Source organism: Magallana gigas, chromosome 3, assembly GCF_963853765.1.
Source record: "Magallana gigas chromosome 3, xbMagGiga1.1, whole genome shotgun sequence".
Lineage (NCBI taxonomy): Eukaryota > Metazoa > Mollusca > Bivalvia > Ostreida > Ostreidae > Magallana > Magallana gigas.
Genome location: NC_088855.1, coordinates 54,397,449 through 54,632,111, shown reverse-complemented (window position 1 = coordinate 54,632,111; position 234,663 = coordinate 54,397,449). Strand labels below are relative to the sequence as shown.

At 34.3% G+C, this 234,663-nt stretch overlaps 20 protein-coding genes across 37 annotated transcripts; 12 read left to right on the top strand and 8 right to left on the bottom strand.

Moving 5' to 3' along the window:
• The first annotated feature begins 417 nt into the window (after positions 1 to 417).
• Positions 418 to 11,819, top strand: LOC105332013 (cytochrome P450 4A2). Its single transcript, XM_011434428.4, has 12 exons — positions 418 to 656; positions 6,934 to 7,138; positions 7,830 to 7,957; positions 8,132 to 8,256; positions 8,346 to 8,408; positions 8,686 to 8,809; positions 8,904 to 9,036; positions 9,371 to 9,494; positions 9,583 to 9,778; positions 10,001 to 10,083; positions 10,187 to 10,252; positions 10,449 to 11,819. The coding sequence occupies exons 1-12, from the start codon at positions 507 to 509 to the stop codon at positions 10,549 to 10,551; spliced, it is 1,500 nt and encodes a 499-aa protein (XP_011432730.4). The 5' UTR covers positions 418 to 506; the 3' UTR covers positions 10,552 to 11,819.
• A 3,355-nt stretch (positions 11,820 to 15,174) lies between these two features.
• On the top strand, positions 15,175 to 26,866 carry LOC105335484 (cytochrome P450 4F2). Its single transcript, XM_034480446.2, has 12 exons — positions 15,175 to 15,455; positions 20,511 to 20,715; positions 20,812 to 20,939; positions 21,101 to 21,225; positions 21,475 to 21,537; positions 21,614 to 21,737; positions 21,819 to 21,951; positions 22,123 to 22,246; positions 24,150 to 24,345; positions 24,829 to 24,911; positions 25,544 to 25,609; positions 26,617 to 26,866. Exons 1-12 carry the CDS (start codon positions 15,306 to 15,308, stop codon positions 26,714 to 26,716), a joined length of 1,497 nt encoding a protein of 498 aa, XP_034336337.2. The 5' UTR covers positions 15,175 to 15,305; the 3' UTR covers positions 26,717 to 26,866.
• Positions 26,867 to 28,519: 1,653 nt separating this feature from the next.
• On the top strand, positions 28,520 to 34,492 carry LOC105332014 (cytochrome P450 4F2). The gene is made up of 12 exons (XM_034480449.2): positions 28,520 to 28,914; positions 30,225 to 30,429; positions 30,524 to 30,651; positions 30,848 to 30,972; positions 31,105 to 31,167; positions 31,250 to 31,373; positions 31,446 to 31,578; positions 31,732 to 31,855; positions 32,186 to 32,381; positions 33,306 to 33,388; positions 33,504 to 33,569; positions 34,222 to 34,492. The coding sequence occupies exons 1-12, from the start codon at positions 28,765 to 28,767 to the stop codon at positions 34,319 to 34,321; spliced, it is 1,497 nt and encodes a 498-aa protein (XP_034336340.2). The 5' UTR covers positions 28,520 to 28,764; the 3' UTR covers positions 34,322 to 34,492.
• An 8,779-nt stretch (positions 34,493 to 43,271) lies between these two features.
• Positions 43,272 to 43,751, bottom strand: LOC105332015 (large ribosomal subunit protein bL12m). Its single transcript, XM_011434432.4, has one exon. The coding sequence runs from the start codon at positions 43,749 to 43,751 to the stop codon at positions 43,272 to 43,274; it is 480 nt and encodes a 159-aa protein (XP_011432734.3).
• Positions 43,752 to 44,038: 287 nt separating this feature from the next.
• LOC105332016 (pescadillo homolog) lies at positions 44,039 to 49,745 on the top strand. Its single transcript, XM_066080409.1, has 17 exons — positions 44,039 to 44,152; positions 44,491 to 44,570; positions 44,678 to 44,831; positions 45,014 to 45,123; positions 45,201 to 45,328; positions 45,443 to 45,486; positions 45,582 to 45,671; positions 46,025 to 46,141; positions 46,254 to 46,325; positions 46,934 to 47,023; positions 47,250 to 47,383; positions 47,568 to 47,693; positions 47,971 to 48,161; positions 48,759 to 48,851; positions 49,181 to 49,245; positions 49,345 to 49,512; positions 49,598 to 49,745. The coding sequence occupies exons 1-17, from the start codon at positions 44,129 to 44,131 to the stop codon at positions 49,676 to 49,678; spliced, it is 1,767 nt and encodes a 588-aa protein (XP_065936481.1). The 5' UTR covers positions 44,039 to 44,128; the 3' UTR covers positions 49,679 to 49,745.
• A 247-nt stretch (positions 49,746 to 49,992) lies between these two features.
• On the bottom strand, positions 49,993 to 57,546 carry LOC105332063 (sulfotransferase 1B1). The gene is made up of 5 exons (XM_034480445.2): positions 57,040 to 57,546; positions 56,069 to 56,389; positions 53,542 to 53,645; positions 52,854 to 53,025; positions 49,993 to 50,757 (listed from the first exon to the last, which is right to left on the bottom strand). The coding sequence occupies exons 1-5, from the start codon at positions 57,215 to 57,217 to the stop codon at positions 50,636 to 50,638; spliced, it is 897 nt and encodes a 298-aa protein (XP_034336336.2). The 5' UTR covers positions 57,218 to 57,546; the 3' UTR covers positions 49,993 to 50,635.
• A 3,153-nt stretch (positions 57,547 to 60,699) lies between these two features.
• On the top strand, positions 60,700 to 65,239 carry LOC105332019 (collagen alpha-1(XIV) chain). 3 transcript variants are annotated; one of them, XM_011434436.4, is made up of 5 exons: positions 60,700 to 60,807; positions 63,281 to 63,343; positions 63,475 to 64,077; positions 64,218 to 64,262; positions 64,483 to 65,239. In XM_011434436.4, exons 2-5 carry the CDS (start codon positions 63,289 to 63,291, stop codon positions 64,848 to 64,850), a joined length of 1,071 nt encoding a protein of 356 aa, XP_011432738.3. In that variant the 5' UTR covers positions 60,700 to 60,807; positions 63,281 to 63,288; the 3' UTR covers positions 64,851 to 65,239. The 3 variants fall into 3 exon arrangements, with proteins under 3 accessions (XP_011432738.3, XP_034336333.2, XP_065936479.1); XM_034480442.2 differs by lacking the exon at positions 60,700 to 60,807 and adding an exon at positions 62,139 to 62,166; XM_066080407.1 differs by lacking the exon at positions 60,700 to 60,807 and adding an exon at positions 63,101 to 63,128.
• On the bottom strand, positions 65,191 to 67,890 carry LOC105332018 (coiled-coil domain-containing protein 152). Its single transcript, XM_034480444.2, has 2 exons — positions 67,757 to 67,890; positions 65,191 to 66,126 (listed from the first exon to the last, which is right to left on the bottom strand). The coding sequence occupies exons 1-2, from the start codon at positions 67,835 to 67,837 to the stop codon at positions 65,290 to 65,292; spliced, it is 918 nt and encodes a 305-aa protein (XP_034336335.2). The 5' UTR covers positions 67,838 to 67,890; the 3' UTR covers positions 65,191 to 65,289.
• Positions 67,891 to 67,972: 82 nt separating this feature from the next.
• On the top strand, positions 67,973 to 76,042 carry LOC105332023 (RUS family member 1). Its single transcript, XM_066080406.1, has 13 exons — positions 67,973 to 68,192; positions 68,455 to 68,532; positions 68,640 to 68,754; positions 68,855 to 68,900; positions 69,117 to 69,149; positions 69,269 to 69,374; positions 69,505 to 69,606; positions 69,709 to 69,779; positions 69,972 to 70,156; positions 70,455 to 70,512; positions 70,959 to 71,032; positions 73,795 to 73,904; positions 74,370 to 76,042. The coding sequence occupies exons 1-13, from the start codon at positions 68,070 to 68,072 to the stop codon at positions 74,586 to 74,588; spliced, it is 1,320 nt and encodes a 439-aa protein (XP_065936478.1). The 5' UTR covers positions 67,973 to 68,069; the 3' UTR covers positions 74,589 to 76,042.
• A 1,929-nt stretch (positions 76,043 to 77,971) lies between these two features.
• LOC105332021 (kinase suppressor of Ras 2) lies at positions 77,972 to 98,383 on the bottom strand. Of its 5 annotated transcripts, none has more exons than XM_011434441.4 (23): positions 98,219 to 98,383; positions 94,797 to 94,937; positions 92,082 to 92,226; positions 91,170 to 91,380; positions 89,868 to 90,068; positions 89,382 to 89,444; positions 87,697 to 87,806; positions 87,516 to 87,561; positions 87,290 to 87,370; positions 85,722 to 85,807; positions 85,302 to 85,499; positions 85,068 to 85,131; positions 84,845 to 84,896; positions 84,623 to 84,709; positions 83,517 to 83,608; positions 83,247 to 83,340; positions 82,939 to 83,027; positions 82,755 to 82,854; positions 82,404 to 82,537; positions 82,131 to 82,262; positions 81,865 to 81,994; positions 79,478 to 79,635; positions 78,107 to 78,250 (listed from the first exon to the last, which is right to left on the bottom strand). In XM_011434441.4, the coding sequence occupies exons 1-23, from the start codon at positions 98,381 to 98,383 to the stop codon at positions 78,241 to 78,243; spliced, it is 2,589 nt and encodes an 862-aa protein (XP_011432743.2). In that variant the 3' UTR covers positions 78,107 to 78,240. The 5 variants fall into 5 exon arrangements, with proteins under 5 accessions (XP_034336330.1, XP_011432742.1, XP_011432743.2 ...); XM_034480438.2 differs by lacking the exon at positions 87,290 to 87,370 and adding an exon at positions 86,626 to 86,712; XM_034480439.2 differs by lacking the exon at positions 79,478 to 79,635 and having other exon boundaries at positions 77,972 to 78,250.
• Positions 98,384 to 98,581: 198 nt separating this feature from the next.
• On the top strand, positions 98,582 to 110,583 carry LOC105332020 (replication factor C subunit 5). The gene is made up of 11 exons (XM_011434438.4): positions 98,582 to 98,650; positions 98,776 to 98,840; positions 100,478 to 100,614; positions 103,030 to 103,109; positions 103,369 to 103,442; positions 103,640 to 103,799; positions 104,011 to 104,092; positions 105,218 to 105,347; positions 105,491 to 105,568; positions 105,795 to 105,849; positions 110,424 to 110,583. Exons 1-11 carry the CDS (start codon positions 98,598 to 98,600, stop codon positions 110,518 to 110,520), a joined length of 1,011 nt encoding a protein of 336 aa, XP_011432740.2. The 5' UTR covers positions 98,582 to 98,597; the 3' UTR covers positions 110,521 to 110,583.
• Positions 110,584 to 120,346: 9,763 nt separating this feature from the next.
• Positions 120,347 to 144,515, top strand: LOC105332024 (uncharacterized). Of its 2 annotated transcripts, XM_066080402.1 has the most exons (6): positions 120,347 to 120,460; positions 132,872 to 133,980; positions 134,596 to 134,666; positions 135,637 to 142,775; positions 142,866 to 143,101; positions 143,195 to 144,515. In XM_066080402.1, exons 2-6 carry the CDS (start codon positions 132,876 to 132,878, stop codon positions 143,914 to 143,916), a joined length of 9,273 nt encoding a protein of 3,090 aa, XP_065936474.1. In that variant the 5' UTR covers positions 120,347 to 120,460; positions 132,872 to 132,875; the 3' UTR covers positions 143,917 to 144,515. The 2 variants fall into 2 exon arrangements, with proteins under 2 accessions (XP_065936474.1, XP_065936475.1); XM_066080403.1 differs by lacking the exon at positions 120,347 to 120,460 and having other exon boundaries at positions 133,834 to 133,980; positions 134,565 to 134,666.
• Positions 144,516 to 147,711: 3,196 nt separating this feature from the next.
• On the bottom strand, positions 147,712 to 153,712 carry LOC105332025 (3-mercaptopyruvate sulfurtransferase). Of its 3 annotated transcripts, none has more exons than XM_034480434.2 (8): positions 153,411 to 153,712; positions 150,842 to 151,085; positions 150,163 to 150,364; positions 149,325 to 149,429; positions 149,121 to 149,259; positions 148,328 to 148,420; positions 148,124 to 148,245; positions 147,712 to 147,810 (listed from the first exon to the last, which is right to left on the bottom strand). In XM_034480434.2, the coding sequence occupies exons 2-8, from the start codon at positions 150,982 to 150,984 to the stop codon at positions 147,784 to 147,786; spliced, it is 831 nt and encodes a 276-aa protein (XP_034336325.2). In that variant the 5' UTR covers positions 150,985 to 151,085; positions 153,411 to 153,712; the 3' UTR covers positions 147,712 to 147,783. The 3 variants fall into 3 exon arrangements, with proteins under 3 accessions (XP_034336325.2, XP_065936476.1, XP_034336324.2); XM_066080404.1 differs by having other exon boundaries at positions 147,712 to 148,023; positions 153,411 to 153,700; XM_034480433.2 differs by having other exon boundaries at positions 147,712 to 148,023; positions 149,121 to 149,244; positions 153,411 to 153,699.
• Positions 153,713 to 155,627: 1,915 nt separating this feature from the next.
• On the bottom strand, positions 155,628 to 169,415 carry LOC105332026 (uncharacterized). The gene is made up of 3 exons (XM_011434452.4): positions 169,259 to 169,415; positions 159,544 to 164,549; positions 155,628 to 158,004 (listed from the first exon to the last, which is right to left on the bottom strand). Exons 2-3 carry the CDS (start codon positions 164,486 to 164,488, stop codon positions 157,322 to 157,324), a joined length of 5,628 nt encoding a protein of 1,875 aa, XP_011432754.3. The 5' UTR covers positions 164,489 to 164,549; positions 169,259 to 169,415; the 3' UTR covers positions 155,628 to 157,321.
• A 4,224-nt stretch (positions 169,416 to 173,639) lies between these two features.
• LOC105332027 (major vault protein) lies at positions 173,640 to 181,078 on the top strand. Of its 2 annotated transcripts, none has more exons than XM_066080401.1 (11): positions 173,640 to 173,696; positions 175,701 to 175,846; positions 175,992 to 176,538; positions 176,669 to 176,794; positions 177,126 to 177,236; positions 177,417 to 177,542; positions 177,712 to 177,861; positions 178,732 to 178,970; positions 179,099 to 179,441; positions 179,546 to 180,001; positions 180,186 to 181,078. In XM_066080401.1, exons 2-11 carry the CDS (start codon positions 175,716 to 175,718, stop codon positions 180,528 to 180,530), a joined length of 2,574 nt encoding a protein of 857 aa, XP_065936473.1. In that variant the 5' UTR covers positions 173,640 to 173,696; positions 175,701 to 175,715; the 3' UTR covers positions 180,531 to 181,078. The 2 variants fall into 2 exon arrangements, with proteins under 2 accessions (XP_065936473.1, XP_011432756.3); XM_011434454.4 differs by lacking the exon at positions 173,640 to 173,696 and adding an exon at positions 174,014 to 174,173 and having other exon boundaries at positions 175,699 to 175,846.
• A 4,311-nt stretch (positions 181,079 to 185,389) lies between these two features.
• Positions 185,390 to 192,582, top strand: LOC105332029 (uncharacterized). 3 transcript variants are annotated; one of them, XM_066080400.1, is made up of 3 exons: positions 185,390 to 185,459; positions 187,083 to 187,133; positions 188,853 to 192,582. In XM_066080400.1, the coding sequence occupies exons 2-3, from the start codon at positions 187,111 to 187,113 to the stop codon at positions 189,883 to 189,885; spliced, it is 1,056 nt and encodes a 351-aa protein (XP_065936472.1). In that variant the 5' UTR covers positions 185,390 to 185,459; positions 187,083 to 187,110; the 3' UTR covers positions 189,886 to 192,582. The 3 variants fall into 3 exon arrangements, with proteins under 3 accessions (XP_065936472.1, XP_011432757.3, XP_011432758.3); XM_011434455.4 differs by lacking the exon at positions 185,390 to 185,459 and having other exon boundaries at positions 187,017 to 187,133; XM_011434456.4 differs by lacking the exon at positions 185,390 to 185,459 and having other exon boundaries at positions 187,102 to 187,231.
• Positions 192,583 to 193,117: 535 nt separating this feature from the next.
• LOC105332030 (inhibitor of growth protein 5) lies at positions 193,118 to 201,035 on the bottom strand. The gene is made up of 7 exons (XM_011434457.4): positions 200,904 to 201,035; positions 200,413 to 200,484; positions 199,983 to 200,149; positions 199,194 to 199,305; positions 198,974 to 199,058; positions 198,178 to 198,334; positions 193,118 to 194,199 (listed from the first exon to the last, which is right to left on the bottom strand). The coding sequence occupies exons 1-7, from the start codon at positions 200,968 to 200,970 to the stop codon at positions 194,098 to 194,100; spliced, it is 762 nt and encodes a 253-aa protein (XP_011432759.1). The 5' UTR covers positions 200,971 to 201,035; the 3' UTR covers positions 193,118 to 194,097.
• A 2,021-nt stretch (positions 201,036 to 203,056) lies between these two features.
• Positions 203,057 to 217,960, top strand: LOC105332064 (neuralized-like protein 4). 4 transcript variants are annotated; one of them, XM_034480429.2, is made up of 24 exons: positions 203,057 to 203,270; positions 203,531 to 203,714; positions 203,960 to 204,139; positions 204,422 to 204,699; positions 204,896 to 205,007; positions 205,305 to 205,393; positions 205,853 to 206,111; positions 206,228 to 206,315; positions 206,717 to 206,984; positions 207,256 to 207,418; positions 207,752 to 208,070; positions 208,316 to 208,485; positions 209,796 to 209,921; positions 211,968 to 212,107; positions 212,441 to 212,653; positions 212,937 to 213,332; positions 213,598 to 213,756; positions 214,116 to 214,295; positions 214,559 to 214,649; positions 214,802 to 214,912; positions 215,160 to 215,298; positions 215,682 to 215,797; positions 216,038 to 216,185; positions 216,404 to 217,960. In XM_034480429.2, exons 1-24 carry the CDS (start codon positions 203,106 to 203,108, stop codon positions 216,612 to 216,614), a joined length of 4,305 nt encoding a protein of 1,434 aa, XP_034336320.2. In that variant the 5' UTR covers positions 203,057 to 203,105; the 3' UTR covers positions 216,615 to 217,960. The 4 variants fall into 4 exon arrangements, with proteins under 4 accessions (XP_034336320.2, XP_034336319.2, XP_034336318.2 ...); XM_034480428.2 differs by having other exon boundaries at positions 203,058 to 203,270; positions 206,225 to 206,315; XM_034480427.2 differs by having other exon boundaries at positions 203,058 to 203,270; positions 205,290 to 205,393.
• A 2,623-nt stretch (positions 217,961 to 220,583) lies between these two features.
• Positions 220,584 to 223,351, top strand: LOC105332031 (ran guanine nucleotide release factor). Of its 2 annotated transcripts, none has more exons than XM_011434458.4 (5): positions 220,584 to 220,808; positions 221,287 to 221,400; positions 221,677 to 221,778; positions 221,882 to 222,034; positions 222,457 to 223,351. In XM_011434458.4, the coding sequence occupies exons 1-5, from the start codon at positions 220,735 to 220,737 to the stop codon at positions 222,572 to 222,574; spliced, it is 561 nt and encodes a 186-aa protein (XP_011432760.2). In that variant the 5' UTR covers positions 220,584 to 220,734; the 3' UTR covers positions 222,575 to 223,351. The 2 variants fall into 2 exon arrangements, with proteins under 2 accessions (XP_011432760.2, XP_019924395.2); XM_020068836.3 differs by having other exon boundaries at positions 220,627 to 220,673.
• Positions 223,352 to 223,494: 143 nt separating this feature from the next.
• Positions 223,495 to 228,381, bottom strand: LOC105332032 (caspase-6). Of its 2 annotated transcripts, XM_011434460.4 has the most exons (10): positions 228,221 to 228,381; positions 227,334 to 227,519; positions 226,386 to 226,516; positions 225,762 to 226,048; positions 225,579 to 225,667; positions 225,291 to 225,473; positions 224,684 to 224,900; positions 224,432 to 224,557; positions 224,238 to 224,344; positions 223,495 to 224,126 (listed from the first exon to the last, which is right to left on the bottom strand). In XM_011434460.4, the coding sequence occupies exons 2-10, from the start codon at positions 227,466 to 227,468 to the stop codon at positions 224,043 to 224,045; spliced, it is 1,359 nt and encodes a 452-aa protein (XP_011432762.3). In that variant the 5' UTR covers positions 227,469 to 227,519; positions 228,221 to 228,381; the 3' UTR covers positions 223,495 to 224,042. The 2 variants fall into 2 exon arrangements, with proteins under 2 accessions (XP_011432762.3, XP_011432763.3); XM_011434461.4 differs by lacking the exon at positions 224,238 to 224,344 and having other exon boundaries at positions 224,410 to 224,557.
• Positions 228,382 to 234,663: the final 6,282 nt, after the last annotated feature.

The following is a 234,663-nucleotide window of genomic DNA, read 5'->3' as shown; positions in this document are numbered from 1 at the left end:
AGAATTGTAACGGCTTTGCAACTCGTTATAACTAAACGAAAGTTCCTCAAATTTTGGTTCTTTTTTAAAAATGCCCTACTGAAGCATTGTAAAGATTAACATCGGAAAAATTAATTTTCGTGACCATGCCCCTTTGAGGGGATACAAGATATGGACTTTAAGACAAAATATTGGTATTCTTTATTCTATGTACATGCACTTATTAACTTCTCTCGAGATGTTTAAGCACAGGAACAAAAATGTTTGAAGTTAAAAATACACATATTATACTACAATGTAAATGCGTGATTGTCATTTGAAACATACCAATGATAGGGTTGTGGCCACTTAATTGTGGGCATATACCTTGGCTTACTCCCCCAGGTTCTTCTAACAGTTCAGGCAGGAGATAAAGAAAGTGTGAGTCTGTGTGTGTGAGTGTACCAGCACACACCGATTACGGCGATCCACCGATACCGCGCCGTTAATAATCAGCTGTTTACTTAATCTGTGGTTTTCGCTCTGCCATGTTGGTCCAGGTAATCGTATCGATAGTATCTGTGTATATCATAACTTGGCTGATTCAGTATGGACTACAGTACCGAAAATGGCTCCAGCTGACCTCCAAGATCAACCCCATCGGAAAGATCCATCCAATATGGGGACACTTTGCACTGGTGAGTGTTGACTATCGCTTGTCAATTTATCGTGCAGGCCATTATTTTCCCGAATGTCAAAGCCAGCGCCCTACTTTTGTTTGTTAGTATTATGTATGTGTATACTAGTATGTAATAGTATTAGGACTTTTAAAAATGTTGCGAAACCCGGGACCTCAAGCTGTGTTAACACTATTCTCTTTTGAGAAGTGGACAGGCATAGCCTACATCCATGTAGGCTATGCCTGTCCAGTTCTCAAAAGAGAATATGTTAACACGTATATCCGAGAAACTAATGCATGCTGGTGAAAGAATTTGAATAAATGCAAAATGCAGAATATTTGCCAAAGGAGAGATAACCTTTTACATAAATGGGACATAAATATAAGATAACTACGAATACCCAAACGAGAAATAAAATCCACTCGTCGGTTATTTCACGACGGATGCTATATTATAATAGTACGAATGTGTATATGTCCAGTCAGGCTGAAAATTTCCGGCTTAAATCAGCAAGTACTGGGTCACAACCTGGGACAAAAACTAAGCTGCGTCCTTGACCTTCCTTTAATATTGTCCTGTCAATTTCATATAGCGCATATGAACACCGCGTTTGACAGTGGGTAAATATTGGATATGCAGGTGTCATTAAAGTATTAAATTTTACTATATATTCTTACCAAAATTGCACAATTTTAGACACAGATTAAAAAGTTCAAAACGAACTTCTGGGAAAAAATCTTCTTAACATGTTTTTTTACAATGTAGTAGCAAAAAAACACACGTGCATCCAGCAAGGCATGAAAATTTGTAAAGTCTAAGTTGCACATATGCCTGAAAATCAAGCTCGGCCTTTTCAACCCCCTCCGGAAACAACAGGCATCAAAAATTCAAATGACCTCGCATTGTTACAAAATTTGGATAGTCAAACATCTTACACATTGGTTTTCATCTCATAAAAAATCAGCCCCTGTCCCGTGCGGAAACGTCCTAAATTCAGAGGTGACTTCGGGAATTATTTTGCCTCAGCCATCTTTTTAGCTCACCTGAGCTGAAAGCTCAAGTGAGCTATTCTGATCACATTTTGTCTGTCGTCCGTCTGTCCGTCTGTCCGTCCGTCTGTCCGTCCGTCTGTCCGTAAACTTTTCACATTTTCAACATCTTCTCAAGAACTACTCGGCCAATTTCAACCAAACTTGGCACAAATCATCCTTAGGCAAAGGGGATTCAAAGTTGTGAAAATTAAGGGCCACACCCGTTTTCAAGGGGAGATAATTAGAAATTAATGAAAAATTTCGAGAAATTTTCAAAAATCTTCTTCTCAAGAACCAGAAAGCCAGGAAAGCTGAAACTTGTGTGGAAGTATCCTCAGGTAGTGTAGATTCAAAGTTGGGAAATTCATGACCCCCGGGGGTAGGGTGGGGCCACAATGGGGGTCGAAGTTTTACATAGGAATATATAGAGTAAATCTTTAAAAATCTTCTTCTCAGAAACTAAACAGCCAGGAAAGCTGAAACTTGTGTGGAAGCATCCTCAGGTAGTGTAGATTCAAAGTTGTGAAAATTATGATCCCCGGGGGTAGGGTGGGGCCACAATGGGGGGGTCGAAGTTTTACATATGAATATATAGAGTAAATCTTTAAAAATCTTCTTCTCAGAAACTAATCAGCCAGGAAAGCTGAAACTTGTGTGGAAGCATCCTCAGGTAGTGTAGATTCAAAGTTGTGAAAATCATAACCCCTGGTGTTAGGTTGGGGCTACAATGGGGGGTCGAAGTTTTACATAGGAATATATAGAGTAAATCTTTAAAAATCTTCTTCTCAGAAACTAATCAGCCAGGAAAGCTGAAACTTGTGTGGAAGCATCCTCAGGTAGTGTAGATTCAAAGTTGTGAAAATCATGACCCCCGGGGGTAGGGTGGGGCCACAATGGGGGGGTCGAAGTTTTACATGGGAATATATAGAGTAAATCTTTAAAAATCTTCTTCTCAGAAACTAAACAGCCAGGAAAGCTGAAACTTGTGTGGAAGCATCCTCAGGTAGTGTAGATTCAAAGTTGTGAAAATCGGACCCCTGGGGTTAGGTTGGGGCACAATGGGGGGTCGAAGTTTTACATAGGAATATATAGAGTAAATCTTTAAAAATCTTCTTCTCAGAAACTAAACAGCCAGGAAAGCTGAAACTTGTGTGGAAGCATCCTCAGGTAGTGTAGATTCAAAGTTGTGAAAATCATGACCCCTGGGGTTAGGTTGGGCCCACAATGGGGGGTCAAAGTTTTACATAGGAATATATAGAGTAAATCTTTAAAAATCTTCTTCTCAGTAACTAATCAGCCAGGAATGCTGAAACTTGTGTGGAAGCATCCTCAGGTAGTGTAGATTCAAAGTTGTGAAAATCATGATCCCTGGGGGTAGGGTGAGGCCACATTGGGGGGGGGTGTTAAAATTTTACATAGGAATATATAGAGTAAATCTTTAAAAATCTTCTTCTCAGAAACTAATCAGCCAGGAAAGCTGAAACTTGTGGGAAGTATCCTCAGGTAGTGTAGATTCAAAGTTGTGAAAATCATGACCCCTGGGGGTAGGGTGAGGCCACATGGGGGGGGGGGTGTTAAAGTTTTACATTGGAATAAAGAGTAAATCTTTAAAAATCTTCTTCTCAGAAACTAATCAGCAAGATGATTCTTTTTAATTGTTAAGACTTTGGCTCCAGGACAATTCTTCGGCCTCACAAGAAGGTTCAGAGTTTGATGTAGCTAAATATCCCATATATAAACAATTGTAAAGGATCTTTTTGAGAACTGCAATACTCAACATGTGATATGACTATAAAATTGAAGCAGGCAGCTATTTTTTCATTAGAATCTTTTTGTATTACTGTTTTGGGTTATTGCCCTTGATTTATTGATTATTTTAATTAATGCATCCACTGTTAACCAATCAATGTGATGATTATTTTTATACAATAATAAATATTCAATGTATATAAGTTGTTCTGCATAAGTAGTTTTGGGTTAGGCTGGATTAGTTTGTTTATTTTTGATTTCCAGTTTTTAGATACTATGAATTATTTTAGGCTGGCACATATATAGAGACAGTGTCTATAGCATTGCAATGAGCGACTGTTTGGGGTTAAACTTGAACAGGTACGGAGAGATTGAGGGTGTTGACATCCCTGCTCTGTCTAGTCTTCGTGTTTTTCTAACCAAAGATTCCGAATGTGTGGTCATATCTGCCCTGTATCGCATTGATACAAGTGTGCGGTCATACCTGCTTGTATTGGTGGTGGTTGCGGCGGAGCCCTAGTGTATGGTCATCCCTGCTGGTGTTCTGGCCTTTCTAGTGCAGTGTGCGGCACTCCCTGCGTTAGGTTGAGCTGTTGGCGCAAGTGTGAGGTCATCCCTGCTTGCGTTATCTCTGCTTGCATTAACGTTGGTACCTGTTGAGTTGCGTAGGTGTGCGGTCATCCCTGCCTGCATAACGTTGAGTCCCTATATATGTGCAGGAGCGGTGATTAAAGTCTGCTCTTGTAAATATTTTCAGCAATCAGGGCTATCCGAGTTCCAAGGGGGAAAAATGGATTTTATTTATACAGGATATACATGTATTAATGTACATTGTCCAGATTGTATTATGACTCCATTAAGTTGACTTTATCATACCTATTGTTCCTCAGGTGAGCGATGTGGCCCATGGGCCTCTTGTTAAAGTGAACCTTCGGTGAAATAATGTCATGACAACTGCACCGTTCCTAGCATTATCTCTCATTCCGCCTCAAAGGTTATCTGTATATGGAATACTCGTAAACTGTTGCACGAACTTCAAGGACTTGCACGGACTAACTTAAGACTTCAAAGGAGACTGCAGTTACCATGGCAAGCTTCAAATATATGGAAAATTGACTGTTCCTTCTTTTTAACGTTTTAATCGACAAAAATAATGATTTACGTACTGTAGATTCCTTAAAAAACACGAGGAATTAATTTCTGCGTAAAATCGCGAGAAGCACCCTTTGCAGATTTTAAAATCTCGCCATTTTTTTTTATAGTTGAGAACTAATAGAAATAATGAGGAAAGTTCAACGTTCGCGATTTTAAATTCTAGCGATTTGATACTAACCAGCGGGATCGCGGAATTAAGTACTCGCGTAATATATGGAATTTACAGTACTTCATGTGACGTCGATAATGAACTTAGTGGATTTGACGCACACCACCTAGCGGCAAAAATTCGTAATATTCTGTAAGGATTCATAATTCAATTTTACTATTCAAATAAATAACTTTTTCGCAATTACAAAATATACAAATAAATAGAACTATACATACGGCAATTAATAAACATCATTTCTCTCGATAATTTTGGTTCCTACGTCAAATTCACAAGTATGAAAATGCACGAGTTTAATGAATATTGATAATGTTTGGGGTTTACAAGCAACATTGGTGTGGTAATTTATACTTTTTATACAGCCTACTATCCGTGACATCAAATAATTATTCAAGAATCATCTAGTGGTGGACGAAATAGAACCATTATTACAAGGCCTTGGACTTTCCGTAGGACGTAGCTATCACTTCTTGCGTCAAAACATGTTAAAAATGATGCTGGATTCAAGTGAAATATGCACCGATTGCGTAGTCTTAGCTCAGAAGCCAGACAAATCGTGTTAATTTCAATGAGCTTTCACTGAGTGGGCAGCAATGAAATAGACAGGCATACGTCATATTGCTGTTTGACACAACTACCCAAAGTCCAAGCTCCTGTTATAATGGTTCTTTTGTACAATTATGAGATTCAATGAATAGTCATGACATGGTTCTTTGTCTATCGTTCATCACTCGCGCATTATCAATTAATATCCCGTGGAAACGTATCTTTCTATATAGATACACCTCCCGCATCCATTCTCTTAAAATGATTATTCAACAAGTTATACCACTGCTTCATGAATCCTGAATATTCCCCCAAGGACTGTTAACCTTGATCGTAGTACTTAATGTTAACAATTACTTTTGTTTGTGACTTCAATCAGTAAAGTTTTTTGGCATGCATACTAAACATCATCTTCGCCAGCCAAGGGTTTTCGGTCCACTTTGCTCCCCATTTATGGGGAGCAAAGTGGACCGAAAACCCTTGGCTAGCGAAGATGACTAAACATATACTATATAAGGATAATGAAACAAATATATTGAAGTTACTTGAAAGGTGTATGTAGGAAGAGTACCCAGGCCGCATGCTGTAAGACGTGATTAATTGTGCATGTCTGGCAAGCGCTGTCAGTTTTAAGTGATTTGGGAAGTCAGCGTATTTTTAAAAGCTGTTAGTTAGGAGTGATGTGCGTGAAAAAGTGCAAAACCATAGTTTGACCGATTTTTTTAAAGTGATTTACGGGGTAATTAGAGGTGTTATAACACATATCATTCCACGATAATATTGATGAATAGTACTAGTTATGTGCATTAAAAATCTATCCTTTGATATAATGCAAACAATAGCCACAATATCATTAAAACTGGTATTATATTATCTTTGAGTTTACTGCAAATTAAAAATAAATAGCAAAATTAAGTCCATCATTATTGTATAAGCAGACCTAGTCGAGATTTTTTTTTCAAATAATAAATTTTTTTTTAGGTAAAAATTTGCTCCTTGTTTTCTACCACGCAGTTCTAAAAATATATTTGTCTTCTGAACTGTGGTCTTTTCACCCTCTTGTAGAATACTGAGCCAAGATAATAGTTTTACCTTTGCTGAAAATTCATATAAATTATGAGAACATTGTCATTTCATGGTATTTGCTGAAAACTGAAGCGTCTCATTTATATCAGTATTTCATCTCCATAATTTTTGAAAATTATTAGAAAAACATATTTGATTACTCTTTTAAAATGCAAATAAAAAAACAAACGACAACCTTGCGAGATTGAGATCACATTACCTAACATATGGGGTTTTAAAGCAGGGGCAAAGATGAAAATGGCGCGCTGTTCAAGAGTGTGTATTGATTACTTTAGCATAAATTAGTATATACATGTATTGTGAATCATTACTTATCGTGATAACTATTGAAATATTTTTTTTCTGTTTTTGTAATATATTTGTTTTGTGCATTCCATGGAGCATAAGAGCACGGGGATGTAAGCTTCTCAATGTACTATCAATTCTGCAGTATTTGGTATTGCATGCAGTCTTCATGTGAACTAAAAAAAAACTTTTATGCAAATGAAGTTTACAATACAAAGATTTGGTCGACATATAATGTTTATATAAAGGAATTGAACTTTTACCTTTTTCATAGTTCGACAACATGCAGGGGTTCTACAAAACTATTTTCGAGCTTCAGGAAAAAACTGGAGCTAGACTATACCATGGCTGGACGATGTTCTTCTACCCGAGCTTCGGCGTTTGTCACCCGGAAACGGCAAAGGTGCTCCTGAAATCCTCCGAACCGAAACCCAAACACACGATGGGAGGATCCTACAGATTCCTGTTACCTTGGTTAGGTGAGGAATCTCTCCAAGGAAATACACAGTTTGATACTGCAAATAGAACATGAGAAAGTAGATATATATTTATATTTACATTCTACTGTGTTTTTCCATTAAATTCCGTGATGTTTAAATGCCTCTAAATGCAACACCTATTCACTGCGTATGAATTTACGAGTAATTTACATAAGTAGTTCTCAAACAGTGATTTCTATGTTATCAGTTAAAAAATGTATTTCATGAATGTTGTCAAAACACCATGTTTTATAATTATTGAACAAAAAAGTTGACTTTATTGTTAAAAGCAACATTTCAAGAGTTATTTATCATGGATTATATTTTCATGCTCGTCGATCTTATCTCAACAGTCTATGTGAAAACCAGTTTAAACCGATTTTACAAAACAGCTGTTCTTGCTGTTACTTATTCACTCCCTCCGTGATCTGCACTTTATATCGATTTATTTAGTAAACAATTGATTTCTTCAGTAAGGGAATGTAAATATAAGCATTAAATGATTTATTTTTGACGTCGTCGTGTCAATAACTGCCGTCAGGTGAGCAGACAAATTATCATAACGCGCTAACGCGCGTTATTCAATTTGTCTGCTCACCTGACGGCAGTTATTGACACGACGACGTCAAAAATAAGTCATTCAATGCTATAATAGCAACACGCGTATTCAGTTCTCCATTATTTGTTCCAGGCGATGGTCTGCTAATATCAGGTGGCAAGAAGTGGGAGAGAAACCGTCGTCTGCTGACACCCGCCTTCCATTTTGACATTCTCAGACCCTACGTACAAATCTATAATGACGTCGCTGAAGTGTTTTTGGTATTGGTCAAATACAGTCAATACTGTTAAAATATTTAACCAAAAGGGATTTTAGAGACCAGCCTAGAACCAATTAAAAAGTGTCCTTCTCTTAAGTCATCACACCTATTTATTCCTTGTTTCATTGATTCAAATGGTGAAAGCAACTAACAAATACATACTTGTGCTTCTCAGGGAAAACTACAGAAATTCTGCAAGTCACGACAAAGCGTGGAAATTGACAAACTGGTGTCCCTGGCAACGCTTGACACCATGTTGAGGTGTTCTCTGTCTTACCACGGTCAGGTGCAGGAGCTGGGGTAAGCCTTAGATCACGGCTAACGTACTCACTGCTTCTATAGTTTCTTTGTATAACTTTGATTCGTTTTTGATGTTTTGTGGCTTACAGAGACAGCAATCCTTACGTTGATGCCGTCCATAGGTTGGTGGATTTAGCCATCAAACGGATGATGTAAGAAAATTAAAAAAATCTTGAAATCAATTATCTTAACAGGGGTCTTCAAATTATACATGAACCATATTTTCATTATGGTAATATCATATGTGAATTCTATTTTCTCCACTGTATTATACTCGTAGTCTCATATCTTTAATGACAAAAAATGTGGTTTTATTCTTATAAATATTTCCACTGTTTTATCATGCATCATATCCGTATCATTTCATCACTGTGATATGAAAAGTTGGTAAAACCAGACGTTAATGCTCTACAAACCCTTTGATTGTAGATCACCGTGGGTGCATCCTGACTTTATATATGGTTTAACGGCCAATGGCAGAGAGAATAAAAGACTGACAAAGTATGTTCACAATTTCGCTGATGAAATTATTCAGTCCAGGAGAACAGCACTTGTAAGAATTTGAGTTCAAACTTTTTATTACACAACTATTTATGACAAATTTCGTTAGACAAACGTTTGCTTTATATTTCGTTTGTTACATATAGAGAGATGATCCAGATATACTGAACAAACGCCGAAAAGATTTCTTGGACATTCTTATCACAGCTAGAGACGAAAACGGCAAAGGTCTGACAGCCGAGGAAATCCGGGCTGAGGTCGATACCTTTCTGTTTGAAGGTCGTTGTTTGATTTCAATTTTATTGAAAAAAAATAAAAATTATTTTATGACAAAATACTACCATACTAACAACAATGCGATCATATTTTTATTGTACAAAAGCAAATATTCTAATAGCTCAAACTCTTTTAATTATTGTCAAAGACATCAATTATCATTGGTTAAGAACTAATCTAATCGAATAGAAATTCGCATTGTTGTTTTAAGTGTTGCTTCATAGTTCCCGTTCACTCTCATATGTGCTGTGATGCAATAACTTGTTCTTAATAAGGATAAATATTAAATTTTTCATTCCGGAGCAACTCTAATTTAGCTTTAGGATGTGAATTTTAGGCCACGACACAACAGCTTCTGCCATTTGCTGGGCCATATACTCTTTAGGGAAATATCAAGATCTGCAAGAAAAAGTTTATCAAGAGCTTATGCAAGTTCTGGGTGATCGTCAAAAGCTACAATGGTACGTAGATATAATAGAATGATATCGGATTCCTATTTACGTTTTTGAACAGTTTGGTTTATCAAGGTACCTGGTATCGTTGTTACAGGGAGGATATGAGTCGGCTGCGATACATGTCGATGTTTCTGCGAGAAGTGATGAGGATGCATGCCCCAGTACCCGCTATAGCTCGTCATCTCACAAAACCCCTCAACATCGAGGGCGTCGAGATTCCCGCCAACTTCACGGTGGACATCGTCGTCCATGCGGTCAATCATCACCCAGATGTCTGGCCTGACCACAAGGTTTGTATCTCATCATCCATATTCATATAATAGTCTAAGTATCTGAATGCTGAAAATATATTTAGGCATGTCAAAATCTTATCATTACGTTAATATTTTTTCAGACATTTTCTTTAAGTGTTAATAAAAATACGTGCGAGAGAAAACTGCACAATCGTTACAAAGGAAGGACTTAGTTTTCTAGAAGTTTAAAATGTTTTTTATTATTATTTTCTATTTAAGGAATTTAAGCCTGAGAGATTTGAAGATGAGGCTAAATTGTCACGTGATCCTTACAGTTATTTTCCTTTCTCTGCAGGATCTAGGTAATGTTTGTGATGAAGGCTATAATGAAAAATATATACAACTACATGTAGTAATAATGCAAGCCAATTCTTTGTGGGTAATTTTTTTAATGTTATTTTTTAGAAACTGCATAGGTCAAAACTTTGCCCTTAATGAGCAGAAAGTCCTGATTGGTTCTTTGGTGAAAAGGTAAACAATTATATTTCAGTTACCTGTGTTACTGAAAGACATATTTTTTTAAATCCCACAAAATGGACAGCTGAAAACTTGTTAAGGTAGTTAAAAACGAAGTAGTAGAAAAATATAGTTTAACATCAACTCTGTCAATTTATTAACTACCCAAAATGATAAAAAAAGTAATGCTTTGCCAATTACGTATTTTCAGATTTAAGGTGAGTTTAGTGGAAGGACACGTGTATGAGGAGTACCCGGATGTAGTTATGCGCTCACAGTTCGGCATCAAGATCAATTTAGAAGAGAGGGCGTAGGAACCATTGCCCTTATTCCAACTGAGCCTAGTGTTGCATGTTCTAGCGGGAAACTGTTTGTTATAAATGTATAAAACCCTTAATACAGAACTTCTATATTTTTCGCGTTTTACAGAAAAGAGTTCAACTTGCAAACAACAGATGTTCGGAAATGATTTAGTAAACACGATTCTATTCCACTAAACAACTGTGTATACTTCAATTTCATTGTTTAAAGAGACAGTGCGGCGCATCTTATTAAATTATTGAAAAAATTTTCGATCGGGTTTCTGTGCTTCTTTTAAATGTATAAATTTTCGGCAAATTACAAATTACAAATGAAATCAATCTAATAAAATCATTAGAATTAATAATTATGAGTAACCCATTGATATATACATTGCAACATGTCACGGGGTTCCGCCTTCTATACCTATTAACGGTATTTTCTATAGACATATGCAGGGCTCGGCAAGATTCTCTTGGACAGGCTCGGCAAGATTCTCTTGGACAGGCTTGTTGATAGAAATGTGTCTTTTCTACTTCTTCTAGTTAATAATTGTTCAAGGTTTATAAAATAACCAGAATTACTATTTTGTAAGCATGTATTTGGCGTTTTTACCACAGGAGTTACTACAACCTAAATTCATTTTGTAAGTGAGGCCCCTTGAAGGTTATTTGACATATGTCAGTTTAATTTAAGAAATTAGTAAACATACGCAAATTATCGAGAAAGTGATGATGTGTTCCGTTTAGAGAGTCCCTTTTACCTCGTGTTCCATGATGACCGTAGCAGGCTCGGAAAACACCTCGAATGTATTTTAACATCACCGGATGTTAGAATTTTATACAAAAAGGAGTCGCTACCAATTAAAATAAGTATCGGCTAGACAGCCTCGTGTGTCGCTTTTGTGGTATATTTTTAGGTTTATAATTGACTTAATGAAGTCTAGTTCACATCTCAACAGATCGTACAATGCGTTATATTTATATCAAATTTTAGAAAAAGGGGGAAGGGGGTGCCAAGGACGCCTAGGTAAAACATTCCAGGGTTGCGTTCAAGTTCGTACGGCTACCTTGCATAAAATTTCCGGAAGCTCATAATAACATTAATTAGGTATAAGAAAAGGACTTGTGTGTACTTTAGCTGTCGCAATACGCATTTTGTCTTATTTCCTAACCATACAATGGATACATTTGAAGTTTTCAGCTGCACTGTCTCTTTGAATCAAAAGTTTGAGGAATTAGTAGCAAAAAAAAAAATCCACAATTCTAGGTGTTAGCTTGTTCATGGTTTGAGAATGATTCATCAGGGATGGTAATGGTATCCAATTCTACTAAAAATAAGTTTTTCATGTCCTTTCTCTCTGTTCCTCTGTGAATTGAGCATTTCAATGAATCCGTCAACAGATTACAGAGACAAACTTTGTTCTGATGAATGTCTGAACTAATTTCTAAATGAATACACATCACATTGGTTATATGTATGTGCAAAAATAAATAAAGTCAATTGCTGGAATGATGTGTCTATGATTGGTTCAAATCAATGATTTGCTAACATTAAAAAAAAACTCGACATATCAATTTCTTAACTTTTTCGATAGAAGATGGTCTAGAGTTAAGACCTATTGATGTTTGGATGTTTACAAACTGAAAGTTTATCTTCTAATGTATGGGGTTAATCTGATGACAACCAATTGTTTCATTCTCCAACGTCCGTAAAGACAAACTTGTCACGCGTACAAAAGCTAATGGAAAGGGATCTTGTTCTCTACAGGAACCATTGCATTGTTTAAAACGGGCTCAGTGCAACTTAAAGGTTTCTCTACAGAACTCCAAAGACAGTTTGTGTATGCAGTTTGAAATTGATGCAAGATTCGTACGCAAATGACTATTAATTCCATTCACAGATTTGTAAATAAGATCTATCAATATTAGCTTCCGTTGAACACAATTTAGTTCTGAATGTTTACTTTGCGTTATAAATATAGCAGTGACCACAGGTTAATGTTGACTACGACCAGAAAGCAATATACATGTTGTTTATAGCAGTATACGTAAAAATTAATTCGTCCTGCCGGGTGTAATGAAATAATGTGAAGATATAGTCCTCACTATTTAATATACAGTAAGAGGTGAATGCACTGTTAGTATATGTGTATCAAACCCTACCTACTATATCCAGGCATAATACAAGCTAAACACAGTGCTATTCTTATTATTATGTTGACTGTGGTATGCCTTGATAAGTGGATATGAGGTTTGAATACTGTCTAGACTTAAACAACAAATTCAAGAGAAGCAAAATATTTACTATTTTAAAACGTTCAGTTGATTGTCTACAATATTCAATCAAAAATTACAAAAACTTACAATATTGACATTTCCAAGGTAACTCGAGTTATTAAGAAGACGTTATAAAAATCTTTCTTACGCGTTTTATAACTCCATGAAAACAGTTCCTTACAAGATGTGATTCAATGTGTTTAAAAGTTTATTATGAACGTTCTCTTTGAAATCCTCCTATATATACTGACACTTTTTTTAGAAAAAAAAATCTAAAAATTGTTTTTTGCCAAGGTATATGACAACATCTTATTATCATCCATTTTTTAAATTGCCTTAAGGATGACGTTTACTCAAAATGAAAAAAAAAATTCCACTGATGATAATGAAAAGACATCTATTGTATGTTATAGATCTTTGATTGTAGTGTTATTTTTCTCTTTCAATAAAAGTAGGTCAATGACCTACTTTTTGAGTAAATGGCCATTGAATGTATTTTGAAAAATCCAAAAATAAACCCCATAAAATTTTACACTACGATTGAGATTTTCTTAACTGTGTAAATACTACAAATATTTAAACACTTTAAAAAATGAAATACAGTTTATAAATGGTATTGGCACAAAATAGATACAAAGCATTAAAATTTCAGCGACAATTTTTAAAATATTCCAGTCCGAATTTCCTCTATCAGTTGTCAAATCCCTACCCATATTTGATCCAATTTTACACAAAATTGAATTATGCTAATACAAAAACATCTATAGTATTAAACTACTTATATTGACCTTATTCTGTTGGCATAAAATTTTTAATGAGGTCAATGATCAAAATTTTGAGATATGGTGTCTTTTATCGCTTTTAAGCATTTTTCAATATTTTTGTAATTTGTGCCATACAATTATTTTAATGAATAAGTGAAGTAAAACCAACAGAAAATATGCAAAATTATAAAGACTAAAATATAAAATCTTAACTTATTATACTAGAGTACCGCCAAAAATGTTTTAGCGGAAAACAAAATCTGCAAAATTTAGTCCGAATTTCCTCTGTTTGGCTAAAAGTCTATTTTTGTTTGAGCCTAATTCCAAAATATAGTAGAAATATCGAATGTTATGTCAATAATAATTCATTTCATAAATACATTTTTTGTGTTTAGAACAACACCCTTAAATATTAAAATATGATCTAGCGCAAATAGGACTACCAACCTGCAGGGTCGTCATTACGAGTTCCACTTACAGCTATCGAACACAATGCGTGCACTATCTCGGCAAAGTATGCTTACCTTTTATACATCCTTTATATGCTGTGCGAAAATAGACAAGCATTAAAACATACTGACAAACTAACAGAAAGCATATTAGTACTAAATATTGGCTTATAATTTACATCATTTTATTTTTATTGCACAGACACCTGATGTTATCTATTTTTCTCATATTAAAAAAATATATACCTTATATTCCTAATAAGACACAAGGTACACACCGCCTCCATCTTGGATTTATTTAACTGTCACTTCAGCTGGACTCTTCCGTTGAATTACATTTTTTGTATTTTGCGATCTTCTCAGTCTTTCGTAATCGGTCCTTCAACATCTAAGCTTCAATCAATTCGATCAAAACGGTGCTTTACTTTTGTTATTTAAAATTTAGAGGTTATCTTTTGTCTTGAACAGGTGTGGAAACCTCTAGGATATGGCGTTTTCTACCTTGGGTTTGCAAATCACTATACACAGGAAATAATATCGACCTGGAAGTCAAAATATAACTTTTGAGTTAAATATACACAAGAAAAGAAATGTGTACATAAATAGTTTGCATTTTATTTTTCAAGTTCGAGTTGTATGCATTTAATAAATGTACAGTTTCCCATGTTGTTTTGTGATGCAAAATAATTTCCTCCTTCCTTTTTTGTAAAGAATAAACACTTTTAAGTAGTAATATAACAAGCTTATAAGGTTTAAATAAGAGAACAACACTTATTATTTTAATATTATCTACCTAACTCTGATGTCAACCTGAAAAATATCCTCGCGACCTTAAATTGCCATAATACTAAACCGCTTCGCGAATATTCCAACATGATAAGTGGTATGCGCGCTGTTTTTCCTTAAATAAAAAAAAATCATATAAATTTTCATGAGTTTAATTTCCTCCGAAATGATGCATCCGTCTATCAGTACTTTCAGTACTTTGATTTATATGTTTACATCCTTATCCACTGTATCAACCATCACCCAGATGTCTGGCCCGACCACATGGTAAGTCGGTTTTGCTATGAGTGTATCGATTACGCGATATCTGACTCTATCACGTGATTTATATTATATCATCACAAAGTCATTTTTCAGGCCTAAACGATGTAACTCGCAAAAAAATCTTACCTCGTTCCACCTTTTACCTCTATAAATATTTAAAGAAACAGATTTTCTAGCTCTTTCTAGAACCTCAATTACTAGTAAAGAGTGAACAAATCGTGGCACCATGATTGTACAGAGCGTGATGTGTGGAGCACTTGCATTTCTTCTGGTTGTCATTATTAGACACGTGCATCGACTCAAGCAATGGAGACGACTCACCGCGCAAACGACAATGTTAGATTCATGGCATCCGATTTGGGGACATTTACACTTGGTTCGTATTTTGAGTCAATTTATCTGACAATCCAAACTATATCACACAGTAAGTACTCTTTTGAATTTTCTTAATGCAGTGTCCATTTTTTTTGCATTTTACCGCCCCAAAAACATATATATCGAATGGCAAGTTCTTCGCGCTTGTGTTGTAGGTTAATTGGATAATGTAATACCCGTAGTTTATTCTGATTGTAAATATTGACCGTCGTAATATATGTTTAATGTTGGAACAAATTGTTCCCCAAATGTTTGACATAAAAAATAATCCTGAAAACTCTCTAAACTCTACGATCTCGTCCCTTTTTAAATACCAATATCGACTCTTTAAAACAAATTTATTGTAAAATTATCAGTTAAGTAAAATTGTACACTTCAGTGCGAAATTCCGACTTTGCTGTTACGTATGGTGGCATATTTCTGCCACATACATACGGAAATGTATCGGGGCCTACACTTGTTGTGTTAAAACTTAAACCTTGTCATACTTTTTATCGTTTTATCAACATTTAAACTACCATGTCGTTTTATTTATGCAAATATTTTGCATTGTATTGAGGTGAAGAAACATAATTTTAATCACCCTATTGTAATTGATCAGTTTTCTTGCTATCTGCTGTATCGACTTAACAAAACACGGAGTTAAATATAATAATCTAAAAATGGGTTTTAGTCATATCGAGAAAGAAATGTTAACATAGGACATTGAAAATGTATACATTATAGGTATATCGACATAGATATGTTTACATTTCTTGGGAACATATTGCAAAAATATTGTTATCGAATGAATTTCGCGGGGGTGGGCGTTCTGATAGTACGTCTCCTCACTCTGAATCTAGCTCTAGGAAACACATGTAGACTGACATTTGTGGAATCATTGGAATTCGCGTGTGCTCAATTTTCATGGATTTTGTTGATCCTATCATCCATGAAATGAAATCTACAACGAATTACATGTTTGAGTAAAAATGTTGTGCACTCCTACCCTAAAATTATGATAATAATTCAATAATCACGGTGTTACAACGGTCTCCCATCGACAAGGCTTGTTCAGCCTTATGTTTACAAATTGATAATACACGATTTAAGCAATATTAATAAATGACAACCCACGCTCCCAACTACAGTGTAATCTATCAAATTTTTATCAAATAATATAATACATAACTAATTGCATAAGGGTTGCATTTTCTCATAATCATGATTTAATTTGAGTCTTTTCTATTCGCGTGGTTAAAAGACTCGCGTCAAATTATGAAAATGAGAAAATGCGTAGCGCTCATACGGTCAGTTCATGCATGACATCATTTAAAAATACAATAATATTTTTTTAGACGCTTTGGTAAATAAAACATTTTTTTGTGGGGGAGGAAGTCGGGGTAATATAATACGTTTAAGTAAAGGGGTTCACGTAGTCTAAATGTTATACCATCAGTCCAAAAAACTCACATCACATATTAACGTAGCTCGCGGGTTTGCTGACAATAGGATTCGGCGTACAGAGTTGACCGTCATAGCAAACTCATACATTTCTTTTAGAAATAACAAATGATCTTAAAAACATAAAATGAAATATTTTAAAAAACTTAATTGCACTTTATACAAATATTTATAATTATCAAGTGCGAAAAATTTAAAGATGTGACATACATTGTCGCATTTAGTCCTGTAAGGTATGAGTGTTTGTTGGAACTATTTAATCTGATTTATGTTTAGACAAGTACATTGTAAAATAAATTGAACCGTATGCATTAACTTCGCTCGTTCTGTATTTTCAAATACCGATCTAACTATTAAAATTATTTTGGCTTTAGCTAGTTATCGTATACGATTACAAACTTATTAATATGTCAATAGTTGTACGGCAATTGTTTTTGCAATGAATGCATGCTTGACTGATTAAGTTTCATGAAAAGAAAAGTAGCCAAGTTTCTTCTCTTCACAACCTTACATTAATTGCATTTGTGCATTCGAAAACATTTCTTATAATTTTGATTGGATTTGCATGTTCTAATATGTGTTAATCGGCTAGTCTGGTCAACCAGCGCATTTTCATTTTTGGTTCTCAAACGAAAGAAATTGATGACGTCGGGCTAACGTCGTGACGAAAATATAGGATTTTGTGAAATCTTTTAAATCTTTAAAGTTGTTTTGCGAAAAATTGGCCGAGAACACATATTGATTTTTTTTTATGAATTGATTCAAAATTATCTCCTCTGTTATTGTGTTGATTAAAATTAAGTTCGTCTAGATCGTTTAAAAGTTTGGAGCATAGTTTTAAAATGCGGTTTTCGACTAAGATATGCATTTTAATATATATTTCATTGAAAGTGCATTGCTTGATTTTATCAGCAACACTGTGTTTGAATCACGATAACATTATTACTACGCAGACGAATCTCAAATAAATTTTTAAAATAAAACACTGAAACCTATGGATCACGTGGACAAATTTTCAAGGTAGGTTTTCTCACAAGCAGGTAAACCCGCGAGCTACCTTAAATGGAGAGTTAACCAAACACAGAAGGTCATAACGATCTGCTTTAATATAGATCATGTAGCAGCCCTCTAACTACGATATCAAACACTGATATGAATTGCAATTAATAAAAATGAATTACTGTTCTTTATTTTTAATTTATATCAAACTACATGTGCCATCTACAGCTGGAATCAGAGTGAGGTGGCGTAAACGTACCATCAGAATTCCTGCGCCAGCGAAGTTCTTTCGATAACAATATTTTCGCAGTATGTTCCTTAGAAATGAAAGCATACTGATGCCTACCTGACTGTAATGCCTTTATTTTATTGTTCTTTGTCTAAATTTCTATCTCAGTATAATCAAATCACATTCTTAAATCAACATTTCAAACTTCATTTTTTGTTAAGTCGATAACGCAGATAGCAATAAAACTGGTAAAATTCATTATAGTGATTTTAATTATATAGTAATCAAATGAGATAACTCAATACATTTGCATTAATAAGAGGTCACAATACTTTATATGTTGACAATTCAATAAAAAGTAAGGACAGTTTTTTAGTTGAAACACAACAAGTGTAGGCCCCGATACGCTTCCGTACATATATGCAAGATTAATAATGTCAACATGCAAGATAATTATGTCCTCATGCAAGATGATTATGTTAACATGCAAGTAACGGATCTTTTAATAGAACCTGATTTTATATGGGTAAAATTACTTACTTTAGCCCGTATCTGACACATAGATGTAAGATGCATAATTATATTACAACATCGACTTATTTATATTGACATGCCACTTATTGATGTGAACAAGCAAGTTAAATATGTTAAATAGTTTTACATAAACATCTTGCATGTTAACATAGTTAACTCGCATGTTGACATAACTCGCATGTCGACATAGATAATTCGCATGTCGGCATAATTATATCACATGTTTTCATAGTTATGTTGCAGCTTGCATCTATGATGTCGGAGTCCAGCATTAGATAGTAATTTTACTCATATAAAAAATAAGATTCTCTAAAACGATTTGTAACTTGCAAGTCAACATAATTTTCTTGCATGTACACATATTAATTATCTTCCATGTTGACATGATTTTCTTGTATGTTAAAATAACTTATCTTGCATGTAGGGCATAGTTACGGCTATGTATAGGTATTTGTATTATTTGAAGAAAATGAAGGAGTGTCAATCAAGCGTGCGCTATTTAGGGGGTGTGACCTAAACCCTAGGAGAAATCGATGTAAACAACATGCTATTTTATCCTTTTAACGTTGAGATATTGGACGTTTAGAGGATTCATCAAAATGCTCTAAATATTAAATGTATGTGCAATTTACCATGGAAGATAAAATAATTGCATTCATCTTGTACTAAGGATATGAAATGATTTCCAATAGATTCTATTGGTTATTCTTTATCATGGACTTGGACAACATAAAAAAGCCAAAAGAAAAAACAGATATTGTGCTATTTCAAAATGTTTTATATACTTAGAAGTATAAATCAATAAGGCTAAAAGTCATTTATCTTTATCAAAAATCAATACACATCTACTTACCCCAATAAGTCTAAGATTTATAGCAAAAAGGTAAGAATAGACGCAGCTCGTTTGAAGTCCAATTATGTTTGTTGCATGTATTTGTGCATTTATTTCTGATAAAGGACTCAATACCCCCCCCCCCCCAACCCCAATACCCTCCATAAATGTCTCAAAATATTACCTTTGATTTTATAATGTATTTGTCATGAGATCCAAATATTTTGGATACATCCCGCCTTGAAACGCTATTACAAGTCAAATTGTTTTACACAAGACATAAAACCAAACAGTCACATAAATCTTAAATATAGAGTCCTTTGAATCACAGAAAGTTTAGATATAAACTAACATATGTATGATAATAAAACAATTGTAATTTGGTTAAAATGGTTAATATTAGTAGATTGAATGAATAACAAAAAAAACACATCGACTTCTGCTAAAATAGCAAGTAGAACATTACGTCATACTTGATTAGTGCAAGTCACAATAAGTAGTACCAGATTGTTTCGGCAGAATTCTAGGGCCATACAGTCCTAAATGTCGTCATAGTAAGAGAGAATGCTAACACCATTCTAAGGCAGTTTCAAAGTTTCACTCACTTACGGAATTTGCATATATAGAGGAGAAATTTTGAATATGAGGGGACAATGAAACGCGAAAATGAATTTCTGCAAATCGCTTGTGGGTGGAGAAGGATACAATTACACCCACTACAACCAAAGGTTTGCTGTGTAATGACTGTTCCTAAACGTTTGTCGCTAACTCTGCATAATCGAGGGGCGGTATTTATTGTTGAAAATTCAGACAGGAATTATTTTCTTTAGTTGCCTTTCTGTCATACAGACATACAAGTTCGTTTTAGAAAGATGACAACATATTTTCTAAAAAAAAAATACAATACAGTTAATTTGACTTTCCTTAAAAGGAATGCATAAAATATATACATTGTATAAGAAATATGCATAATTAAAACACGGGTTATATAGCTAACCTGAATAACCCCTGTTTTCCAGATGAATGACCTATCTGATTACAGTCGCCTGGTGATTGAAAAGGTTCAGACAACTAGAGCAAGGTTAACCAGCACCTGGATGATGTTTTTCTACCCAGTGTTCACTGCATGTCACCCAGACACGGCCAAAATCCTCTTGAAGTCCTCTGAACCAAAATCAAAATATTCGATGGGGGCACCATACAGAATGATTCTACCATGGTTAGGTAACAGAGGTTTTTTAACTTAATAAACCAGTATTCTTTAGATACATAATTCCAATATTTATTAGAATGTTATTCATGGACATTTGTTTTTATAAGGTGATGGACTGCTTTTATCAGACGGCAAGAAGTGGGAGAGAAACCGTCGGCTGCTGACCCCCGCCTTCCATTTTGATATTCTCAAACCATATGTACAGATCTATAATGATGTCACAGAAATATTCCTTGTACGCAAATAACTTTTAACAACTGTTTCTAAAATGAAATGCACTGGTTTGGAAGAATCGCTTACAACCAACCATTTAATATGTTCTAATGTGTTGAATATAAGCATTGCAAAAAGAGACATGCAATTGGCTAAACTATTTAATAATATTTTTCTTGACAGGACAAGCTACAGAAAGCGTGCGATTCTAGAGAAAACATTGAAATATACAGCCATGTTTCCCTGGCAACACTAGACAACATGTTAAGATGTTCGTTGTCATACGAGGGCCATGTGCAAGAAATGGGGTAAATTCTAGTTAGTATTTGGTCTGAAGCACAACCTGTCGTATGACAATATACATGTATGCTAGCTATTTATTTAATGAAACAATTTGATACCCTCTTGATTTAATGCTTTTCAATTAAACGATTATACGGATTTGAAGGTAGCTAGCACTGCAGAAAAATACATAATGCAATTTCAATTTTTTATCATTTTTTTCTTTTCTTGTAGCCAGAGTTTTCATTTGTAAATATTTGTTTCATGTGCTTTAGAGACAGTCATCCATACGTTCGTGCTGTGCGAAAACTTGGGTCTTTATCTTTGAGAAGAATTTTGTAAGTTATTTTTTAAGTACCTTGTTGATTATATTAATGGTTCTAGTGGTTTGACTTAATTCGCTCATATCTGTAGGAGTCCTTGGCTGTTCCCTGATTTTCTGTTTTGGCTATCCATCACTGGAAGGGAATACAAAAGAAATATGGATTATGTACACGATTTTGCTGATGGAATAATCGCCTCTCGCAGGAAAATTGTCGTAAGTTTGGAAGTTACAGTATAATTTTATTTGAATGTTGTATGATGAAAACAAGCTGGCATTTTTAACATTATATTGTAGGAAAAGAACCACGGGCAGCTGCAGAAGAACAAATTGGATTTTCTGGACATTTTGATCACAGCGAAAGACGAAAATGGTGAAGGTTTAAGTGACCTCGATATCAGAGCTGAGGTTGACACGTTTCTGTTCGAAGGTAAGCTTCCGTGAGCATGAAGGTAAGCTTCCGTGAGCAGGAGGCAACGTTGGGCCAAGAACTGGTTAACCTACATTTTTGTCGTTTTCAATAAAAGTCCTCTTGTTTGAATATTACGCTTTGACCACTTATCCTCGAATTCTAAGATGATATGATTTTAGGCTTTTTTAGGACATGACACCACGGCATCCGCCATTAGCTGGGCAATCTTCTGCCTGGCCAAATATCCGGAAGAGCAAGAAAAGATCTACAAAGAAGTGACGTCAGTTCTTGATGGAAGATCACAACTTTCATGGTACAGATGTAGACTAAACCATCGGCAAAAAATAATTTTTATGATAGTGCTTTGGCAAATACTCCTGATTTATACAACATTTTCCTTTATATTCCATTGGCTTGTTTACAAATTGGTCTTTTTTCCTTGTTGTTAAGTTCATTGAGGTCATGTAATCAATTAAGAAAGTTGTTAACTATCTATTTTCTATATTGTAAGGTTAAAATATTATTGAATTGGACTATACATTAGCTAAATATTATTTTACATATTTTGATTTAGACTACAATTTGAAACTTTGGTGCTTTCTTCTTTTAAGCTCACTTGACATGAAGGTTGAAGTGAGCTCTACTGATCGAAATTTGTTCCTTGTCTGTCGTCGTTGTCGTTGTTGTCGTTGTCGTTGCTGTCGTCATTGTAAACTTTTTATCTTCTCCATCACTAGGCCTATTTCAACCAAAATTATCACAAAGGTGAAGGGGATACAATTTTGTTCAAATGAAGGGCCGCGTCCTCTTTTAAGAGGAGACAATTTATAATTATTGAAAATTTGTTCGTATTTTCAAAAAACTTCCTATCAGAAACCATTCGGTCAGAAACGCTGTTACTTTGATGGAAGCATTATCATGTAGTGTAGATTCATATTTTTTCATACCATGATCCCCAAGGTTGGTATGGGGTACAATAGGGGTCGCATTTTTTAAAAGAAATATATAGAGTAAAATCTTTTAAAATTTCATTTTCAAAACAATTTTGGCCTGAAAACCTGAACAAGTGTTAATTTAAATTTGTAGACAAATTATCAGTTTTTAAACACAAGTTTTGCTTACAAGGGGTCTAAAAAAATTCATTGAAATCGGTCTCTATGAGTGGGGAAAATATTATTTAGCGGCCGATATGTGCATAAAAACTTAATAATCACACGTTTACGTTAGATATTAAAGTAAAATTTCATTTTAATTCATATCTGTTAATTATTTTTAGAAAATTTACAATGCAAAATTTTTTTGGAGAATGTATTTCGGTCTGTAGACATATGTTTCCCTCCGTGAAACAACAAACTTTTGTATAAATATGTTAAAAAACAATACATGTATACAATGTATACAAACCTCTCCAAAGGAATTTTTGTTTCACGGGGGGGGGGGGGGGGGAGATGTTTTAAAAACATTTCCGTTTTTCCGTTATTTTCTAACAGCAATTTTAACCCAAAATACAAAGTTATCTCTCTTTGTTTGACCAAATCATTTATATTTAATGAAAATATACATAAATGTTTACATTATTATAAAAAAAAATCAATTAGACAATTTTTAAAAAATGACTTTTAGTTAGGCAGCTAGACAATGCTATCGTTCGCAGTCCTTTTTTACACAGGGGTAAATAATTCAAAATCAAGATGGAAGCAACTTTAGGTAGTGTAGATACAAGTTTGATCAAATCATGATCCCTGAGGGTAAAGTTGGACCCCAATGGGTGTGAATTTTTACTAGAAAAAGAGAAAATCTTTGACATTTTTTCAAAAGTTATATATCAAGAGAAGCTGCAGCATGTGTGGAGACATCCTCGGATAGTAGAGATTCAAGTTTATCCAAATTATGATCCCCTGGAGTAGGATATGGTCTAAGTGGGAGGGAGGTTGGATTTTTACATTGGAATAAATAGAGGAAAATTAAAAAAATCTTATTCTCAAAATACTGAAATAAAAAAGGGGTTCAATGTCTAATTTAAAAATTTGTTATGAAAAAAATTGAACAAAATGATACTAGTATATACTGTACTAAAATGTCTAGATATTTTGAATTTGATGCTCTAAAAACGGTCTAAAGTTTATGTTGGTTATTGTTGCTAAGTGAGCGATGTGTCCCGTTTCCTCTTGTTTTAACAATGCTTTGAATAAATCATTTGATATTAAATTGATTAGGGACGATATGAGTCGTCTTAAATACACCACCGTGTTTCTGAAAGAAGTGATGCGCATGCACAGTACTGTTCCTTTGATAAGTCGGTGGCTGACCAAACCTTTGGTCCTGGATGGCGTGGAAATCCCGAGTAATTTATATGTTGACATTCTTATCCAATGTATCAACCATCATCCAGACGTCTGGCCCGACCACATGGTATGTCAATCACGTGTACTCGGGTTCATCAAGTGATGTCTGTCTGAATAATGTGAAATTTAGCTTGGTCACATAGAACAGTAATGATACGTTACATTGACCAATCACAAAGTGGTTAATGTTTAATCACACGATTTATGAATTTAATTCTAATTCGTTCACCACACAATATATTACTACATTATTATCACATTGTGTTATTGTTTAATAAATGCTAATCGCTTTTGATATACTTTACAAATCTATAATATCTGTCCCAATTAGCAAATAATCACACTACACATACCCGATAACATCCGTTTGGTACGTCGGTGATATACGAGTAACATTTGTACATGTAACATGATACTAAGTCCGCGAATGAAAGCAACGACATGGTGGTCATTACACCCCTGTTTGTGACGAAATTCATCACATTTGTTAAGGTTGTTTGATGTTACATGTAGACACACCAGCAGTTGCAGTCACTCTTTCATATTTCAGGAATTCCGACCGTCAAGATTTGAGGACTACAAGAATCACGACAGGGACCCTTACACATATGTTCCTTTCTCAGCCGGTCCAAGGTCATTTTTTAAGATCTTCTGTTTCCAACGGAAGACCGTATTGTTTTGGCACTGTTTCTTCTTATATTTTCCACCAAATTTACGCAAGCAATTTGTCGAAAACTATTCGACTGATGTTAACCATTTATTTCACAGATGATTGGAATGGATGCAAATTTATAACGTATTTGAAATTTTTCCTGTCCTCACTTCTGGTTCCGATTTATCGGTTATAAATTTTATCAATTTTTACGACCTATTTTGTGCAGAGCTGATCTAAAAAAAAACTATCAGAGATATGATTGAAATTTTCACGATATCGGTGAACTATAGTTTAAAGTGTGCACTGTAAAGTTGTTCTATGCCAGTGGAGCACTCTAAGGCACGAAATTCGCAAAAATTATTCATATTTTAATCGTATCGTTTAAAAAAAAATCGGACGGAAGACCTACTTGTTACTTGTAACGATATCATTTTTAGTTCTTCTTTTTATTCTTAAAATTTGTTAAAATCTACTGTTCAAACCTTTTCAAGTTTCTTATTCATAAGTTTAGTAATATGAATTTCAAAGAGTAGAATAACGATATGCCATGAATATAGTTTTTCCACAGAGTTATTTTAAATTGTATTAAATCTGTCTTTTATTTTTTTAGGAATTGTATCGGTCAAAATTTTGCTTTGAATGAAGAAAGGGTGATGATTGGTGCTTTAGTAAAACGGTACGTTATGCAGTTAATGTCATATGATATGGGTGTTTCCGTCTGAGAATTGGCAAGGTCATTTAAAAGTGCGAAATTCCCAAAGGGAATAAAATAGATGGAAAACACATTTTTTTATAGCTGTAACAATTTAGGATATTTCCATACACCGTCCTTTATATTAGGAAATCAAGTTTCGTGGCCTGACGTCAAAAAAAAAAATTATAAATTCCATTGATTTTATTTGTGGTTTTTTGTTGTTCAAATTTTCTTTATCTTGAAAGCTTCAATGTAATGCATTTATGAAAAGGCTCTCTTAAACCTTTGTACTATTCACGATTATTCAGATGTACTCCTGCGTAAATTCCACGCTGTATTTGACATCATGCAATGTTATTGCAGTAAGCGGTAGCATAATAGTACTATCCTCTTGAATTCATTTTAATGGTTACTCGAAAAATTCTGAACAAAATGGATTGAACATGTTACTCTATGAATATCATAGATATTGTCTCATTACAACTCAAGTAAATCTCTTTTTGCAAAAATTCACATTGATTTATTCTTGTCAATGACTACTTGTATGTAAGCGTCATTTTATGAACATTTTGATGACCCCTCGTATATTAGAAAATATCTATATAAAGATATTTATTCTGTTTTATCATTTGTGGTATAACTATGCAACTATTCTTATACAATATAGATTCTTTTTTTCAAAATGCTTAAGAGTCCCCTTCCTCTTAAATCTTAAACAAATGTCTACAGAACTACAAAGAGCTACACTTATTTTTATCATTCTTTACGTTGAGGAAAAAGGTAGTGACTTTGACCTGACCTTTATGCGAAAACAAAAAAATCAAATTTGATTAAACTGATAGAATCATTTGGTAATATGATCCGTTTGACTGTGTCAAAATTCCATGAATTTCTTATTATAAGAAGTATGTTTGATAACGAGAAGACTCCTTCCTTAAAATAATTACTCAGATGAGCGATGTGGTATATCGGTCTCTTGTCAATTTCAGATTCAAAGTAGAACTGGTGGAAGGCCACGTATATGAGGAGTACCCGGAAGTTGTGATGAGGCCAAAATACGGAATTAAAATCAAGGTCAAGCAGCGGTGATCCTCAATCTGTCAAATGTATTTATACAAAGAAGATTTGCCCATATATGTGCTACAAGCTGCATTCTCTGAACCAAGAGTTTAAAGAGGATCTAATTAATTTGTACATTACTAGTAACTTTAAATATGTAATAAACAATTTTTCTGTAAACAGTTTTTTTCTGGTATCATAACAGACGTATTTTTAAAACTAAAACAAATCCTGATCTGCATAGAAGCATTAAGATTTAATTTACAAGTAAATTACTTGAATTAAACCGAGAAGAGGAAAATGTATCAGTTACTTTCTGATGGCCACTGACTTCATACAACTTCCCCAAAATTAACGTGTCGATACATAATACCATTGAAAGAATGTTGATATGAGGGGAGAAGATGTTGCATCATTTCAGAGTCGTCAGAATTCCAAAAATTTTTGAAAATGAACTGAAAAAAGAACTATTTCCACCTTAACTAAAATGTTTGTTTTGTATTACTCAGTCATTATCAGACTTTGTACATATCTTAGTTTGCATTTAATAAAATCATCATTATGTAGAGCTATGCTGTTTTACATGGTTTGTACATGTATCGATCGAATTCTTTAGATTTTTTTTTTCATTACGATAACATTTTAAATATGGTTGATACAACACATCAATGTTCTCTGTAGGTTTTTTTTTCTGGGGGGGGGGGGGGGGGGGTAGAAGGGCTTAAATTTTGTTTATATGATTGTCTCTGAACTGTTTCCAGCTTTTCTTAAACAAAAATTATATTTTAATTTCATTGGAGTTAATTCAATAACCACAGAATGTGTATAAACATGATTAGGCAGCTAACGCTTTATAAATCGCAGTTGTTTATAAAGAAACTTTAAGGCGCAAATAATTCCAACACAGAAAAAACTATTACCTATATTGAACTAATTTTCTAAAAACTCATGATTTATCTTAACAATAAATGAGTTTTTGTTGTTGTTGAATTCTTCATTCGAGTATGAACGTAGCAAGCATTCTAGAAAAAAGTACCTAACCTACGTTTTATATTTACATCTTTTTTTACGAAATTACATGAATCATCGTTATTGAATTTAGCAAAAAACCAGCAATACTTCAATACGTAGATGTCAATATAGTTACTAAATATACGTGGAAGTCTGGGATAAGCCCTTACAAGTCCGTTGAGTTTGTGCCATTAGTTTAGCTAAAATCATAAACCCAAGGAAACAACTTAAGGGCCAACTAAAAACAATGGTAAAATTTGTTGTAAATGTAGTGAAAACAAAAGATACAGTTGTTGCATTACACATTTACAACAATAAAATCCCAATGAAAATAAAATGAACAATATGCAGTTGAAAATAAAGAGAATATCGTTCAATCAGGATTTCAGATAATCAATCAGGACTTTGAGAGTGTTAATGAGTGAATGAGCAGAAACTGTCCAAACCTTCTTCTCAGTATCCTATGCGACCATCTTTAGTTTTTATTAGTTCTCTGCATTGATTTTGAAATCTGTTAATAAAATTTCCAATGTTATCGGGGGTAATCAATGACCATTCCTCAACCAGAGCAAAACATAGCTGGGCAGAAATATTGATATTCAACAATCTAAAAAAGCTCCAAATTAATTAAGTAACAACAAAAAAACGATTGTAGTAATGCATATAGTAACATACATAGTAAAAGTTACTGCCCGGAATGTAACAAAATATGTTTTTTCGTTATACACAATGTACCCCTGTATTGAGTTTATGAATCAAAACCAATGTATTATGACCCAAAACGAGTTCCATAAGACATGTTGATAACGGTCATTTGTATACATGTAAACGCATTTAAAAAGTTTTCCCCGATAAGCTAGATATGTAAACACTGGACGTTCGGCCGTGTAAAGTACAAGGTCACACGTTTCATCGAGGTGTTAGATATCTGCGGAATTTACGGAGGCTTTGTGAATAAGGTCCCTGATGTACTTTTAAACCAGCCTCAGCAGCCGTTAGCGTTTCGTACCAGTCCTATGGTGTTAAAACTTATCACATTAAACTGAGGAGAAACATATCCTGGTGAAATGATTGTAACAACAGTGTTGTATGGAGCTCTACTATCTATTCTAGTTGTGTTTTTAAAACAAGTTTATCAGTTTAAACAATGGAGACGACTCACGGCGCAAACGACAATGTTAGATTCATGGCATCCGATTTGGGGACATTTACACTTGGTGTGTACCTTTCTTTAAGCTGAATTATCTCTTGCTTATCTTTTGAGAGTTTAATTAAGAAAATTAATGTAAAGTAATTTAAATGTTCATCGGGATATGAACTTGGTTGGTCACGTGATAAAATCAAGCCCCAAGGGCTTCTTAGAAGAGTTGTACCAACCAAGTTCATATTCCGGTGAACATTTTATTATTGCTGTTTAGTACTTAATATATTAACGTTTGAGAATGGCAAATTAAATTGAACAAAATTGTTAAAATTATCGAAATTTTATGTTAAGGATTACGTTTACTCAGAATGAAAAAAAAATCCACTGATGATAATGAAAACCCATCTACATTGTATTGTGTGCTGTAGACCTATCATGGTAATTTTATTTTTCACCTTGAAAAAGGTAGGTCAATGATCTACTCTTTGAGTTAATGGCCATAGGATATTTTGGACAATTTCATAAATATCCCGAAAAAATTTTACACTATAATTTAGATATTTTTAATTGTGAAATTATACAAATTGCTTAACTCTTTTTAAAAGACAGTTTATGAATGGCGGTGACACTAAATAGATACAAAGCATTAAGTTTTCATTCACATTTTTCATAAATATTCCAGTTCAAATTTTAAAATCCCTATCAATTTTTTATTCATTTTAACAAAAAACTTAATGACAATAATACCAAAACATTTATTGTAAATATCTAAGTATATATTAACCTTACTCTGCTTGCATATAATTTATATGAGGTCAAAAATCAAAATTTTGAGATATTGTGTCTTTTATCGTTTTATTTTAAAGCATTTTTCAGTACTTTTGTACTGTGACCCATACGATTATCAAAATTAAAAAGTGTAATAAAACGAACTGAAAATATGCAAAATTATGTTAACCAACAAATAAAGTCTTTACTTAAATACTACAGTACTACTATACAAAAATATTGCAGTGAAAAACAAAATCTGAAAATTTTGTCCGAATTTCCTCTATTTTGATAGAAGTCCAACTTTGTTTTGAGCTTAATTCCATAATATAGTAAAAATATCAAATCAAATGTTATGTCAATAATAATTCATTTCATAAATACTTTTTCAGTTTAGAACTAATTTTACTCTATAAATATCACGTGATCAAATCCTGTGAAGCCCGAAGGGCTTCTCAGAAGAAACCAACCATGTTGACAATATGGTATGTCCGTACTGTAACAGGCTTACGGCGATTTTTGAATATTTGAATATTTCGAAGAAAATGAACGTTTCATAGACACATTTAAATGTATATCAATATCTAACCAGAATAACTGAAACGTGTGTTCCAGATCAATGACGTGTCTGATTATATTCGACTGGTGACAGACAAGATACAGACATCAGGGACAAAGATGACTAGTGCTTGGATGATGTTCTTCTTTCCTGTGTTTACTGTATGTCATCCAGACACGGCGAAGGTCCTCTTCAAGTCCTCTGAACCAAAACCAAAATACTCTCTAGGAGGATCATACAGAATGTTACTACCATGGTTAGGTAATGGATGCTCATTAGTTTGTCATTTAATTTCATTTTTCATTAAATATCACATTTGTCTGAACCCAGTTCCATAGTGTTTTTATGTTTAAAGGCGATGGTTTACTGATATCGGACGGCAAGAAGTGGGAGAGAAACCGTCGGCTGCTGACTCCCGCCTTCCATTTTGACATTCTCAAACCCTACGTGCAGATCTATAATGATGTCACAAAAATATTCCTTGTACGTAATTTTTTACAACTGCTTCAAATTGTCATTGGTTTGAGAGCAAGGGATCCAGTAAGAATTCCTGGAAACTTAATATGTTCTTATTTGTTGAATTCTTGAATTTGTTGAGTTCTCAGGCATCGAAGAAACAATCCACTTCAATCACTGTTTCTATCTAATGGGCTAAACAATCGATACCATTTTTTGACAGGAAAAGCTACAGAAAGCATGTAATTCTGGAAAAAGCATAGAAATATACAGCCAGGTTTCCCTGGCAACGTTAGACACCATGTTAAGATGTTCTTTGTCATATGAAGGCCATGTACAAGAAAAAGGGTAGGTTTTTGTAATGCCCATATTATAACTACTAGTACTTGTTAATGCCTGTTTATTGAGTTAAATTATTATATATCGATCCATTTCGGTTAGCCAAAACTTGTAAACATAAACTATGCACTTCTGTTACAGAGACAGTCACCCGTATGTTCAGGCCGTGAGACGTCTAGGTTTTCTATCCATAAGGAGGCTAATGTTAGTATTTCCTCTGTGTTAAAAAATAGATAAAATCCATCTGCTAAACTGATAATTTGATTCCATTCAATGGAATTTCTAGGAATCCGTTGCTGCATCCAAATTTCTTATTTTGGTTGTCACCCACTGGCAGAGAATACAAACAACATAACGACTATGTACATGAATTTGCTGATGAAATAATCACTTCTCGCAGGAAAAGTCTCGTAAGTTTCCTACAAATAAGTTCGAGTGAATTGTAATGAAGACAAACTGGTGCTTTAAACACGATATTGCAGGAGAAAGATCCAAACCAGTTGCAGAAGAGCAAATTGGATTTCCTTGACATTTTAATCACAGCCAAAGACGAAAATGGTGAAGGTTTGAGTGATTTAGACATCAGAGCCGAGGTAGACACATTCCTGTTCGAAGGTATGACATAACAGTGAATTCTTCCGGAGACCATTTATTTAACAACTTTAGTATGTTTTGCGTTGGACCCTTTGTCTACAAAGTGTTCGTGTTAAAGCCGTTAGCTTTGACATTGAGTCAAATGCGAGGTTTTAGAGTTTTGAATTTCTACAGGGCACGACACAACGGCATCTGCCATTAGCTGGGCAATTTACTGTCTGGCCAAATATCCGGAAGAGCAAGAAAAGATCTACAAAGAAGTGACGTCAGTTCTTGACGGAAGATCACAACTTTCATGGTACAGTTAAACCATTTTCAATTAAACATCGTCTAAAATCCATCGTATGTCGTCGGCGAATTATTTTGTCGCTATTGTGATCTATTGTCCTTATTTTGAAATGCACAGTAGCCATGCATGTTTTATCAAATGTTGTCGAACTTACAGCATTTATAAAACTGGATTTCTTTATATCCATGTTATATTACTATATTTAACCCGATGTTGTGCATTTGATAGACTCTATAACTACAGTTCAACACCGGGGACAGTTTCCTTTTCTATTTTTTAAATCTATTTCTTATTGTGAATATTTGTATTTATTCGGACATTCGATTGTAATTTGATAAGGGAGGATATGAGTCGTCTTAAATACACCACCATGTTCCTGAAAGAAGTGATGCGCATGCACAGTCCTGTTCCTTTTATAAGTCGATGGCTGACCAAGCCTATGATCCTGGATGGCGTGGAAATTCCGGAGAATGTTACTGTGGACATTTTTATCCACTGTATCAACCATCATCCAGATGTCTGGCCCGACCACATGGTAAGTTGATCTTCATTCACACTGACCCATTTACATGGTATGTCAATCCTTGATCACGTGATATCTGACCCTATCACATGGTATGTCAAATCATTAATCACGCGATATCTGATCCTATCATATAGTACGCCAATCTTCGATCACATGACATCTGACCCTATCATTTTCATTATCATAGTATGTTACTCTTTGGTTACATTATATCACATGGTACGTCAATTTGACAATACATGTATCACAATCATGGTACTTTAATCTTTAATCACTTGATATCTGACCTTATCACATGCTACGTCAATCTTTAATTACATGTATAATATCTGACCCTATCACATTGTAAGTCATTCTTCGATTACATGATATCTGACCTTATCACATGATGCTCACTCCTCCTAGACACATGATCCTACCTCTATCTTTTCATAGGTCCGTGTTGTTCTGCTTTGAATTTGTATTTCGATTTATGGATTTTTGAGATGGTAGACAGTTTGTTATTGTCATTTTTTATGGTACGTCAATCTTCGATCACATGATTTCTGGCCCTTATCACATGGTTTAAGATGATGTCTAACCCTATCCACTGGCACGTCAATCTTCGATCACATGATATCGCTTAAATCACATGTAGCCAGTTTCACCAGTCAACTATAACTTGATTAGACGAAAAACAGATTTTTTTAGTTGTATTCTCCTCATTAATTTTCTGCAATGAACAACAATGATTTTCCTTCAAATGTCAATATTTTCTGAGATTTAATTTTTAGTTAAAAAAATAGTCGGCAACAAATTCAGGTGGGTACTTTTGCTTTGTTTCATGAGGGAAAAGTATCTAGAAAATCGCCCACAGTTTCTTTTTAGAACCTGGCGTTGGACTTCTCTTGAAATTGCCTCTTGACATTTTGCCCTATTAAATTTCAATTTTAGGAATTCCGTCCTTCCAGGTTTGAAGACTACAAGAGCCAGGACAAGGACCCTTACACATACGTTCCTTTCTCTGCCGGGTCAAGGTCGTTAGCTTTTCGCTTTCTCTTTTCCATATTTGATTTGAACGATCGTTCTTTTTTTATATATAAATTTGAGTCTTCAATATTGTTTAATATTGCTTTGTATTCAAAATTGCAGGAATTGTATCGGGCAAAATTTTGCTTTGAATGAAGAAAGGGTGATGATTGGTGCTTTAGTCAAACGGTGAGTTGACAAGGTTGTAGCTAGACACTTTAGTTTATACAACAAAACGCGTCTTGTTTAATAGTCTGGCCCGAGATGTTCATGCAGCATATTTTCTTAACTTATCGATATTGATAAATACCTCAGGGTTCAGATGATCTTCATTCAATAATATGAAAAAATCCCAAACTTTCTTCTTTGAAACGTCTCCTCTAGCTTGTCAGGTTTCATTACAGGGCTAAAAATAAAACGTCTACGGGGATTGCATTGCAATCGATATGAAAGTACCTGGATGATAGCGCTGAAAACTGTGCGAGGTTTTCCGAGTGAAGAAAATATGTCAAATTATCCAATTATAAACGTTTGTAAGAAATCTGTTTTCGTTCCTGTGAACTTTTACGAGTGAAAAATAATAATGTGCTTCTAAAAATATCTTGGATATTTTCTCTTTTATCGATTTCAATTGCATTTCTTTCATATGTATGGTAATTTTTATTATTAATCGTCCAAATCATCTGCATAGATAACTTGGGACAGACTTTTAATTAATTACCATCATCAAATATTTTCATTTTAACAGCTGATAAATTAAACCCATTTTTGATTAACATAGTAAACAAATGAAAAAATGCATGGAGTATGTGGTTTGAACTTTTCGTTGTGCTTTCTATAGATTCAAGGTCGAACTGGTGGAAGGTCACGTGTATGAGGAATACCCGGAAGTAGTGATGAGGGCAAAATACGGAATTAAAATCAACGTCAAACAGCGTTAATACTCTTCATTAGACTAACTGACAGCTTTGATTGATTCAAACCTCATCTTAATTTTATATTGTTGTAAACTATATGTTAGTGACACATGTTGATTGGGCAGCTTTGTGTATGTGAGCCTTTACACTTCCATAAAGGAAGTTCTAATCTGATTAAAAAGTTATGAGACTCAATTTACATGTAATGATTTATTTTAGAAAGGAATAATTCATCTTATTTTCCAACATTATAGAAAGAAGATAGGGGAATAAGATGGTGCAACTGCCCATTTGGTTTAGTCGTAAAATACAATTTAAAATTGAACATTTTTTTAAATATATTTGATATATTATAATACAAGTTTACAAAAGGGTAATTTCTAATTATATTCAGTTTGAAATATTTCAAAAAACGATAAGAAAAAAATAATAAATCCCGAAGTTTTGGTGGTATCGAACCCACAACCGAAAAACCTTTGTTCTATAAAGTGACTAGTACCTAACGTCTGGTGCTCTAACCACTGAGCCATTTCATTCACAACTAAGTGCGTTGTTTAAATACTTTATGAGACGTTGGCCACAAATTTACGAACTTGTATTATTTTTCTAAAACGTTCAATTGTGGGCTACAAAATGACAGTTTTAAACTATAGTGGGTCATCTCTCCACATTTTTGTTGATTAAAATCGGTTTAAATTCCATTAAACCGCATTTAGACTATGACAGAAATATGAGGCTCAGACCAACTTTATAAAAGAAAAGACATTGAAGTTATAAAAATGACACTATTTGGAGGTTTTGACACGCCTACGCCAGTTTGAATCAACCTATTACAAGTGTTTAAAATATTTAAGGTTTACAAACCTTGTTACGTTAAATATACATTGTTATTTTTTATTAATTTACGTATAATGTTATAGTGAGAATGATATACATTATTTGCACGGCATAGCAAAAAGCAGTGCTAAAGTGATAGAAAAAAAATCGTTCTCGGTCTTTTTCCCTATGAGCAAACCCCCAAAACCTTCCTTGCTTGTTACTGAGGAAGTAGACAAAATAGTTCTAGCTTTCTAATTAACAAAGACTCAGTCTCAGCTATTAATGGAAATCCGTCGTGTCAATCTACATTAAAGGTTCGAAGACAAAGTGGGGAACTACAGACATTCAGTTGCCTGTAATAAAGCCCTACACCATGAATCACCAAGATTTAGAAAAAATAATCAAAGTACTGAAAGTACTGTTAGACGGTGGCGCCGTTTGAAAGTGGCATATTACATGTATGGTATTTATTGTTGTCAAAATCCACAGCCAGTATCTCAAACATGTACTAATACTTAACGCTTACTCGCACAACTGGTCGTGAGTTTCCTACATGGATAATTCTGTGGAAATCGTAGTTGTGATCACAATCCACACTTTACAAATGTTGTGTCTCTTTATCGTCATCTTTTGGGGAAAACTCACAGATTTATCACAGTAGCCTTTGTAGTATAGAAGTTTGTATATATATGTTTGTATCTATATGTTTGTGTGTATATGTTTTTATCTCATACGTGTGGTGTATATTACCCGTGTGATAAACCTTTGCTATATCACACAGGTGATGCTATATCAAATACTTCCGGTCGGAACTACTTTTGACACAGCCCCTCGCTTCAACGCTTCAGTGACCTATTTTCGAAAACTTTCAACATAACTATATCTACTACAAAAATTAATATAAAATTGATTTTGTCAAAGATTGAAATTACAAATATGAAGGAAAACACATAACTGCGTAGCACAGGCGTCGGAACCGGGGGGCTATTGTGAGTGGGGGGGGGGGGGTTAGCCCCCCCCCCCCTCCACACACACACATTTTTTGCAAAGTTATTCATAACCGTAACCACAAGACCCTTTTTTCTTGTTTGTCAAGATTTTTGATAAATTTAGCCCACTTCCAACTTTCAATTTGCTTTGTGAAGTTTATAAAACTACAAATTACGTTAACTATCAAGGAGTTCATCCTGACGACGCGACGAAAACAGGGCGCTCTGGTTGTGTTTATATACAAGAACTTACCGAAATAATGTTTCATGAGACTTTTATTCCACCACCAGTAAGCATCCTTATTCACTATTTTCAATTTTGAATCATAAGGCTAGCCTAGTGTTTGTTTTATTAAACATCATGCATCAACAACTAGCAATTGTTCCTCGTTCGAGTCAATTCAAACTAACGAGCATTCGCAACTTTGTGTATGTCAACAAACTTGATTATTCAAGTCTTCTAATCGGAATTTCCATTTAATCAAGTGAATAAGCTCTAAGAAAAATTATCTAGAGCTAAAAAATTATTATAAGGTTTATTTCAGTGAAACTTTACATTAAAACAGTTAGATTTATCTCAGGAATGACGTACTAAATTGTATTGCGCAAGGTCACAATAGCCGCATAACACAACGTTGCATCATCGTTTTTAATCTTTGAAAAAAACCAATTTGGGTCACACAAGGGACTGTCTCAAAAGCTTCATAATATAAATCAAATTGTATGAGATAAATAGAACATCTATAATTGTGTGATTTTATATTTGCTTTATCCAACTCGTTGAAATGGTTATATTCGCTCGGCAAGCCTCGCGAATATATACACCATTTCAACTCGTTGGATAAAGCAAATATAAAATCACACAATATAGATATCCTCTATGTATCTATATGTTTGTATCTATATCAGTTGACATTAAAACTCCGTTTTCGGTAATACATGTACTACATGTTTGTATTTTGATTGCCCCAGAATGACCCATTAAATATGTGAGTTGCCACCACATATTGAATGAATAAATCAAATTCAAAGAGATTTCATCAAAGTACGCCCAAATTGTATAAAGAAGGGAAACAACTTTTGAAAAGTGTGGATTGGACTATTGTGCTTTAAAGTTATTGTAGATTTCTCAAAGTAACGAGAACAAATAAAGCTTTAGTATGATAAAAAACTTATCAGGTTTTTACTAAATATTTGGGCATACATGTAGTATGTTTATTGTCTCCTCAATTTCTTCACGGGGAAAAAGTTGCAGTTTCGTGGACCATCACACTTGCCTTTGTCCTCATAGTCAGTTAATACATTTAGGTGTAAAGAAAACGGAATGGTTTACAAGAACCTGTTTGATAAAAATGGTATTTGGAATGCACGTCATCATGAAACAGAAGAGTCAATCAATATTTTATCTTCGACTTTAGTGGATTATTTCCATTTGCTCACAACGAAAGTGAATAAAAATTTGAAAAAAATATCATACAATATTCAGTCGCAGCAGTTTCATTCATCAACGTTTTAAAGTACATTTGTCCAATTGTACTTAGCTATAGATTTATTCAAATCATTTGAATGAATTTGGGAAAGTTACATGTATATTTTATCGCTTCTCAGTACACTTTAACACGCATAATTTACTTGCTACATTAAACTTTTCTAGTAAACTTACAACAAATATTGATAAATTATTCAAAATAAGTTTTTAAAAACACCAAACAAACAAAATCCAAGTTGACCGCATGTTTTTCTGACCGTACAGCTGTGTATATACATTTCATTAAATGATTTTATTCTTTGCATGTATGTACTATACAATAGATTTAGGGTTCGCAAATCCCGGCAACATTTCCGGAAAGTTGCAGTTCTGTAGCTCAGCAGAATACTACAGTCATCTATGATTGAAGCACATTTTTTGCCTTCATGTTTCATTATTTATCGCAAATATAGCATGGATGTATACGCTACCGCCGATGTAGCATTTCGTAGAGTGGTGACACATTCTAACTGGTGTGTATTTCGATTGCGAGTCGCAACAAACTGACGAATTTATATATGCCCACCTATTTGTAAATGGAAACAAATGTCGAAGAAAGCTCATAATAGAGTTGTACTCGCGAGTTAAAAATTATTTGAGAACAAAAGGGGCGATATTTACGTACATGTGTAAATAATGTTATCTGTTAGTGAACCCCCCCCCCCCCCCCCAAGAAAAAAAACCTAAAGAAAAGGTTCTCAAATAGCAGAGACGGGCGCATATGTTTTAAAGTCACAGATTGTACTTCGCTCATCAAATTGCGTTATTAAGTTTATTGTGGAAAAATTCTTCAGAAACTGTTTAGTGAACAAAACTATTATATCTTACATTACCGTTCACAATGTACCATAAATGTATATGGAACATTGCATGAGTTAAACCGATTGTTTTTTCTCACAAAAAAGCTAGTGTTTGCTGCAAATTAGAGATACACGAGCTGACACGCCGTGAAATCCATAAGACGTTTTACAGCATATGTAAAAAAAAAATCTGAACAAAAAATCTTTGAAACATCGTAAAATGTAGTTTATAAACATTTAAAATGGCGACTCGATTTGCACGTGAATTTTACAATCCGACGTCGATTAGCGTGTTTGAGAGAAAGTCAGCAGCAAGTAAAGCGTCAACATCTGCAGTAAATATTGTCTGATGAACATTGAGGTGCCTGTAATAAAATTAATGTTTCTACAGACTGAGTGAGGTACAAAATAGGGTACATTGTAAATCACAGGTCAGTCGAAAATTTAACACATTTGTATCTAAATTTAAAGTTTTTTTGTGTTTGAAAACACATGCACACTTGTAGAAGAAACTGTGCCATTGATCGGTTGAAGTTCAATAAAATGTAATTTATGTAATATTCATTGTCAGTATCTGTTGTGAAATCTTTGGAATAAAAGCTACAACAACAAAAAATATGCTGCTCAACTAAAACTAATGCGTTGAAAATGGCTGAATTTATCGATGAAGCATAATTGCTGAAATATGAAATGACAAACCAGTTTAAATAGTGTGTTTCTGGCAATTATTTATATCATAAAAAAACAAGAAGCAATTATTGTGAGATCTCTTGACCAATTATCGCAGAGATATAGTTTATGCAGTCCTGATACAGAGTTAAACGTCAAAACTGGCAGTTGGTGCTTATATTATTAATACCGCGTAAGCAGATAGGGTAACGGCTCATTTAAAATAAAACACGATTTCATACATTATTTAAATGTATGTACAAAATAATTAGCAGCTATAATGCTTAAAATATCTGATAAGATTAAAATTAGTTCTCATACTGAAATCGACACGTAGATAAAACATTGTCTGTATAACATTGCATGTACATGTAACTAACAGAGTTATCGTTCGTTATCCGCTAGGGTCCCCGTGAGAAATACTCTTCCGGTCAGGACCGTAGCAATAGACCGTGGCTATTTATAGCCACCGTCTAAAAATTATTATGACGCGCAACATAAATTCAGAAAGAACAGTCTTTCTTGGAGCCAGCTAATAGCAACGACTAACTAGCAAAATGGCAACATAGAATACCAGGGATAAACAACATCTTGCTAGAGTTTTCGAAGACCTTTGACCACAAATACCTAATGTGCATAAGTTGTGCATGATTTAAACCCCTGTCACACCCGAGCTGCGTCCTCACGCCGATCCCGCTGCGTTCTTAAATAATGTAAAACGCCAAGGTTAACACAGTAGAGTCTCCTACAGCACCGTAAGAACGCAACGGCATCTTCGTCCGTCGCGGTGGGATCGCCTTGAACATTGAATAACGCCATGCGACGGCGCGCACTTTGAACATGCACAAAGTACGCGCCGTGGCTCGGCGTTCTGATAAACACGCCGTAGAAGCGTAGTGAGGTCGCCGTGCCAGCGCCGTAAGATCTCCAACAGCGCCACAAGAGCTCCGTCGGCGCGCTCAAGGAACGCAGCTAATCGCAGTGTAGACGCAGTGATAAGTCAATTGCGCTTGCACGGAGACCTCACGGAGTCCTTTGGGATTTCACTGCGTCTCTATCGCGCTCTCACTGCGCTTCCACAGCGTTTGAACAAGTTGTTTTCCATTTGGCAGCGTTCACACAGCGACCCCAAAGAGCTGTTGCCTGCGTTCATCGCGCTCTCGTGACGTTTCTTCTGAGTTTATACCGCGCTCCCACGGCGTTTCTAGTGTGTTGTCATCAAGACCACGAAAAGTCGAAAAATGGCTGTTGTACAATAGCAAGCGATGTAATAATTATCAAACTGGATGTAGATGACTATGTAAAAAGTAGAATTTGCTAATATTCCAAGACCTATCAATGGACGTAGATGGAATTCATGCCATTTGGTTCTGATGTTTTCAAATCTTTTCTATGTTTTCTAACAACTAATAACGGATCTTTTTTGTAGACCTGACTACGTATACTAAGAGTTTAATCCTAGTCCTTCACAAATTGTTTAGAAGTAACTATGTTTCAATTACAATGTACCTTTTCATAAAATCAAAACAATTTTTTAATCATTTGTTTACTAGTTGTAAATTCTTGTTTGTTTCCCATACAATTGTACAAATTAATATTAACCTTCCAAGAAGGTATTGTGCACGCAGTCAGCGCGCAGAGCACGCCGTGGACGCGCGGTAAAATCTCCTAGCACGCCATGAGCGCGCGGTGGAGACTCAGCGAGAGCGCAGTTAATTGCCAAGAACTTCATGGAAAAGCAGTTACACGCCGTGGGAGCTCCGTAAGAACGCCTCGGTCGCCGTCAGGACGCCGTGACGACTCCACTTGTAAAATTTTCAAATAAAACTGTACATTTTTTCTTAATTTTCCTTGCGATCCTACGGCGATTCCATGAATTTTACAACGCCGTGGGGACGTAGCTTGGTGTGACAGGGCCTTAAGAGATCAGAGGCTGTTATCCGCTTTGGCCGCATGACCAAACAAGTCCTATTGGCGGGTACATTACATAAGGTACAGCTGCAGTATAATATTGGGTATCCCAAGAAGCGTTCTCAGACTACTCATATTTCTTTTATTGATCAATGACCTTTAGGCATGGATAAATCAACTATCTGCTTATATAGTAATCATATAAATGATAATGGATGAAATACATTAAAAACTCAAGAAAGACCTTGGGCTTCAAAGGTGGGAAAAGTGGATCATAGAATTTTATCCTTGACAATAGCATTTATTTTAATAACAGTTACATATAACTAACAAGAGGAGGTGTCATCCACGGACGTATCCTAGAAGTATTAGAAACAGTAATCAACATTTCACATCTTATCCTGTTCCCAATCCCTACAACCACAGGTAATGGAATAATACCCTTTATTTAAATGTCAATTTATACGCGTACCAACAGCCTTTCTTTCCAGATGGTAAAGTATGTGCAAACCTTATACCAGCAGCCCTGATCAGCAGCAGTAATTTAATATATGCAACAGAAGAGAAGGCTTTTTAAGTGTATTGCACAGTAACAATTTTCAGCTCGTGAATTCATTGTTGGAATTCTTCACAGTAAACAGTACATAGTTAGTCAAAAGGGCATGGTCACGATTTTGGTCAATTTTTTTTATTTTTAAGGTTTTTATTATTTACAATGCTTTAGAAATGCATTTCTAATGATCAAATAATATTTGAGAGTCATTCGTAGAGTTATAAGCAAGATGCAGGGATCACCATTCTTTGACATGTAAACAAAGCTCATGCCCTGTTTTTGTTTACATAGGTTCAATATACCATCATAAATCTTTTCCAGCTTATTTGTCTATCTTGTTATTTATTTTGGCATAGATAAACAGTTCCTAAATTTTAACAAATTCATTTTAGGTTTAAACCTGAAATTTTAACTTCAACGTTCAAAATGTAAACAAACACTTTGTTTACATAGTGAAGAATTTCAAGCTCTGTAACTCGCTTTTAACTCAACAAATGACACTCAAATTTCGGTTGTCTATTAAAAATGCCTTCCTGAAGCATTGTAAATATTAAAATTGGAAAAATAATTTTTGACCAAAATCATGACCATGCCCTTTAAACAACTGAAAATACTTGTGCATACATATAATTGGGAGATAGAAAAGTGCCCAATTTGATTTTTCTTCTTAATATGTTCTATATCTATTCAGTTCATAATTGAGTGGATGTTTATTTTCAAATTATATTAATAACTATTTCAAGGCTTTTGTTTTTCAAAAGTTAACTCATAGACTGTTTATATACGTCAATGATTTACCTTGGGAACAAGACATTTTTTAGCAGCCTTATGTGATACACATGTACAGATTGTTCAATAACACATATTTTGTCATAAGAACAAAAGGAAAGCTTAAGCATTCAGTAAAATATTTTTGGATAAAATGATTAATCAATGAACATGATGGATACCCAATTATCCTTCAACAAAAAACTGTGTGATTCAAGTATTATTGAAATCCGAAGACTATATTGATCTTCACATACTAATTAAGTTATTTGGCACTTTGTCTAACAAAATCCTCTTTCTACCCTCTTATTTCAAGTATGTTTGTTTGCTTTGGTGGAAATCAAACTCTACAAATTTTTCAAATGCAAATTAATCCTACATTGCAAGTGTTTCACTTTGTTTAATGCATTATTGCATATTTAAATTGTCTTATTACAACATATGAAGTTCTATGATCTAATTTGCATCTTAAGTTTCTTCAACATGTAAGTCAATGTTATGATATTGACAACAAGTATTGTCTCCCCACACAAATATCTGACCTAAATTGATGATTTGCTGATTTGCCAAAGAAACTTGCCAAAATTCTGTACATTTGCTCAATTAGTCACTATCAATTATCTTATAGGAGTAAGCAAAAGTACTAACTACAATACGTGCTCAAACTTTCAGTTTTGGAAACTTTTTTAACTGATATATAAAAAAACAATAATCTACTTTACAAAATATCCATCACATTAAAGGATTCACATACAATAGCATCAAACAGGAGACATTTTGATCATAATCATGCTCTTTAATTCATTTTTCAATGGTCACTATGCATAAAATGATACAAACAGAGATACATCTCTCAACACAAGTTCACAATGTCAACAGTAAAATGATGTTTATGTTGCAGACTATTCTACATCTGAGTTCCAGATTATACACACTCTCACTCAAGCTCAACAACACCTCCAACAGCTTCTATTGATGCTTTCAATTTTTCTGCCTCCTCTTTCATGATATCTGCTTTAACAATTTGCGGAACAGCTTCCACAAATTTTTTCGCCTGTACAAGATTAATGTCAGGAATGATGTTTTTGAGTTCCTTGATAAGAGTGATTTTCTTAGCGTCGTCGAATTTCACTAGTTTGACGGTGAATGCCGTTTTCTCCCTCTTTGGAGCAACCTCCTCATCGTCCTCTTCCTTGGGTGCTGCAACAGCGGGTCCCGCCATTGCCATAACGGGTCCATCTTTTATCTTTAGTCTCGTTTTCAGAAGTTCATTCAAGTCACACACTTCTAATAAAGTTAATTGACTAATTTCATCCACAATTTTTTCAATTTTCGGCGGGTATACCTTCTCTGAGCCCTGAACTTGAGGTTCCTGTAGCTGCTCGGCAGCAGAGCTGTATTCTCTTTTTAGCCGCATAAACGATACACATGATCTAACTGTATATCCTTCTCTGTTTAAATTGTTGATTTGACGTGAAATGTTGTAGAAAAGCCGTAATGACCTGTGTGTTCTCATCGTTTTGTAAGCGAGCATGGTGACCATTTGACCCGTTGGTATTCAGTGATTCTCGATCCCGATAATTAAAAAATCACTAATTGTTTTGCTCTATCGTGTCTAATAAAATGTTTCTTTAGATGACATATGTCATTTAGAAATCCCACAAAACAACAAATTAATATTCAACTCTTCATCTAATGAGAAATAAAATTAAAATCGGGCTCGCTATACGATTTTTCCCCATTATTATCTCCCTTTTGAGAAGAACATACACAAAAACACGTGTGACATAAAACATGGGGAGAGAAAGGAGAAAAAAGGTATGTTTTGAACATATTATATTGGTTAAATTATATGTCATATATATATAATGGTAACCTTATTATATATTTACCATAGCGATTAGAATAATTCGGTTGAAATTCTGATTATAATATTTGTAATTTGAACTGCTTGTTGAATAGACTCAATACTAATTAGTATTTTCAATGCTTAGTTTTTCTAGACTCTTATTAATTCATTGGAAATAAAACGACTAACCGTATCATTTTTAATGTACGAAGATATTCCATTGCACCTCTTTGGGCTCTTTACATGCCATGCTTGATTTTTTTTTTCTCCAAAAGAGATTTTGACATTGTTGAGTTGACTGTTTCAGTATGAGAAAGGTGAAGCTACAGCCTTTATGTCCAGAAATCAGGCCATCAACAAGCTTCAGCTGACTCTAGCAGACTTCAGGTAAAAGCTTTGAAGCCAAAAGATGCGAATATATGTTCTCATGTAGTAGTAAATTTAGCTTCATTTAGTCAATTAACAGGTAAAAGAGGTAATATTTGTTTTTTTAGACGTCTGTGTATTCTGAAAGGAATCTATCCACATGAGCCAAAGCACAAGAAAAGAGTTAACAAGGGAAGCACAGTTCACAAGACCTATTACCTAGTCAAAGACATCAACTTTTTGGCACATGAACCAATCATCAACAAGTTCAGAGAGTTCAAGGTTAGGAAATCCACTGTACAATATGAGCATATAAAATGTTCTACTGTAGAAATCTTAATTCCTTTGGTTGTTCTTGACACAGTAAACTAAGCTTCTTATAGCTTAGAAGTATCAATGGAATCAGTTTCATGGTCCTTTACTGATTTAATCGAGTCTAATTCATGAATTATCATTTAAAATAGCACTTTGTGAGACGCCTGAAAAAAGCTATCAATAAACGCAACAAAGATGCTGAGCAGAGAATCCGTAACAACAAACCCAAGTACAAGTTAGACCACATCGTCAGAGAGAGGTGGGTAGAGTTTCACCTGATGTCATTTATTGCTGTATATCTTTGAGATCACTAAGCCTAATGGTTTTGTCCTGTAGGTACCCCTCCTTCCAAGATGCCCTTGGGGATCTGGATGACTGTCTGTCCATGTGCTTCTTGTTTGGCACAATGCCACAGGGGGCACGAGTTCATATGGAGTACATCAATCATGCCAGGAAACTTACAGGTAGAGTTTAGTATCCTTAAAGAACTGGTGAACATAACAGATCTTTATATATACATGTACCAGGTACATGATACAGGTCAATTTATATTTAAAAATATTATTTTTCTCTTTCAGTGGAGTTTATGCATTACATTATAGCGTCAAAGTCTTTAAGAAAGGTAAAAATGAAACCTTATTAACATAAAGCAAAATGTGCATAATTTGGATTTTGAAATAAAGATTGTCATTAATATTGATGTAATTCTTTCAATAGGTGTTCATTTCCATAAAAGGAATATACTTTCAAGCAGAAGTGATGGGGCAACAGTTGACATGGGTGGTTCCTCATGGTCTAGGTTACCAGGTAAGACAGCATTAAAATATTGACATAGACAATATCCTACATTATTTACTATAGTAATTTTATTACATACATATAGAAGGTTTCCTAAATCCATGCGAAAATTAAAATGTCTGCTTAAACTTGCCAGACCACTAGCCCAAGCATTGGATATAACCAAAAATGTCTCATTTTTGAATAAATCTGTTTTTATTCGATGGAGATGTATGCTTTTACTGCATTACATATCTGTATTGGCTTATATATTTTAGTATGAGCAAAAATTTGATAAATTGAAACCTAAAACTACAGGGGTACCATCCACATGGGGCTGCAATGCTACCTATATTTTTAACGTGTAACTTTTCCATTTGTAGCACCCAGACGATGTTGATTACAGGGTAATGCAAACGTTTGTGGAGTTTTACACAACATTGCTGGGCTTCATTAACTTTAAATTGTACCATAGTATCAATCTTCACTACCCACCCAAGGTAAGTAGCCAACCCCACCTCACAGGTAATTTCTAGATTTTCAGACCTGTTTTGACTGAAATCGATTAGAAGTTTTAGTCTGTAGAAGATAATTGCTGTTTTATATTAACAGCTAGAGCTCGATGCAGCCACTCCAGTAGATGAAAATGAAGAAAACATGACAGAAAAAGAAAGATATCAAGAGGTGAACGTTTAGTTATATAAAGTGAACTTAGGAACTATGAGGAAGTACTTTCAGGAATATGAATAAAAAAAAAAAAATGTATTTCTGATATATCATCTAGGGTGTTTTTTCAAAATCACATTATCATATATCTAACCTCCTGCTAAATTGTAAGGATATCATTGGTTAACAGCAGTCAAGTGGAGACCATGTATATTCCATACATAGTCAGTAGAAAATATTACATGTACCCCCTTTGAGCATTATGACGTCAGGTTACATACTCAATTTGAAACTTGTAATATTATTATAAAAGCTTGATTTTCATTGTTTTTTTTTTGACTTTTTATAATTAAAAAAAGGCAGTTGGTAAGATATAAAAGTTACATGGTTTGTATTTGACCTAATATGGTTTATACATGGTCAGTAAATTCTATATGGGGACTCAAGCATGGAATTTACTGACCATGTATAAACCATATTAGGTTAACTACAAACCATGTAACTTATAATATCAGCTGAATAACAACATGGTGGTAAACAAATTGACAATGTATAAATCTACTTGTTTCAGAGAATAACAACATGGTGGTAAACAAATTGACAATGTATAAATCTACTTGTTTCAGAGACTGTCGGCCCTGTCCCAGACCCTCAGGTCTCTTGACGAGGGCGGGGGAGAGGAGGAGGTGCAGTTAGATGAGTTTCCAGCTGTGGAGGTAAGTTATGGAGAAAAGAAGTATCAATCAGTGATTATTTTCACAAGTTCTTTTCCTTCACAGGATGGTTAATTATGAGATTACTGTACAAAGTAGTAATATTTTTACTTTGGAAGTCTCAAAAAACATTGACATCACAAAATGGTTCCATTAAATATTGAGTAGAGCAGTTTCTTGATAATTTTTAAATCAAACATATCATATTATAACTGCTTTTTCTTTGCAGACGGATGACCCAGACAGAGTAGAGAAGGCCAAGGTAGAAGCAGAGAAAATCAAAAAGTTACAAAACTTGTTCAAAGGCCTGAAATTTTTCCTGAACAGAGAGGTACCAAGGGAAACATTGGTATTCATCATCAGGTAAGGAGTGGGGAAAATAATCGAAACTCCAAACTTACGCTGTATAGAAAAACCAAACTTTTGAATGAATATGCATCTATTGTTGTTAGCAGAAGGGTCTCATTTCTCTGAAAGTAATAAAGATGCAGACAATAATTGAGGAATACAGTTAATATTTGTCTACATATGTATGGATCATTTGCAGGAGTTTTGGGGGAGAAGTTTCATGGCACAAATCCGTGGCTGTTGGTGCCACTTATCCCGAGTCAGACGAATCAATAACGCACCAGATAGTGGACAGGCCCCAGACCAAGAATCAGTATCTCTCCAGGTAGATACTTTATATCAAAGTCAGCAGAAGATTATAACTACATGTAGTTGAATTCAGAAACCAGCATATCTCCAGGAATGTACAGTGAAACTAGGAGATAATAACTATAGAAGATTTCAGAATATGTATATATAGAGTCACTAAATATGAATATCATGATGTGATTTTGGATTTTGAGTTGTATCTTTGATCCACACAGTATGAAATACTGTAGATATACATTTGTGAACACCATGTTCTATAATATATTAGTTGATATTGTTGTCTGGGTCTGTAGGTACTATGTGCAGCCACAGTGGGTGTTTGACTGTGTGAACAATACTTCCCTCCTTCCCATGGAGAGCTACTTCCCGGGAGCCACCCTCCCCCCTCATCTGTCTCCATTTGTGGAGGAGGCGGAAGGAGATTATGTGCCTCCGGAGAGACAGGCATTGATCAACAGACAACTAGGACTGCAGGAGGACTCGGGTAGGTCACAGTCTTCTCAATCATAATTCATGCCGTATTTCCTGGTCACAGGTTTCGCAGTCAGAATTAATGTCATATTTCCATTTATTCATTCACTTTTGTGAAGGAAATCTCAATGATTGTGTAAATGATTGTTCATTCATTTATAAACAACTGCATGTTTTTGGAGCCTGGTCTTTGATTCATATGTCAAATTTGTTTTTCTTTACTTCATGATTATTAGTTTGAGAATACACGAAAACAGGTCATTATGTTTGCACATAATTAATGAATTACTAAAAATGTGCAATATTGTCCATGAGTTTCTACCTGTATAGTTTGTATGTCCATATAACAGTAAAACAGTAAATCTACCAAAGGGCTCATGTATTGGTGCGTGTATATGGTTTATGACAGCAGTTTTTCAGTGCACGTTGTATTTTTGCCATACACTTACCGGTAAATGTTTATGTTTGCTACAAATAAAGAGATTTGTGGAAAGATGATTCAACCACATACAGATAGGTAAAACATGTTTGTAGTCCACACCAAACCTACTGTGAACCAATGGTTATTTTTCATGATTCATTAAATGAATTTTCCTAAATTGTAATGTAGGAGTAGAGGAAGATGAGGAAGGAAGTGAAGATGAAGAAGAGGATGAAGAAGAGGAGGAAGAAGAAGAAAGTGAGGAAGAGGAAGAAGAACCAGGTTCGCACATCACTCACTTGTAATGTTAACATCCTAATGGTCAAGATAAAAAGATTGTACTATTCTGAAAATATTTGCTGCCTAATTAAATTTACCTTAGTTATAGAATATGATGTTACATTTGTTAATAGTATAATGCAATCATAAATACCTGTACATGTAAATATTCAAATGCAGAATTTTGTAATATAAATTAAGAGCTTTTTCTCCTTAATTAAAAAAAAATCTGTTTCTTTGAGGAGAGAATTCATATTGAAAAGTTACAATTTAAAAAAAAAAAAAAGAAGCAACAGCAGCTGAACTAAACAACTTTGTTTTATTTTTTCTAGAGAAAGGTCGAGGAAAAAGAAAAAGAAAACATGAGACTGAGGCAGCAACTGCAGATCAAGCTAAGGTTTGGTCTTTGATAAGTTGGAACTTAAATCACAGATATTGTGTTAAGCATAAACTCTTCAAGAGATAGATACTTTACAAGCTGTCATTGTTTTTATAGAAGTTGAACATGTCAGTAGAGGCTGGTGCTCCTGAGAATTTCAATGTGGAACAAAAACTCCAGCGACAGACGATGGAGGAAAGAAGACTGGCAGAAATGATGATTCCAAAGAAAAAGAAGCGCCTGTATGATAAGATCATGTTCGCCAAGAAGAAGAAAAACCAGGAGGTGAGAGCAGACAAGCTTGTTCTAATGAGTTTTTGTTGTGTTTGTTGTATTGCAGATCTATATCATTATTTTCTTAATTTTACAGACAAGGAAACTAAAAGAAAAACGGGAGGCCATAGAGACGCAGAAGAAGTCTGAGAGTAAGAAAAAGAAGAAAAAGCAATAACAATCTATTTGTGATATGGGGAATGGGATGGTTGGTGTTTGTTGATAATAAAAAATGTCACACACAAGTAGTTAATCCAGTCTTTTAGAGATACATACTAACAAGCCAGGTAATTGGTCAACTATACTTATGTATTGGGAGTAGATTCATCTAAACACCCTTGGATTGTGACTTTGGGAACAAATTTAATGAATAAAAATACTTCAGCCTTTTAATCAGTGAATGACTGAAATTCAGACTTTCTAATTTGATTGTTTAAGATGTACACAATTAATACACTGATCACTTCACCCCTCTCTTTATCAGAAAAAACAAACGAACATGGAAATGGAAATTTGATCAATTCCATTTAATTTGCAAATTAATGATAGTGAGAACAACATTTTTGGTGTCTGGTTTAGAGGTGTTATCATGATGTTGCATCTTATCCACTTTTTAATGCATAAAACATATTTGTAAGACAAAATACATCAACATTGACGTGCTCTACTTTGGCAGAATTACTCCACGGTGTGATCAAGGTGCTCATCGTTTTTTTTTTGTCTTGTAAAATCTTGCAAATCTGTATTTTTTCAGTGGGATGATATCTATCTGTCTTTAGTAAATTCTTTGAGTAAAGATGTTAAAAACTAATATTTGTGTGAAGAATCTATCCCCTGACCTCTGACGGTTGGCAAAATTTTACAAGAATTTAAATAAATGTAAATGTACAATTCATTCAACTGCGTTATATCGTATTGTTATTCATGTTTTGATTACTTTTCATCGGTGCAAATTATTTCGTCAATTTTAGCTGAGAATTTTTCCCTTGAATTTAAAAAAAAAAATCCTGACGTCTCAAGTAAAAAAAAAATCTGCATAATTTTTGACGGTTGTTTCTCTGTTTGAAAGTGATTTCTTATTTAACCGCTTATTATTATTGAGGTCGTTTTTGTCTAGAAATGGCCAAGATAAGCTCTAGACTTTGTCGTGTCCGTACTCCAGTGTAATGTCCGAGTCCGCCATTTTCTGTTCATACACGGCTGTGAACATCTCGTTCTGTGCCACCGTGAACCAGTTTCTCCAATCCCCCACCTGTCCTACAACATAAAAAAGTTCAATCTGATAATTTGTGGCAGCAAATCGATAACAGGTTGACAACGGAACGGGTCAGACTGATCGAGACGTGACAAGGTCAAGCCAAGGTCAAATGTAGCGGTTTTGATTTATCATGGAGCTATTTCTGTCTGCATCCAATAAAAAAACAGCATGGCCATGGCAAAGGTAGATATCAAGAGAAGAAATAGAAAACAACACAAAAAACCTACAGTGCCAGGATAAGAGTACCAACATACCATCAAGAGGTTTTTAATAGGTTATTAGCGTACACCGTGACATAGAAGATCTGTTTTACCAGACAACTAGTACCTGATGCCTCCAAAATTACTAGTCACTATTCGTCAACGATTCTTTCATTAAATATATAAGAATCGTTGACGAAAAAACCCAAATTCCTGGCGATTTTTCTTACATGTACTCATTTGGAAAGGCCCTACCTATACATCGATCTACATGTACCTATTGTTACAAACTTATACACCTTTTCTCACCTTTTTATACACCCTGAAGAAGGTTCCTTCACTTTTTATATTCGCCCTGTCCCGGTTAACTATAAAAAAAATTACGTACTTCTTACCTTTCCTATTTATCGATCACTTTATCTCCTATCGCTATACCATGCATTACCTGTATATAAATAGTGCCTGTTTGGGAGGGTAACAGTTGAAATTGATACCCCGAGAAAACCATTGTCAACCGACGCGAAGCGACAATGGGGTGTCAATTTCAACTGTTATCCTACCAAGCATGCACTATTTATTTTGTTATACTGAATGTCTTAATTTTAAAGAAAACTTAACTGCTTTTACATAGGAATAACGTGAATTCTACAGCAAACTGTACGCGCATAATTTTCGCGCATGTAACAATTTTTATTATTATACTTTCATGTTAAATACTGAAATCTGATTGGCTTAGACGCAGTTGATAAACCCTTCTATCACCCTCAGCGTTAGCAACGCACTTGGCAACGGGTAACAAAAAAATGTTACATGCGTGTAAATTATGCGCGTACGGTTCGCCGGAGAATTCACGTCATTCCTAAAGGAGTCAGTTATGCGTTTGAAGTAATGCGAACAAATAAAGAGTTTATTAAAGCGTGCGCCCGAGTATGATTGATTTAAGAAAAACAAACGACGGAAAAACATGTTCGCAAATGTGGAAGAGTCCCAAATAGATAAATTGTTGGATGAGAAAGACTCTGTTAGTACTTAACGTACTACAGTAAAACTCGGTTATAGCGAAGTCATGGGGACCGATGGATTTACTTCGTTATATCCGTAATTCGTTATATCCGTATAACGAATTCTTAATAATAACTATAGCAAATTCACTATATACATGTATATACCAGACTATAATTTTTGCTATTTGAGGCTTAGAATAAAAATACATTACTTTGATACCTTTTATAATTGGATTGTCAGACGAAATTTTTTTATGAAAATAGATCTTTCAAACTATTATGTTAAAGGGTAGTGCAAACATTTTTAAACTGTAAAGAAATTCGTTATAAAAGTTTCAAATTTCGTTATAATTCACCTCTACAGGACTCAAAATCAGTTCGCTATATCCGTAAATTCGTTATATCCGAATTCGTTATATCCGTAAACATTTGCAAAGATTTGTGAAGAATTTTACCGGGGACTCAAAAAGACTTCGCTATATCCGAGAATTCGCTATATCCGAGTTCGTACTAAACGAGTTTTACTGTATTAAGAAGTCTGTCAATCTATTCCGCACCTTTCTGATTGAAAAAAGAGGAAGCGAGGAATTCGAGGGTCTATCCAAGCAAGAACTCAACGAGAATATTATTAAATAAGACATTCAATATAATAAAATAAATAGTGCCTGTTTGGGAGGGTAACAGTTGAAATTGACACCCCGAGAAAACCATTGTTAACCGACGCGAATAATGTTACCCGTTGCTAAGTGCGTTGCTAACGCTGAGGGTAATAGAACAGATTATGAACTGCGTCTAAACCAATCAGATTTCAGTATTTAACATGAAAGTATAACAATAACATTTATTACACCTCTTCCCCTCCTGTTAATTTACCTACGGACGCCTCCTTACCTTTCCTATACATCCCTGGTTCTCCATGTTTCCACTCCGAGGCGTCCTCTAGCGGATCTTTGTCTTGCTTCATGACCGAAAACGAACACATCTCACAAATTTCACGCGAAAGTTTGTTGTTACAACCGACCCCAAGAAACTCTGCCAAGCGTTTGATTTCTTCCTCAGTGGACTGCAAAGGAAAACATGATTCACAGAAGTTTTATGTAATATGTAGGGTATATAACAACGTAATGATTAATGCTAGATTGTAGTGATTTTTGTAGAGAACTAAAGAGGAAAGTCACAAAATGTATCTACCTCCAAAGAGGGAGGCAAACGGATGCCGACCTTAGTAATTATTAAAATCTTAATTCAAAGTTGAATCTGTTTTTCTTTTACCCCCACCACCCAATATAGCGCGATCGGTCTTTTCTTGTTCAGGTTACAACCAAATATAGTATTTTCGCGCAATTAAATAATCTATATAAACATGTGTATAACTAAATTTCGAAAAAATAGAGAATATTCCTTCTTTTTATATTAAAGGGATACAATAAAATATATATACTTCGAATAGTTAAACTCGGAATACGAGATGATGTTGGTGTTATAATATAAATGAAATGTTAATCAATATTTGAGGTGAATTCCACTAAAACAATTAAATTATTTATTGCTGCAACCCATCAAGAACATAATTCTGTACCGTGTGTAAGTTCTCGTATGTCATGACGTGGATCGAGCCATTGGGAAGAGACTTTGTGGCTTCGTGCCAATGGAGTACGTTGTCAAACCAGGAGCCATAGTCAACTGTAAAAATATAGCCAATCAGGATCGATAGTAAACTTTAAAACATCCAATCAGGATCTACAGTCAACTGTAAAACATAACCAATCAGGATATACAGTCAACTGTAAAACATAGCCAATCAGGATCAACAGTCAAATTTAAACGTAAAACATAGCCAGTCAGGATATACAGTCAACTGTAATACATGGCCAAACAGGATCAACAGTCGACTGTAACTGAAACATGAATAGTAGAGTAGTCAAAACGTAGTCAAACCCTGATCCATTGGACACTGAAACATATGGGAAATACATGTAGAGCTGTTTAAGTAAAAGACTTGGTCAAATCAAGAGCTATTTTCAACAGATACCGTTAAGTATATTAGATCTAGTAAATTATCAAATAATACATTAAATATACATGTAGTAGAAATGAAATAAAAGTTGAAGCAATATTCATGAATATTTATTATAATAATTACTGTAAAGAAAAACAGGCAGATCCATACTGAGCTTGCAATTTGAACTCACATGAAGATCGTCCCCTAAAACACATTGCCTGTACGGGAAACAAAAACGATGTTTCATTGTGATCATTAACAATATGGATGGAAAGTAAAATGGTAGATAAACCAAGGGCAATGGTCGTGGAGTATTATAGGTTAATTCAAGGTCGAACCCAAAATGAAAAGTCAGATAGTAGCAGCACTACAGATCACTCCAAAACAAAATCATAGGTCAATTGAAGCAAAGCCAATATAAGTTTGTGTTCAAACCAAACTACAAGCTAACGAAGATAACCCCCTTATCATGTAAAATAAACGAAATATCTCAATATATTATCAGTTTTAACTATTTAAAAAAATTGCAAAAAATAACAGTAGGATTTATGAAGTGTACACGTAAAAGATATTCCTTGGTCTTGCATTCGCCAATGCCATCGGAAACTAGACAACATTGAGATGGTGACCATGTCAAAGGGCCCTGCTTAAGTAATGGACAAAAGGATGAAAAGAACTTTGCTCTGACCTTGACCGACAACTTAGAAACTTTCCAGCTGGCATAAAACCTCTAATTCAATATCATTACCCCTCACATACAGACATTTTTTTCAATTGGAGGAAGATTAAGGAAATGGGAAATAATCTTCGGTCTAAAACTGATTGTAAAGAAATCCGCTATGACCTTCACATTGACTTGATTCAAGGTAACTGCACGGCATTAACCAAAAACTCTGTTTATGTAAAATATTAGCAAAATAGGGCTAAGTGGAGAGTGTATATATGCTCTTTTGAAAAAAAGACTTTTGTGTGATACGATATGACCTTGTCACTTGACCTACAAACATCATTCAAGGTCACTGCGTACTCTGATCAAATCAAAGACACCATGTGGGTGAAGTATGAGCTAGATAGGAGCAAAGGGAGAGAAGATATGCTCCAGACAAGGACTTTTCATATAATTTTGCTCTTACCTCCTTTTTTACCTTAAAATTGATTCAAGGTCACTACACACCCTTTACTCAAAAGCTCTTATTATGTGAAGTATGAGCCAAATAGTGCTAAGTTGAAAGTTATTAAGCTCTAAAAAAGGAATTTTGCGTGGTCCGATATACCCTGACCCTTGGCCTACAAACTTCATTCAAGGTCACTGCATACCTTTTGACTATTGACACTCTGTGAGTGAAGTACCGGTATGAGCCAGATTGGACAAAGGGGAGAGAAGATATGCCCCGGACAAGGATTTTTACCCCTATTTTTACTCTGCTATAACCCTAACCTTAGAACTAAAGACATGGTTTAAGGTCAATTGACACCCTTGCGGGTTAAGGAGAGAAAATATATGCTCCGGTCAAGCAATCTCAGACGGACAGACAGACGGACAGACTGATTACTATAGGGCGTCTCAGAGGGCCCTAATAATATCGACCACCTTTAGAATTCGCCCTAGACAGTGCGGCATGAACATAACAAGCTTCATGGGCTTAATTAAACCATTCACTCTGCAAGGGAGCAAGAGAAAACAATGGTGAAAAACCACGATAAATAGTTTGTATATTAGCACAAACATGTTGACATTCATGAAAAGATATTGCAACCAGCCATCAAGACAAAGGAGCTAATCAAATGGAGGAAAACACTGATATTCCAGGAATTCATACTTCCTTTTGACGTTATATGGTTTCACCTCAAGTTAACATCATGCTGTTTTAAATATTGATCAAGATATATTTATAAAGACCAAAACGAACGATGCAAGACTGTCCCAAATTAATGATGTGTTGAGAACTGGATATTTGTTTTTCAATTTCCCTTGCAATATGTCATAAATCCGAGTTACTCTTAGTATTACGGAAGCAAAACAAGTTCCCCGTGATGTAAGGAAAGAGGCGGTCAACCACTACCTGAGACCACAATCAGGTGTGATCCTCACACATTCACTCACCTCTCCCCGACAGGAAGCGAGGCAGGTAAGACCGCCAAGTTCCGGAATACTCGTAGTCAAGAAGTCGTACGTGGTGATTGTAAAAGGAAACAGCGACATCTTTGGGATTGCGAAGAATGTATATAATCTTGCATTTTTTCTCTACAAAATCTCTGGGTATATCACAAAACAGCAGGTGCGTGTTCAGTATTCGGGGTGACGACATACTCTGCATGATATTTCTGGAACTGCCCTCTAACATGGCCGATTCTTTCATTGATGGTATTCGAGTAGCTTTCTGGTTTATTAACATGTTGACGATTTCCCAAACCCAGTGGGTTCCTATTAATGAAAATTTAGACTCTAATTTAGACAGTATAATAAGATGTTTATTTTGAGTGTTATATTAAACCCCTTAATTAAAATTTCCAGGTACAGTATTTTTCTTAAGCACTTGATGATATACCGTATACAATCTGCATATCTCCGTTATATTTTCTTATATAATAGCACCATTGTGCAGAGAACCTAGGCGGCCAAAAAGTCAGGTCATAATAAATGTGGTTACTCAACTCGAAGGAATTACGCGTTTTTATGGTTGTCTCTGTTTCCGTATTTCGCCATAATTTTTATGTGTGATACCGGACAGACGCATTTTTCATCTAGGTAAAAATACTCTCATAGTGACAGCACTCACAAAGCTGGAATAATACCATTTGTCTTTACGATAATGGAACTGAATTTCTATTGACGTATTGATTATGCAAACTCAAACGATTACCTAGACGAGATACCTTTTTGGTTCTTACTAAGTATGTACGACAAGTTATGTTAAGAATTTCCATACTTTCTATACTATAATTACGAAGTAATTAATAGTAAAGTATACATATCCCATAGAGTTGAGCCATAACTAAGCGGAATAAAGAATAGCCAGCTTATCGTCTCCTTCGATTTTAATGATTTATCTTACGTTTTAAAGTTGGTCGTACCTGATTTGGGGTAGGCACACACGAGGACATCGTTACACCTGGCCTCCCAGGACTCCATTCCCCGAATCTCTGTCTCCTGGTCGTATCCGGGGGTCCTCAGCACGGGGAAGAACCGCTCATTGATGTCCAGTAACGTCATAGTGTCCCCAGCATCATCACTTATCCTCACCACGGGCATTTTGTTAACCGGGCATCAACAATATATATACTTCCTACGACCGTACGAGTTCAAGACTAAAAACTTTTTACAGAGATTATTGTTTTCAGCCACAATAAGTGAAACAACCGCGCGTTTTGACAAGCATTTTCCTTAACATATAGAGTAATCTGCAGCATTGCAGAGGTTCGACCAATTTATAATACTTAATTCACCATAGGGACTAACTGATGCTTGCTTTCGACAAAGGAGAAAAGCAGGCCGGTCTTTGATGAAGCTCTTGTAGCGTTAGCGCCATCAATAATGCGGCCTCACGCTCTACAGGATAGCGACTGTTGGTCCCCTGGAAGCAATTGATTATTGGAAATACTTTACACCTTTATTTTACGTCACTGATTTCATCTGTCCGTCCCGCTCAATAAAGGTTTGTTTGCTTTGATCAAACCCAGAGATCATGTACTATTGCTGTTAATCTTTCTAGCTGTTGTTTAGCGGCTTACAAGGTTTTTTGTTGATTTTAATAAACTCTCCTGTGCAGTTACTCAGGCAAACCGGAACTGAAACAGTGTTTGGACCTATGCACAAATCATCACCGCTGACAACACTTAGTTATTGAAAATAACCGATAAATTCGATGTAATGTATGCTGAAGCATTGTTGTGTTTTTTTTCAAGGAAACTTATTTAAGAAATGAACTCAATGTCTACCCAAGTTATACTCGTATAACCTGGGTTGGGGCAATTTACGCTTTATAAATAAGCGTAAATTGCTCCAACCTAGGTTATACGAGTATAACTTGGGTAGACCTTATACTAGTAATTTGATTTTCTGTAATTTGCTGTACAAATTTGGTCCTTCTTACTTTTAAAAATGATATTAATCTGGTCAAAATTCAAACGTAACGTCAAGCGGATTAGTACGTTTTTGAATAATTTTAAATAACTCGAACAGTTTCTTATTTTGTAGTCGAATGTATTCCTACGCCAGAGTTCAATGTAGTCACGTTCAACCAGACGTTCGGCTGTCTCCGTAAATCTTCGACAAATTCTCGCTTGCTTGTCGGAGATTTACAGAGACAGCCGAGCGTATGGTTAAACGAGCCTGGAGTTCAATATTGCTTGGATCCTAACAATTTTTTTTAGAAAATTTTTGGTTTTTGATACATAGTTTGTTTGATTAAATTCTATCTTTAAATATTACACAACATATGGTTCATATAGGGTTTTCTCAAAATTCTTGTCGGGAAAATCCGAGAATTCATAAAATAAATATGTGCGTAATTCAAATACAGAATAAACACTACTTGTCGTGCAAATTAACATATCGTTGATTTTAAAATATATAACATCGATAAAATCAACTCCCGCCATTACTTCGGTACATTGTACTTTGATTGTATGAATGAATTGGGTTCTGAAACCGAAGTAACTGATCTCTGTTTGAGAACTTTGAGAACAGGTGTCTCATTTTAATTCTAATAGACAATCAAAGGCAATGTTTCGCATAATAGTAAAATCAATAAAACCAAAATAATACTGTAAAAACCCATTATGTATTATTACATGTAGTTAACCTAATAACGAATAAGTACATCAGATACAGGTGAACTATGAAGGTCTTTCTATAGCTAACATAGTTAATTTGATATAAAACCATTCATACTCATAAATATTATGAAGACGACAGGCCAGATTCGCTTTGCATCCACTTTTAATCGCGAAAGTGATTTAAAACTGACTTTTAATTATAGCATTATCATATACGGATTCGATTTATAATCACCCTAGTAAGTACCCAAAATCATTACTTTGGAATCAAATCGTCTCTCTTGATGTTTTGGATTTTTGTTGTGTGTTTAGGGGGGGGGGGGGGTTCTTCTGTTTTGTTTTTTTAATGTATGGTATTTTTATGAGGTTTGGAGTTCAATTTTAAATTCACGGAGAAATGAACCATAATAAAAATACCGTGTTAAATTTAATGACAATTGATTTGCCTATTGCAGGATGATATGTTTTCCGAGCGTACGATGGCTACTTTAAATTTTCCGATTAATTTTTAATAAATACTAGGTTTAACAAACACCGTTAAATTTTAACGTCAGAATTCCACTTTTCATAAGCAACTTTAACCCAGTTTCCATCAAAGTTTTTATCATAGAAATAATTGTGATCCGTCGTATTTAAATCCAAGATAGTTTTAAAGAACTTTCCTTTATTTTTTTTTATTACATTTAATGTGTCGGAATTGGAAGACGGTTTGGTAGAAGACTGTGTGGCCTGGTTCATCTTTGTATATCGTGCTCCTTTTGTTATGCTCTACACATCTCTGTATAGAATGAATTCTGTTTACTTCTGTTTTGTGTGTAAATACATTTTTTGTGGCGGCGAGTTTTTGTATGACATGTTGATTGGTCGTAAACTTCCTGACGCCCTCGTACAAAATATCAGCCGTCAGTTGGTGATTGAAATATGGCGCCCGGCAGATCGAAGAATGAGTTGTCACTGCACACTAGTGTAGATACTAGTGATTCTCTGACAGGTAATATCGTTTTATACATGCAGTCCTACACACATTCAAAGACAAACGTTTGAACATGCACATCACTTTGTACAGAATATAACCAAAAAGTATTAAAATCAGCAATATGGCTTCGAAATGTACAGTCGAGCCTAGTTATTTTGGAATCGATTGGTAGACCAAGAAAAAACGTTCGAAATATCGCAGAATTCGAAATAGAAAGAATGAAATACTTTCAGAAATAATAGTTGGGACATCCATGTTGGCATACAGTCAAAATAAAATCAAATGACAGACAAAAGAAATTATAACATAAAGGCGACAGCATGCAAGGCAGTTTTATACAATACTTCATAGTCCCTGGAACTGTTTTCTCTGCATAAACCATTTATCCAAGTAGATACATCGACGTTTTGTAGTATTATAATCACATGGATTAACAATTTCTTATTTTTATTTAATGCAGACAGATGGTTGTTGTTACCCAACTACTTTTTTAAAAATAATTGTTTGCATGTTTCCTCTATTGCATTTATTTCATGAACATATGAGGCGGTTACAATTTTTTAACTCAAGTTAAAATACAGGAGTGACGACTTGCCTGTTATACTACCGGTATATGTGCGTAATTTCTGTCCCCAAATACGGATTTTTCGACCACATTTCTTCCTTTAATTAATTGCCAGAACAATTGTTTGTTCAGTCAGGTTGCTTTTGCTGTATGTACTATTCTGTCGTAAACAAAATCAGACAATTAGTCTAATAAATATCCTTTCCTAATACATATATTTCTAGACGATATACCAATAAACATTTTAATAAATTAATTGTAATTTAATTTGTCGCGATTTATCATAAAGAAACACACAACAAGCGTTCGCTATTATGATGTGTACATTTTCCGTCGGACGGCGCACATAATTCTTCATTAGTATTGACACTGAGAATTGTTTTGGTGATGATGAGTTTACCTGTAAACGTCACAGGGGTCTGTAAACGACCGCTGCATGGAACGTGCCGGATTTAACGGCAGGTAAGACCCAGTCACAGGTATTGTATAAATCTACACGGAGTAGCACACCTCATATACACAGGTAAGTTTGTTTGTCTTGTTTACCCTATGTGTACGTGTTAGATTTTTATATTAAAAAATCATTTAGATGAAATTGACTGAAATTTTATACAAATTGTAATTTTGTCTGGGTTTTTTTTCATAATCATATGCGCTTAAAATATAAATATAAGATATTTTATTTTTTTTAATAAATAAAAGAGCAAATCTAAAACTATTCAAAGAAGATTCAATTGTAGTGTCGCCTAAATTTGCTAATTCTAAAACAATTGTATTGATTTACTTAAATTAGGGGGAAATAATTTTTAAAAAAATTGAAGGTTCTTATCATTGAAATTCAAAAGATGACTGTGCATTTCTAGTTAAAGAATGGATTTTACATAATTGCATAATCTCCAGTACAATTATTGTGAATGTCAAGTATGTAGATGAACCTTTTACTGGTGAGATGCGCAATGATTAGCAATTTTTAAAAGCATTTATCCTTCAGAATGACCAATATAAAAACTTTTTTTTTTCAAAATGAGGAATCAATTTCCAGTGACAGCAGTAAATGGCAGGGAACACAAACAACACAAACAAACTTAACCGACCCTCAAAATTAAAGTTATGTGCATGAGCGCGTTTTATTTTAATGTGGATGGTTAATTTAAAAAAAAATCAAGAAAAAGATTTTGCAATTTTTTTCTCATAAAATTACATACATTTTAATTTCAGAAACTTCGTATCTGCCTAGTAGTTTTCTTTGAATAAACGTATTTACTTTTCCAGCTGGCCCGGAAAGGACATAATTCACTTTCGGGGGACCCAGTATGATCAGTATGGCCATGGTTCTGGTCATTATATTAACAATTAATAATCAGTATTCATATAAATACAAAACTGATCTTTCTTTAAGTATTGTGCAAATGGACGAAAGTCCAATCAAATTGCAATTCTTAATCCTTAATCCAAAATATTGTATTGTTGATATGATCTTGATTTATTGATGGGGGACCTTGGAGGTGGGCACATTTCTCTCTGTTTCATGATGTCGCAACTATTTTTTAACACGTGCACGTTCTACACATTAATATGTAGCCCCTCCGGTCTTGATATCTCCACCCTTGTTTCCTCTATGATTGACTATACATGGCAGACACGTTGACAGATATGTACCTATCGGGCCATCGTCATTGCAAAGTCACAGCCTGCTTCAAAAATTTCAAATAACCCTGCAACATTCAGATCCAACTTCGCAGTTTGTAAACTTTACATGCAGATTTTATGTACAAATTACGTATCTATCAGGCTATAGCTTCCTTTAATGGGGCGGTATATATATAATTGTGTATTGCTTTTCAAATCCAGTATACCGACCGGACCAAAATGAAAATTAAAGGTACGTGATATGTTCACAGAAAAGAAACGTGGAATATTATTATGTATATTAATTTGTATTGCGACTGCCTAACGTTCACGTATGATGACGGTATCATTTGACGTTCAGTTTATAAAATGGCGCTGCATTGTAAATTCTTACATCAAACTTTGACGCAAACTAGAAGTCGTGTTGAGTTCAAATAACTTTCAGAACCAGCCACTTTCTAAATATACATATAATCCAGACTAATTTGCATCGTGATTCACGTCTGCAGTATTTAGGGTCCAATTCTTTTCTCACAGTATCGTCGGCGTTTCGTGATCGACTCCGGGATCAAATCACGACTTTGTCCTCCCACAACAGCTGGGCGACATCTTCGGAGTTTGGGAGACAGTTACCACAAAATCACTGCCATTTTATTACTCTAAAATAACGCTCAAATCGTCTTCGTACATTGTTTATTTACTGGAGAGATCCACGACACTTCACCGAGTATTGACTACATGTCTGGTGAGGGACATTGCAAAAACAAAAGTCCATGAACTAAATCTTTTGGGGTTTTTTGCTTTTCAACTTATTTTCAATTTTTTAAATCTCGAGTGGTGTAAAAGTGTTGGATTATTACACGTATTTCATCTGTTTTGGTATCCGAACTATAATTACTTGACAAGATCTAGAATATCGTTAAAACAATAATTTCGTTTAAGTTGCTCATAAAGCATGCAATATTATTTGCATGGTTATGCTTTTTGCTGTTGCATAAAGCATAATACAAATATAATCTAGGTCATTATATTGTCCTAGTTACATTTTTACTGTGCGTTTATGTGCAAATATGCTTGCAGTTGCTTGATCATCGATAAATCAGCAGGCTACGCGCTGCATATATTCATATATATTTTCGGCGCAACAAGACGTGTGCTAGTTGCCGCCTCCTTGGCAGAGTGGACACCTTCATGACCTTTTTATGGCTTCACCAGGTCGTTGCCCAATGCTGTGTTCCTTCAGTCCCCTATATTTAGATTAATTACACATGTCCGCAATTATTTTAAATCATTCTTTTACAGAAGGTCAAATTGATTCATACAGCCAAAAGAAATGTCTTACATGCATTTGACATTTTTACTTTCAGGAGAGAGGATGGCGTTCTCCATTGTGCTGACTGTGGTTGTACTACCGATTCTGTGTACACAAGGTTATTATATTACATGTATTTAAGGATATTCCTGTCGGCTCATTCTTTTTAAATAATAAATAGAAATCGATTTCTTAAGTTTTTTATATTTGTTATAATAATAAGTGAAAAGTGTAACTTAATTATTTCAGTTCAAGGCGATTGCGCGGGAAAAGCTGACATTATTATTGCCGTTCCTGGTTCAGTGAATATACCCGGAGAGGAGTTTTTCCCCTTTGAGACCTTTCTTCACATGCTTGTGGACTATTTTGTGTTGGACGAGAATAACGTCAACGTGGGATTTGTGTTGTACGGGAACGAACCTACCATTCTGAGTCATCCACAGCCCTTCAAAGATCAGGCCGAGACCAACACAAGAGCGACTCTTCTTACTCAAAGAGAAAACTATATGAACATTCTAGGATCTCCGCCAAATGTTGCGAGAGCATTGAACCTCATGCGAGCTATGTTCCAGAATCCCAGTGGATACCCCATGGAGAGACCACGCCGAGGTGTTAAGAAAATAGGAGTTATATTCACCTGGGGAGCACAGCCCATTGAGGCCTTTGATGACGTAGTCAGGGCTTCCGATGACCTCAGAATGGACGGCGTAACCATGTATGCAGTGGGAAGAAGCCCCATTGGTCCGGAGTTTGCCAGACTTGCCACAGATGAATGCAAACTGTTCAGTATGGGTAACTTCCAGGAAGGTTTGCCTAGCGTACTCCCGTATCTCGGCAGCAGCATATGTACTCGTAAGTCTTTCCCATGTATTGTCTTCTTCTCTAAATAATGGCAGATTAGGTTTTTCAATGACTTCTTCTAAATCCTCGTGATTTTCATCTCTGTCGTCGTTCTTTGTGATTTTAAATGATTTTCCCTTGTCTTTCTACAGATATGGACCCTGTGATTAATGCCTCTTCCATCAACTGTTTTCCAAGTAAGCTTCCATATGTTGTCTTTTTAAAGTTTTCAAGATCTTTATAAAGAGTTTGGGGTTCATAGTCACTTTATAGTATTTTTCTATTTGAACAGAGGAGTATTTGTTGAATTTCACCTTTATTATTGACCACCCAACCTGTGTAAGGCCGAATTGTTTTTATTTATATAAGACTGCATAATGAGAAACCTGTATTATTCTATAAACCGTGTCTTTGTAGAGTTCTGGAGGCCCAGTCCCAACCCTCCCATCATCTGCCCCTCCATGAGCGAGATCTTCCAGGACCCCTACAACTGTGCCTACTACTACAAGTGCGACCTGAGCGTCGCCAGGAGAGAGAGGTGTCCCTCCAACATGTTGTTTGACAACTTCATTCGTACCTGTAACTATAAGGACGCTGTCACGTGCTACTCAAGGATGACGTGCCCGGAACCCAACGGACTTTTCCCACATCCGGAATCCTGCAACAGATTTATGAACTGCTTTAACGGAATTCCTTACGTTCAAGAATGCCCTCCTAATCTTTATTTCAATGAGAGAACCAAACTCTGCGACGACAGACAAAACGTGCAATGTCGTTTGCAGTAAACAAGAATGTCTCACATTTTCCACGATGATGTGGAAAGGTCTAATACAACTCAAACTCGTTCCCAGTGCCCATCTACTGCAGTGTCAAGATTTAGCTCTATGAACATACTTAATATGTAAATCACTGCCTTCAGAAGTTCCAAGTATATTTTCAACACATAACAGTTTATTTTCAAAAGATACTATTCAAGCATAATGGAATTTAAATTTTTTAATGTAAAGAAAAAGGACTAATCAGTGTCATTTCATGGAGTCCTCTCGATTCTTGTGTTTTATATATACATGTTTTATATTTCTACGTGATACGCCTATAGCTTGTTATTTTGTGCCGTTGTTATAAATTATATATGTTGTTGTCTTTTTGTAATAAAACTACATATAAACCCTCATTTTTAGTGTTCTTAAATGATTGAATGACTGCCGTGGTCTATCGATGACGTCACAGCTTCCTCTTCTTGAGACTTGGTCTTCCAGAGAGGACTGCTGTGTTTTCGGTAGAGCGCGATCTTAGTCTCTCCTCCAGTGTCTGAATAACCTGCTGTAGTTTCTTCATTTCGACATCGTACTCCTGTTTCAGATTTAAGAACTTCATTCGGAAGATTTCCTGGTTATTAGAACTACTCATTTTCGTCTGCTTTTGCTCTAGTTTTTGTTTGAGCTTAGATAATTTTTCCTCCCATTCCATTGACTGACTTGTCATTTCCGCTTTATGATCTATATCTTGTTTCTTCAACAAAGCGTCAAGTTCTTTCAGCTCTTGGTTTTTCTTTTGGATAATTTCCTCATAATATGCCGTTTTTTCTTCCATTTTCTCACAAAACTCCTTTTGTAACAACTCCTTTTGAATGTTTACGTCTTGACGAAGCATTTCTTCTTTCTGGACGTGACTTTCTTCCAGTCTCTTCATTTGTTCTTGAATTTGTAAATAATTCTTGTTTACTGTTTCAATCTGATCTCTTAGGTCCTCAACTTCTTTTTCACTGTCGCAGTAAATGTGCATCTTGCAGTAGAGGTTGTTCAATGCATCCTGAATTCGCTGGTTCTCTGTCGATAAACTGGTTAATTTATCATTCAAGTTTTTGTTAGCTGTTCTCTGAACGTCCAGTTCATCTGCAAGGTCTATGTTTGTTTTCATCAGCGACAAGGAAGAGCTGTACCACTTTTCGAATCCTGAGGAAAACTTCTGTAAATCGGCGTGGTCTACAAAACCTTCGCATGCTGATAGTTCGAGGTTATCCGACGTGGTGGCAGTTTGTTCAATATTTGCTTCCATTTTCTAAAGAATTAAGAATCTTTCAAAGTAAAAAAAAATCGAAGTGCTTTGAAAAAGAAATAAAATCAACATCAACAGCCGTAATAGTAACAAAAAGGCGATTGAATATATGAGTATTTGAGTATCAATACCCGAAACATTGATATCGCAATACCAAAGAGACTTAAGCAAAAAAAATAGAAAGATCTTAACAATACCATACTGAAAAAACAATTAAGGATTTTTTCTGTCTCGTTATCCTATCTGATATTGAATCAAAATTGTATTGGAATTCTAATTCCAAATTCTATGCAGTAATATTCTAGTTTTAAATGTTTACGGCATTTTCCCTACCATGTACAGTTTAACAAGTAAATCAACAGATAAAAAATAATATACATTGATTGCATGATGGTGAAGAAGATATGAAGATTTATCCTCCCCCCAGGAAAATCATTTTTCAGTAATTCGAATTATTAGTTTTCCGATATATAAGGATTAAAAAATGTAGAAATAATAGGATAAAAGTTTAGTTAATTTTTCGTTTGATTAAATCGTTTGCTCATCCTCGGGATTTTTCATACGAATGACATGAAAAGGCATGTGGCTTCCGAAGGGGTCGGATAAAACATGATAATGATATTACAATCATTATTTATAAGGTGTTCCGTTAAAACGGAAGACCTTAAACATATCATGATACCAGGGGACTAGTACGAAGTTGAATTGCCCTGAGTGACATATGATTGTCTAGAACCAATCAGATAATGCTTGTACAGAAATATTATAATAAGGTATAGGCCTAATAATCTTTAAATTTACCGGTCTTTTCTACCACACATGCTTTGATGTTTGTGTAAAAATTTACATTTCTTTATTGGTGGCTTGCGACTGATCGAAGCAAAATGCTTTTAATATCCGAACTCTTGGTGTGCCAAAATGGTCCTAGCCAATAACTGAACAAATACCAGTAGTCTGTCCCAAGTTACAAATTTTTATAAAGTTTTAAAAATAACTTTTTGTTTAGTTTTTTAATATTTTGTGTCCAATCTATTAAAACAAACAAAATCCCTTCTCTATTACGTTTGTTTGAAATTGAACACGGGCAAAATGTGAAAATGAAAATGAACTTTATTTATCTTACAAGGTTTGATAAACAAGTTCTACAAAGGAACTTATAATTTCTTTCCAAAAGTTTAAAATGTAAAAAGTCTACGGGGATTTTTGAGTTGCAAACGACATGGAATTGCCAAGATGATAAATTTTGTTGAAAAAAAATATATGTTAAATAAAATGAGGGGAATTTTTGCAACATCATCACTCGGGTACAACTTGGGACAACCATTTTTATTTAGACTATATAGAAAATCGTTAGAAAGTGACGGAAAGTAAGAACAGACTTTTATCAAAGTTTAAATATACCGCATCTTTTACGGGTGGATAATGGTGGTGAGGAAGGTAACGTTAGGGGGTAGGGAAGGGAAGAATGATCGACCCCCCCCCCCCCCGGAATCCCCACCTAAGGAGATTGTCAATAACATTTTCGTGAGTTTGGTATCTATGAAAAAAAACCTATATAACATATATAATGTATGTAGGGCCTATATCATGACGTTTTCTATGAATGCTATCAAGAACAACATACAACCCTTACCTGAAGGAAAAAATGCAGACGAAAATAATCGAAGTTATTTAGACGCTTTGCAAAAAAAAGAATTGCTCTATTTTTAAACATAGTTACATTATAAAATACCGTCAAAGTTAAAAAAAAGTTTTAAACGTTTTATTATTCCGGTTAGGTATGCACTATTCAATAGAATTTGTACACGTATATCTGTGAATCTCGAATATTTGCTGTACGACTTAACCTATTATAGTCTGTTTCAGTAAACAAACGTGGCAAAGAAACTGGAAGAGGGTAAACTTTTTAAAAAGCGAAGAATAAAGGTTATGTCAGCTTGTATGCAATGGTCTGCAAGGAAGTTTATGGTTCTACTAACGTCCTTAAGAAATATGTGAAGACAGAAAAAGACAAATTGAAGACAGTTGATCTTTCTCCGAAGTGGACCTCACTCTCTCAGTTCTTTACGGTAGTTTGAATTTCCTCGACTTATGAGTTGTAGTAAGATTGGGGGTGGGGGTTCTTGCGCATCAATGCAGTGAACAAATGCAAATGTCTTATTTGACTTAAACACAAGTTAATGAAGGTGAAAAATTACTGGAACTTGCATATAAATTCATTAGGCAGATTACAGATGTAAACAAGACAACAACATGAACTTAACATGTACATTTTACACTATATCAATGTTTGAAAAATGAAATGATGTTTGAGGTTTTTTTTCACTATAGGTAGTCTTTTTACCACAAGGATACCCAGAGAGTGTTAGTTCTGATTATCTCCAGTATCAAATATGGGATACCATCCAGGTACACTGAATAGTGAATATTAAATAGTAATGCCTTCCAGCATATTTATCGTAGCAATAGTCAGGAAAAATAATCAATGTGCTATGCTAAGATATTTCTTTACTAAGGCTTTTGCCAGCAGTATAACTGGCACACTGGCAGCCCAGGCCTTGCTGAAGGGAGTCGGTGTTGGAGATGAGAGTGCCACTGTCATGGCTGCAACGTTGACATGGATCTTAAAAGGTTCTCTCTCTCTTTCTCTCTGTTAATGACTGTTAAATATCACTGGTTTTGTCATTGAATATATTATCCTGAAAGGTAGATTCATAATTCATTTTTGCAGATGGGACTGGGATGATAGGTAGAATATTGTTCGCTTGGATACAAGGGTAAGGGCTAACTCCTGTCTGATTTAACATCACAGTTTATGCTTTTATCATATACCGGTATATAATATTTATATCTAAAGATTTAATAGTTTTTGCTGACTAAACAATTAGTTTAGTACAATTTAAATGAAAGGTTTTCTCTTTCATAACTGAATGGATTTTAATCTTAAATAATGTGCCTGCTTAGTGTTTAATGGTTACACTGCTTTTCCTTAGAACCAATTTGGACTGTGATGCCAAAAGATGGAGGTATTATACATTTAATATTTTTTTTTATAAGCTTTTAAGATTGTAAAAATAAAATACTTGATACATAGTATTCATTACTCTATCTTTTAGAACAAATCTTAATATTGATTTATTTTTAGATTATTTGCAGATATTCTGAATGATATGGCCATTTTCATGGAGATTTTAGCACCATATTTCAAAGCCTATTTCACCCCTATTGTCTGCACGGCAGGAGTTTGTAAAGTACAGTATAATACAATTTTCATTTTAACTTTTTATGATCAAGTATTATAAGAGGTTCTGCACAAACCATTTCAAATTTTCTGGGATGATTTCTCTGCTTTGATTGATGTGTGGTTGACCATATTTACAGTCCATTGTGGGTGTTGCAGGGGGTGCAACAAGAGCAGCACTAACACAGCACCAGGCTCGCAGGAATAACATGGCCGACGTGTCGGCTAAAGATGGTAGCCAGGTATGTTTTTTCATTGGTATCATCTGTAAATCACAATGCCTCTGTATTATAACTCACACATTGTTATATGAACTAGTGTCTAGTAATGATTCTTTAATCTAGGAAACCTTAGTGAATCTGGCTGCTCTGGTCTGTAGCTTAACATTGGTTCCTCTTGTAACAGGAAAAGATGTGTAAGTGAGTCTTTGTTGCTTCAAATTGGGAACAAACAACATCTACTTTACATTGAACTTGATAGACAGTGACATTTTCTGTAACTGTCAGTTCTATATAGAGTTTATTCCCAAATTTGCGGGAATAATGAATGGATTTGATAAAAAGTGCTTAATTTGTTCAAGTATTGGTAAAATGATTGTTTCCTTTAGGCTGATCTGGAGTTTGTTTTTACTCTTCACACTGCTGCACCTGTTTGCCAACTACTCTGCCGTGACCAGTGTCGTCATGGAGACCCTTAATCAGGCCAGGCTCCACATCCTGGTCCACCATTACCTCCAGACTGGAGAAGTGCTCTCCCTTCAGGAAGTCAACTATAAGGAACCAGTTTTGTGGAGTAAGTGCAGTATGAATCGGGATGGGGTGGGGTTGTGGAGTAAATGCAGTATGAATCGGGATGGGGTGGGGTTGTGGAGTAAGTGCAGTATGAATCGGGATGGGGTGGGGTTGTGGAGTAAGTGCAGTATGAATCGGGATGGGGTGGGGTTGTGGAGTAAGTGCGGTATGAATCGAGATGGGGTGGGGTTGTGGTGTAAGTGCAGTATGTATCGGGATGGGGTGGGGTTGTGGTGATGGGGTGGGGTTGTGGTGATGCTCAATGATGTATCTTTGACCTTTTTATAAATTTCTTTCAGAAACAAGGAGAAAACTTAATGTTCATTTAGGAACCTCTATAGGCAAAGTGTTCTCTAGGTAAGTTAATGTACATGTACATACATCAATTACTTGGAATCCCTGCACACTGCAACAGTTCTTTCAAGGAATTTTATATACAATTTAAACAAAATAAACAGGAATATATTGTTTATTTTGGGAACCTTGACAAAGAGGTACAGGTGTTTTTTTCAGTTCATAAGTTCAGTCCTGTTCTTTTGGAATAGCTTTGAATATTATAGAGATATGTCACAGGAGTTAAAAGAACACCAAGAGCAGAATATGGTGTTTTATATGTATAAGTTATTTCCTGATCTCTTGAGACAACTCATTATGAAAGGGAAATACAACTCTAAGTCTATGCATCAATGATCATAGATGTCAGAAATTCATGGATAGAATGTTCAGTAACTGTATTTCTGTAAAAACTTAATTTTCAGTTGTTCTTTTACTTTTTGATCTTGGCAATATTTTCTGCATTTCAGAGCCAGTGTTTTAGAAGAATCAATTGCACTATATAAAGATAGTAACTATTTACTAGATATAAATCTACAAACAGGTTTGTTTCATTATAAAATATTTCCAAAGTAGGTGAACGTAACTTCTATGATCTATATATACAGCTGTTGTTTACCAGTATATATTGTCCAGTGCATGTCTTCTGCCAATTTACGAGGGTTGTTCGGAAATTATTGAGACAACATGGATATTTCCATTTTTAAGTGACGAATTATGGTGAAAATTGGCATGAACATTGAAGAAACCTTAACAAATAATTAAAGAAAGAAATATTTACAAAATGTTTAATACTTTGTATACAACGGTAGATAAACTAATCGGTGGTCGGGGTACCCGGCGCAAGCATAAACTCGGAGAATAAGAAAACTAAAACATCGTCAATCTAAGTGTCCTCAAACTTACAGCTTATACTAAAATAAATCAGATTATATATGTTCATTTTGCTATTTATTGTGACTAACTTTTGATCAAGTTTCACGAGTGTTTGAGTTGAAATACGGATATGGTACAGATATATTTACCAAGCAATAGGATTTTGAAAACGACAGTATATAGAAATTTGACGTCAAGGCGGCGCAGCGAATGTACATCAAATTGATGAAAATTTCGGAAAAAGACCTTTTAATGCCACCCAGTTGCTTTAACAAAAACTATAAGATGGCAAGGGATAAAGAACTTCAGTTTATCGCCTTTTTCACTAATTGTTTAGCTAGAATTCAGACAAAGTGACTAAATATCAAGTACTTTTTACACACTAACTGTTGTAAACAGTTCTGAAATATGGACACAGAATCACTGTAGGAGACATTTCACAGTAATTTGACTTTCAGTTAGAAATGACCCGATTTTTTCCCACAAAAATCAAGAATGGAGGGAATATGCGAATGTTGACATCTTGAAATGTAAGCAAAAGATGAGAAATGAAGAATTAATTCTAATTTCCCTTTGTTTGTTAGGTTTTTAAAACGTAGGATCAATAAGAAGCGTCAAAATAACGTTGCTGTAAGTTTGCGGTTGCGCCGGGTCACTGGGCGATGGCAATTTGGTCAGCTTACCAGGAATGATCTAATCATGCTATGGACACTAAATTTTTTACATTGATCAACTCTATCCTGGTGTACATTTTGGTGAAATTTCAAGGATTTATCTTTTTCCCGAAGGAAATAAGAGTAAAAGTCTCAATAATTTCGGAACAACCCTCGTAAATAATTGTCCCCCGCCGCAACGCGGTGCGGGGACATAGAAATGCCGGGCATCTGTCCGTGTGTCCGTCCGTCCGTCACACTTTTTTGTAAGCGCTCTCATGCCTACAAATTTTGACGGATTTTCATTAAATTTATACCAAATGTTTATACCACTAATACCTTGGTCAAGTTCGAAAATCAGCATTGGTCGATACTTTTTGTTGGAGTTATGGGACTTTGACCACAATAATGACTCCGTTTTATAAAAAAATTGACCTTGTAAGCGCTCTCATGCCTACAAATTTTGACGGATTTTCATTAAAGGACAATGTGCGGTATGGTCAAATATCTGCCCCCGATTTCAACCAATTTTTAAATAGTATCGTATGAAAATGAAATCTTCACAAATAATTGTAAAGAGGATGCCTATAACTTTAATCTTGATTTTAGTCATCATTGCTCACTCGCTGTTTATCTATGACGTCACTTAAATGACCTAATTCCCGCAAATTTGCAAACAAATGAAGATATTCTCATTTTTGCTCTATATTTTGCATTCGGAAGTATAGAGCGCAGGTCTGCTCAAGTGCTATTTTATTATATGTTTTTCTTCAGATAGTTATACATATTATACTAAAAAATGGTACTTGAGCAAGCCTGCGCTCGATGTTTCCCAGTCGAAAAACCATTGGAAAACACCCATATTTTGCTACAAAACATCAATTTATCAAAATAATGCAATATTCATGACGTCATTTCTACATTATGACGTCACTGTGGTGATAACCTTTTACACCTTTATTTCCAATATGATTTTAACTATCTTTCACCTTATTTTAAAGCTCTTTCTAAAACTTTGATTTTGGGGGGCAAAAATTGCATAAAACCGCACTTAGTCCTTTATACCAAATGTTTATACCACTAATACCTTGGTCGAGTTTGAAAATCAGCATTGGTCGATACTTTTTGTTGGAGTTATGGGACTTTGACCACAATAATGACTCCGTTTTTTCAAAAAATTGACCTTGTAAGCGCTCTCATGCCTACAAATTTTGACGGATTTTCATTAAATTTATTCCAAATGTTTATACCACTAATACCTTGGTCAAGTTCGAAAATCAGCATTGGTCGATACTTTTTGTTGGAGTTATGGGACTTTGACCACAATAATGATTCCGTTTTATCAAAAAATTGTCCTTGTAAGCGCTCTCATGCCTACAAACTTTGACGGATTTTCATTAAATTTATATCAAATGTTTATACCACTAATACCTTGGTCAAGTTCGAAAATCAGCATTGGTCGATACTTTTTGTTGGAGTTATGGGACTTTGACCACAATAATGACTCCGTTTTATCAAAAAATTGTCCTTGTAAGCACTCTCATGCCTACAAATTTTGACGAATTTTCATTAAATTTATACCAAATGTTTATACCACTAATACCTTGGTCAAGTTCGAAAATCAGCCTTGGTCGATAGACTCGATACTGGTATACTGCTTGACCGGCGGGGGACCCAGGAATTCTATTCTTGTTTTACATTTAAAATAATCTTCTTCGTGTTCATTAGTATGTTCGTCTGTGTTGTCCACCAGTTTAACATGTATTTTACATTTTAGGCTGTGTCTCCATAATCCTATCCCCCCTCAGCACTACCATGGATCATTTAACGAGCTGTTTCCAAGCAGAGGTCATAGACTATGTCTATGATAATCTGTACAAACCTACGGTATAACACCCAACAATTACTGTTGCTTCAAGACTTTCTTTTGTTTGATTTTACTTTTTTATCCCAATATAATCCATTAATAAAAGAAGCAAATTAATCCAAATTGCAACAGATTTGAATCAGATTTGCAAGTATAAGATGCGCCACCTATGTAATTATTGAATATCGTTTATGGAACAGATTTTTTTGTGGGTGCAGAATTGTTTACAATGAAACAAAATAGGTTTATTACACTTACATTGTCAAATTAACTTATTCGAATGCTTAAAAACCAGAAAAAAACAAACTGAGTAGGCTTATAAATTTCCAGCAGTCTGTACAATTTGGCAAAACATGTGCATGTATTAAAGCTGTCCGTTGCTATGTTCTATCACACTGCAAGGTGTGATTTTATCTTTCCCACAAAATCTTTCCTTCAAATGGAGGAATGTGAAAAATATTTAGTTCACTGCTATTCTTTTCTAGGCGAAATCAGAAGATCTTGGGAATATAAGGTCAGCTCTGAATGAAGGTGATACCCTTAGTGCCACTGCTGCATCTTATAACTATGCAGCTGTACATTTGGAGAAATTCCAGCGGGGCCTAACTGAAAAGGGCTGGCTCTGTGAGCCCCTCCTTCTGGGCCCAGATGAGTGGAGGGCTGAGTGGGACAGTGCTGGGACACTCGACAAAAAAGACGTGTGAGATGTCAGAAGTCATTATAGTGCTTAGTTGTGATCCATCAGTCTTAAACTCTGCAACATAAAAATCCTGTAAAATTGGAATACATGTATTACATTGTTGTGATTTAGTTAAGGCTGGCATGGTGCCTTTAGCTAAGGAGAAATGACCATGTCAATTCCTGTACATTTATGTACATGTAACAACAAATAAATGTCAAACAGATTTTTTTTTTTTAATTTTCATCACTTTATATACACATGGCATATTGCACATAGAAATAAAGAGAATCAACAATGGTCAATATAGAAAAAAAAACACACCTTACAGTCATGTTCTCACAATAGCAAAATGTTTTGAGATAATATTTTCTATATGTCTGAGAATCCCCCCACTTTCATGGCTATATCTCTATGTTAGATATTTCCCTGCATGGAGTCTTGTCTTTGTGTGAAGGATGCAATGTAATTATCATACAAAGAGAAGTACTGATACTAATGCAGATTAAATTAATGATCTTTATAAATTCCAACACAATAGTGGCAATATACAGTTCTATCATATGTATGTTAGGCCTAAATTCAGGTACCTGACTTGAGTTTTTCTTGTCGCAGTATTTTAAAAATGCTGAAGTCATATACAAGAACAGCATACATTGTATTTACTTTTCTAAAAGATTTTCATAATTTATCAACAAAGAATCACAAGTAATAAAAACATAATTTTTAAATATTTTTAAAATATTGATATTTGAGGGTGAATTTTAAACGAATGCTCTTCGTCTAAAACAAAATGAAATTTTAAACAATAACTGGGGTAAGTGGAAATCATAGTTATTTTTAGAAATTATCTGAAATCTGTCCGGCAATTTAGTTTTTAATTGTTTATTAACAGAACCGTCAGTTTTAAGATGGAAAGAGTCCATGCATACCCAGATAAACATAATGCCAGGTCTGATAAAAATTGGCTCATAAGCATACTCATTAGAATTGTGGGATTATGCTGACCAACAGGGAATAAACATTCATTGAAATAACATAGAAGGATATTATATACTCTTGTTCTGTACTGTGGTAGGTATTATTCTGAAGCAATAAACTTGCAAAAAATCATTTTTTGTGAAAAATATTCTAGAGTCAGAGAGATACTTAGTCTAAAAGTTAAAAGATTTCTTTTGTTTTAAAGCTGTATATTTATTTTATCACCTCGGATTTCTCTCACAATATGACACACCACATAATCTCACACCAAACACGTAATTAATACTTGACACACTACATTTAGGGCTTAGAATCAAAGGTGTTCCAAACTACTACACTGACAAAATTTTTAGGATTTGGGTTAAAGTAATGCCCCGTGTTATCCAAAAACAATGACAAAAATCATCTAACTATGCCAAAGAATCAGTTTTAGAATCTGTAAATCCCATGAAATTTTTTGATTTAAATGGTTGCCATTTAAAGAGTTAACTTTTAAAATTTTTTGAAAAAGATGAGGTATGACTGACCATTTATTCCATATACAGTTATACTCATTCAGACTTCTAATATGATTTTATCACAGCTTTAGACTACACATCACTCTTATATTTTTTTTATCTGTCCAGAGAAAAAGCAGCTATAATTAAAATCTCTCTCTCTCTCTCTCTCTCTCACACACACACGCATACCACAACATGGAGGTAAATTTTCATTCATACTCTGACAAGTCTGGTATTGCATGATGGGAACAATGTTGATGAATCACGACACACATAAATAAGGTCTATCAGGAAAGAAGCATTGCATTGCTGTCTCACAAAAACCAGTCATTAAGTGACCCATGTATATATTCTACAAACTATCTCATTTTCTGCATAATTTTAAACACACGGCACATAAGTAAAAATTTTGCGCCTAGGTCCACTTGTTCGCAGGAATCAGTATTTAAGGTAAGTATGTGCCTTGCATTACACAAAAGCAAAGTTTAACTTGAATGTGTGTATTTTGTAAAGGACATATCAAATACACATGTAATTTCACCTGTGTATCAACAAAATTAAAAAAAAATACATTTCAGGAATAAATCAATGTAAAATTGAATAAAAGTTAATTACATTAGTGCTAACCTTAATAATAACGCAATGGCTGATGTTTACATAATTCAAGGAGGACAGATAAAATGAATTGCACTCATAGGTACATGAATAGTTTGGATGCTGGACATCTAAGCAGAATAAAACTTGGAACTTTGATAGGCTATTGTATACATTGTAAAACATGCACCGTGTTTAACAAGCAAATTGATCTAAACTGCACCTGAATTCGCATTTTTTATGCACACTTTGCCTAATAAACTGGTTTGTTTGAAATTCTGTCATTAAACAAAAGTTTTCAAAATACTGGCTTATTGATTCTAGTTTGTACAATTGTACTTGTAAAAAAAATCACAAAAATAAAACAGAGGACAACATACATGATGAGATGATTAAAATGATATGTACAAATAATAAACTGTCTAAGAATAAATAGTAACACAGTCATTATGCTCTGTCCATCTGGACAATTGTGTTAATTTTTTATATTCATCTCTAAATACTACTGACCTCAGCGAAAATAAAAAGAATGCGATGTTAAATTACATTAAAATGACAAAAACACACCAGCTACTAAATAAAATGTACTCTACAGCTCCAAACATTCTAAAAAATGCTATTAAATGGTCATGGCGTGAAATATATATAAACATGTATATATATCACATTTTGCATAAGGTTTTGAATGTTTTGTAGACACTTTCTTTGGAAGGCCGTGTCATATGAAACTCAGGAATGTCTTATAAAGCACTTACATTCGCTCCCTTAAACATTTTCAACATACTGCCCTTGATGTAACTGAATGATTAAATCTAAGGGAAGGGGGGAGGAGGTTTGTCAGATATTTAACATACAGAATTCAATAAAATACTGACATTAAAACCAAAAAACCTTTTATAGTCATAAACAAAAAAAATTTTTTTTTTCTATTTAATTATTACGAGAAGGGAAGTACTAAAATAGTTTCAAACACTTTGAGCATCAAACACCCAGCAATCCACATTTTCCACACACTCTTTTAAACACACAGATTTGGAATGGAGAAGGATGAGGGTGAAAAGCTTGATTTGAATATTAAATAAATAACAATCATTGAACGTACACAAAATAAAAGCACTTCGGAGTCTCACTCTGTGACAATAATTGTGCCTATTCCACATGTTCCTCGGCTTCCTCAGACGGAATACATGCATCTCAGGATAACAAACCTGTTCTGTGACAGTCTCGTGTGAACCTGTGTATGCAGATGGTTTCAAAATCTAGGAATTCCTTTTCAGTTTGTGAATTTTCTCCCTTTAATGTCCAAGTCACTATCTTGGTTCCACTTTTGTTCTTTCTGGACATGATTTTTATTTAACCACTACAACACTGTATTTAGTAATCAATTCTCACAGCCATTCTGACAAGAAAGACATGGTTCCACATGAGCAGTGACATGGTTCCAGATGAGTGATCAGGCCGTGAACACGGAATCCACGCTGCGAGATAAGTGGACAGGATGGGAGGGGCTTCTGACCAATCGTTTCTTCGGTAGCTTCTCCACCAACTTTAGAAGTGCTCTGAATTGTGGTCGATCATCGGGCTGGTAGGACCAGCAGTCCATTAAAACATCCTGTTAAAAGAAGAAACACTGGCTGAAAACCTGGAAGATAACTCTTAAAATAAAGCTTTATAATCAGTTAATATACCAAATTAATTCATCAATCTATCAAAACGTGTCCACACAATTGACTTTTTTTAATATACAAGCAATTGCAATATTGCCAAAGAGTATAAAAAAAGACAAATTTTAAATCTCAAAGCTATACACCACTCACCTTTAACAAGTTATCAGTAATGATAAAAATAAGAAACACTTTTACATCAATGATGTCCGTGGGATACACGAGATAATATAGTCAAACGCAGAAGTAAGAGGGACAGAATTTTCTAGGTATAGTTTAATATTGATCTAATCATGTCAGAGAGATCGACTTTATAGCCTACATTTACGTCAGTTTTGCCCTTTGGTTTGTGTTACAATAAGAAAGAGTATAATACTGTACAGATGGGTACATTTTATGCAGACTCAAAAATTCACTTTTATTAGCCATGTCTTCTCTTTTTTTGTGTAGGGCCACCTTAAACTAAATAATCAAAACAACTAAAGATGGCTATATATTAGTCCTTCTGTTCTTTAACTTGGACCCACAACCCAAACTACTGCTAGTGATCAGTTAGGACTTGAGCAATAAAGTTTAAAGCATCACAAGTAGGTTTATTTTAGAACCATCTTTTTTTTTAGCACACTGTTAGATTAATGACATTCCTCTTGCTAATTCTCTTGCAGGTTTTTTGCCTAAATAAGATTTATCATTACAAAGTGATTCAACATGAAGTTTAATAAACATGATAAAGTAAATAGTTCAAACCATTCATGATGAATGATCTACATCTTACTCATGTATTTAACCTGTACTACTGGTACATTAAATTGTCATGAAATAAAACCCCAACAATAGAAAATAGAAAAGTATGACAGAATTAAGAAATAAATCTAATGGACAAAACAACAGTGCTAAATGTATACAAAAAGTCATGCATAAGTAAATCAGCATCAATAAATCAGTGAACACAAACAACACAACAGCAGCACAGAACTGAAGCTGTGGCCATGAGGATATAAGGCTGATGGTATGTGCAGCAAATCAAGTGATATATAATCTAGGAAACTCTCCTAGGTTCCCATATTGTCTACAGAATGTGTAATACAATTCACTCAGTTTTATTGGAGATTCTGAGAAGGGGCATGCAGCATGCGTTCGGAGGGATGGTTACAAGACAAGTTATTAGTCCCTACCCTAGTGATCTGGCCCCGAGAACCACTGGATCAGAAGAGCGCCTAAAATTAATTGACTTGGGCGGTATCCTAGTGGAAAGTTTGCGAATGTGTTCAATCAACTGATTAAACTCGGGTCTATCCGAGTGATTGAACGACCAGCAAATGCCAAATAAATCCTGTAAAGGAGAAAGCTGTCAGTTGGAGATGGCTTGGTCCCCATGCTATTTTTAATCAACCATGTCACCTGTCCCCCTGTAGTTCAACAAATCAGTGACTGCTTATCCTCATACACAAAATTACCTTGTTTACATTTCACAGCTAAACAAATAAAGAAATCCAGTTGCTGCTCCTAACTCCTATGTATTTATTGCATGGCAAATTAGATTGAATGATAAAAAAAATAAAAAGTTAAAACCATTTTAACAAGAGCTTGGACTTTGGGTAATTGTGTCAAACGGAAATGTGAGTATGCCTGCATGTATATTTCATTGTAGGCCACTCAGCCATGACTCTTTGAAATCAACAAGATTTGTTTGGCTTTTGAGCTAAAACTATGCATGCATCGGTGTATATTTTGCTTGTCTAACTTGTTTTGACACAAGAAATAGACAGTTATGTTCTACTGAAAGTCCAAGGCCTTGTTAAAACGGTTCCATAGTGAATAAACATTGACCACTTATTTTGTTGAAACACACAGGTGACACAATTTTTTGTTTTTGTCTTTGTTATATTAAATGGCTTTTAAATAGAATGTAAAAATACATCTTTAACGTGTAATGTACCAATCTTTGTTATATTACAACCCTTCCAATACACATGTATCTCCAATACACATGTATCGGAAATGAAGAAAAATGTTTATTAAGAATTTGCATATACCGGTACATGAATAATGAAGATTGCACACTGTAAATTGCATGTACTGGTAATATTATTTCCTTCCTATGCCATGTACTTGTTTTCAGATTAAAAAAAAGTGTACCAGTATTAAATTGATTCTATACTGAAATACACAATTAAATTGATTCTATACTGAAATACATGTACATATGTAAGTGTGTGTGTATGGCATATACCTTAAGACAGATTTTTCACACTGCATATGTGAAATCACACAAGTAAAGTCAAGTCATGCACCAATGTTTATGGCCAGTTAGTCAAATAACTTCATTGACTAATATCAGGATTTTTAAATCTAAAGTGTCTTTAACTCAAATATTGGTTAGAATTTAGAGATTTTCTATTGTTGCCTATGAAGACTAATTGTTGACTCACTACAGCAATTGTAGCTATTTTTTAAAATGTGTATCCATTTTACAAACAGCTTTAGTTAGTTTTCATCATCTTCACTAGCCAAGGGTTTATGATCCACACAGCTGCTCACAAAGCCTTTGCATATCGTGCTATCAAAAGTCCTGATTTTTTTTGTCACGGGATCACTCAGCCTATTTATAAATCAGCCAAATGGTGAAAGATGCCGTACTTTAACATCACTGGTGCAACAATGGCAGCTTCCTTCGACATTGATGGTGACAAGTTGAGAGAACGTTAATGCCCAGTGTACTCAGTAAATAAGAATTATGTGAAACGTTACATATAGATAGATCAAATTCATTTGAAAGGTGTGAGACTGGGAGCAGTAAATCTTTAATATATGAGTGCAAGCCTCTGCTGATGCACAATCAGGTGTACTTGTTATTGCATCATTGCATGGTATCATGAAGATTTGATTGGTTGAACAGTTTAGTAAATCCCAATCAAAATTCAAGGAAAAAATCCTGACTTTTAATAGCACAATATGCCAAGGGATTGTGAATAGCTGTGCAGATCAGAAACCCTTAGCTTCCAAAGATGGTTTTACTTGGGAATTCAAATTGAGTTAGAAAGAGACAATATCAATAGCATATGGCTTGTTCAGAGGGCAATTACATTTTTGACACAATAAACATATTTCAAATGAGATAACACTTGAAATCCTGATATTAATCTTAAAAAATTCAATTTCTTGGAAGTTTGATTTTACATCCATGTATTTAACATCATTAATTATCTGTAAGAATGTTGATATTCATTAAATTTTTAAGAATCTTATTTTTTGTGAATTTTTGAAAGGGTCACATTTAATGCCATCTTATGCAAAAATAATTGTACGTGTACTAGCAAGCACTAAAACAAATATTGCGAACATTTGTGAAGTACATAATGATTTTTCAAAATTGCGTGATTACATAGCTTTTAAACTGTGTAGCAAAAATATAAAGTGTAATCAAATACAAGTAATGTTATACATGGATGAATGCATTATATATCAACATTTGACAAAGCTAAACAAGACAATTTGTACAAACTAAAGTACAAAATGAGCAGCAAATATACAGGACAAGCTGACCAACATATAAACTCACCTTGACCTCCTTTGAAGCCATGACGCTCCCCAGAGATTGCTTGATCCCCCTCCCAACCTGCCAAATGATGCACTCTGGTGGTTGGTTTCTGAAGGGCCAGTCACCAACTAGCAACTCATACCAAATTGTTCTGTACAAAATAAAACCAATTACAGTAGATTAGACTCTATCAGTCACATACAAATCACAAATTCATGTTGAAATTCTGCTGATGATTAAATTCAACACAAACATCTGAAAGACTTCAACATTTTGTACATAATTACCCAAATGCGTAAACATCAGACTTTTCAGAAAACGGCAGGTCTACTTTTGATCTCCCAGAGTGTAGACACCTAATGACCTCAGGGGACAGGTAACACAGCCAGCCCGGAGAGATGTGCAACCAGTCACCCTTCCTGTGAAAAATAAGGTAATAGAATAGAGAATTTCCTAAATGAACCAGGCCCAAGACAATGCAAGGCAAAGATAGTGTTTTAGTCTCTGAAAATATGTACATTTATTTGAATAATTTGCTATGTCATCACTCATGTGAATACCTATTTCCATGGCAGATTTTGGTCACACTAAATAGTCCGAAGTCTGTGATTACAACTTTGCCATTTTCTAGAAAAATGTTCTTTGTTTTCAAGTCTTTATGGATGATTCCTCTTGCATGTAAATAACCCATACCCTGTAAATGACGAAGATGGCAAGTCAACTAAGTGGTCGAATACAAAAATCAGTAAAGACATATGTATTAGAGAATTCAACAGAACAGGCCATTTGATAGAAACCATAGTCTATTATGTCATTCAAGTAGTTAAATAGATAATCATATATGCTTTTTTTAAACATGCAAAATACTTTTTCTTGTACCCATTAATTACTGAATCTGACAAGACACTTACCTGTGCAATCTGCTGAGCTATCATAATAGTTTTGTTCATATTGAATTTTTCGCGGGCATTGGTACGGACATATGTATATAATGTCTGTCCACTGCAGTAACTAGAAAAGAAGTAGAACAGCAAGGTCACACCAGTCTCTCTATACAACAATACAGCAGTGCGATAAGTAGGGAGCAATGTTTACCTGGTGACTATGGCCAGGTGTGGAGGTTTCATACAAGCACCCATAAATAATAACAGGTTTTCATGCCGTGTGTTCTTCAACATGGCAACCTGGAATCAGAGAATCAAAACAGCCATTTTGACAATATAAAATGAATTGTAAACATATTCTTTTGGCATCTATTATAACAAGCTAAACAAACTTTTTAGAGTGATCTTTAACATCTATTGCGAGAAATTCATTTAATTCTTGAATGGAGACTGATGCAAGTAATGTAACTACATGTAACTTATTTTGGTAAAGGTTTACCCTGTGGTCTGACCACTTACCTCAAGTTTGAATGCTGACAGTTGAGCTTGGTTGTTGTCGGAATCTGGATCCATGTGTAACATTTTAATGGCTACCTGTCCATGCCAAGTGCCCCTAAACAATAATTTGAGCCTTATAGTCACCTTATGAATCATGTTTTGAATATTTTGATTTCGATTCAACATTCACATAGATGACAATTTTTTTTTTTAAATCTACTCATTTTTTGGCTAAAAATTCTGATACACATGTTGTAATAATACTTTGAAATTATTTAAATGTCTCCTTACTTATACACTGTTCCAAATCGACCGGTTCCAATTTTATCCATTAACTTTAACTGCTCAAATGGAATATCCCACTCTTTTAATGTCACAGATAGCTGCAAACAAAAGTTAAACCATAAAATTGCAGTAGAGTAAGAACAAATGTTAATGAAAAGTTTTATGAATTAAAACCATGTATGAACCTATGTGGAATTAAATCAAGAATAAGAAAGAGTACGAAATATTTTAATGTGCCAAGATATCACGATTAGTGAAGTACATCCAGTAAAGTTTGAACACGATTGCACAAATCAATATTGACCATCCAGCCTCCTTACAACTTTCAGCAGTAGAGGAGTAGACAGTATATATAGTATCTCAGTGATACTTACTCTGTTGCCCCTGTCCCAGTGGTGAGTAATTCCCAGTGATACTTACACTGTTGCCCCTGTCCCAGTGGTGAGTAATTCCCAGTGATACTTACACTGTTGCCCCTGTCCCAGTAGAGTAGACAGTATATATACAGTATCTCAGCGATACTTACTCTGTTGCCCCTGTCCCAGTAGAGTAGACAGTATATATACAGTATCTCAGCGATACTTACACTGTTGCCCCTGTTCCAGTAGAGTAGACAGTATATATATAGTATCTCAGTGATACTTACACTGTTGCCCCTGTCCCAGTGGTGAGTAATTCCCAGTGATACTTACACTGTTGCCCCTGTCCCAGTAGAGTAGACAGTATATATACAGTATCTCAGTGATACTTACTCTGTTGCGCCTGTCCCAGTAGAGTAGACAGTATATATACAGTATCTCAGTGATACTTACTCTGTTGCGCCTGTCCCAGTAGAGTAGACAGTATATATACAGTATCTCAGCGATACTTACTCTGTTGCGCCTGTCCCAGTAGAGTAGACAGTATATATACAGTATCTCAGCGATACTTACTCTGTTGCGCCTGTCCCAGTAGAGTAGACAGTATATATACAGTATCTCAGTGATACTTACTCTGTTGCCCCTGTCCCAGTAGAGTAGACAGTATATATACAGTATCTCAGCGATACTTACTCTGTTGCGCCTGTCCCAGTAGAGTAGACAGTATATATATAGTATCTCAGTGATACTTACACTGTTGCCCCTGTCCCAGTGGTGAATAATGCCATCCTGACTGTCTATGGAGTCTTCCCTCTCTAGTGTTTTCTCTGAAGCATTACTCTGCAAAATGTTAACAAAAACAGATACTAAAGACCTAACAAATGTAACTAATGAAACAACAAGGCCTAATGCACACTCTGAGATTTCTACAACTGGTTAAACATTGACTGGATTGAAGTAACAAGCTACACTTACATCTACTAGTGTTTTGTTGCTGTCATCTGAGGTGTTCGTACCCACCACATCTCTGTAAGAAATCAGGGAAAGATTAAATGTTATATAAATGAATCACCAAATAAAAGTTCATTGTAGATCCATAATTTACAAATTTAACTGTGCTACAAGACAACATTGTAGAGTTGTCTGTTGTATGAGCTTTTCGCAAATTGGCTTTATATAATCTTCCCCCCAGACTAACCTACTACTGGACACTGAGGAGTCTTTTCCTAAAACATCACCATTGGCACTGGGCTCTACAATTTCTGAAGAAAAAACAACTCAAATTCAATCTATAAAGTTCCCTAAAAAAGTACCTGTATTTACAATACATGAGCTACACAATTTTGATTCCCCAAGTTTATCCACCATATTTTTAACAGATACAAAATATATAAATGAAACCTTCTTTCCACCCCCGTATTGATCTGCTTACCTGGGAAGGTGAACGTGGTCAGGTTTTGTGTGTTGGCCGGGGAGGGTGTGTAGCGCATGGTGGTGGGGGAGGATGGAGTTGAAGAATTACATGAAGATGGATTGGAACCAGAGTCTGTGGTATGAAAAGCTGGAACCGAACTGTTTTTGCTTGGTTTCAGGTGAATGCCATTTCTTTCTGCACTTGGACTAGGGGAACCTTTATTTAAGGCATTTAATGTAATTGAAACATTATAAACCAATCCATCATTAAAAGAAGCTTGTGTACAATCTTTTTATTTACATTTAATCTTTTATAGAGAACAGAAAGTTTCTAAGTTTAATACAGAAGTAAAATACATATCATCCACCTAGATTTTCAAAATACATATGCTCCTGTTCTATATTTTTTCCTTTTTTACAGGATTGTCAGAATTCTTACCATCTCTGTGTTTTAGATCTATCAGGTAGAAATCTGGGAGACACTGTGTTGGAGCCCGACTTGTACAGTCTCTGTGACACTTAAACCTAAAAGTACCAGGTCAAATCACATTACTCCACTATCAGTCAGCAAAGTACTACAGATCAAAAGGTCAGAGATTTATAATTATTTTAAAGAACAATTAACATATAATTTTGTCTTATAAATAACTAAACAACAACGACCCATCACTTACATATACATGAAATCATGAATACTGGAAACGTAAATTAATACATAAATAGTTTCTGCATATTGAGTATGGTTTGGATCAAGGACAAAATATAAAGACTTACAGGATGATATACATATAGGATCTATGCATGTATGATTTTCATACACAACATATAACAACACTGATCAATTAAATTTTAACAAAACTTTTCAACAAACTAGTATAAGCATTAAAACTGAATACATTAGGCAAAAAAAATAAAATAAATGTACTGGTTCTAAGGCACAGCTGCATGATGCCCCCGTGCTGATAAATTTTATTGCCATTAGTAACACTAGATAACTCAATTTTTAATTTTAAGTTGAAATAAAAAAATCAAATTATTCCCCGTTTGCAAACCATGAAATAAATACAAAATTAATCTGCCTGTTGCATTATGTTTTGAGAAATTTTTGGCCCAAGAACAAATAAATCAATTTCTTTTGACCTTATAAAAATGTTTGAATGACTTATTGATTACATTTAGAGATTAAATTCTGGGACACAAAATATTAGGTTAATCTAGGGTGAGTATAATTAAGGTAGGATTCATATTGTCACTTTGCTTAAAGAGGACACAATATGTTAATATCAGTTAGGACTCATATTCATCCATTCGTAGCAATATGAAGAATGGCTAGTGGGACTTACTTGCAAATTTTGCATGTCTTCCCCCTGAAGTAAATCTGCTTGTTACAGACCTCACACGTCCCACTCATAATGTAGCCTTTCTTAAATCTAGAACACAACATGGAAGATCTAATGCACAACACAGAAAGTAGGTACACAGAACAGAAAACAAAAGACACAACACGGAGAGTTGTCCGGGGGTCTACAACCCCAGAGAGAGGCCAGGAAACACCCTAAATTAAAGGAAACAACACCACAACATCTGAGAGGGCCTTCAGGACACACCCTGCTGGTCAGACTTCACATAATGACACGTATCCATAGTATTTTATCAAAATGTAAATACTAAAATTCAATAGTTTCATGATTTTTTGTCCTCCTTTAATTAGCTAATCATTGAGAAACACTGAGATAAAAAAATTATCATTTACTTCTTTAAAAAAAACCAGAAATTCTGGCAAAACGTATAGAACTAAATTTTTAAGATAATTTTCTCCAAAACTGACTTCATAAAATATTTTGAATACATGAAACAAAACTGCAGAAATTTACAGTTCATGTACTTTGTTTGATTAAATTTATTTGTGTCATTATATTGGAGTGTTAAGACATTCTGACAAACAGTGGAATGCCTGAGGTCCCGGGGAATCAGTTCACTACAGACAACTTGTACCGGTCTCCTTACTTGCAGACTTTACACTTGTAGCCCAAAAACATTTGTTTGTGACAGAAGTCACAAGTTGTGATCTTAAATGTGTTTGATATCCTGGGGAAGGCCGAATAGAGAGAAAAAAAATTAATTCACATCAGTTTATAAATATCTCTTCTTTCAAACAATAATTATGAAAAAAATTATCATATGATTTATGCAAAAAAAAAAAATTCAAAGTATTTTTGATAAAGTTTCAAACCTGTGGACACACTTTGGAGACCGCCCCGGAGGAATACTGAGATTACCTGAAACACATAAAAAGATGATCAGTAGATGTCGTCATTGAATGGCTTGGTCAGACATACCTACTGTCAGGATGTGAGGGCAAATTATGTGATGGGTAGGAGACCTCATTAAATAACTTGGAATTCCCCACTTACTGTCCAGACAAGAGGGAGAAGTCTGTGAGGGTGAGGGGTAGGGGTCCTCATTGGATGGCCTTCGAACCACGTGTGTATTTTCCAGTGTCAAATCTGGTCGTTTTCTTCGCCTGTTCGGAAATGCATAAAATTTATCATATATTTGTTGTAGTATATGATAAAACTATGTAAAAAAAAAAAAAATGATATTTTTGATTTATTTTAGATATTCTACTAAAACTTTATTTTTTATCTGGATATTCTCTGAACTTGAAAATATAAACAACATGCAAATCCAATATGCATATTTGTCATATAGTACTGACAATCTGGTATAGCTTGTACCGGCAATTTGGTAAAGCTTGTACTGACAATTTATTGTAGCTTGTACTGACAATTTGGTGACGATGACTTAATACATGTATCCTTAAACTACAGTAGTTTTGTTCTGAGTATGTGTGACTATGAATGATACAAATGTACTGTAAAGCATGGGGGTTTTTTTGCTGGTCATAAATTTGGCAACTTTCAGGTTTACCAATCATTTCGATGTGTATTAACTTGAAGATTTAAAATTTGTCCTATTACAAGCATATTTATGGTGTAATTTTCAAATTTGATTATTTGGCATTAACCATCCAAATAGATGAAATGTAGCTCCACAGAAAAACAAAATGCTATACAGTATATGTTGTTGTGCAATGTAAAAATGAGAAATAGAAGTAATACAAACACTTCTGTTTTCTACAATCAGTGTTAAAGAAACAGTTAAGTAAGGTTTCTACTCATAAAGCAATGTTAATACACATCATCACTTATGTTAAAAACAAAAAGACTCATGAGCTTCAATTCTTTCTCATTATAAAGTTCTTAACGATTATGATGATATTTTATGGCCATTAAAAAATCAGAAACTTTGTTTTATCTTCTTATTAATATTAGTATACATAGAATACTGGTGCAATTTTTGAATAAAATTGAATCATTTCAAACCTCTGAACTTAAGACAATTAATATATTAATGATACAGGGTGAATGCCATGAACTTATAATGGCAATAATTGAGACAGACACTGGGCTCTCTCAGTGACGTGATACAGAATACAAGGTGCTGTGTTTACTGTGATCAGCCCTCCTCTATTGTATTACACTGCAAGATGCCTCACTAGTGAATACACAGGTCTGCTTATGCTACTTCTGACTTCTTATAGAGATATTAGTACCAGAAACGTTTTCTGATAGCTCACCTCTTCAGCAATGATAGAAATAAAAACTCTCATTCAGTCATTCCACTTGCAACAGGCAGTAGACAGAACGACTAGAACTTGTTATCTCAAGCAAAACCAATATTATGGAGAGAAATTCTTAATTAAGTGAAACTTTTCAAGCAAAGTGTAATCAGGCAGCTTAAGTGCAGTTAAGGTCCAAACAATAATCATTACAATCAATTTTGTAGAATCTAAAATCTGATAAAATTAAGCAGAAATGCTGACAATACATTTCTTCAGAGGTTAATTTGATTGAATCTAAATTTTAATTATCACAAAAAATGCAATAGTTCTATAGATCTAAAAAGCCAAACAGTTTAACAGAACAATCTGCGAGTTTTATGATTAATCAAGTAATATATATAAGAGAGTAGCAGAGGCAGCCATTCTTTGTTAGACACGCCTGTACTGGCAAAACACAGCACAGAAAACACTCACTCTTCCGAATAGGATTTAATCAGGGGTGGATGGGACGGTCTAGTAATTAAGTGTTTGTTAAATCTAAAAGACAAGAAAACACACCCAAATCAGCTCCGACGTGCAGCGCATTGTCGCAAAAATCATTTCTCCAGAAAACAAAAGTTTGATGTGCAATGATGAACAGTGGTCAAAATAAAATCATAAATTTAAAACTATAGCGTCTTTGATAAAGAAACAAAAGCAAAAATATTTCTTTAATGTAGGCAACAATTTTGACACCCTTTCACCATTAATATGTAAAAAAGAAATAAAAAAGCATGCAGGGATATAACTTTTACCAATCCAGACATAAGTATTATCATTGAAATTTTTTCCCCATTGCTTTGCTTTGACTACTACCTAAAATCCCCCAAAAATCTGTCAGCCTAAATTACAGTCCGACAAAAACAAAACCCTGAATGTTGAGCAGAATTAGTGAGCAGTAGGCGGAGTAGAGGGTCGTACTTGTTGATTCCGTCCACGTCGACCACTTTGATGTGGAGATTGGTGTGGAGGTTGGTGTAGGACTTGCTTGAGGTGATGGGGACCGCCGTAGAAGGGCTCTTGACCTTGATCCTACTGGGCGGGGGTGGGGTGCTTGGGATTCTGCTAGTCGTGTTGTGTTGTAAGGGTCGCGTTGTGGGAGGGGTGGCTGGAGGGGTGATTCTGAAAAAGAAAACAGCAGTAGCTATTGAATTCATCACACCATGACTTCATTTTATGGTCTTGTACATGGCAAGCTGTATCATTCACATTTTGATATAGACTAGACGGTCTGAAGAAACTACCACTCCTTGTGCCATTCAGTATGCATAATTCTTCACTTTTTGATATAGTATAAGGTGTTCCACATTATAGCAATTAATCATGAAAAGAAAAACTTGTATCTGACATGACTTATTTCATTTTCAGTTAATTTCCTTTTTTCAATTTGAAAAAAAACAACATCTCATTCTTAAATTTTTGTTTTGTTTAATGTGAATGCAAAATATATGGTTCTTTTGACATAATCCTAGATTGGATGTCATTAGAAATACTGGTACATGATTCAGAAGTGAATATAAACCATGTCAATTTATTTTGTTAATCTTCTCATGGGAATTATTCTAGTTACATCATGAATAATTATACAATTCAATTCAATTCAATTCTTTATTTCTTTAAGCTTTACAGCTTATCAGTATAACATATGTATAACATGAGGTGGTAGTGTATTTACAGGAGAACTTGTGCACATACAGATAATAACATTTATACATATATATTTTACATTTGCAAATATGCTTCCTAATATGAACCTATAGTATAGCAAGACATTGAATTCTGAGTGAACTTTTTCATGACGTCACAATGATTACCCCACACCCTTATCGCTTGTCAGTTGCATTATTGTAAACATTCAAAATACCATTATTTAAATAATTCTGAATCGTTTTCCTTTTTCAAACGTAAATATAAGTAATAAACAGTAATGTTAAAAGCTCGCTGGGATATGAACTTAGTTGGTACATGATCAAATCTTCTGAGAAGCCCTTCAAGCTTCACAGGATTTGATCATGTGACCAACAGAGTTCACATCCCTGTGAACTTTTTAACTTGCTGTTTATTTCTTATCATAATAAATAAATATTTTCTTAAATGAGGATTTTTTTTCATGATCTACAAGTGTGATGTCATTTTAAAGATCATACCAGTGATCAATAGAGACAATTTCAAACATGCCTGTACAACTTTAATGCATGAGGTCAGAGGAAACCAAGGACTCACCTGTTTTGTCTTTCCTGGTGGACCGGTGATGGAGATGAGGGGGTGCTGTGTGGAGGGGTGGGGAGGAGCTGAGAGGTCTCCGATGACGTGGAGGGACGGCCTGATGAAGGGTTGTTGGGGGAGCTGTTGTAGGGACTACTGGAAGGTGACCGGTAGCGTGTCCAGTGAAGCTCAATGTCACTCTCCCCCAGACCACCATGCAGCTCTCTCCCTGAAGATCAAAGCACAGTGAACCAAATCAAGTCATCATATTACATGGATTCAGTACAGTAAAGCACAGCTATAGTGAACGCTTATAATGAATTTACACTTACAATAAAGTCAGTTTCATTTCAAAAATTTTAAAAGGCATTTTAATATTTCGATATCATAAAGAATGAAGTAAAATTGATTGTTGCTGGCTTCTTGCTAAAAGCATTTTTCAAAGTTTGATTCAAACTCAAATTATAAAGCCATTAAAATTATTTTGGCATTGGTGATTCTTTTCCCTGCATGCTTAATTAATCTGTACAATTTGGTTGTGTACAGTGGATTCTTTCATCGTCCAATGAAAATTATATCCTTGAAAACTAATCATTCACCTGCTTTAAAAAGCATTTGTGTGCCTCTGATTCAAATCATACACTAATTTCAAACCCGAAAGGATTTTTTGACCACAATGGCCTCCAAATTGGCTATGTAACAAACCAAGAATTTTTTTTTAGAAAAAGAGGTTGGCGGGAGACAGAGTCAAAAAGCGGTAGACTTTCACGCAAATCAGTAGTGTTAACATGTATGAATTCTGCTTATAGTCATAAATCACTTACATTTTCCCCGAATTTTTCATAATACATGTACCATATTAAAATTTTTTGGACAGTCCATATTTTAGTTTTTAAAAGATCTTATTAGCGACTGGACAAAAGAAGTTACCGGTCCATATTTTGAGGTTCCGTAGGGCGGTGTTTAGTTTGGTGATGTCATCTTCTGCAGTGTTTAATCGCTGGAGAAGACTCTGCACCTCTTCCTCTGTCATCTCCAGCAGTGTCCCTAACTTGATATCTCGCTTCAGGATCTCCTAAACAAGTCAATGACACGGTTATTCTTATGCTTCCCAAATCACAGAAATAAAACGTGTGGAAACAAGGAAATACAGGCCTACCTATCACAATGATATTAGATCCTATAGCATTTTATATTTAGTCTAAACATGTACGCTGAATACCCATCACCTATCATTAACATTACAAATCATATTATAACTGACAAGGATTTGGGGGATTTCAATAATCTTCATATCATGCATTGTCAGAAATATATGGCCATTCTCCAACCATCTTTGATTACATGTGTCCTATATTGGATCTTTTCTAATTTCTGCTATGACCACTAGTTGTATTACTGTAGTTACTTGAATTATAGAAATATAGAGGACATCCATCAAATTAACAACAGGCAGACATAGACTTAGGAAGGAGTCAAGATATGGAAGTTCCTTATAGAAAAAAATCAAACAACAAAAAACTGAGGGGAAATCCCTGGACCTCTACAATAAATGTCCTGATGATGTAATTTTTTGTTATTCCTTTGAAGTTTTGATAAAAAAAAATCCCCAGCAACAGGAGACACTTGAGAGTAGCTCTACATACTCCCACTTTACTCAGCAATGTGAGGATACGGCAGTCTCAGAAACCTAATCTCACTCTCAGGTCCAAATTCTCTTCCTGATTTTGCTAAGAGGAAACTACTTTTATCAGTCTCTATATGTAGTAAAATGGGTATCGGGACTAATAGATTAGGTACACCCCCTCCCATGTACAAACATGTTCAGAGGGATAAACCTGTCCGCAGTGAACTACTAATCAATAAAAAAAATAAAGATTTTTGTGATATTTTTGACATTTAGTGGAATATGGTACAAAAGTAAAATTGGGGCAAGAATCTAAAATATAAATTAGAAAATCACAAAGATATTCCCTGTTACTAATTTAATTGTTTGTATTGCATAAAAATACAGAGGTTTTATTACATCCAGAGAGATCCAGACTTATTTTATAATGCAAGGGATCCCTAACATGTGAAAATAGTGTTTATTTATAGTCCCATGTTGTGTTCATAAATTATGACATCAAAGTAAGAAATATTAATCACCCAATCATTAACTACAGACGTGTTGGTGAGTCATTGGGGGATTCCCCTGCCGTCAAGGTAAGCATGTCTTCTCCATAAATGATGCAATCTATTGCATAACCATTGTGTCAAAGACAATCAAGGATCACTCACACAGGTGGAGTCTATGTCACAAAACAAAAAAACGCAGGGGCCAGAAAAAGAATCATGTGTGTAAACACAAGAATCATTTCTTGGGTCTTTTTTGTGTAAATATTAATGTGTTTGATTGTAAGGGGGTGGAGGAGTGGGTGGAGAGGTTAATTGTGTTATGTCTACTAGCTTCTTTGATAATAAAGATACATTTACAGTGTTTTACAGTTTATCTACTTATATATAAATTATCATTATTAACAGCCTCCCACATACTGATTATTGTCATATCAGTTAAATCAGTAAACACTCCTAAGAAAAGTAAGCACCATTTCTTCAATGGTAGAAAAGTTTTTATTATGTGTTTATGATATCAAATGCTATGTCAACAATTTTATTTGAAATGATTTGATGCACAAAATGTCTTTAGTTTCTAAAAATCTCTGAAACTCATTTTTTCATATCATTTCATAAAGTTTTAACCCCCCCCCCCCCCCCCTTAAAAGAGAGATGACTTATTCGGGTTTCACATAAAGATATCAGTGTATAGGAATATTCCACACATGGGTATCAGCTTCTCTTAAGCATCCTAACATAGATATCTGTTTACAGAATGATTCCTGACATAGATATAAGTTTATAGGAAGATTCCTAACATAGATATAAGTTTATAGGAAGATTCCTAAAATAGATATGTTTAGGCTAACATAGACATCAGTTTATAGGAAGATTCCTAACATAGATATAAGTTTATAGGAAGATTCCTAAAATAGATATAAGTTTATAGTTTAAATAGTTTATAGTAAGATTCCTAACATATGGTACATAAATACCAGTAAGTTTATAGGAAGATTCCTAACATAGATACAAGTTTATACTAGGAAGATTCCTAACATAGATGTAAGTTTATACTAGGAAAATTCCTAACATAGATGTAAGTTTATACTAGAAAGCTTCCTAATATAAATGACAGTTTATAGGAAGATTCCTAACATAGATACAAGTTTATTCTAGGAAGATTCCTAACATAGATATAAGTTTATACTAGGAAGATTCCTAACATAGATGTAAGTTTATACTAGAAAGCTTCCTAATATAAATGACAGTTTATAGGAAGATTCCTAACATAGATACAAGTTTATACTAGGAAAATTCCTTACATAGATATAAGTTTATACTAGGAAGATTCCTAACATAGATATAAGTTTATACTAGAAAGCTTCCTAATATAAATATCAGTTTATAGGAAGATTCCTAACATAGATACCGTACAAGTTTATTCTAGGAAGATTCCTAACATAGATATAAGTTTATACTAGGAAGATTCTTTACATAGATATCACTTTGGACTAAATCTGTTAATGTGATGTGCTAGAGACCACAGACCTGTACAGCATTCTCTGGTAGCCCGACCACGGTCAGCCATTGGTCAGTCTTGGGATAACCAGATAACTTCTCCTGAGTGTGCTGGGGGTCAGCTTTGGTGGTTTGGACCAACTGTTTACTGAACAATTTCAGCAGCTTACTCTGAAATTAAAGAACACAGACAATTTTTAATGTCAAATACAGTGGGTTTATCATTTAAAATACAATGTATAGGGTTGATGATTGTACATAGGACTGGTACTAAATAAGGTTTTCTTTAAATCTTGCCCACAAGCTTTTGTCTAAGTCAGCATACCAGAAATACTTACAGAAATTCAAGCAGTATTATAGTAAACTCTCATGATTTTATTATTTGCATGAATTTTTGCAAAATTTTATATAAAAAAACCCCACTTAAATAGGTTGGAGTGATGAATAGGGCGAGGCCAGGAAAAAAAGTATCAACCTAATTTCCGAAAAATATGGTACTAATTAACACATCAACAAACACATATTGATAGTTAGTGATGCTTTATTACTTCTGAAAAAATTGCTCTGGTTTTTTTATAGATGGCCTAAGAAGGAATAAAGGGTGTGTTATGTTGAACGACTGCCCTGACTAAGTGTAAGAAATCCTGTTTTGTTTATTGTTCTTTCACAAAGAAAACTTTCTCCCTTTTGAAGTTCATCAGACCCCCGATCTTTTCCCCTCCTACGTTGTTCTAATTTTTTCTCTCCAACAAGTCGACTGATTTCTTCTATAATCACACTCAATAATCCCTCCTGTTGTACAATGTTATCACATATTCTGTGATGCTGTTATTTACACGAAAAACCAGAATACATGGAAACTCTCACACTGCAGAGTGTGAACAGCGTAAATTAATTGACCACAAACAAAGAATCTGTGTTCTGATTTCTAAAACACTTCACACATTCTTCTGCTGACAAACTAGGCTTATTTGTTGTATGTTATAGAAACCATTATAGGTTTTGTTGATTTTTACAAATCTGATTTTTTTTCACCTAAGAAGTGTCATAGTGAATTATGCTGTTGTCACTATAAATAAAAAAATATTGTTTTGCTTTTATTCCCCTGTATGAGTATGGTACATGTATAAATATTAAAATAATCATATCCAAAGTCTTATCACATGACAGGTAACAGAGAAATGTTAAATGGCTACTCATGTGTGCCATCTTTTGTTTATTTGGAATTCCTGTCTATGGAATGCGAAGAATGTGTCATTTAAATATCAGCTACAAAGTGAGCTGCCCTGAAAGGCCCACACAACTCAGGTGTTGTAATACCTGGGTCAAAATAACAATGCATGCAATTGGAGATCTCTTCTTCTTATATTTCTATAAGTGTAATTTGAAAAGATCTAAGAAAGCATGTGAAATATTTCTAATTTCAAAATTATTAGCAAGATCCCTATTGAATGGTCATTTGGTGCATCAAGGGAATTTTACATTCAAATTTAACATTAATGAATTAAGCAATGATCTAATGGAATGCAATAAACAGGCTTTCAGAAAATAGATACATCGATGTATTCTGATTTGAAAAAGTGGACATTAGAAGGTGGTATATCCCTTGGAACAGTTCAGTCTGCACACAACCACCTGCAGCCTGCACCTGCTATTGTGTGCTGGAATAGGCAGCATCAGCCGTATCACAGATTTGTTTTGGCAACTCTAGTGTGTTACCACTGTGCTACTATTGTTCCAAAAACAAAACTATTCAAAACATTAAAAAATTCTGAAATAAATCATCTGTGTCATATATACTGCCATTTCTTTCTATTAACCATTCATTGATAATGTAAAAAATGCACGTATCAAATGTTCTCATCGCTGTTAAAATATTTCATTTTTAATTAATAATTTGATTTATAGTTCTATTAATTTATATTTATCAATTAGCTGTGCTGCTCAAATTAAAGTTGTGAGACAAGCTAAACTTAATTAAACACATGGTTGCTAGTATCAATTTTCCAGGTAGATAACACTTCAATGCAATTAACACACATATATAAACTTCTTAAATGATGAGAGACATTTAATACTATCATGTCAATTACACTGTTTTAATTTTTACAAAATAAAAATAAAAATTTTTGATTGTGTGAATCTTTTTAATACATGATTCAAACTTACCGAGATGGTTACAGGATTAAATGAAAACAATTTATGTGGAAATGTTGTGACTAGGTCTTGTACTCATGCAGTCGACATAATGACATCATAACAGAAGGACTACATATATATAAGACTTACAAGTCCCTTAACCTTATATCAATTAAGATAAGATTCTGTCAATATATCTAGCCTTGCATTTAATTTTGTGTTTGATATGACATATGATAATAATTAATACAACGTACTAGCTATAAAAGAAATTTACTAAGCCCCAAAACTGCATCTGCTTCTACATGCATATGTAATATTAATATTACATGCATGTGTAGTAAGCTTTTACATAAGGCCCCTCAATTGGCCATCCTCTGTAGAAGTTTAATACTCAAAGTTAATTTTATATCATTCATCATTACATTATTAAGAGTTATCTTAATACTATGCAATGGAATAAATGAAAATCATGAGTGTAAATGAAATGATCAATAAATGAAAATGTTAACACAATTATAATTGAATTTTGAGAAAACAATAGTATGTTACCTGAATGTTTACAAAGTGGGTGTGCCAAAATTTTCATTTTCTTTTTCATAAGGTTAAAATTTGGCACATTTTCTTTATCAATTCTTAAAACATCAATAAGTCAATATGTAAATATGATTATTTAGGCAAATAGTAAGTAAGTAAATTATTTATGATAGTGACATGGGTTTCAATTGAGCATATACACATTGAAATATAACATATATTGTCACACCCGGCCCATCAAACCTGTATGTCACTGTTTTAAATTTCAATACAAATATAAAAGTCAGCGTGAAAGTTTGGTTTGTCTTATTCTGAAAGCTTTAAATATGAATTGAGCAAATAATAATAAGATCCTTTTTTTTTATAACAATCCTCGTTCAGGCAACAATTTTATTGTTATGTAATATTTTAAACAAGAAAAAGTAAGAATTTATATTAGTTATTCCATAAGAATTGAAAGAATTACATTTTCTTAAGTTAGTAAAATTGCATATATATATATATATATATATATATATATATATATATATTAGTTATTGCATCAAAATAAACCACCTGTCATGATACAGCAAAATACAGCGGTTTTAGAAATCTACATAAGAGATATCAATCTCGTTTGATAAGTTGTATCAACAATGTTATTAATGATAAAAGAATTAATAATTATGTCATACAACTACTTGTGCATTCACACTCCAAAACAGCACAATTTCTTATAATTTACACATAGTGCTACATCTATGCCTTGTTAGCTTACTGTAACTTTTATTGCTCACCTCCTGTTCTCTAATTTCATTCTGTGTCAAGTCATTTGTTGCTGCACATTCATTTCGTAAACCAAGCAGTAGTTTCGCTGTGCTATCTATCATAGTTTGTATGAATTCCACATTTTTCAGAGTTTTCTCGATGACTTCGTTCTCTGCGTCTGAAGAGTCGGACATTTTGTCACCTGATTATCTATATATACTGTTTATGTACATGCTGTCCGACAGATTGATGCAATTACATTTCAAGTCATGTTTCAGGTAAACATCAAACACCGTAGTCGGATGACAAACGACGGAAAATATCCAATGACTTTCGCCATCTTGAATCTTGTTTAAGTCTCGCCAATCACGTGATTTAAACGAGACTTTAAAAATTGCCGGGAAAAAAATGTCAACAAAAGAGTATCCAACAACTGATAGAAACAACCCAAATTTGCCATGGTAAACACTTTGAGTTTCGTGTTTTTGAGTTTTTGTTGTTGCTCATGTCAATAAGTAGAATGCAAATCACCTATCAATATTCATGAGTAAGATTTCACACATGAATTTGAACATCAATATTTTAGGGTTGAAAAGTACAGACCTAAGCAGTTGGATGAACTTATTTCTCACAAAGATATTATCTCAACAAGTAAGTATTTATTCTCCATTAAAATTTACTTAATGCATAAAGTTAACAGTTAGCTGTCTCCCTACTGGTCTCAGAACTAGCAGAGACGTAAATATATACTATTTAATTCCCTGACACTATATATATACTCTGTCCCGAGTTTTTGCTTCCACCACTTTTTGCTTGATATTTCAATAATAGTAAATACCTTTGTGCTCAAACTACGTCCATCCACTTTAGTCTGTTCCAAGATAATTATGCAGCACATTTGGATGATTTTTAAAAAAAATACACATACCTGTGAAAGAAGTGCACTTGTAATAGTTGAAAGGGATAATTTCCAAGATAATTTCATTGACACGTTATCAACTGTCACTCAGAAAAATTCACAGGAACGAAAACAGATTCCTTACAGAGATTTATAACGGGGAATTTTTACATCTTTACTCCATTCGGAATACATCGCGCAATTTTTCAACGTTATCATCCGGGCGTGCTGCAATACAAAATCTCTTTAAACAACACATTTTTTAGCATTGTATTGAAACCTGATACACTAACAGGGGCGTTTCGACTGAGAAATTTTGGAATTTTTTAATACTTTTGAATGAAAATCGTTTGAACCCTGAGGTATTTACAAATATCAAGCAATTAAGCAAAATGTGAATCCAAGATATCTTGGGACAGACTATAATATGAAAAATGTCCAGATTTTCTGTTTTGAAACGCCCCCTCTACCGCTTCAGGTTTCAATACACATCCAAAAATTGAAAGTCTACGGAGATTTTGCATTGCATCAGCCATTAATAAGCCTGGATGATAATGTTAAAAAATTGCGCAATGTATTTCGAGTACTGTATTCCGAAAGGAGAAAAGATGTAAACATTTCCCATTACAAATCTCCGTAAGAAAATTGTTTTCGTTCCTGTGAAATTTTATGAGTGAAAAGGGATAATTGTTCAATGAAGATATCTTGGATATATTCCCTTTCATCAATTTCAATTGTATTTCTTTCACAAGTACTGTGGTTTCATTAATTTTCGTGGGTATCAATTTTCGTGGATTTTCTGAAAACCACAGTTTCAAGGATACGTAATTTCGTGGCCAATGATCCTATCAATACAAAATGTTAGTTGATATTGAACTTCAATGAACATTTAATTTCGTGGATCAACTTAACAACGAAATCCACGAAAATTGGTATTCAACGAATATTGATGAAACCACAGTATGTGTATTTTTATTAAAAATCATCAAAAATTGATGGAAGCAATAACTTGGGACAGACTGTAGGATTTATTAGGTACAGCACAATCTCTTGATTATATAATTGGATGGGAGAAATAGTGAACTGCGTTTTCCGAATCTCTAGTCAGGTGCTCTACCAGCTGAGCTTTCTGGTGCCATTATTCGAAATGGTTTGACCGGCACAATTATATTATATCCCAAATGGGCTATTAAATTCCATTTGGGCAATTGGTCCCAACCTGACGAAAATCAAGTTTTGATCCATACATTTCTGAATGGCCCAGGCTGTATGTAATGCAAACCATTTGATGCATTAGTTATGGTGAACAATGAGTACATAGAACATTAGTTTTGCAATTTAAAGCATTAAAAAAGTAGTACTTTTGTTTTCTATATCTCTCTTTTTTTAGTTGATAAATTTGTTAAAGAAGACAGACTGCCCCATCTTTTGTTTTATGGACCTCCAGGAACAGGAAAAACCAGCACTATTCTTGCAGTAGCAAAGCAGATCTACTCTCCCAAGGAATTTAACTCTATGGTGTTGGAGGTGACTTGTTGCTTCATTTTACCTGGTCATATATAAAAGTTTTATATGCATGCTTTTTTTTTAATGTTTATCATGTTTTTAGTCCCAAAACCAACATTAACGAATAATCAGGCAACATAGTTGTAATTTTATGTCCCATACGAGAAATAGAGTCTGCATAAGCTTTTACACAATATGTATTATCAGTATTACTTGTTATAATGTCACAGAAAATCAACCAGAGGAATGACAATATTAACCATGTTAACAGAGAAATACTTAAATAATGTATGTTTGTTATAAGAAATAATGTTTTGATATTTTATCATTTTGTTCATAGACTTTGAATTTACATGTATATGCAAAGTGTGCTTCATAAGATGTATTTGACTAAATTTATGAAGCAAACAATTTTCTGAATTTGGCATTTTTGTATGACAAAAAACGGGTTAAAACTCAAACAACAGAATACATAGTTATCTAGGGTTGATAATAAAATAAAACTACAAATGCAACTGTTTGTATATTGATAAAACATTGCAAGAAAACGAACAGATTTCATACGACTTTCTTGTTTCTCTATCAGCAATGTTAACCTCATGACGTCACAGCTCATTTTGCACCAAATTTGGCTTCATTAAAAAACTGTTCAAGTGTGAAATCGGATTTCCCGAAACATCTTGAAAAGTAATTGCGCAATCGCAGTAAAAATTTTAGGATGCTGGTTTTTATTTCACATACCGTATTTTTCGGGGCATACGCCGGTATTTTTTTTCACCGATGCGCGAGATTCGGCCTATCCCCCATATCGGCTTATCGTAGTCCCAAAGTTAAAAAATCAGACAGTAAAATCCCAAATCCACTGCTTTTATCCATCATTTATTATGAGAGGTTGTTTTTTTTTCATCCATTTAAACTATTGTTCGATAGTTGTCTCGTTGATAATTTTCGTTAATATGTAACATAATAAATAATAAAATATACGCCATATTTTCATTGCGATTCAATAAAATATACGCTATATTTTCTTTACAATCCAAAATCAAAAGAATGTCTTTTTTCCATATCCATGTTTCATTATATAAACTAATCCGAAATCGCTCGTGTATGAAACGAGGAAACTATTGTCGCATACTAAAAAAAGAAAACGAAACCGTGTAGAAAGTAATATTACGGAAGACTGTGATATAACAAATATTGCAATCCCCGGTATTATGAATGTGTGCAGTTTGGTTTTAAAGTGAAAAAGTGAAATTAAGAATAGATATTTAAGAATGACATCAGTGCATTCAGTACTATGCTCGTTGATTCATGGTAATAAATTGCATCATCTTGATTTTTGTGATTCTTTCATGGCAGCGTTTGTAGGAATCAGTGGTCTTGGGTGTAGAATAAATCAAATACTTTATTCGGTACAATTAATCTCCTGTTAGTTGAAATAACGGTATTCTGGTGTCGTGTGTATACAAAGGTGTGAAACCCATGTCTTAGACACAGCCTGCGGGCACAATAAATGATAGCGTAGTGTATACCTCAGACCAACCGTTACACTTTGTTGCATTAACTGTGTTTGTTAGGAATACAAATTTCTTGCAAAACGACAAGTCACTTCTTAAGTAATTTAAAGAAAAAAACATAATTTAAATAGTTTTCAGGGTATTTCCATTTCTCATTATTAACGATTACGGGAGATAACTCTATTTGAAAATGAAACCACGTGTTTGAGATAATGGACGCCATACCCAGTATTTTACGTATAGCTTTCAAAGTATAACTTGATCAAATGAAAATTAAATGTAGCTGTTATCAATGAAATACAAAATGTTTAGAAACATAGTATACATAGTATATTATACAAGTTCATGGGGGTAGGTGTTGCAATAAAATTATGTTATGTGAACTATACGGAATACGGAAATACGGAAGAGATCAATCATCCACAAAACACAGACGTGATTGAGCCAGATTGTTCTATTTTTTAAAATTGCTAAAAATATATTCGTTTAAGCTAATTAAATAATTATAATTACTCTTTTAACTTTCTATATTGATATTCCTGAGAGTGTTTATACCGGCAATGGCTTTCTTAATCAGCGGTCATACTTTCACTATAGTAATCTTCGATTGAAATTCGGCCAATCCCCCAAATCGGCCAGTCTAAGGATTTTTTCTGAATTTTGTCTAAAAATGAGCAATTCGGCTTATGCCCCACATCGGCGTATGCCCCGGAAAATACGGTAGATCTCCATTATATCAAAATTGACTGACATTGCAGGTACCCTTTAAATTTTATCAGTGTGTATCAGCATTTATTACTGATAATTTTTCTGGGTAATGCCTGCAGTAAAATTTTTTATCCTATCTGGAAGGAATTATAACATCATGATGAAAGAAAGCAATGTCCTTATTAATATTGAACTCTACTTTTATTTACAGTTGAATGCATCAGATGATCGAGGAATAGGTATAGTGCGGGGACAGATTCTCAGCTTTGCAAGTACAAGAACTATATTTAAGTATGCATCTGAATTTTCATTTCATTTTATTTTTCATCAATAATTTGAAAAACTGACACCTCTAAAAAATTTCATTTGCTATGCATGTTATTGAATAAAATTAAATGTTGTAAAGTAATACATGTATATTTAATATCCTCTTACTCTCTTTAATAATCATTTTACAAAATCCTAAATTCTAGAAATATCTAGGGATCTCTAATAGCAGAAAATTTATTTTTCAGCTTCAATGTTCATTACTGTTTTGTTACTTACTTAGATCTGGTTATAAGATTGTGATACTAGACGAGGCTGATGCTATGACAAGAGATGCACAAAATGCTTTACGTAGAGGTGAGCGTCCTCTGTAACAAATAAATACAACATCTGATTCATACTGTTCAACCGTTATGTATCTGACATAATTATTGTAAAGAATGAGATTAAAAATTTCATCACAGGAATCATAAAATTTGATGGAAAAGTGATAAATTGAATGATATTGCTTAAAAATGTAGTGGTCTATTGTATGTAGTTTTTTAATTTTTTAGTCATTGAGAAGTTTACAGAGAACACACGTTTTTGCATCATCTGCAATTACCTTTCAAAGATCATCCCCGCTCTCCAGTCTCGGTGTACTCGCTTCAGGTTCGGACCTCTGGGTACTGACCAAATGGTGCCACGCCTTCAGCATGTCATACAACAAGAACAGTAAATATTTACATTTTATATGATTTAAGGCTAATGATTTTTGACATGGCAGCTACTGAAGTACCTTCTGTGAATCCTCAGTGCTAAGAAAAATCATTTTGTACATGCATTATATACTGACAAAAAGCATTAGTTATTTAGCGCTTCATGAATGATTTCTGCCAAAAAAACTTGAATTTCAGATAATTGAGCATTTTGTTATTTTTTTCAGATGTAATGTCACAGAGGATGGCATGAAAGCCTTAGTTACTCTAGCCAATGGTGACATGAGGAAAGCTCTAAATATTCTCCAGGTAACATTCCTAGGAAAATAGAGTGAAAGATTAATTTACATTAAAGTATAAACAGCATACTGTTCACACTTGCATATGATGTGAAGCATATTTCGTATGTACAGAAATTTAATACAGTAAAACTCATTTAGTACGAACATGGATATAGCGAAATCTCGGATATATCTAAGTTTTTTTAGTCCTCAGTAAAATTATTAACAAATCTTTGCAAAATTTTACAGTATAACAAATTTGGATATAAAGAATTTACAAATATAGCGAACTGATTTTGAGTTCCGCAGAGGTGAATAATGATGAAATTTAACACTTTTATTACAAATTTCTTTACAGTTTAAAATGTTTGCACTACCATTTCACATAATAGTTCAATTGAATTTATTTTCACATAAATTTTTCAATTTACAATCCGATTATTAAAGGTATCAAAGAATGAATTTTAATTCTAAGCCTCAATTAGCAAAAAATGTAGTCTGGTAAAAGAAAACATGTATAAAGTGAATTCGCCATAGTTAATATAAGGAATTCGTTATACGGATATAATGAATTACGGATAAGAAGTTAATCTATTGGTCCCTAGAACTTCGCTTTAACCGAGTTTTACTGTACAGCAAAATGAAATCTTTATGCACTCTTCATTTTGTAATTTATATGTTTGATGTACTCCGACCCATGGGTAGGTAGTAGCTCTTTTTTAAATTTTCTTGCACATCGATAAACTATTTTTTCTTGTACTGAGAATGCTAAACAAATTCAAAATTCATTGACACAGAAACATAGTTTAAATGTGTTTTTAATATGACATGGGCAATCAATTTTTTTAAAAATCAAATTTAAAATGGAGAATTTCAATGGGTTGGTTGAAGTACATCAAACAAATCATTTTTTTTTAAATTTATTATAGAAAACATAATTTTTCAGAGAGAGCATGTTATTGATTTTGATTATAAATCTGTCGTAGTAAATGATAAAATGTAAGTGGGAAAGATTGGCACTGGCTTACAAAACACAGATAAATTTATGAATATTGAGTATGTTCAATGACTGGCAAATATTAACATGGTTTTCTAACTAAAATCTGCACTGGATGTGCATAACTTTTAATATAAATCAAATCACCGTTTGCAGAGCACACATATGGCTCATGATGTGGTGAATGAAGACAATGTTTATACATGTGTGGGCCATCCACTTAGAAGAGACATAGAAAACATCATCAACTGGGTCCTGAATGAGAATTTCACCTCTGCGTACAACAGTATCCTTTCATGCTTTTGTTTTTTATTTGTTTAGCCCAATCTAGAATTTCACATAAACTTTCCAAGCCAGGGTTTTTGATGTTATATGAGAGCAACTTATAATATCTCTTTTGCATTTTATTGATTCTTAAAGGCTGCTAAGATATTCTAGAAATGAAGACAGAAAAAGGTCTGGCTCTTCAAGATATCCTGACAGAAGTTCATACATATGTACATAGACGTGAGTTGAGAATGCTATTATTTTAGACTTGACTTGATATATAACTTTACATTTAACTGGGTTATATATATATATTTTATCTGCTGACAAATCATGAAAATTAATAATAGAAAATTTTGATATGATGTACATGTAGCTCTGTATTTGAAGTGTCCTAAACCATGATAAATGAAACTATATTTCGGTCATTAGTCAAGCTTAACTTTTGTTATTTTTTCAATTTCAGTTGACTTACCAATTAATGTAAAAATTCATCTTCTGGACAAAATGGCAGAAGTAGAGTAAGTAACTTACAATGTCTTTTACAATATATCTGTATACTAAATAAATGTGTATGCTTACTTAACATCATTAAATTGTTTTTTTAATGTACAATATAAAAAATACTCATTATTCATGTTAATTAAAGTAAGTATAAAGCTAGTTTCCTAAGAAAATCTATATTATAAGTTGTATTAAAATGTATTGTTTGCTGTATGATTTTACATGTGTTTAAGATCTATATATTAATTGCACCTTTTAAGTTTAAACCTCCTAATAGTTGTAGAGAAAAAATTGTCATACCCAGACTCTTATTATAAACTTTTAAGCAAGTATTTGAACAGTAATATATGTAGCATTTGTCAGTAAAGAAAGATAAGTTTTGAAAATTCAAGGTCTCCAATCCCCAGATATTTTAAGTCAATTTGTTATAAAGTTTTTTTTTTAGCAAAATCCTTTTATATCTGGATATAAAGTAAAATATATTTGTGCATGGTCATATGTATGATGAGCATAAAGGCTACTTTCAAAATTGATCCTTTGGTTTCAGAATGCTTAGATCTTGTAGCAAATGTGAATAACTAATTACAAATGCATACAAAGTTGACAATTCTAATCAATATAATCCTCTTTCAATCTTTCCTAAATGTGAATTAACACACTGTCTTACTAACGCACCAACATATATCGAGATACCCATATCCCCTCAAAAATAAAATGCATGAGGGGATAACAATATATACAAATCCCTCCTGGACAATCAAAAACACACATCACCCTAACACAAACCTCCCACTTATTTTTCACAAATTTTACAGTCTTCTGGTTACGTTTTAGAAAACATCAGCCTATCCATGTATTTTTCTATTCATCATTAAATGTTTTTACATGAAAAAAAATATATATAAGGGCCTAAAATGCCCCCCTAAATTAAACATCATATATGTATTTTACTGTACTAATATATGTTTTTGTTATGAATATGTCGTCTATCCTTTCCAGCCATTTTTCAATTTTTTTCAATGGCTTATATTAACGCAGTTTTTCTTTCAGAAAACATTGAGCACAGGCTTAAACAAAGAAAATATTTTCATCAAACTTTAATATTACAAGACTAATGAAAGACTAAGATTTTGCTTGTTCAAAACTTTATCCTATATTTCCCATCTGAAAAAGATAACGAAAATGCACATATTGGACTGATTTTTTTGAATTCTAAATATAGCTTCACTTATGACATCTGATACTGCCAGTTTATAAAATTTATTGAGATGTATATATGAAAAATTACATCATATAACAATTCTCCTACAAAACAATAAAACAATTCATATGCCTAAAAAGTATTGAAAAAGTTAAATGATGTGGGCCAAATTTGACTCTTTTCATATATAGTTCTCAAATCTATTTTTGATGTTAATGACACATTCATGATTTATAGAAAAATATATGAAGAGAAACAAGAGGACCATGAGCCACAACAGTTTGTAACAATCCATTTCGTAGCATATGCTATTTTTATTTTAAACTTTTAACCTTTTCTGGGGCCCAAGTATTGGTCTGGGGTTTATGGTTGGCTTTAACAATTTAAATTATACACTATTTGAGGATCCTTGCATATTAATCTCACAAACTGTAGCATTGTAGTTCTTGAGAAGAAAGTTTTTAAACATTTTTATTTCTATGTTAAACTTTGAACCCCTCTTGAGGCCCCAGTATTAGTTGGGTGGTCACAGCCTTATTAATTTAGAATCTACATTATTTAAGGATGCTTGCATAGCAACTTCACAAATTGAAGCATTGTAGTTCTTCAGATGAAGATTTTTAAACATATACCTCTATATTTTTATGTTAAACTTTTAAGCCCATCTGGGGCCCCAGTATTAGATGGAGGCTTTTACAATTTAGAATCTACGCTATTTTAGGATGCTTACAAGTAATTTGACAAATTGAAGCATTGTAGTTCTCAAGAATCTTATTGTCCAAGGTTGCATTCATAGCAATCTCACAAATTATAGCATTTTAATTCTCGAGAAGAAGATTATGAAAATTTTTAACTTTGAACCCATTTTAGGGCCCCAATATTAGTTTGGGGGGTCATGCTTTTACCAATTTAGAATCTACAATAGCCATGGATGTTTAGATAGTAATCCACAAACTGATGCACTGATGTTCTTGAGATGTTCCCTATACATGTATATTTCTTATTAACTTTGAACCCTTCCTGGGGCCCAAATATTAGTCTAAAGGTAACATCTTTAAAAATTTAGAATCTTCACAATATGAGGAATCTTTCATAGTAATCTCACAAACTGTAGCATTGTAGTTCTAAAGAAGATTTTTAAAACACTTTTCCTCTATACTTCTATGCTAAACTTTGAACCCCTTCTGGGGCCCCAGTGTTGGTCTGGGGGTCACAGCTTTTACTATTTAGTTTAGGGGTAACCTCTACCACAATTTAGAATCATCACAAGTTGAGGATGCTTGTATAGTAATCTCACAAACTTTAACATTATAGATCTCGCAAAGAAGATGTTTAAATATTTATTTCTGTGTTTAACTTTGAACACCCTTGGTGCCCCAGTATTACCGGTAGTCCGGAGGTCACGAATTTACTAATTTAGAATCTACAATAGCCAAGGATGTATGCTTAGTAATATCCCAACTGTTGCCTTGTAGTTCTTGAGAAGAAGATTTTTAAACATTTTCTTAAATACCGGTATGTTAAACTTTGAAACCCGTCTGGGGCCCAGTTATTGTCCGGAGGTCACGATTTTTTGGAGTTGATTTTAATCAACTCTCCTATGCAGTTACCCGGACAAACCGAAAGTGAAACAGTGTTTGGACCTCAGCACAAATCATCGCTGCTGACAAGACTTAGTTCTTGAAAATAATTGATAAATTCGATGTAATGTATGCTAAAGCATTGTTTTTCAAGGAAACTTATTTGAAAATAGTCAGATTTTAAAAGATACAAACAATTTAAATATTTTTTGTAGTCGTATGTATTCCTACGCCAGTCTCGTTCAACTCGACGCTCGGTTGTCTCCGTAAATCTCCGACAAACAGAGAGTCTCTCTTGCTTGTTGCAGTTTACGGTGTCAGCCGAGCGTTTGGTTGAACGAGACTAGAGTTCAATATTGCTTGGATCCATACAATTTTCGAGAAATGTTTTTATTACTGATACATAGTTTGATTGAATTAAATTTATCTTTAAATATTATTTAACATGATTCATATGGGGGTTTCTCGACATTCTTGTCGAAAAAGTCCAAAAATTCATATTATAAAAATGTGCGTAGTTCAAATACAAATTAGAAACTGCATGTACTTGTCATGCAAAATAACATATCATTGACTTTAAAATAAAATCAACTCCCGTCAGTTCTTCAGTACTTTGATTACAATTAAGAATCTTCAGTATAAATATTGGCATTTCTGGTGAAGTGTTTCCGCATCTTGAGGAGAAGTATTTTTAAACTTTTCCCCTATGTGATTCAATGTTAAAATTTGAACCCCACCTGGGGCCCCAGTTTTGGCCCAGGGGTCACAATTTTTACAATAATGTTTACTATATATAAGCTTTTGTGTAATCATTTGCATTTCTAGTGCAGTGGCTCTTGAGAAAAAGATTTTATATTTTTTTCTTTCATATTTCTATGTTAAACTTTGACCCCCGCCTGGGGCCCTAGCTTTAACCCAGAGGTCACAATTTTACAATTTAGAATTTTTAATATTTTTTCAGGCTTTTTTGTAAATATTTGGGTGGAGGTCACGGTTTTTACAATTTAGAATCGTCACTATATACAAGCTTTTGTGTAATTTTTGGCATTTTTGGTAAAGTTGTTCTTGAGAAGAAGATTTTCAAACATTTTCCCACAGATTTCTATGTTAAAATTTGAACCCCTCCTTAGGCCTCAGTTATGGCTCGAGGGTCACGATTATTACAATTAAGAATCTTCACTATATAGTAGTATACAAGCTTGTATGTAAATATTGGCATGTATGGTGCCGTGGTTCTTGAAAAGAAGATTTTAAAACTTTTTTCTAGGTATTTCTATGTCAATATTTGACCCCGCCTGGGGCCCCCGTTTTAACCTAGGGTCACGAATCTTCACTGCATATACACATGTATATATACAAGCTTTTGTGTAAATATTGGCTTTTTTGGTGCAGTTGTTCTTGAGAAGAAGCAATTGCCTCCTTTAAAAAGGGATTAGCACTTTGTTTTAACATTTAGACTCCCCTTCCCCTAAGGATACCTTGTACCAAGTTTGGTTAAATTTTGCCCAGTGATTTTAGAAAAGTTAAAAATGTGAAAAGTTTATGGACAGACAGACGGGCGACGGACAAAAGGTGATCAGAAAAACTCACTTGAATCTTCGGTTAAAGTGAGCTAAAGAGGGCGTTATTTTCTACACTGGAGCTCAGATTCCTTGTCAAGCCTTGGCAAAGTCTTCTCCAAGATCATGAATCCTTTTCCCTTGATGGAATTTTACCCTCAGATGAATTGTAAATGGAAGTTTATGATCACTCCTGGAGAATAGAACAAAGTAAAATACTGTAATCTGATAATTTTTTGTTTTACTTTCAGACATAGGCTGGCCTCTGGCACCAATGAAAAGATCCAGCTTTCATCTCTGATAGCTGCATTCCAAGTAGCTCGAGATCTCATTGTTCAAGAAACATAATGATGTCTTATGAAACAAATCAAACTGTCTACCGCTATTATGAATAAATTTTCGTGAATAAGTGTTCCATCTTCTTTTTGGAGTTTTTTATGCTTTGTGCAAATCAAAAGGAACTGAAAAGTAGGCTTGTGGAATTGGACAAATCTGCCTTTAAGATTGCATCTATACAAACATCATTTGTTTGTAAAGATTTTTTCATGAATAACTTGATATCTTCAATACTTACTTTAATTGTTTTCACAAATACGAAGAAGGAAATACTCGAGTTAGTGCAGGACACTGTCATATTTTTCTTTTCTTGCTACTTTTCTCAACAATTTCTAAATAAGCTGCAGACTTTTTTAGCAGTTCAAAGTATTTAGATGTACAGGTCCCACTTTCGTTGAAATATCTAACACCGCTATTGATAATTGGTGGCTGTACTATAGATTTTATACACTTATTCCAAGCGAGAAGGAAAGACCTTCAAATATACACGGCACTGCATTATAAACAAATAGAAAATGCACGTAAAAAAAAAAAGAGAAAAGCGCAGAATCTAATGCAATAGTAATGCTACAAGTTGGTCGTGATTCCAAGGTGTGCACTCAGATTAACAAATGCGAAGGGTTGATTTGCACGTGTTCTGGTGTCGGTGATGGAAAAACAAGAATATCATGTGTCTATTTTAAATGAGCCACGCTTAACTTTATAAGCGTCTTTTCACAATTTAAAAATCATAAGAAAACTACGCAGGTTTAAGTTTGCAGGCATTAGAACCATTTTACTAAAACCTTTGATTTTCAGTAGGGCGTAATTATCTATTCCTCGCGTCAAAACAAGTTAAAAATGACGCGGTTTCAAGCGAAAAATGCACCGATTGCGTAGACTTAGCGTAAAAGCCAGACAAATCTTGTTAATTTCAAAGAGCCGTGGCTGAGTGGCTTGCAATGAAATAGACAGGCCTACGTCACGTTGTTGTTTGACAAAAACTACCCAAAATCCAAGCTCCTCTTAAAATGGTTCTAGTTGGACTCGAACTCATAACTTATTGCAATCACAAAATAGAGGTGTCTCGATTTAAGGAAATGATATTGTAATGTTGCGAATCAAATGTGTGATTTTTGTGAATCCCGGGTTGAGACCAAGTCACTGATGATAGAAGAAAGTTAAAAGTAATCCTAAACTTCCCTGTCAGTTAACAGAATAAGCAAGTGATAAGACCATTTGTGAATCACTTGGTGCAGAGAAGAGACAATTGGCCACTTAAGGCGTTAATGACTGGCATCATTATTGACACTCCCGAAAAATTCACCTCCGGTGTCAATTTCAACCGCTTATTTTATCATACTGAATGTCTTAATTTTAAAGAAAACTTTACTGCTGATGCTAACTCTAAGGCGAACCGTACGCGCATGTAACAATTCGTCGTGTTATCCGTTGCCTTGTGTGTTGATAACGCTGAGGGTAATAGAATGGATTATAAACTGTGTCTTAACTAATCAGACTTCACTATTTAATTTCAAAAATAATTATAAAAAAATACCCTAGTAAAGTTAAAATCTGAAAGAAAAAAAATCCAGAATATTACATTTTGCACATCCAACCTTCACGAAAACTGAACTGGGCACTGTTATCGGGTTTCTTTGTACGTATGTCGTGAAACTAGCCATCCAACTACGATGAATAGTACTTCCTAAGTGTCGAGGGTGTAAAAAAATAAAAGTGACCTTATGTCTTGTCATCAAGCATAAACTTTTCTTCCTTTTAGGAAGCGGTGCACACGAACATCCGAAACATAATCCAAAAAAGCCTTCTTTACAGATCCTTATCTAATGTGGCAAAATCTGGAGGGTCGTTCTTGCATGTTTTAAATCGACCAAGCATATATTAGGTTTATTGTCTGACGTCCGTCTCATTGTCGAATAGGTTGTTGGATGATTCAAATTGCTTCAGCTATTTTTTATCGTTTCCCCGAGAAATGACGAATTACTTTGTGTGATTCATTGCATAAAGAATGACTTCTAAACTTGGGGACAAATATTATTTAAGATTTTTGGCTTAAAATTTTTAACTTATAATATACATAAACTTATAATATACATGTATATCTGAATTTGTTCATAACTTTAAAGAAGTTAATCTAGTTCAACAGTTTATAATTAGTCCAATTCTCAATTAACGATCTCGAAACTTTAATGTGAAGATGGTTGTCCTCCGGTAAGACACTTATTGTTTAACAATTGACCACTGCAGTGAGAGCACTTCCAAGTGTTACTTAACAATTGATGGTCTGCAGCCATAAATAAACTGGGACTGATCTAAGTATGTTTGCGTCGTGTGCACTAAAGCGACGCAAGATTTCCGGTTGCACGTGGTGATTGAATGAACACAGAGTGACCGAATAAACAAACGGGTGGGAAGAAGAAACACAATAACGAGAAAAAATTTACACTTTAGGGGTCATCAGAAATTGAGTTTTCGCCACATTTGGATATCATCTCGCCAATTTTTAAAAAAAAAAATCGCCATTGCCAAGATTGGCGAAGCCCATCTCGAGCACTGGTGAAGACCCTCATGAACCGATTGATGGCGTTCATTTTGTCTGTGTAAGCTAACCCTACAAAGTCGATGACAAATCATGACATCTTGGTTTTCACCCCAAACAGTTGTCGTGTTTCCTGATTACTGTGTATTTGTCACAGATCTCACAAATTGAAAAAAAACCCCACTAAAATGGCAGCTATTATAACCAATCGAGTTTGGTGTCACATTTTTAAAATAATGTCAAAGCAGCTTGATCCGATTTTTTGGCAATGCAAGTCTGAAAATATTTCTCATCCAAAGAAATTTCTGGTAAAAAAAAACAACAACACAAAAACAAATCATACTCCGCAATCTGTATTCTGAGAAATATACAGCATGTACTTAAAAAAAAAAGTAGAATCAACTTTTGCTGCGTCGAGTGTCGTACAGTTACATGCATTGGTTAGGAAACATCTTATCGCAAACATCATATATAAAATCAGTTGCATCGAAGCGTTAAAAATATTTCATTATATTCCAGGGAAAACTACTTTTTTAAACGGACCCATGGAATTGAATTTGTATGAAACTCTTCTACATAGGTTTTGTTCTACTTAAAACATGTTTCACACCTCAAACAATGGATTTTTACTGATACCAAATGATTTGTTACAGACCAGGTCCAAGCTCCACGGCTTGTTGACGTGTCATTACATGACTTTTGACCTTCGAAGTTGGTCGTCAGCACTTCAGGTTGTATTGAATTTCCGGACAAACCTTTGAATGGTTTGGTGGTCTCTTTAAAAATCTAGCAATCTGTATTAAATATTATGAATTAAGATTAGCACTTTTATTGTTTTGGACAGCATTTTTATAGATAAATATATTGTGAAAAGAAACAAACGTATCGTGAACCACACCCTGCTTGGACCATGCCAACTGCTTTTCCACATTCCCGGCAAGACATGCATGCGCCGCATTTAACTCAATTTGTTTCTTGTTTTTTTTATAAGCAACTAGAGGCAGAGAACTGATTGAATCGAGCCGTTTTTAAATCACACCCAAAAATATCTAGATCCACGCTTTTCAACAAATACGTTCAGGGTCGACTCACTCAATTACAATATTTTGACATGGACAGTTGAGCATTTTAAAAAGCAGACAATAGTCGCAACGTCTTTTAAACTGATGTTAAGGTTTCTTAAATTATAAAATATTAAAAGTGGGGCGTCAGAATTTTTGGCTCGTATATAGAAAGCAAACAGATACCAGATGAGCCTGGAAATGATGCTTCTAAATGAATAAGATGTGCAACGTATTCCTGTGTATAGATTAATGGGGAAAACTATGACCATAATCTGAATAAAAAAAACCCAGAAATTGTTCTTAAAACGACACTGAATAGTTTTATATACACATATAAAGAGAATGATATCAACTTCAAAGACCAAATAACCCGGGTCTTTGAATCTTTACCAAAATGTACAATAAATGTACAATATTTAAAAAAACAAACTTGGATCGCCTCTGAATTCCTTATAATTATGAGGTGCATTAGCTGGTTCCCATCCCTTTCTCAAACATCATTGAAAAATATGAACGATTTTACTATTCAATGTCCCAAAAGACACGTCAACTTGAAAATTACCAAAATCTTCTTTAAATTTGAATACAACTCTCTTTTGTCAACTGCTTGATTCAGGCAAACATGCCAGAGGGAATAATTGTACAATTCCCATTACCAAAGTAAGCTGCGAAGAAAAGTGTCCCTCTTTTGACGAAAAAAAGGTGTAACCTACCGAGGATCTAGAGCTGTAGGGATGCTGAAAGGTTCATCAACAGGTGAACGATTGGGGTCGCTCAAAGAATAGGGTGAAAGTTTTTGCGAGTTTCTGACTAATTTTGTCAGTAACAATCACGACGTCTAAAGAAAGCAACTTCACAGCAAAACCAATTCATCCGAACACTTCGTTTTCCAGGAATCTAGACTGAATTAAGAAACACTACTAGAGTAAGTGTCTCATATCAATCAATAATGAAATATTTGCACACCAGTAAGCAACATTCAGGTGTTCACCAGTAAGGGTACATCTAACCAAACGTCACAGACGTCTCCAAATGATGCAGTGTAAATATGGCCGTTCTGGATAACTTTTTCTGATTCTGTATATGGTGGATCCTGGTTTAAACGACCATGGTTCCGTTACATTGACCATTTAGTGTTGAATACTTACCAGTTTACCAAAAAGTAACTACAGTAGTATATTGCATATACTTATATCTTTCACAACTATAAAACGATAATTATTTGCGCTTTTGTGAAACGGGTTCTTAAAAGGTTTTCTTTTTTAAGAAATACAAACTTCATCGCCTCCAAAGTAACTTTGGGTTTTTGCCTCCCATCTGGAGACATAACCTTATACCACTGTGTTCGCGATCCACTTTAACAAACCTTTTTCTGATGACTTTAGACTATCTGAACACGCAATTTTGCTGCAACAATCAAGTATTTTTATGATGGAAAGGCCACGGCGGGCGTGTAGAAGCAGGTTAAATTCATATGCAGGTGTCTTTTTATTTATAAACCTTTTCAAAGATGCATTATCCAATGTAAGTAATGCTTAGATACATGACCCTGTGGATGTATTAGACATTAACATTTAAATCATTCGTGTCCTACCTTGACAAACATTCTGAACGATGCATTTGATTGTGCAAGTCACCCACCATATTTTTTAATGAAGGGTGATCTTCCCTAAACTCTGTAACTTGATGGATTGAGCAATGTCTGCTTCTGTATGAAATTGAAATGTTGTAAGAACTGACATGAATGTGTAATTTTAAAATGAAAGTATATTTTCTGAATCACACATAGGCATATAAATTTCACTCCGATAAATGTCGACCCTTACTGATTTAAAAAAAAAAACCTTTATGACTACCTTTTCATTTTAAGGGTACGTTATCCTGGTCCAATGGATTCGGCGCCACAAGTTGTAGTTTTTTCAAGGGATATTTCTGAATAATCCTTAATTAGTTTGCGTTCTGTTCTCACAAAAGGTAAATAATGTTTGGATTTCTTCAGTAGATTGTCGTTATGGACCGTTGTCATTTCCACCTTACAATTGTATTCCAAAAATAATGATTAATCTATGGAGTAAAAGTCTTCGATACCATTCACAATTAGATGCTTTTGTTGCCTATATTTTCAGGAAAAATAAATGATTTGGTGAAACAGGGTCACTTCTAAGTATTTATGGACAACAAATGCGCCAAACCTGTGGTCGATGCATTTTTGGATAATTTTTGGATGCTGAAGGAACCTCAAATTTACCAGATATTGAAGTCTTTGAAGTACGCTCATTTCTAAGTAGCTCTGCTTCCTACTTTTCAAAAAATGAAGAGCTCATATACATGATGTACCAATTGTGCCCCATTGTTAGCAGACCTATTTTTGTATTCTTATGAAGCAGAATTTATTCAAAAACTTGTGCGAGAAAAAAATAAATCTGTGGCCTTCATCTCAACATTCAGGTATATTGACGACGTATTATCAATTAACAATTGTTATTTCCATACTTACGTCGACTCGATATATCCCAGTGAAATTGAACTAAAAGATACCACAGAGTCTGCGTCATCTGTTTCATATTTGGATATTTTACTGGACATGGACATTGATGGTAACCTAACAACAAAACTTTATGATAAACGCGATGACTTCAATTTTTCCACAGTCAACTTTCCTTACTTATGTAGCAATATACCTTCATCACCTGCATATGGTGTTTTTGTCTCTCAGTTGATTCGATACGCAGGGGCATGCTCTTCGTACGAACAGTTTTTAAGACGAAGCAAGCTACTGACAAACAAGTTGATAAAACAGGACTATCAACAGTCTCGCTTGAAGTCATCATTTCGTAAGTTCTATGGTCGATACAACGACCTTGTCAGCAAATACAATATTCCACTGGGTAGCATACTGACTGACGTTTTTCATACTAATTGTTAGACCATCATTAATCACCTAATTGTCTACAGACGTTTCCGATTTTTTTTCCCGATTTCGACAAAGAACAAACGGCGGTTGTGACCGGTCAGCAGAGGATGCTCACTCCTCCTAGGCACCTGATCCTACCTATATTTATTTGGAGGTCCATGTTGCTCTGCTTTGAATTTGTATTTTGTTTTATGAATTTTTTGAGATGGTTCACGGTTTGTTATTGTCATTTTTTCATACATGTAGTTTAAGATGAATACTTACATTCGCCTTTAGAGGCTATGAATATTTTTTTCAGAAATGTGTACTGGTAAAAGATCTCGAAGCAGATTCAATTCTGAAAGAACGTTCAACCAAACCAAACATGAAGGAATAAAGCATCTTCGAATAAATAAAACCATTCGTGTTTTGAAATTTGTTGGAACTGTGATCCATTATGCTTTGGATCAAATCCACTCTTTCGCATGTTTACCTTGCCCAAATTAGTACGGTTCATTCATAAATTACAAAAACCATACTTCAAAAGTTGAATGTGTACAAAAAGTGTTGGTGGGTAAAAATATTTTTATAACGAAATCTTACATAAAAAATGTCGAAACATTTGACCATTTAGAAGGAACAGCTATCTTCTTAACGATATTAAGTCTATCGCGGCCTAGTTTGAACGAAGCCCAAAATACAAAATACTAATCCTTTCTCTTTTCTCTCTCTCCTGGCATTTACCAAACCCGCCCCTTGCACATGGTGAAACATTTAACCATTATGCTTTTGCAATATATCCAAACAAAGAAACAATTTGTTTTAAACACTAATGTCGATCATCTGCGAATTGCCTTACCCAGGTAAATTAACTAAGATGCGGAAGTGCTGAGCGTCCAAGACAGTTTCTTTTCTTTTAATCAAATTGTTAATTACTTTTATTTCTTTATCTTTGATTTACATTTTCATACCTTAATTGGATTGTGAAAAAATGTGTTTCATAACGTTCTTCCATAATGAAACGCTTTTGAAAATGGGATCGAGAGTCTTGTTCCAAACTTTTTTCCTATCCCCGTATATAACTATTCATACTGTATTGAACACTTACTTACTTATATAAATGAATCCTATTTTGGGTATGCCACACATCATGACAAGACAGTGTAATCTTATAATATAACCAGTTTTTGATATGATTGATCGTGATTGCAATGACAATGCAAGATACACCTACAAGCACAGTTTTAATTAACTATGGAATATTTATCTAGCGAACATTCAAATCATTGTAAAGTAGGTGATAAGAGGTAGAACGTCGGTGAAATCGAGTGATGTCCTGTAACAAAAATATTTCCCCGAAAAGGCTTAGTAGAGACTGGTACAGCTCAAATCTTCTAGTATTCACATCGTTCTAATGTAACACCCATTTCATCAGTGCATCTACTTAGTATGAAATTTACATATTCTATTCAAAGCATTTTCTTATCTTTTTTTATCAATATGCTCATTCATATGTGGCATTGTCTGTGTAACAGAAATGGAGGATGTCAACAACTAGGCTCGTATCCAAGACCCTTTCAATTTAAAATCCAACGCTCTACCGACTGAGCCAAATGGTCAATCCACAAGTTGGTGCTAAAAGGAGAATGGTAGTACGGAGCCTATTATACACATTAACACACGCTTCGCCTATTCTTTTGAGATTTCCATCCCTTAGAAATCTCACACGAGACTCTTCAATCAACTCCACGGGGGTAATTTTGTTTGGGCACCAATGTACCATAAAGTGGAGATGTCCACAACTAGGCCAAAACCCAAGAACCTTCGGTTTAAAAACCAACGCTTTACCGACTGAGCTAAAGGGTTATCCCCCTAGCTCGTGCTAGTAGATGTGTGACAGTACCTATTATTCAAAGAATCACGTCTGTTTATCCGTTCACTCAGGTAATTACTTTGGAAGGCATTGATATGGGGTTAGATATTTATAATGAATATTGTTTTTTCTTTCATATTATAGATCGATTGAAGAAATTGATTTGTGAAATTGATTGAGGAATATTAGGAACATCTAGAAGGGTTCATATCCAAGAGTTTATATATAATACTTTGTCTAATTTATCAGAGTCTCGACTATTTTTCTACTTAGAAGCCAAACATAAATATATCTGGAATTTCGAGAAACATTTGGTTTTAATGTGGAAATTTCCGTTTAATTACCCATGACTATGACTTTAAGCAATGCTATAAAAGCTAATTTCGCCAAAATCGTTTCAAATGATTAGGTATATCCGGATTTATATCCCATTATTTGCAAACCAAAATTACAGAAACAGTGCTGTTATTTCGAAAAAATAATATTAACTTAACAACCACAGATTCTTTTTCTTTATACTCACTAATCTCTCTTCCAACACAACTGATTACTAGTATATTCCACTGGTACTGTACATACGTGACGAAACGAAATGAAACCAAAAAGGACGTCAAACAGCAATCAATAAATCATTTGTGTGTGTATGTCATTTTCGTTTTCATGTAAATAGTTCAAATGTGGTACCGAAAAAAAAATGTCGTTAAAATTTACTCATTCTTTAACGTAATGACCATTTGATCTGAACCAAAAAAAATCCGAAACTTAATTTAAAAGTGCGTTTTAATTTTTAACTAAAATGAAAAAAAAAATCGTGACCGTTTAGATATATATTAGTCGAATCAAAGCAACTATATTAAAGACAACTCAAAATTTATGTAAAAATGTCACGACCAGCTCGATCGTAACATTTGCATTCCGTTACGACTATTAAAGTAGTTACAGGATTTGGAGTATGTCGATCCGCATTGTAAAGAACATCAAGATCCCCGAGGCGTTAGATGTGTGTACCAATTGAGATTAACTTTGGCCGTCCTACATTAACAAAATCGACGGAGCGTATGATCGCCAACTCTAGAAATAGGCTTCATCGGTAAACATTTGTTTACAACTGCTTCAATGTGTAGGGTGTGGGTCAGCCGGAGATAGCATTGTCGACTCGAGAATTGTCGTCTGCATCGATCGATGAAAGGGCGGCCTTTTAGTCCACACACAGTCACACCATACACTATCGCTACAAGCGAGCCTTCTGATTATCCTACTCAGGGTTTTTTTTATATATTTCATTCCAATATTAACCCATGTACGTGTAGAGGGCACTGAAATTTAGACTGCAAAATATTCCTACATATGTAAGTACAAATTATAATGCCACTATATACGCCGTTTATTACAATTCATGTAAATAAATGTTATTCATTTCACTTCCTTCTACCCCAGCGCACTGGGTAAGAAATTGTGACGTAAGTATCACGTGACTAACTATTATCGGGAAATTAAAACGAGGCTGTGTTCATCTGATTCAACAATGGCGTCGAAAAGTAGTTGGAGTTGTGGACAGGGTTTTATTGATTATCTTGTAGAGGGTAAGTTGTTTTTATTTGAATATCGTCTCATAATATTTTTCGAGATGGGAAGGGCTGATTCATAATTGATATATTTAAAGTGTAGGTTGACTGAGGATGACTGACGAGTTATTCTGGTTTCGAAAACATGATTGTCAACACGAGGTAAAATGGCGGTCCGGATTCATCGAAGATAAATTAACCAGACATTGTACCATCGGGAGAATAGTTTATTTTGAGATTAAACTCGATTATGGCTTTAAGATTCCTTGAATGGTACATGTACTTCAGTTACTTATTCTTCGGCCTCGTTTTCGACGTGAATAATCACGTGACTAGGTCTATTCCTATATATGTATAAACCCCGAGTACCCAAACTCCGTCACCATAAGCAGAAAACCTCCTGCGTTTCTCTGTAAATTATTTTTTGTGGTTTTTATCATTTGCAATCACTAAATATAATCTGAAACAATATAATTTATAAAACTATTATAACAAAAATATTTTTATTTTTATTCAAATAAGCCCTCTGAATACGACGTTTATCACGCGTGCCTATTATATCTTATGAACCTAACTCCGTCACCCACATGCTCTATGATATGGCAGGGAATGAAGACACATTAACAATTTAGTTTAAACTCCATTTGTATCTAGGCCAAGTTATAATAAGTCAAAATGGTGCATACAATTTAAATTGTATTTAATTTCATCGAAATGAAATGATCGCCAGAATAAAAAATGGGTCCATGTAACAACAATCACAATGGCCTTTTTAGAATGTATGGATGCCCTTTGATTTATGTCCTTACATATTTCAAATATTTTATATCATTAATTAATATATTACTTATTATATTATTTATTTATTACATTTCTAAAAATGTAGCATATTCTAAATAGCGATATACCGGATATATCTATACCCTGCATAAGGGAAAAGTATCGGCGTGAGCGATTTGACGTTATCATCAAGAGTAGTGCATAAAGGCTATTGTGGACTGAAAAAATGTATTAATTACCTTAACCAAAAATGTATTATATGTGAAATGTTTCATCTTGACCTCTCTAAAAATGGCTGACCACCGCAAATGATCGAATGGGCCCGCATGTCAGAAATATCGGTATTTTAGTGCACCCATGAAAAAGTTTTAGCTGATTTCACTCAATTAATGGTGCATAAAATGAACAAGGTTTAATTCTGTTATTTTTTGACACATTCTTAAATTTAACCGTTGCAAATTGTTGACATTTGATTAAAGATTTTGGACATGTAAAAAATGACGTCATAATCGTACTTGATTTCAAATGGCGAGGAGTTTCCCGAAAGTGACGGAGTTAGGGTAGTGACGGAGTTAGGGGGCTATGCGATATATATATATATATATATATAGATAATGTGACATGCGCATTTGATAAAATGAGTTGTTTGTAATTCTAACGATTAAGTTTACATCCTGATGAAGTGTTTGTTTACAGTGTGTCTAATTTTTAATGCAGAAAAGTAAAGGTGGAATAACACACTTCGAAATAGTTTTTCAAATTAAACAGTAAATTATTTGATTATGAAAGATATAATGTTCAATAAACAGTTCATATGTCAAATAAGTGAAAAAAATGCAGTTTTTGGGGAAAAAAAATGAATATCTAAAAATTTCAATTTTTATCAACTTCGCTTAGAAGTAAGTCACATGTTGCCATCGATAAAATCCTTTAAACAAAAATGAATTGTTGTTTCGATCAGAGGTCAGCCATTTTGTGATGATGTGTTATTCCACATTAAAGGCTGTCTTGCTCAGTATGTTGTTAAATTATATTACAATACTTTGTCCCAAGAAAATAAGCACCCCCTTTAAATTTACCTGGCCAATGTAACCCTGTCAATCAACTGAATTGAGGCCCGAGATTGGATGTTAGAAAATGATTAACATTCATTTACTAGCCCTTTGTCTAGCGCTTGCGACAATCGTGCAATTAACTTTTGTCTTTTGATGCATACCAAGATGATAAAATGCTGTGTCTTTTAGCACTATGACAAAAAGAAAAAGACAGAGATTAAATTTTCTGCTTTTGAAAATTGAAAGATAGGAATTAAAAATTGACTCGTTCATGGTTTATGTACCACACCAAATGCCCTGATTTAAACCTGCAATTTATCGAATTCACGTGGCGCCAATCATCCAAAAAAACTTCTTTTATTACTAATGATGTTTGTGAAAAATTGAGTATTTAGAAATAATTTAAATCAAATATTGCGTCCATGATATATAACGTTAGTTATCATATTTCTTTGAGAAATTTCATCACGAGCTGAAACTGGAAAGGGAAAAAGTACAAACAACTTTTGAACATCTGGTGCTCTTTAGCAGCTTATCAGAGCTGATCTGAGAAGTAATACAAATGTATGTTGTATAAATGCATTAGTATTTGAGTACGGTACAATGGTCACATATTGTTGAGAGCATTTTATAACCTCGTGTATATAGACATAAATACACAAGCGAGCGTGTTTCCCTCGGAGCTCCACACCTTTTTCAATAGAGGCTCCACCCCCACCTGAACTTACCTGAGGTAAACTGACCTGTTAAAAACCTCGGCCTTTAATATTTTGATACTCATAAATACCTTTGCGTCCTAACAACTTTCATCTACTAGAATGAAAAAGGCCCGCATTTCTGTGTTGAAATGCCTTCTCTACCACTTTTTATTTCAATACCCAACCAAAAATAGAAAGTGTTCAAGAATGCGTTGTAAATGACAATAATAGTACCTGGATAATAATGTTGAAAAATTGTGTTAGGTTCACGAGTATTTCATAATGGAGAGAAAATGTGAACCTTTCCAATTATATATCTTCATAAGAGATTTGTTAATTAATTGTTAAAGGTATAAATAGATAAAATGTCAATGAAAAAATCTTGGGCTTTTCCCTTTGTATCGATTTCAGAGTTTTTGAAGAAAAAAAAATTCACTGATCAAGTGGACCGATGATTAAAAAATATTTACTGGTCTAAACAAATATTCACAGGTTCATATTTGGCTTATATAATATTAAAAAAACAAAAATACTTTAAAAAATGACAAATTTACAGCAGGGTTGGCAAAAAATCGGGAAATACTCATATTTCCCAGGACGGTTGGAAATACTGGTAATTCCTGGGAATTACTGGTATTTCCTGGGAAATACTGGGAAATAAAGTACAACTACATATTATAGTACTTCATACTTAAGATATAAGTCTTAATTAAATCTGTAGGGATGTAGACAATAGTACACCTTGTCAGCAATGACATTTTATAATGTTCTTTATTTTAACAAGTTTTGACTGGTCAGTAATGCATTGGTTAGGCCAAAAAAAAAAATATGTGTGTTTCCGGTTTCCCGACCGACCCTATTTTTTATGCGCCGACCCTAACACTTTTTATTCCAAATCCAGATTACCAACCATAATTGCTTTAAACAATAGAGTCTTACAAATCAGAGTTCAAAAAACGCTTGTAACTATTCAATAGAAAACACCGCTCATCAAAGCGTTTTAAAGATTTCTAAGTGTAGATTGGCAGTATGGATGAAAGTTATCCTTGGTTATTTTAGCTAAATTATCAATGCAATAAATAGTTTCATAGGGCAGTGATGTGTTAAAAATTAATATAAAGATGTACAAGAAAAAAGCAGAGGCAAAGTTTTTTGTTTTTTTTATATTTCTTGGTGTGGAGACTGCAGACATCGTAAGTCTTTGAATAGGCCCAACAATCATTCACATTGTAAATATGATTCTAAAATGCTGCAGTTCAATTGCAAATGAAATTTTTAAATTCAGTCTTAAACCATTAATTATGTATTCATTTTTTTGGGAATTATTGAAAAGATTTACTTCTAAGGCTCTCGTCTGATCAACCAGAATTTCCTCTGTTTCTGAATTCAACACTTACAGTTACGATATTAATGTTTACTGTTATGTCAGTTGACCAGGAAAATAGAACTAATAACCAATTCATGATATATCTGTGGTAATGAGTATTATACTCTGTTAATTTATAGTGACTGTCATATTTATATTTTCTATTCACATAAAAATAAAATCTTCGTATACATTCCAAATAAACCTTAGATTTAAGAAAGCTTTAATTCTGTAACAGTTGTCTCTATCCACGATTGCTCCATACAAAAATACATTTTCTTATAGTATAGAAAAATCATATGCTAGGAAAGGGGAAAACCTAAAAGCTCATTAAAAAAAAAAAAAAAAAAAAAAGCCGACCTACCTACCCTATTTTAAAATTTGATGAAATAGGAAACACACATATTTTTTTTTTTGGCCTTATATCTTATGAATACTCAAAACATGGTTCATTCATATACCATTGTAATTTGTTTTTAAGGCTTTAATCAGGTATAGGTGCATCTACACAGTTATCATAAACATAATATCAAAGGTTCCATTTTCTGGTTATTTGGTGAATATTAAAATGGGGCAAGAAAATTGTGAAAAATAAAGTGTGACTGTGTCACTACCTCAGTATGCAACACACCTAAGAAGAAGCCAATTAGCCCCACTCATAGTATATATCTCCCCAAAACAGGAGCACAAAACTGTCAAGTGTAATTATTTATTAAACAACATGTGTGATTATTGAATTTTTACTTGCAACACCTACACTAATTATAACAGTTTATTTTGTGCTTTGAATTATAAATCTGTAAAACACAAAACTTGAAGTTAAAAAACTGGACTAAAATTTGTACATTAGCAGCTATAGAAATCTTTTGGAATAGGTAATCTGGTGAATTTAAGATTTATAAACTGAGAGTGAAATGGGGAAGTATAATAAATTGGTTTTTGATGCTTACTGTTAATATCTTTTATCATAAACATAAGTTTTACATTGAACAAACTAAAGAAATAAAGATTATAAATTTGTATTTCCCAGTATTTCCCAGTTTAGTGGAAAACAGTAGTATTTACCGGGACAGGAAATACCGGTATTTGCCAACGGTAATTCCCAGCACTGGTATTTCCCGGCCAACCCCGATTTACAGTAAACAAACTTTAATTTGTAACAACATTATTCTGTGATTTACTGACACAAACTGGTTTGCCACGACTAATTTTCCAAGTAAGCCTAATAAAGACTTGTGTTGTTATAACAGCCATACGACAAGGGCTGGTTTGGGGCAAGAAATATTCGCGACGACGATGCTCTCGCGAACCTCACAAAAAATTCTCACTTGTGAATAAAAGTTGGTTTGCAATATATCGATATTTTATGCATACTAGAGAAAATTTTCCTGAATGTCTGCCCATTACTTTTAATTTCTTTAATTTGTAAATGTAAGGCTATAGCCAAGTTGTATTTTATTTAGTATTTTGTTCCGCAGAATGTTTGATCAAGTTAATTGCTGTATAAAAAGTTTTTATTAATCAAGTTAAAAAAAAGTTCTTCATTGAACAATAAATTGGAAATCATAGCTGTCGTTGAATAACTAGAGCCATTTTAACAAGACTTTAGACTTTCAGTAGGGCGTACCTATCTATTTCTTGCGCAAAAACAAGTAAAAAATGACATGGTTTCAAGCAAAATATACACAGATTGCGTAGTCTTAGCTCAAAAGCCAGAGAAATCTTGTTGATTTCAAAGAGCCTGACTGAGTGGCCAGCAATGAAATAGACAGGCCTACGTCACATTGCTGTTTGACACAACTACACAAAGTTCAAGCTCTTGTTAAAATGGTTCTATCTGTGACCTTACCGCAAGTATCTTTCATTTTTTTGTTTATTATCCTACCCTTACAATATGTTAACTAAGATCTTGTCGAGTGTGAATTGCTTTGTTAAATTAAATTAACGTAGCTCGAGGGTTTGCTGATGTCACAATAGGAATCGACGTATAGAGTTGACCGTCCTAGTTAACTCATACATATTTTTTAAAATGACAAATGAGATATTCAGAAGCATGAAAGAAAATTTTTCAAAAAGCTTAAATTACTGTTTATACAAACATTTATAATTATCAGGTGCTGAAAACTTAAAGATGTCATATACATTCAATGTCACATTTTGTTCTATAAAGTATGAGTGTGGGTTGGAACTCTTCCATTTAAAATCATGTTTTAAAATAGACAAGTAAATTAATTGAACCATATATGCATTAACTTGGCTTTTTTTTTTTTACAATTATAACTTCCTTAATTTTAACTACCAATCAAAATTTTAAAATTCTTTTGGCTTGAGCTAATTATTTTAATACGATTACAAACTTATTATGTCAGAAGTTGTCTGGCAATTATTTTTTTTTTGCATTGATTGACTCAGAGAGTCATAAAAACAAATATAGCAATTTTCTATATCTTTGCAGCCTCACATTATTCATTTTGCATTTGTGCATTTGATAACATTCACAATATTGTCTAACTAGTATTTACATGTTCTAAAATGTGTTTATCACCTAGTCATGTCAATAGATGCATTTCAAATTTTGGGTTCTCTGACGTGAAGAAACGATGACGTCGGGCTAACATCTAGTGAAAATATAAAGGGTGTGAGTTTGAGAAATCTTTTAAGTCTTTAAAGTTGTTTTTGCAAAAATTGGCTGAGGACACATACTGATTACATTTTATGAATTGATTCATAATTATCTTCTCTGTTATTATGTTAAGTATAATTAATTTCATCTGAATCGTTTAAAAGTTTGGAGCATACCAATCTTTATTGAAATTCATGGCCCTTGGGTCAGGGGTTCAGGAGATGGGGGGGGGGGGGGAGGCAAATATAGTGTTAATGCATATAATGTTTAAAAATCCTCTTCTCTATTCTCACACATCTGTATGAAAAACTGACTTCATAATTATGTTTACCAGGAAGTCCTCTACTAATACACAGGGGTTAAGCCCGTTTTAACATTAATTTCAATGTAACCATAAATAAAGAAAGGGGTCGAACTCTGACCCAGATAAAAAGCTACCAGTTGGCTTCAAAAGCCTAATTAATCAATTAATTTTTAAAACACTCGCAATATGCTTGTATTTTTCATTAATTAAAGTAATGTCTGAGATACACTCGTGCCGAATTTCAAGTTGATGGGTCTTAAAATAGCGGAGATATACATCATTATTCTCTCGAAGTCGCCTGTTTATTTTTACTCGGACATTTACCAGTCCAGGGCTTACGATGGGATTTTGCATATGACAACAGCAGTATTGCAACAAGTCGAGAAATATTCGCACTAATCTTTAAAAATCTTACATCAAACGCAAGCTACTTACATACAAAAACTCCGATAAAATTCCTTAAATACTCTCCATACTGAACTTTTATTCTGCAACCACATTGACTTCTGACAGGGCCAGCCATTTTGACGTCTTTGAGAAAGACTGATTCTGATTGGACCATCAGGAATATTAACCAATGAAACTGAGTTTAACATTAGCTATCACAATGGCTGGTCTGGTCAGAAGTTGATGTGGCTGCAGAATAAAAGTTCAGTTTGGAGAGTATTCAAGGAATTTTATCGTAATTTTAAATGATATAAATAAAATAATTTTACAGATGAGTTTAAATTAAAGATTTCACCTGATGTGACAGATTGAAATAAATCCAAGATGCACACATTTTGGTCACTTTCACAAAACTCTCGGTACTTATTAAGTGATCAAAAGTTTATGCGACTCCTCGACAATTTTGTGTATGGGCTATGTTACTCAGGTGACCGTTAAGGCCTATTTGCCTCTTGTTTCAGCATGAAAGCGGAAACAAATCATTATTTTTTAAAGCCTAAACCAATATATCTGCTGCATTGTAGATAAACATGTATTGCAGTTTGATTACTTGAGGCGCAGATGGACTTGGACAAAAGTTCACAGTTTGCAGAGTATGATCCATAAAATTCACACAAGTCCTGCACAACCACTGGTGGTATTAATGATGCATTCCCAATGTCCTTATTTTGACAGTCTCAAGTCTAATGCGTGCTCTGATTTCACACATAAACAATTATACAGTTGCGTATTGGAAAATATATCACAACAATATCCGCATTGGCACGACCAGACTTGGCACTGCCAGTCTTGTATTTTAATATTCCTGTCCATAATCTTATACAAATAATGTATTCATTCTTCTTGGTGTATCATTCATTATGTCAGTTAATTTACAGCTTTTTTAGTGGATTTCTTCTTATCTATGTAACCCAGGGCAGACTACCATATTTTTCGAAAATTAGGTCGATACGGTTTAATGGGTGAAGGAGGCCGTTTTTTGGCAAAAAAATATAAAAAAGTATAAATAGGTCGACTTCGAAGAATTGGTCGAAATATTACCGCTAGTTTAAATGAATAAATGGTTTAAACCAATAACGTTATCATATAATAGCCTTCAAATCTTATTTCAGTTTTAAACAAAAAGGGAAATAAAATGCATTTCTTAAAAACATCATAAGAAAATTTCTGAAATTGCATGAACATTTTCAAACCAATTAATTCAGTTCGGCCGGGATAATTTAAGATCGTTTTTATGACTTCCTTGCTGGTGTTAACCGGGGGATAGTAACCTAGCCTGGAGGCATGACTACGGTAGCACATGCAACCCTGTGTCTCTGTGTGACTTTTTACTGTGTATATACACACGAGTCAACCCCTGATCTAATCGAAGCCTGCGGGCATGAGTAGCACGTGCCGAGAGTTCAACTGTGTATAAACAAATTAAGCGCTACCCAGACTGATTTCAGAGACACGTGGCTATGATTTCATCTAGAGTTTTATTTTGAATATACAGAAAAAACTTGAACATGTATTCTATTATAAAAACAAATCATTTTTTTTTTATTTCTACCCGACGATATTTCCCCCCGTAATTAACCTTTGTACGGTTCTCATTTTACTTTTACCACACGAAATCAATTTCACGTTTATCTTAAGCACACGATCAAAATGCATGACAGCATGTAATAATGTTTGAAAGATGATTCAGTCAGCGATCTAAGTAAGAAATGTAAGTAGAAATAAATTTTTTCACATTTAATTTGTTTAAATGAAAAATTACTACAGTATATTGATTAAAATCCATACGATTATACACAGAAATTCAAGCAGTATTATAGTAAACACTCGTGATTTTATTGGAGGGTTGTATAAATCTTTGCAAAATTTCATATCAAATTTTCCAAAAAAAAAACCAACATAAATAGAGCAAAGCAATGAATAAGGCGAGGTCCACATGTCAGGAAAGAAAAAATATCGACCTAGTTTCCGAAAAATAAGGTAATTGGGAGGATAAATGGATTTTATATAAGCACAACTGTATCATATTTTAAGCGGTTTATAAAAAAAATAAGATTTTTTATTATACCCCCGCAAACGAAGTTTAGGGGGGTATATTGGTTTCACCCTGTCCGTCTGTCCGTCCGTCTGTCCGTCCGTCTGTCCGTCTGTCTGTCCGTCCGTCTGTCTGTAGACGCAACTTTGTCCCCCCTATAGAATTTTTTATTACTGCATGGAACAGTTTGAAAATTTGTACATATGTTGAACACCATCTGAAGATGTGCACCTGCAATTTTTTTTAAGATCAGACAAGATTTAATGATTTTATGACAGTTTTCATTTTCCTTATTCTATATATTGTACACTAATGTTGAAAAGTAAGGGAGGTAATCCTTACAGATTTTATTAATTAATTAATAGAAAACACTCTAAAATATATTTATATAAATACATCCAGATGGAGTTTTTTGTCTTTATGTCTTAATTAATGAAAAAAAAATATTTTTTATAAGTTCTCTATCAACTGACAATGCAAAGTTTTTGTTTGTCAATGATAAATTCTTAGGAGCTAATAAGAACATCAAAGACAAGTGTGGCTGAATTCATTTGTCCCAAGGGAGACATTATCTGAGCCATGGTTCAGATGGAGCATGTGTTTAGGGGAAATTGATAATCTGTAAAGTGGGTGATGGTTTTGGGGCTATTTTAAAACTGTTTCATGTAAACCAAAAGGTCTATCATTATAAGGAAATGAATAATATAATTATTAATAAAGAAGTTAAACTATTTTTAGAGGTTGTTTAAATTTATTTGTCAAGTAAATTGATGAAGTGACCCTATTGGGCATTAATTTAAATGAAATTCAAAATTACTGATATGATTGTAGTGTTTTGGCAATTTTAAAATTGTTTGTAATATTAAATTTTCTTTTTTTACATATTTTTACATAGTATGGTAATTATTGTAATGTTTTGGGAGTTTATTAAATTTAACAAGTTCATCAAAGAAAATCATAGTCCTATGGGATCAATTTTCTGATATGGAGTTCCATTGTGCCATAGGAGAAAGTGAGGAAAATTTGAAACAACTAATTGCATCTGTCAAGACTCTTATTAGAAAGATATTGAAAGTTTTATCAACAGAAGAGCATTGCTTGGCTACCGGTATTTCTATTCACTGCAAAGGGAGGGGTTATTGTCATTTTGTTGGTTTTTCTTTACATTAATAAATAATTAAATTAAAAAAATATATCATCAAATACATACATTTGTAAATGTATTACTGTTATAGATATGTATTTACAGTGAAATTCTGACAATTTTGATTTTAATTTTTCTTTGTTAACTAATTTTTTTTTTTTTTTTTTACAATTCCAGAAAATTTTTTTTGTATGTGTTCCAAACCTTTATTATTCAATTCAATTATTTGTCCCATTTGAAATTAGCCTAGCGGGGGTATTAGTCCCATTAGGACAGTTCTAGTTTTTTGTCTGGTGTCCATCCATCTGTCTGTCTGTCTGTGTAAACTTTTTACATTTTCAACTTCTTCTCCAAAACCACTGGGCCAATTAATAAAGGCCCATGCTCTCTTTTAAAGGGAATTACTGAATACAGGGAATATTCGCCCCTGGTTTATTATCGCCTCTTTCACCCTCGTTGTCAGAGGGCGAATTGAAGTCTGGGCAAACTCAATGTTGCAAAGAAAATCTCTGTTAACACAACTGCATCTGGGTAAATCAAGACGGGGTGAAAAAGCTTGCAAGTGTAAATGAATACAGTAAGGTGTAAAAATTCACTGAATGTTATTTAAGTTTATTGCTTACAGAAAATTTCAGCTTGACGCCTTTGTGGCCGTACAGGCCTTTGAATTTTTGAATCAAGAATTTTTGGATGAGGTTGGCCCTCCCCACTTGGAAAACAATGCTACATACCTGAGGGCTAATTTTTTGAACAAGAAACAATTTAATATTTTCTGTGTAAAGATGGTACCATTTTTGTTATTTGAAAATTGTTGTAGTGTGGGCGACAAGACAAATTTCCGGTAATCATTAAACAACCAAGTATATTAATCTGTGCATTCACATTATCTGTGTAGGGTTGGCATAACAGATGTTATTAATGGATGTGTGCATGATTGGGGCCTTAGATCACACCTGCTTATCAAAATCAAAGTGTTTTTAATGTCAGTTAAAAATGAAAAGTATGAATATTATGTATGATTTAATACTATTCATTATATATTAGGATTTGTTTCATCTTTTAATATATACAATTGCAAATATGCTACCATATATGAACCTTTAGAATAGCAAAAACTTTCAATTCTGTAAGAACATTTTCGTGATGTCACAATGATAACTGCATGCACTTATTGCTTGTCGCTTCAATTATTGTAAACATAAAATCTTGGTAATTTTTGAACGATTTGTCTTTTTCAAACGTAAATATAAGTAATAAACAATAATGTTAAAAAGTTTAGCAGGATATGAAGTTGGATCAAATCTACTGAGAAGCTTTTTGGCTTCACCGGATTTGATCACGTGACCAACCAACTTCATATCCTAGTGACCTTTTAAATTGCTGTTTATTTCTTTAATACTGTGGAATCATAAGAATTCGTGGTGGCTCAATTTTCGTGGTATTCGTGGGTAGGCCTCCCCCATATAAATCCTCAATGAAAACAATTTTAGAAAGTGTTATCTTTGTTGCTGAAACAGTAACAGACGCATCCACGAAATAACATCCCCATGAATGAGCAAAAAAGTCATAATCCACGAAAATTGACCCCCACGAATTTAAATGATTCCACAGTACCCCTCTGCGACCCTACCAAAGCTACTAAACATGTAAACACATGCATTAATTTTTAATCGATGCAAAAATGGTAAGAGTTTTAAAACTTAGTAAAAGGTACTAACACAGATACTATAGCAAGACACATAGAATTGAAGACATTTACAGTATTTACAACAGAAAGTTTTTAATGAAAATTATTCACATTATAACTATTAGAAGAAAAAATGCTAGTGAAAGTTTAATTTTGCGAGTAAAAAAAATCCGCTTGCTAAAATTTGCGAGTGAAAAAAAAAGAAGTTAATTTCAATCTGTGTTACTGTTAAAATAATATATATATTTATTGTTTGTCCTTACATTAATTAAGATGGTGTCATTTTTCAGATTGATGATGGAAGCCTCTCAAGATGAAGTGGATGGACAAGATTTTGTCCAAATTAATGAAACAAATGCTAACTCAAATTCCGTAGAGAATTCTACTCATAATTATATGGATGATGACAACCATGTTCCAAGCATGCATCCTCCCTCACCAAAAGAAAATAGCTTTGGAAAATTGGAGAGAATAAATTCAAGAAACATATTTGAAGACTTGCTAGTAGAAAGTTCAACCAGTGGTGAAGAGGTTCAACATCAGACTTGTCCAATCAATGAAGATTCCAAAAAAGTGAATGATAAATCAATTTCACAAGAAAGTGTGTTAAGTCTGAAAAAAGTCTGTACTTTAGGGGCCAGACAGTGTTCAAAAGAAAGCAACCAGAAGTATAAGAATACCAAAGACAACACCAATTTATCTGATGAAGACCTACCTTCTGATGTAGTCAACAAACATGATGATTTGATTCATGTTACAAATGAGACAGACAACCCAGTACTAGTAACAAATGAGGAAGGAACCACAGAAGCAATAGACAAAGAAGTTGAAAACGAGGATAGAACAAATGAAGAGATTGGCAGCAAAGAAAAGGAAAAGGAAGGAGTAATTAAAGTAACTGATAGCCAAGAAAAAATGGAGGATGGGACTACAATGGAAACAGACAACCAAGAAAGAAAAGAGGGAGAAACTTTAGACAGTACAAATAACTTAGAGGAGAGGGAGGAAGGAACATCAGAAAATTCAAATGATCTAGAAGAAGAGAAGGAAGGTAGTAAAGAAGAAACAGAGAGCCAAGTTAGGATGTTGGATGAAGCTTCTTCAGAGACAATGAACCAAGTTGGGAAGGAAAATGGATCTACCAAAGAGAGAGACAAGCAAGAAGTGAAGGAAGAAGAAACTGTAGAAAAGCAAAACAGCAAAGAAGAAAAGGAGAAAGAGTTATCAAAGGACACAACAAATAAAATTGTAGAGACTAGCAAGATACTTTCTGCTTCTGGGGAAACATCAAATGAGACACCTAAAAATTCTTCCTCTAAACAAGTCAATAATGACAATACTGAAGTAGATTTAGAAAAACAGGATAAATTACCAGAAGATACTGACAATGAGGATAAAAGTAAGTAATTAAATCCATATGAAATTTATCATATAAAAAATATATTTGGAAATATCAGTTTTATGTCAAATAAAAGTTGGTAATCTCAACCACTGCTTCTATATGATTAAGCCTTTCTATATTAAATCCTTGCATCTCTCAATGTTATTTTATTCATTTGCATTTTAATAAAAATATTTGGTTGTAAGTGCCATTTATAAACATTCATGTTTTCATAAATGAATTACAATCAACTATAAACCCTGACAGTTTAAGTAAGCGTGCAAGGTTAAAAATATTTGTTTATGGTAGATTTTCAACAGTATATGCAGACAAGTGTTATGTTTGACCTGAATGGTACCGTATAATTTCCTTATCTATTTTAATAGAAAATTAATCTGACACTGGAATTGATCTCTTTTGATGTTGATATATGTTGTTTGTGAAAAACTTAAATATTTTTTGTTAATGTTGATGGTTTTATACATCTATGTGGTCCCCCACACATGTAGCCTTCCATCAAGGACTCTCTTATCATGAAGATGCCCCCAATAATTTTTGAATGGTAAATCTTCAGGAAATTGAATGTTATGTATATCTTTAAGGGACCTTATAGTAATCTTATCTACTTAATAGGAAACCAATCTGACACCATTGAAAATGAAACAACACATTCAGTTGGGGACAAAATAAAATTACTTGAGCAGGTATGTCACTTTAAACTATTGTTTAGTATACAACTAAATCTTTTTTCATATCTTAAATGCATAGGTTTTTTTTCAAAACTTATTTTCTTTACTAGAGTAAGTATGTCAGAATAAGCCAAAACCTGGAGTGAAATAGTGAGATTTTAAAATATTTAAAGAATCTTTCCTTGCAGGCAACTGTCCAATTTTTCGTAAACACATTGTGTCTATTTTAAACAATTGTTTCAAGGTTATCAATAGTTTGAATAAGACTGAAATCTTATTAGAATGAATTTGATTGTTGAATATGCTGCATATTATAACAATCTCCAATCCTCAGAATGTTTAATAAATCCAAATTATCCAGAATTTTTTTATCCTTACCATAAATTGGCCTTTAATGTAGACAAATTTAATAAATCTTAAGTGATTATATTATGTTAAGCCCTGCAACAAAGTTGTTGGTTTAGTTGCTCCACGGAGACCTATTACCTAGAGGTAAATGGGTTTGAGCCAACATTGCAACAGTACAACCTTTTTTTCTAATTCGATCTCATATTATTTATTCCATTATATTCAGCATGGCCAAAATTGCTATAATTTTGTAAAATGAATAGATACCCTCAAAAAATTTCTTTATAATCTGGTTCATTTGTAAAATTTGAAAGAATAAGTAACATTTTTAGAATAAAAAAATACTTTGAGGCTGATGATCGGATAGAACCTTAAGCAGATTTAAATAAGTTTGAGATTCTAGCTTATTATGGCAGTGTACTTGAAAAAACTTGTGAAATCTTTACACAAATTCTATTATGTCAGGTGTGAATCTTTTGCATTTTAATCTTTAGATTATATATAAATTATCAAAGATAGATCTTATAGGAAAAATGTGTACTGTTTCATATTATTACTTATGTGTTGGATAACTTACCAAGTATAGTGAAGGTTTGTGTGATGAATATTACATGTTTTTTGTTTGTTTATGCTTTAGATTGAAGATAAAACTACAAAACCAGAAAGTCAAAATGATACTGTAGATCTAGATTGTGAGGAATCAGAAAACCTAGTGATTGATATCCAAGAGAATAGTTATGAATCAAATGTAGAAAATAGTGTAGGAAAAAAGAATGTCGATCTAAGTTCTGCAGAGACAAAGGAAGATAAATCTAATCAATTAGGGAAATTGATAGAGGAATCTAAGGAACAAAAATTGCCTGAAGCTGTAGATATACAGGAGAATACTGATTCTATAAATGGAGAAAATCTTGTTCGGAATTCTAATGATGTCAATACTGATGCTGTAAAGCAGAAAGAACCTGAGCGAAGGGATAACCAAAGTGATTTTGAGGATGGTGTTGAAGAAATACAAACTCTATTACAAGAATTTGTGAATTCATCAAGTAAACCTGTAGTCATATCAGACAATAGCAAGGCATCATTGGCTGGAACTGAATCACAGATAGATTCATCACAAAAAGGATCAACAACGGAAGCAGCCTGGTCTACAGTTGGATTAGATAGATGTTCTTATTGTCTGTTCACAACTGATCAGAAGGAATTGCTTGAAACCCATATGTCATCTTGCTCAAGAAAAAATACCAAAAAAGAAGAAATCTGCCTAGTGTATTCAAGTAACAACAAATATGGATGCAAAAATTGTCTTTTCATGTCAGCTCAAAAAAAGAAATTCGAAGAGCATGTTGCCTTTCATATTCTTGCAGACCCTTACATTTGTCTCACTTGTATGGTCACATATGATTCAAAGAAGGAAATAGAAAAACATGTTAAACAAGTACATTCCAACAAAGTGGTGAAGTGTGGCTTAAGAGGATCAAAGAAAATTAACAAAATTATTGAAGAGCTGCATAGTAAAAAGGAAGTAACCTTTATTGGAAGAAAGGTTGAAAAGAAAGCATTGTTGCCCATGATTGATCAGAAGGAAAAACCTGCTCAAAACTTTTCCATTACAACAGTAGGATCTGAAGGGTCATTACCAGTTACTGTTGAAGCATATAATTCCAAAATTGCAAAGAACAGACAGTATAAATTTGGACAGGATAATGGATCTCAGATAACCACTAAGCCCAACACAACTACCATTTTATCAGTTCCAAGTATTCCTAAATTTACACAAAGTGTAAGTTCAATTCAACCAAAAACATTTTCAGCACGTGCAAATGCTCCAATATTTTCACTTGCAGGATCAGTTTCCAGTTCAAGCATGCCAGTAATAGCGTCTTCAGTCCACCAAGCAGTTCTTGCTCAGCCACTAACATTTCCTGGACAAGCAGCTGTCCGAGGTCCAGTTCTATGTACTGTTAGTAGTCAGTCACAGCCAATGATTCTTGTTCCAGTTCAGCAAATTCAAACAAGGGGCGTCCTTGCTGGACCATTTCAGATAAAATCAGGACAAGCAGGGTCCCAAATTTTGCCAGTCTCAAAGTCACAGTTTGTTAATATCAGCCCAGCACCCCCAAAACCAATTTCTGCAACTGCAGGCACCCAAGCTCAAAGAGTAATTGTTGTTAATACTGGAAGTTCATTAACAACAAGTACTGCCCAAATCAATAGCAATAACCAATTAAGCCAAACCAGGAATACCATTCCAACAACCGTTAACATGATTGGCATGCAGCCTGTCAGTTTAAAATTGAAGCAGCAAGTGGATTCTTCAGCTGGGGATGCTAATGGAAAATCTGCTATTATAAAACTTACAGTTAACCATGGTGAGAGTGCAACAAAACCTGAAAATCAGCTAATCTTCAAAAAAACTGGATCCGTATATTTTTGTCATACATGCAGTTACAAATCAGATTTTGAGGAAAACTTTGTAAAGCACATATGGGAGCATATGCACATAAAAAATATGTGTGCAGTTCAAGAACATCAAATATACAAGCAAAACGTGCAATGCAATATTGTTACAAAAATAATGGATAATTTAAAATGTGCAGCTGCTGAGGCCGAGAAAAAACAGAAAACACCATTAGAATCCAAAAATACCATACCAGAGCAGATTGTCCTCAGTTCTGATGAAGAGGAAGATGTTTCAAAGCAACAGCCAGCTTCAGCAAGTAATGAAGAATTGGATTTGAATGCCAGTGCAAATGATCTTCAAATTAGAATAACAAGTACATTCAGTCTGAGAGAATCTGATAACTTTTCAGACTTTACAGCTACAGAAACAAAGGATACAAATGAGAGTGCAAAATACATTGATGATATGAATCCTGTAATTGAAGGAAAAGAAAATGAAATGATTCCAGAGAAAGAAATGTTTAGGGAGCTATCGCCTGATAGAGAGAGCAATGTAGGAGAAGTAGGAGAAATTAATGATTTGGTAGCAGAAAATAGAAAAGGCACTGAATCTGATATTGCAGGCAATATTGCATCTAGTGAGGATAGCAACAGTAGATTTGAAAAATATCCACAATCTGTTTCTGAAAATACTGAATTGGACCTTAATTTCTCAGAGGGATCCACTTCTTCAAATTTGAGAGAAAACAGTGATTCATCAAATAAAATAGATGAACAGAGTGATTCATCTAATGGAAAAGATAAAGAATCACCAAAGACTGAAGAAAACAAAGGAATTTCTTTGAAATTTTACCAGTGTGGATTTGAGAGCTGTGGATTTGCAGTGTCCACTTCAACTGAATTTAGGGAGCATATTTCTCATATACATTCAGGAGCAAAAGAATTCAAATGTGCACATTGTGGTCATAAAAGCTTCACGGAAGAATGCCATTTTCGACACATATCTTGCCATGCAAAAAACCAATCAGGATTGTTGTTTAAATGTGCAGACGGTTGCAAATTTGCGTCAAATATCTTGAAACATTTTAATGAACACTTGGAAACGGTACATCCAGCGTTGAATTCATATAAGTGTTCCTCATGTCAAGAGGTGTTTGAAAAAATAAATGGACTTATTAACCACTGTGAAACTAACAAATTGCAATTTGTATTGTGTCCTTATTGTACCATGCGTGATCCAAATAGAAGGGTTATTTTGAAACATATTTCAACATCTCATCCAGGGAAACCAAGACAGATAACTGTCACAGCACAACTTGTATGCCAAGAAAGAGAAATGAATTCATTCTTGGCCCCAAAAGCCAAAGCTGTCTCTCCTGGGCCATTATCAGAAGAGAGAAAGGGAATACTGAATAGAGTGGATGAATTACCAGTTGAATTGGACAATATTAAAGTTGAAAAGAACGACAGTATTGAAGAGGAAAATGTAACAAATCAACAAAACGAATCAGAATATCATTGCTCAGAAAGAGATAGTCCATATTTAGATGTCGTTTCCATTGCTGGAGACGGACAGACTTATGAAAAAACGGGTTACAAACTTGGAATTGGAGCATTAATAAGATGTAACAGGTGTTCTTATCTTGCTGGAAGTAATTTACTTTTAAAGAAACATAGAGTCCAACATGCCAGGGGGAATGACAGAAGTAGGCCTTTCTGTTGTCCTGTCTGTCCTACTTCAAGTGATTCAATTATGAAATTTGAAAAACATATCAATCTTCATGAAGGTGACCATGAAATTAAAATGTTTATGTGTGAGCTGTGTAATTACCAAACTAATGTCTCTGACAAGATCAAATTTCATCTTCAAAAAAGTCACAAAGGATTTGACCCGAGACGAGGTTACAGAACTAGAATGTTGAGAGTTTCGGTAACAGTGTACGCCTGTGAAATTTGCCAGAACTTGTACAAGTCAAGAAAGGAATATGAAGCACACATGTCAAAGCATGGGGTGAAAGTGAAACCTCTTTCAATTGACAAACATCATTGTGATTGCTGTTCCTTTAGTTGTGACAATTTGGCTAGCTTGATTGAACACACAAGAATACATTTACTAGTTACAAATTCATCACCAGCTGATGAAGTGAAACAACAGAAAGTCAAACAATACTCTGGTCCAAAAAAACCATTTTACATTCCTCCAGGAAATGTTTTCAAAGACTTCATATCATGTAGCGAGTGTCCGTTTAAAACCAAAACAAGGCTTGACCTGTTGCGTCATATTAAAAGTCATCAACATTTGGAGCCAAAAATGAAAAAAATGCAGAAAAAAGATGCAAATCCTCAAGAAAGAACAACAAGAGAACTTATAAAATTTCAGTTTGGAAAAAGAAAACATTCCTCTGACAACGAAAGTAGTAAACGCAAAAGGGAGATTAATTCTGAAAGTGAAAATGAAGAAGAAACTTATGATGACCATGATTTCCCAGTTCCAAAAAGAAAACAGGTAGCCATGAAGTCTACAAGTGGAGCTAAAAGTATTAAACAGTCACATTCATACTTTCTGGGTGGTGACATTCTTCACAAAAAATTACAACCTTGCTTTACAAAGGAGGAAGATGAGCCGATGTTCCAGTGTGTGATGTGTAAAGATGTGTTTGAGGACAAATATAGTCTTCACAAGCACATTTTGGACCACATAGATGTTTCTTTTTACAAGTGCAGCTATTGTGAAAATGGAGAACTTGAAATATCTTCAATGGTTTCACACATACAGAAAATGCATCGCAAACCAATAAAGCACACACGTGTTTCAATGGAAATCATAGAAGATGATATCAATAGAGCGATTCATGCATTGAAAGCGAAGCAACATTGGGGAGAACCTGACTCTTCTCTTCTGGATATAAAACCTAATGTACTTGACCAGAAAGCTTTTTCTCCTTATGTTGAGCAGAACATCGACTCTCCTTCTGTCTTGACAAATATACAAAGTTCAATCATTCTGAATCAACCAAAATTGGCATCAACTCCAGAGAAAAACAAACTACCAGAGTGTGTCATTCCTTTTGGTTCTAGCTACAAGTGCATTGTTTGCAATCAACAAGCTATCCAGTCCTACATTTTGGTCAGGCATGCCATGACACATTGTTCCTTAAAAAGGTTTGTGTGTCCATACTGTGACAAGCGGTCTCACTACAAATCTGATGTATGCAAGCACATTCATATGAAACACAAAGGTAACAAAGTTTTTGTGGCATACGACAAAACCAATCTGGAAGAAGATGCACAGTATATTGCCCCTCCTATTAAGGAACAAATTTTAAATGCGCCTGATAATGACTTGCAGAATAAGTCTACAATAAGAGATGACGTTGAAGAAAATGTTGATGATGTTATAGTGAAAAAGGAACCTGAGACAGACACTCAAGTAATTGAAGGTAGTGACAGAAAAGGGAAGAAGGTAGTAGTTGGATTTAGATCAGTATATAAATGTCTTCTTTGCAAAACAACGTTTAAAGGAAAAGGTAAAATTTATAAACACATACGGGAAACAAAATGTAAACGTCCTTTATGGCGTTGTTCTGCTTGTAAAACAAGGAAGTTTAGAAGCGACAAAGAAAAAGTAATCAAAGACCATGTTAAGGAAGTACATCAACTTGCCAAAGATGCCAAACCTGTGCTTTGTGCTATAAATGGAAAAGTTCGAAAACATACCTATCCAATAACAGTTCTTAAGAATGCAGGAACACATGACACAAGGAACACTACTGAATTCGGTAGTGAAGAGACAATCAAAGAAAGAGAATTGAGCGGGGCCATTGCAACGGTTTTAAAAAAGGGTAATTTATGGAAATGTTCAAACTGTCCATACTTAACGAATTCCCGAGCAAACTGCGTTCGCCATACATTCACCCATTCTATTTTTAAAAAATTCGGTTGTCCAGTTTGTTCATTTAGGGCAAAATGTAGTCGAAGTATCAAAAACCACTTGAGAAACTGTCATCCACGGGAGAGAATAAGATTTAAGATATACACAGAAGTAAATAACTCTCCCAAGAAACCTCTTGAAAGTCAGAAAGTCAAGGAGGAAAAAGTTGCCATGACGCCTGAACAGTCTGTGTCTTTCCAGTGCTTTGATTGTGGATTGGTTTCTGAAAGGAAATCAAGCATGTCTAAGCATATAAATGCTAAGTGCTGTACACCTCTGAAAGGTTGTTCTGAATGTGAATATATGACCATTAAAAAGGATGAAATAGCAGATCATTTAAAACAATGTCACAAATCAGCAACATCAACTGATTTGCCTTTAAGTGATAAAATAATAACAGTTAATCCAAATGATGAACCAAAGTCACCGGTGAAGGCTGAGAAAAAGTCAAAACCATTTTCGTTGAAACTTAAGCCACTAATCAAATCCCCGATATCAAAACCCCTATCAAATGAAATGAAAATGTGGAGCGAGGAAAATGAAGAACAAAGTATAGACTGCCCAGAGTGCAATGAAACTTTCTTTGAGTTAAGAACATTTAGAGACCATTTTGTAAACAAACACCATGGCAAGAAGATGTTATGTGGGGAGTGCGAAGAATATGCTGCACATCTTCCTTCTCTGATATTTAGGCATGCAAGACTCTTTCACAACCAAACAAAATTGGAGGATATCAAGATCAAAGCTGTTTCACAGAAAACAATTGAAGAAAAAGGACTTGATCAGCGTTTAGTTATTTTGTATAGATGTCCAAAATGTGGGAAAATCTCAAGAAGATGTTCGCTTAAAAAACACATTTACACCCATTACAATTACAAGCCGTATCAGTGCAACCACTGTGTTTTCAAATGCAGGATACCAAAGAATATCAAAAGCCACATTTCAAAAATTCACCCAGGTAAACCTATGACTGATTTTACGTTTCGCAAAAACCTAAAACTGGAAAAAGAAATATCAGACATTTTGGAGTCGAGCAGATATCAAACACTGTCAAGGAAATCACAGCTGAATGCATCTTTGGGAAAGAATCAAACATCTTCATCTGAGAGAATCGTACCAAGCAGGAAAATGAAAAAAGGACATGAATCGGATGAAGATGAGGAAGAAGAAAAGGATGATGAAGAGGAAGAGCCAGAAGAAGAAGAAGAAGAAGAAGAAGAATCTGAGGAGGAAGATGGAGAACCTCGGGGTGATTTGAAGAATATGTTTAGTCCATGCCACAATTACAAGGTGGAATTCGACGACCGTCGACAGAAAACTATCTACAAATGCAGCATCTGTCCTTACCAAAGCACTGTGAACAAAACTATGGTTACTCACTTTTATCATCATGTACCACATGTTTTCAAGTGTCCTTATTGTGATTTCCAAGGCTATCCTAGGTAAGTTTACAATATATATTGTATATTAAGAGGAAATCAATTTCATATTTCCCGAAAACATGTAGATTTTCAAATATTTTTACTTGACAGATCAAAAATTGCAAACCATATAGTGAAGCTTCATCCTGGCAAAGCTGTTCATGTTGTTGATTTAAGGCAACGTATGGGAAATTTGAAGTTTCGAAATTATGAAATTAGGACACATTCATCTAAATCCAAGCAGAAACCTAAGAAAAATATGCCTATCATGGCAAGGGAAACACGTTGCTTAAATGAAAGTCGGGCAACAGTTTTTCGCAAAAGAAAAAGAGATCAAGAAGGAACAGGTATGTATAAAATGTAAATTCATAAAAATGAGATCTTGTGATATTTACCATCAAAAGTTCTATTTGATTATCATTGATACTCTTTTTTTCCAGAAGCATCAAAAGAAACAGGTAAACTTGTGTACAGCTGTAACTACTGTAATCACAAGGCTAATGGGCTGTATCACTATCGACAACATTTGGCAAGCCATAATGGCTTCAAACATCTTGTTCCAGGAACACAGATAGAGTCGAGATTGAAATGCGGCTATTGCTCTTATCTTGCTGTCGATGATGATGACTTCAAATCTCACATGGAATATCATTTTGCAACACGCCCATTTTCCTGTCCGTACTGCAACTTTTCACAGTATAGGGCAAGTGGGATAACAAATCACATCAAACGCTCTCATCCAGGAAAAACAGTTGACGTGGTTAAAGAAAGTGACAGTAGTTGTCATATCGGTCATGAATTTGATGCTAAAGCAATGATTGTGGATTTCGAACCAAACGTGAAACTTACGGACATTTTTGCAATGGATCCGGAGGACTTTGAAAAACTGTTGAATAAATGCGAGGTGTGTGTAATTGATTTAAATTACATTCCAGACGAAAAGTTCGATGCAGTATCAAAAACACTTGGGTTGGAAAACGAAGAAAGAAATGTTGATGATGAACTTGAACCAAATGCTAAAAAAGTGAAGAGAGAAAATGTATGTGAAGATAAACAACAATTAGACGAGTCTGAAGATTTGGAAACCATGATAGCTAATGGCGAACTGAAAATAGAAGAAAACCAAAAATATGATGATGTGAGTGACGATGACCTTGATTGATCTAGAACTATAATGAACTTTCACAGTTGTAGTAAATTTGAGATATCAGTTACATGGTGAGAACAGGTTGACGTAATAAACTGCTTAAGTAAAAGGTGCCTCTAAAGCTCCAATTCATATATATTGTGCTACGAAAATGAGCTATAGTAGGTGATTCTTTTTTATACCAGTAGATGTGTTATTGTTGACCATGGTGTCCACAAACAACTGTTCATATTCAATATCAATTTGGTGCTTTTATACCTCAATGTAGTATTAGTAATGTTGTTTTGTTTTTTAAATAATTAGTTGTAATTAAATGTAACATTTAAATGTATGTCCATTTTTATCTTCTTCAATATATTTGATTTAACGAACTTATCTGCTGTTTAACAAATTTCACAGAAAGCAATTGAAGTAATTTAGCGTAGAATGCATATAGGGTTGAAACTCATTTTAGGTAATAGAACTGCCGTTTCAATCTTCAAAAATCTCGGAATTCAAGTCAAAGTATCGATTATATGTACAATATTTTACAAACTTTATTACATGCATATGTATCGTGCAACTGATCTTTTAATTGACAGCGATGTTGAATGTCATAAAATTGCTTGGTTCTATATTGCGTTGTGGTTTTTCCTTCGTTTATTCTAATCTAGGTATGTGTGCTAAATATTTTTTTCTCTTTGCTATCCATGGTATCCAAAGTATAATTGGGGAAAAAAGAAGTCTAACATGCAATCGAATTTTGAAAAAAATCGAGGGTATTCAGGTGCGAAGTCCTAGATCAGTATTCGAAATAATCGTGTCAGAAGCTAATATGTTTGAAATTTTACTGTTATAAAAAAATGTGAAGGAGTCCTCTGAATCTCCAATGAACGTCAATCCTTTCAAATCATTTCAACTCGATGTGCAATATTTTCGAGTTAAATAGAATTAAGAATACTATTGCACATCTATTTACTTATTTAATCTTATTCCTAATAGAGGTATTTAAAAGAAGGGACGTAATGCCCAATGTTCGTTGGTGCTTGGAATTTCTAATTGCCATTTGGACAATTTTTGTCGGGCACTGATTTTTCGGATTAAGGTCTATAAGGTAAACCAATGAGTCTCTGTGAAAACATATCCCTCCGTCAAAGTCAAGTGTACAGTTTATTTTTACAACAGAAACGTTATAAGATATCAGAAGTCGCCATTACGAAGCGGTAAAATTTGATGTTTCATTTGACTACACACAGTTCAGGTTTTTTATTATAAAAATGGAAATATATATTTAAAATATTATATCCATTACCTTATAATCAAGCATTAGTTATACCCCCGCAAACGTTTTTGTTTGGTGTTTTTTTTTTTGGAGGGGGAGGGGGGCCTATATATGAATCACCTTGTTCGTTCGTCTTTCCGTCTGTCTGCAAATTTCGTGTCAGGTCCACATCTTTTTTATCATATGTAGAAACATTAGAAGTTCTTCACACATAGATAGCTTATGACCTGAGGATGTGCCATGATTTGCCCCAAGGTAAATTGGGCAGAGTGAAGGTCACTATTTGGAAAAGGAGGTTATTATTTCACACAGAGATTGCTTATGACCTGAGTGTGCCGTGACCTTGGCGTTATAAAATCTTTTTTAATTAAACTTTAACATTTCGACCCAGAAAATGTGGAAATAGGGAACCGGATAATCTTGCACATGCTTAAAAATTTGGTTGACCCTTTTCTCTAATTAATACAAACTAATATGCTCTGCATTTTCTGATTTAGAATAAAAGGGCAAAATTGGAATTTTCAAGTTCATATTTCAATAGCAACTAAACATATCTTTTTAATTTTTTAGAAATATAATACATAAACAAAATTGATGAATCATTGTTATTTACAAGCCAATGCCAACTGGAGGTACACGGAAATTTGCGGTCCCCCCCCCCCCCCCCCCCCCACCATCCCTTATAATTTCGAATTCATAATGAAAACCTGCTTTTTTTAATGTCTTTCATATTTTCATTTTCTCCAAAATTGCTTTTTTAAAGATGTTAGTTTCTAATTTTAGCTGAAGCAGTCTAAATTTGAGAGTTTTAATATTATTATCACTACATAAGTGGAACGGGTTTAATACATGACGTCGTATTGATGACGTCAAATGCGGAAATTTTATATACATAGGGGTTGAAGGGATAGCGGCGATGAAAGAAAAAATGGCGAACAATGCCTTTAACGAATTGTGTTCAGCTTAAATCAACTTTTTGTATAAATGGACCATGGACGCAAAACTGTACAGGAGGATGAGATATGTTAAAAGTGTAAATCTCCAATATGATGAAGGTTTAAATTAACATATTTATTCTATTCCTGAAACGGTTTGGGTCTACTAAGTAAGTTAAAGCTTTAGAAGATATCCAAGTATCTGCTACAAGGATTATAACAGGTCTAAGAATTCACTCACCCAGTTCTGCGTTACTAGTATATGATGAATAGGGAATTGATCAGATAGAAGAAAGGTTTACAAACTCGCTCTATCTAAAAATGGTCTATGGACTTGCCCCAGATATCTACCGGATTTACTTATACACTTGTACCTCAAAACAATTACTAAGACAGTATGATTTTAAATTTGTTTTATCTCAGATAAAAAAAAAAATATGACAACCACTGCACTGGCAAGGAATATCCAATAAATGACGAAACAAGACAGACTGAAATCCAGGCACAGATAATTAAAAAATTCTTCGATAATTGTAGACAGTTTTCCTGTGTATGTTATAACATCGCACATGCGCAAACCACACACTGTGACAATGTCAATGATCGCATGGATTTTAGAAACTGAGCGTTTTTGTAGGAACGGATGGAAACAATATTACGTTGTTACTTTCTTGGATTTATTATCATTTTGCTACTGTGTTTGATGTAGTGCCGCCGGGGTTTTCAAAAAGATGTGGACGTTATGCACTTTGTATGAACGACACACGTTCATGTGAAGTAAGGCAGCTCTGTCTGTGCAAAATAATATGGATACCTTAGAAATTTTTTCAAAGAATAAATGTACTTTGTATTTCATTAATTGTTGTTTTCTTTATTCTTTATTACAAACATTTTACCACAATGTGTTGTTCGTGCATTTAGAAGTCCGTGCAACCTGAATGCCTCGATCGGAAAGCAACCGACCGTAACTTTCTCAACCGGTATATACCCAGTGGCAGTAAAGGAGCGACCCAAACTAATAAGGCGACCAAATGCTTTTATGAGTTCATGTCAGCTTTAAGGAGAGAGCTCAAGTAGACACACAGGCGTATACTCGATTACTTGGTACGTCGTCAACGGTAGCTAAGATGTTCATAGCATAATACAGTTGAAAATATCTGGCTGATAGGAGGGAGAAAGATACAATGTAGGTATTCCAACGGCAGTAGTTAGGATATGTAAGGCCTTGTTGGCGGCTGTTTGGTGACCTCTCTATTTCAGTCATAACCTCTCATTCCATATATCTTGGAGGATACTCTGTAATATGTTAGTTGTTCACTTTTCTTCTGTTTTCAACATTTCAACCAGATTCTGTGATCATTCTTCCAACCTCCTCTTTTCTGTATTTATTTATATAGAAATTTCTTGATTCAAAGAAAGAATACTTTATCGATAAAAAAAACTTGAGGACTGACCACGGTCATCTTTAATTTTTGCCAACTTTATTTATAAGATGATTTTGAGTTTATTAGTCACAATGTCAATGCTGGCATTTTATGATAAGCACAAAAATTTGTTACCAGCATTTCAACCTGGTTGGATGATGATTTGTTGATGTTTCTTTGCCCTTTATTAAAACCATCAATTACCATGGTCATCAAAGATACTAGTGTGGCTAAAGCGAGCCGAAAATCGGTCTTATTTTGTTCAATCGATCTCCCCTTCTATATTTATCTATAGAGAAAGACAAAAACTATGAAGTTTTTGTGGTTTCATTAAATGTAAAGATTCTAATAGAATTTTTCTAACAACCCTGGTACCTGTACATTGTATAAATTTTGAAAATGCTTGACTCTATTTTGCATTGTGTTCTTCCGTTTTATTTTATGAATTTAGGGGTAGGTGCTCTACACTGTATATTTTTCTTTTCCATTCGTTGTATCCACCCTATAAATAAGTAAAATATGAAGGTTTTTTCTCTCAAAAAATGGCTTATCCTGATTATCCAAAAGTTGTCTAAAATCAAAAAAAGATAGGTGTTACTTACACTATAGAGCCTTGCTTGGCCTCCACAGTAAATGATTGCCAAGACAAGACTACACGAGGACATGCCACTGTTGCAGTAACAGACGGTAGGTTGGTTGAGTTTTACACCTTTTTCAGTCAGAACTAAAATCAAGGATATTGTATTTGTCATAAATAGAGATTTCAGCGGGAAAGCTTAATTGGTTGTTTGAAGCAATTCGCTTACACTCTCTTAGTTCATCTTTCGGCATAATCAGGTGACCCTTAACTATGACGCTCATCGGAATATTTATTGCATTTCCAATGTATGTTGATGGATCTGCAAAGTAAAAAGTTGCTATGAAATAGACACTATGTTAAATAGTTGTATAGAAATAAAATAAGTTGAACCCGATCAGATCTTTTGATAAAAATATCAAAAATGTTCGTATTGCATATTGAACATTAGTATTGACATTTATATGTTTTATTTACGTATGAGAAGGACGAATCCTTCCAATTTATTATCATAACCCAATTATGCGGCATGTGGTGGGAGCATGTACGACCACTTTTCCAGTATACTGTAAAATTTACATTTTATCTCCTTAGTAGGTTTACAAAAATATTATATATTTACAATTGTTATCTTTGAAAAATAGCACAAAGTCGACAAGAGTAAACAATCTTGTTTTAGCAGCTATAGAAACAAAAAATTACATTAAGCAATCTTGTCCAATAATCATTTCATATATTTGCATCGATGCGACTCTGTTACCTTATTATTTATTAATACGAGATGTAAGAGCGACAATATCACCTTATGAATAAAGATTACAATCGACGTGTATACTAGTGTACAGTAGCTGAAAGTGATTTGACTGGAGGGAGATATCACGACTAGACGACTACATATAGTTTTTGTCAATGTTATCGATAACTTAGGTCTATGCCGAAGCGCATTCTCAACATCAAAGCAGACATTTTAATGTGAATTACATATACGTAGATAGCCCTCATGCTAGCATACAGAAACAAACCTTTCAAATTAAGTTTATCGCTAGCTCTGGAGTCGATTATCTGTCCGTGTGTCTTCACAATCTGGACCATTTCATCGAATTCAACTCTTAGATTTCCTCGAACGTTGGTGCTAAAATCCCCTATCTCCAAAGAAATCAACTGCATTATTATTATAAAATATTTTATTTGATAACTGAATTTAAAAATAAGCATAAATTACATACTTTGCAATTGCAATTTGAACATCTTTCCTTGGAAACGTCTCCGTTTTCTTCTAACCATTGACTGAAGCCGCCATCAAGAACACTGATTGACTGATGTCCAAAGTACTGTAGGTATGAAATAAGTACCATATGTATGAAACAAGTACCTCAGGTATGAAACAAATCTCACAGGGATGAAACAATTACCACATGTATGAAACAAGTTCCACAGGTATGAAACAAGTACCAGAGTATGAACCAAGTGTCCCAGGTATGAAACAAGTATACCACAGGTATGAAACAAGTGTCACGGGTTTGAAACAAGTGTCACAAATATGAAACAAGTACCACAGGTATGAAACAACAACTGTGCATTGCATGAGTAGATATAATTAATAGGACATTTCAAAGAGACTTAAAGGTAAATTATTGTTTGAATTCGTCACATTGAAAAATCAAATTAATCAACTAATTTTTTGTCAAGTGGAAGAAAATACTTTAAAACATTGCCATTTTAAAGTCTCGTAAAGGATCCTCTACCAAAGACTTATTATAATTAAAAAAAACTTTATAAATAGATTTTTAATCATTTTACTGCTACATTTATAATTTACCAAAAATTATATATTCATATATCTGGTCAAGTCTAATGCAACTTTTCTAAGAAAATCTTTCCGGGTGTTTGGAGCGACCTTATTTTGTTTAACTAAAAGACTATTCATAGCAATCAAAGTAAACAGCTGTTTGTTAAAGGCTGTGGTTTTAAAAAGTGTGTAATTTATAGGCAAGATTCGGGGAATTGGACAGCAAGGTAGAGTTGACATATGATTACGTAAAAATTCAAGTCAAAACTACATACGGAGAATGTCCACCAGGCTCTTCCACTGACAAACAGACCGCCATGCTGAGATTTGCTGTACAACACAAGGTGCGAGTCGTTGTTTATTCCTATCGCCCGAGCCCGACTTTGGAAGTTCTCCACGGATGGAAGATTCCGCGGGTACATGTCTGTGTGGTTGTCGTCCATTATGTTAAAGAACTGGGCTCCCGGAATATGCTCTCTACAAAGTATGAAAATTACTTAATTGATCTAAAACACTATGTCCCATGCATCAATATGTGTTTTCTCAATACATTCTTAAAATATGTGTTTGTCTCTGTGTGTACTGTCTTCAAAAGATTCGATAAAAAATGCCCTTCTTCAATCCAGCTGTATAAAACAGAGGACTAGTCCATATAAATGAACATGATAAAGAACCATTTTAACAAGAGCTTGGACTTTGGGAAGTTGTGTTCAACAGTTATGTGACGTAGGCCTTACTATTTCATTGTAGGTCATTCAGCCATGGCTCTTCAAAATCAACAATATTTGTCTGCCTCTTGGGCTAAGACTACTCAGTCAGTGTTTATTTCACGTTAAATTAGCGTCTTTTTTAAATTTGTTATGATGCAAGAAATAGACAGTTAAAGGTTACCAAAAGTCCAAGGTCTTGTTAAAATGGTTCTAATATTGCATATTTTAAATGATAAGTCTTTACCTTAAGAACTCATCCTCCATGTTTTTGTCGCTTGCCCATGACACGTCCAAAATGACCAGATTTTGGAAAAAATGTCTGTTGGCAATCCTGTGCTTAAGCCACTGACAACTGACAAACATATCGTTGGACATGCTTCCAGACATCGCAGCTCAATATTTACAATTTGTTTTTCAAAACTACAAGGTCTGAAGACTTGAGATTGTTTCCTGGTGCAATTCAAATCCCATGACCTGAACAGTGCAAACTGTAATAAAAATAGTTAATCATTCAATGAATAATATGTTGAATAGTTTAGAGAAAACTTCTCAGTGATTTCTCTTGTAACTACTCCATACAATAGAGACTTAAACCATGTATTTATCCAAATTGCATGGACCTCAGAACACATATACTATTCTTTAAACAAACGAAATAAAGAAAATGAATTTAATAAAAAGATGAAATGGGGTTTTGCAAAAAAAAAAAAACCGCAAAATTTCGAAAATTTTCCACGGAAAGGGCTGCCTTGTGTACATTGAGCACAAAGGTTGTTCGTGCGTTCAAAACGATTGCACGTTGTACATAGAGTTTGACACAATATTCAATATCATACCAGAGGTAAATCAGCGATAATGAATTGAAATAATGTACAATAAGAGTTTTTGCATACCTCTACCCCCCCCCCCTCCAAAAAAAAAAATGTTTTACCTTCCGATTGAAAATAAGTCTATCAACATAATAATAGATTCCAACAATCATGCTTTTTACCATGATTGGATGAAAAGTTGAATGCAACCTCGAGTAAAGCAGAGTCGGAGATTGACAACTAAATATCCAATTAAAGTTTTCATAACATATTGTGACCACGGCTTGAAATGGTGGTTTGGAAAACGAGGGCATTTCCCCTTTTTTGAAAGCGTCATTAATGCTGACTACTTTGTTATAGTATTTTTCCCATGCATCTTTTTACAAAATCGTATCTTCTTGAAGCGAACAAAGGTTTTATCTGTATTAATAGAGATACTAATGAGAGTGGTCAACACTGGATACAATTATGCATGTAAAGTCCGGAAATGTGCCAAAAGTACGTCTATCAAAGTAACACAATAATTAGTGCATATGGCATATTTTACGTACCACTTTATAGGAATATTTCAAACAAGTAAACAAGCTATAACGCAGCTGCAGAACTGTAGCTCTACTGAAAATTTGGTTTCGCCAACCCGAAGGATCACTTTTTATAACAAAAGAACTGGCCTATAGTGGAGATCGATTTCGTGGGGGGAAAATCACTTTTAAAAATCAAAGTTCATTTGATATGTTCTACTGTACATATTTCGATTTTTTCAAATTTTCATTTAGAACCTAGCATTTTGCGCTTGTAATTCTAAAATTAACCTTCAAAGTTGGCTAAAACATCATTTTTGCAGTAAAACGGTCTAGTTCTGCATGCATTTTGGCCTAGAAATCCATCAGGGCAGGCCTGTTCCTAAAACTCAAAGAAGTTTTGGTCTAAAAAACTTTTAAATAAAACCCAGCTTCGTTTGTTTCAAGACTGGGACTTATCGCACATCTAAAGGTTTTTGTACCCTGGTTTGGTTCCACCTGTTGCTATGATTTTTATTTCCTTTTTTTAAATTATTGATTTACATAAACATCTATCTATTTATTTATTTATTTATTATTAACTTATTTTTTGATTGTGCATTTTGCACTTTACTCCGGTTTTCTTCCTTTAATGCACGTTTGCTCTTCAAATTGAAGACATTTATGAAAACGTATGTACTGAAAGCAATCAACTGTAACTATACCTTGATGTCCCACATTAAGGACCACATCGCGTAAAATATCCGTACCAACGAGTGACATAAATGCAAGAACTTCCTTGTCAATCGTTGTGAAATAAATAAATTCAAATAAAAATAAATAAACGCATATAAAGTACATGTATCGTATTATAGAAAGTAAGTAAACTGAAAATAGAATTTAAAGATAATAAAGTAAAGAATAAAAAGCGTCCATAACTAACTGCTCGGACAACGACTGTGAAACTTTTTTTCAATCTCTATACATTTAGAGAACTAGAACCTAAGAGTTTACTGTGTATGGCCTAAAATCATGAAGTGGAATCAAATAAGCATATCCCTATAGGTCAATTCTTTTGCTGTCCACAAGGGATCCTTTCCCGTAAAATTACCTATATCGCGCAGCGTTGTTGTAGAGATGACGGTTTAATAAAGCAATTGTTGCGGAAAAATACACAAAAACACTCATCATGCACTGTAGTTTCACACATAAGCGGTTTTCCCTAACAAGTCTTTATTAATTAATAATCTAAGACTGTCTCGTTTGCGATAAAAGGTGTTATTTTTTGGCTTCCGTACTTAAGAAGTATTGTGCATCCTATAAAGAAGACGTACTAGAAGTGTATTACATGTTCTGTTGATTAAGTAGGCCATATACATTGATATCTATACATGTGAAATGTTTACTAACCTCAGAGAGTTAAACATGCAAATGATTATCGTAATATGCACACGATTCCAATTTCCACAAAGAAAAGATTTTTACAATGCGATATATGACCTACCTGGAATTTGTATATGGTCATCTATCAGCCGGTCACTGTATAAATCTATGGTATACGGGTAGTGACATTTTACGACATCCAGCGATGTTACATGTAGTTTCTGTAACTTTCTGAATTCCGATGGTCGCCTTAGTGGAAGTTCGGGGTATGGTCTCTTTGTTTAAGTAGACTTCGATTTGTACTGTATAAGTACTCAGCCCCGCTTATAACATCGATCTGTCAGACCCTTTGATTCGCTTGTAATAGATTGTTTACAAAAATATGATTTTGGATATTATACACCGCATTGTTTACACCATGCTTAGTTTTGATGTGACCGTGAAATCTCATTCCGGTATGAATTCCAGAAAGAATGCATAACCCGCAATGCTATCTTACTTAGCCTGCAATGGGCGCATGAATCACCACAGAAAGTAACTTACTGTTTATATCGATCTTTCTCTTAACAAATTGAGGAGTTAGTCGTAAAGAGTAATTAAAAGTAACTTAATTATTGTTAATTGTATACATGTACTTTAGTACGTTAATAAAAGAATTTGCCAAGGCGTCTTATATGGGAATTTGAGTCTAACATGATTAAGATTTTATTTCGTGCAGTCTATTATTTTTCTAAGGTTGCTGAAGGTTTCAATTAATTAATGGGTTAGGACTGGGTGGCTCGTGTAGATTTCAACCCTGTCAGTTTCCACAGAGCTATGAATTACAATCAATTTCCGTAAGAAAAAGTGGGAATCATACTTGGTGGGTGTAAATATATAGCTATGAATCACAATCGGTTTTCATATGAAATAGATGAGAAATTACTTGGTAGATGTAAATATATTTTTGTATGTAATTTCTTTTTAAGAAGATAAAGACCTTCGTCGGAATCCACGGATTTCTAATCGTTACAATTGAAGGCAGTTTAAAGGCAGTACTAGTATAACGGATAAAGTACCCTACGTGTGTATCGACATGAAGGCTTGGTTCAGAAATACATAATAGTACATCTACGACGTACATTTACACTTTTCAACTTCTTTGGACTTTTATGGGTAAAAAGCATCCATAATAACAACAATGTATTCGTCAGTATGTAATAACATATCAATATTGTGAAATGCTTCCTCAAAGGAAGTAAAATTCGGTAAACAAAACGATATTTTTTGCAGCAGAAGGAAGTTACGTTGAGCTAGGTTTAGAATTTTAAATCCCGCAATATATGTTCCTTACTTTGCTGACTGTAGAAGTCGGGTGAAATTTCGCCAAAAAAAAAAAACGTTCCTATATGTCATGAATACATTATCTTATAAAGTGGTATAATTAAACACTTTACAACAATAAATCTGTAGATATGTACATACTAGTAATAATCAAAGTACTGAAGTACTGACGGGAGTTGATTTTATCGATTATTATTTATCTTAAAATCAACGATAGGTTATTTTACTTAGCAAGTAGTATATAATCTGTATTTGAATTACGCACATTTTTATAATATGAATCCTCGGACTTTTCCGAAAAGTATTCAAAATATTTCAAATACTGTATGGATTCAACCAATAATGAACTCTAGTCTCGTTCAATCAGATGCTTGGCTGTATACGTTAATCTCCGACAAGTAAGAGATACCAGGTCACGTGATAGCTTGACGATGCGACCTCTAAATATAGACTGACTCTCTGCTTATCGGAGATGTACGGAGACAGCCAATGGTTGAACGAGACTATATTGAACTCTGGCGTAGGAATACATACGACTGCAAAAAACTTCTAAACTGATCGTACTATTTAAAATCTGACTATTTCCAAGGTATTTATAAATAAGTTTCCTTTGAAAAAAATGCTTTAGCGTACATTACATCGATTTATCGATTATGTTCAAGAACTAAGTCTTGTCAGCGGTGATGATTTGTGCTTAGGTCCAAACTCTGTTTCAGTTTCGGTTTGCCAGAGTAACTGCATAGGAGAGTTGATTAAAATCAACTCCCAAAAATCAAGACTTATTTTTTAAACTCTTTTACACAATGGCATCGGGGGTAACAAGTCTGTTTAGAATTAAAACCAGGATAGTTATGAACTTTATGCCTTTAGTATTCAAATTTTCCATTCCTTTTAGAACCAAAAACTACTTTTACAATAGTTTCAATATCCAGTTAATATCTTGCTCACTGTATATATTAAAATAAAAATAGATAAAAGATAACTCTTTTTTAGAACAAACAATGAACTTTATGAATAATTTTGTTCATTTTATTATCGTTGGTAGAAAAAAAACATGTACCAATAAATGGAAAAAAAGTGAAAAAAATGTTACACGAGATGAGAGAACAATAACACTAACTTTGTTGCAATGCAGTAACTTGTTCAAAATTCACTCTTTTATAGTCCCCAGACTTCCTTGCATTAGGAAGATAGTGGTTCAAAGTCGATAAACTTTGCGTACATATTGAGTGCCTTACATTAGCACACGTGTGATTTGAGTACGATCCTCATCAGATTCGTCTGAAATTCAGTCACGTAAATCAGGTCACAGAAAAGTTTGATTATACAGATTTGTAGAAAATACTCCATAATTCATGGTCTGTCAGTTTCACAAACATCAAAAAAAAAATTAAAAGGCTCAACCTTCAATGCCTGAATAGCACTATACTAGTATATCTATCATAAAGAAAAAAAGCCACGATTACAGCACAATAGTTGGCAAGCAATACAAAACACGCCATGCAATAAAAAAGGAAACAAAAATCCACCTGTTTTTACTTGAAATGATAATAAAAACCATGCAGTAAACTAAAATCTCTGTAATAAATATAATGCAAAGACCTTTATTGAGACTTTTTTCAAGGTGCATCACAACAACTACTGTAACCATAAAAAAGTATTGCAAAAGTAACATTTTGCCTATTTGAAAAATTGCCACCACATGTAGATAAAAAAAAAAATAGCCCCAAAACCCTATCCTGGTATTTGAGTATGCCTATCTTAACCTACCAAATTTTTACAATTAACGTCCTTAAAAAGACATTCTTATATATAACAACCCAAAATTTGATGAAAGTAACTTTTGATATGAGAACAAAATGACAATTTAAAATTGTGTTGAACTAATGCAGTATGAAGGGAACATTTTGAATTCTAAGGGTGCCACTACCTCCCTTTATACAGGATAAGAGGGAATAACCTTTCCATAATCAATCCCATCAAAATTGTACCAAACAAAGCAATAAAAGCATGCTTAAATCAGAACCTTACAATGTGAAAGCTGTTTGGGGTATTCAGAGAGAGAGAGAGAGAGAGAGAGAGAGAGCTATCTGCAAAACGTTATATCAGATTTATATAAACAAAAAATGTTATATTACCTAGATTACATATAACTGGTCAGTATAACAATACTTCAAAATACAGAGGTGTAGAAAAGTAAACGCCTGTGAAAATTACGTAAACAGCTAACTACAAAAACACCCACAGCATGCACAGTATTGCACTGACTTCCTGTCATCCACCACAGCCAATGAACAGTTACCCAGTAGCATCTTTTCACATTTCTAGATAAAATTGCTGGTAACTTGAGTAATCACTAGATGTAAGATCATTAGAATGAAAACCCCATGCAAAGACCCATTGTAAATATGGGGTAGAAATTTGCTCCATACAAAATACACTACAATACAAACAAAAAATATATAGCATGCATTATTCTGGTATTTACAACAGAAATTACAGAGAGAAGTAAAGTCACAAAAAAGATGTTTACATAACAAAAATAGACATGTTCAAAAGTAGCAAGTTGGACACATACTTCAATCATCTTTGTCACTTCCTTAGCACATCTGCATAACTGGTTCCATGTTATGATCATGAACATGAAAAAATATACAAACATGCATTGATGTACCGTACATGAATGACTGATTTTTATGACACATCACATTACACTGGCTGTAGGCAACTTCCGAACCTCTCGATGAAGTCAGAGAATTGCTGCTGAGTCAGCATATCCATGTTTAGGGTACGAACTCCGAATTTATTGAGAAAAGAGTCCACCTCATCTAAGCTACCATGGAACGTATCCTCCAGGTTAATCTGGCTGGAATTCAGTTTGTGAACCAGGGTTTTCAGTGGATTATTGAATCTGTTCTTCCTCTTCTGTCCTCTACGGAACCTTTTTCCACCACTGTCGATGATTTCTGAAGCGTGGAGTTCATCAGTATCTGTATCTCTGCTTGTTATACTTTCACTTCTTTTCATCTGAAGGTCTATCTTGTCATCCTCCTTCAAGGAATCTGAATCACAGCAGCTTGTTGTAGATTTCTTCCCTGTTTCACTGGGACTAACTTTTAATACAGCTTCATTCTGAATTTTCTTTGCTTCACCATCATTGTTATCTGAACTGTCAGATAAGACATCATCTGTACCATCATCACGATAAAAATTTTCTTCCCCGTTGACCTGGAACTCCATAACACAAGCCGGGTGGTTTGTGTGCTTGTCGTAACAGTGCAGGCGTACTTGATGCCGCAGGGGTGCAGCATAATTGCAGTACACGCAACTGAAGCCCTGATTTAATTGGTTCATGTCCTTGGGACGTACCACAAAAGATGAAGGTGTGTAGCCTGAAACAAACAAATAACGATAACCAGGAAGTAGACTCATGTAATGGAGAGCAGGAAATCAGTCGCTATAATCCTACTCATCATCTTTACATCCGCATTATGAGGAATGCATTCACTAAACAGTTGTTCCAGAAAATATGGTTTGCTATAACTCTCATTTTACAGAGAAAAGAGAATCAAAGTTCAAATTCCCAATTTCGTTTTTGACTACAAGGAGGGTGGGGGGAGTATTTGACCTGAAAGTAACTTTTACACAATAATCTAAAGGTGTTTTTTTCTGATTGGCCCCTGTACTTGTACTAAATATCTCTATAACTGGTAGATACAACAGAATATTTTTTCTATAGAATGATGTGTAATATGGCCCCAAACAAATATACCAAAAAAAATTAATAATTTCGCAACTTATTTTGCATGTACTTAATCTTTGTTATAATTACTCTTATACATCCCTTTATAAGCAAGAAAAAACAATCACATGGGGGATATAAACCATTATTTATGGTAGGGGGCATTGTTTACATTCTGACTTCACAATGTACACAAGGTTTCTGCCATCTTTAGCAAGTGAGATCTGGAGGAGAGATGGACTTTTATCTCCTCACCAAATTTGAAAGCCATTAAAATATACAAGCACATTTAAGTACATTCTATTCCTTCAGCTAGTCAATGTATTTTGTCAAAATCTATTTAAATGAGAAAGAAGGAAAATATATCTCACTGCGCTCTAAAAGTTTTATAAACAAAACTAGTGAATATTGTTTATTTTTACACTGCATTAATTTTGACCTACATTTGTCATAATCTATTACATCAGATTTTTTTATTGTGAAAATGTAGGTCAAGTACTGTGCAAGTACTTGACCTACATTTTCACAATGAAATTTTTTATAAAGGTTATTAAGTTTGATTAAAGTTATGGGAATAATTAGATTCAAATATCAGATCCACCATGGAGAAACAATTAATTCTTACACTGCATGTATAGAGGCCCATAACTGGTCGGCCCACCTTTACTCATTTTTAGAGATTGAAATACTGCAGATTACCTGAATGTTCTCTTGATCAATGTTACCTAGGGTTGTCTAATTCCAACAGTCAGAGTACTGACATCAAATCAATGCACAGAACAGGTAAATGAAACACCTGTACACATAGGTGTAACAAGTGATCAGGACTCACTAATACAGCCTGGGGAAAACCCCTCTTATACAGACAAATGATTGAATCTATATAGATAAGATCCTGTCCTCAATTTAGCTTGCTAGACATTTGAGTAGATAAAATTTAAGGTTAAGCATTATTCATCCCTGTTTAATGAAAAACAATATGAGTAGAATGGCATGAACATAAACTTTCACATTATGTTTTTATTTTATAGCTTGCCATGGGTTAAACATTGTTTTTGTTTTTTTAGACTGATGTTTTTTCACTTTGACTGGGCAAATAAATTTTTCAGTTTTAATGTAGTTAAATCAAGCACATACATAATATATTGTCTAACAATATGAAAATAAACTTTTAAACGAGAAGACTCACCAAGACTAGGTGATGATCTAGCTATCTGGGAGATCTTCTTGCTCCTCTTCTTTTTCACCACAAAGCCATCCTCTGTTGAGTCCGAGTCCACTGAATCTCCTCCAGGTGTTCGGGGAAACTCCCTCACACTCTTCTTTAGTGGAACCTTCTCAGACGCTGCTGACGCCACACTCCCAATATCTGAGCCTTTTGGACTACAGGATCTCCGCTTGAAAGCCTTCCTCAAACTGCTGGTCTCAGGGTCAACATTCAAATCATGTGACATTTCCTCTTGGTCCTTCTGATTGTACATGTCTTCAACAGTTTCATCCTCATCAAAATCTGGTTTATATGGATCTGTTTTGGCATCAAGTTGTTTTGTAGGTGCTGAACTGTAGTCAAGATCCATATTTTTCTCAGCAAGGTATTTATCCAAATTAACTAATGTTCTGGAGATCATAGGGTCTTCATCTTTATGTAGGTCTACAGAGTGTTGCAAAGTCACATACTTATCTGTGGACTGGAATCCACATCTTCCACATAACCAGTTACAAATTTTGTGCAAATGCATCATGTGCAGCTCTACCCCTCTTAGTGTTCGCTTCTCTGAAAAGCAAATTGGACAGGACACATTTCCAGTTTCTTTCTCTAGGGGTGTAGCAGCTTTAGGAACTTTTGCATCATTCTTTGCATCCAGATCTTTGTTTGCTTCCTCATCTTCAGTGTCAGAACTCTGGTCTTCTTTTTGTTTAAACATCACTACACCACATTTTTTCAAATCCTCCTTAGACATAGCTGCCACAGATTCAATGTCTGCAAAAGTGCGCAACACATAAGGAGTTTCTTCCTTGTGAACATTCCTTGAATGCCTCAAAGCATCGGATTTATTGTAGGTCACATGACCACAACGCCCGCACTGTAACTTTTTCAGTTTGTGTCTCATTGATAGATGTCGCTGCACACCAATATAATTGGAAGCAAATCCACACAGTGGACAGTTGGCTTTCATACTCAGAGGCCTCCGTTTTAACTTAAAATTCTTCTTAAAAGTCAGCATTCTTGAGTATTTGGATTTCTTTGTTTCTTTTAATTTCTTCTTCGGTAGAAATTCTATGAGATCATGTCCTCTCTGAAGGTCATATGCCACACGCACAGCTTTACATATTTTAAAGCCATGTTCTGATGTGCAATGATCTGTTACTTCCCCTATGTTTCTGTGGACATATTTGCAGTATGAACATTTATACATAAAAACTTTGTGCATGCGTAACAGATGCATTTGCATCCCTTTATGCGTAAGCTTCATGTCACACTGGATACACCGGACATTTTGCTGTCCTTTGATTGGATTGACTTTCGGCCTACTTTCCTCTGAAGATTCCTTTTCCTCGTCACCAGATTCACTCTCCTCATGCTCATCGCTTTCTTTATCCACCTCTTTCTCCTCTTCACCATTCTTCTCTACATCATCTCTTTTGTCAGTTACCTCCTCCACTTCCATAGTTTTACAGAAGGATCTTTTGATGCATGGAGAGGTGCCTGGGTGATCTGCATAGCAATGTCTTAGACACTCCTGCTTTGACATAGACATGTACATACACAGGTTACATGTGTATTCACACATGTTGTGGACCCAGAAGGCATGACGCTTGATCCCAACGGCAGAGTCTCCAGACTGGCCACAATACGGACATTTGTAGTACAGCGGAGATTCTTTTGCTTCTGGTTTTGATGGGACAGGTGGTTTAGGTGGCTTCTGAAATTCTTCCTCCTCTAATACTTCTCTTCTCCTTCGTTTATATAGATCTGGACTAGGATCAAATGTAGTCTTGAACTTGCGAACACGGGGAAGATCCAGAATGTTACTTTCATCAACAATTTCATAATTCTGACCTTTGTTCACCTTTTTGCGACGTCTTTTAAGCTTTTTCTTATTCTGCAATATTTTCTTTGCTTTCTGGAAGTTCTTTTTCAGATAGTTGGATGTTTTCATTGTTCCATTCTGCTTTTTTCTACCTCTTCTTCCTGGTTTCCTGTACTCTGGACTCTTACTGCCACTTGTGTCAGGAATGATCTTCATGGAGGGTAGTGGATCTATAACGTCACTCATATCATCGGAATCAGTTTTTTCTTCCTGACTTGTATCTTTTGCTGGTACTGCTCCCACTAATGAACCACTATTTTGCATTGAGACATGGTCATTACTTTTGGCCACTAGAACTCCTTCACCACTATTTGAGGCCTTTTCATTCTTGGATACAACTTTTGTTGAATCTTCTACATTATTCAGCTGAGATAAATGTTCAGTTTGCTTTCGTGAATTGCTCTCCATCTCTCCAAGAATGTCACGAATCTTTTTCTTTCCTGAATAAGTTTTCTTCACAATACCCAACTGCACATCTGAAGGTGATTCATCAATGCTTTCACCAGAAGTTCTGGATTCCAATGCCGAGTTACCTATGTCCGACTTCTTAGATGTGAATCTGAATCTCCTTTGGTCACCGAAGAGTTCCTTTGAAGATTTATCATTTTCCTCATCAGAGACCCATCTATAATGTTTACATGCATTCACATTTCTTTCCAATTGTCTTTCAGCTTCAATATCTTTTTTGTAAACAAACTTTTGACCCACACAAGCTTGATGATTTTTTAAATGACTTGAAAATCCATATTTGTTGCAGGAAGAAAAGCCACAACTTGTACAAGCATATGGTTTGTAGCTTAAATGAAGCATGTAATGCCTTCGGAAATTTTGAGCAGATTTTGTAACAAATGTACACTTGTCACATTGGAAATAAAACATCTTCACTTTGTTCACTAGAGATATGTCAATACTGTCATTATCAACGTATGTAGAGGCGTCTGCTTTCTGTTGGACAGGTGCAGCATCTGGTTTTGACTGCTGGAGTGGTGGAATGCTTGTCTTAGATGGTTGGTTTGATGTAACGGTAGGTGAACCAGCTTGTCTGACTTGTGCTTGAGTGGCAAGTATGACGTGTGGTGCTATAGTGGACGTTGATACTAGCCTTGGTGCGGCTATTGGGCTGTTTACTAGCTGTTGCATAGTGATGGTGCCAGTTTGCATCAATGAAGACGTAGATATAACTGGAACTAGAGAGATGCTTGAAGTGTGGTTTGGTGAGACTTGGTGAGTGACAGCTGTTGAACAAGGAGACGATGGGAATGTTCTCTGCATAGTTTGTATAGTGGTGGGGGTCGGAGTAGATGAGGGAAGAACTGGTATGTTTGGTGCCACTACTCTTGGTGGTAGACCTCCTGACACCTGTGGATGGATCATCGTTCTGACGTTGGAACTTGGCACAAAAGGAACAATGCCCACTGGTAACCCTGTGATCAGATGATGACCACTCGGTGGAACCTGACTTCTATGAATAACATTAATAGGGTGGTTTGGAGTAGGGAATCTGTTCTGAACTACACCAGGAGGATACGCAGTGGCCACAGCAGGAGATATCAACACTTGAGTGAGAGGGGCACTGGAGCTTGACACAGTAGGCTGAAGGTTGAATTGCTGAAATTGCTGAATAGCCACAGTATTGAGGTCAACAGAACCTCTAGGAAACTGTCCCACTGCTGGAATACTAGCTGGATTAACAGCAACACCCAGCGCAGGAATCATCAGAGGAGGCGGAGGACTACACACAACAGTAGTGGTCTTGGTCAGGTTGAACTGAGAAAAGTCCTTTTCTTCAAGGGAATTGTCAGCTTCATCTTCTGGTACAGTGTCCGTGCTTGCTTTCTCTGTCAGCTCCTTTCCACATTCCTTTGGCATGATCTCTGTAAAACATACATTATCTGAACTCTTTCCTTTTTCTTCATTTGAGTTTTGGACTTTGTTCGACTTATCAATTTTTTCAGCACAATCATTTTTAACATTATCTTCCTCTTCAACTGCAGTCTTCTTTGCATTTGTACTTTGATTCAGGATATTTTTTTCTAAACACTCTTGTTCTGACGTGGTTCCTTTTTCAATTTCACTTTCCACTTCACTTGTTGTCTTCTCCTCTGAATCATGTGTTTTTTCTTTAGCACTAATTCCCAATATTTCCTCTACAGTTGGTTTTCCGTAGTCTTTTACCGTTAAATCACTCGGCTCTGCTTTCTTTCCTTCACCTGCATCACTATCTTTTTCTACAACTGGTTCTCCACATTTAACAGAAAACACCGAATTTTCTTCCTCACTTTTATCTTTTGATGTATGAATATTCTCTCCACCCACAGTCCTTTGTTTAATCACTGTAGTGGTCTTTAATCCCTCACCCTTTTCAACTGTGTTTATATTTTTGCTCACTTCTGTCGCTGACTTTGCCATGTTATCTGCCTGTTCTTTTTCACAGTCCACTGCTTTGTTAACTGTTTCCCCTCCCTCATCTTTGAGCACTGTTTCTGGGGCAGCCTCCACTTTACAGTCCTCTCTGACAAGACCATCACTTTCTTCTTCCTTCTTCTCACCATCTGTTACCATAGAAACCTGTAGATTTTCACCCTCTTTGACTGCTGTGACACTTTCTCCTTTGTCCTTTGCAAGTTCTGTAACCATACCAGTCTGTATTTCTTTACTAGTTTGGACTGCAATGGCATTTTTGCCTACCTTTTTTCCTGGATCACTGGGTCCTTCCCTTTCTGTATCACTAGAATCTGACAACCCTTCTTCACTACCGGACTCTGAGTTTTCAGACATTGTGTCTTGGAGCTTGTCTTTGTGCTCTTTTACAGGGCTGTTGGCTCTCTGAATGAGTTTGGATTTTAAATTTCTTCGAATTGCCTGCGAGAAGTCAATGCTGGGTTCGTCCATTTGTTCAATGATGTCATTGTTTTCATTTCTCACCACCACTGCAGGAATATTGAGTTTTGTTTGCTTATCAGACACAGAGTTTGATGTGGAATGAGGATCTGTTCCACCATTCTTCTGATTTTCAGCTTTACTGTCCCCTGTGGTTTCCATTCTTGTCTTCAGCTAGATGCCCTCTCAGCTGGTGTAGTTCACATGGTATTTATCTCCTCCTCTGTAAAATATATCAGATATTCAATTACAACAAATATCTAAAGGCAGTTGACTGTTATAAGTCCAAATTGTGGTTTTTGGGGGGTTTTTTTGTTCAGAGAAGTGCAAGCAAGCATACTAATATTCCAAAATAAATTAAGCACTAAGCTTGAGATCTCTTTCTGAGTGGATGAAATTAAATATACATGTAAATGTTAATCAATTATAAAATGTATATCAATAAATTTGAGTTTTTGCTATACTATTAAATATATCAATTTACAGCAAGAAAAAGAGGGGTGTTGAAAAATGTCTTTTTATATGAGACCATTTTGACAATAAGACATGATTTTAGGAATTTTAAAAGTTTCTGTGAACAAAATAAGTTTGCTCTGTTTCAATGAGTGAATATTCACCTAGATTTTATCTACCTCTAAATATATGATAAAAAGTACCTGTACCTAAAAATTATTAGCCCTTTTTTTTAAAAATTAAAATCAACCTTGTATTTAACCTTATCATATAAACTATACATTTATATTAGATAAATTTAGATCAGCATATACGCCTAAACCATTACCAGGTTAAAACTACATAACTATTACCAGAAAAATCTTGCTATTTTGCCAATTTTTAACCCCCCCCCCAAAAAAAAAATTAAAAAGACCCCCATATTATACATTCTGCTTCCATTTACTTTACTGCATCCGAGTGCATCGGTTTCACAAACCCAAGAAGTGGTAGATTCAAAACAATGCCATTGCCTGTAAAGGCCATGCTAATGTTTAGTGTTGTCTTATCTTTTAGTCTTTAAAAGATATACATGTAATAATTACAGGAATAGCAGCTTAATTTGTGATAATTTTACATAGAAACAATTTGTAGAGGTATAATAAATATAATTATTATATAATTGATTAATTCCTGTTTCTCTAATTGGCTCAATTCCAACTATCTATTTAAAAAAAAACCAGAACATTATATTCACCTGCACGTGGCCTTGGAGGTCAATATAACATTTGATTTTCTCTACATTGGACTAAAAATAGATCGTCCAATGAAATATCGCATTTCTCAGTTTGTTCGGCTATGGTTTTAAACTAAAATCTTCGCTTGATAACACGTAATTTGTTATATCTGTATCATTTCGTCGCAGAATCATATAATAAAATAATTATTGCTGTTTTTTTCGCTCAATACGATGATGTAGCTACCCTCGAAGTGCAATATTCACCTCGCCTCCGGTTCGGTGAGTATTGTACTTCTTGGATAGCTAAATCATCGTATTGACCTCAAAAACTGCAATAATTGTATAATATTGCATTCTAGCTCACACATCCCAGTAATTTTTCCTGATTTTTAAAAAAAGGGGCCTGTGGTTTTTTGAAAAGAGAAAATCTGGAAAATCTAGAAATTGCTGTTTACAAATAAACTCCACAGTAACTTACACCAAAATTGATTTGTTGTAATTCCATATTTTGCATATTGTATATTTTTGATTTTTTAGTTCTCTTCTATTTTACTTTATAAAATCATAAAAAAAAATTCCATTTTGTTTTAGAAGGGGGTTGAACAAAAAAATTTGCAAGCAAAATTCCCATCTAAATATTGGCTGTAGAAAAAACTCTATATGTTATACAATGTACAATTATGGCTGATTTTGGGGTCAACAACCTGATGTATACAATATTCACCGATCCCAGAGGACAACGTGAATATTGTACACAGAGGGTAACAGTCTATTTCATTGCTGGCCACTCAGCCATGGCTGTTTGAAATCAACAAAAAATTTCTGGCTTTTAAGCTAAAACTACCCAATAGGTGCATATTTCGCTTGAAACCGCATCATTTTTAACTTGTTATGACACAAGGAATAGATAGCTACGCCCTACTGAAAGTCCAAGGTTTTGTTAAAATTGTTCTAATTAGAAAATTTTTGTTGACTGACAGTGGTGAAATGGTGGACATACATGGTTTCTAAAAGGGTGAAAATATACATTTATAGCACAAATCCTTTGGAAATATAAAGGTTTACCCCCCCCCCCCCCCCACAACAAAATACAACTATTCTATAATTAGGTTCTCTAACTTTCTGAAGGTTCTGAATTTAGCTAGCATGTAATATTCATTATACATGTATTATAATACTGAAAGTTATGAATTGCATGTATCATTAAGGTAAGAGTAAGCCTATTTATTCTAGGTTATTTACATTTGCACTTTTTGTGGGCATATATTAAAGTCCAATTAATAATAATAAGCTAGATTAATTAGTAAGTATGTAAATAGTTTATTACATAATAGTGATTTGAGTATAGACAGTCAAACTTTGTTATCTCGAACTATATGAGACTGTTTAAAAACTTTCGAGATATTTGAGAGAATGAGGGTAAAATACTTTAGTAAAAAATTAGTAGTTTGGACTTAAAAATCACTTCCACATATCCACTGTATTCGAGATATCAGTGTTCGAGATATCAAAGTTCAACAGTAATTAATTACAAAATTCATTTTACAGAATGAGATATAATGCGAATACAGCCGGCCCAACGGACATTAAAACTGTTAGAAAGTGAATAAAATTTGTATGTTTTAGGAGTAAGATGGTTTCATAGGCATCTGAACCGGGGGAAGGCTTAGTCTCCCACTTTTTTTTGCAAAGTTATACATAACTATAGACCTTCTTTTATTTTGATTGTCAAGATTTTTGGATAAGTCTAGCCCCCTTACGACGCCACTGAGTTCTGTCAAATGTTTAATACAATTGAAAGATTTTTGTACATAATTTAATTACTATGGCAGTAGGTATTTACTGGAGTCCACACTTGAGCAGTGAAAAGTTTAATGTATATATACCTGACATACATTTGCACAGAGCTCAAATTCATATAGAAAAATTGCTATACTTACTTACTCACTAACTGAAAATGGGACTTCCCCAGGCCTCTCACACTCATTTTTGGTACTGGGGCCGGGGCCAATGGATTGGGAAAAATGCGACGTTTTGATAGAAATTGGGAATTTTTTTCCTTGCTTAATGTACAGTCCCCAGAACAAAAACTAGGGTATATTGATAGGATTTTTTAAAGGTTTATTTTTTAAAATTATTTTTAACACTGGGAACATGTGTGTAAAATAATGAGAAAGAAAAAAAGTTAATTCACAGTGTGTGATACAAATTTGGGACGAAAATGTAAAATTTCCCAAAAGGTTTTTGTGTAGTTACTAGCTATATGTTAAATGGCAAAGAAAATAATGAAACAGTTTTTTTTTTTTTAGAATTTTTAAAAAAGTTATCTTATTTGTATTAATGTAAAATTTAATCTATATTTATATTTATACCTTTTATATATAAATTTTTCTTGATTGTGTTAGCCTAATGACAATATTTATAAAATCAGTCTCTGTACTTCTGTGTGTTTTGGGTATTAGTCCAACCCCTCGACCCACTTGCTACTGTTTTGTAGAGGATCTGTTCAGACAAACATTTTTATAATAATTTTAACATTTATTGCAGAATTATAAACTACTAACAGCTTATCAACAAACTGTAATATCAGGATTAAAAGTAATAAACATCGTTTTTAAAATTACACCGTCTCTGAGGAAATTCTGGCTAAGTTACCGATCACAAGAAACAGTTTACAATGCGGTAGTGTTGCACATCTTCACAGTGCTTTTATGACTTCTGAATATACAAGATATATATTTGGAATAAGTATGGTTTTCTTTTAAGTTACATTATTAATATTTATAGGCAATCTCAAATTGGGAAAAACACACTCAATTTTGGGAAAAAAGATGCCTTTTTCACATTGGGAATGGGACCGAATATCGGCCCCAATGATAGTGGATCGAGAGGCCTGTTCCCCCCTCATAAATAATAAAATTTAGCAGCATGAACACAAGTGCTTGTTTCTATCATAAAAGTTACCCTTTAGTATGATAATAACACAAGGTATCAACTCCAATTTAAGTGTAGCATTCCCTATGTGACTTGCAATCAATTTCAATTTTGGATGAAACGTAATAGAAGAGTGCTCATAATCATACTCTTCTACGATAATTTATCTGGTGTAAAACATCCTTTCCTGACATCAAGCAATGTTTTGAAGCTGTTCATGCAAACAGGTAAATAGAGGCAAGTCTGCCATATATGATTTTGCAGATAAATAATCCTAGAAAAGAATCATTATAAACACTTGTCCACTGCTTTTTCGTTGAATATAGTTGCAATTCAAAAAGATTACACCAGGTAATGAGTCAGATACCTTGTTTATAATATTATACAATAGGGAAAACTTTATCTCAAAAAACAAGTGCCTGACAGTGTGTTTAAACCACACATTTGAATATTTTTCATCAGTTTAAAATTATTGTTATACTTTCACAGCATTTAATAGTTGAAAAAAATGACCATAGTGACAATGATTAAAATTACCCAAAACGGACTGTTTAACAATTCCAATTTGCCTGTATGAGAAAATTCGGGTTAATTCCAGTAGCTGAATTTTTTGTTCCATTTCTAGGGCGTAGTAATAAATAAATCTCAAAATATCGTCGTTGATTATACAAAGCTTTTTGTTTGGTTAAATTATTGTTCATCTTTGATGACGTGAACTTCCTCAGGTAAACAAACCAATTTTGATAGTCTGTGCAGCCAAATGCTATGTTTTCTTATCTTTGTCATATTATAAAGCCGTAATAATCTTGAAGTAAAACAAACTGTACCTTTCCTACATGTTGGATGGAATCTGTTTATTTTAGGCTGTTGCAGTAATTCGAGTTTTTTGTTCAGCCCGTCAAAGCATGTAAAAAAATCAATGCAAGCGTCTTATCAACGCAGACAGTTCAGCTTCCCGGATAGTAGTTTAAACGCTTAAATGGTTTATGTATAGTCTATTTCAATATGTTGGTGATTTATATTCTATCAAGTAAAGAATTCCATATACGACAGCCAACTGTCAGCTGCCAACTGCTTGCTGCCTACTGCCAACTTTCTTACTCCTAACTAATTACTGCTCACTGCCAACTGCTAGCCTAAGTCCCAATTGCTTGTAGATGGTCTTGTCTCAGAAACAAAGGCATAAGTGGAAGACGGTTTATTTAAAAAATGTTTAGAAATAATGTAACTTTAAGTTAATCTTTAAAATAGTTATAAGGTTCCCAAAAGGTTCCATGGCCTCGTGCAACGTGCTTGGGAGCAATAGATTTAGATGCAACATCATTTCTAAGGCAATTTTAGAAAACTCGTTAGATGAGCCTATTACAAAATCATTTTTAGTTGCCAGGATATTTTCAAACATATCAAGAATGTTTATGTAGATACATCCTTTTTTATATATAGTAACAGCCAAATACTTCTGGGTTGCTATACATGCGCGGATCTAGAGGGGGGGGGGGGGTCGGGGGGGTCCCGACCCCCCCCCCTGGAAAATGAAAATTTATTAAATTTACATAGTAAAATTATCGCGAAAATATGCCTCGGACCCCCCCCCCCCCCCCTGGCAAACACAATTATCCTTCGGACCCCCCCTGGAAAAATTTTCTGGATCCGCGCATGCTATACAAAAAGGCATGACGAACCGCTGGACAAAGTGTGTTTGTTTTCTAAGTGTATGATTATTCAATGTGACCATCACTCTTTCTAGATCATTATGAATGACAGGAATGAAACAAAGTCTCGGACATTCTACATGTATATGGATAGCTTCAGACAAATCAAGATCTCCACTATCTCTCATTATTTTCTTAACGAAGCAGTAAATGGACATCTGTCATTCAACAATTTTTGGGAGTTACTCTGGCAAACCGAAAGTGAAACAGTGTTTGGACCTAAGCACAAATCATCACCGCTGACAAGACTTAGATCTTGAAAATAATAGATAAATTCGGTGTACTGTATGCTGTTTCATTGTTTTTCAAGGAAACGTATTTATATATACCTTGAAAATAGTCAGATTTAATATAGTACGAACAATTTAATTATTTTTGTAGTCGTATGTATTTCTACGCCAGAGTTCATTGTAGTCTTGTTCAACCAGACGCTCGACTGTATCCGTAAATCCCCGACAAGCAGAGAGTCTCTCTTGGTAGTCGGAGATTAACGGACACAGCCGAGCGTCTTGTTGAACGAGACTTGAGTTCAATATTGCTTGGATCCAGACGTGTACAATTTTTAGAAATATTTCGATTACTGATACACAGTTTGATGGAATTAATTCTATCTTTAAATATTACACAACATGATTCATATGGGGTTTTCTCAAAATTCTTGTCGGAAAAGTTCGAGAAATCATATTATAAAAATGTGCGTAATTCAAATACAGATTAGAAACTACTTGCCATGCAAAATAACATATCGTTGATTTTAAAATTGATAATAATCGATAAAATCAGCTCCCGGCAGTACTTCAGTACTTTGATTTGTCCTTGCATCTACTCTTAAAATAAGTGGCATTGTGTGTACCATTTTTTGAAAGACCTATCTATCAATCCCTCCATTCTCAAATAAATGACTGCACATGCGCTTTAATAACCAAATAAAAAGGTAAAGAAAGCAATTGGCAGTAAGTGGTTGGCAATGAGCAGTAAGCAGTTGGCAGCTGACAGTTGTATATAGAATTCCATATTAAACACTTGTAATTTACTTGATCGAGATCGATCAGAAAAATCAATGACGATTTTATGCAAATTTACGTAATCTTACCTGGGCCATTTAATATTTTTCTATATTAAAATTTCCAAAAAAGCTAACTATATCTTGGAACTCAAGTTCAAACATTTAGCTCGTGGTATTGCCGCGATGTAAATCATGGAAATTCAACTTTATAGAATTGAAGTTTATTTTTTTTTTTGGAGATTCAAAATTTTAGAATATGTTAAAAATTAATTTGCCATAAAAATTCCAATTTAAAATCTTAGACTTTCTCTTCTTCATTTGACGTATAGTTTGTCAATTGGGTTTGATTGATTGCACATACATAAATACTCTTGGAAACGTTTACCTTGATTCTGGAATTTAGTGTTTTTTGTATGGTTCAAATACAATTACTACCTGGAAAATAATTATTTGTTGTTTTAAGATTATCAATTCCTCATTTAGAGTTTATAGTTAACTGAAGAAAAAAAACCCGAATACAACGCGAAATACTCTTGAAGTAGGCCATCTAGCTATTTGATATTCTCAAAAATGAGTGATGAGCTAAACATAGTTTTACAGTGATAAGTTAGGTTGGATGTAAAGTATAGCTTCCGCACCCTGTCATCGGACATATTTCACATCTGCAAACCATAGTTAAAGGGACTTCGACACGATTTTAGATCAAAATTTTCCTTTTCTTTTTTTTTTTTTTTTTATGAAAAAATGGTTTATTTGCTCATTTTGAATGATTGACCCAAATTTAAATGTTGAAAGTCAAGTTTTAAGAAAGATACAGAGGTAAGCAATCATTGTTATGTAAACAAAGCTCGAGTAAAGTATGGAATTGCCATTATTTTTTACCAAATGACTCATGAAAAACAAGGCAAACTGTTTCAATGTGTCCATAGATAATATGATAAACAGAAAAGAGCAACAAGAATAAAACATGTAAACCATAACAAAGTTCGAGCTTTGTTTACAAAACAAAGAGTTTCCAACTCTGTATCTTGCTTATAACTCAATATTGGACTTTCAAATTTTGATTAAAGAATTAAAAGTACCCATATTAACCATTCTAAACATTAAAATTGAAAAAATAAAATTTTAAATTTTGAGTTCAAAATGTGTGCAAGTCCTTTTAAGGCGATGATTCATGTCTCAGAAGTTTTACGGTGCTACCGTTAGAGAGAGAGAGAGAGAGAGAGAGAGAGAGAGAGAGAGAGAGAGAGAGAGAGAGAGAGAGAGAGAGAGAGAGAGAGAGAGAGAGAGAGAGAGAGAGAGAGAGAGAGAGAGAGAGAGAGAGAGTTCTTAACTTAATTTGGATAGAATCGATCAGTTTGTAAAATGTAAGTTCTTTTCAATTTAATCAAATTTTTTCTTGTGTACCTTAAATTGATATAATCTGATTTTTCCCCTAGTTCATAAATTATGGGGTTTTGTTATTTGTTCATGTTTGCATCAGTGCGAAATACATTGTCACACGTTGTATCCATGTCCCCGGACCCACTTTGTCTGTAATTTACCATTTTCTAATCTAATGATTTGACAATATGCAATATCTACATAGATTTTAACTGTTTTCCCCATCTATATCCTTTTTTTATTTTGTTCACTAGAACGAGGCTGTATATTTGATAGCAATTTTGCCAATATATTCTTTAAAATCTTCGTTATTTATACTTACTGTGTGCACATTTACCTTAAAATTGGATCGATATGCTGGTAAATTATTGATCTTGCTCGGCTTGTGTGTATATATATATATATATATATATATATATATATATATATATATATATATATATATATATATATATATATATATATATATATATATATATAATCTCAATCTGAGTCAAAATAATTATCTGAGGCAGGTATCACAGATGTTTATTTCTCAAACAGATTCGTACTAAACCCTCCAACCCACTGCGCTACGCTGTTACATATGACAATAATTTCGTGAAAGAAACTTCTTCTGTAATCAGACTTCATTTTATTGTTTAATTGTGTAAACAATACGTCACAACATCGAGGTGTCCTATACCACCTTAAAATGTGTAGTTAATATGGTTTCAAGATCAAAGTTGGATATTCCATGATACCTTTTGAAAAAAGACAACAAATGTAATAATAATTGTTGGAGGAGGGGTTGTACGTGTTTGAAAGTTGTTGATTATGTATACAAAGTACATGTTTATTATAATATGCCCGTTCTGTATCAAATTGCACGGGAAAAGCACGTAATCGTTCAGAAAAAATATTTTCCAGCAAACCTTTTTAAAAGATTTATAATTAGGAAGAATAAGATAGAAGTATTCTTCTGTTGGGTTTTTTTTTTTTTGTTTTTTTTTTGTTTTACATTTTCTGGTTTGTAAGTAGATTCTGGTTTCGAGTTCTAATAATATAAGGTTATTGGGGCCGAGTTAGCCAGGTGCTGAGTTAACCAGATACCGTGTTGACTTTGCCTGGACACGCCCCTTCGAGTTTCCTGGTTGTTGTGAAATACCCGTTTTCTCTGTACAGGTAAGCACGCTTTTGTTTTTATCTGGCATTACAATTTACAATTAATTGTTTCTGACAATGAATATACTCTGCTTTTTAACTGACGTTGTCGAAAGAGTACATGACACTATTTTTATTATAATTGTTAGTTGTTTTACATTGCTATGGGGATTTTCAAAATAATGTTCAGGTATAGATTTATAAATTTTGCAATCACCAAGATATTTCTCCTCAATGGTGAAATCGCGACAATTTGTTAATGTTTAAATATAGCTGCCTTTATTCATGGAGATTAACCATAAGCAAAATAAATTGGCCGAAGTCAGCAGTTTCATGCTCTTATATATACCCCTGCCCTTTAGTTTGGTCTTTATTTAGCGGGCACTGCGCAGCTAGTGTAGGAATTTCCTGATTCTAATAACAGCTATGACAGCATTAAGCTGATATTTCACAACATTTCAATTTTGAGACTGCAAGTGTTTGAAGTAGATCATCACTGTAAGTATATATGAATTGAAAATGTACATTGATAACTTTCTGGAAATGAAATGATCAAATAAAAATATTTAGCACTTATAGCTGTAAATGTGTAAATGTATATATGGATTTTTTATGCATTTGCAAAACCATGATGTAAAATTAAAGAGCTATTATTTGATCGTGTTGAATGTTTGATTACAGGGAGAAAGGATAAAATTTTTGTTGTGCAAACTTATAAACTTGTATATCAAAGAGGAAATCACAGACTAATTAATGTATAAGGATGAAACAATAGAAATTGTTTTTAGCCATTTGCTTGATGTGGGAATTCAATGTATAAGGCTCACATCCAAATTAAGCTTTCTTTACCTGTACGTCATATTTCTATTTACCGAGCATGGTCAGCTAACACAGTTTTCATTACAATTGATAAAAATAATTATGCACACACACAGTAATTACTTGTATATAACTTTTAAGGACATTACACTAGCATGTATTTAGTTGCATGAGGGTCAGACTGATTTACCTTTAGATCTTGGATACAGGCCAAGTTGTTGTTATTAATGTGAAGGAAATGTTATGCAACTTTAGACTTAATTGATTTGTGTTGACTGTTAACATACATGACGTAGATCATTTCCTTTCAATAATCTATATTTTTGTTGTTTCCTATGAACTTTTAATGAAAGTCTGACATAAAACATGCACGCACATGTACAAGTTGTCAAAAGATTATACCCAGTATTTAAGTGTAGTGTCAACATGTCTCGAGGTTTGGCTCTACATAAGACAGCTCTAGAATTAAATCAACCATTTTTAAATGTCTGCATGAAGGAAACTATGGACAATATGGTTTTTTTTTTCAAATTTAATGTGTATAGTTATTAAAATAACTGAAAATTTTCTATATCTCCACAATTAGTGGTCTGCAAGATTGCATCTACAAAAAGAAGTTTTGTGTTTCAAATATATTTAAAGAATATACAAAATTGATATGTTAAGCCATTGCTAAATATCCTTATATATAGTAAATCTCCTACTGCTACAGATCGAGTGCTTAATAAAAAGGTCTCAATATGAATGGTGCTTAGACTAAAAAATTTCCATTCTTTGTAACCTTAGAAAAGCTGTTGTAGTAATCAATTAATTTACATATTATCGAATTACATACATTTTTACATTTTAAATGATTTAAAGCTCTCAATGTGAAAATGACATTTACACCGGGCCCACTATAGTGGATATTTCATTCATCTTACATTGGTTTGAATGTCATATTTAAAAAACAAATCCATCAAACTATAAGTTACACAGAAATGTTAATCTCTTGGATGAGAGCAATTTATTTTTAGAATTTTTACATGTAATTTGGTATTTCAGATGGATTACACACACACACACACACTCTCTCTCTCTCTCTCTCTCTCTCTCTCTCTCTCTCTCTCTCTCTCTCTCTCTCTCTCTCATTGATAGTGTAGTGTGCATCCTATTTATTCTAAGTGTTGATAATCATGCAATTGCCTGTTTCCTTACATTTCAGAGTGAAGAAGAATCAAAATGTCTAAGAATTCCAATGACAGTATTTATCGCATCCCCCCTTATTATTATCTCCATGTCCTTGACCAGAACCTCAATGTCACCCGACTGGAGATTGGGCCCCAGACCTTCATCAGACAGGACAATGAAAGGTATGAACATCACCCAATGTTTAAAAATTGCTTTCCTTACTTCTATAGAACTATTGCAAGAAGTTTTGGTACTAGAGTACAAAATTTATTCTCTTGTTTAATACCATCATCATCTGGACTGGACTGTTGTGAAATTATGTTTCAGGGTGGTATATGGCCCAGAAAAGATGATCACAGTGCCCCCAAGGCACTACTGCATCATTGAAAATCCAGTCGTGAAAGACAAAGAAGGAAAAGTGTTATTTGATGAAAGTGGTCAGTCCAAGCTTAGTCATGCTGACCTGGAGATCCGTCTTTCCCAGGAGCCATTCCCTCTATACCCTGGAGAAGTCCTAAAACAGGTTGTGACCCCACTGAAGGTCATTCCAGCCAACTCTGCTCTGAGGTTGAGGGCGGTGCTGGATTTTGAGGATGACTCTGGGGAGAAGCGGGTGGCTGGAGATGAATGGCTGTTTGAGGGACCAGGGACCTACATCCCACAAAAGGAAGTGGTCATTGAGGAGACGATTCGGGCTACAGTAATTCGCCCAAATCAGGCCATCCGTCTCCGTGCAAGGAAGGAGACCATTGACAGAGAGGGAAAGGCTCGAGTTACTGGGGAGGAGTGGATTCATAAGAAAACAGGAGCGTACCTTCCCGGTGCATATGAAGAAGTGGTGGACATTGTCAATGCCTACGTTCTTACAGAGAAGGTGACGTCTTTGTTTCTCAATCTATCACGAATCAGTGAACATTAAATTGTGAACATTTAATACATCTTGATATCATGCCGTTATTTGATTTCTAATATGGTTTTGAAATTTTACTTTTCAAAATTTTTAGAAAGCTTTACACATGAAATCCTTGAGGACATTCAAAGATGGGTTTGGAATTGTAAGAAAGAATGGAGAGGAATGGTTGATTACAATGAAGGACAATGAGACCCATATCCCTGGAGTTTACGAGGAGGTAAGATAAGTTACAAGTTACATATGTACGTACATGTAATGGTACTGGTAAATAGACAATGATACAGGGAAATTTAAAATATATACAGGAAATTGAAAGATGATTTTCCCACATGGTAATGGTTAGATATATAGCATCATGTTATCTCTCAAAATTCTATTTTGAAATTAAATTGCCAGTATGAAGTAATTAAATATCCGCTCTGTGAAATGGTCCAGGGCAAAAGCATGTACAAGTTGAAAATAAACTAAGGAAAACTGCATGGTGCTTTACAATGACTGTTATGAGTGGTAATTGAAACAAGTTGTATTAAAACACAACGTTATTTTAGGTTGTTGGAGTGGTAAACATCACAACCTTGACCTCCAGACAATACTGTGTCATCCTTGACCCCTGTGATGAGTCAGGTCATCCCCAGCTGGGTCGCAAAAAGCTTGTCAAGGTAGGAATCCAGAAATCATTTTTAAAAATACTTAAAAAATGTGTGTACCTCCAAAGGTTATGTTTAGAGAGTTATGAAATTGAGCAAAAACCCTCTAGCTTACAGTATTAATCTTTTTTTGTATGTTGTAGCTGTGAAATACAATAAAGAGAATATCTATCTGGGTTTTTTTGTTGACAGGGAGAGCGATCTTTCTTTTTGCTGCCTGGAGAACGGCTGATGAAGGGAATACAGAATGTCTACGTTCTTGGAGAAGACGAGGGCCTTATCCTCAGAGCCACAGAGTCCTTCAAAGATGAAGACACGGTATGTGTATGCTAAATAAGGTTCAGATCTTGGATACATTGAAATTAACTTAATCCATTTCATGCACATATTTCAAAATTCATAAAGTCTACAACAGGAAGAGCAATGTTAGTATCACAGTTGACTGTTTATGACATTAGTAATTAATATATTTGTCTTTGATGATCAGAGCGAAGAACTTCGTCCAGGAGATAGGTGGATGATTCGTGGCCCCAAGGAGTATGTCCCTCCAGTAGAAGTGGAAGTACTGATTAAGAGGGTAGCCATTCCTCTGGATGAAAATGAGGGTATCTATGTGCGAGACGTCAAGACAGGAAAGGTGTGTATTTTAAATTTCCGGATGTTTGAGTGGTAGTTGGATACAGTGACACAAATAGGCTCTCTATTATCAGGAAATATCTGGTACAGTGTAATTGTAATGTATATCAAAGTACTGAAGTACTGACGGGAGTTGATTTCATCGATTATTATTTATCTTAAAATCAACGATATGTTATTTTGCTTGGCAAGTAGTTTATAATCTCTATTTTAATGACGCACATTTTTATAAAATGGATTCTCGGGCTTTTCTGACAAGAATTTCGAGAAAACCTGTTATGAATCATGTTGTGTTATATTAAATACTAGACTTGATTTCATCAAACTATGTATCGGTATTCAAAATATTTCAAATATTGTATGGATTCAACCAATAATGAACTCTAGTCTCGTTCAATCAGATGCTTGGCTGTATACGTTAATCTCTGACAAGTAAGAGATACCAGGTCACATGATACGCTTGATGATGCGACCATTAATATAGACTGACTCCCTGCTTGTCGGAGATGTACGGAGACAGCCGATGGTTGAACAAGACTATATTGAACTCTGGCGTAGGAATACATATGACTGCAAAAAACTTCTAAAATGTTCGTACTATTAAATCTGACTATTTCTTAAGTATTTATAAATAAGTTTCCTTTTAAAAAATGCTTCAGCGTACATTACATCGAATTAATTGATTATTTTCAAGAACTAACTCTTGTCAGCAGTGATGATTTGTGCTTAGGTCCAAACACTGTTTCAGTTTCGGTTTGCTAGAGTAACTGCATAGGAGAGTTGATTAAAATCAACTCCCAATAATGACTGCAACAATCTCATTGTGATTGAAACGTCATTGATTTAATGTTTGTTGATTTGTTGATGTCAGGTGCGTGCTGTCAGAGGAGAAACCTACATGCTAAGTCATGATGAGGAACTCTGGGAAAAAGAGCTCCCTCCTGCAGTGGAGACTTTGCTTCTGGCTGGCAAAGACCCATTGGCTGACCGTTCGGACCGTTCCAAAGGTGCAGAGAAGTCCGAGAAACGGGACAAGACCAAGGTTGTCACTTTCAGAGTCCCACACAATGCAGCTGTCCAAATCTATGATTACAAAGAGAAAAAAGCCAGGTACAGAAACTATCTGAGATTATGTAAATTTGACACAAAATTGGCATGTATATGTATGGAAGTGTAAAAATAGCTCTAATGCTCTTTGACTGACTCACTGAACAAAGCATGTTTGTTTACATTTGCAGAGTGATCTTTGGACCTGAGCTGGTTATGCTTGGTCCAGATGAACAGTTCACACAGCTCTCCCTGTCTGGTGGTAAACCAAAGAAACAAAATGTCATCAAATCTCTGTGTCTCCTTCTGGGCCCTGACTTCTGCACAGACATCATCACCGTGGAAACTGCTGATCACGCCAGGCTCTCACTCCAACTGTCCTACAACTGGCACTTCGATATCAAGGACAAGAAGGATGTGGTAGAGGCTGCCAAGATCTTCAGTGTCCCAGACTTTGTGGGAGATGCTTGCAAAGCCATTGCCTCCAGGGTCAGAGGGGCTGTTGCTCAAGTACAGTTTGACGATTTCCACAAGGTGAGATTTTGTTAAAAAGTGAAGTTGACGACTCTTTGAATTTCCTGTGACCATTTTATGCTTTTGGAAAGTAAATTGTCCCATGTGTCTACATTTTATTTTAGAACTCAGCAAGAATTATCAGATCCTCTGTTTTTGGATTTGATGACAAGGATAGGGTTCGGGAACAATTTCAATTCCCCCAGAATAATCTGTGTATCACTAGCATTGACATTCAGTCCGTGGAACCTGTGGACCAGAGGACCAGGGATTCATTGATGAAATCTGTCCAGTTGGCCATTGAAATCACAACCAACTCTCAGGAGGCTGCTGCCCGCCATGAGGCCGAACGTCTGGAACAAGAGGCCAAAGGTCGTCTGGAGCGTCAAAAGATCTCAGATGAAGCAGAGGCTGAGAAGGCAAGAAAAGAACTCTTGGAGCTGCAGGCTAACAGTGCTGCAGTGGAGAGCACTGGTCAGGCTAAAGCTGAGGCCCAGAGTCGAGCTGAAGCTGCCAAGATTGAGGGTGAAGCCGCTGTTGAACAAGCCAGACTCAAAGCCCAGGCCACGAAAATTGAAGCCGTAAGTACAAAAACTATAGTCTGAATGATAGTTCAACATCCTTTAGGATGAATGGTACGATGCATTTTAATATACATGTAACATACATATTGTGAATTGTTAAACAATCGTAATTGGCTTACAGTAGGACAAGTTGTGTATGTGAATATATGTCCTGGTCTTTACACAAATATAATGCTTTCAGGAATCTGAACTTGAGAGACTTACCAGTGCCAGGGAGGCTGAGCTCAAATTTCTCCGTGAACAGAATGAAATGGAGCTCAGCAAAAGCCGAGAATATGCTGAAATTGAGACCTCCAAATTCAAAAGTCAAGTGGATGCCATTGGAGCTTCCACACTCCAGGCCATTGCTACTGCTGGGCCAGAGATGCAGGTACGTCTCCTGTCTGCTCTGGGCCTCAAGTCCACACTTATCACCGATGGGAACAGTCCAATCAATCTCTTCAATACCGCCAATGGTATCATAGGGGGAATGGTTCCTGCCAAAAGATCCCGAAGATCCGCTCCAGAGTCCGATGACGACGATTAGAAGTTGACATTGTGTTGACAGCTTAAGAGTGCAATTTCTTGTTTGTGTGTATGACATTTGCTTATTGTGTTTAGACATGAAAATTTAACATACATAATTATCCCTGATGAGAATGAAAAGGTAACATATCAAGGCAGCAGTGTTGGAGATATGCCTGTGTTTGACAAAGTATATGCATGGTATCCGTGAAAGCAATTTGTTTATATTTCTATATCTATTTAAACCAGTACATGTATATCCCTTTGAACTGTGATATCAGTTGTTCATGTAGATACCAGGACTTGGACAACAAATATTTTGTAAAATCAAACCCTGACCTTGTACATTTAGAAAGTGCAACGTGTTTGGTACTTTCTGCACATCCTGAGTCATGGTTTAAACATAGTTTAATTAATGCACTTTTTGGACATGTTGTTACTAGTTTTGTATCCACTTTTTTCTGTTGAATATAGTTTACACTTGTTCTATTTTCTGTTGTAGTTTCTAATATTTAATTTTGTATTTGATTTAAGTTCATTCTAATATAATAAAAGATAATGCAAAAATAATGTTCTTGTTTGTTCTTAGCTTTGGGTGCAGTGAATTAATCAAAACCTCTTTTATACAATAGGTCAACATTTTTGCGCTGATCAGGGCTACTGTTAGGACTGTTGCTTAATTTGTTAATTTTGTGACTCTATGGGTGAATGGAATCAAGAATCAACATTATTTTCAAAATATATTCGTTGTACCTTACCAGAAGCATTTAACATAATCGTAATTTCACAGAAAATGTAGAATCAAACCTCAATATGTCTGTATAAAGTAACATTTTTTCATGAGTGATGTAGCTTATCCGTTTTTAAATGATGCCCATTTCTTACATATAATACGTATATTTCTTGTTATGACTTTCAAACCTGACTGAATCATATCATAGTTTGCAGATATGGGACCCTTCTATTTTATTTGATTTGTCAGATGCCCCATTTACTGTAGTGTATGTAAGAACAATATAAGAAAATCAACTATAATTTAAAAAAAAAATAGCGTGTGTGTATCATTTACAATAAGCTTATTCATATTTTGATATGTAAATAATTGGTATTAATCACTGAAATCCATTTGTGAAAATTACTGTAAACCAACTTTATTCGCGTGGTAGATATTTTCGCGAGGTTTTACGAGATACTCGCAATCACGCCAGGAACCAGTTCTATATGTCTCCGATATTTTATTTTTATTATCAATATTCGATTTAAACTTCATTGATGTTGCTTGTATATCCAGTAGGCGATGTTTTTATTGACCTAACGATCATGGCGTTATTCCATATTCACTCTTGGTGATCTTGGCTCTATTTTCCGGAGCTCAATGGCTGTAACGGCCAAACTTACGTCAAATGTCTCCATGACATGTTCATTAGCAACCTTGTCAAGTTGTAAATTTCGTATTTACAGCCACCCGGTAAATTCAAAATTTACAACTTGACAACTTGTACGAGCTGTTGCAAAATCGCGAAATAAAATCGTCGCGAACAAAAGTGTGTTTACGGTATTTACAAAATTTACAGTTGGTCTTGGATAATTACGAAAAGGAGTTTAAAATGTTGTATTGAGTTAAAACTTTTGTTTTACCTTCACTTTCCGAAAACTATTATGTAGAGCACATTCAAGGTATTCGTTCTCTGTATTACGTTCATGCTGCAGAAGTTACACTGCATGTAAAGTGCGCGCTGTCTCCGAAATCGTCCAGTCTCCATCCTCAGTATTGTCTCGCACTGTAACTGAGCCCTTGCTGAAGAACATTATATGGCATGGTTAGAACCCCTAGTGTAAATCCTTTCCATAGATACGTCATTCTGGGTTTTTCCTTAATTCTATTTTTTTTTTTTGCAGATAATGAGATATCATAATTCAATTCCGATGACTTATATCAATGTAAATAATTTATACGTACTGATTGATTGAAATATTTTCTCATGAATCTATAGATTTTTATTTTTTTTTTTCATTATGTACATGCTTACATTTTTTGTTCAAACTTTGAATTCTTATTATGTCTTAGAAAATCTTTTCTCTCCCTTTTATATTCGAGAAAAACTAAGTGGATGATTAGAATGCTCATGAAGCACTCTACCAAAATCATGAAATTCATGGCTTCTGGATCAATTGTGGTGCCAATATGACTATAATACAGTGACCGTTGACTAATGTGTTTTATAAATAACATGGTGGGTTAAGATGACTGGCTGCTGACAGGCAGTGTCCATGCGCGGACAGATTAAGGGGGCGGGGGTCTGGGCTCCTGGAAAATTCAAATTTAAATTTGTATCGTAAAATTACCCCAAAAATGCCTCGGACACTCGGCAAACTTAATTAGATATCCCCCGTTCCCCCTCCCTTAAATTTTTTTTATGGATCTGCGCATGGTACCTATAATTTTTACGACTAAAAAAATTGTTGTGGGCAGCTCCTTGAAAATTCAATTTTCTATGATCGAGCAAACTAATTGAGTAAAACCGTCTTTTCAAAAAATCGGGACCCCCCCCCCCCCCCCCCCCCCCCCCCGCTCCTCATAGGAGTTAGTCTGCAAATAACGTTAGATTTTGCTGATAGATTCACATATGCAAACTATAATTTGCATTCGTTAGCTATGGTTAAGAGTTGTTAATCATAGTTTCACGCTTTTCAGATAAACTATAATGTTTTGCAATCGCAAATGGTTCTTAATTTCAGTGTTGATTTTTATCCTATAAATACGTTCAATACTTGGAATATGTCGACTTAAACAGGCGTATACCGGTACGTATCAAAACCTGCTATTTTTGGGAGTTGATTTTAATCAACTCACCTATGCAGTTACTCAGACAAACCGAAAGTGAAACAGTGTTTGGACCTCAGCACAAATCATCGCTGCTGACAAGACTTAGTTCTTGAAAATAATTGATAAATTCGAAGTAATGTATGCTAAAGCATTGTTTTTCAAGAAAACTTATTAGTAAATACCTTGAAAATGGTCAGATTTCAAATGGTACGAACAATTTAGATATTTTTTGTAGTCGTATATATATATATATATATAGTATGTATTCCTACGCCGGCCAGAGTTCAATGTGTCTCGTTCAACTCGACGCTCGGCTGTCTCCGTAAATCTCCGACAAGCAGAGAGTCTCTCTTGCTTGTCGGAGATTTACGGTGTCAGCCGAGCGTTTGGTTGAACGAGACTAGAGTTCAATATTGCTTGGATCCATACAATTTTCGAGAAATATTTCTATTATACTGATTATAGTTTGATTGAATTAATTTTATCTTTAAATATTATTTAACATGATTCATATGGGGGTTTCTCGACATTCTTGTCGAAAAAGTCCAAAAATTCATATTTTAAAAATGTGCGTAATTCAAATACAAATTAGAAACTACATGTACTTGTCATGCAAAATAACATATCATTGATTTTAAAATAAACATCGACAAAATCAACTCCCGTCAGTTCTTCAGTACTTTGATTTATAACTTGAAGGCATTTTCTCTCATAGAGTGGGTCTGTGGTCCATATTTTTCTCATAGTCTATTGGAAAACAACCGATTTCAATCAACAACAACGTGGAGAGATGACCCACTATACATTATATATTTTGTATCCAAACAATTGAACGTTTTGAAAAAATAATACAAGTCCATAAATTTGTGGTCAAAGTCACATGTAATATTTAAACAGCCTACTTTGATGTGTCTGAAATGGCTCAGTGGTTAGAGTACCTGACATATGCTAACCTTATATATCCACGGGCCCTGGAAGTTATTGTAAATATATTGCATGTGCATGTATAAAAAAGTAAGGGTAGGACACTCTTTTTGGGGCGAAATCGGGTTTGACGAAGTCTGGGCGTTCCTCAAACGAAATTTCGCAATAAATCGTTCAAGTATACTTTACTTACGAAATATGTATACATTCGTTCCGCTCCAATGCTGTTACGTCGAAGAAAAAGGTGTTTTTATACATCCAAGTGCCTAAGAATTTCGCTAGACTGGTTTACATCCGGTTTAATCGCAGTGAATCGAAAGATAAGTTCTGATTGGTTAATAATAAAATAAATCTGCTCGTCAATAAGGTGGCGAAACTGATAACAATTTATGGTGAGTATGTATCAAATGTTTGAAAGGAGTTATGCATATAGATACTGGGTAGTTTGGCCTTTCAACAATGAAATGCGAGAATAATGAAGAAGATTGACAAATATCGATAAGAAATTAAAGAATTTATTTCATTATTGACCAATCAGAACTTACCTTTCAATTTACCTTTCGATTCACTGCGATTAAACCGGATGTAAACCAGTCTAGCGAAATTCTTAGGCACTTGGATGTATAAAAACACCTTTTTCTTCGACGTAACAGCATTGGAGCGGAACGAATGTATACATATTTCGTAAGTAAAGTATACTTGAACGATTTATCGCGAAATTTCGTTTGAGGAACGCCCAGACTTCGTCAAACCCGATTTCGCCCCAAAAAGAGTGTCCTACCCTTACTTTTTTATACATGCACATGCAATATATTTACAATAACTTCCAGGGCCCGTGTATATATCAAGGGTTTTTATGTTATGGGTTCGATGCCACTAAAATTTCAGACAATGTTTTTTTTTTCTTATCTTAAAATTGCATAGACCAATAGTTAAAATTGTGCTTTTGCAAACTTGTATTATAATATATTTGAATAGATTTAATTGGGAAAAAATATACTCAAAATTGTATTTCACTACTAAACCGAATGGGCATTTGCGCCATCTTATTCCCCCATCTTCTTTGACAGCTATTAGTAGGCCTATATGAGTGGGAGCAAGTTGACTGAGGGGTTGAATTGGCTGGGGGCGAGTTGCCTTATACCCATCTGATTCAACACTCTGGTGGTCATAGTTTCGCAATATTTCAGTTAAATGTGCAATCGCAACTTCTCGGGCCTTTCCGGCAAGCTCGGAAAAACACCTCGAATGTATTAACATCACCGGATGTTAGAATTTTATACAAAATGGAGTCGCTTCCCATTAAAATAAGTATCGGCTAGACAGTCTTGTATGCCGCTTCTGTGTTATATTTTAGTGTATATCACTTACTTTAATGAAGTTATAACTCACATCTCAACAGATCTTAAAATGTGTTCTATTTATATCAAGTTTTACAAAAAGGGGGGTTGTCATGGACGCCTAGGTAATACATTCGGGTGTTGCTAAAACGCGGAACGGAAAACGGAACGGAAAGCGGAACGGAACGGAAAACGGAAAATCTTAACTAATGTTATTTACTTCATAGATTTGTTAATCATGCTAAAAACGATATACTTTATGTAATTTTTGAATTGTTTTGAGAGATTAGCAATATTTATTATTTATTCAAGAATAATTATTTCCTCAGAATCAACAGTTCATGCATTGACCACTATATTCTATCCCAAAATATCCTCGTTTCACTCTTTGCAAAATAACTTGATATTTATATATACCCCAGGGTTCAATCAATTCTCTTTCAGAAGCATTAAAAATTCTCATTATTCTTTCTTTAAAACGTCCTTTCTAGCTCATCAGTTGGATTTAATACACGGCTGAAAATAAAGAAGTCTACGGGGTTTTGCATTTCAACATCTATTTTAATTGCATCTTTTACAGGTATGTGTATTTAAAAAAAAAATGTCCAAATGTGCTGCATGAATATTTTGGGATCGACAGATTATAGTCTCAATATATAATCAGTTTGTAATATTATAAATTTATAACATAATAAAATCAAACCAGGCAACGTCTAGAGTACTCTATTCGGACCATATTTATATAGCTGCAGGAATGAACAACTGCCAAGTAATGTAAATGTTAACAAAATTCCATTGCTTAAAATAATAGTTTTTACTAAGTACCAGGTATTTTAATGTTTAATCAGATACATAAATAACATATTATTTATGTCTCTGGTTTAATGTATTTTAATTTTAAATGTCGTTAGTCGTACGGGTTTTTTTTCCATCTCAATGATGCTGTATCGTCTGTATGATTTAAGCTCGTATAGAACACCAAAAAATCAATTAATGTTGATGTAAGTATATACATCATATTTGAAATATGAAAATACTCATAAAACACACGAAACGCTTTCACTTACTGCGTATGTGATGCTGATATGCCAGCACTACTACCTTAAAAAAAATAAAATAAAAGTTACAGCTAATTTGCTTGTTTAATCGTGTTAATGTTTCACAATTCGTATACATTTGATTTTTTCCCTTTCATACTCAACTAAACCAATTGAATACAATGCTATATTTGATAGACATCATAAGAATATCAACAAGACAGCAACATGTTGATAATCATTCATTAGATATGAATAAATGATACAAGTAAATCGTTTCTGGTCAGTGTATACCCTTTTAAAGCGATAAACGTGATATGATATTTTCCGTTCCGTTCCGCTTTCCGTTCCGTTTTCCGTTCCGCGTTTTAGCAACACCCAATACATTCGAGGTGTTTTTCCGAGCTTGCCGGAAAGGCCCGAGAAGTTGCGATTGTTAAATGTGCTAAAAGTTCCATGAATAATGTGCTTTAGATGAAAATTAATTTCGATTTAATGTAAGTATTCAAACACGAGGTTCTTCACAACAATATTTGAGAGGCTGTCCGAAACTATTTTCAACAATTAACGTGAAGCGGAGAAATTCCTGATTTCTGTATGTGTTTTTATTTTTATTTTTTATCGATTTCTAGATGTACAACTCCTCCACAACAAGCATTGCTTATATATGCTCTCTTTTTTATTACATTACCCCGAGTACATTTGCATGTTAATGCGTTTAGGCCTACAGTATACAACAGTCTTTTGCGCAAGTTACCAACTGGGCCTTAATCCTAGATTCCTCTGACTCTAACCCCCGCTTTTATATTGTGACGTCCGGAGTCTTAGTCACAATATAAAAGCGGAGGTTAGAGTGAAAGGAAACTAGGATTACCTAGGCCCGAAAGTACCAAATCACGGCACCTGTCTGATTATTTTGTTGCAAGTTGACATGTACTGTCAAGTCGACTTAGGCCTAAATAGTCTGACAAGTCAAAACTTAATGTCGCGTGTTAACTCAAAAAAAATAATTATCATGCGTAGGCCTATATGAAAAGCAACTTAATCTTTTCTCTTTAAAATGGGTTCAACTACTTGTCACCGTAATATCTGACGAGTTGACATAAAATATATCCATTATATACGACATTATACATTTATTGCATGATGGTGAGGGAAATATGAAGATTTTTTCCCCCAAGAAAAATCATATTTCCCAAGGGCTCTATGATTTTTCTTAGGGGAATAAATCTTCATATTTCCCGAACACTCATGCAATAAAAGTTTTATTATACCGAACAACAAATGATGATACAACATACGTCTATTTTTAATAATTTTTCGACTTGTCGAAAGCAATAATGTCATGATTTTTTTTTTTTTTAAATTGTCTATCTTTGTGTTCATACATTCGAATCAAATATGACAATGACAATGAATTAAATTGATTTTTGTAGCATAAAGAGAATTTAGATGATTAAATATTTTTGATTTCATCATATTTGTCAACATTGTATGCTCATATTGGCTTTTTCATACCTTTTGGATGAAAAAACCAGAGATATCCGAAGAGGTGAGACATGATATTTATTCCCTGGGAGACACAACGTTTTGTCGCCCGGTCACGTGATTGTCTAGAACCAATCAGATGTCGCGTTATATAGAATAATTATATTGAGGTATAATAATAATTTTTGTTATTATTCGTTCTTTTACAATATCGACACGTAAGTGTGGAAAATGATATCGTATATGACTAGGCGTATCAACAAAATAAATATATTGTAATGACAATTTACTTTTGGGAATTATTTTAAAATACAGAATATTTAAAAATAATAATGTGCGAAAATAATCCGTTTATCTATACTGCAGTAATCTCTGATTTTCTTTGTCTAAAATCTGTCATTGAAAGCGTATTTAATACCCACGTGTATTGTTTGACTCCAAAAAACACTTACTTCACAACCAGCGTAAATAACCACTTTTATGGTATTTGACTAGAAAGCGATATAGATTTGCAAAATCCTTTTGATGCTTGATGATAAGCGACAAGTTGACAAAGTTCCATGAGGTGATTTCTAAAGGTGTGGGTGGTTTCAGGAACCCCCTTACACCCCTTTATTTCAAAATTACTAAATCCATGATACAATTAGGTCTCTACTTAACTATATATGTCTATATTTTAAAATTTTAAAAAAGAATTTAAATTGAAATGTAAGTTTCTTCATTTGTAGGAAGTGGAGTTTGTCAGAGATGAAGAAATTGAACAGGTATCTCATCACACTGGGTGTTCTGACCGTCATCCTAATGCTGTCTCTCTTTACTTACAATACTAAGATCTTAAAACATTCTCAGAGAGAGGACTTTGTATTCCAGCCTGCAAAGTTTTCAGACCTGCTTAGAGATGGACGAAATGATACCAATCATGTACTTACTGCTGCTATGAGAATCTCCAAAGGGGGCCAGAAAGCACTGCTGGTAACCTTAGTCAATGATGCCTTTCTGCCATTCACCTTCAGCTGGCTATGTAACACCCAGGGTATGGGTATTCACAATCAGGTCTTGTTTATAACAGGTGACAATGAAAGTGCCATGAAAATCAACCAGAAATGGCCAGAGGTAACAGCCATACAGATAGATGGAGTCCACTCAGGGAACCAGGAATATAGTCATGTTGGATATGTGGAATTGATGGTGAGGAGGTCAGAGATCCTTCTGGAGATATTAGAGAAGAACATACCAATTTTCCTGTTTGAAGTGGACTGTATTTGGATCACAAACCCACTTAATAACATTCAAAGCTACTCAAATGTTGATGTTGTAGTAAATGCCGTGTCAAGCCGAAGCAATGTAATTGCTGGAGGATTTCTTTACCTACACCCCACTGATGCCTCAAAGAAAATGTGGAGAGCTTTAACAAAGCAGCTGGTACAACTTGGTATGAAGATTAAAAATTCAGCTGACGAAAAGTTAGTCAGTGAGGGTGACAATGATCAGCAATACCTATCAAAACTTGTGTTTTCTAAGTATGGAGGACTGAGGTACAAAATCTTATCAACTGACGACTATGCAGATGGAAAATGGTATTCATTCTCTAAAGAAGAAAGAAATAGACGGAAAATGCCCTTAATTTTAAACAACAATTGGATAAGCGGAAATCTGGCAAAGATCAAGCGAGCTAAGGCATGGGGCCATTGGTTCCTGACAGAGAGTGGACACTGTGACCCCAAGAACATTGAAAGGATTGTAGATCAGCACCTTTTGTGAGGTTCTCTTAGAGTCAACATGACAATAAAGTGTTGTTTTTAGTTTTCAACATCAATTATACAGCTAAATACATGTATAACAAGAGGCCCATGGGCCACATCGCTCACCTGAACAGTTCCTCGTAACTATTTCGTAGCATATGCTATTTTTAGCTCACCTGAGCTGAAAGCTCAAGTGAGCTATTCTGATCACATTTTGTCTGTCGTCCGTCTGTCTGTAAACTTTTCACATTTTCAACATCTTCTCAAGAACCACTGGGCCAATTTCAACCAAACTTGGCACAAAGCATCCTTAGCCTAAGGGGATTTAAAGTTGTGAAAATTAAGGATCACGCCCTTTTGCAAAGGGAGATAATTAGGAATTTCTGAAAATTTTCGAGAAATTTTCAAAAATCTTCTTCTCATGAACTATAAGACCAGGAAAGCTGAAACTTGTGTGGAAGCATCCTCATGTAGTGTAAATACAAAATTGTGAAAATCATGACCCCCCGGGGTAGGGTGGGGCCACAATGGGGGGGGGGTCGAAGTTTAACATGAATATATAGAGTAAATCTTTAAAAATCTTCTTCTCAGAAACTAATCGGCCAGGAAAGCTGACACTTGTGTGGAAGCATCCTCAGGTAGTGTAGATACAAAGTATGTATTATGTATTATTGTACATTGTCCAGATAGTTTGTATTATGACTCCATTAAGCTGATTTTATCATACCTATTGTTTCTCAGGTGAGCGATGTGGCCTATGGGCCTCTTGTTATTTCAAACTTTGAACCCTTTCTGGGGCCCCAGTATTGGTCCTAGGTTTATGGTTGACTTTAACAATTTAGAATTTACACTATTTGAGGATCCTTGCACAGTAATCTCACAAACTGTAGCATTATAGTTCTTGAGAAAAACTGTTTAAAAACATTTTCCATATATATTTCTATGTTAAAATTTGAACTCCTTTTGGGGCCCCAGTAGTCCAGTGGTCACAGCTTTATTAATTTAGAATGTACATTATCCAAGGTTGTATGCATAATAATCTCACGAATTGTAACATTGTAGTTGTCGAGAAAAGATTTTTAAAAATGTTACCTATATATTTCTAAATTAAACTTTGACCCCTCTTGGGACCCCAGTATTAGTCTGGGGATCACGATTAAACCAATTAAGGGGCCCCAGTTTTTGGTCTGAGAGTCACAATTTTTACAATTTAGAGTCTTCACTATATATACAAGCTTTTGTGTAAATATTGGCATTTCTGGTGCAGTGGTTCTTGAGAAGAAGATTTTAAAACATTTTTCCTATGAACTTCAATGTTAAACTTTGAACCCCACCTGGGGCCCCCGTTTTGGTCTGAGGGTGACAATTTTTTACAATTTAGAATCTTCCCTATACATATCAATGGCTGGAACGGCCACAAAGGTGTCGAGCTTACATTTTCTTTGATATAAATTTTTACAATTTAACATCACCATGTGATTGTATACTCAGTATATTTCCTACATAGTGATGCATTTGTAATACATGTACAATGAATCATAACTCATCATGGTTACAAAAATTGAAGTCAAAGTTCAAAAATAAATTATCTTCTTTCTGCTTTACAGTCTTTGAAAAAAATTTCACGGTTCATCATTTGTATACAAGGGTAACACATTAACAGTGTTTCCCTAATTATAATAAAATATACATGTAAATTTTCAATTAAGAATCTACATAAGCCAGGGATGCATGCATAGTAATTCCGCAAACTGTAACATTGTAGTCCTCAAGAACATTTTTAAAAATTTATATTTTTTTAAAATCTGAAATTTTGAACCCCTCTTGGTGCCCCAGTATTAATATAGTCCGGGAGTCACGATTTCTACCAATTAGAATCTACATTATTTAAGGATGTAATATCCCAAACTGTTGCATTAAAGTTATTGAGAAGACTTTCCTATATATATATATGCTAAATTTCAATTCCCGTGTGAAACATGATTACACTTATGGTATGGCTGTTTACAAATAAAACGTGCGTTGATCTGCCGTATCTATAATGCTCAACCTACCAACTAGCTGCAATATTGCAACAAAATCACAAGATACATTTATCGCTTACATTCATTTTGGAGACCGTGCCTGACAACAAATAAATTTACATATTTATTTTTATCGGGCACTGTCTCGATAAACTTTAATAATATTTAGTGAATTTTTACACCTTATCGTGTTCATCCGTCATTTCATGATTAAACAAACTTATATACTTTAGCAATGAGTTGTCAATAATCAGGGAGCACAGTTGGGTTTCTAGGTGCACAATTTAGTTGAATAAATGGAACAAAAACCTTGTAAACAATTTTCTATGTATTTCTATGTTAAACTTTGAACCCCGTTTTGGTCTGAGGGTGGCAATTTTTACAATTTAGAATCTTCACTTTATACACAAGCTTTTTTGTAAATATTGGCATTTCTGGTGCAGTGGTTCTTGAGAAGAAGATTTTTAAAGTCACAAACCCTATACTCACTGTTTCGTAATTATCTCCCATTTAAAAAGGGCTGTGCCCTTTATTTTAACAATTTAGAATCCCCTTTTCATAAGGATGCTTGGTACCAATTTTGGTTAGATTTGGCCCTGTGGTTTTAGAGAAGAAGTCGAAATTGTGAAAAGTTTATAGACGGACGACGGATGATCAGAAAAGCCCACTTGAACCTTTTGTTCAGGCGAGTTTTTTTCTGTAAAATATTTTTTTTCTTCTGTATGCTGTACAATGTAAAAAATTATCATCGGATATTAAAACTTATTTACATTATGAGACTGTTCACAAGTGTTAAATCAAGTACGAGTGTTTTAGTAAACAGTTTGATCTACTCCAAAGATGGAAACAAGCAAAGTTAAATATTTTCTGTTACAATGTACCACAAGTTTTTTAAAAGGGATAGTGTTTAGAGTATACTTGTAAACATTTACCCCCAATTTTAATATTTGTTTACATTGTCCCTATAGTAAATAACAGATTTTTCCAAAGATTCCACTTCAGGTATACCTCACTACATCAGTACTTATACTTTTCAAGCCACTACATCACAAGATGACGGTTTAAATGTTTTGTTAAATTGTATCAATTCATTTGGTTAAATATTTTCCTATCTCAGTGGTTATAGTATCAGGCTTGTGAACTGTCTTGGCTATTGATCATATTTACTAAATAAAAATTGATGCAGCATCCCTACAGATGGGAACCAAAAAACCAAGAAGGGAGTGATGAGTTTGCAGTGATTTATTTTGTACAAATAACAATAACAATGACATGTTACGTACATTTTGTGTCAAGCGAGGGGAGAGATGTTAGTTGAATGCTAATGAACACTAACATCTTGCAAACATCGTTTCAACAAGTTGAACAATAAGGAGGGTAACCCTTCTCTCACCCAGGAGTAATCTCCTATTCTGATGTTTCACAACAAAAGTTTTAACAGAAAAGTAAGGTCAACATGATAAAGCTATTAATAAGCAAACAAGTTTTGGTGGGAGGTAATACTAGTAAGGTAGAGAGTGATGATAACAAATATCTTGTGTGCCACAAATTCATTTACAGCTAGCATACCAAGAAAAGTTGAGGCATTGTTTCACAAAGGAGTTCCAGTAAAACTTAACAATTTTACAGATGAAACACTTGGTGTCTCTTTTCAAAATTCATTGCAAAATTTCTTGACTACTTTTTTACGTACACAATTCACAGACATTGTACACATTACAACATTTTATAAAAGAGAAGTTTTTACAAATTGTTTTTCTTATATTTGAATAAAAAATGTTAATTCATAAAACAGATGAGGAAAATAAAATTAAAAAAATACAGGAGTAAAACTTCCGAACAAGTTTTCTCTGTTACAAATACCATTAACCCTCTTGATATGGCACTATCATGATGTGATTATCTTGGACCTTCCTTTAAAATATTGACTGCCCGGAGGCAAACATGATGTACAGGCCTGTCAGATCTGAATATCAGATTTGTTTGAAACCATTACATGAATTTCTATTTCTACCATTGATTGATCTTTGATCAGGTGCTGATAAGAAATAAATAAAATAAGTTATTAGTATACATTTTGTCACACATGCACTTCTTGCATTCTATGTATTCTTGTGGTATTCCTGTGTTTCATAAGGCTCGCTGGTCGGTGATTCAGGCCTGGCTATGAACTACAGTACAAGGTTCTTCAACTGCTTCTGTTTCCGTTATTTTTTCTTTCTTTCCTCTGTACACCGTGGACAAAACCATTTTCCTTTGGGTTTCATTGTCAAGCCCACACAAGCAAAATGGAACCATTCAATGGGGCACTAAAAAAAAATTAATTCAATGCAATCAACAGGAACCTTACCTAAGTATTCAACATTCTACACAAAAGTTGCATTTAAAAAGAACAGTCAAGCACGATTAGTAGGTATAGCAGTAACATAACCAATAAAATGTATTTCGAAACATAGGTAATCACAGATTACAAAGCTCACCGAGATGAGGCATCACCTTCACGAGGCATCACCTGTACGAGACCACCTTAATCATTTCATATGAAAATCACACTTAATGATCTTAGATATTCATGGATACTATTTTGACACAATATTGTATATCATCTGTTAAAAAATTGTATGATAATCTTTATCATTACAATTATACGAAATATAATATTGCATCCTATCGTACTTACAATATATATCATATAATACAATAAAATACTGTAATAAACAATAATGAGATCTATATGATATTGTAACATATTAAGACATTGTAATGTGTTATAAATAATAGTATTTTATCACATAAAACAATATATCACATAATACATCATAATATTGTAACTTGATACATAATATTATATTGTATCATATGATACAATATAAATTGATTCAATATTGAATGATACAATATTATGTGATGTAGTAAAATACTATATAATACAATATTATATTATACATTGTATCATATGACATAATAATATATATTACAATATCATTTAATACAATTTCATGTGATGTAATCATAATTAATATCATATGTAACAGTATCGTGTGATCATATAATAAATAAATAATATGATATAACACAATATTGTATAGTATACAATACTTTACATAACAGTATCATGATACAATATCATATCATAAAATATCAAAAAAATTGATACAATATCACATGGTATCATAAAACTTTTTACAGTATAACGTGATATTATACTGTATCATTTAAAACAATAGTGTATCATATTATACAATGCTTTATCATAGGAATCATGTTACATCATTTAACAACAAACACATCTATCTACCAAGCAGGTTTGAGTGAGGTAGGAGATTTTTTTTAGCATCCTTGATAATGGAGATCAGGCTCTGCATCTGAAGCTACCTCTGTGTTTCATTTATAATATAGTTAAATCAACTATGCAAGCTATTAACTATAAAACATGTGACCTGTTCCAAAAAACTAATCCTCATCCAGCATCTGAAATCTATGGCTCAGATTTAGCATTCAAGCCTGTCAGGTGCATCAGTATCATATAAAAGATGCATCATCCATGCAAGTTTGGTGAAGTTAGGACCAGTAATAACTAAGATATCATCAGAGGGTACCTTATCAAAAACTTTAACCAGCTATTAAAACCTTAACCTCCTCCAGCATCCAAAACCTATAGCTCAGATTCAGCATCCATGCCTGCCAGGTGCATCAGTACAATAAGACACACCATCCATTCAAGTTTGGTGAAGTTAGGACCAGTAATAACTAAGATATATTTTTTAACATCCTTGATAATGGAGATCAAGCTCTGCATCTGAAGTTACCTCTGCGATTCATTCATATTATAGTTTAATCAACTATGCAATTTTGAAATAGTACTATTATCTATTAGGCCAAAAAAAATTAATCATTAGTTTCTCGGGCCAAAATTTTGAAATTTAGATGGGGCAGGCGGGTTTTTTTTTTTTTTTTTTTTTTTTTTGCAAAATTTACAATGACGTTAAGCCATATTTTATGAATTATTTGTGTACTCATCAGCAGATATTCATCAAGCTGATACATTGGCAAAGTTTAAATATTTGTTTTAATTTGTTCTTTTTAGCTGTTTCTGTTTCCTTTTCAAAGGTTGAGTTTTTGCAATTGAACAAACATGACAAATGGTTTGTGCCCCTGTTTCATTTTGCGGCCCATCTTTCCCCTCCACAGTAACAACACAAGTCTGAACTGAAATTGGGGAATTTCTATGGCATTTCACTAGTTGAATTTGCCATATAAAAATTTATCAAATAAAGCATTCATTTGGGGGTGTTTTCTTATCAATCTCCAGTGCCTTGAGGACAGAAATCAAGAAAAAGTAAATTAGTCATCATAAAATTCTCAAACAATACAATTGTCCTTTATTCCTGCTTCTAGGCAATACAGAGGCTTATATTTCTTAAGATAACAGAGAAATTTCAGTGGTAGTGTTTACATGGACCAACCTAGAGCAAACTTAGTTTAGGAAGACTTCATTTCTGAAATTCTCCCTCACAGAAAAATAGGGAGAAATTTGAGAAATCAGGTAGACTTCCATTCTTTGAAAATGGCATAATGCTAATGATAATACATGTATAGAATATACAGATTCAACCTTAATTTGAATTGGATTAAAAGCAAGTCAATTGAAAATAAAACAACTCCTAAAAATTCAAAATCTTATCCATTTTTCAAAATTTAATTTATTTGGTGTATTCATACATTTTGTAGATGAAATGTTTCATAATTGTGTTGGCTAAATGACAAATGAAATCAGTCTATGTGTTTGAGTGTATTTTGGAGGTATTAGTCCAACCCTTTGACCCAATTACAACCCTCATATAGTTGGATCTGTTTTATTTTAAAGATAACTGTAGACAAACGGTTTTAAGATTATTTAAGCACGAACTTGGCAGAGTTATTAACTAATTACAAGTTACCAACTTATTGTAATATAAGCACCTAAAGTTATAAACATCGGTTGTAATTTACAGTGCACAGTATGAGAATGCACCAACCATATTTATAACCTCTGAAAATAAGACAGTCGCTAGTTATTAATCACAACAGGATTTAACTTAGGCTATGAAAATGTCTTTTGAATTAGATGATTATCATTTTATTGCGTTTGGGGTTAACTCATGATCGTAAACTCAGAATACAAGGCAACTTCAACCTCTCTTTCTGAGGAAATTCTGGCGAAGTTACCGACCACAAAGTGAGAACTTATATTTACATAAACTTGTATTTAGCCCAAGTAATCCCCTAGGTTGGTCACTGGGTAGATGTGTCAGATAAAATAGCGTTTTTACTGACAGAGACAAGCCTTTATTCTGTATATATTCTGAGGGTTTGTTTACATTGATTTTATAATAGAGAAAACCGAAATTGACGAGATATAAGAAATCCGGAAAAATAACAATAAAAAGTTTGATTCGGCGATGATTTTACTGATGCGGCGATGCCTGAGAAACAAATCATTAATTTTTTTTGGCCTTAAACATGTAACCTGTTTCAAAAAACTTAACCTTATTCAACATCCAAAACCTATGGCTCAGATTCAGCATTCAAGCCTGTATGGTGCATCAGTATCATAAGACATACCATCCATGCAAGTTTGATGAAGTTAGGGCCAGTAGTAACTAAGATATAATCTTCAGAGGGCACCTCCTCCAAAATCTTTAACCAGCTCTAAAAACCTTAACCTCCTCCAGCATCTGAAACCTATGGCTCAAATTCAGCATTCAAGCCTGTCTGGAGCATCAGTATCATAAGACGCACCATCCATGAAAGTCTGGTGAAGTTAGGACAAGTAGTAACTAAGATATAATCATCAGAGGGCACCTGCAACAAAAACTTTAACCAGCTCTAAAAACATTAACCTCCTCCAGCATCTGAAATTTAGGACCCATATTCAGCATCCAAGTCTTTCAAGTCCATAAGTAGGTCCAGGTGCATCATCCATGCAAGTTTAGTGAAGATAGGACAAGTAATAACTTAGATACAGGACCTTCAACAAAAACTTTAACCAGGTCCGGAAGCCGACGCTGGGGGTATAGCATAAGCTCCCCTTGACTTCGTCTCGGTGAGCTAAAAATTCATAATAACCTACTCACAGTTGAATATTGATGAGCTATATTGTAAATAGGATTAAGGAAAGCCTGTATAAAGCGGTCACCTAAAGAAACCAATACATATGTATTTTTTAACCTACACACTGTAAAAATAGTTAGACCTTCATGAGCTAGACTGTAATAAAAAAAATTAAGGTAAAAGCGTTCACTTACATCAGGGTTATCACAGCCAATCATTTCTCCATAGGATACTTGGTGACAGAGACAGTATGTTGGTTCATTGGGATCCACCGGCATGTCCAGGACATCAGAAGCATGAGTGATGGACAGAGAGGACAGAATTGGTATAGAGGCCACTTCTTCTGGGGCACTGGAATAGTAAAGCCAAATTCAATTACTTTAGCAGTGTCATAGTTCCCTAAAATAACTAAAAACCACAGTCCAAGTTGTTATATTCAACAATACGTTTTTATTTTCCTTGATTTTGGATCAAGTCCAGTTGCTCAAAAGTATTGATGTTAAAAAAAATTCAGAGGTAAGGATGTAAATATGATGGTATCCATGTGTAAACTATGTCTGTCATTACTAAAATATTCAGCTACTTTATCCATGATAAAAACAAATATAGCAAGCACAGAGGTTTATTGTTGAGATGACAAGAGCAGCAATAATGTGCCTTTTGTATCTACAATGATGTCATTTTTTGATTGAGGTCTAATCATAGTCATATGTAATGTGTTCAAGTCATGTAGAAGATTACAATTAAACAAGTAAAGTTCAAGTTAATGAAGTTTAAACCTAAAATTAATGTAAAGCTCCTAGCTGAAAATTACGGAACTGAGTCAACCCTTAAATTTTTGGACCAGTATCAAAGCCATACAATTGAAGTTCAGCACTGATAACTGACTATTACTTTTAAAAAAGTGCATTTTCAATACAATGTATTTAGTTATTTACAAGTGCTGTCAAAAATTTGACCATTTCTGAAAATCTATTTGTTGTTACAAACCTCTGTTGTCCTTTTTTCTTTTTTTTCTTTGGAACTTCATCATCAAATTCATCCTTTTTCCTTTTCTTTTTATCTTTATCTCTGCCTGAAGATCGAAAGAAAATGCTCAAATAAATATTAACAGTTTCATATTTCTTCTTATTTAAAATCATGAATTTTTATCCACAAGATGTAAACCAATTCTCTTCATGCAGAAATCTGTCTTGAGAGTTCCACTCACTCTTTTTGCCCGAGTCTGAATCTGATTTTAGCTTTGCCGCTGAACTCTTGTCTTTAAGATCTGCCTCAAATCTCGCCAGATCTGCATCTAACTTTCGTATATGCTTGTCAACCTGTATGTAAAACAACAATATTCTTACAAAGTAGAACAGAAATCAGCACAAGTAATTTTGTATCATGCTGATACACATTCAAATAAATTTAAACTTTATACAAGTGTAAAATCACTATTCACTTGTGCATAGAAAGCATACAACCATGAACATTTCATTGATTTTAAAAATATCACAGCAATCCAAAAAAATTTTTTTTCAAAAATTTTAAAAAGTTTTTTTATTTGAAAATGTGAGGTATGGATAGCAAAAAATGTCACAAAGTTTGAAACATTTAATGGTAAAATCAATTTTGTACAAGAATTTACCTTAGAGATTTTAATAATTTCTTATTTAGCTTTATAATGAGATGGAACAAATAATTATTGGCAAGACAACGCCCCTTGAATCTTATTGAAATAAGTGATAAAACTACTTTAAATGTTACATTCCTTCCCTAAAGATGAACAGTTCTTTCCACTAGCAGGAGTTAACCTGTCAGTTTCAAGGGTTGGTATTAGCACTAAATGTAGCAGAAAGGTATATTAATGATGCACACGATCTGGTTAAGATTCTAACCCATGCCCTCCTGAATCTCTAGATAGCTGCTTTACTAACTTAGCTATCATATGCCAGTGATTCAAGTTCATTCAACCTGTTTATCCGTCACAGATGTATAAAAAATAAAGATGTTTTACCATTTCATATGTCTGCATGGCTAACTGTACTTTGTCATCTCCATATTCTCTGCTTTTTGAGAACTTGTTTTCTATTGAAGAGAGTTTCTGTGTTCGTTTTTCTGGCGACATCCCTCTAACATTTTTCAAATACTCCTCTGCTAGTCCATCAATGTCTTTTAATAGGTCTAAAACAAAGACAACCATTTCTTTTATCGTGCATCACCATTCTTTTTCAATTTCTGTATCCCAAATCGTCACTAATCTAAACTTTGATTACAGCTAAACACTGATAAAACTGTTTATATCCAATATTTAGAGAGTTAAATCATCTTACCATTAAGATCATAATAATTATTGAATAATTTGAAATTTAACACAGTAAATATTATGATTGAAATGTACATAATGATTAAAATAGTGATAACATATTTAATTGGCAGCATCCTACCTTGAGTGCGCTGATCTAAATCTCTCATAAGGTTAAAATTCCTTTGTAACTCTGTTGGCAGTGTCTCAAGACCTATGATATAAAAACAGATAAATAAAAATATTAACATACGAATCATTTAAACATTTTCATACATTTCCTATAGAAGATGGAAATTTGATTTTGACACTGACAGCTGCTAAAAATTTAAAACCCAAAATTAGTAGTGTGATCTGTCAAAGAATTTCAGTATTAATAAAAATTTGTTAATGATAAAATACTCACATCTCTCAGCATTTGAAAATAAATTACAAATGGGTTTAGCGTAAAAACTAGTTTTTAATAGGGAACGTTATTTCTGGCGCAATTTCATCTGTTCGGTGAATGAAGAAATTGAGTGATATGGTATGTGAACAACTATACATATTCAAATCTTACAAGTTTCTTAAAGCAAATGGATCATTAAAATTTGATGTTAAAGAACTTTTCATTGCAGAAACACAAAATCTTACTGTCCAGATAATGTTCTAAATACATTGCAGTCGCCATGTTTTCTCTTCTCTTCATTTGAAAGGTCATGTGACTTTTTTATTTGGGTTTCAAATGGCCTAAAAAATTATGACCGGATATTTACTGAACATAACATCTTTTATGATAATATTTATTATATTCATATTGTAATTGATATACATATCAAATCATAAAGGACACAATAAATTATGTACACAAAGTAATCATATTTTGTATAATTATCTTATTATACCAACAAATTTCCGCGCTTTCAAATAACAATTTCTGATAAGTTCATGAAAAGATACAGGCAGCTAGCCTGTATAACCCCGATATTGATACTTATTAAGTTATTCCAATTAAAGTTTTATATAACATACCAACACAACATTTTCCCCACAAATACATTGAATTAGTATAGGTCTGATAAATTTCTTTCCACGACATAAATAAAAAAAGGTTACAATTTTAACTAATTAATATATCCAAATTGACGTGCACACGATTGATAATGTGCAAGAACAATATTGTGGGAACCTCAGTGTATTTTGATTATTGGAAACGGGCAATATAATAAAAAAAATGTTTGGTACCGATGATTTAAAAAAAAATAGGATTTGTAATTATTTTATTTTTCTTATACGATCAATAAAATTAAGTGGATTGTTTCAAATTCATAAAACATGATTTATGTACGGAAACTAAACTTTTCCATTGTATTTCCAGGTTTGAAATATCTATTCAATATTTAATTGTAAAATGATTGTAGTAAATAATTTTCGCGCCATATCATGCAATGAAAGATTATACATTAATTTATACTTGTAAATTTGTCTGATTATCCGGGCATATATAAAAAAACACCCCCCCCCCCCCACGCAAAATAAAAAACTGGCCAGTAAGATATATTTTATTTATTTATCATACTTCTACTCTACGGATTGCCACAGACTTTAAATAAAGTCGCAATCAATCAATGGAAACAATTTGCAAATCATTTTCGTATTAAAAAATATTTGATTAAAAAATCGGTCAAGGAAATCGTCATGTTAATGTGAGTTATATACAGTGGTTTATTTAGAAAAAGTTCAATTGCGTGGTGCCCGAATTGCCCGAATTGTCACTGGGTTGCCAATTTTTGTATCAAGGGCCAGACGACACGTTTCTCGAGAATCTTTTTTGTATCTCCTCGTAATAAAGAGTTCCAATAAAAATATTAATTTTATAATTACTTTAAAAATGACCAAAATTTACTATGGTTATATGTGTACATGGTCGAGTGGTTAGAACCGTGGCCGCTCACTGCCAGAAGCGTACGTATAGGTTCTAGAGGTCGTGAGTTCAAAGCTAAAGATATAGTTCTAATTTAGTAATTTTGGCTATGCTGTAGATGTATTTATTTTTATATCAGCAATTCAAGTGTATTTTCAAGAAGATTATATTGGAAATTGCATACTCTAGTATTTTGCAGGAATGCCTGGTAAGGTATACGTACCCTAATTTTTTGCAAGAAAGCTTGTCAAAGTAGTAGTAAACCATTAACAACTTCCTGAAAAAAAGTTATCTAAAATTGAGGAACGTGTCGTCTGACCTTAATTAACACATATATCGAGTAAATAACATTACATAACATTTTCTGTATTCCATTCCGTTCCGTTTTCCGTTCCGCGTTTTAGCTTCTTTTTTTTGCTTGTCAAAATTTCTGAAGAATAGTCTCCCCCCCCCCCCCCCCCCACTTTGAATTTACTTCCGACGCCACTTATTAATAATACTACCACCAGGTAAGACGTATATTTTACATGTTGCAAATATTTTCTATAGTTTAGCTTGTTGGTAAATCAACGTTATTTACTCTCCTTAATTATCGCGAAATTCCTCCTTACTGTGATGCCAACAAGCTAAACTATAGAAAATGTTCGCAACATGTAAAATGTACATTTTACCTGGTGATAATACTGTTATTTATGTCTCTGCTTTAAATTTAATACTGATTGACTGCCTCATTTCCTTTATTGAAAAGGGAGCCATGACATTCATCCATGAAAGAGGACTTAAAAAGTTCTGATTTCTTTCATAGCTATAAAAAATTCTTATTCGTGGACAATGTCCAAAATTCCAAGACCACGAAATAAATTTTCCCGTTTTTATCCGGACACCAATTTTGTTAGAATCGAAGGAAAACATCACCCCCATGGCCGATTGCGATGGCTCTGAAGTTCCACAACCGTGTTGGAACGCTTGTCACTCTTAGTAACAACAATTGCACGGCCCAGAGAAACCATCCCACGCAGGAATTCAACAATGGGGTAGTAATGAGTGCGGAACCACTCCAGGACAATGTTCCTTTCGAAGTTCGAATAGACCGAAAGGCAGGCATTATCATTTTAATTTTTAGCATAATTTGGCCCATAACGTCTTCAGTGTTTTAAATTTTACTCATTGTGTCATAAAGAAAATAAAAAGAACTCTAGTTAATGACATACAGGCTGGTAGATTAACATATTATCGAAGTTATCGAATATGTAATTAGGTAGTTCGAATTTCCTCTTTAGAAATACATTTTCCTATCTACACTAAAATTTACTTGAAATCTAAAACTTGTATTGTAAGTCTGTGTTCTGATCTGCAGGTAAACTCCTGGAGTGGTTCTATTGAGATAGGTGTCACAACATGTGACCCTAGCACTATGAAATTCCCTATCAGTGCCACAGGATTCAGAGAGGGAACATGGGTGATGTCTGGTAGCTCCATATTGAGGGATGGACACTCTGTCATTGAGGAATATGGGGCAGATCTTGATCAACTTAATGAAGGTATTGTTTCATGCACAGTTGCCTGCATAATTTGATAGTAGATTGAGCTGTATGGACCTTGGATATCAAGCTGGGTTACTCAGCGGTATAGAATTGCAGGGATCCTGGGTTTGATTCTTTGTCCAGTTTGTATTTTCATTGCATACATTATTGTTCCAAAGCAAATGAGAAAGGGGTAATCATAAATGTAAGAGATTTAATGACAGGGGCATTTTATGTTGTAAATAGTCAGTTTTTTTTATAAGGTGAAAAGGTTGGTGTGATGCGTACAACAGATGGGACTCTCCATTTTCTGGTGAATGGGGTAGACCAAGGCCCAGCAGCTAATGGCATTGCAGCAAAAGTATACGCAGTCATAGATATGTACGGAAAATGTGCCCAAGTTACCATTGTTGACAATGCACCTGGAACCAACCAGGAAAATGGTATGTATATTGTTCACTCATTTTCAAATAACTTATTTTTTTTAATCTTAGTGAATCAGTAAATTTTTGTGTTTAAGACCATCCTAAAGCTTAGCATAATTAGATATTTTGATATGAAATATATTTCAGGATATATATATTCTAAACTAATTTCTGACCTTGTCCATGGGTTCTCTCAGCAAAAATTAAATACAGTTCATTTCGTTCTTAAAGAATTGAGTTTTCTTTTCATAAAAACTACATTTGTAATTTTTGAATCTGTCTTCTGTGTTTTTATTGCAGATGGAATTTCCAATGATGTTGCTAGTCAGCTTGCAAATGAGTTCCTTACTCAACTGTCCAATCAAATAGTAAATGATTTGACAAGAAATGTAGAGGCCCTGGGAATAGACACTGTAGCTCCCAGTTCCAATGAGCGTCTGACATTCCATGAGCGCTGTGGAAGTCTCGTCAAACTCAGTAACAGCCGTCGAACGGCTGAGAGACGCCATCCACTGGATGAATTCAATAATGGAGTAGTAATGACCAATCGACCTTTGAAAAATGATGAGTTATTTGAGGTATCCATTGAGTTGGATATTAGTACTGAATCATATACCTGTAAAACCTGAAATCTAATAAAAATTAAATGCTGCAAATAATTGGGTGTATAATGTATCTGTGTTAATAACTATAGTCATGAAGTAAAATTATACATGTCCTTCATAATTTGCAACAAGGGAATAAAGGGACACTTTTTTGTTGATTTTTTTTCAGATTCGCTTGGATGTATTGGTTGACAAATGGTCAGGATCCATAGAGGTAGGAATTACTACCCACAATCCCTCTGTGTTAGACTTTCCTGCCACCATGACTAACATGAGATCAGGTAAATCTTTAAGAGGTTAATATGTTTAAAAATTATGAACATGGAAAAAAAAATCTCATATACTCATAATTTGAAAAAGAAGGAAAAACTAGTGATTAGATACTATTCATGTTGTTCTTTTAAACCATTCTAGAGGTTTTTGTATGTAAATGTACAAACTACCTATATGTATGCATTTGCTACAGACCTTATAAAGTGGACTCTTCACAAGATATTAGACATTTGATCTACTGTTGAATGCATCATTGTGATGAGCTGAGCTCATCATTACTTAGTCTGTAGACCTGGATGTTGTAGGTACCATAATGATGAGTGGGTGCGGAATTCTGACCAATGGCAAGGGAACCAGGCGGGAGTATGGTGTTTACAACCTGGACGAGCTAACAGTGCGACAAAATATCAGCAACCACCATAAGATTTCATACATCAGACAACATATCATCAACCTTCATAAGATTACATACATTGACAATATATCAGCATCCACCATAAGATTATATACATCAGACAATATATCAGCAACCACCATAAGATTACATACATTGACAATATATCAGCAACCACCATAAGATTACATACATTGACAATGACAATAAATCAGCAACCACCATAAAATTACAGACATCAGTACTATGTTAATGTCTTAAAAGGCCAAAGATGAGAGTCTGTGTTCCTGTATTCCCATAAGATAAATTAAGTTGAAAAGTAATTCTCTTTATTGTCAAAGAACAAATGCCCAATGTTTTTAGGTGATTGACATTTTGCACAATGTGAGGTGATTGTTTTAATCCTCAATAAGAATTCAAAAAGTTTAGAGCTACAGGACCTTTTTTTTTTTGCAACAGGAAGGTGATCGTATAGGACTGATCAGGAAATCCAATGGACATCTCCACTACTATATCAATGGGGAGGACCAGGGTGTTGCCTCCAATGAGACCCCTCCCACTATCTGGGGGGTGGTGGACCTGTACGGTATGGCAGTCAAAGTGAGCATACTGGACCGCAATGACCCCAACTACCCTAACAACATATCATCCCCAGCCCAGAGGGCGCGCAACATATTCAGACAGTACCCAGACATGTACGATGAGATCTCTTCTGAAGGTACATATCACTTACTTACATAAGATGTTTAAAACAACTGCTTTATGTAGTCTGAGTAATTACTTTGTTACTATTTGTAAGAGAACTCTAAGTGCATGTGTTGATTCTGATAGAAGCTGAGCCAGTGGAGAGGCTGCTGTTTCATACTAGATGTGGGTCACACGCAGCGGTCATCAACAACCAAAGGACAGCGCACAGACCAAAGTCTGTAACTCCCTCCTCTCTGTTCACACCTTGCAATTATTACTGCCCACTGATCTCAATTAACATTAGGCAAAAAAAGATAATGAATAGATTCATTGACACTGCTGCATTAGGTCAAATTTTTCCACGTCGATAATGTTTATTGCCATATTGGAAAGAGAAATAATTTATGAAAATTTAGTAATTCCCCTTGGCATATCTTGAAATGAAAATAAAATACCTGCCTGCCATGTTATTTTTCTAAAGTTTTGGCCAGAGAAGAAAACATTGCTTATTTTGGCCTAAATCATCATGGTTTTACACCACATACATGTACACAATAATAATTCATGTAATGATTTTCTTACTGCAGATCTGATGTTCTGTCATATTTTCTTTCAATATGTAGTTTGATTTTGCAGTGCCCTTGATGATTTCAACTATGGGGTAGTCCTTACTAATCGCACACTCAGGCCGGAGGAATTGTTTGAAGTTCATATTGATAAGATGGTGGACAAGTGGGCAGGGTCCATTGAGATCGGGGTGACTCTCCATTCACCAAATGACCTTGACTTCCCTTCCACAATGACTAACATGAGGTCGGGGACGTGGATGATGACTGGGACGGGGGTTATGCATAACGGGACGACTGTGATTGACATGTATGGCCAAAATCTGGACAGGTTAAAGGTATGGGGGTATCCCATTGTTTGAATTGATGACTGTTTTTGATTGAGTAATGCAATTCTATGATCACCAGGTTTTATGAATTGTTTCAAAAGCAAAAAACTAAAGTTGATTGATGCTGATTGATTGATGCTTGTTCTTGTTGTCATTGATTGCATTCTTGTCATTTGATATTGAAAAAAAGTAACCAGATTTTTCACTAAACAAATAAGTAACATGTACATTGAAAAATTTGCCTTGTAATATGTATTGCTATTTATTCTGTATTTAACAGGCAGGAGACAGAGTTGGAGTGAAGAGACGAGGGGATGGCACGCTCCACTTTTATGTGAATGGGATTGATCAAGGGCAGGGGGCAACAGGTGTCCCTCCCAATGTGTATGGGGTCATTGACCTTTATGGTCAGGCAGCACAGACCACCATTGTTGACCATACAGGTAAATATATTGAGGACCCTTTGTTGAAATGTATACACCCTAATCTAATCAGCTTGTCAGTTTTGAAAATCTGATGATTTTGTTTTATTATAAAACAGGTGTTTTTATTTATACATGTACATGTATATACATGTAATTATAAATGTTAGCTTGTTATTAAGTTAAATTGTACCTCACTCTTGTGTAATGCCTTGAATGGAAAGAGTGCAGCATTTGAAATATTATGAATATTCAGACAATTTAAGCCTGTATTGCCCTGTAAGAAACAAGTGAAGTTAGAGGACTTCTTAATAAGAAGTGACATGAGCAGAATGAGGTTGTGTCCTGTTTTAGATCCCCTATCTCCGGATGCTGACTCCAGTAATATAAGCGACACAGAGGAACTCCGTTTCCATCACATTCATGGTCAGAATTCCACCATCGCTAACAATGGTCGCACCTGTCTAAGGCCCAATGCCACAGGCGAGTTTAACGATGCAATAATAATGAGCAGTCGTCCCCTGAAAGATAACGAGCTGTTTGAAGTTATCATTGAGAAGATGGTGGATCGCTGGTCTGGGTCACTGGAGGCAGGGGTGACCCTAATCAAACCAGAGGAGCTGGAGTTTCCCAACACGATGACAGACATAGCATACGATACTTGGATGCTTAGGTAGGCAGCTTGAACAGGACATATATAGGAAATAACAATCTTATCATCCATGGCTTATCCATTATGTTACTTTTGAAGATTTCTAGAGTCTATGATTCTTAAAAAGAAAACTATGAATCAGATGTATAAAATTTTAAACAATATGCAGATAAAAATGTTTAAATATTTTGAAAGAAGAATGAAGCGTGAGATACTTTGGATGATTGATTTTGAAGACAATATTTTTGGGGTGTTGATTTTGCCAGTGGGGCAGCCATCATGCAGGATGGGTCTACTATCAGAAATGGGTACCCCCTCGACCTTGATGCTGTTACTGTGGGTTGTAGGATCGGGATCATGCGGTGCTCTGATGGCACTCTACATTATTTCTTGAACGGGGCTGACCAGGGAGCCGCCTGCTCAGATGTTCCACATGGTGTGTTATATCTCATAAACAGTATATGCCCATTCTAGATCATAATGCATTGTTTACATAGTTATTTTTTCTGTTAAAGTTTGTCAAATCACGCTTGAAAAAGATTTTTCCTCTTTAAAATTTGCCCTAACAAGGAAATGTTTATACAATAAATGAACTTATAAATGATGTTCAGACTTCTGAAGCACATCTAACTCAGTGTCCTCAATTTTATGTACATTACAATGATGTTAAAGAGCATTAAGTAAAAAGAATTAGCTGCTGATACCTGTGCACATGGAACATACACTGTACCATGGAAGAGTTAAATTTGTTTTACCTACTTTGATATCATTTTTTAACATTTTTTTTTAGCTAACCTGAGCTGAAAGCTCAAGTGAGCTTTTCTGATCACATTTTGTCTGTCGTCCGTCTGTCCGTCCGTAAACTTTTCACATTTTCAACATCTTCTCAAGAACTACTGGGCCAATTTCAACCAAACTTGGCACAAATCATCCATAGGCAAAGGGGATTCAAATTTGTGAAAATTAAAGCCACACCCTTTTTCAAGGGGAGATAATTAGAAATTATTGAAAAATTTTGAGAAATTTTCAAAATTCTTCTTCTCAAGAACCATAAAGCCAGGAAAGCTGAAACTTGTGTGGAAGTATCCTCAGGTAGTGTAGATTCAAAGTTGTGAAAATCATGACCCCAGGGGGTAGGGTGGGGCACAATGGAGGGTCGAAGTTTTACGTAGGAATCTATTGAGTAAATCTTTAAAAATCTTCTTCTCAGAAACTAATCAGCCAGGAAAGCTAAAACTTGTGTGGAAGTATCCTCAGGTAGTGTAGATTTAAAGTTGTGAAAATCATGACCCCTGGGGGTAGGGTGGGGCACAATTGAGGGTCGAAGTTTTACATAGGAATATATAGAGTAAATCTTTATAAATCTTCTTCTCAGAAACTAATCAGCCAGATGATTCTTTATAATTCTTAAGACTTTGGTTCCAGGACAATTCTTCGGCCTCACAAGAAGGTTCTTAGTTTGATGTAGCTTTATATTCCATATATAAACAATTGTTAAGGATCTTTTTGAGAACTGCAATACTCAACATGTGATATGACTATGAAATCATCCTGTTGGAAAAGGGACTAATGATTATAAACATAAGAATATCCAAGGGATAAAATGGATTTAATTTATACAGGATCTACATGTATTATTGTACATTGTCCAGATAGTTTGTATTATGACTCCATTAAGCTGATTTTATCATACCTATTGTTCCTCAGGTGAGCGATGTGGCCCATGGGCTTCTTGTTTAAATTCAGGTATATTTGCTGTGATTGACCTATATGGACAGTGTGCTCAGGTGTCTATTACCAGTGGATCAGGTGTTTACCAAGACAACAACCTTCCACAGTCTGATCAGGCCATTATGTCACCCTCCTCATCAGGTAAATAAACAAGTCATAATGTCACCTTACTCATCAGGTAAATAAACAAGTCATTATGTTATCCTCCTCATCAGGTAAATAAACAAGTCATTATGTTATCCTCCTTATCAGGTTAATAAACAAGTCATAGTGTCACCCTCCACATCAGGTAAATAAACAAGTCATAATGTCACCCTCCACATCAGGTAAAATAAAAGCCATAATGTCACCCTCCTCATCAGGTAAATAAACAAGTCAAAATGTCACCCTCCTCATCAGGTTAATAAACAAGTCATAATGTCATCCTCCTCATCAGGTAAATAAACAAGTCATAATGTCACCCTCCACATCAGGTAAATAAACAAGTCATAATGTCATCCTCCTCATCAGGTAAATAAACAAGTCATAATGTCACCCTCCTCATCAGGTAAATAAACAAGTCAAAATGTCACCCTCCTCATCAGGTAAATAAACAAGTCATAATGTCATCCTCCTCATCAGGTAAATAAACAAGTCATAATTGCACCCTCCTCATCAGGTAAATAAACAAGTCATAATGTCACCCTCCTCATCAGGTAAATAAACAAGTCATAATGTCACCCTCCTCATCAGGTAAATAAACAAGTCATAATGTCACCCTCCTCATCACCCTCCTCATCAGGTAAATAAACAAGTCATAATGTCACCCTCCTCATCAGGTAAATAAACAAGTCATAATGTCACCCTCCTCATCAGGTTAATAAACAAGTCAAAATGTCACCCTCCACATCAGGTAAATAAACAAGTCATAATGTCATCCTCCTTATCAGGTAAATAAACAAGTCAAAATGTCACCCTCCTCATCAGGTAAATAAACAAGTCATAATGTCATCCTCCTTGTTATGTAAATAAACAAGTGATATTGAACCCTCCACATCGGGTAAATAAACAAGCTATAATATCATCCTTCTCATCGGGTAAATAAACAAGTCATAATGTCACCTTCCTCATTAGGTAGATAAACAAGTCATAATGTAACCTTCCTCATCAGGTAAATAAACAAGTCATTATGTTATCCTCCTTATCAGGTAAATAAACAAGTCATAGTGTCACCCTCCACATCAGGTAAAAAAAACATGCCATAATGGCACCCTCCACATCAGGTAAAAAAAAAGCCCTAATGTCACCCTCCTCATCAGGTAAATAAACAAGTCTAAATGTCACCCTCCTCATCAGGTAAATAAACAAGTCATAATGTAACCCTCCTCATCAGGTAAATAAACAAGTCATAATGTCACCCTCCACATCAGGTAGATAAACAAGTCATAATGTCATCCTCCTCATCAGGTAAATAAACAAGTCAAAATGTCACCCTCCTCATCAGGTAAATAAACAAGTCATAATGTAACCCTCCTCATCAGGTAAATAAACAAGTCATAATGTCACCCTCCACATCAGGTAGATAAACAAGTCATAATGTCATCCTCCTCATCAGGTAAATAAACAAGTCAAAATGTCACCCTCCTCATCAGGTAAATAAACAAGTCAAAATGTCACCCTCCTCATCAGGTAAATAAACAAGTCAAAATGTCACCCTCCTCATCAGGTAAATAAACAAGTCATAATGTCACCCTCCACATCAGGTAAATAAACAAGTCATAATGTCATCCTCCTCATCAGGTAAATAAACAAGTCAAAATGTCACCCTCCTCATCAGGTAAATAAACAAGTCATAATGTCATCCTCCTTGTTATGTAAATAAACAAGTGATATTGAACCCTCCACATCGGGTAAATAAACAAGCTAAAATATCATCCTTCTCATCAGGTAAATAAACAAGTCATAATGTCACCTTCCTCATTAGGTAGATAAACAAGTCATAATGTAACGCTCCTCATCAGGTAAATAAACAAGTCATAATGTCACCCTCCTCATCAGGTAAATAAATAAGTCATAATGTCACCTTACTCATCAGGTAAATAAACAAGTCATAATGTCACTCTCCTCATCAGGTAAATAAACATCTTTAAAAAGAGTAATTATCCCTGCAAATGCAAGTAATTTACTCAAACATTCCTCTTGTTACAGATGTGTCTCACCGCTTTAGTTTGTGTTGTGGTAAATGTATAACAATAAAAAACAACAGCTGTACCACAGTACGGTCCACTGGGTACAACAACGCCATCGTGTTCAGCTCCGATCCACTCAAGAGGGACGAGATATTTGAGGTGAGGAATTGAATGTGAAAGCATCTTCATCCAATTTAATAAGATATGGAAACAGTGGTTTTTTCCCCATATATATACAGGTTAATGAATAAGTAATGCTATAGATTTTAAAATCCCTTTTTGAAGTATTTTTAAGAATGAATGAGTTAAAAATAGTAACTGGTGATTTTGCCCTTATAGAGACTAGCCCTCGTGTCTTTGTTGCATATACTCATTATAGAATGATGTTCTCAAATAGTATAAATGTTACATATTCTACACTCTAAATAAATAGGTTTACAGTACCTTACAGTGGTGTAAAACTGTAAACATGTTTTCTTCCTTTTTTAACAGATAAGAATTGATCAGGTGTGCCGTGTATGGTCTGGGTCACTACACATTGGTCTGACCACTCTAGCTATCTCTGATACAACCTCATCCTCAATCATCCCAGCGTCTGCCCTTGAACTGACCTCCAAACTGACGTGGTTAATCACAGGGTCAGAGGTCAGGAAGAATGGTTTTGTCATCAAGGAGAACTATGCACCAGCTCTTGAGAGATTGGAGGTGAGGTCAAGAGATCATGCATTTCTATGCAATGATTGTTGGTAAATACATGAACATAAGCATGTACATGTACCAGTTAATATTTTTGAATTCCTTCATGCATGTACATGTACAAAAATTTATAAAGAATTTGATTTATAGGTACCTGTAGTTTGAGAACTGAGAGAAAACTTTTAGAAAATAAAACAGTGATCGGATAATCAGAAAATGAATTTGATAGGTTTTACAGAATAAAGTAATCTGGTTTGTAATTGCTATGTTTTTGGTGTGATTCTTTAAACAGGTTGGTAATTTTGTGGGCATCCGCCGCGTCTCAGATGGAACTCTTCATCTGTACATTAACGGTGAGGACATGGGCGTGGCAGCCTCTAACATCCCTAAGAACGTGTTCGTGGTGATCGACCTTTACGGTCCAGTGGAGATGATCACCATCACCAGCAGTTGTTCTTGGGATGCCTCTTTAATGGCCAGCCAGCAGTCTCAGTCCATTACCTCAGAACTCGCCGAGGCAGCGGAGTTTGATGCAGACGAGGAATACCCCAATACTATTGGGTTTCACACGAACCATGGCAAGAATATAATGATCAGTAATGGAGGCCTGACAGCTGACAGAACAGAGAGTTACAACCAGGGAATTATTGTTACTAGCCAGCCACTGCGCAAGAAACACATGTTTCAGGTAGTCATCTTCAGTGCTCTCTCTTGATTGGTGCAATGTACTTTATCTTTCAAGACATAATTCTTGAATTTGTGAAATGTACTGGTACATAAAATTGAGAGTTCTGTTATAGTAATGTTATGAAAATTTGGTTCGCAAAATGTCTCCTATGGAAGCTTTAGGGCAGTATTTGGTGTGAGAGAAAATTGTTATTATTTAATATGAACATGATACACTTGGTATATAACAGGTATCATACAATTTGAAAGTTTTTTACCTGTATCAGGTGAGGATTGAACACCTAAACACCCGCTGGAGTTTCTCACTGATGATCGGTGTATTGGGATTCCCCCCTGATAAATACACCTTTCCTGTGTCTTCCATGTCCATCAAAAAGTCCTGTATCATGATTCAGGGGAATGCAGTGTACAGCTCAGGGTGTAAGGTAGGGGCACTCTAGATATGCATTATTACGTGCAGTGCATATCTACACACAGACTCTTTGATTATCATTTGATGATTTGATGATTTTTTAGGCATATTCATGTAAAGTGATTTGCATGTGTACCAGGCTACATCTATTTTTTTTTCCCTTAACAAAGACAGATCCACAGTGAATACCACAAGTTTTTGTCTTATAGTCTCTATGTAATGTTTAATATTAAGATGACAAAGAACTTTTTGAGTTTTGTAATATAAAACATGTTTAATGTGCTGATATAATTGTGTATATGCATGCTATAAACATGTATAAACAGATGATTGAAGACTGACTTAAATCGCATTGAAATTCATTTTACACAGATTAAAGAAAATTATGGTCCAAATCTGGATGAGCTACAGATTGGTCATGTGATAGGGATAATGGTGGATGAAGAGAGTAACCTGCGACTGTTTTTTAACGGGGTGGATCAAGGCGTGGCGGCGCGGGATGTCCCAGGCTCCTGTTACGGTCTGGTGGATCTCTATGGGATTTGTGACAAGGTAGGCAGACAGGAGAATTGGGTGGGGGATCAGATGGGAATATTTATTGTTGCTTGTTGTGTGTATCATTTTTATTTTTTTTCAAAATTATCAAACTAAGATCTGCAAGTTAAATAATTGTAAACAGCCTTCTGCATAATGAAAGAGCTAAAGTAAGTGTTGTGTTTAGAAGAATATTTCTACCTGCAAACCAGTCTAAAGGACTATTGTCATTTGTAACTGGATTTTCTGTTCGTTTAATTGTGTCTCTGTTGATCTGTCAGGTGACAGTGGTCCCTAACGAAGGAAGTGGGGAATCCCCTGAGCCTCATCACAAAGACAAAGAGAAGGCAGAGAAAGAAAATATGGAAGAAGGTGGGTAATTGCTCCCTGATATACAAGCAGACCACACAACCTGATACATGTAGTTGATATTGGCATTACAGTACATGTAAACTTTATTGAAGCAGCCCAATCTTCTTTTTAATAGTTGAAATAATATCCTAAGATACTTTTTCTGTTAACAGTGCTTAAGGAAAAGCAGAGTCTGAGTGAGTCCATTTTAGGGAGTGTTGTGATTCGGCCATGCGAGTACGCCAAAACTTGCTCCAAAGTTCGCAGTCTGATGGGTATCCCGGGTAAGTCAACAGAGCTTAAAAGTTACATTGTATAACCATAATTATGATATTAAAATTTTTTTTTTGTAAACTGGAAATTTTCTCCTTGAATATAATACCGGTTATAATTAAAATAATTACCATTTATAAACTTTTTGATATTTTTGTTGGGTAAAATAACTACTTTTAGGGTTTTATGGTGCAGAGAATTGAAATTATTGTTGACTACCTGACCTGTTCAAATTACATGCTTCATTCCTAACTGCAGATGGATTTTTCCTGGAACAACAAATGACATGTTATTGTGAATCTTGCCATAAACTTAGATTGGAGGATTTGTATCTCAGGAGAGGGGAACCCCCTAGGGAGTACTCGGTACCCCTGGGATGGTGCCGATACATTCTCAAGTAAGTTATTCCTTTCATACAACTTAGAAGGGCCCAGTTCCCACTAAACAAAATAAATTAATCCTTAGTTTCGAAAGCCAATATTAAAAATACTGGTATAAAGTGGGAAACAGGTATTTTATTTTTAATTACATATGTACATGTACATTGTGAGATTTGCAGAGGGGAATAACTCATTTTTAGGCAATGCCTGTTGAGAAACTAAAATATTTTTTTTGCCCAGCCTTAGTGATGCCCTAATAATGAATTTTGATACCAAGTTTCAAGTGCAGGTCAAAATCATTATTTTTTTATTGGGCTTGTAAACATCTAGGAACCATTTACCAGTTCTTAAAACTGTCTGATATTTCACTTCTCCCCCTGGGATTTTTCTTTCCTTGCAGACAGCGTCAGAAAGCATCATCATTTGTAGCATCGGACAAATGGCATGTGGCATATTATGGAACGCAGCTGGAGGTCCTTAGAAAAATTCTAGACACTGGAGATATACATGCGTGTAGTAAGTGTTTGGAAGAGGTGATTACATAAATAGGCAACAAATGCTACACCATCAGATCAACATTTATATATTTTGACAAAATCATGAACATGCATAAAAAACATAACTTGTGCTTAAAACTCAGATATTTAAAGATACTGCCAAGTTTGACTAATTTCAGAAAATGTTTGGGAGTGCAAACTAGCTTAGAACAAAGACAAGTGGTGAACGTGTAAAACCATATATGCTTTTGTTGTCAAGGTGACCAGATGGGAGGAGGAAGCATTCTGCTGCCACAGTCCATAGCATTCACCGAGAAATCCCGCCCAGACAGCTCTAGTCTCAAACAAATCATCATGTCTCCCACTATACGATACATAGGATGTAACGAGTTCTCGCCCAAATTCAAGTAAGTCACAAAATTATTATTTCTCCAATGATACAACACATTAGATGTAATACACCCTCACAGCAATCAAGTTTAAGTTAGATGTACATATGTATGTATACTTTAATCCCCCCTAATAAGGCAATGTAAAGTCACAGGATCATTATGGTCTTCAACAACATTCGACCTTCACAACATTCCTTTATGTCGTTGCTGATAATTGCTTCTCTTTATTACAGACTACTAGATCCAAGAACAAAAAAGACATTCCATGTTCGAGTGGCATTTCAGGTCTGGCTAAAACCAGGCTCGTATAAAACAGGTCCCCAGAGTCTGGGTCTCACCGATCAGATTGATCCACAGTTCCCCAACAGTGAACTGGAGTGGTCCACCAAGGAGCATGGGTCCGTTCTCTTACATGGACTGCTTATAAAGATAGAAAACTTGTAGCAGAAAACAGTTCTAAGACAGTTTATTTAATTAGGATTGCGGACTAAGTGTTACAGGAAACAAAATTGGAGGGTGAAAGTTACAAGAACTTCTTAGCACTATTCAAAGAGCCTACAGTCCATCAGGAGGACACTGATTAAACAGATATATATTACTAGTCTTCTCAAAAAATGAGAAAAAGACAAAAATGTTATCTGAGGAGAATGTAGCAATGGACTACAAAAAAATCCAGTTGAATGATGTTTGTGTGTGATTGTAATTTTGAGTTTGCTAAATCAAAGTATTTTGCCATTAAGCACACTATGTAGTTGGATCTATTGTTTGATCAAGAGTTTTACATAATCATGCATCAAAGTAGTTAACTTTCATCCATAGGGACACATATCTGTACCTGAATCAACCTACAGCTCATATGACTTGCTCACCATATGTATTGATGTGTGTTCACTGACCACCTATTACAAAGGTTACCAATAAACAGCAACTGAAACCACGGCTACATTCAAGTGAATCAGGAATTCCTGAACTTTTTAAAATATTGTTAGTGGTTTTGTTTCTGTTTTATTTTTTAATGAAGATTTTGATACATGTAGAATAGATTTTACATTCAGAAAGATAGCTTTACTTGCATGAATTGTAAGTAGAAAACAGAATGATGAAAAAATTTACAAATCAGAATATTCAATAATCTTTGTTGTTTTATAAGATTTTGTATTGGTGTCAGTGTGTTATCATAAAAACCTTTTTGTTGTACTGAAGTTGTAAACAAAGTCTGAGTGACACGGTAGACTGTCAGAAGTATGTGATGGTGAGTCATTATTTATTACAGCATACTTGATGGTTTGTAACTTTACCAGTCATTCTTGGTGGTTAATTGCTATATGGTAAGTAAGCAGCATTGCGATTTATCAGTTAGAGGTCATGTATGTATAAGACTGGCATTTTGAGAATGGCTAATAAGTTGATCTGTAAAGTATTATTGTCAGGTATTTAAAACCAATGAAATCAGTCTAAAACATATTTTAGATGTGTTTGTATGAATTTTAATATACTGTACATGTATATTTATGTGTCTTACTGTGTATGTATTTGTTTAATATATAAATAATAACTCCATAGGAGTGTTTTGACAATTTGAGGCTAACTGCCTTTGACACAATTTTAGCCATTACAATAATGTTTTTTGTTTTCAAAAAAGAATTTTCAATAGTAGATTTGTTTACAATATTAATATTAATAGAATGCAGATGTTTTTCAATTTTTTAATTTATTATGTTTGTTACTGATCTCACCTTCTCCATATCTGTTTTGTGTATAATACCGCAAAATAAAAGAGGGCGATAAATTTTAGGGAGTTATTTGCTCTTTTATTGAGAGAGAGAGAGAGAGAGAGAGACCCTCGGTCATTTTTCCTATTGAATTGACTAGTAACCCTAGGGTTATGTTGATGCGTACGCAGAGGCTAGACTCTATTATAAATGCAAATAATACGACAAATGTTGCTCTAGTGTTTTAAATGGCTAATAACTTTCTATTGTTTTTTTTAAGCCAGCTGACCCAAGTCTTAATTATGTTTGGATGTAAAATTTACATAGTTGTATTTTTTTTTTTTTAGATAATATTACCATTTATAAAGTAAATCTCTTTTGCAAGAAAAAAATTCTCCTGCAATTCCGTTGTAAAATTTCCCTGCCATTCATAACTAATAAGATTCCCTTCCTCTTACTATGGAATTCCATTTACGACAGCCAACTGTCAGCTGCCAACTGCTCATGCGTACTGCCAACTGCTTACTAACAATTGCTTTCCTTTCCTCTTGATTGGGATAAGGGCATGTGCAGACATTTTTTTGAGGATGAAGGGATTGATAGATAGCTATTTCAAAAAAAGTGTATACAAAGAACGGGAGACTGTGGAATTCCTTATACGGCTGCCAACTGCTTACTCGCTGCCAACTGCTTACTGCCAAATTCCTTCTGTCCTCTATATTGGGTTTAGCGCATATGCAGACATTTATTTGAGGATGGCGGGATTGATAGATTGATAGCGTTTATTTTATTTTGCACATATTAACAACCATCTGTCAGCCCTAATCACTGCATTCCATATCATCTGCCATTTTATCTTAAATCAAAACTAGCGAGCGAGCTTAGAGTGCAACGCCACTGCATGATCCTACTATTTATATTACCTGATATGTGACCCGAAACCTATTCGAGTACGTATGAAACCCCACCACGCACAAGATTTTAAAGGGGCATGGTCACGATTTTGGTCGAATTTTATTTTTCTGTTTTTATTAGTTGCAATGCTTTAGGAATGCATTTCTAATGATCAAATGAAATTTGGGTGCCAGTCGTTGAGTTTTAAGCAAGATACAGGGCTTACAGTTCTCTGTCATGTAAACAAGGCTCGTGTCCTGTTTTTGTTTACATAGGTTAAATATACCAGTAAAAAAATCTTTCTAAAGCGGGTTTGTCTATCTTATTATTCATTTTAAGCATAAATAAACAGTTCCTAACGAATAACACATTCATTTTAGGTCTGGAATTTTCACTTCAACATTCAAAATGTAAACAAACGCATTGTTTACATAGCGAAGAATTGTAAGCTCTGTAACTCGCTTATAACTCAACAAATGATACTCAAATTTTGGTTGCCTGTTAAAAATGCCTTACTGAAGCATTGTAAACATTAAAATCGAAAAAATAATTTTTGACCAGAATCGTGACCATGCCCCTTTAAATACATTAACTCGTGTTTACCACTTTTAAAAGACACGAGAGATAGTGGAGTTCTTGATTTGTCTGATGCTATCCATATAGAATGTTTGAGATTTTGTTTCAATCCTATCATCCAGAATGACCTTGAAAGAGTGATGGACACATGGAATAATCAGAGAATCAGAAAACAAAACACACTTTGTCCATCTGGTCGTCCATCTTTTTTCGGTATAGCAACCCAGATGTATTTGGCTGTTGTGATATGAAAAATGATGCCATTTTGCACGGGGCATGTTGCACGAGGCTATGGAACTTTTTGGGAACGTTATAACATTTTTAAGTGTTTAATGAAGTAATATACATGTGATTTATCTAAAAATAAAATCATAAATGTTAAATACACACCACTACACTGTAGAGTTTTAATTTTCTTTGCAGCAATTTGCGCATGGGGATACTATAATCTAGTAATAATATCGCGCACAAAGCAATGCTAATCAAGATTTCACATTACAACAAAAACTGTGAGAAAAACTAACGTTTTAATGAACCTCTGTCAATCATAGCATATTGAAAACAAATTTTGAAAGTTTTCTTACTAAAACTGAAAACGTCACCCATCCAAGAATTAAATCCCCACGAATAAAAAAATCCTACAAACCACGACACCCTTACGAATTTATAGCAATATAATGTTTTCACATCATAGTCATCACATTTCTGATATACTGAGATAGTTGCTGTTTAAATTACGAAAATGATATGCATGTTCAAAATGGGTAACATAAAGCACCAGTCTGACAGGCCTGTTTCTATAAAGGATCGGAATTTAGTCAGAAACATTAATCAAACTGTATTCCACTTATCAGCTTATGACTTTATTTCTGAGACAAGACCCGTTGGCAGTACGCATTAAACAGTTAGCAGTTGACAGTTGGCTGTCGTTTATGGAATTCCATAATATCACGTTTTACCTATAGAGTTTAACATTTTCACTAATCCTGCATTAACTAATAATGTTTTATTTTTTCTCCGTTTATCTCTAATTCTACTTTAAATCTGGAAAAATATCAGTTATAGCCTATAAAGATTTTAGTAATGCATACTCTGTGATATGAATATTAAAAGAACAGGAGTAAACTTTTGTAACACAGGTGTCGTAAAATATATGCTCTATTGACAACTCTGGCAACCCGAGCGCGAGGTACTCGTGTCGTTCAATCAAACGCGCTCTGAAGCGTTCAGTGGACATCGATCACGAAGTGAAACAGAAAGTAGAAATGGTTACGCATGTGTTGTGAAACATGCCTCAATATTATTTATTAATATTTATTATGTAAGTAGCAGTTGCTACAGTATATTTAAATATATTGTATATTGAATATAGTTTTGTTAAAATGTCTTTGAAAGCCAACGATCTATTTGGGGGTGCGCTTAGTGTTCTACTTCCAAGCAACGCCAAGGATATTAGGTACTGTACAATAACGTATATCTACTTTAGTCGGTGAATAAGGTAGTATATTTAAACGAGTTAATGTTATTTCATGTCAATTAAACTAGATAATTACAGAATGATATTTGTCATATGAAGATTTTTAACCGCGACGAGCCCCTGTGATTTACTTTGCCTGAATATTGGGGCTTGAAGACCCTTCTTGTCATCACACTATGATCACAGGCACCTGAATTTTTATCAATCAGTCGCTTAGTGAAGTAGAAAAAAATTTACTCCTACTTTATATCAATCAGTCGCTTAATAAGTCAAAATTCAAAATTCTACCCCTACTATATATAAATTTATAGATATAGTAGGTGTAGAAAATTTTATAGGCCTATTGATTTATTAAGCGACTGATTGATAAAAATTCAAGTGCCTGTGTTGTTATCATGCGGTATATTGTGCTGTAGGACTTCATGCTATTGTCAATATTATGGATTTTTTTTAACAGTGATCTACGACAGATTCCTGATAACCAAGAAGTGTTTGCACACCCAGTTACTGACCAAAGCATCATCATTGAAATCCTTGAATATGTGGATAAAGATGACGAGGAGGCCATTAGGTTAGTACAAGGAGAGGAACTTGTAAGTTGTGTTACATATTTATATAAAGCTTATTTGATATAACTATTTTTGTATGTGAATCTAACTATAAATTAACCACATTTATAATATTATGATTAATGATTTAAAACTTGCATACTAAAATTTGTATTGCATAGATAATATTTGTAATGATAATTTTAAAATGATGAACTGTAAAAGAAATTATTTAAAGGTAAAGCAATTCTACCAACGTTGGTAAAAATTTAGAGGTGAGAGGATTGACTCTGTTATAGAACACACTTCAGTGACCTGGCTTCGGACAATGATGTCCAGAGTGGAGATGCCATCATTGCACGGACTGAAAAGATCCCAGACACTGATCTGAAAATGAACCAGTAGGTCTTTACAAAGTTATAAGAAGAAAGTCCATTATATGACGTTTTTAAAGTTTTAAACAATGTCTATGGTCAGGTATAAAGAGTCCCTTTATATATCCAGGTGTGACAATGCATACTATATTCTTGGACAGCAAAATGTCTCCAAGTTTAACGAGGCAGCCAAGAACACAGTGGACATGCATATTGGTCTGTTTCGTATTTCCAAATTTACCACAGACATTCTGGTGACCTTCAATAATCCTTCAAACATCAAGTAAGTCATGTATTAGGTAATAACCATTTATCATTTCAAAGGTAGACACAATTGTACAGTGGGGCTTCAATTTCTGCTCGATTTTTTTTTTATTTGGAATAGAATTCTTGAATGTTGTTTCATTGATCTAGATAAACAAGATCATATTACACTTATTTTTTGACTGATACATTTCAAAGATTTAAAATGATGTTTAATATGTGACAATTTAATAAATACAGTACTTCATAAATTTAATAATTTATACATGTTAATACTGCTCCAATGATATAAACAAAGCAGGAAATAAAAAAGTGATATAATACATGTGTATCTTCTTGTTCTACCGTTGAACAAAATGATAATTCATTATTATTTAAGAGTTTATGTAAACAGTCCTAAATAAGAGTTCCAAGTTGTCATGTGACTTGTCTATCCTTTAGCCCAGAGAGCAGTAGCCACAAGCCGGTCCCTGTCAGTGCCGACCCTTGGACCCTCCAGGATTTCAGACAGATTCTGACCTCTCTTGCTATCGTAGATGAGGGAATATTCGGCCAGTGAAAGTCTCCATACTTGAACTCCATGAGACATTTGATACTTACTGTTGTGTTGTCAGGTATATGAGGTGGATGATCAGTTGTGAGTGAGAGCTCACTTGTACAGAGAAACAACAAATTGATTGTGTAACACCTTGAATGACAAAAACCCATTCAATCGATATGGGTCACTTGAAGGGTTTTTCTAATGTCTTAATCATTAATTATGCAAACAAGATACTTTTTTGAATTTTAGATGCATGGAAATTTACTTTCAAAGGCTCCAGTATTTCAGATGTTTTGTTCATCCTGTGTACATACAAAACATGATTCTGGGAGGTGTTATGAGAATTTAATTTTGTCCACCCAAACATGTAGCATCTTAAGGAAAAGTATAGCAGGTTTATAAACATCTATAAGAATGGAAGGTGCTTTCTATCATTTGGTGTCATTCACACTAGGGGTACTGAGGGGTACTGGGACTATGCTTGACCTCTAGTGAACTCATCAAGCTTGATGTTGATTGGTCATTAATGAGGATATTGTACGTGAAGTATTGTAAAGTTAATTGTACCAAAGTCTTCGCCTTGTAATGACATTTGGTTATTGTTATAAAGACAATAAAATAAAAAATATCAAACCATTACTGAAAGATATTTTATAGGCTATAGTTCTGTATGAAATAGACAACTTTTTATCTGATTAATTTTACTGTTGGTTATGTGTTTCATGTTATAAGTTCTGTCCAGAATGTGAATTTGAATGGATATGTACACCTTAATAATAAATATTTGACATGAGATATATTGCTTTACACAAGTGGAATTGACCATTAGCTCAAAGTAAACAGTTCGATACCCATTGTTTTTTTAAAATATGGTTTTTGATGATGGTGTAAAATGAAACATCTTTGTCACTACCCCCCCCCCCCCCAAAAAAAAAAAAGAATTATATTACTTAGAAAACGGAACTACCTAATGTTAAAAAATTGAAGAAAGTACAATGAACAAAATAATAACAATACTGCAAACATTTTTTAAACTAGTAGTCTGCAGTGGTTTGGCAGGCAAGTGGCTGAACAAGTCAGCCATAATGGCAGTGTTTACTGTCAATTGTGAGCGATATACTGTACATGCAATTAATGTTCTGAAATGTGAGGTACTATTTAATATGATCGTGAGTGCTATTGCACTTGGATATTAATTAACATTTTTAATAAAATATGTTAAAAAACATTTCCTTTTGTGTAAATACTGTGCTTGTAAATTTAAAAAAAAAACATTGCTAGTATTATTATTGGATTATTCAGAAAAACACGTACAAAGTCAAATCATTATCAAAAACACATACAAAATTTGAAGAATTCTACTCAAGAAATTCACCAAACGAAACAAATTGTACTCGTCAAAAGTTATTCACATTGCAGTAGCCCCGGGTTCATTTTTGCGGTATTTTGAAAACATGATATCGAAAAAATCTAGGTTTGTAGGTTTTCAGGGATTAAAAAATAACTTCTTGGTAAATGAACTTGTATACTCCACTATCTCTGGCTCGCTGACCACATTAAGGTGATTTATCTGTAAAACAGAAGAGTAGTATGTTTGTTGTTGGACAGTGCTCTGGAAAAATCATGGTACAGTGTATTTTATTTTTTGGCATTCCCTAATTCTTGATATTAATTATTGTACCTTTTTAACGATTTCTTCGAAATCTTCTTCGCATACCAAGTTTCTCATGAGATACACCAAAGATTGAATAAATCTTGAACCAAAGACGCCATTATAACTAACTTCGACTAAAAATAAACGGAGAGTATTATGTTAGTGTATGGGGAAAGAATGATAAAACACTGAAATTTACCTTTTGCAATATAATGAGTTACCGTCTTTTGTTGCCTTGACAACAAACATGTCTGCCCTCAAGTCGCCAGAATCCTCTAAAGTAAGCGAAGACGAAGATGTTGGTGTTTTGGATTTCTTTTGGAACTCGGCGGTGCCTGATTTAGGCGCTTTAAAAAAATAAAGATCTAGCTATTGTTCGTAGAAATGAAGCAGAAATCTTGCATGCGATCTACTGAGCATCACAAGGGCAGCATGGAAAATGAAATTGCAAATCATAAAACCTGACAACCTACCATCGCTGCATGTTTGAAAAATAAAAACCTTCGGTTTCCCTCGAAGATAGCTACAATGCTCACTATCAAACATGGAAATGATTGTGTCAATGTCTATTTTATAACCATCAACGCCATACAGACGTTCTCCGTCACCACGTGACATGATCACCATGACAAAGCATTCCAGAGAGGCATGGTCACGTGTTCTCTCTCCCTCAAGCACACTGGAGAGGTTCTATTAAGAAAAATAAACACTACTGCACTCTCTTATTGCATTAAACTATCTGCTGTTACAAAAAGTAACTCGTGCAAATGTTCTAAACCTCTGAAGAATTGAAGCACTGATGATCATGCCAACGGATGTTTACGAACTGTTCAACGTGTAATATCCAATTAAACAAGATGCACATGCAATTTAAAATGCAGCGTCTTGTGAACCAATTTTTATTAGCGAACGAGAAATTTTCATCGTCGTCGCAAACATACTCGCCGCGAACCAGTCCATACATTCTCCGATAGTTAAAAAAGCAATTCTATCTTAATCCCGAAAAAGTCACGCCGGTCAGTTTTTCTTTGTTTATATCGCGAAATAAAGTTCTCACGAATTAAAGTTGATTTATTTTACCTTTAGCGTAAGGTTGCTGTGTTGTTTTGTCTGGAAGTGTAACTGTTTGAAGAGAATGTCCAAACTTGTGGCGTCTTGCTGGGACCGTGCCATTCTTTCTTTGTCCACCTCATCACCAAACAGGAAGTTATTGATGATAACTAGTCTACCTCGGGTTGCTTCTTTCATTCGGTAGACAGCAAGCTTTTTTTTTTGAAAAGGGGAATTTGAAAATTGACATATATGTAGCTATAAATATTACAAACTAGAAAATGAAATATACAGCGTATATATACAGTGTGCGCGTACCTCGTCTTCTTTAGAATCAACCTGCGGACGTTGAGAAAGGCGGATTTGGAAATCCATAGACTGTGCATGGTTCTGCTCGGACGGCCAATCTATCATAATGAACACCAGAATTAAAAGAAATACCACTTATATTGAAGAAAACTACTGGAAAACTGCGGCACACAAAAAAAGAAGCATGCGAACCATATGGAAAAACAAAATCCTCTTCCGTAGTTCTTAACTTCCGAAAATCTTTCTCTTTTAAGGATTTGTGGTGTTCCGGATGAAGTTCCATACTTGGCACCACGAGGTCATCATCCAAGGACTCTACAGGTTTCCTGTGCGCCTGGAATTCTCCGATAGACTCCACAGGTTCTCGCTTTGCCCCTGTCATCCAGTTGTGCAGAGGCGTCTTAGGTAACCCAACATACTGCCGAGGTTCTACTGCTGCTTTTGGAGGATATGGAGTTGTGTTTGGTCGACCCCCAGGGCTGAAAAATTATTTTTTTTTTCAAAATATATAAAAATAACTGCAAAGACACCGACTTAATAAATAACCGTTTGACAATGAAAATTCAGAAACCTGTTTGAAGGGATATGCTTGCAAGCATCGATGCAAATAAACACAATTATATGCTCTTTGCAGTATTTCAGAATTGTTTAGAATGGTCAATATTATCATAGTGTACATGTATAATGGTTTGAGCGGAAAGTGACTAATTTTAGTTTGAGCAATTATAAGAAGAATTGAAACAACTGTTAAGCATTTTTTAAAAGTATTTTTGTAATTGCAGATCTTATTTAGTATTCTCCTTATTTAGTAGTTACTAGAGAATACTGGCGAGGTTGTACTGGTAAGTTTCTTCCAAAACGTCATAGAACGCCCCATAAGCTTTCTGGCCTCGCTTTGGAATTATATCCATCAGTGTACGAACTTGATTTTCTCTTGTGGTCTCGGACTACAAATATACATTTTTGTAAAGCTTGTTAAGAAACGGTAATACATCTTTTAAGTTTGTAGATTTATTGGAATATTAGCCAAGGAACAAGATTTGTATAAAGCAACAAGTATTTGAGAGCAGCTAGGTTGGGAAATAAGATCATGTAATACTAAAATGACTTTGATAATAATAATGACAAAGATAATAAGATATTCTCTTCCCCGTAATTGTAAAAACAAATTAAATTTTTAATAACAGAGGAGCAATTTTTGCACGAAAAAAACACAACCGAACCGGTAGTGTTTCGAGACAAAATATATAGAAACTTCATTTGCTGATATCTAATAGAGTGTAGGTATAGGTGTATCAATTTAATCAAAGTCGAGATTAAAATATGTCAGACATTATCTAGTTCGAAGGCCACTCTTTTTCAGTTAACGTTTTGATTTGCACACATGTTAAAACATTTTATCTAACATATAAATTGGGACAAGTGTTGAGCAATTCTTTGTCATCAAAAAGTTCTACAAAATATTGTTAGTACTAAAAAAGAGCACGTACTTCTGAGCCCTTTTGAATACTCGTACATTTCTCGTACACCAATAGATTTATTAAGTTTATTTCCTTTACAATTTTTATCACGTATTTTTATTAAAATACACTTTTGTTTGCTCTAAAATTTAAAAATCTAAAAGTGTCGATTTGCAGTTTTGTTCAAACAATAACTCCCTTAAGATGTAGTGAAACAATTCAATCAGACGACATTTAAAATCTTGCTCTAATTCTATATACATGTGATAATCCTCATATAAGATTGAATCATCCAGATAGATACCAATATTTCGTTCTTCATCCCCTCGCTGAGCACCTCCCTCTGGTACAAGCGATCACACACCGTGACAACATCCACGAGGTCCCGGATGAACAGACTTCTACTCCGCCTCAGTATGGAGCGCTCTCTGTCGTCCATCCTAACCACGCCACCTAGCGACCAAACCTGTCAGTCCTCTCCAGGGAGTCTCTGCAAATATGTTTTTTAACCAAATGAAATTTAGCTTCTTCATTCATACTTTTCCAGCTTCGTATTATTTTGATGATTTTTGAATAATTTACTATGACTTGTATCTTTTTGGTTAATTTGTTTTGGAAATGTAATATTTAGTAAGAGTTACAATTGAATAAGATGCAAGAGTGCAAGAGAAAAGATGTTGAGGTTTCTAAAATTTCGTATATAATTCCATGCAAAAAGGAGTGTAACTAATTGGATATTATGCACCATACTCAAAGACACAGTAGGACAGTTAAACTTATGATAAATCAAGGTTTACAAGAATACAAATTTTCATTACACAAATGTGTTATAGAACATATATTGTGTTGAAATGTCCAGAATATTTATAATTAACAAATATTATATGTTTTTTTTAATTAAAACCTTCTACATTCTAAAAAAAAACCCTAGTAGTCCAGGAAAGCAATTACTATATGGACGTACACTGTATAATAAAATCAGACGCCAACAAATCATATATGCAGCTGATATATGGAATATGCATTGCATTGATAAGGTGATGGGTATTTTATTTTTAGTAAACTATAGAAAAGTTTATGCAACAATATTTCTGTGATTAGATCTGAGCAACTGTACAAGAGGGGAAGATTTTGTAAGTTATTGAAATTTTAGTTGCAGACACCTATATTACTACATCAAATAATACTTACCAAACGTACATACTACCTTCGTGACGAATTAGTATACAAGATAGGGTTTCTGCATGAAAAGCACAATTTAAAATATCGCGCGGAAATATTCGGTAAATCCCCTGCATTTTCCATGTAAACACGGACTCGATTGTTTATATTTTTGTCATACATTAATGGCATTTCGATAGATTAAAACAACAGAAAACGTTTGTTTGTTCATTCTATAGATATGAAAAATGAATTTAAGCAGAAAGAAGAATATAAGTTTGAATCTGTGCTTTTTTGTCAACGTGCTGGACGAGTGACGCAACTTGTCAGAAATTTTAGGGGAATCACCGAATATTTCCGCTTTAAAATCATGTCTATTTATATATGATTCTATACAGTGTGTTTCTGTGGAAATCGTTGCACCAACATCGATATCCATGCTTATTTTGATTTTTGTTTGGTAAATTTGTTGCTGCTTTTAACTTGGATTTTAATCAAGAAATTATACTGCATTTCTCAGAAAATGTCAAAAACCATTTTCAAATACTTCGAATATTTCCTTTATATTATGTCTCAATCGCATATTGATAAATGAATCGTTTATTTTATTGTACGTATAAGATTAGCCATTTTTTCAGCGATAATCACCTGCAACGAAGTTAATTAGTAGAAAAAAAAACCCCATGAGGCGTCCGTAAGTCCAAAGATCGACTGTAGACGGCGGCCAGTATCTAGACAGCGCCGTCTTGATAAGATTGTTTACTAGTGTTTCTACTGTATCACAATCAATGTCCTCCCTTTTGTTTTAATAACTGATTTACGTTAGAAGTAGAATTTGTTGTAAAAATTCAAGAAGACCTAGTTTTTTAGTAAACGGTGTATCCGTTCTTTTCAATGAATTGATTAAAATTGCATTTTTGGCATATTGAATGGAAATATATTTATTTTGATTTTTAATTTTTTATCTTTTTTTTTTAATAAGAATAAGATATGTATCAATCTACCTATAATATGAATTATAAATCATTTCTAATACGTTATATAAGGTTTGTTGTATTTGTAAATCCCAGAGATAAAAGTTGTATTATATTATGATATATTATAACTTTTATACAACTTTAATACTTCTTGCGGTTTTTCATTTTCGTTTTCAATTCTACAATACATTTTGTACTTATATATTATTAAATGCAGTCAAAGAAATGACACTGTTGAGAAATAGTTTCCTCATTCTTTTCAAAGTAAAAGCCTATTGTAGCCGTTTTCCACGATACATCAAAATATAAACATTTTTGAAAAGTGTCCCATATTAGACTTAAATATTTACATCGTATATTGAGATACTCATTGTCTTACTTTCATCTTCACTAAAAAAGCCCCCAAAACACGCATATCATTTTTTAAAATTCTCTATCCTCTCTTCATTTTCTCTGTTATATGATAGAGTGCTTAACAGTTTATGATGAAAGTCAGATATTTTTAAAACACAGTTCATAATACCAGTTTTCAACCATTTTTTAAACATAAAAATTTTATTACACTATAGCGGTTCCTTTGATAATGTGTTTAGACTCATGTCTGTTTTAATTTTCTTGCACTCGTTAAAAAAAGAAAATATTTATGTATTATTTGATAATCATTTTTTGTAACGAAATGCTCAAAATCAAAATGTTTTTCTTTACATAGACTGTTTACAAAGATAGCCAAGGAACTGCTTTTTTTCTGGAAATGTGATTTATCCAGGGCTCTTTTATTGATTTTAGTTTCATAATTATACCCACGTCTACATCTTGGATTCTGCCTATCTAAGTAGTTCCTTGAATTCTATCTCTTTTATTCCCAATAAAATTATACAAAAGACTGTATTTTTTCAATATATATTTTTACCAGGGACGTTTAAAATTGACCCGGTGTATAAGAATTTTGGTATTGCCAAGCTATTTATTATATAAACTTTACCAAATACTGTTAATTTTATTGTAACACATTTGTTTATTTTGACCTATACAGATTCCAAGAGTTTTTATACATGTCTTGTTTACTCTTACATTTTCTATTTCACATATAACATTTTTCCAGGGACCTCTAAAGATACATTCTGTTTTAGACATGTTTTATTTCATACCTGATACTTCACTTAAACTTTGTACATGTGTTATCTTTAAGGAGGTTTTCAACGAAGCTTCGTCTTTTAAAGGGAGAATACAGTTATCTACATGTTGTATTATTTTAATACTCTGAGGCATTCTAGGTTTTTGAAAGCCTTTATCTTTGGATTAGATCTTATGACGAATGCTTGGATTTCGACAAATAATATTGCGAATAATGGACACCCCTTCTTATATCTCTATATGTTTTAGATATCTACACATTTTTTTTTTAATTCTGAATATAGGTTTGTTATTTAAAATGTTAATCCGTTTTAAAAAAAATTTCTCCAAAATTGAATTTTTGAGAACTTTCAACATAAAAATCCACTCTACTGAATCAAAAGTTTTTTAAAAGTCAAGGATCAACAAAATTTATTCTAAATCATTTTCATCAAATATGTCAACAAATAATCTTGCGTTCAAAGCTATATTTCGTCCTTTAAAATAATGTGATTGATTGATATGTATTTCTTTATCAAGAATATTTTGTAGTCTGATAGCAAAACTAAAGCAAGAGATTTGTAATCAGTGTTTGTAAGGCTAGTACATTGTAGGTCTATAATTGTTTAAATTTTTGGAGATCTCCTTTTAGATAATAGAGTAATTAGAGAAAGTCTCTGCGAATATGCCATAATTTTCTTTTCATTAATTTCTTGAATAGTACAATAATAATTTTCTTTTAAGCTATCCCAAAACATTTGTTAAAATTCTTACGGTAATCCTTCAAGTCCCGGATATTTTTTTCCGTACTTAGTATTGCTTCTGTACATTCAGAAATCGTTGAAAATTTGTCTTATTCTTTATTATCGTATTGTTTTGTCTTTGTCGTTGAGTTTACACTCTAAATTTAGATCATCGAGATATTCGTTTACTGTGCTGTTATATGTGTTGCATGATTTATATAATTTTTCATAAAACTCTCAAACAGATTGTAAAATTTGGTCTTCATAAGATATGTAATCTTCTTTTTTTTAAAAATGAAATCACGTTTGTTAATTGTCTTTTCTTTTCTAATCTTAGAAAGTATGCGGTATTTATCTCCATTTTCTATCCAGTTTGCTCTCGGACTTATTTTGAATTTTTGTTTATTAACTCTGATAATCCAGTTTCTAATTTTCTTTTCCTGTTAATATTTTCATTAGGCAAGTTTTTTTTATTATATCATTTCTATTTATGCAAACAGTTTTTATCCTTCCTTTCAAAATATGCCATGAATCAATGAATTTTTCTTTATTGAAAGCAAAGTGTTAAAGGAATATGTTCATTTCACCATTGATTTTTTTTCTTCAAGCAATGCAGCATTAAATTTCAAATATCCGATTTTTAGAATTAATACCTCTCAAAATGACACAATACTTATATCATGCTTAGTTTACGTCAAAAATGTTTTCAAACTTTTATCTGTTACATTAATAGTCCAAAGGCGGTCATTGTCTAAGAAATATAATATTTGACAAGCTTAATAATCTATACTTATAAATTAAGACATTTCGTCAATAAACTACGAAACGCCTGCACCAGAGCAACTGCTTATACCTTTGGTATTTCAACATTGCAATATGTTGTCCGTCTGCTATTATTAAATTTTACCTGATAAATATTTTTTGAGAAATAATTAAAAAAAACTACTTTCATTTTCGATAAACCAGCCTGAAATAGCAAAAATGAGGGTAAGGTGGTGGACACGCTTTGGCGGATCCAAGTCAGTGGGAGTTTGCATCAAAATATATGCTTGCAATGAAATGATATCGCACGATTACGTAAAAAGTGAATATATTTACTGAGAACTTAATTAGGATATACCCTGACTAAGAGCGCAAATAATGGCTTTATAGCAGCGATACACAATATTTCCTACAAATAGACATCAGTATGAAAATATAAATATAAGCATTGAATGCTTGTTTTAAGATGTCTTCGGTCCTTTGACACACCAAGCGGTGCAAACGAATTATCATATATTATTAGCTAACGCGCGGTAATCAATTTTTCTGCACCGCTTGGTGTGTCACAGGACCGACGACATCCAAAATTAAGCATTCAATGCTTAAATGAAGTACTTATAAATGGGGGAAGTTGAGTGGGGGAGGGGATTTTTTTTCATTCAAAACAGTATTTTATCTGAAATTCTTATTTGGAACAGTGACAAAAATTTTACTAAAATTTGACCTTAAAGCTGACATGAATTCATAAGTACGCATTATTTCCCTTTTATCTCCGACTACCGTCATATTAGTTGTCGATTTCTATTGTTCTGCTCATCGCTACACACCCCCTATATAAGACCGAGAGCACAATTCATGCTTCACCGCATTCAGGTATTTCATACACCCGAACACGTTACCTTAGACGAAAAGACGTGTAGACACGCGTTTTGAACAAAAATAATATGACAACCACTGCACTGACAAGGAATATATCCAATGAACGACGAAACAAGAAAGACCGAAATCCAGGCACATAAACTTCAAAAATCCTCGATAATTGTAGACCCTTTTCCTGTTTATGTTATAACATTGCACATGCGCAACCACATACTGTGGGTGATCGAGCAATGTCAATGATCGCATGGAAACGGAGCGTTTTTATAGAACCGATGGAAAAGAGTCCTGTTACGTTGTTACTTTCTTGGATTTACTATCATTTAGCTACTGGGTTGGATGTAGTGCTGCCGGGGTTTTCAAAAAAGATGCAGACGTTGTGCACTATGTATCAACGACACACGTGTTCGATGTGCATTTGAAGTAAGGCAGCACTATCTGTGCAAAATAATACAGATACTAGTACCTTGGAAATTCTCTCAAAAAATAAATATATTTTGTATTTTATTGATTGTTGTTTCCTTTATTCTTTACTACAAACATTTTACTGCAATGTGTAGTTTATGAATTTAGAAGTCCGTGCAACCTAAATGCCTCGATCGGAAAGCAACCGACCGTAACTTTCTCGACCGGTATATATACCCCAGTGGCAGTAGAGGAGCGATCGAAACTAATATGGCGACCAAATGCTATTATGAATTCATGTCAGCTTTAAGAACAAAATTTAGATATACAACGCACTAAATACCGACTCACTGGTTTGATATTAAACAAAAAAAGTTTAAGGCAACGTACATGTATATACATCATCGATTTCAACTTATTTTTTCATCCCTGCCCCTTCCTCTAAACATACAGCCATGCTGTTTTTCATTTCAATTTTGAAGAATATGTTATGAAAGCAATTAAGAAAAAAGATTGGACACGGTATATACAAAAATAAACATTTGTATGGTTCTACTTATTGAGTACTGTATCATTTTAATGTGTAAAGTGATAATTCCCGCGTTTGCGCACGATATTATCTAGTATAGTATTAAAAAACCTTAAATAATTAAAATACATCAATTTACATAACAAGTTCACACAACAGAGCAGTTCTTTTGGGGAAAATACAATTTTAACAGTCTCTGAATAATAATGTGCTTCTCTTAGCAAATTAGACAAAAGCAGGTCGATATTTGACAGCTTGTTTTGATGAGCAAACTATAGATAGTGACATCCCACCGAAAGTCCAAGATCTTGTTAACACGCCCATATCTACGCAGATTCATAACAACAGCCAAATCGTCTTCTATGTCAATTTGAGTCTGACATCATCATCATGATTATTTCGTGCAGTTCGTGATTTTTCTAAGGTCGCTGTTGGTTTTGACCAATCGATAAACGGGGCGTGTAGATTTTAGTCCTGTTAGTTTCTTCAGAGCTATGAGTTTCCTTAAGAATAAAAGGGAATCCTACTCGGTAGATGGCAATATTAACTTGTTTATATAGATTTTCGTTTATATTGTTACATTTGTTACATATATTTGCACTGTATATTTTAAAACCTGTATCTAAAATTATTTTTTAACGAAACACTATTTGTATATAAGTGTTCGTACCTTTGAATAAATAATCAAAATTGATTCACAGTTATAGTTTTTGAATCTTATTCTATTTTCCTTTGAATCAATATGATATTTCGAAGTTTATATTCTGATCGAAGAATGAAAAAACATATACATAAGACACAAATTTTATGAAATAGTAAACATTACGGTTAGAGAACTTCGGCTCATGTGCATTACAGCGACCCCCCTTCAACCTAATTCTGGATTGAAGTGTTTGCATTGGTAAATCAATAACACCTTACATATTATCAGATATCTATCGTGTTTAAATATTTACTAGAATGTAAAAGTGAAAAAAGAATATGAAATTAGAAATGGTGTTTTTGATTGTCTGCAAATTAAATCGTATATTGTTGGAATGAGAAGGTATGTGATATCTGCTAACCATT

Bases quoted from the DNA above. Each gene is read 5' to 3' on its own strand.
- LOC105332029 (XM_066080400.1), top strand. From the start codon at position 187,111: ATGAAAATTAATTTCGATTTAAT. The intron at 187,134-188,852 runs GTAAGTATTCAA...CTTCATTTGTAG, and splicing joins AAAATTAATTTCGATTTAAT to GAAGTGGAGTTTGTCAGAGA.
- LOC105332023 (XM_066080406.1), top strand. From the start codon at position 68,070: ATGGTCTGCAAGGAAGTTTATGGTTCTACTAACGTCCTTAAGAAATAT. The intron at 69,780-69,971 runs GTAAGTGAGTCT...TGTTTCCTTTAG, and splicing joins CTTGTAACAGGAAAAGATGT to GCTGATCTGGAGTTTGTTTT. The intron at 73,905-74,369 runs GTATAACACCCA...ATTCTTTTCTAG, and splicing joins ATAATCTGTACAAACCTACG to GCGAAATCAGAAGATCTTGG.
- LOC105332032 (XM_011434460.4), bottom strand. From the start codon at position 227,468: ATGGACGACAGAGAGCGCTCCATACTGAGGCGGAGTAGAAGTCTGTTC. The intron at 225,668-225,761 runs GTTCGCATGCTT...TCATTATGATAG, and splicing joins GGATTTTGTTTTTCCATATG to ATTGGCCGTCCGAGCAGAAC. The intron at 224,901-225,290 runs GTAAAATAAATC...TTTTCTTAATAG, and splicing joins ACAGCAACCTTACGCTAAAG to AACCTCTCCAGTGTGCTTGA.
- LOC105332021 (XM_034480438.2), bottom strand. From the start codon at position 98,383: ATGTCCGACTCTTCAGACGCAGAGAACGAAGTCATCGAGAAAACTCTG. The intron at 84,897-85,067 runs GTTAGTCTGGGG...GATTTCTTACAG, and splicing joins TCCTCAGTGTCCAGTAGTAG to AGATGTGGTGGGTACGAACA. The intron at 79,636-81,864 runs GTGAGTTTATAT...TCTCCTTTACAG, and splicing joins TGGCTTCAAAGGAGGTCAAG to GATTTATTTGGCATTTGCTG.
- LOC105332016 (XM_066080409.1), top strand. From the start codon at position 44,129: ATGGGGAGAGAAAGGAGAAAAAAG. The intron at 47,024-47,249 runs GTAAGTTATGGA...TTTTCTTTGCAG, and splicing joins ATGAGTTTCCAGCTGTGGAG to ACGGATGACCCAGACAGAGT. The intron at 47,384-47,567 runs GTAAGGAGTGGG...GATCATTTGCAG, and splicing joins ACATTGGTATTCATCATCAG to GAGTTTTGGGGGAGAAGTTT.
- LOC105332030 (XM_011434457.4), bottom strand. From the start codon at position 200,970: ATGACCTTTCAAATGAAGAGAAGAGAAAACATGGCGACTGCAATGTAT. The intron at 200,150-200,412 runs GTAGGATGCTGC...TCTTTGTTTTAG, and splicing joins TTTAGATCAGCGCACTCAAG to ACCTATTAAAAGACATTGAT. The intron at 198,335-198,973 runs GTTTGTAACAAC...TTACTATTCCAG, and splicing joins AAGAAAAAAGGACAACAGAG to TGCCCCAGAAGAAGTGGCCT.
- LOC105332024 (XM_066080402.1), top strand. From the start codon at position 132,876: ATGATGGAAGCCTCTCAAGATGAAGTGGATGGACAAGATTTTGTCCAA. The intron at 133,981-134,595 runs GTAAGTAATTAA...TCTACTTAATAG, and splicing joins TACTGACAATGAGGATAAAA to GAAACCAATCTGACACCATT. The intron at 134,667-135,636 runs GTATGTCACTTT...TTTATGCTTTAG, and splicing joins AAATAAAATTACTTGAGCAG to ATTGAAGATAAAACTACAAA.
- LOC105332013 (XM_011434428.4), top strand. From the start codon at position 507: ATGTTGGTCCAGGTAATCGTATCGATAGTATCTGTGTATATCATAACT. The intron at 9,495-9,582 runs GTACGTAGATAT...TCGTTGTTACAG, and splicing joins GATCGTCAAAAGCTACAATG to GGAGGATATGAGTCGGCTGC. The intron at 9,779-10,000 runs GTTTGTATCTCA...TTTCTATTTAAG, and splicing joins ATGTCTGGCCTGACCACAAG to GAATTTAAGCCTGAGAGATT.
- LOC105332025 (XM_066080404.1), bottom strand. From the start codon at position 150,984: ATGTCTGGAAGCATGTCCAACGATATGTTTGTCAGTTGTCAGTGGCTT. The intron at 148,421-149,120 runs GTTTGTTTCTGT...TTTACTTTGCAG, and splicing joins CGATAAACTTAATTTGAAAG to ATCCATCAACATACATTGGA. The intron at 148,246-148,327 runs GTAAGCGAATTG...CCTTGATTTTAG, and splicing joins GAAAGATGAACTAAGAGAGT to TTCTGACTGAAAAAGGTGTA.
- LOC105332020 (XM_011434438.4), top strand. From the start codon at position 98,598: ATGTCAACAAAAGAGTATCCAACAACTGATAGAAACAACCCAAATTTG. The intron at 103,443-103,639 runs GTGAGCGTCCTC...TTAATTTTTTAG, and splicing joins ACAAAATGCTTTACGTAGAG to TCATTGAGAAGTTTACAGAG. The intron at 105,850-110,423 runs GTAAGTAACTTA...TTTTACTTTCAG, and splicing joins GACAAAATGGCAGAAGTAGA to ACATAGGCTGGCCTCTGGCA.
- LOC105332019 (XM_034480442.2), top strand. The intron at 64,078-64,217 runs GTAAGTCTTTCC...GTCTTTCTACAG, and splicing joins CGGCAGCAGCATATGTACTC to ATATGGACCCTGTGATTAAT. The intron at 64,263-64,482 runs GTAAGCTTCCAT...GTGTCTTTGTAG, and splicing joins TTCCATCAACTGTTTTCCAA to AGTTCTGGAGGCCCAGTCCC.
- LOC105332014 (XM_034480449.2), top strand. From the start codon at position 28,765: ATGATTGTAACAACAGTGTTGTATGGAGCTCTACTATCTATTCTAGTT. The intron at 31,374-31,445 runs GTAAGTTTCCTA...ACGATATTGCAG, and splicing joins CTTCTCGCAGGAAAAGTCTC to GAGAAAGATCCAAACCAGTT. The intron at 33,389-33,503 runs GTCGTTAGCTTT...TCAAAATTGCAG, and splicing joins CCTTTCTCTGCCGGGTCAAG to GAATTGTATCGGGCAAAATT.
- LOC105332063 (XM_034480445.2), bottom strand. From the start codon at position 57,217: ATGCCCGTGGTGAGGATAAGTGATGATGCTGGGGACACTATGACGTTA. The intron at 56,390-57,039 runs GTACGACCAACT...TTTCATTAATAG, and splicing joins GTGTGCCTACCCCAAATCAG to GAACCCACTGGGTTTGGGAA. The intron at 50,758-52,853 runs GTAAGGAGGCGT...TTTATGTTGTAG, and splicing joins ACCAGGGATGTATAGGAAAG to GACAGGTGGGGGATTGGAGA.
- LOC105332031 (XM_011434458.4), top strand. From the start codon at position 220,735: ATGTCTTTGAAAGCCAACGATCTATTTGGGGGTGCGCTTAGTGTTCTA. The intron at 220,809-221,286 runs GTACTGTACAAT...TTTTTTTAACAG, and splicing joins AGCAACGCCAAGGATATTAG to TGATCTACGACAGATTCCTG. The intron at 221,401-221,676 runs GTTAGTACAAGG...ACTCTGTTATAG, and splicing joins GATGACGAGGAGGCCATTAG to AACACACTTCAGTGACCTGG.
- LOC105332026 (XM_011434452.4), bottom strand. From the start codon at position 164,488: ATGGAAACCACAGGGGACAGTAAAGCTGAAAATCAGAAGAATGGTGGA. The intron at 158,005-159,543 runs GTGAGTCTTCTC...TGTTTGTTTCAG, and splicing joins TAGATCATCACCTAGTCTTG to GCTACACACCTTCATCTTTT.
- LOC105332064 (XM_034480426.2), top strand. From the start codon at position 203,106: ATGGCTCTGAAGTTCCACAACCGTGTTGGAACGCTTGTCACTCTTAGT. The intron at 205,394-205,852 runs GTGCGACAAAAT...TTTTTGCAACAG, and splicing joins ACAACCTGGACGAGCTAACA to GAAGGTGATCGTATAGGACT. The intron at 213,333-213,597 runs GTAGTCATCTTC...TACCTGTATCAG, and splicing joins GCAAGAAACACATGTTTCAG to GTGAGGATTGAACACCTAAA.
- LOC105332018 (XM_034480444.2), bottom strand. From the start codon at position 67,837: ATGTTTAAAAATAGAGCAATTCTTTTTTTTGCAAAGCGTCTAAATAAC. The intron at 66,127-67,756 runs GTAAGGGTTGTA...TTAATTCTTTAG, and splicing joins GTCTGCATTTTTTCCTTCAG to AAAATGGAAGCAAATATTGA.
- LOC105332027 (XM_066080401.1), top strand. From the start codon at position 175,716: ATGTCTAAGAATTCCAATGACAGTATTTATCGCATCCCCCCTTATTAT. The intron at 176,539-176,668 runs GTGACGTCTTTG...CAAAATTTTTAG, and splicing joins CCTACGTTCTTACAGAGAAG to AAAGCTTTACACATGAAATC. The intron at 177,543-177,711 runs GTATGTGTATGC...TTTGATGATCAG, and splicing joins CCTTCAAAGATGAAGACACG to AGCGAAGAACTTCGTCCAGG.
- LOC105332015 (XM_011434432.4), bottom strand. From the start codon at position 43,751: ATGCGGCTAAAAAGAGAATACAGCTCTGCTGCCGAGCAGCTACAGGAA.
- LOC105335484 (XM_034480446.2), top strand. From the start codon at position 15,306: ATGATTGTACAGAGCGTGATGTGTGGAGCACTTGCATTTCTTCTGGTT. The intron at 15,456-20,510 runs GTTCGTATTTTG...CCTGTTTTCCAG, and splicing joins TTTGGGGACATTTACACTTG to ATGAATGACCTATCTGATTA. The intron at 25,610-26,616 runs GTACGTTATGCA...TGTCAATTTCAG, and splicing joins ATTGGTGCTTTAGTAAAACG to ATTCAAAGTAGAACTGGTGG.